The sequence below is a fragment of the Camelus dromedarius genome, chromosome 23 (genome assembly GCF_036321535.1).
Source record: "Camelus dromedarius isolate mCamDro1 chromosome 23, mCamDro1.pat, whole genome shotgun sequence".
Classification (NCBI taxonomy): domain Eukaryota; kingdom Metazoa; phylum Chordata; class Mammalia; order Artiodactyla; family Camelidae; genus Camelus; species Camelus dromedarius.
Window position 1 is genome coordinate 13972125 of NC_087458.1, and position 288144 is coordinate 14260268.

At 46.7% G+C, this 288144-nt stretch overlaps 3 protein-coding genes and 1 long non-coding RNA gene across 5 annotated transcripts; 1 reads left to right on the forward strand and 3 right to left on the reverse strand.

Moving 5' to 3' along the window:
• Positions 1-10941: 10941 nt before the first annotated feature.
• Positions 10942-141080, reverse strand: LMX1A (LIM homeobox transcription factor 1 alpha). The gene is made up of 8 exons (XM_031435871.2): positions 140991-141080; positions 138558-138744; positions 50517-50749; positions 19881-20053; positions 16845-16922; positions 15340-15409; positions 13024-13194; positions 10942-11104 (listed from the first exon to the last, which is right to left on the reverse strand). The coding sequence occupies exons 1-8, from the start codon at positions 141064-141066 to the stop codon at positions 10944-10946; spliced, it is 1149 nt and encodes a 382-aa protein (XP_031291731.1). The 5' UTR covers positions 141067-141080; the 3' UTR covers positions 10942-10943.
• Positions 141081-181279: 40199 nt separating this feature from the next.
• On the reverse strand, positions 181280-223150 carry RXRG (retinoid X receptor gamma). 2 transcript variants are annotated; one of them, XM_010984434.3, is made up of 10 exons: positions 222829-223150; positions 206030-206277; positions 198572-198716; positions 195907-196086; positions 190493-190653; positions 190247-190376; positions 189022-189154; positions 187730-187821; positions 186311-186416; positions 181280-181769 (listed from the first exon to the last, which is right to left on the reverse strand). In XM_010984434.3, the coding sequence occupies exons 1-10, from the start codon at positions 222875-222877 to the stop codon at positions 181622-181624; spliced, it is 1392 nt and encodes a 463-aa protein (XP_010982736.1). In that variant the 5' UTR covers positions 222878-223150; the 3' UTR covers positions 181280-181621. The 2 variants fall into 2 exon arrangements, with proteins under 2 accessions (XP_010982736.1, XP_010982737.1); XM_010984435.3 differs by lacking the exons at positions 206030-206277; positions 222829-223150 and adding an exon at positions 204229-204452.
• Positions 223151-278788: 55638 nt separating this feature from the next.
• LOC135318933 (uncharacterized) lies at positions 278789-279874 on the forward strand. The gene is made up of 2 exons (XR_010377400.1): positions 278789-278898; positions 279522-279874. It is a non-coding gene; the product is annotated as an uncharacterized LOC135318933 (long non-coding RNA).
• A 1337-nt stretch (positions 279875-281211) lies between these two features.
• LOC116148216 (selenoprotein H-like) lies at positions 281212-281871 on the reverse strand. The gene is made up of 2 exons (XM_031436789.1): positions 281851-281871; positions 281212-281592 (listed from the first exon to the last, which is right to left on the reverse strand). The coding sequence occupies exons 1-2, from the start codon at positions 281869-281871 to the stop codon at positions 281212-281214; spliced, it is 402 nt and encodes a 133-aa protein (XP_031292649.1).
• Between the last annotated feature and the right edge of the window lie 6273 nt (positions 281872-288144).

Consider the following 288144-nt stretch of genomic DNA (forward strand, 5'->3'; position numbering starts at 1 on the left):
CTATCCCTGAGTCCCTAAGGAGATTTAAGTTTGCCCTCTCCTCTATCCCCCTGCCCTTGGTACAAATTTCTATCTCAATGTGTGTCATGTAGTGATTGTAGTTTTGTGTCCCTGCTTCTCTCTTGAACAAGGGCAGGGGCTTATGTGATGCGTCATTCTACCCTGGTGCAGGATGTAATGCCAGGCGCATATTTGGTATGTTTGTTGAAGGAATAGATGACTGTCTGACCCAGTGACACCCATCTCTTCCCATGACTGCTGGCTTTACATTCATTTGCACGAACAAAATATATCCTTCTCCATTTTTCTGGGGCAAAGGCCAAATGTTTACGTCTTGGAACTTTCATTTAATTCAGCAAATATTTTTCAGATGTCTGTTACATTCCAGGCACTGTACTAGGAACCAAAGATAAGAGACACATGTGTGGAGATTTTGTCTAACAGAAAATAGCTCATCACTTTTATGGTTGTCCCCAATCTGCCTTCCATAGTTAAGGGTGTGCAGGACCACAGAGCACAGAGCAGTCAGCTGCATCCAAAGGCAGCCCTAATCCTGGGGCACAAATAGACCAAGGAGCAAGTAATTATCCTGTAAATTCAAAGATCATAGGCAGCTCCCCTAGGTAAGGAAATGTAGAAAATATATTACGCCGGATGGTGGTCAGATTTGCCCAGATTCAACAACTCTTTGCTCTAATTCCTCTTGAATAAATGGTACACAAACTTGACCACATGCTTCTTCTCTCAGTACAAGGTAAAAAGAGGTAGAAAGACGAACAGAGGCAGATGATGTAAGAAGTTTAGACAGTCCTCCTTGCGGTGCCCTTGGCCGGCAACGTGCGGTTCAGTGCTGGCGCGTCGCGGCTGCAGTGCAGGCAGACACTTGTTCGGAGATTTCACGCTAGAACTGCGAAGGCTTCCTTTTTGCCACTTGCTCGGTATTTGAATTTTGGCCCAAATTATCTAAATGTGCGTTGTCCCATCCAGCAGACCCAACTTTGACCACTGAGCACTTGAAATGTGGCTGGTGGGACAAAAAATACTATTTGGAATATATTGGATTTAATAAAACATAAGATTAAAGTCAATGTCATCCATTGCTTCCTGTTGTTGTTTTTGTTTTAACATGGCTAATGGAAACATTTAAATGACACAAGTGGCTCACATTATATTCCGAATGGACAGCGGAGTACCCTGCAGCCTCAGTTCACCGTCTGATGATCAGGGGAGCAGAGGCCCTGGTCTGAGTCATTTCCCTGCCCCATACCGACTGTTCTCTTGGCCAGAAACCCCTCCATTTAACTCCAAGCGTTGGCCTCTGCCTGCCTTTGCAAAGGTAATGAACACAAGATCACTCAGAGCAGGCTCTTGCCCTCCCCTGAGAACTTCACGTGGAACTCCCCACCTGAAAGGTAATCTCCCAGCAAATCTCAGACAGGCCATCAGGCCAGATCTGAGGACAAAGGAGGGGTTGTTGATGGAATGTTCCAGTCCCTACAAGAAGGTCGATTCTGAATTCATCCTTTCTCCTCTCCCCACCCTCCTGCACCCGAGGAGAACGTCAGTTCCCTGAGAAACTACCCCCCCCATCGAAGGTCCCCATCTCTGAGCCTCCTGGCTTCCTGCTGCCAGAGTTCTCAGCAACAGCCCTGGAATCCAGGCAGGCATGGACAGCCCCCCGAGAAAAGCTCCCTCTGAGCTGCTCACCTGGCCGGGCTGAACCCCAGACACGAGCCTGACAGCACGGAAAGCCTGGTTCAAACCCAGTTCCGCGTGCAGAGTCTGTATTCATCAAAGACAATCTTCCTCCACAAAGGAAAACAGAAGATTTAGTGGGTGTTCCCCATTTTTAAAAGCATCACCATGTTTCCTGTTACTCGGGCCCAAGATGTCTTTAACACCTTCCTCTTCTCCGCTTCTCTGATCAGTGGTCACCTCCAGTGACTTGTGCCACCAAGTCGTTCCTCCAGTTAGTGCCCCTCCCTCCCCTCCCCTGCCCCCCTGCACCGGGCCATGACTTGGCCCAGAGTGACTGCAATAACTTCCCCCCAGATTCCACGCTGCTCCTGATCCTGCACTTCTGCTCCTCACCCCAATCTGGCAACCAGGCGTCTTTATCCCCATTTAGTGATAAGAGACAGAGATTTGAGGGGGGAAACGTGTGGCTGTAAGTGGCGGAACAATGAAGCATTCCGGAGTCCAGAGGGCTCTGGCTCTTCTCCCACATTGGTTTCCCCATCTCAGTGGAATGAAAATAAAGAACTGAAGTCCTGTCTGTCCAAGCTGTGCCCGTGTCTCCACTGGTCCATGTCTGAACAACGAGGGAAAAGTTTAATCCATCCCCAAGGCGTTCCAAACGTCTGACTGTCGGGGGCTGGAGGACCCAGTTGGCTGCCATGGTGGAGCCCTGACTCACTGGGAACTATAATTAGGTCTCTGTTATGCTGCTGACTGGAGTTTGTTTTATATCTAGTTGTCTCATGTAGATTGTTAATTGTCAGACATTTTCTTAAATAAATATACTAAAAATATGAATAATATGCCTTGCCTCCTTACTAACCTCTAAGCTTTATAAGGATGAAAGCTACGTCTTTATCTTTACGGCATCCCATAACGGGGCTTCTGGCCAGTAGATGCTCAGGAAAGTTTTGTTGAGTTGAATGATTTCTGATGCCTGGTGGACAACGTCCCATCTGTTAAGGAGGCATCTGAGGTCCTTTCCAGTCCCCTCAGCTGTAATTTAATTTCACAGCCTTGGGTCAGCCATTCCCCAATCCCCCTTCCCCCGCCTCCAGTATTTAAGCCACAATAGCCGTCTTCCCCCTAAATACTGTGTTCTGCTCTAATTATTTCCTCTTCCCTGTATCCCTGGCATTCCCCTCATCTCTCAAGGCCCCGATTAAATATCCCCTCCACCATGATGTCATTCCTAACCCTTCTCCCACCTTGCCACTGTGGAACTCAGCCTACCTCTTTGTTAAAAGTCTAGTGATATCATAACGATCTATCTACAAACCTCTTCTCACCCGCTAGAACAATACTCTGTGGGGAAAGATTAATTATTTCCAGAACCCAGTGAGGAAGGAAAATAGGCAGCTCTAAAATATTATTTTATTTTGTTGAAGGAGAATTCAACAAAGGCAAAGGAGTAAGGAGGCAGGACATGGAGAAAATGTCTTGATTCAAAAAAAGCTTTTTCTCAGATTATAAAGGGGGTCCCTGGCTTGGTTAGGAGAAGAGGAGAGGATGGGAGACTGCACAGGCTTCCTAGAGAGGTTATCAGAAGACCCAAGAGAAGTCCTTGCAAGATGTGTCAGGACCATGATGGCAATGAAAGAGATAAAGACGGCAGGGGCTGCAGTGATGGGCATCTCCAGATGATGGCAGAGTGACCACACCAGATGGGCCCCTCCTCTTCCTCTTCGCCTACATGGACCCTGCCCAAGACCCAAGACTATGACATGGCAGTGGGGTTGGAGAGGAAAACCCAGCCTGGTGGAAAAGGGACTGAAACTAGACACGGGTGGCCATATAGAAAATAAAGACAGATATATTTCTTGGAAAGCCGAGTTTTCAAACTAAAACTCCTCCTCTCTACTCCCGCCTGGTGACTGGCACAGAGATAGTTTGTAGTGTTGAGTGGATGAATGAATAACTAATTTAGATTTGCCACCCAGATGCTGGACTTTTTATGGTAGGCCTAATGGGTACTTAATTGTTGGAGTTTGGGGGAAATAATAAATAACAACATTGGTGTTGCTTCCCAAGTTTGTGACCAGCTGGCAATTATTACAAAGCAACCAGCCAAGAGGAAATAGTTTTTAAATCAGCTTTATTGGTAAATCTAATTAAAGAATGAAGTTAGATCTGTAGCCACATTCAAGATCTCTAACACAGTCCTCTGGAATGGAACTGTTCCCCAAGCTGCACTTCTGTCCCAGGAACCGTCCACATGGATGAACCAAGAACACCTAAAGCTGAGTCCAGACCACAAGTAGACACCAAAGATCCACAGACTCGGCTGAGACACGCATGCTCAGCAACTTTCCCCAAACCGTCCATCAGCTACTTTATCCTCCTCCTTCCGGGAGAAGCAAGCTGGGGGGAGGAATGAAGCCAGGAGTGTTTCTCTAGTGGAATTCTCCTCACAGAAACATGAGTCCAGAGGAACGAAGTTTCCTCTCTAAAATCCAAAAGTAGCTTGTTTCTGGCACGACATATGATTTGTGATGGATCAAGGCCATTTGGCCTCCCAAATGCCACAGTCCTCTTCTAATGCCATTAGATCGGTCCTCCACCCAAGCCTGTCTGTTCAAGGTGGAATGAGATAGCCCTGATGACTTAGGTGCCTTTATGTCTTTTCCCTAGCTTCAGAGCAGGAGCAAACTTTCTTGGAATGACATTTCAGCCTCCTGTTTCCTGCTTTCTCCCCCGGGTTACAGCAGATGGTTGGAAAGAAGCAATTTGTGTATTACAAGAAACAAAAGAGCGTTTTGAACCTTTTCAGCTCACATGTCTCCTGGATCCCCTGTTAGACACATATAACCATTCTCAGGCTTTGTCCAAACTATAGCTTAGGGCTAGGATTAAGAGAAGATACCTGGCCAGGATGGGCGTGTGACTTCAGGCCAAACCTTCTCATAAATATGTGTGTGTACGTATGTGTGTATAAATACTAGGTACGTATGTAGGTGTATGTAAGTAACGTTAAGTATGGCTGTGTGTATACATATATATGCATGTGTGTATACATACATATGTGAATAGCTTGAATTGTGAATATGAATATAAATGATTTTTAAAGTTGCCCTGGTAGCCAAAATTGAGGTATGTAGGAAACAGAGTATAGAGTTGCCCATTCATTCTCCTTCTGGAAGCTGGGTAATCTGGTCAAGCTCCACGTTGACTGTAGATGCCCAAATCTACGTAAGCTGTTTAGGGAAGTTTGTGATGAGGTGAACAAACAAGCAAACCACCCAGACATCCTTTTCTTTAAGGGACAAAGGACCCAGCTCTCGAGTCTGTGCTCTTTAGATCATCTGTATATTCTAAAGTCACCAGACGATCGTTCCACCCTCTACCTGCTTTGCCTTGGTTCACTCCCATTACGTAGGAATACACTGTTGGGACATTCCACTTTTTATTCCCACGAGGGGAAAAAAAATGGGCCTAGATTTCTTCCTAACTGGGTCAGGATTAGATCTGACTATGAGTCAAAGAAATACAAAATAATAACAACTTAAAAAAAGAAAGAAGTTTATTTTTTCCCTCTCACAGAGACATGGGAACAGAGAGAGTTCAGGGTTAGAACTGACAGCAAAGCTCTCCTAAGTCCTCAGGAACCCAGGCTCCTTTGACCTTGCTGTGACACCACGTATGGCCTCCATTCACAAATTCATCTCACAGCCTCAGATAGCTGCTCCGGTTCCAGCCATTACATCTGCATTCCATCCAGGAATAAGAAGGTGACATGGAAGAAGAGGGGAAGGACCATTGCCAGTTGTCTTTTCAGGAAAGTACCTCAAAGATGCCATCTCACCAGGCAGGACTTAGTCAAATGAGCACACTTAACTGCACTGGAGTTTGAGAAATGTAGCTTTATTCCTAGTCACCTGGTACCTAAAATGGAGGGTATTATTTTAGGAGAGAATAGAATAAGGGGAATGACTAGCAGCCTCAGCCACACCTTGAAATAGGATGTCTTCGATCCGTGTTGGTAAATCACTGGCAATAAGCTCCTGTCACCAACACTTTCACCATCAACCTCACTCAGTGCCTCAGATTCCACCACCAGTCAACCCTCTCCTCCAACCAGAACGGTCTCTCTGCATCTGCACTTGAACATGCCTTGCAGCCTTTCCTCTGTACTAGTACCTACCTTTTGTTTAGAACATCCTCCCTCTTTCTCTCTATCTTCCTAAATTCTATCCATCTTTGAAGGCTCAGTCCAAGCCCCTCCTTCTTGGTAAAGCCTCTTCTGTCCTTCCCTTTTCCCAATAACCTCTCTCTTTCTAGAATGCCCAAATTAATCTGACACCTGGCATATATAGGCATATATGTTGAGTTTGTGTGCACATCTTTTTCTTTCAGCTAGATCTTAGGCTCCTTGGAGGTACCAAGAAGGGTATCATGACTTCTCTAGACCTCTCGCAGCACCTGGGCACACATTTGTTTCTAAACGTCCTGTCACTTAGAAGTCAGGGTTAGGGGAACAATCAGAAAACTGAAAGCCAGGAGAAATGAATTAGAAACTGAATTCTGACCCTAAATAGCTCTGCAGCCTTGGGCTTAATTTCTCTGATCTATAAAAGGAAGCAAGTAACACCAGTCCAATCCAATCCAGAGAGCGGTGGTAAGGACCACACACACACACACACACACACACACACACACCCCTTTGTACAATGCAAAACGCCACACAAATTTTAGGTATGCAGCTTTTGTCAAGGTTTTGTTTTGTTTTGTTGGGTTTGTTTGTTTGTTCGTTTTGTTTTTTAACTGCAAGTAATGAAAACCAACTCAGGCTAACTTGAGTAAAAAGGGTCTTTACTGGAAGAGCACAGAAGATTCCTCACAGAATCATAAGGTATCCGGAACCCAGTCTTGGCAAAAGATGGGGAGCAGGGCAACTCTGGGGTCCAGACGGCAAGAACGGTTTGGACACCTCATCAGCAGCACCTCCAGGATGAACTCACTCCAAACAAGTGCCCAACTCTGAGCCGCTCTCTCCGATGCGAGTCCTGGGAGGGGGTTGTTGGCCGATCTTTGGTTATGTGTCCCTGCTCCTTGGTTACAACAGCCCAGGTCACCCTGGTTTATAGTCCCACAAAGTCTACCCATGATGAAGAAAGGTCAAAGCCCTGAAGGAAATCAAGGTGATGCTATCAGTAGAGTGCGTGGAGGCTGGATGGCCAGAAAGCAGCAAATGTCCACAATCAGCTTAATAAGCACGTGTTGATTGAGGGTCAGTGGCCCACTCCTTTGACTCTGAAGCCATTTTGCATTATGAGATATTTTAAGCAACTTCTCTAGACCTTATCAGTGAGCACCTTGAAGGACATCCATTTATCAGATCCCTTCCACCCATGGCAGTTAGAACAAGACATTGTAGAGAGGAGACACCAAACTACTTACTCGATGAGGGGAGGGCACTGGAAGGGATGAGGAAAGTCTCAGCTCTGCCATTATTCTTTAAGTTTGGAACTGACAAATTCTTTCCTCTGTCTTCCCAATTTTGATTCCTGTGAGGTCCACCTGGAACTCTCCTTCTCAGCCTGTGGATCTGGGCTCCCACCCTCATCTCTGCCCTAACGTCTAAGCCCCCAGGTGACAGATGGCTGCAGAAAACTCCCATGACCTGACTGCTTCTCCTTGGGAGTCAGTTCTTAAGGTGCCTTTGGAACTGGAATTTTATCTGTGTGCCTCTAAAAAATAAAACAAAACAGACCACTCCCCGACAACTGTAAATCCGGCTACGGAAGACCCAATGCTGAGATTTAAAGAAGCTACAGTGAGACTAGGAGCCTCCTTATATCCAGTGAACCAGGGTGGGTGTGTTTTTCTTCTTCCTTAAATATGGTCTGAGACTCCCGTAAGCCTTTCATCAGTGACCAGACCCCGAGAGCAGGGTGTGGCCCCTGGCACAGTAGCCAACACACATTGGATGCTCACCACGTGCCCAGTGCAGGGCAAAGTGTTTCGCATGGGCTTTCTCACTTATCCTCCTAACCCCTCTGAGGCAGCCGCGACAAGTACCCTGCCTGTCCAGTGGCTGAGGACTCAGAGGCTCAGCAGGGGGAAGTAGCTGGCCCAAGGCCATGCAGTCAGTAAGGGGGAGGAGCTGGATCCGATCTAGGCGTGCCCCCCCTTTCAGCTGGAAGGGGAAAGAGAGAAGAAGAAAGGAAACACCAATCCCCTGTGAAATCTTGGACGGAAGACAGGTGCCCTTCTAACACGAGTTCCCTCCCAGAGCTTGCATGTGAGCAAAAATATAAATTTCCATTGTGTTTGAGTGATTATCAAATAGGGAGGGGTGGTCACAGAAGGCAGCATTAGCCCCGTCCCTGCACACAGCTCTGCAGACTGCTTTGAGAAGGCCAAGTCTAGGCTGATCCTGCGGGATGAGTAGTTGTCACTTAGGCAGACACAAGGGGTGAAGGTCTCAGACCCATGCACTCTCTGGAAGCTGGAGGTGAAACCAGGGCTGGCCCGGTGGAGGCCAGTCTGTGATAGAGGCTTCCTGGGTGGGCTCCACCCAACCCGGTTTCTCTCCTTCCAGGCCCTCAGTGAGAGGGGAGCTAACCTCTAACATGGGGTGCATGAGCTCAAGGTGAGGGTGGGAGGGTCTGAACAGTTGCAGGTGGGTGAGGAAACATACAAAACAACGGTGCCCCCCTTTGAGTATGTCTTGTGGTCTTACAGCCATAATGTCTCCTGACCTCTTTTCTCCATAAACGTAATCATCACCCATCCATATACCACATTTAAAATTGCTGAGAATTGTGGGAGAATCTATCAGGGGAGCCACTGTCTGTTGCTATGACCCTGATCCTGGCAAGACATCTGCCTTTGGACCTGCGTGAAGAAACTTCCTCCTGCCCCATGACTCCGCTCCGATTCCTAAGCAAATGTTCTCATGATGTGTATCAAAAACTGCTCTGTATCGAGGGAATGAGCTTGCTGGTGAGGATGGAATGCTCCTGGTGCCACCTTCTTGGGGAGGAGGGAGGGGTGTGTGTAAGGACTGAGGTCTCTGAGTCCCTGTTGGCAGGAGGGTAAAAGCCACTTCCTCCTTATATTTTGCTCTAGACACTCAGTCACTCTTTCCCTTCATGTAAAGCTTCTTCCACGTCCCTGTTGACAAAAACATTCAGGTTCCCCAGTTCCCTGCCCACCAGCCCTGCCCCTGAATAAACACCAACTCATTTGTAAGAGGTTTTTAATTTCATCTTGGTACGCCATTAAGGAGTGGAGTAAGGATCTCTATTCGTTTTCATTCACATAGAGTCTGCTACATTCTCCAACTGATCCTCACCACGGAAGCCTGCGGGGCCATTACAGCATCTGCACGATTTTCACTCACCAGACTGGTTTGGGTTTCTTGGTGGTTTGCATAAATTATAAAAAAAGAGCACAAAAATCACACAACATAGACTCAGCCCATCAGGGGGTGCGTCCCCTCTGGCCATGCAGAGAGCGATGGGGACCAGCGGTTTGGTCCGGGGTCTGGTGATGGGTGACATCCCCAGGAGTGAGGCCGAGCCTGTCCTGGCCCCTCTCAGAGATGTCCTCCGTCTTCCCCATCAACCCGCTCTGGTTTCTCGGGAAGCCTCCTACCACAGAAGTGGCCCGTCCTAGCACCACATGGGAGGACAGGGGCGGAACTGTCCCCATGTACAATGGCAGCTGGGTCTTCTGTGTGCAGCGTCAGGAAAGCGCTGGACGGAGGATACCTGGGTTTCCACCTGGACCTCCTCTGTCTCTATGAGCTCCAAGAGGCTGTTAGCAAACAGAGCCTCTGGGACAGGGGTCAGCAAACTTTTTATATAAAGATCCAGACAGTACAGATAGTAACTGCTTCAGGCTGTCTGGGCCACATCCAATCTGTTGCATATTCTTCTCCTTTTTGTTTTTTTACAACTTTTTAAAAATGTGAAGACTCTTCTTAGGGGGCAGACCATAAAATGCAGGTCTGTAGGCTGCAGTCTGCCAGCCCCTGGTCTAGAACACCACGATGCCCTGTGCAGCCCATCGGTCACAGCCGCCTCCCCACTGAAGGCCTCTGGCACCCCCCTGAGCTGCCCTGAGCTGGTGCCTGCAGCCCAGGCTTTGCAGAAGGGGCTGTGGCAGGCAGAGTGACCCTCAAGTCCTTGCTCAGCAGCCCCAGGTGTCCTCCTTTGCCAAGTGGCTGGTTGGGCTCGTTGGATTTTAGGAAAATACTAGATGTTAGTTTCAGCTCTGCTCATGGGTCCTGGGGGTGAATTAAGCTTCAGTGTCCCCAGTGAGGTAGGTACATGCTATCAGCCTCATCCCACACTTGCAGATACTGAAGTTCAAGAGCAGAACTGACTTTCCCAGTGCTACCCAAGAGCCACGTGTCCACATTTCAAGGAAAAGCCAAAGAGTCTAGGCTTTAAGTTCTTGAAGGACACGATCAGGGATTGTTCTGTCCCTTCGAAGCCCAGTGGTTCAACCTCAAACAGCAAGAATCCACGGGTGAGGGCTGTCAGCCACACAGAGTTGCTCGATGACAGACCTCGATGACACTCTCTGAAAACAGAATTGACTCAAGCACTCAAAGCTACGGGCCTCGGTGGAGCAGCACTCACTGCCCTGCCCACAAATCTCTTCCAACTAAAAATAAAGTTTATAAAAGTAAATTATCTCGTTTTATAACTTAAGTGCATCAAGCATTTCCTTAAATATAGTTCACACTGAAAATAAAGTTACTTTCTGCTGTACAGTTGGTGTCTGTTATAATTAGGAATAAACTTTGATGATAAAGTTTGAAAGATATATCACACTCACACACACATCTATCTATCTGTCTGTCTGTCTGTCTGTCTGTCTATGGGTGTGTGGATGGGTAGACATATGCACCTCTCGACAAGAGCATCCCTCAAAATGGGGGGAAGCTGTTAGGAGTCTCTAGGTACCCAGTTTGCATGAGAATGCCTATATTAAAAGTCCCTGTCCTTAAGGATAAACTCATCTTCATACCTAACACTAAGACTCTTATTAGAAACATTAAACTATGCAATCCGTAATGTATTCAGTCTTTGGAAATGCCGAGCTACACCACAGCATGATACAACAGCATCCCCGACAAAACTCCCTGCCCACCCACCTCTTCCCTGGCCTCCCCCTCCAAAAGCCAGCCGACCCCTCACGTCACACGGCTGGTTCCATCACGGGAGCCTAGCCACAGGACTCGAGGGGAGGACTCAAGAGGTGAAGTAAGAATTCTGCATGGAGTACAGGTGGTCGATGGGGTTCCCCACTCTGGGCTGCAGGGGCCCAGCTTCGGAGGTTGCTAGGAAACAGTCACCCAGGTTACTGAGGGAGGTGTCGTCACTATCCAGGTCGTGGAAAAGGGGCTCGGCACCTGAAATGGAGATGAAAGACAAGCATGAGGGTCTGGGAGAAGCAGAGCCACTTGGCGCTCGGGAAATGCAACTGAATTCAACGAGTGGGTCTGAGCATCTCCCCCCACCCCCCCGGGGGGGCGGGGAAGCTTTCTACTGGGTGCTGGGCGGGGGGTGGGAGGTAGGGAAGAGCTACACAGAAGAAGAGGAAGGACCATAATCCTTGTCCACAAAAGATCTCCAGTCTCCTTAGAGGGCTCATGTCTAAACTGCAACAACTGAGAATGACCTGAACTGGGTAGGAGACCACACGATGCTAAACTGAGTGCCGCATACGCCAATGTCAGCATGTTTAACCGGTGAGGGTGGGGAGTGGGCGAGACACAGCACCACCGGCTGGAGAGACAGGGGCAGGGCTCTGAGAGCTCTCTGGCCAGGAAAATGGTTCTTGAAGGAAGGACGCTAAGGAAACAAACACCAGCTCTGCGAAGGATGCTCATGAAACCTCCGGTGATAACACTTGTCCCTTCTAACAGCACGCGTGTCCCCAGATGTGTGCTGCGAAGGGAAGGCAGGTTAGGTGCCCATGCTCAACCAGTGTACATTTCTGACAAAGAAACCGGCAGGGTCCATGGAGGAGCAGCTGGGGGACCGCCACGACCAGGACCTGGAGGCTGGTACATTCCACCTCCACTTTAAGTAAACGGGAGAGATGAAAACCATAGTTTAGAAGGTGTGTCATGTGGCTGTAATTATTCATTTTACTAAAGGCTGCTTCACAGGAGTCCTTTATGTAACAAGACCCCTAGGACTCTCAAGATGTAAGAATTTGCAAAAAAAAGTCCTTTGCCCTGTTTCTGCACAGCCGCGGAGTGAAGGCAGGTACAGGGAGTAAAGGGGATGGGCTGCGACTGGAGCGCACGCATATACAACCGCGTGAGCATGCATGAAGGAGGCTGGCCAGTGAAGTCCCTGCAAAGGGCCGGCTCTTGATAAAGTTTTGCTGAATGCATCACGTGGGAAGACAGGGCTGACTTTAACAATAGAATTTTTTTTTTTAATGAAGGCCAAAAAGAAGTTGACAAAATTTGTGAGCTGAGCTGTGCATCTCTGACACTGACATTCCGAAGGCTCGTTGAATAAAGCTTTGTGTTTAGCTATCAGGGTTACTGACCACATTTCACAGCACAGACGAATGTATCACAAAGGCCACTTCCCTTCCCTGTATACAGATGCAGCGGCCTCCACTTGGCCCTGAGATTGAACTCCAGCCTCCCACACCAGAGCCTGCCCACCGCATCAGGGTGCCCAGGCCCCAGCTTGTGTCCATCTGCTTAAGCAGCAAGCAGGGCAGGCTGGGGGCCTCAGCTGTCCCTACACTCGGCATTTAAAGCATCCCGCACTTCGCTGGGACAGGACTGGAGAACGAGTACTCTTCACTTCACAAGTCAGTTTATGTTCCAGGAATCATATCGGAACACCTACTAGTATCGGTAACAGGATAGTCCAATTAGAACACTTGTTTTCTCTGCTTTTCTGTATATTTTTTTCTTATGTAAGAGTTTGCTTAATTAAGGCCTCAGCCTAGACCACTGATGTTGCCTGTGAATGTGTAAGTGTGGTTCCTGGTGTGAAATGGAAGACTTGAGAAATTCAATCCCGACAGACAGGTCTGCAATGAACACAGAAGCTCCTATTCAAACGAACAAAGACGCAGCTTTGAAGAGGAGAATAAATGGAAACACTACTAATGGATATGTGTGCTGGTCTTTCCTCTGTAGCCATCAGTTAGGTGATTCTAGCAGTATCTTGTGGGACACTTATTCTGCTCTGGAATTTCAGTGAGCATGTAGGAACCGTGTAGAGGTGTCTGGGTGGGAACAAAAAACTCACGCAAGCAAGTTGTGCAAGGTGCCTGTGGGGCTTGAGTCCCTCTTACCATAGGGGTGCATGTGGTCTCCAGGCATCTGGGGTGGGGTGAGACCCTGTCGGAAGGGATCGGAGCTGTAGACGCTCTGCTCGATGGCCAGGAGCTGCTGCGGGGTGGGCAGCGCCGTGTAGGGGTTCATGATCCCCTCCATCCCAGCGCTCCCGCCACCATTTGTCTGAGCTGTGGGACAAAGAAGAAGAAAGGTCATTCTCCACATGCAGCCCAGCATCCCACTCTGGGAGGGAGGGGCACAGAACACTCCCCACTGGCTGGTGGACACCCAAGTTGTGTGACCATGGCTAGATCTCTGGCTTTCTAGATCTTGATTTCCTCATTTGTAGAATGGAAAGGTTGAGGTGCCATCAGTGGTTCCCAGCCCGCGTCCTACCATGGGCCATTGGGGATCACCTTGAAGGATGGGGATGTCAGGGAGCTGAACTTGGAGAGCTTCTTTGAACTATGTCATTGAAACAAAAGCACTTGAATGCTACCCACTGGTTTCGCAGCCACTGGAGTGGATGAATCTAGAGATCCTTCCAGCATCTTCCCACTAGGAGCCCATCAGTCAAGCGAGGCTCACGACCCAGCCGACCTCATGGAGCCAATATGAAGACTCCAGGAGATTGTGTGTATGTGCTGTAGAACCTCAACTTGCTATGCTTGTACATAGAGTTTTATCAGAAAAGGAGGACTCAGTTCCTGCATCCACATCTGGCTGTGGTTCTCTGAACATGGGGTCCATTAACTCTCAGAGATTTTATCTTCCACCAGCCTCTACCTTTTTAAGTCTACCCTAGGAGCTGTCTGTAGAACGCTTCAGAGTTCCAAACACTAGGAGTTTGTCGCCTCATAATGCCTCGTTGTGTTCGTCTCTCTTTGAGCGTGTTGGCCTATGGGAGTCAACTTGCTTGGCCTGTCCTAAAGTCCTCTCATATCTGTGACCCTTTTTGAGGTTCAGAGGGCTGTGAGATGGGACCAGCAGGCACTGTTAGCCTACCCCAGGGATGCAAGCCTGAGGCACAAGGAGGCGGAAAGGCAGGTCTCAGAGCAAACAGCACTGCAGGTGGAGCTGGGGCAAATTCAGGTCTTCTGACCAGTGTAGGGCTCCACCCTACCCCAGCGCTCACGTCCTTGCTTCATGTCTCTCCTTGAGCATCTATCTTGCTATTGAAATAGTATTTGGCCTAGAAGATGAGAAGCTAAGGGAACTCTTGGCTGCAAGAGTCAAGTTCTAGGTTGAGCCTAGCTATCAGGCACAGGGTGAGGTCCACGTGAGATAAGGGGCTCTTTAGGGGCCAGACACCACTGACACATTCCACAGCCTTCTACGCATGGTCCACAGGCCAGCAGCAGTGAGAGCTTGCTAAAAATGCAGAATCTCTCGGCCCACCAAGGCCTTAAGAAACAGAATCAATACTTTACCAAATAATCAGGTGATTTAGGTGCACATTAAAGGGTGAGAACCCCTGCTCTAGGGCACAAACAAACCACTCAGGAAGTTCTGCTGGATGGTTGGCTGAGTTGGGGAACATATCCTTTTAAGGATGACATTGGCCTAACAGAGTTATCCTTGCTTCTTTCCTTGTAACTTCCTTGAAGGGTCCCACAGGCTGCCCCTCTTCACACGCTCCCCAAACCTCATACTGCCTCTGTTAAAAACAACAAATGAAGGTACATGGAGGTAAGGGTGAGTCCAGGCGGCACGGCCCAGTGGAACTTAGAACCAGAGAGACGGGGTCCAGTCCCAGCTCTTTTATGGATCTAGGACAGTGGTTGGTCTTGAAGAGCCTCTGTGTGCTCATCTGTAAGATGGAAATGTTAATAACTTCTCTGCTCCCCTCGGTGGCAGGGGGTGGTTTGAGTCAGGTCAGCATGTGCGGGAGCAAAAGTGCTCAACAAAGGAGGGGATTTTTATTTCCCTATCATTATTCTGACTACTTTCTGTTATTTTGGGAAGGGGTAAGTCACAGTGGCGTCTTCTATTATTTTGATTTGTCTGGAAGAAGGAGGGCCAGGCAGGATGAGAAACTGGGCGTGTGTCTGAGTCTGCAGGTCGTCCAGACACAGTGCCCTGACACTAGGGAAGGGTCCGGGAAAGGGGGCCTGGGGCGAGGTTAGTGCCATTTCCAGTCTGCTGTTCTGGACAGGCGCCCTCAGCCTGCTCACAGTTCTAATGATTCTGTCCCTCCCAGCAGGTCCCATCTCCCAAGCGGGTGTGGACTGGGCTTCCTGGAGCCCAGAAACGTCACTCCAAGGTCTTCGGAGGCCTCTGGCAGGAGAGGCGAGGGCGGCGGCGAGGCCGGGCCGGAGCACCCGGCAGCTTACCGGAGCTCAGCCTCTGGCTGTTCTGCTGGTCCTGCTGCTGCTGCTGCTGCCGCCGGGCTAGCTTCTTCATCTGACGAGGAGAGGAGCACAGGGTTAGAAGGCAGGTGGCCGGCAGCAGGTTCCCGGGGCGAGGCAAGGGAGAAATGGCTTGTGGGTAAAGCAGAGGGACCCCTTCCCCGGCTTTTACTCAGGAGAGGAACCAGGGAACCACGCTTCAGGAGCAGAGGCTGAGGGCTTTGCACATCTGCCCGCGGACAGACAGCTGGCGGGGGGTGGGGTGCGCGGCTGGTCTTAGCAGGAACAGAGACTTCCTCTCCGCAAATAAAATTTGCTGCTTATGTTGTGACAGTTTTATGTGCGGCATCAGTGAGGGGATGTGGGATCTGCAGCCCAGCTCAGATGTGCAGCCAGGGCCTGCTGACAGGGTGTGATGATTTGGGATGAGTCAGGAGGCTGATCCTCCCCCCAACCCCGTCACTCCCCTATCTGCTGGCCCTCGTGGCCGAGACGCCCACCAGGAGATGCGTGCCTCCGGATAAGGAGCTGGTCTCCCAAAGCACCCTGTTAACACACAAATTTCCCAGAAGGAACATTTCAACCCCATGTTTCTCAAACTGTGTGCTGTGAAACAGCAGGGTTCTGTAAGACATTAATATAAACTTTGAGTGTGTGTGTGTGTGTAGGAAATACTAGATTTAAAAAACAAATTCTTTACTGCAAGACTTCTCAGAGCTTCAAATATGCTCTCTGCTTTAGGAATCCATAATTTATATATTCTGTCAGGATCTTCCCATGAAGGACCATGGCACACACATCAACAGCCCTGGTCTGAGGAGTTCAGCTGGGGAAATGCCACCTTAACCAACATGATCGGCTAATGAGATAGGAATTTATCACCCACTGAAGATGAGGGCTCTAGAGAAATGGGCCACTAACACACGCATGTGGAGGGGGCAGGAAAATACATGAGTAAAGGTCTCAAATAAATAAAAGACCACGGCAGGGGGGACAAAGACCTGGGGGGACCCAGAGGACAACGTGACGGTTTGGGACTGTAACAGGGAGGGGTGGGGCACTGGGAAAGGTGAGGAAGGACTTCCACTCCACGGGCCACAATGTTGTCTTCGACCAATCACATGGGTGCTTTGCAGATTTCTTTCTGAAATTTAAAAGGAACTCTGGTATCTGGGTTAAATGAGTATGAATTAAAGAACCCGCTTTTACCAAAAGACACAAGAAGGGTATTTCTTCATGCAGACGGCTGCCCGACTGACAGTCACGGCCACTAGGAACACAAAAGCCATCTCACAGAAACAGGCTCCCTGCCTCTCCCCCTCTGCAGGGCTGCTGCGGCCGAAAGGACCGCTGATCACAGGATTTCTGAATCAGGGGAACTACTCTGTTTGATGCATTGAGATTAGAAACCCTGCCGGGAAGTACAGTGTCCGACTACTGTTTCAGGAAAGCAGCCACACGGAGACAGACAGAAGTACGGAGCAGATTACCTTAGCTCTCTGGTTCTGGAACCACACCTGCACGACGCGGACGCTCAGCCCTGTCTCTGCGGCCAGGGTCTCCCTCACCTTGAAAGAATGGAATGTCAGAAATACAGAAATATTGGCATCTCGGAGGAGGAGGCAGAACATTTGCTACACAGCATGCGGAGAGGCCAACGGGCCACGTCTCGCATAGCGGCTGGCTGGTGTATAACGTCCAGCAAAATCCCAAACACAAGAACGTTGCTTCCCTTCAGGTGGAGAGAAAGCCCTTCCCTTGGTAGACAGGGAGAGGAAGATACATTAACTTAGATGTGCCTTCTGAGATGTACTTTCCCTGGGTTTCTACCTTTGGAAATTAGGCCTTCAGGTGGTTGTTAGATATTAGCAAAATCTATTTTTATGTCTTAGCTGTACGCCAGGCATGTGCATTAACCTTCTGAAGAAAAACAGGGTGAAAATCATCTTGCAAAAAGCAAATGGTTCTCCTTTGCATTCTTCTCCTAATTTAATAACTAATAACTAATTAAATTGCTGACTTAAATTTCTGGTTTTGTCCCTCATAGCTCCAGGTGACTTTGGGTGTTTCATGAAAACTCATATTCACTGTGAGCCCTGCCCAAAGGGAATAAGACAAGAGCCGTCGGGGATCCGACAGAGCAAGGCAGGCACGCTGACGCAGGCACGTGCACCGGGGCGGTGCAGGGACAGGACATTGGGAACCCCACTGTGAAGAGATGCCTTTAAACGTCTGCCCTCCAAACAGGCGCACGGTGAGGGGCTGGCAAGGTGGCTAGAGTGGAAGAGGGAAGAAGCACAGGCTTCCAGAGACTGCCCCTGTGACGCCCTGCCCCTTCTCGGTTAGATTCTGGGAAGGATGTGAGGCCAAAGGAGCTCCTTGAATAAACACGTGAATAGAGCAAGCTGGAGATCTTGGGAAGTTCTCGCCTTTATCAAGCCACTCGGGCTGAGGGTTAGGGGAAGGGGGCTGAGTAGAGCAGCTTTTTCTGAAGCACATCCTTCTGCTAAGCCAACTGAAACAGCAGTGTGCCCAGGGGCCCACGGCCACCTGCTGAAACCCTATCCGTCCTTCGGAGGCCCCTCTCAAAAGCCACCTGTTCCACAAAGCCTTGCCTGAGTCCCCAGACAGAAGTGACGGCTCCCTTCCTGCACCTCCTGGCTGCCCCCGTTCTGGTCCTCAGAGCTCTCTCCCCCGTGTTCCAGGGTACACACATCTCCTCCACTGCTGGTGGCCTGGAGGCTGCGTGGGAGACAAACACTGGGCACCGGCCATACAGAGTCTGGGAGTTTAGTACACGGAGAACAGTTAAACCAATGAGGGAAGTGGTAATTCATCCTTGTTTGGGGCTATTTTACTACTTTGGGGCTACACCAGCCCCTGCCCTGGAGCTTAGCGGGCAGCAGGGGCAGGGAAAGGAAGAGTTCTGTAGGTGAATCTTTTCAAAAGTCAGAAGCGGTGGGAGACTATCATGGCTCAGCAAACGCCCATCCTTCCCGCCCCTGCTCCCTGGAGGCAGGTATGCGTTCACCGTGTCCTCACAGTGGGCTCATCAGCCACGGGACTTGCTCTGACCCCCAGAGTGTGCGTGCACGTGAAGTGTGCGGTATCCCAGGCGAGACTCTCGATGGGCTGGCCCGGCGGGACTTGGCCTCTTGCCCTCTGCCGTGGTCACAAGGCCAGCATGCCCCAGGTGGCCCTGCTCCTTCGGCCGGACCCTGTCATGAGAGACAGGTGGGCCAGGCCTGCACCGGAGCCCAGCTGGGTCACAGCCACCCCACAGCCCGGGAGCAGGAAATGAACGCTTGTCGGGAGCCACCGAGATTTTGTTGTCGAAGCAAAAGCTGATTCATACGCAGAGGGACGCAGGGAAGACAAGGCTGAACGACTTAGAATGTGTTTCTTCTGTGAATCTCAATTAAATGTCAAGAAAGCTTTCTTTTCTTATTTTTCTTGCATAAAAGACAGTACCCAGCATACCCAGTACCCTGCTGTTAGTCAATAAATGGTAGGTATGTAGGAAGCGGACGCAGGTATTTGTGGCAGAGACTACTAATCGTCCCCAGTATCCATTCTCTCCTTCCTCCCATTAGCAATTTTTTTTTAGGTGGGGAGGAAATTAGGTATTTGTTTATTTATTCATTTAGTGGAGGTGCTGGGGATTGAACCCAGGACCTTGTGCCTGCTAAGCATGTGCTCTACCACTGAGCTATGCCCTGCGCCCCATTAGCAACTGAATCCCCAAGTTTTAGCCAGGTATGTGGTCAACCAGGTAGACTCATTTCCCCGGTCCCCTTGCAAGAAGTGCAACCACTTACAGTTTAGCCAATACATATGAGTGAAAGTCATGCCAAAAATCCCAGGGTATGTCCTTTAAAAGGCAGCTGCTTGCTGTCTCCCCACCACTCCCTCTTTGTCCACCATGGCGGCTGGAAAAAAATGGTGACATCTGGAGCAGTTCCTTGGACCCATGTGATGGATAAGAGAGCTGCTAGGCCAGCCTTGGACTGCTCACTTCTGGACTGTGACATAAGAGCGAAATAAACTCCTAGCTCATTAAGTCACTGCGGTTTGTTTTTCTTTTTTTACACAAATGTTCACAGCAGCCCAAACTGGAAACAACCCAAATGCCCATCAACAGGTGAACGGACCAACAACCCATGGTACATTCCTGGAAGACCATTCAACAACAAAGTATGGATGAACCACAACATGGATGAATGCCCAAATCACCACCTCAGGCAGAACGAATCAGATGGAAAAAGAAGACATGCTACAAGCCACTTTCTGTTCTGCTGTAGCATCTTGGCTTATAACACAAAAGCACAGGGGGATTCCACTGGAGCCCTGGCCTCAGTTTCAGTGATCCCCGGAGTCTCCAGTGGGGCTCAAGTCGCCCTGCACAGACTCTGTCTGAACAGCATCCCTCTCCCTGACCCCCCAGGTGCCCATCAACACCCCACAGGAGTCCAGGGTGCACACAGAGAAGTGGGGCTAGTCCCCTTCCCTCCCTGAGCCCCCCGTACCTTCCGGCATGGCTTGGAGGATACTTCAAACGAGGCCTTGAATGCTCTCCTCTGCTGGGTTGTCAAGATGGTTCTGGGACGTTTGGGGCGCTTATGGTCCTTGCCGTCCTCAGTGGCTCCCTTCCCTGCCCCGTGGGCTGACTTGCAAAGACTTTCTTCATCATCACTTTTGCCTGAAAGAAGCAGAAACCATGCTGAGTCCCTCCAGGCCACTTCCTGGAGTTGTATGTTGTTCTATAACAAGACACTGGGGTCCACGTTCCGAGCATGACTTTAGATATGAGTGCAACAACCTGCATGGTACTGATCCGAAAGCCCCCAGTAAAGGGCCAAGGAAAAAACTAAAATCCAGAGACAGGAACCAGAAAGGTCGCCACTGCAGTTCAGGACCATCTCCCAGGATGGTGCCCTAGCTCCACATTTACTAGCTCTGTAACCTTGGGCAAGTGACTCCACTCTCTGTGGCTCAACTTCCTCACCTGCAAAATCAGGATATAGGAGAACCGACTTCATTGAGGTGTTCATGAGGATCGAATGAGTTTGCCAACAAGGCACTCAGAAGACTGCTTCGTATATATAAATACCCAGTAAGCATAGTGGTATTATTTCTTAGATGTCATTTTTCAAGTCTAGACCTGGATGAGTTGTGAATAACCGCCTAGACATTATGTCTGAAATTCTAGCCACTCCAGAAGGTAGGAAACAGCACTGTGTCAGAGGCCACGGAGGACCAGCGTTAGACCATGTGTAGGTACAGATAACCAAGAAGAGGTAGAGAACACAGGTAATTAGTCAAAACTGCCTCTCTGTAAAATAAGTAACTCTCTATTAAAGTAACTGTATTTATATTTATGTGAATTATTTCAACTCTAAAAGCAACGATCAATACAAAGAGTAACCTGGAGAAACTAAAGCCTCTGTATGGACCACATTCCTTCCCAGGCTACCTCTTGCATCCTCCAGATTTCACTCTCCTGAGAAGATGCTTCTAGGGTCTGGGAAACACCCACACGAGAGAGGCTCCTCCCTACTCTGGGCACAAAAAGCCACAAGCAGTTGTGTGTCCAGATTACCCTCCTGAGACTCTCATTCCTCTCTGGTCCTCACAGAGCTCAGCTGTCCTCTTTCCTCCAATGCAAATCTTTGTCCCAAGGGCTTCCCCAGCTCCAGTCACCTGATTCTGGCCCCCTTCTGGCCAGGATGAGGGGACCCACTGTGTGTCATCTACACATCCTTGTTTTCATCTGGACCTCCTCTGGAAAGGATTCTCTTTGCATACAATGTTTTAGTTTAGATTTTGGTTAAGTTCTAATTTCCGGAGCAGAAAAAAAAAAAACATTTTATCTGAAAGGTCAATGGCTAAGATTCTTTTCCTTATGAACTTTAAACCTGCAGTTTGAACACAAAGGAAGATGAACCCGTAAATTCCTCGAGGGCATGACTCCATGCAGTGTAACTGAACAGGGTCTGACGTAGGCAGACCTGGGTCCCCACCCAGCTCTGCCCCTCATTTTAAGCACAGCCCTATGCAAGTGAGGTCCTGCACTGAACCTGCACTGGTGACAATAACACCAAGTGTGGCACAGGAGTAGTGCTGTTGTGTGCAAAGCAACTAACACGGTCCTGGCACTGGTTTTCAGAAGAGGCGGGGGCAGAAAGGGGAGGAGACGGAGGATGAGATTAAGATTTATTAGATGTTGTGAGAAGGATGTCTTTTCCCCTCTGCCTCACTCCCCTCGATAGGACAGATGACAAAACCCACAAGATGAATGGAGAAGAGATTCAAGAAGAAAAATCCTCACGGCAAAGAGTGGCCACACTGGCATCTTCCCCTCCGAGGCTGCTCTTTTCCGGGGGGTTGGGATTCACTAAGCTGACCTCAGTCAGACCTCCATATTGAAGGGCTCGTAGGATCTTTATAGAAGGAGGCTTTCAGAACAGCAAGGAAAAAATAAGCATGTAACAACAAAAAGCCTCAGGGAACTAAGACCCCACAAGGGAGAAAAGGGAGAAAAAAGGAAGCCACTGACTGTGCAGAGTCACCCTTGCGGGGCCCTCCATTCTGCTGCTCAGAGACCCCCACCCTCACCCCCCGGCCCCCGGAGCCCAGACTTCAGTGAGGCCAGTAATTCTGTCTGCTGGTGGACTCCTCGGGGTCAAAAGGATGCTCCTCTGGTACTGGTGATGCCTTCAGTGATGTTTCTGAGGAAATGCGGCTGACACCCCACCCCAAGGACTGTGCAGAGCTCCTGTAAGGCAGGTGGCTACAGGGGCTGAGCCCGGAACACGTGAATGAGAAGCCCAAAGTACAGAATTTATTTTTAAATGCAACTGTATCATCTTCAGAAACCACATGTCTCCTACCAGTTTTGTCCATCACGTGGTATTCGCAAGTGTCTTATGGAGTCAATCTGATATTCTTACAGTCATTCCTCATACAGCTTGGTGCAAATGTACACTGACACCTAGGATAAGGTAACTCATGAAGATGCAAAATCTATAATAATGCTAGATTCCAGGATAATGGCTCACAGACGCTGACACTGCTCAGGAGAGCAAAGTGGCATGGTGTCCACAAGCATGGGAGCCATAGAAACTCAGGGTGAAACGCTGGCCCTGCCGGTTAGTATGTGTGATTTTGAACAAATCCCCAGGACTCAGTTTTCTCACTGGAGAAAGGAACAGTGCTGTTGGAATTAAACGAGATAATATATGTAAAGGTTTAACACTGTCTAGAGTGTGATAGGTGCTTAATAAATCACCATCATCCTCGCCGTCATCATTTCAAAAGAACATTCTTAATCTGAGACACGTGTTTTCCGTTAATAACAGTTGCATATTGATGGGAGTCTGAGTTGAGCATTTACAAGGCCAGCATTCTTTTCTCTCTCTTTGCAGACATGACCTGAGCTAACACGGAGAGACGGTTTCATAGAAAGTGAGTGTGCGAGTGCTTGTGAGAAAGAAGAGAGAGGCAGAGGGGGCAGGGGCTGGCTCCAGGAGGAAGATGGAATTGCTGAGTTTGTTCAGAGCCCCAGAAGTGCATGGCTGAGGCCCCTCATGTCTTCCCACTGTCTCTGTACTAACCCTCGCCTCGGGGCCATGCACGGTTCCCAAGACCTGCTATTCCATCACGGAACAGCAGGGGGCGGGAGGGGAGAACCACCTCCCAGGACATCCCTTGGTGCCCAGTTTTGGAGGATGTGGAGGGCACCCCAGGCGGCTACTCGTTCATGCGTCTACATCCCTGTGATAGGAGAGAGGTGAGAACGCTTGTTTTCAGAAGCAGCGGGCAGGGGCAGAGGTGGGAGGAGAGGGAGAGATTAGGATTTGTCTCTGGAGTGTTTCTGTCATTTTTGTGGTGCATTTTCACCCTCGGATTCCTCCTTGCTGCTCTTCAATATCTCACCCTCTCCCCTGTGTCCTCAGGGATCCCTTTTTGCCTTCCAAGAAGCACCAGATGCTGGAGACCAGACGTCTACAAACTTCTTCGTAAAAAGCCAGAGAGTAAAATATTCTACTCTCTGCATGCCTGGTGGCCTCCATTGCAACCACTCATCTTTACCGCTGTAGCACAAAGCAGGCGCAGACGGCATGACCAGGCAGGGCTGGGTTCCAATAAAACTGTATTTCAAAAACCAGCACCAGGCCAGAGCTGGCCTGCGTAGCATAGTGTGCTGACCCCTGCCCTAGACCTCTCCTGACCTCCTGTTCTCCATCAAACCTTACACACCCTGTGTTCCAGGCTTTCAGGCTCTGACTCTGCGGGGAGGAGGCACCTCTCATCCGATACCCTGAGTCGACAGTGATTAGCAAGGTTTGAAGTGTTCTCTCCCACAGTCAACAACGTATAGACATTGAACAGGAAATGCCTCCAACCAGACAGTCGCCAGCGTGGAATTTCAGGTGTCCTGGCAGATCTGAGCTCAGTGGCCCAGGCTCTGAAGATAGAGGGCCTCTGGTGGTACCTCTCAAAGTGCAGACAGATGTCACAACCCAGCTGCCAAGAGGGATACAGGCCATCACCAACCATCACCCAGCTTCTGTCTGCAGTGTTGTAAATATTATGGGCATGACGGTGCCCTCTGCCTCTCTCAGGGAATTTCCAGGCTGCTCCCTGAAGCTCCCACCTCCTCTTTCAGCAGGGGCAGGGGGCTGCCTGACTCTGGTGCCGAGTTCTCCGAGAAAGTACGCAGGGCCTAAAATATGCACACATTGATTTGTCCAAGAGAGAGGAAAGTGTGAACCGAGCCAGGAGATTTCTCCTAGAGCCAGCAGGAGTACTGGAGAGAGGGAGAGGAGGGAAGATCTTCCAACAGCAGAGACGCGGGAGCGGAGGGAGGGAGGGGCGGCCCCTCTCCATGGCCAGAGGCTCCCACACCCAGATGCAGGCCAGAGCCATTCCTCATAATTTAAGCTGACACCCCTCAGCGGAGATGAAAGGAACACCACTTGCTGTCTCCAACAACAAATGTCAGCTTCCCTAGAGGCCGTTTAGACACAAACGCAACATAAATCTGACTCCTAGAGGGGAAGTCCAGAGATTAAGTCTCCATGCACAGCCTACCAGGGTGAGATGAATTTGCTTGGCACAAAGTTGGAGCATGTTTCTCAGGGCCTTTCTTTCCCCTTTCTTGTTTAAAAAAAAAAAAAATCTGGAATGGCTCAGGGCTGTTGCTCCCCGCTTGCCTGGTCCTCCCACTCGTTTATGACACAAGCAATGGTAGATGAAAGGCCCAGCCATGGTTTATGGCCCCGAGACAGGCCGTACTACCTGTGGGGCCTCGCAGATTCATTTCAGGTTGTTGGAAAAATCCCAACGGCCCATAAACAGGGCAAGAGGTATCTGAGCTTGGCCCGGGAGGCGAGGGGGAGGGAGAAGGACCAGAGACCCTCATGAGAGGGAAGGGAGAGGCAGGAACAGGCCTTAGATGCTTCCTCGGTGATGGGCCTCATAAATGTCGTTCAGGCCGGGGGAGTGGAGGAAGGGTCTGGGACAGGTGGTGGGCGGAGCGGGGAAGAAAAGAAGTATGGGAGGAATTTATGAAGACAGAATATACGGGAAGCAATTTCAGCCACTGCCCTGCGCTACGGGATCAGAATTCCCTTCTCCCAGAGCAGCACCGTGGTCAACTCCGGATGCGAAGCAGCATTTCCCATTGAAGAGGCAGCAGGCGAAGTTGTCTAGAATGGGGAAGACCCTGCAAGCACTGTTTGCAAACTGCTTTACACACAGTCCCTCGAGGAGGTCTCAGCTCAGACCTAAACCAGGTCCCCTTAAAAGGTTTGAATTGGAACATGTTCATTTAAACATCTGCTCAATAAGCATTAACTGTGGGCTCCTGGGTCAGACACTGCACAAGGACACCTCTGTATACAAACTATTATATACAAAGTAGATAAACAACAAGGTCCTACTGTACAGCGCAGGGAACTATATTCAATCTCTCATAATAACCTATAATGAAAAAGAATCTGAAAAAGAATATGTGTGTATATATATGTGTGTAACTGAATCACTGTGTTGTACACCTGAAACTAACACAACATTGTAAATCAACTAGATTTCAATTTTAAAAAAAATCTATAGGCACATGGGAAAGAGGGGTGTCGATGAGCCAGAGCGGCTGGTGAAGGCAGAAGCCTAGAAACCAGGGAGGAGGGAGGAATGGATCTGGAAAGGCAGAGGGGTGAGGACGGGGTTCTGAGCAAGGCGCAGCCTCGGCGCAGAGAAAAGGGGAGAGAAAGTGCGAGCAGGTCAGGAGGGGACCCCAGGGCTTCGGTGAAACGTGTACATCTGGGGGTCCAAGAAACGCAGGGTAGAGAGGCCACATGGGGCTCACTCCAGGGGTCATGGTGTTCCAGAGCCCCCCCACAGTGTGGGGTCACCCACAGCCACACTGCACTCCTGAGTCAGGCCCTAGGTAAAGGGTCCCAAGAAAGACACCTTTGTTCAGCGATGTCCACTGCGGATGGAGGATCCTGTGGCGGGCGGAGGGAGGGGCGGGCACGTCAGAGCCAGGGCATCCAGCTCAGTGGTCCAGGCGGCCCCAAGGGGAGCTGGGTCTCCACCCAGCCTGGGCGCCTCTCCTTCTGCCTCCCTTAGCTGGCTGGGGCTCCAGAAAGGGAAGCCTTGTGCTTGGGAGGTTTGCAGGCCAAGGAGACAGTACTGGTACTGACTGGTGGGATTACTGTGGATTTGCATCAGTTTGGGGGGCTTTTCACATTCAAATAGGCTTTACGCTGACATCTCTCCCGCCTCACTCCCTCTCCCTTCCACACACACACACACACACACACACACACACACACTCTCTCTCTCTCTCTCTCTCTGAATCTTTTCCTGGGTTTCTCCATCTCTTACTTCTCCCTTTTTTAATGAAAAAATGTCCACCTGCAACCCAAACTGATAAGCAGAGGTGTAAATTCTCAATGCGTTTATGCATCCCCAGATGTGCACATTCCACCAAGGCCCTGAGGTTCCCTCCTGATCTGCTCACACTTTCTCTCCCCTTTTCTCTGCGCCGATTGTCATGTACTGGAAATACTGACCATTGGGGTATCAGAAGATGCCTCTACACCAACATCACTGTATTCCAATCAAGCATGGATTCAAACACTACGTAAAAAGCATAACTTGTTCGTTTTGGTTTGGCCAGCCTCAGAGAAGGAGACCGGAAGCTCCTAACGTGCTAAATGAGATGTTCGGGGCTCTGCTTTCAGTCTCGATAAAAGCTCATTAATCCGCCAGCTTGATGGTTCACTGGGGCATGGGGTGCGACAGCATGACACTGTATTAAGTTTATATTAATAAAGTTTGAGTGTGTTTGCTCCAATTTCGGAACTGACTTAAGTGGATCGAGTATCATCTCTCTTTGGAGCAGCCTAATTTTGCTGCATTCATTATTAGTCTTCAGGAGGATAAAATTATCTGGGAAAAGGAAATTGTTTCTAGGCAGGGATGGAAGACAAAGGGTTAAATATGTCTCCAAATTGAAAAAGACCCAGACCAACAATCCTCTGGGTGACTGGGGAGCTGGGGTGAACTGGCTCACACTCTAATGTTCTCATCGCAGACGTGAGTCCTCCCTGGACAAATTCACCATGGACTTAATCACAGAGAAGCTGCTTGGCGGGCCATCACTGATCTGAATGCCTCGCTGGAGATGTCCTGGTTCTGTCAGGCCCTCTGCTGGTTTGGAGAGGCAATCTGAGGCCAATACCAGTCACGTCTGTGCCTTCAGACTCTAGCCCAGTCCACAAACCACTGATAGGCTCAAAAGAAAAAGGAAAAGTGAGGTCAGACCCTTAGCCTCTGTTCTTACGTCCATCACTCACTTGCTGTGAGACCTAAGGCAAATGATCTAACCTTTCCGAGCCCCACCTTTCTAATTTGTAAAATTGTGGGAATAAAGACCTGCCAAGCTATCCTGATTGGACTGTTACGAACTCAACCGTAGGAGTAGTTAGGTAAAAACCCATTGAAAAAAAAAAGCTGTAAAATAGTATAAAAATTCAAGGTATTTTCAATATTTTTATTTCTATCATGCCTCTGGAATGCTCATGAACTTACTATATGTCCCCACTGACTATGAAACTCACAATCCTCATATGGAATTCCTGTCAGTCAACAACGAGATCTTGAGTGTGCCTTCTGGGTGTAGGCACTTTTCTAGACACAGGATGAGAAGGAACAGACAAGGTCCAGAAAGCCTCTGCTTTCCTACTTCTAGTGGGAGAAGATAGACGAGAAATTAAGAAAAACATAATTTAGTCTTTAACAGTGTTAAATGCTAAGAGTAAAATAAAACAGAGCAACGGGCCAAAGAATGATTGGGGGCAGTGGGAAAAGCGTCTCCCGGTTCCATAATTCCGTACCACCAAAAGGATCCAAATCTATCCCCACCTGAAGACCTCCCTCAGCCCCTTTCCATGTCAGTTTCTTCCCTTTCCAAACACCCTGGGCACATGTTTGTCTGCCTTAAACATTTTAGTTACGCCAGTGTATTCAAATGAGAAGATTATTTTGTAGGTTTGTTGCCTTACATTGTCCTTCAATCATTTTAGTCAAAAACAATATTACAACCTCTAAGATCTTCTGAAAAAGAAAAATTGCGCTGGACTAATATAAAAAGCCTGTTATGACACTTCCGGAGGCAGTATAGCAGAGCGGTTAAAAGCAGTGCTTTGGGCTCAAATATTTTGCTCCATCACTTATTAGCTAGTAGTCTTGGCCAAGTTGCCTCTCCATTAAGTCTTGGTTTCCCATCTGCCATGCGGTTAACAGCACCTACCCAGTAGGATAATTATAATAAGTATATATAGAAAATTTATGCACAGTATTTATGGTATGAAGCTCACAATAAGAATTTAAAATAAATGCTGGCTAATTATCGTCACTATAATTTTGTATACCTTCTATATTAACTAGAGTAGCTTCCAGAAAACAGAGGCCAAATTGAAATCATCTTTGTATCCTCCACAACACCATGCTGAACACTCAGATTAATAGTTTTAAGCAGCTCATGTCCAATTCATATAGAATGAAGTGGTGCCTTGCACTAACAGGCACATTGCAGAGTCCTGTCTTTCCATTTCTCACAGATTTATTTGCCGATGCCAACCAACTTCCGGTGGCCATAGGGATCAGTATAGAATTATTAGCTACCGCCATACTTGGAGTTCAGCTTGGGAAGAAATTTACTTCCCTTAAACTACAATCTGAATTTCTCTTCCAAGTTGATTTCATTCCACTGATGGTCCACTGTTTCATCAGTACCCATCCAGTTACATTTCTAGGAGGAGAAGAGAAAATCTTAAGCCATGAAAAGAAAGCCCCAAAATACAAGAATTAAGGATAGAGAGGAGAAGGATGGAGACAAAAGAAAAGGGGAGTGGGACAGAGAGGGAGGACAACACCGTGGGGCAGGACCATGGTGCTATGTGTCCTCCAGCTGCTCCTTAGGTGACTGGAAGACACAGTCCCCAAGGACTGCTGTGGGAAGGAGGGGGCCCTTGTCCAGGAAACCCCAGCTCCGTCAGGCTGGGCTGCTCTTCCTACATGAGAAATCATCAACATGGTTCTTCTTCATGGGTGAGGACACAAGATTGGGCAAGGAAAACAAATATTTATGGCAGGAGGAGCTTTCCCTAAATTAACTATAAACTGAGTACAACCATGTGCAGTGAACTCCATTACAGCCGTTTGGAGAGTATTTACGGTCACTAGCCGTAAATGAGATTGGGTGTCCCCAGATGACTGTGACGTTGATGAAATCACTGCTAATAGCATCATCACAAACCCTTTGTGTAACTAGTCAGCCTTGAATTTCTAACACTAAAAACACTTCCTCACAATCCTTGTAGAGTATAGAGTTTATTGTTGAAATAAGGATGAAAGGAACAATACTGTTTTTCGGAACCCAAGACCATTGTAATTCTCGTCTCGACTCTGGAGCAGCGGTTCTCAAATTTGAGCATGCCTCCCAGTCACCTAGGGGGCTGGTTAGACACAGACCGCTGGGCGCCACGCCCAGAGGCCCTGATTCAGCTGGTCTGGGATGGAGTCTGTGACTTTTCATTTCTAACAAGGTCCCAGGTGATGCTGATGCAGTTGATCCAGGAGCCACACTCGGAGAACCACTGCTCTAGAACATTCCTCCCTCTCTGTTTCCCCACCCCCACCCCTGCATGTGTGCACAGGGAAGTCTGGCAATCATAACACATCCTTACTCTCAGTCAACAGAGACCTTCACACCTTTTCAACTACGTCACATCTTTAGAGTAATTCCTGCCAGTTTTGGTAATTAGGGGAGAATAAAATCATGATGAAAAATGTATTCCCCTTTAAAAATAATAGTGTGATACATCTATCAAAATTCATCAAACTGTACATCTGAAATATGTGCAGTTTACTGTACAGGAATTATACCACAACAAAGGTGTTTAAAAAAAAAAAGAGTATGTCCAAACCAAAAAAATAAAAATAAAAAATAAACCTATCCCATGACCCACAAGCACACAAAAAAATAACAGCGTGCGTGGAGGAAAGATGGCACCGAGGAGACGGTGACCTAAGATTGACGTCAGCAGGCAGAGCCCTTGGTATGAGTCACCCTGAAGTGCTCCACCAAGCACGGGGTCGGACCTGCCTCTTCTTCGTCAAGTGCGATGGCTACTCAAAGCCAAAGCCATGGACCAAAGCCATGGATGCCTAAGCTGGTAAGAGAGCCGCAGGCCCCTGCAAGGGCTCAGGGGCATGATTCAGCTCTCCCTCACCCTCCTGTTAAGTTGCTCTCTTCCCCTCTACTGAGTTATCACCTCTTCCAGGATTGAGGCAAGGGGCTGAGTGGCCCTGCTGCTAGCCACACCCAGATGATTCAAAGCTACTCACTGCTCACAAAACACCAATGTCATCATAGCGTGATGTCCCAGACCAAGTCTTTAAATAAGTCCTCCCTTGCGGTCAGCTCCTTCAACTCCACTGATGCCAACGAGAGCTGGAGCAAGGGGTTATCAGGAAGCTTGACATTCCTGGAAATACCATGCCGTTAGAGGTACAGCCGAGCTTCGGGAAAATGTAGGTGGCTAATGGGTTATAAAAGCAGATGCAGCTTAACCTCGCTTGCGAGTTCTTAGTTCATATGGCTCCCCTTTGTATCATACATCCTGTTATCTACAACAGATGTGCACCTGAGAAGTTGTGCATGGATCAAACTCTTTATGTAAAGTTGAACTTTATTCTCCCAATGAAGAAGAGTTCTTAATTTCCTAGATGCTGTATTTTCTGGGATAAATAAATACTTTTCAATATACAGAAGGGTCCTAATACTTCCATCATTTATGTATTCACCTAATTTATTTTAATTTTTAAAAATTTAAATTGAAATATAATTGAGGTACAATATTGTGTAAGCTTAAGGTGTACAACAATATGACGACCACTGTAGCATTAACTAACACCTCTATCATGTTGCATAATTATCATTTCTTTTTTTGTAGTGGAAACAATTAAGATGTAGTTGGTTAGTTCTATGATACAGTATTGTGGACTCTAGTCACTACGCTGTGCATTCGATCTCCAGGACTCATTTATCTACTAGTTCCCAGTTTGTACCCTTAAACAGTATCTCCCCAAATCTCCCACCACCCAACCCCTGGTAACCACCATTCTACTCTCAATGTTTTAAATATTTATTTTGCAAAGTGCTTAGCATATATCCATAAACGAGACAGAGTTCTGACTCAAAGAATGAATAGTCTAGTGGAGGAGACAGCAGATTAGCAGGCATTTACAAAGCAGTGGGAGAAGTGTTCTGAGGGGGAGAGTTCCCCATAAGAGTGTGATGCTGGGCAGGATGCAGTGGAGGGGCATCGAACGTGGTCACTGGGGATGAGGGTGGGATGGCTCAAGAAGACTTGTGGAAAGAATAGGCTGGGTTTAACAAAAATAAATTTAAAATAAAGGAGGAGGAGGCAAGAACACTCTAGACACAAGAGAGTGAACGGAAGCATGGACAAGGAAGGCGGAATATGTGGAGCCGACCAAGACAGGCCTTGTGTTTCCCTTTTCTAAAATGTAGCAGCAACACCGTGAAATGATTAAGAGTAAGGACTTTGAAGTCAAAGAGACCTGGATTCAGTGCTGGCCCTTTTGAGAGCAAATTACTTAATTTCTCCGTATCTCAGTTTCCTGCACCAGACCCAGAGTTTAAGAATATTTAAGAAATTAAAAACAATATTCTTAGTTATAATTACAGAATCAAAAATATATGCTCCATCTGAGAGGATCTTATTAAAATAAGAAATGGCAAACATTATTTTTAAAAAAAAAAAAAAGGAAGGAAGGAAAAGGGGAAAAAACTTTAGTTCCAAACCAGGGAGACAGTCAAACAAGCAGATAAATGCAATACCATTTAAAGGCACTCTTTGGTTCACTACTTCGGCAAACATTTAGTGACCCCACATAAAGTTTTGGTCTGGGTTATTCTAGGTTTGGGGACTATGGTGGGGAATAAAACAGACAAGACTCCTGACTCTTGTGGAACTTGGCCTATCCCGGGGGAAACCATCTCAAATAAGAACAAACTAGATCATTCTAGAATTTAAATAGAATTTAAATGGTGAAAAGTAATGGGCAGAGATTTCAAACAGGGTGACTGGGATGGCCAAATCCATGGTTAAGGATGATTTTTAGATAGAGTGGTCAGGGAAACCCCTGCTTAGAAAGTGGCATTTGAAGGTGATAAGAAAGAGCAAGCCAAGTGAGAGCTGAGGGCAGGATGTCCCCGGCAGAGGAGCAGAATGATCTGGGGGCTCAGCTGCTGGGGCTAGATCACAGCCCCCGAAGAGGAGAGGGGAGGACGGTGAGGGGAGGAGGCCAGTGCCAGGCCATGTTAGGGCACACAGGCCATGACAGGGGCTTTGGATTTGTTCTCAGAACTATGGGAAGCCATCGCTAGTCAGTGGCAGAGACTGGAGTACAGTACTGGTCCCCATTCCCTTACCTCCCTAGCTCTGGGCTCTCTTCTACTCTTTGCCCCCTGTCTAATCCACTCTAAGAATCCAAGAGATGCTCCCCTCCTTTCCTTAATGCAAAAGAAGCCTCCGCTTTTGTGAGCAAATATTGATTTTTAAATTTTCTTTCCACCATTTTCAGATGCCTCTAGTTCTCTTTGTCATCTGTGTTATGGTTTCATAAGTGCCATTCCCTGGCACTCAGATTCCTTTCTTGCCTCTTCAGTATTATCTCCTCTGCATCACTTGGGAGCTGACCCTTGCAGGCTGCTACATCTGCCTAGATCCAGCCAACGGGAGGCATTTACAGGGAAGTTAGAGGAAAGGGAGAAACCAAGGTATTTCCTCAACCTCCCCCTGCCTTGGGTGGTGTCTCTGGCAGCTGGTGCATCTCCTCCATGGCTCCAAGTCACACCTGAAAATCCCACTGCAGTTCTGGCTTCCACCAGATGTCTCCAGAAGTCACATCACCTGTCAGTCTGTAGCTTCCCTCTGTTGCAGATTTGTAGGTTGTCTTGTCATCTTGATCTATTTGCATCCCAACAATCTCTCCATAGGAAACTCTGTTTTAGATGCTGGCAGTTGGTTCTGCCCTCCTGGCTGGCCCCTGAGATCTGATACAGATCTCAACATTGACAAGGGGCTTCAATGGCAACTGTCTCTTCATCTGCCAGGGGAGCATCTCCAGACAGTCCATCTCACTAGCCATACTGAAACCCAAGTCACCCTCTCACTTCCTTTGCTATCTTCCTTGCAACTAGTTTTGAAGGCTTCTGCCAGAGTAGCAGCTAGGGAATGAGATGTGGCAATTCCCCCAGGATTTAGACTTTAGGTACCAGATTCACTGGAAATCAGTAGTAAAGGTCTAGGAGCAGTCAGCACCATGGCCAGATCCAAAAGGACACAGACAAACACTGGAGGCCAGAAAAGACTTTAATGGAACTTTATTCCAGGGACGAGAGAGAGAAATTGGACATCTTATCATTTTTTTTCTTGTAAAGCCTCTCTTCAGTCTGTCTCCAATATCTGTACTTCTGAGCCATGTACAAACCAAACAATTAAAAGGACAGGTTTTGCCACATGCCGCAACATGTCTAGGAAGAGTTACAAGTGAAATGATCTCTCTACCCTGTCCTGGAAATCACCTACCCTATTTCATCAAATAGAAGACGCTTTTTATTATAAAGCATGTCATTATTTTATGGACCACCAAAAAAGAAAACAATGAGACCAGTTAAACTCTGATACAATGCTTTTTCATCACATCAAATGTGAGTCACATCCCAATTTTGGATAGGTTAAAATGCAACCAACAAAAGTGTCTTAGGATATGAAACACAGCATTGGCTCTGTTTTAGGCACCTCAATCTTCTTTCTTAACCAGATAAACTGGTTAAAGGACTGGTCATTCTAGAAAACCATCAGGCTCAGGGCCTTGTGGAGGGCATCCGTTAGTAGAAGTTACAGGCAGCCCTCCACGTCAGTGGGCGGGAGAGAGCCTAACACTAAATATGCCCCCTCCAAAAACTACAATGTGGCCTTGGGCGAGGTACTTAACCTGTTTCCTTAGCTATGAAGTGAGGCCGGTGTGACAGATGATGGCTTAGAATCCTTTCAACTCATATTTTTAAATGAAAGGAGAAAATACTACTAAATCTGTTGTCAGGTTATGGTCACCAAACTGACCAATGGTTCTTCACCAGCGATGTTCTGTCCCCCAGAGTCATCTGCAAACGTCTAAGGGCTCTTTTTCTGGTTGTTACAATGACTAGTGGCCAAAGTGGCATTTAGTGGATAGAGGCCACAGGTGCAAAACAGCAAACTGTCTCACCCAAAATGCCATCAGTGAAACACGTTGACTGAGAGAGCCACGGCTGTCTCTCACAGAGAATGTGGAGTAGGCTTACAGCAACCCAGAGAGCCAGGAGGCACCAGCAAAGGAAGGAGCGATGGAGGTTGCATGCTTCCCTGTACATTTTTCAGGGTAGAAGACATCTGAGATCACTGCCTTGCCTGCTTTTGGGGAGCCACGTACTTCTGCAAGGGTGAAGGGCTTCCCAATTGTAGCCTGTTTATGAAGAAAATAAACACCATTCAAAACAAACCACCCCATATATTTGAATCTAAATGAACTCTCGGGGAAAGTGCTAGAACCAATGTCACATTCCCTTTGGCACGTTCCACTTTGCAGGGATTGTGTCTGGTGTCCTTTGTCCCCTCTTCGAGGGCCAGAATTCCCTCTCATCACACCCCAGCTGTTAGAGTAGGGAATGCCAGCTGTGGTTCCTCGCATCACTGTCAAGCCGCCTAACGCACAGCTTCTCAACCATACGAAACATTAGGACGCTGTGGTAAGTCAGGAAGATGTCCTTGGAGTGTCACCACTTCTTGGATTTCTTCACTCTCCTTTGCCGATGTATCAATGGGACGTCGAAAGGACCAACAGAAGTCCCCAGTGTGTGTGTATAAGGACAAATTCTCTTTATTGAGTACTTACTTTGTGCCAGGCACCACAATACACACTTTACACACATTATCCCATCCAAGACTCACAACAGCCCATTTTACAAGTGAGGGAAGGGAAGCGCCAAATGTTTACCCAAGGTCACCAGCTATCAGGTGGAAAAACTAGAAATGAAATCCAGGTGTGCAGAACTTTAAAGCCTCTGTTTTAAAACAACGTATTACCTGAATCACTGACTACTTCTGTCCTCAATTTCTCTCTTCTCTAAAATCATTTAAACACCTAAAATGTACATCAAATCATTGCCAACTTATTCCCAGACAATAATGTATTATTTGTTGATAGATTCAAGTGTCTTGAAATCCACCCGGACACAGAGACGGTGCCTTCAGTATCTTTGATGTTTCCTGGGTGACCAGTCTGAGGCTGGTCACAGAGGATGCGCTATTTTGTTTACCATCATATCCCCAACACTTAGAATGATGCCTGCCTGGCATGTAGTAGGGATTCACTAACTATTGAATGAATAAATAAAGGCATGAATACTCAGAAATTTCTCTCTAGTCTGTTCAAGCCTTCATCCCTCACCTGGAACATGCAACAGCCTCCTGCCCAGCTTCCTTGCCTGCAGTGTTACCTCCATTCCAATCTACCCTCTGCACTCCTATGTTGAAAGCACAAATTAAGTAACATCACAACTGTGTTAACAAACTTCTTTTTCTTTTTCTTTTAATTGAAGTATAGTTGATTTACAATGTTGTGTTAGTTTCTGGTGTACAGCATAAGGATTTATTTATATATATATATATACACGTGTGTGTGTGTGTGTGTGTGTGTGTGTGTATTCCTTTTCATATTCTTTTTCATTATAGGCCGTTACAAGGTACTGAATATAGTTCCCTGTGCTATACAGTAGGACCTTGTTGTTTATCTATTTTATATATAGTCATTACACAAACTTCTGATCAGACTTTGCATAACCATCAGCAGACAGCCAAATAAGATACTACACAAAACACTTCACATTCTGGCATCAATCTTGCCGTTCTCTGTAACACCAGGATCTCAGTCCCCCAGAGGAACCCTACATTCCAATCCCTCCTCTCATGCCTGATACGGTCTTACTTCTGCAACTCTGCACATGCAAAGCCCCACCATTCCAACAATGTACTCATCTGCCTTTCATCATCTGACAATGACCTACTCTATCAAGGCCAAGCTACAAAGTCACATCCATTGTGGGCACTTTTTACAACAGTCCCCTGATCCCTCTGCCCCAATACACATCTGCATAGCCCAAGAGGAATCACTGATCCCATCTCTGTGATCAGAGCACTTGGCATCTCCACTGTAACACGCACGCATATTCTATTTTACTGTGAAGTATTTTGTTACAGGAGTTTCTTACCCACTGAGAAAGCTGAGTGCTTGCAACAGAGGATGTTTTCCTTTCTCTTGTAACTACTAGTATCTAACCCAGAGTCTGACAGATAGGCTCTCAAAATGTCTGCTGACCTGGCCTCAATTTAATTTAGCTAGCGTCAATCAGAGAATAAGGAATAAACAGTCACGGACTTAAGACTAATTCTCTGAGGTCTTCACCACCAATGCCAAACTGAAAACTCAAGTAATTACTTGGGTAGATAATTCACGAAAGAAGGAAAACCATTTGCATTTGAATGATCTCGTGAGGATTTTCTGCTCGTTGATGTTTCTGGAATTTTTCGGATAATGGCTTCAATTGTTCGATTCTTTCATGGTATAGGAGTAGGCCAGAAAGTTAATCTGTCAATCACTCTCCCACGTGAAACCAGGCAACTCTCAACCAGTTCTGCCGAACAGAAAGCATCCATAGAAACCAAGTTTTAAAAATGCCGTAAGGTAGAGGAGGAAGGGCCTGCAAAGTTCAGACTCAGCGCTCTGAAGAGCCCCTAAAGCAAGCCAGTTGGTGTTAAGTTTCTTCCCTGCTATTTACATAACCTCAGATCTGGCTACCCTTGATTTGTGCCCTTAGGATTCTCAAGGTTGGGGCACGAAGGAGAGCGAGCGAACCGGCTGGGGGAGACAAATCAGGAAATGTTATCTGCAGCCCAGTGGGCGAGAGTCCTGGGTCCCAGGAACAAAATCCAACCCAGGACCCCCAGAACCTCTGGGAGCCAGAAGGAAAAGCTCAGTTCAGGTGGCCTGCGTCTGTCTATGTATCTGTCTGTCCTGCTCTGAGTGGATAGGCAGTGGTGGCGACGAGGGGTGAGCACGAAGGTTATCTCAGCCACCCCAAACTCAACAACATGACCCTCCCTCTTAAAACAAACACACACACACTCACATAGAGAGAGAGACACACACACACACACTGGGACACGCAAATCCCCAGCACCTGCTTCGGAAAGCCCTTCCTCCAAGGCTGGCCGGCGGGCGAAGGCGGCTCCACCAGAAGAGAGAGGCGGATTTACCGTGGCATTACTTTTAATTAACTCTGCGGCGCGGCGCGGGGGGCGCAGGGTGGGCCCTAATCCCGGGCCCGCCTGACGTCACCTGGGAACCCGGTGGCGCGGGGCGGCGGGGACCGGCGACGACCCCGCCGCGACCTGGGCGCGCCTCCGCCCGTACTGGGCTTTGCTCGGCGGGGAATTAAGAGAAGGAGAAATGTTAGTACACTTTTAATTGGAAACCGAGTTCTGCTTTCAGAGCGGCTTGTTTACTCAGGACCGGGCATTAGAACTCAGGGGAGGCTCTAATTGAAGTGACGGCTTTGGAGATTATGGGGAACATATGGCCCTACCGCCGGGCTCTTTATCTGCATTTTCTCATAAAACTGCCGTCGTCCGTGTGTGTTTCTGCGCTCGCCCTCGCCCTCGTCCGTTTCTAAAGGGCCTCGGAGGAGCGGCTGAATGCGGTGCTGGGATCCGCGGGGGCGCCCGGCACCTTGCGCTCCCTCCTGGCCCGATGCTACCCAGGGGCCCCGCCTCGGCTCGCTGGCTCAGCCGGAGCGCTGATGGGGAAAATGAGAGCCAGAAAGGAAGGAAATCGGACTGGTGACGGCCGCCGAGTAGGGGCGTCGCTCAAACTCTTGCGAGCTGACTGCAGGAGGGAGTTGCCACGGTAACGGGAGACTCCCACTCGCCGCCTTCCTCTAAGGCCCGAGAGGGGGAGCCTCCTTGTGCCTGGCTGGGGCCAAGCCCGCACACTAAGGGGAATGGGAACTCGGGTGTCTTGAGACAGAATTACATTTCTCCTTATCTACCATCAACCAACCAGTCAGTCAGTCCATCATCTATGTACACACCTATGCAGGCTCCAGCACCAATCACCACCCTGTTGGTCCCCCTACTCCCCACCAGATTCTCACTGTAGCTAGATGTGCCAGATAAGATACAGGACACACAGTTGAACTTGAATTTCTGATAAACAATAATTTTTACATGGCATGAGACGTAGTTGTCCAAAGAATATTATTCACTCTTTATGGGAAATTCGAACTTAACTGGGTTTTTGTTTGCTAAATCTCACCACCCCTCTCATTCTAAGGGAAAAGCTGCCTTCTGTCTTAATGCTAGAATCTCTCTGGTTCCCCACCAGAGCTCTGCAGTTGGGAAAAACAGCTGATTGAGGTGCCCCAACTCTGTCCCTCCGAGCTTCACCAGTGGTTCTCAACCTTGGGTGCACTTCAGACTCATCCAAGGAGCTCGAAAAAATCCCCAAAGCCGAGGCTGCACCCCAGACTCATTAAATCCTCAAGGCCCATTCCGTGGGAATCAAAGTATTCTTTTAAAATGCATACGTAGAAAAAGTTTTGTAGGGTGACTAGTTTGAAGAGTAACTCTCTGTTGAACATGTAATCTTATTTATTTGGCTGTTGACTGTCACCCTCTGTTAGAATATAAGTTTCATAAGAGCAAAGCTCTCACTCTAGCCCCTATATAGGCCTGATACATAGTCTGTGCTCTAAAATACTTGTTCATTAGTCAAAGCTCATTTACTTCTATATGCTCCTCCACGCCTCAGACCCAATCCTTGCACCATGCAGGTGCTTAGCAAATTGCTACAGAAGTGGTGCTGAGTTGGTTCAGCCACTGCTTTCCCACCCTGATGGATCCCAAAGAAGGAACACCTGGATGCTCATCTTGAACACTAGCTTGGTCCACCCATCCCACCCAGTGCACATGTGCAAATGCTACTCAAATCCCTGCTCAGATCCCTGAGAAGAAGACAAGTATGCCTCTGGATCCCAGTGTGCAAACCTGGATTTGGACCACTAAGAATCCAAATGGTTCTTAAACTACTCAGTCCTCCATGTACTTCTTACCCCGATATGCTTTTACAGCGCTTGGAGGAAGCCATAATCTGGTTTTAGTAAACTGGGCTTTGGGGTTTTTCCCAGGTCACTGATACCAGGGCACAGGAAAATACATGGGGTGATTCTTCCTTTTACTCAGTATAGCATCCAAAGCTTCTTCAGACCCATCATGAAACCTCTTGGTTGGAAATCTAAAAGTTGATGGTCTTGGCTGGAATGTCACTGCAGGAAAACCAGAGTCTTCTCTATACTTCCTCCACCCCCCGCCCCCATCTTCAGCCACACGATAATAAAGGAAAGTGAGACTCTGATTCTTCAGCTCAGGTCGTGAAAGGTCAAAGTCATGGGTTAGCTCTGAATGGCCAGAGACGTCATTCCTCACATTCACCAATCTTACTGCAAAGCCCTGCCCATGCACCCAAAGAGGATCCGACATAAAGATGGATAGAAGCACAAATGTCATCCCTGCCCCTGGAAAAACAAATCTGAGTGCATTTCTCCTGAGAGTGGGCTTACAACAGATGGTAGGGCATTCCGGGTCAGCCTATGGAAGCCTGCTGGAAGAAGTTTTGTTATGTGCTGATTTACTCCACTGTTACACTCTCATCAGTCTAATTAATGGGGGTGTGGTTTGCATGCTGATACCTCTCATCTGGACAAAAAGAACAACTGGTTTTTCCTGCCGTCATCCAATAAGCCGCAGGATCAGAACGGAAGTTTGTCAAGTAACTATAAAAACAAAACAATAATAGTACCTTATGCACACTTTTAAAGTACTTACACATTCACACATCCAGTTGTCTTTGGATCCTTCAAAGCTTCCTATTTCCTTCTAAGGGGTGCTCATTTGACGCACAGTGAAAGTGATTAATCTTGAGGAGGAACGGGAGGTTAGAACAGAAGGCCGAACTTGTGACTGACTTGGAGGGGAGTGTAAACTCAGCTCAAATCACCTCGTTGTCATTGCTTTAATTATATGTGAAAAGGTTCTTCAGTTGGGGTCTCTCAGTAGTAAGTCCTACCAAGTATCTGGAGCACTGCCACCACCAGCAGGGACAGCTGCCAGTGAAACACGAGAACAAAATGTGAGGTCTATTTTAATACACGTGTACGTTTCTATCAACTTGGTAACACAACGTAACGCTCGATGCATCAGGCTGTGGAGCTGCGCTGCCTGGGTTTGAATTCTGACTCTTTCAATGACAAGCTTTGGGATCTTAAGTAAATGAGTAACTTTTCCAGGCTCATCTTCCTAATCTGTAGGATGGGAATAATCATCACTCTGCCTGCCTCATCAGCTTGATACAAAGGTGAAGTTAGTTCATCCACGTAAAGGGCTTAAGGCGATGCTTTGTGCAGAGCAAGGGCTTAATAACTGTTAACATCATCATCATCATCATCATCATCATCATCATCATCATCACCAGGCAAAGATCACAATGATCACTTGTCCACTTGACCAGTTCTTTATCTTTTTTTGTTCTTACAGGGCTTGTGCAAGAGAAACGAATGCACACAGCACACTGCTACAGATTAAATACACTCTGAAGCAACTGCACTAATTTTAAATTATGGTTTCTATCAAAATTATTCAGTGTGAGCACCTGTGCAAAATTAAATTACAGTTCAGTGGCAAAGAGAGAATGCATCGCCTGAACCCATATATTGCCGGTAACTTTTCAAGCACCGAAGATAAACTCTACCCAACTCACAATTATAGCGAAGGCTGAGTATCAAGTGTCATGACTCAGTAATTGGTAGAATTAAGTTCTTATTCTGGCTTATCCCTGACTCAAGTATCCTGTGTCCTTCTTTCTCCATTTATAACACGAAGACAAAACAAATACACCAGAAGACAAAGGTTCAGGAGAGAAGAGATGCACTGAGGGCAGCAAGTAATTCTGGTAGTCAATTTCATGACTGTGATACTAATAAGAGACAAAACTTGATTTTGAAAACAACCTCAGAGGCTCAGGCAATTACAACTGCCTCTTGCCTACTAACCAGAGACACCAGATTAATACATCAGAAAATGTCCATGAAGACGTCTGTGCTAGTCATGGTATAAATACGCATGCTCTTCATTTTTCTTTAATAATACCAACAGAGACGAAAACAGACAACATTTACTGTGTGTTTACTCTGCACAAGGCACCAGGCCAAGTCTTCCAGCCAGACGATGCACCCTGTGTCTTTGGTTTTAGTCTCAGCACCTGACACAGGGTGGGTATATGCAGAAGATTCGAACATATTTATTGGCTTGAAATTTGAGGAATTTATACCAATTCCAAAACCTAGGGGCAGGTTTGAAAGTGATTGCTCTTTGAAACAGTATTTTTCAAACTTCAGGCCATGATCCAACAGTGGATTGCGAAATTAACAGAGTGAGCTAAGACTAGAATTAAAAAATAAACATAATGGATAACATTAGTGTGTAGGTTAAGCAGTAAGTCAGTCGAAGCACTGAAATTTTTATTTCAGACACACACGTGAACATGTATGCTAGGACATGATTAAAAATGGATTTTTACCGAGCTGCTGTTAAAATTTTCTAGAAAATGCTCTTGTCAAGGAGTCTTTTGAAACAGTGCTTTAGAAGAAAATATAAAAATGAGTTAAATATATGTCTTAACAACTATAAGGTTTATCTATGTATTTTCATACCTATCAAGGTTTCTTGGTTTTGTTTTCGTTTTGTTTTTGTTTTTAATGGCTCACCCCTTTGTTTCTTAAAGGAAAGAGTGACAGGACTGATCTCCGGGCGATGTCCCTACCCCATCTCCCAACCCCTTTAGAGCAACAAAGTTGGCCTCACTGTTCCCCTGGTATTATGAGGCTGGCTTTGAGATGTTTTTTCTGAGTTGTGTTGCTCAGTATTCACTAACTCCTCTGCCTTTTTCTTTTCCTGCAATTAATACACTGCATTTAGCACAGAGCCTGACACAGTGGTGGCGTCTCTAAGAAATACCTATTGGATTAAAGGATGGTAAGGTGGCTGCCTGCAAGGACAGAAATAGATCATGGCATGTAACAGAGCCATGCTAACAGGCCTCTGCGGGAGTACCATGCATTCTCTAATGGGTACCTGTCAGGTTCAGTGTCCTTTCTGGACCCAAAGATGAAGACTGCAGGAGAGAAAGGGGCAAAGTTCAACACATCCTTCCCACTCTAGCTTGAAATTCCTATTGCGTCCCAGAAGTGACTGCAAGACGGGGTTCCTCCTGGTCTTCTGCACTGACTTTTCAGAGTGCAATGCTGGCTATCATGTTCAGAGACTGGAGAGCACCTCTGAGACACAGTGGCTCATGGAGGGAACTGGTCCCTCTCTGGGTCCTGCACCCTAGCCACCCCAAATGACAGGCTCTCTCTCTGCGCTCCCCTGAGATGCCCTCTGGTCAGCTATGCGGAAGCATCCAAAATAGAAGTGCAAAGACAGAAGACGAGACGTTTGTGAAATGATAAATCTTTGGTGAAATAAGCTTATGAGCCATGAGTTATCCAGAAGGACGGAGCCTCTGCACCAGGACATAACAATGACACCTACCATTTACTGGGCATCAACCAAATTTCGGGCCCTTGATATGTGTTACATCTCTGCATTCTTACAGCAACCCACAAAGGAAGTATGACCACTTTTTGCTGATTAAGAAATAGAGTCCTGGGCAGGAGAAGTACAGGCACACCTCATTTCATCAGCCATCTCTTCATCGTGCTTTGCAGATATTGCTTTTTTTTTTTTTTTTTTTAACAAATTGAAGGTTTGTGGCAACCCTGCATTAAGCAAGTCTGTCGGCACCGTATTTCCAACAGCATTTGCTCAGTTCGTGTCTCTGTATCACCTGCTGGTAGTTTTCACAATATTTCAAATTTTTTCATTACTCTTATGTTTGGTACAGTGATCTGTAATCAGTGACCTCTGATGTTCCTATTATAATTGTTTTGCCTTTTGGGGGGCAATAAAGTATTTTTTAACCAAGGTATGTGCATGTGTTTTTAGATATAATGCTATTGCTCACTTAACAGACTACAGTATAAAGTAAACATAACTTTTGTATGCACTGAGAAGCCAAAAAATTCATGTGACTCGCTTTACTGAGATGCTCTGTTTTGTTAATGGTGGTCTGAAACCGAACCCGCAGTCTCTCCGAGGTCCGCCGGCCACTTTCCCCAAGGTCTCGTTGCTTGTGAGTATCGGCAAGACTTAAATTTAGATCTCAAGCCCTTTTACTACAATGTGGAGAATGCGACTTCTTCATACCTCCTGCTGACTTTCCTTTGCGTTTTAAAATTCATGACTATGAACTGACAAGATAATCCCATAGGACAGTCAGGCATTTTCCAGAACTCATGAGGTAACCGCTGCCTCTCTATTCTAATTTATTGGAGAACAAGAAGAGTTCCAAGATGGGTTGAAATACTTCTGTAACTAATATTTACAAGAAAAAGAAAATCCGTTCCTAGGCTGTAGAAGGAAATTAAAACCAGTGTCTCAGTGCCAGTGGTGATGGACCTGACTCAGACAGGGAGGAGGAGACAGAGGTATCACACAACGAGGCCCATAAGAGAGACATCTGGATCTTTCAAAACCGCAACATCCCATATCCTAAGAAAAATTAAGAAGGAAGAAGGATTCACAAACTCTGTTATGTGTGAGGAATCTTTCATTCTAGCTTCAGTAAGAACAAAGTCATTCTGGAGGTTGGTGTTTCCCTGCTAAGGACCGTGGACCATGGAGCTGAACAGGACAAAGTTCACATGTTCACACAATAAACGTTTTCTGAGTGTCTACTGCCTGCCAGGCACTGTGCCAGGGCCAGGTGAGTGCAGACCATAAGGACAGAAGCAGCATAAGCCTCCCAGTGCAATCCAGACTGCCCAGTAGACACAGGCCATGGAATTGCTGCAGGCATCCAAAACGTAAAACCTCCTTTGCGGAAAGTCCCTCATCATGGGACTTCCTGACCCTGGCTTCCTCTGGGAAAATCCCTCTACAAAAGCAGAGCATCAAAAAGAGTCCCATCTTAGGCTGCTGACAGTTTTAACTCTCAGAAGATAAAGGAAGGAATGCAGGGCTTTCTTAGACTTTGAACTTGGGTCTGATCAAGGAAGAGCTGGTAAACCAAGAGGATGCAATGGTTTGAACCTTGGGAGAAAATCATAGCTGAGGAATAATCACAATCTAAAATGCATTCTCGTCTTCAGTTAAGAAAACCATAAAATGGTAAACAAATGACCCCCAAAACAAGCAAGCAAAAAACCAGACCAATCCCATGGTGAGAGATGCTAAAAGGAAGTAAAACGTAACGGATACTGCTGCAGAGTGGCAGAAATGAAATTCTGATGAGATATTTCTGGTGATTTCCAAAGTGAAGGAAAAAAGGCAATTGAACATAAATATGACATAAAACTAAATGCAACGTGGTATCCTAGACTGGATCCTGGAATGGATAAAGACATTAGCAAGAAATCTCTTGAAACCAAATAAAGTCTATCAGTTAGTTCACAGTGCTGTACTAATATTAATTTCTTGGTTTACAGGTTTACATGGTACATTTATCAAAATGTACCTTTAAATGTAAAATGTTAACATTAGGAGAAGCTGGGTGAAGACTGTATGGGAACATCTGTCCCATTTTGCAATTGCACTGTAAATCTAAAATTTTATATCCAAATTATTAAAGTTTTAAAAAAACCACTGTGCAGCACATTCGCAGATGACTTCTGATGTTAAAGACAATGTGAAGAGGGGGAGGGTATAGCTCAGTGGTAGAGTACTTGCCTAGCGTGAGTACATGAGGTCCTAGGTTCAATCCCCAGTACTTCCATTAAATAAATAAACCTAATTACCTCCTCCCTAAAAGAAAATTAAAAAAAAAAAAAGAAAGCAAATGTGAAGATAAGACAACTAGGTAATTTAAAAATGCAACATGGACCAGCCAGGAGCCATGATTGCCTATAATCAGCCCTCGAGTCCTCACCCCTTCTCCTAGGTCAAAAAAAGCTAATGAATCAAGGGCCACATCAATAAAATATGATGTCTATGACAAGTAGTAATAACAATATGGTGCTAGTTCAGAGCACATACAGAAGACTTTATCCTCTTCTGGGTGGTACCTTCTAAAGAGAATGTAGTATTTTTACAGATAGAGCAAAGAGCTTCTTCTAAGGGATGGTTGGAAGAATGAGGAAGAGCTGGAATGGATAAGAGAAGACTTAGTGGGTATAAGGGTCTCCATCTTCAACGAGAAGGGCTGCCACATGTCGGGAAGACTGAACTCCTCCTGAAAGCTAAACCAAGGCCAAGGTTGAAGGTACACATGGAAACGGACATGAGGGTTTGACATAACAATTCTGACAATCCACACTGAGAATGTGAGGTCAAGAGCTCCCCGTGGTTGGACAGACTCAAACAGAGGCTAGATAAACATCTGGTGGGGGTCTGGACTGGATAACCTCTAATGTGCCTACCAACTGCTCCAGATTCTCTTATCAAGAAGGCACAGGCATGACTGTTGCCAGGTGTCTCCCCGAGGCTTCTGGCATCCACGCTGCCCAATAAACCCAAAGAAAATGGTCTGACTCTGGCTAAAAATTCCATTCTGCTGCTTTGAGAGGCTGCTTCAAGGCTACTGGCAAGGCAGGGACCAGGACAAAAGAGGGTTTTCTGGCCACACAAGAAAAGGACATCCAGCAGCTGAACCCCTCCTGAGTTTGGTGTCCCATACAGCTCTAAAGGTGCCACGTGCTTCTGTGTAAGTCAGAAGAGTCAGCATATTTATAAAACCATATATCCTAGATTTAGGCAGCCTGAGAGGTCACCAACCCTGTTTCCACCAACTGTAATTAAAATGTTAAGAAAGCCACTATGGAGGGCAGTATGGGGGTTCCTTAATAAACAAAAAACAGACTTACCATATGAACCAGCAATCCCACTCCCGGGCATATATCCAGACAAAACCACAATTCGAAAAGACACATGCACCCCAGTGTTCATAGCAGCACTATTTACAATAGCCAAGACATAGAAAAAACCCAAATGTCCATCAACAGATGACTGGATAAAGAAGATGTGGAATATAATTATTTATTTATGTGGCATATATATATATATATATATATATAAGTACTCAGCCATAAAAAAGAATGAAATAATGCCATTTGCAGCAACATGGATGGACCCAGAGATGATCATATTAAGTGAAGTTAAGTCAAAGACAAATATCATATGATATCACTTCTATGTGGAATCTAAAAAAAAAATGAATAAGTCACTTTGCTTACACTTGAAACTAACATTGCAAATCAACTACACTTCAATAAAAAATTTAAAAATAAATACATAAAATGTTAAGAGACAAGCAGGTTTGTTTCCCATAAAGGGAGTCTAGCCTGCACACTTTCTGGACATGGTTCTACCCTATGTTGAACCAAAACTTGTCATTTCACCCTCACTACATGGATCGGTATCCTTGGGTGTGACTCTCATTCCTTCCTTAGCCTTGTTTTTTAAAAGCTAAATACACGGAGTTTCTTTAGCTATGTACCATTTAACAAGCTAACCACGCTCCTGAAGACTCTAGTTAGTGATGTCCTGAAATGCATCGTTTAAAATTAAACCAAATAGCCTAAATGTACTCTGACCATTGAAAAAAAAGTAATGGAACTACAATGACATGTTGGAGACATTGTAGGTCTAGTAGCGCAACATATAGCCTTTTGGCTCCTATTGACTTCACAATCAATTAAAACCCCATGTGAAATTCCCTGAAAAGAGGCCCTGTTCCATATAATTACTGTTGAATGTTGGAACTCCATGGTTAGATTTCATCTTGCTGACTTTGGGCTGTTCTGTTAGCCTGTCAAAATCTTTTTGAACATTGAGAATATCAGCTGTCCCACCAGCACTCCCCGCCAGGTTTGTGTCATCTGCAGATCAAATAAACCTGCCTTTGGTGTCTTCATCCAAGCCATCAGCAAAAACATTAAAGATGACAGGTCACTCAATCATTCATTTCAGCAGATATTCACAAAGCACCTACAATGTGTACAGCGCTCAGGACAGAAACGAGAGGAGAAACTATTTGTATCGGGACAGATTCTAAAATTGTTTGCCTTCTGAAAACCCCTAATGTGAGGTGGACTTCTTTCCTTGAAGATTTAACTCAACTCATTAGGTACTTACTGATCACTTACTCTGTTGGCATCATGCTAAGCCTTGTTAAGGGAACAGAGGAATTAAAAGTTACTACCCTCTTCTCTAGAAGCTGGTCCTCTCATCAGCAAGGCTGTCCTTTGATGCACAAGACACTTTATGCTGCAAGACAGGCAACGTTTACATAACTGACAAAATGAGTGGTACAGACAACATCTTTGATTCTGGTTGAGAATTTTATGTCGTTTCATTTAAAGCTGCAAAAACAATGACAGATTTTTAGAGCTGAAAAGGACACAGAGGTCTTCTAGCACCATCTTCCCCTCCCACTTCCCCAATAATAGTTTCAACAAGTGGAGGTCTATCTCTCTCTTGGGGACTTTATTAGCTCTTATAGAATGACACTGTAACATTCCCTATGTTGAGTCAAATTTCCCTCCCTTTATCTTTTCATCTATAGTCTAAGTACTCAATGGTCTTGTTAAAGAATTTAATGAATTCTGGTTCTTCTCTCTGATGTCAAGGGAAGAAAAAATAGGTCTGCTCCAACCATTTGAAGGCGACAATGATGTTCTCATTTAGTCTTTACTTTTCTAGCCTAAATATCTACAATTCCTTCATTGGACATGGTTTGGAGACCTCCCCACCCCTACATCACTCTTGTCATTCATGTCTCGCTGCCATGCCTGGCATAAAGCAAGCATTAAAGATATGTCAACTGAACGAATATATGAATAAATGAACTGGGAAGCGCCAGTTTGTCAATATCAGCCTCAAAAAGAAATGCCCAGAACTACGAAATGTGTTGCTGAAAATGTCAGAAAAGTGGACCCGTTGCAGTTTGCTAGCTCTGAACATTGTTTTTTCCATGCTACTTAGACCCAGTTTCTTCTTTGCACGTGAGGAGGGGGAAATCCACTAATGATCCATACTGTCTGTAGCCAACTAAAGTCTGTAATTGGAAAACAGTGGTGAAGACTCATACGATTGTATATCAAGAGAGGCTAGACCACAGTGTTTATTTCCACGTGAGAAAGAGTGGTATGTCCTTCTGGGTGTGTGTGTCTTTCTAAGGTCATGCTGGTACACCGATCACCATGGCACCTAAGCCCCTTGGGAATTTGAAGGCTTTGGACTATTCTGCAGAGGAGGTCTGGGGGGTGGGCACAGCATGAAGCCTAAAGGGAAAGACAGGATGAGCTGACGTTCTACTAAGCGGAGGCTATGAAGCTCAGTTTCAGATGGGCCCAGTTATCCCCATTCAATTGTCAGACATTCGATACGTCAGTGAGACATTCGATATGTCAGTGGCAGTGTTCCCCACAGGGAGAAATTTCTCTCAAATTAAAACATCCAGGAAAACTTAAGACCAATGAGTCTGATAGGAGTTGGGATCGTCCTGGCGTCAGCTTACTTAAGGCTGCAAGCAGAGTCAGGCAAGAAGAACCCACTGGGAGGTAAAGGAAGCACCTGCCGTGAAGACGCCACCACCAGCAGGCACTTGGCTTGGTAAGCTCTGGCATTTACTGAACACCAGCCTGTGAACAGACGTTTATTTTCACTCCCCCAAATAAAACCAGCAGCTAGGCATGATGATCACCATGTTACAGTTGTGGAGACTGAGGCTGAGAGAGGTTCTGAAACTTGCCCAGAGTCACGCAGATCCACTTGGTGCAGCCAGAATGAGGCCCCTGCCTGACAGCCTCCAAAGCTCCTGGACCCAAGCATCAAGGCCACAGGGCTTTGTTCATTCCGTAACAAAGACTGTATTGAGCGCCCTCAGTGGCCCGGGCCTGTGCTAAGTCCTGCAGATACAGTGGTAAAAAAGACACACACAGTCCCTCATGGGGTTAAGCCCGCTGGCGGGAACAGCAAACAGCCAAAGAAGCGACCCCCGTCAAGTGGCACCCATGCCGCGGCAGGAGGTCAAGGTAAACTCACCCAGCACGTGGGAACAAGAGTCCTTCTCAATGAAACAGGCCCTAGAAAGAAGCTTAAAGGATACGCTTGCGAGACCAAAGAGTAGGGGAGAGAGGCAGAGTGGGAATCAACTCTTGAGATTTGGAGGCAAGTGGGAGACAATGATGTGTGCTGAGTGCAGAGGAGAGTGGTCGGAGGCTCCCATGAGGCTGGAGAGACGGGCAGAGTGACATTCCAGAGGCCTTGGAAGCAGGGGTAAGGGAGGTGGAACCGGGCTGGAATTGGCAAGGCGAGGACCAGCAAGGGCACAGGGAAGTCACCTCCTCATTGGATCTCACAGATTCTTGGGGGGAAAGGGAGGCTGGGCTAAGACAAACGCTGCCCTGTAGACGGACACCCTGGGAAGGCATTCCACGCTTCTACTTGGGCAGTTTTAATCACTCTTTGTGAAACCAGCTCTAAAAGGTCTCCGAACTTCTCCCATCTCCTCTCTTTTCCCTCCCCAGGGAGGGTGGGTGAGTCTTGGGTGGGCGCAGCTAGTCTAGACCCTTTCTTTATGTGACCCACCAAGCCTTAGAGAGATTCCAGCTTTCCCACTTGACAGATGAGAAAACAAAGGCTAGTGACTGTGCAGACGGGATTATTGGTTCCAGTTCATCAGTCCCTTCAACAGCTTTATGCACCTCTACCCCAGCAGGGCTGTGTGGTACGTGCACTGTATGTCTCCCCACCTTGGACTTTGCGTTTCATCTTCTAATTTGATTTGGCCAGTGAAACATTAGCAGACATGGTATGAGCAGAGGCTTGAAATGTGCTTTATGCTTGAGCATGCCTTCTTGCATGTTTGCCACTGCCAAGAGGAGACCACACTCTGCAGCTGTTGCTTCTCAAGCCTGGACTCCAGACTGAATCACACAGAGCAAACCTGAACCTGGTTTACAGCCTAGAGCTAAGCTCAGCTGAGATGGGCAGTTTCCAGGCAACTTGAAGACATTCAGCCTAAAGCGGAACCACTTCTGTTAACCCAGAGACGTGTGAATGTGTGACTGTTTACCGTTGTGTGCCATGGAATTTGGAGGTAATTTGTTATGCAGCATCATCATGATGATACCTGACTGATAAGAGCTTATTCTGAGCTTCCAGAGAAACTTCCTGGAATGCACAGTGCTGCCTTGCCATGGGACAAGGCTGCCCTGGAGGCTGGGCCTCTAGGGAGAAAGCAACGCAGACTGCCGCCACCGCACTCCACTCTCCCACCCCGGGCCCCCTGCCCGCCGCGGCACTCACCTGAGTCTGACGCTGCCGGGCTCACCAGGCTGAGCAGCTCCCGCTCCTTCTCGTAGTCCCCTTTGCAGAGCAGCTGCCCCTCCTTCAGGACAAACTCATCACCCTTCTGGAGCTGCCGCTCGCAGACGCAGCAGCAGAAGCAGCTCAGGTGGTACACACTCTTCTGGGCCCGCATAACAAACTCGTTGGGTGCGATCGCCTCAAAGCAGCCCCCACATTTGACAGCAAACAGCCTGGCAGCAGGAGAGAAAGGAAAGCAAGGTCTGTAAGAAAGATCCAGCTGGGACCCAGGTCTCCCCTCAAGTCAATAGCAAGAGGAACTTCCAGAACGAGGACAAGGACACTTGGAATGGAACAGACTTTAAATCCAGATGCTCTATTCCCTGAGGTTGAACCAAGGAATTCAGTTGAGTTACTCTCTCAAAGGCTTAAGAAAAGCAGGGTCAGAGGCACTGGAAGAAGTGTGAGCTAAAGCCCAGGTGTATTTGGCGTGGTCCACAGCACAGGTTTCCCAAAGGACGCTCTACAGACTGGTGCCCGGAGTTTCCAGGGGGCTGATTACTTAAACAAAATAACAATAACTAAAAGATCTGGGCCCATTCTGATCAGCATGCAAAAGGGCGGGCCCCAGAATGTGAATTTTTAACAAGCTCCCCAGGGCATTCTGAGGTATACTCTAGTTTTTGGGAGACAAACTGCATCCCAGCTCCCCAGCCTGACGTTCAGTGGATCCCGCCCAGCTCTCAGGACTTAACTCTAATCTCATTTCACTCACTTTCAAGCAGCCACACAGAGGGCGCCTATCCAGGCCAAGCAGAGGCAGTCGGTACTAGTGATGTACAGGTGAATAAAAGAAAATCCCTTCCAGAAGTGAGCTCAGGCTAACGGGAGAGACAGATACGTCTAAGAAACTGAGCCAAGGCTTGGGGAAGGGATAGAAGCTGCCTCCTGCGAATCTCCCGGGGAACAGCCTCCCTGGACAGAGGCCAGCCTGCAGGTGACTCCAGCACAGCTGGGGATTCAACGTGCACGTGCTGTCTCCCTCCTAACCCAGGCCTTGGGCCCCTACTCCGATCCTCCCTGCCCTTGGCCATCAGAAGCACATCGGAAACACCCTCCCTGATCTGCCTTCCCTCTGCCTCTCCATTTCAGAAAGCGGGGTGAGGGTGGGGGAGCAGTGCCAAGGGCTAGCACGGCTGTTTCAACACTCACAAGGGATGTGACAGCCCCAAAACAGAACTCGGGGTACCACAGCCCCGCCTCTGCCCTCTCTGTTCCTCCAGCTGCCCAATGTGGCTGTGTTGTCCATGTCTGAACCTCAGGGTACCTCGGGCCCTTGAAACACAGCCCTTACTCCCCACCCCCACGCTGGATGTCCTGCATTGGACAGAAAATGCACCCAGCTCATCCCCGGCCCCGAGTCCCTAGACACTGTTTGCCAACCTGAGCAAACTCATCAGTGCTGTAACAGGCGCCGGGCAAAGGCCCTTTGTCCCCAAGCCCTCCTTCTCCTCCCCTTCCCCTGGAATGACCTGTTAAACAGACTCAAGGCAAAGGCTCTCACACGTCCTTGAGAATCCACAGCCACAGGTGGTGGCTCCGTGCGTGTCTAACTCCTGCCCTGTCAATCTCCTCCTCTTTCTCCTCCCTCCTTCGTTTCACCCCCCACTCCGTAAGTTTCCCCCAAGGTGGACAAGGGATGGTTAGGGTGAGCTCAACAAAGAAATCCCACCATGTTGACTCAGGAAGGGCCAGGGGAAGTGGCGGGAGTCGCCTGGGCTCAAATCCTGAAATGGTCACGATCAGTGAGGATACAGACTGGGAAGAGGGGGGCAGTCCTGTTCCTCTCCATTCTCTCCATCGGCTCCCCTCTGACTCTGGGTAAAGACCTGGTCGACCTCTCCTTGCTGCCTTGGCTCTCGTTACCCTCGCTCACCCCGGAGCAACCCAAGGAGCAAAGGCACACGCCGTCCACCACCTGTGTGCCAGATGTGTACACAGCTGGACGGGTACCACTGTGGACCCAGCTGCCGACTACACACTTCCCACAAGTTGTTTTCTCTAAGGCTCAGACAAGCAGAGAAAAGGATTTGTTCCAAAGTCCAGGTCGTAATTAAAACACAGCCTGTCTCTTCCCAATGCCCTGGATGGCGGCCCCCATGGCGACTTCCCCCTCTGAATGCTAATGAGACCTCACAACCTGGCAGCCCGGCTGTGCCCTGGAAAGCTGAGCACGGCTTCCAGAAACGTCCAGCTCTTCTAGACAGGCATGACAGCTCTCCACATTGCCCACCGTTAAAAACTTGCCTACCTCTGAAAGCCCTTCAAATAGTTCTTTATCTCTTCTCTGCATCTAATTCCCTCACCTGTAACAGGAGAATGACAGGATCTAGCTGGAGGGGAGGCACCCAGTGCGGAGCCTGTCCCAGCGGCCGAGCTCTCTGTCAGCTCCCCCTCCCCTACTGCACGCCCTCCAGGGGGCAGGCAGGAGGATGGGGTGTGTACAAGGCTGCCCTGTCCTCAGGGAGCTCATGTTCTCCAGCACGAAGCAGGCTCCACGCAAGTGACCACAGGAGGGTGTGTTGAGGGTAAGTAGGAGGGGACTGGTCAGCATGGCCCAAAGCAGAGCCCCATCCACTTGGCTCAGGCTGAGAGCCACCGAATCTTCCTTCTCTTCCTCCCCAGCCCCTGCCCCCACATCCCTCTCCTTCCCTCCTCTACCAGGCAAGGGAGTAGAGACTGGCTGAAATTCCATGCAGTCCCTTGCTTCCACCCTTCCTTGTACAGCCACAAGCTCCTAGACGTGCAGGTTGGAGTTGCGGTGAGAGAGCCGCCACTTCCAGTCAGTGTGACTCACAGCCCATCACTTGATCTTTTGCAGCCTCAGTTTGCAGAGGTGTAGGAGGCAGTAACGATGCCTACACTCCTGGATCACTGAGGATTAAATGAGAGCAGGTACAAGGAGGGACTTTGTGACCAATAAGGTAGAGCACAATTCTGAGTTACTTACATCTGCCCCGCCTCCATCTTTTCACCTTTGTGAATATTTGTTTGTTTGTTTGTTTTTGCTCCAAAGGTGGCTCTCCGTGTTGAGTTTCCTGGGCCCTGTCCTAAGAGAATCCTTCTACCTCAGCAGCAGGGGTCCTTCTGCTGACTCCGCCCAGCTCTGACAGGGCCTGACTTCATCTCTAAAGAGTGCAGCACTGACTCAGGAGATGAACGCGGGGACACACGCGTCGTGGGACCGCCAGGCAGACACACACCTTAGACAAGGCGCATCCTCTCACCACGATGCGCCGAGATCATGCAAGGGAAGGAGTGTTTCTCGTAACTGCCCTGTATGAGGCGCCCTGGAGGGCAGCCAAGAAGGAAAGGAAAGGTGACCCGATTCGGGGAGAGAGCACAGGACTTGCAGCAGGAAGATCTGGGCTCAAAGGTTCTTCTTTAACCCAGAGGCCTCTGAAAAGCCCCCATCTTTCCCTGGGCCTCCGTTTTCTTATCTTTAACGGGAAAGTACTGCCCTAGATCAGTGCGCTTCATCAAGAACTTAGAGGCTGAGCAAGGGGTCGGTCTTAGAAAGTTCCCCAAGCCTCCTCACGTCACACCTCTCAGCCACAGAGGCCACCCTGCCTGCACCTGAATCCAGGTCTCCAGACAGTGTCTCAGCAGGACACGCCCTTGCAGGGGTAATTCTCCAAACAAGTATTTTCCAGAACCATGCCGTTCACAGATCTATGTACATACACACACACATACACATATGTATATATATAATCACATATATAGATGTAATATATATCTAAATAAAACAGCTAAGGCCAAAAAAGATTATGATGTATGTATGGACACACAGACATACAAAACATACATACACACACCAGCTAAAACCAACAACTCATTCCCATTCTTTCTCTCTCTCTCCCCATCTATATAGTTAGTATAAATATATATATTTCTAGAAAGAATTTTCTTTATTTCTCTATCTATCTATCTATCTATCTATCTATCTATCTCTAGAAAAGACTTTGTTTGAAGAAAGCAGTTTGCCCCTAGGGGAACGTTGAAAACTTTCCAGGCTGGATAATCTCTTAACTCCCTCCCGTTTTTATGATTCGTGCGTTTATTACAGGGCTGGGGACCCTACTCTGCAGCAAAGGAGACGAGGATGTTTTAAAAGCAGATACACAGGCCTGACACGTGAAAAACTCCTACAGAACAAGTCTCAAGCGATCAAGACAGAGGCCAGACCTCTGGGAAGCGACGGCACATCCTGTCCTGCGGGCGTTCCAGCGGAAAGACGGAGGGCAGCCAGGCCACCGTGTGGGCACCTGGGCTCCGTGCTGGTTATGTGAGCTCAAGAAAATCGGTCACCAGCCTAGACATTGGGGTCCTCACCATCAGAATCTATTTCATCCCCCAAGTTATTTTACTGCAAAGAAAAAGAAGCTTGTAACAGACAGAAAAAAGGAAACTGGTATTTACTGAACACTCATTTGGTGCCAGGAATTTTGGTGTCTCTGACATTTCTTACGTCACTAAATTTGTGAGAGAAGGGCACATGGATTATATGGACTCAAAGAGAATCTCACCTTATTTCAGCCCAGTTTGGTTCGTGAGGCTTCTCTTCCACGAGAGAAAGAGAGAGACTCTGGGACAGCAGACTCATAGCTTCTTTTTCCCAATTTCTCTCTTTTAACCTCTCTAGCACTATTGTCAGAGGAGAAATAGGCAAAATGATCAAGCCGCTAAGATGGCTGCCTCAGCTCCCGCGAGGTTTCCCGGAAGGGCCCGTGGCCCTGGAGGAGGTCCTGAGGCTCTGCTGCCCACACGCAGGTGAACAGGCAGGAGTCAGGCACCAAGTCCATCCCTTCAGCTACTCAGCTCTTGGGTCCTGAGGTATCTGAAGGGATTCCCCAAAAGAGGTGCGTCCTCTATGGATTTAGGTTAAGAACAACAGTGTCTGGACGATGCTCTTTGACCCAACACCACCATGCTCTGATACCAAAAAGACTGGGAAACAAGACAACTCTTCCTAGAGCCCCATTTGCTGGGGAATTTCCAAGGCATAGGCAGAAATGTAGGCCAGTGAGGCTGGACCCAGAAAGACCCAAGGAAGCCCACCCAGAGAGACTGGGTTGTAGAAATAGTAAGACAAGGAGGCAACATGGTGTAATCAAACTCAGATCCAAGTCGCTATTTCACCACTTATTGGCTACGTGCTCTTGGTCAGGCTACAATAAAAGGACCTACCTCACAGTGACAGTGAGAATTAACTGAACTGATGCATTAGAACTGCTTAGCATAGTGCTTAGCACATGGTAAATCCTCAATAAAATGGTAACTAAGTTGATGATGATGATGATGATGATGATGATGATGATGATGATGATGATGATGATGTAGAAAAGGCTGGCTATGAAATAGGAGGGAGAAATTAGTTAAAAAAAAAAAGGGAGGAGAGAGACATGACAGATCATAATGTCAGAGACCAGGAGAATCAGGATGAGATAGCAAAGCATGGAAGGAAAAGGACTGCTTAGGACCAAGGCTGTGAACAATGCAAGGACGTCAGCAATCAGCTTCTCGGTAGTACCGGCTGTGGACTTGGAAGCCAGTCCCGACAGTAAAATGGAACCAGGGTCTGCGTTCTCACCTGCTTTACTGGCCCCAGCTAGGGCTTGCACGTAGCCTATCCACACCGGATTTGTCTACATTTACCCAACTAACAGCGCTGGCATGGTTGGATGAAATGCCTTCTTGCTCTCTATGCATCAAGGTAAAATCCAAGAGGTTAACTGAGGCTTAATTTTCTTCTCAGTATCAATACACCTGACTTTTTCACCCATGAGTTCCCCTGGCTCCCTCTAGTCTCTTCACCGCCTGCTCTACTGACTCTAGAAACCAGACAGTAGATTCTGTCTCATCCTCACGCCTACCCGCCAGGCTGAGGACACAACTTCCCAAATACAGAAAGACCGGAGACCACGGCAGTCTCATGCAAACCCAGATCTATCCCAGGGTAGGGGCTTTGAGACCCGTGAAGACTGAGCAGGAACAGAAGGGGAGCCCACCATTATGACACTTCAGAGGGCTCCTGAACCAAGAGCATGCTTGGAAAGACTGAGATTTTCATTAACCTGGACCCAGCGCACTGCAGACTTCCGAGGGAGCTTCTCAAGGCCTCCACACCACAGACAGCAAAGTGGGAGGATGAAAGACAAAATACGCGCGTGAGAAACCCTAATTCTAGCTCAAGGCCAAGTGGCTGTATGCTGTTTGTTCCCATCAAAATAAGAAGTCAGTGCCGCTTTTAGCCTTGGAAGGCAGACGACTACAAATCATGCCGCCTTTCCACTCGCACTGACAAAACTAAGTTTTAATCAGGTGTAGGAACCCTTTGGTTTAGACACTAGGAGAGGGTGGTGGTACAGATCTTGAAAAGGCAGAAATCTGTGTATCACTCAGTTTCCACCCTCTCCACCAGGGGGCAGCATAGCAGCATTCATTAAGTGCCATGTTGACTTGGTAACTGAGGTCATCCAGGCACTGAGACAGGGATTGGCCCTAAGCCAAAACTGTCTGTCGGGAAAATCTGCTGCTGGGCGTCTGGGAGACCATGTGGCTAAAAAGAAGGAGAGATGGTGAGAGAGAGGAGGATTCCAAAGTATTGGGAACCAAAAGCATGGCTTGTGGCCTTAGAAGTAGTGACACGCGCAACCTTGTCAGCTGGCTCAAGGTCTCTGTCCTTGAGGCTGAGCCAACACCACCACAATGAGCAACTGAGCCCGTGGTCCTGGGGCGGTGGGAAAGTCTGCAGGGACAATAGGAGTGGCAGGATCTTCTATAGGAGACAGTCACAACACTCTGCAGTGGGGAGAAAATGGAAAACAATAAGTGGCTGGCGGAGCCAATCAGAGTCCCTGTCTCCCCGGGGCTCCTGGGGAGCTGTGAGAAGGACCATACAATGGGATGAGAACTGCTACGTGTGATGTCTGCATGTCCCAGAGGCTCCGTGAGGCGCTGGCTTCACCGAGAAGTGCAGGGTATCGCACATGGCTCACCACTGACGGCAAATGTCACTGGCAATGGGCAGCTTTTATCTCCAAGTGGCGGACTAAGCACTTTTCCTGTTCTCGCAGAGACTCTGCTCCAGGGCCAGCAAGGCAGTGTGGGACAAGCAGGGGCTTCTGACGTCTGACAACCTGGGTTCAAGTCTTGATTCCACCTTTGAGAATTTGAGCAAGTTACAGACTCTCTTGGTGCCTCAGTCTCTTTATCTATTAAGTGAGATCATAACTCTCTTGCAAGATGTTCTGGAGGTTAAATAAGATGATATATTTGAAGGATCGGATACAGACTAGCTGCTCTGAATAAGAGAGCTCTCTATTAATCCCCTTTATTGAAATCCATTTAACATACCTGCCCATGTAAGTATTGGTATAACATCATTTATTTCAAGACAGCTGACTGAGCCCGAAATATAACTTCATGTGGATCTCTAGGCTCTGATCTTCATTACTAGATCAAATTAAATCAAACTTCAGCAAGCCTTTTGTATGTTCTTGGAGAAGAGACCAACAGACAAAAATGAAAGCACAAACACTCGAGAGGAAGTAGGGTGCATTTCATTCGGGCAACCATGGCTATGGTCCCCCCAACCCAAGGTAAATATTGACATTAGCCAACCAGTGTTGACCAACACCCACCTTCACTACCTCACCCCCAGCATCTGGGCAGGAAGTCAGCAGCTCTGTGTTCAGCCGGCCAGAGCCAACAGTTGCTATTTGGTTAATGCTGACATTATCTGACAAATATTTGGAACAGACGCTTTCCCGGTATCACTTCAGTTCTCAGATGACTGCTTCTCCCTAAGGCTGCCGACCACGGTCTGGACCTACGCTGAGATGCCCGTAGTCTTGCTTGGGGCCCCGGACTGTCAGACACCCCCCTCCCCAACCCCAAAAGATCAGTCCCCCTCTCCCTTCATAAAAGATGGAAAGAAAGTAAGGGTAGAGAAGGAGCCATGACTACCCCTGACCACCGAGAAAGTTAAAACTATCGAGAGGACCAGCCAGCGCCTGAGGCTCAGTTAATGATCAAGACATAAAAAAGGTTATAACACAGCCCAACAAGGGGTAGAAATGTGTCGCCCAGGCTCTGTGCCCCAACCAGCTGAATGAGTGGACAGCATGGGTCAGGCAGTGAGTCTCTCCTGCTGAGCAGCTCTCTCTTTTCCTTCCCTTTTCCTTGCTGAATCCTGGGGAGCTGCCTGCAAGTCAGGCCAGAGAGCGAAAGACTGCGGTGAAACCGTGGATTCCAATCTTCCAAGCCAGGGTGGCACAACTTGCATTATACTTTCCATATTGTCACACGGACATGCGAGAAATGACAAGAAACATGAAACAGACACAAAGAAAAATACATGTTTCCTTTTTAGGGAGTTAAAGGTTTGGTTTCCTTTGAAAATGTCAGTTTTCCTTTGCCTTCAACCTCATTAGCCTCCTGGGACGCTCTTAAACACACCCAGCAAAGAACAGAGCAAAAGGAATGAGATATTTTTAGCTGAGATTCTGGGCACAGATTCCTATTGTTCCACAATTTTTGGCTTGGCTGGATGGCACGTGGCCAATATAATGTATACGCTCACAAAGAATGTATGTTCCCTGGGCTGTGTGTGTGTGTGTGTGTGTGTGTGTGTGTGTGTAATAACAGTATGAAGGACAAGGACATTATTGATGATGCTTTGATGGGAAAGATTCTGAGATCCCAGCAGGGGGCAACACCGAGCTCTTCATGAATCCAATTTGCTTTTGTCACCATCACTTTTCATTATTATCACTGTGCTATACGTCCAAAAAAAAAAAAAACAAACAAACAAACTACACGGTCACAATCCAAAAGCACCCCGTAGAAATCAACCGATACCAACAGCCCTGTATTAGGAACTTGATGTATTCTGCAGACCAGTGGTTCTGTTCCTAAATCACCTGCTGCAGTAAGCAGTACATAACATTCAAAACATTGCCAGTTGCTCCCACGTGTAACACCTCTCCTCAGAGATCACCCACTCTTTTGGGGGAGACAAGGAAAGGCATACACTGACTGCCAGTAAACATCTCCCATCATGGCATAAAAGCCAAAGGGAGCCCCATGTAGGACTTTCCCTTTCCACGCGAGGGGTGGGAAAGGTCTCCGGATAATCTGAATTTCCAGAACGCCTTTATTTCAAAGACGTCAAAGCATGTGCAATCCTGCAGAACATCTCAGCTCTGAAGTAAGTGGTGGTGGGGAGGCATCTGGTGTTATTACCTGATTCTTTTTTCTTTCTAAATGATCTAAGAAATTGCAGGGGGGGGGTACTGATTTCTTTATTTCGAATTAGAGGACAAAAGTTTTAAAAATAAATGGGTTGGGGGCAGGGTAGGATATAACTCAGTGATAGAGTGTGTGTTTGGCATGCATGAGGGGTCCTGGGTTCAATCCGCAGTGCCTCTGTTAAGGGGTGGGAAAAAAGAATAAACTGGTGCAGGAGTCTTTATGCATGTGTAATCTGGAACAGTATTTACCAGAATAATTACCTGATTCTATTATCCTCCTCACAGGTGGGGCATCCCTGTGGGGTACCCTGGGCACACTCCCCAAATCCAGCAGTGGCGCAGTCTGAAGTCAAAAAGCCAGGTGTCCTGAATCTCTGATGCAGCCTTTTTCCCAGAAGACTGCGTTGCCTTCAAGCTAGACTCACATGTCTTGAGAGCTCCAGAAAGGTTTCAACAAAGTCTGACCCAATGAACATAAGACAGGTTTTATTTCTTGTTTTCATTTTCACCCTTCAAAAGTTTACCCTTTTATCCTTCACCTCTCTCCCCACCCATTAAAGCCTCTCTCCCCAGCCACTGGAAGCCACCACACCCATTAGGAAGGCGTTCACCAACCAGAAAACAACTTAAAGGTGGTGACAATCTAATTTATGGGCACGCGGGGTGGGGGGAAATTATGAATTTTGCAGCATCCCTCACAAAGGAACACAAGGTCCTTACAACCAGCAAATCTTGAAAAGGAAGTTGGGAAATCCAAATGATAGATCATTCTGGAAAGGGTTTTATTCATACATTGAATAAATAATTATTGAGTGTGTACAAGTCTAGCTGCTCATATCAAGGCACTGTTCTAGGTGCTAGAAATGTAACTGAACAAACCAGGTAAAAATCCCAGCCCTTGGAGTTTACATGTGATTGAAAACAGACAGACACCAGATAAAACGTCCGATGAGGGCAGTGGATTAAAAGGAAGGCAGAAAAGAGGATGGGATGTGCCAGGGTGCGGAGTTGTTAAATTTCACTGAGCAGCTGATGTTTGAGCAAAGATCTGAAGGAGCTGGTGAGCAGTGAGCCTTACCACTGGCTGTGGGAAGAGCATTCCAGGCAGAGAGAACAGCAGGTGCAGAGGCCCTGGGGCAGAAGCACGACCAGCATGTTGGGGAAAGAGCATGGAGCCCAGTGGGGCTGGATGACATGGCAAGGGCGAAAGTGCCAAGAGCCGTGACAGGAGAAGTCACAGGGGAGACGCTGGACAGGCCAGAGAGGACCCTGCAGGTGACAGCGGGGACTTCAACTCCCCGCCCAAAGCACCAGTGGAGAGTGTTTTGCAGAAAAGTGACCTGCTAGATGAAGTTCCTTTTTTTTTAATTCACTGATGTGAAATTCACATCAGGTATTTTAAAGGGAACGATTCAGAGGCATTCAGTACCTTCAAAGTGTTGTGCAAGCACCACCTCTATCTCATTCCAAAACACTTCCCTCACTCCAAAATGAAACCCCTTACACATTAATCCGTTTCTCCTCCATCCTCCCCTGCCCCCAAATGTGGGCAACCACCAAGCCGTGCTCTGTCTCTATTGATACACCGGTTCTGGATACAGAGTATCAATGCACCCATATAGTGCACGTCCTTTTGTGTCTGGCTTCTTTCACTTAGCATGTCTACTATGTTCATCCACCTTGAAGCATGTTTCAGAACCCCATTCCTTTTTATGGCTGAGTAATATTCCACTGGATGGCTACACCACATTTATTTATCCATTCATCTACTGATGGACATTTGGGCTATTTCTACCTTTTGGCTACTGGGGACGGTGCTGCTAAGGACACGCGTATCCATGAACTTGCCTGAGTACCTGTTTTCAGTTCTTCGGGGTATATACCTAGGATTGAGTTTTAACAGGATCATTATCAGTGCTGTGTTGAGAGCTATCTGTGTGGAGGGCAAGGTCAAAAGGAGGAGAGCCTTTTGACCTTAGGAAGTTTTCGAAATACTCCAGGTAAGAGGAGACAAAGACTGAGAAGAAGTGGGCAGGAGACAGAAGCAAAAAGACAGGAAAGTGCAGTGGATACCAAGTGAAGTCAGTGTTTCAAGGCGACAGGTGGGATGAACCCATCAAACGCTGCTAACAGATCCAGGAAGATGAGGACTGAGCACTGACCACCACAGGGCTGGGACACGTGGAGGGGAGGGAGGGGGCATGGCTGCAGGGGGTGCTCGGTGGAGTGGAGGTCATTCAGATGCAAGAGAAACAGCTCTTTCAAAAAGTTTTGTGAACAGGCACAGAGAAAGGGGGTGATGGATGGAGGGGGATATAGGGACAAAGGATGGTTTTAATGGGAGTAATGGTGGAATGTCTGCCGATAAGAATGACGTGGTCTGAGAGGAGTCTTCAGGGTGTACATGAGAGGTGGGGGAGAAGCGCAGGAGCTGGAGTGACATCCACAAGTGAAGGACTAGGGATCCCATGGGATCCAGCGAACACGTGGAGTGAGCACCGGCCTTAACTCAGAGCAAGCTAAGCCTCCTGGATGCTGCAGGTAAAATCCATACTGAAAGGACCCCGAGCCTGGACCACTCTGGATTGTTTGATCTAATCACAAGGAAAGCCACGCTTAAGTCAAAACATCACACAAATCAAAATGCTAATGTTTGATCATGTATATGCCAAATAATTTCCCTTTGCCTCAGACTTTTACTCTCCCTGTGATGTTCTTGGGCTAACGTTGAAGCCACAGTCATGAGTGGTGGAGCAGCCAGCTCGGGAGTGAGTGGAGAGACTGGATACACCAAGCCCTGCACCTTACACAATGTGCAAAACACTGAGGTCTTAGGAATGGCTGTGAGAGATACTGTCACTGTCTCAGTGGGGTGGCTTGTAAATATTCCCACATCTACCACCAAATCTACAAATAGGAAGTAAAGCGGGAGGGATGTTAAAATATCTTTTAATAATATCATTTAAAGGGCAATGAGAGTGTAGTGGAAAGAGCACTGAAAGGCCCTAGTTTGAGATCCCACTCTACCACTTATTATCTGTGTGACCTCAGTCAAGTTAATTAACCTCTCTGAGCCTGAATCTTTCACCTGAAAGATGGGGTGAATGATACCCACATCACTGGTTTTCAGCAGCAAATGAGGGGACATCTTTAAAAACAGTTTTTAAAACAGTCCCTGGTTATCCATGTAACCTGGCTCTGAGGGCTAGACATGCCTCCTATTTTTACAAAAAAATTTGAAAGCTATTTCAAAGACTATATGACAAGCAAAAAGAATCCCCAAGAGGGGAGCCGTGCTTTCTCTATATTGGACCCAAAGTCAGAGAACAGGACAGAGAGAAATCCCCAAAAGCTCAGGCATATGTCCTCTTCAAGAGTCTAGACTCATTACCTCACCCCTGGCTGAGCCACCAAAGGCTCACCGAGAGCTACTCAGAGATGGACTTCCTGTTTCATCATTTACTCCATTATCTCTTCAAGCACACTCAGTCCCTTGGAGGGTTGGAAACAAAAGAGGGCAAGACAGTGAATCTAGACTCTCCATTTGGAGACTGGCTCCAGAGGGTGTTACCTGTCCCAGTGCTGAGAGCAGGGGTGCATGGGACTATCCTGCTGAGAACCAGCTTCTCAGAGCCTGTGTGGACGGCTCTGCACATCCATCCCCGCACCAGTGATCACCAGGTCAGAGTTCAGCAAACTAACAGAATAAATGTGGGGACCTCCCCTGTACCCAGGGACATCAGGGTTTCAGACCCACCAGACACCTCCCCGAGTGACCCTCTAGATCTTTCTGCAGTGATGTGCAGGTCCTGTATCTATGCTGTCCAATATGGTAGCCATCAGCCAACTTTACATGCTCCTGGAGAACGAGCACTAAGATGCTTGAAGGTGAGGCAGAAGCAGGAATATACAAACCCTGCTGTGTCCCTATTCACAGTCTCATCCTGCCCATGACTACATGGCATGGCACTACACCGGGTACCCAAGCAGGACAATGGAGTCAACACACGGAAGACAGAGGGTAGGAATCTGGAGAGAACCCTGATGACAGGGTTGAACTTCCAAACCAACATAGGAATTCATCCCTCCCAGTTTCTGTTAAGTGAAAATCACTCTCCTGTTGGTTTAAACCCCTGGTCGGTCACTTTCATGTTACTTGCAGCTCAATATCCACTAAGTCAGAGAGTTCACCTGGGATTTGGTCATGGACCTGATCTATGCATCCTATGCCAATCAAAGCCTGTGGATCCTGCAGGACACCCAACCGTGAAGGAACAATGTCTCAAGAACACAGAGCTGGGCAGTGATCAAACCTGAGAAGCAAAGGTCACTGAGGTCATCATAAAAAGGAAGAGAACCACACTTTGGCTTGCTGCTGAGCAGACAGAAACACCTGGAAGGAAGAGGATGCGCCAAGCCAGAGGGAGCGTCCAGGGCCCCCGCTGACCCATCGATGACCACTCAGCGCGCCGAGCGTGTCAGTGATCTGAATCCAGTGGGGAGGTTCCGCCCACCAGCTAGGCCCAGGGCGTGACGAGCTGGGCGCCTTCCCTGCCAGATCCTCGCTGCCTATCATCCTTTACGGACACAAAAACAAATTCCACCATATGTTAAAGTTAATTGCAAACATTTGCTGCTAAAGAGAACTCCATTTTTCAAGAGCCCACAGAGATCCGGTTACGCCAGTGGCTGAAGCTCCAACCAGCCTCATCCGCTCATCAGAAGCAGCAGGGCCAGCGTGAGGGTGGCAACCACATTGGGGAAGGGACCCTCACTCATTCCTCCCTCCCCTCCCATCCCGCCTGTCCCCACCTCCCCTGGGCTCAAACGCGTACACACCCCAGGTCCAAGAATGTGCCACCCCTCCATCGACACAGATGGAAAACCACGGCGGGGGGAGCTGGAAGGACGGGGCTGAGGGGGTGGGGAGAGATGATGGCAGGGAGGGGCGGAAGGATGAGGAGGGCCTGGGAAGTGAGCTGGCTGTGTTCCACTGTCCAGTGATTGCTGAAATAAGAAGCACAGAGAAACTCAGAAGCCCCCAGGAGGCCCACAGCAGTCAGGCTGGTCTGCTAGGGGTCTGCTGGGGGCCTGTGAGTGATGGTTATTGATGATGTGGTTCAGGAAGAGGCTTGTGAGGGTAAACCTGGGGCTGACAAGGCCCTCGGCTGAGAATGCAGCCCGGGGAAGTCCCCAAACAGCGCGGATGGCTGGAAAGAAGGCAGGACTTCCATCTTCCATGAACATCCTTCCATGGACCACAGAGAGGCATTTATAAGCACATCCCTGGCAGCATGGAGAGGAAATCGGAGGATTTTCTGAAGCTCAGCCCAGGCATTGCACCCACATTCCCATCTGTCCCTGGAGAAGCATTCCGTGGTTTGGATTTGCACCAGCTCAGCTGGAGACACGAAGTGGGAGGAGCTGCGGCGCCAAGTGCTCTCGCTCAGGTACGAGCATCATTAAGGTTGAGTGAGGAGCGTTCCGTGCACTTGCCATCTCGGCAGGTCCAGTGTGCTGTGTCCGGCTGACGGAGAACTCGTTCTGAGCAAGCTCTTGCAGGAGGGATGTGTGAAGCCATCACCATCACTGAGTGACCTGTCATACCAGAGACTCATCCCCAAGCCTTTCCAAAGGGTGAGTGGCATGTGTGGCCTAATGAGGGGAGCCTGCTTGGCCAGATTCACAGGGACTCAATATCACCCTGGGGCACCTCCTAACAGCAAGTCCCGAAATACTCTGCATCCATATGAAGACAATTCATCCAGCAGGTGCGAATGTACAGCGGACTCAAAAGAGAGAAATCTGTCAAGAAAGGGAGGTCAACCCTCAGGGATCCTTTGGAGCCCGTCCACTCAGGCAAAACTCACCTTCCTGTCTGGGCCCCTAGACAATGAGCACCTACCTGCCTAACTCTGCTGGTTTGTCTTTTGATATGAACATTGCCACCACCAAACACCTGGCAGTGTTTATTATATATTATCTTATATTTATTACATATAAAGCACCCACTGTACTGAGTCACCCCGTGCTATGAGTATCACTAAAGCACAGACTGTCCCTTACACGGGCAGGTCTCACATGTAGTCGGGGGCTCAGAGCACAAGCAGGGGGAAAGCTCGGGGATGATACAAGAGCCAAGTGGGAGTTCAGGATGAGGATGCAGGAGGGCACTCAGTGGAGTGATGGCCGCAAACCTGGCAGCCCAGAAGAGCACAAGGACCACAGAGCGATGCCAATGGAGACAAGAAACAACAAACACTAGCATCATCACGCCCAGGACCCTCCTTGAGGCACTAGAGGAAGTCACTATTCCTCATGACCACCGTGAGTCAGACACAATTATCATCCCCATCTTACAGACGAGGTTAAGCGAGCATGACCTCACCCTAGGCTGACTGTGACGTATCGACCCCGAGTCCTGGGCAGTGCACACCTGCCTGGGTTCCCACGATGACTTTTTCTCTCTTCTCTGCTTTTCAGGTCCAAGTACGGCCTCCCCTGGCCATCCTCCACTCCCGTCCTCAGTGCCGCCACACACATAAGTGTTTGCGTTCTCATCTTCGTGTTCTAAGAACACTTTACACGTCTACTTCGGTTTATGTCGCTGAATTGATAAATACGGACTTGTATCTGTCTCCCTCACCACATCGTGCCCCTAGAGGAGCAATACTCTTTTTTTTTTTTTTTTTTTTGGATCCCCAGCAGAGAGCATAGCACCTAGCTCCGTAGTACAGTAGGTACTTAATCACTGTTTGTCAGATTGAATTGAACTGAATTGAATTGAGCTAATTTGGGGTTTCGGTTTTGGGGCACAGAAGTCAGGGCTTATTGCTAATTACCTCTTAGAAATGAGGAGTGAGCACACTGCCCTTGGCTAGTCCACCTTCCTAGCGCGGAACTCCAGGGGCAAGTATTTACCGCAGAAATCAGAGGTGGCAGCGGGACTGGTGGATGGCCAGCACCCTCATAAAGAGCTGTGGGACAGTCTCCAGCCACAGATCCAGGGCTGCTGACCACCTTGAAGCTTTACAGCACTGCTGCCATAGCGGTCACGGGTGTAACGCACCATGGAAGCCAAAAAAAAAGAGAGAAAGAAATTCCCCTAGAGGTGAAAGAAACATTGGTGGGAACCCATTCACAGGCAAGCGTGAGTTACTTAAACTTTCCGAGCCTCAGTTTCCCTATCTGTAACATGGAGATAGTAACACATCTCAGAAGGTCATGGGGAGGATTAACTACAGCAATAGAGACTGAGCTGGAGCATAGTAGGTCCTCACCACCTGACAGCAATTCCCATCTCCTTACCTGTTTTTAGGAATTCTAGGATCATTTCATCTTGCCAGAGTGAGGGTTTTTGTGGTCTGATTTCAACTTTTAATTTGAACACACTAGACCAGGATTGGTAGGAAGTCCAGGGTTAATGGTGGAAGGAACCCTATGGGTTCCAATAAATGAGGCTTCTCATTGATCAAACGCAACCAGACTAACATCTGAAATTGCCACTGAGGGCTGCAGAGCTTAGCTCCTCCCAACTTCACAGCCCCCGAGGTCCCGAGTCCCAGACTGGGCTTCTGGGTCCCTGCAAGTCACTTGTTTGACTTTGTTGGTTAATACACTAAGGGGAGTTATTCATCAGCAAGTGTAAATAATATGCCCCAACCAGCAGCCGTCTGGGCTCTGTAGAGAGTCCAGTGGTCTGTGAGAAATGCCCCCGGAAAAAATGCCAAAGGGTGTCACATTCAACCTGACCGTGAGGACAGAGGTCTCCTCGCTTCCAGGTGACTTCTAACCACATCACAATACCTTCCTTCACATATACCCCTGCCAAGTCCCGCTCCTCAGCCCTCAGTATCATGCCCCTGCCCCACGTCCAGGCCCTTGGCAAAGCCCCCTCCTTTTTTATATAACAAATCCAGACGTCAAACACCCAGTCATCCTGCTCCAGGGAACAAACAGGTGCTGGGGAGGCAGCAAAGCCAAATGCTCTTGAATGGGGTGGGGGTGAGGGGGCAGGTGAAAGGGGAGGGAAAAGAGTGCGAATGAGAAACTACAGCCTCCAGGACAGATAACTGGGAGAAATGTGCTCCTGTCGCTCTGGTTTCTAGAACATCCATGGTGCCTCTGTGTGTGTGTGTGTGTGTGTGTGTGTGTGTGTGGAGCGTGAACACCAGCCAGCTCAGAGAATAAGAGCAGGCTGGGGCTGGGGCTAGGCAAGGGAGGAAGCGGGGGAGGGGGCTTGAGAGATGTCGTGTAGGAGAGAGGGAAAATCAGCACTCCTTCTGAGCGAGTCATCCCCACTGCCGCAGTCCTGAGAAAGCACTTTCTTTTTTTCAGCTGACGTATAGTCAGTTACAATGTGTCCATTTCTGGTGTACAGCATCATGTCCCAGTCATGCATATATATACATACATATATTTGTTTTCATATTCCTTTTTCATTAAAGGTTATTACAAGATATTGAATATAGTTCCCTGTGCTATGCAGAAGAAATTTTTTCTTATCTATTTTTATATACAGTGATTAACATTTGCAAATTGCAAACTTCTCGCCAAATTTAAACCCCTCTGTCACAGCCTATCTTGGAAAACCCTCCCTGCTTTTTCCTGCCCCTCAAGAGGTCTTAATGCAGAGACAAGCCCCTCCTTTTCTGATAACAAGAGCCTGCTGGGATTTTAAAATCTGACCCTTGCCGACGAAGAGCTCTTGAAACATAAAAAGATTCCAGCCAGACAGCCCAGCCCAAGAGGCAACCACCCCTCCACCTCGCCCCTTGGACAACATAATTCCACATTTGTAATGAAAAGCAAACATTGTTTTTTAAAAGTGCAACTGATGACAAGCTTCCTTGGTTGAAATAAATTCCTCAGCTCTTAGGAGAGGGGTTGGAAAAAAAGGGTATATTCGTGATTTAAGACGGAGGATAAGAGTAAGATTCCGCAGGTGATATACTTTATAAAGGATGCAGGAACTCCATACTTGACATTTGGTACCGTTACTGTTCTTGTGCAGAACTCCAACTTACAGGAGGGGAAATGGGGCATGAACAGAAGAGAGACAGAGAGAAGCAGAGGCAAGGGCCTCCACGGGGCCCAAGATTCAGGCACTGAAATCTTTAATCTCAAATTCAAGGCGTGCCACAACTGTGTTCATGATTCACTAGGCATGTAGAGAAAGGACACGAATGAGCATTAAAAACCGCAAGTAGGATGCAACGGTGAACAGCTCTCGGGACCTAGATTTGACTGTCTGGGTCAGGAATGGTGAGTGCCTGCTGGGGAAGGGGCCATGGGGCTCATTGGTGAGAGCTGCAAGTCGCAGAAGGTGTGGCAAGTTTGCTGGGGCTGCCGGAACCCTGAATGCAGGGCAGGCCCGAGTGGGAAGACACTGGAGACAGGAGGAGTGGGGGTCAGAAAGGCTCTGTGGGCGGCACGTCCACTCGATGAAGTTGTCTTGGCATCTGCCCACCTCTCTGCTCTCTGCCTGGGCTCGCTACCAGGAGTGCCAGCTTCAGGAGGGCGTCTCTGCCAATTCCTTGGCTCAGGAAGGGGCCCTCCAGGGCCGGGGCAGCATCGGGGAGACTGTTCAGGGGCCACAAACAGCATTCAGACCAGGGAAAACATCACTTGTTGGGTCTTCATCATCTCACACTCCCCCTTGCCACGGGCAAGAGTATGTTCAAATCAGAGGCAGATCTAACGCAGGTTGTCGCTGCTCCACGTGAATCCCGCAAAGCACCTGGCTGCCCGGAAAACCCAAGTCCTCCTTCGCTCCACCAGCCCTCTCTGGACTTCAGGTGCCATGAATCTGCCCCCCTCCATCCACTGTGGCCACGGGCAGGTCTCATTCCTCCACTGGTGCACTCCGTCCCACACGGTACCCAACAGCACCTAAAATGCTCCCTGCTAGGATGGCAGAGTAAAAGGGAATCTGTTGTCTTTCGGGGCAAGAACCCAGCTTCCTCGATTGGCTGGGTGGCATACCTGAAGAAATAAAGTGGGATTCTTATCCAGGGGTCTATAATTGGGCATCAGGAGGTCTATGACCCCCCAGAAATTGTATGGTTTTATGTGTAAGTGCCTGTGTGAATTTCTGGGAATGACTGCAGTAGTGATAACGTCAGTTACCAAGCACTACTTGCTATCCTAAGGGCTTAACACATATCAGCTAATTTAGCCCTTACATCGGAGATACAAACTGCTTTCATCCTCCATTTAAAGATGGGGAAACAGGGGTACCAAGAGGCTGAATAACTTGCCAAGGTCACAGAGCCAGTCAGTGATGGAGCCGGGATTCAAACCAGGACATCTCGCTCCAGAACCCGCACCAGCCGGACGTACGGTCCCAGTTTACTTCACCAAGAGGTCTGTGACCTCACCCGGCATAACCATCTCGAAGGCATCCAGCTATCAACACCTAGCACGTGGCTGTGACCTATTCGTCTCTGCAGGCTGAGAATCCACAACTGCGCCAGGCACCCAAGAGACACGGCAGCCGCTCTATGAAAGAAGGAATAGTGACGGGGGAAGGGTATATAGCTCGGTGGTAGAGCATGTGCGTAGCATGCACAAGATCCTGGGTTCAATCCCCAGTGTCTCCATTAAAATAATAATAAATAAATAAATAAGCCTAATTGCCACCCCCAACCAAAAGAAAAAAAAAAAAAAGGAATAGTGATGATCATCCAGGCTTTCCTTCAGCATCTTTCTTCTGCCTTTCAGAGCAGTCTCTTCCTCGCACTCTCTCACTTCTCACTGGCACCTCCATCACGCCAAGCCTTGCATCAACACAGGAGTTTCACTGCCACAGGAGTTCTCTCTGCCCGCCTGCTGCATCCTGCCTCTTGCCCATCTTCCTTCTCCACGAACAGTCTCTCCAAATCTCACCAGTGGTCCCTGAACCCGGGACCAGCCTGCATCACCTGATCTGGGACCACCTCCTGCTTTGGCACCTGGACAGGAGCCGGCAGAACTGGCTGACATTCAGCACACAGGGGAGAACTGTGCGTAAAAAGCCTTCACCCAGAGAAGGCTCGCCTGCTGGGTGGCAGTGCCCAGGCCCTGAGGGAGGTATCGGAGCGTTAACCCGGGACGCAGTGCCGAGGGCCCCGAGGGTGGGGCGTGAGTCTTGTCATCTGAGGCTCACAGGGAACCTCAGCCGCGAGGGTACCAGGAAGGAGACAAAGGAGGCAGCTTCCTCTCTGTTTGTGAGGGCCTTCTCTGGAACTTCAGCCTGAGGAGCTCAAACTCCCATCAGCAGCTATACATCCTGTGGGCATTCTGCACCTTCCCCTGTGTCTGTGAGTTCCTGACCAGAATTAGGAGCCTTTCCACTGTGGGCTGCAAACTCACAGACCTGTCCAATCATGGCTGACATTGGTTATTCCCTGACAGGGACTCTGTGGTCCGGGAGGAATCAGCGGGTGGAGACTCTATCCAGTGGGCAGGGGCCTCATCCCTGAAAACCAGCTCTGCGGTCAGCACGCACTGGCTGGAGTCCGCTTCCTGTTCCAGCTGAGTCTTGGAAGAAGCACCTGAGGGCCCAGCTCGGTGCTGTCTTCCTAATGACGATCCCAGGGAAGTATTTCCAGGACTGAAGTGCATGTTAGCCCTCTCTCTTGCAGGCTCCTGCACTGCAGGGAGACTGGGCAGAAGATCTCAGGGAGAAGCTGACATTAACCCCGTCTGCAAGGCTGCCCTCCCTTGAGGGGAAGGGGGTGCTGATGTTTGATTCATCTGTTTTCTCAATGCAAGAAGCTCAGCTGCTCCATGCCTCAGTTTCCCCTTCAGTTAAATGGGTCCATGCCACCTGCTCAGAACCACATCAGTCAGATCAGTATCCAACAGCCTCTAGAAGCAGCAGAGGTCAAACTTATCCTATGATGAGCATCTCTATAATAAAATAGACTTAATGTATTTTATACATTATATAAAATATATTTATTTTGCATATTATATAATATGTAAATGAAATCTATACTAAAATATATTATATAATATATAATAGTATAATAATACAGATATTATTTTATACATATAATGAAATATACAATAAAAGCACTTGTCATACTAGTTCTGACAAATGACCAGTCTGGTCCTATGCAGTGGCGTCTCTCCACATCGATAAACATATCAACTGGCCCCAAAGACTCTCAAGCAGAGATTTGGAAGGAGGGCTGGAGCGAGCCATTTACATGACCCCTTTCCATCTCATGGTTCCCCTCTCCCCGGGGCGGGCAAGTGCTCGTTTTACTGCCTGGCAACCAGACTGGGACTAAGCTTGCTAAAATATGAGTGTTTTTTTGGCTGCAGTACCAGAGAGCCTGCAGCCCTACGGAGAGAGAAAAATTGAACACACCAGGCCGTGGCTCCAGAAAGGGGAAGAATTAGACTTCACACCGAGCAGGCTGAACCATGGCATTCTTTAGATAATGCTTAACAAACCCCCAAACAAAGGCAGCCAACTTAGCTGCATGTTCGTAAAATGTATTCTCAGCAGATTCGGGCTCACTGAAGCACCGAGTTGCTGTGCAGCCAGGGTCCCCAGCCTAAGCTTCCCGTTTTTCCGTGCTGTCCCCCTTGTCTAAATTCCTGCAGATTCTGCCAATCAGAATTCCTCACTTCGGGCTCAGGGGGGCTTAGCAACCAAGGTAAATGGTGGTGCTTTTAAATTCGATCCTAACCCTGGAAAAACAACTGCCCTCCACCCCCAAGCCCCTTACTCTGATAAGGCCAGTCCTCAGCACTTTGAGGGCTGACTGCTTAGAGGCAAAGGAAGGGCGTGGGGTTCTGGGATTCACCTCCGCGTCTCACCTCTCACGTTGATTGCACGGCGGAGTGGGCGGTTTGTGACCGGGTTCGTGAAAGTTCCAGTTCGAGGTTATTTCATTTTTGGCGATGCCGCTGTCGGTGTGATTTTTAAACCATGGTTATCATTAGCATTACCAGCATTTGCGCACCCACATAGAAAGCCAGCTTGATAAACCAGCGGGCATGCTTTTGTGGTCCAGCCCCTGTTTCTACTGCAGCATGTAGGGGGTTAGGGAGAAAGCGCAAAAGGCCTGGAAGCAGGCTTACAGATCTGAGATCAAACACAACCATCACTGAACCCCACTGTTACTTAGCACGGCTTGGTACCCTCCTTTTGATGCCCCTGTGGCATCCCATTTATCCTGTACCCCAATGCCCCAGGATCTGTGTATTAGATCGGCCCTTTTGCAACAGTTGGTGGAGAATAGGAGTTTAAGTTCCGGAGACTAGATTGGGGTCCTGACATATGGACTGTCTGCAAATTTAATGAGATCAACACTTTTCCTGCAGGAGAAAGCACCTCTTCACGCCAAGATATTGGAGAACTGGCCCTGGTGGCTAGAGCCCCACCACCGTCCCCTGCTTACTCTGGGACCTCAGGCAGGATTCTTTGGGAGGGACCTTCTCCATGAAATGAGAAGAATGATCCCTACTCTCACTGAACTTCAGGGGTGAATGGGAAACGGAGCAGAAAATACTTTCGGTGCTTCTGGAAAAAAAACAAGAGAGATGCAGAAATGCAAGATACTAAGCTTTCTTTAAAAACCTTCCTGAAGACTCTCACATGTAGCTTCCCTGAACCTTCATCTCCACTGAAAAGTTGCAGCTAAGAAGTGACCCCAGCCCCAAATCACAGACCAGACTTGGGAGCTGAGGTCTGCTTGGACTGGTGACCCAAAGGCTTATGGATCCAGGTCCGAAGATTGAAGAGATGACCAGCACAAACACGGAGGCCAGGAAACACATCAATCACAGAGTTTAACAAGCAAGTCCAGCTCCAGCTCCAGGAGACAGAACAGACTCCAGGACTGCCAGAGGTGAGGACAAGGGAACTTTCAGGCTGGCCACCGATGGAGCAGATAAGTAGACTTGACAAAGGATGACTACAACGGTGCATTTATGTGCATACAGTGACTGCTGCCCAAGGACCACCCGCTCAGACACACGTACCCACAACTAATAGTACCCACCTACATATGTGCATGTAAGTGTGCAAAACCACAACGCACCGTCCTCTGAAAATGAAGCTGTATTGCCTAGAACACCGTCTAACCAACAGTACAGCTCCAGTAAGTCTCCTGTTGACTGATAACTGATTCTACAGACTTTTAGGTTATCCATATAATTAAAGGGTTTTTTGCCCCCAGAGATTGCAGTGGGTCTCACAGATAAACCAACATCTCACTCAGTCCACTGTGATCAATAACCCACAGCTGTGAACTGGCTGATTGGCGTTCCGAGCACAGACACCACAGGCAGTGGGCAGAAGGAAGCCCCTGGCACATTCCAGCTCCCAGCACCCCCGTCTTGACACTCCTGCCTCCTGCTGGAGACTGAACCTGGGTCCTGGGCCTCTACTGCTCGCTCCACACACTCTACCCAAGTCATCTATCCAACGCCATGGTTTTCAGTACCATCTACAGGCTGATGAATCCCAAATCCCTACCTCTGGTCACTCTTCCCAACTCCAAACTCATGTCCAATCGCTATCTGACATCTCCTCTTGGATATAAAACATGCATCTCAGACTTCACATGGCCAAGCAGAACCCCCCAAACTGTCCACACAGCAGTAGCGGGGTCTCCATCCACCGAGGGAGTCACCTTGTCCTCTGCGCCCCACAGTTTAAGTCACCAGTCCTGTGCGGCATCTGAATCATGCCCAGAGCTCTTCGCTTCTCAAGGCCTCCACGCCACCTCCACCTCTTGCCTTCCTGAGCTCTGCCACACGGCAGCCAGAGTGATCTTCTGAAAATGTAAATCAGATCTCACTCCCTTGTCTGAAGCTCTCTGGGGAGAACTTCAATGGATTTAGAATAAAATCCAAAATCCCTACTCTGATTTACTAAACTGATCCTTGCCACCAACTTCAACCCGGCATCATACAGCTCCCTACTCCTTCACTCAGCTCCAGGCACACTGCCTCCTTTCTGTGCTCAAATAGATCAGGCTTGTTCCCAACATAGAGCCTTTCCACTGGCCATATTCTCTTCCTGGAACCACTACCACCACTGCCACCGTCACCTCTTCCCCTCCTCCCCCCTTCTCCTTCCGCTCCCCCTCCCCCTCCTCCCCATCTCCTCTCCTTCCTCCTCCTCCCCTCTTCCTCTTCCTCCTCCTTCTCCCTTTCCTCCCCTTCTTCTTCCTCCCCTTCCCCTTCCTCCTTTACAGAGATGGCTCCTCCCAGCATAATGATTTCAACCCAAATAGGCCCCCTGGTCACCTCCCCTAAAGTACCTGTTGGTCACATTATACATCACCCTCCACAGCACTGCTTTTCTTATCTGCATCCTTACTCCTGGTTTGTCTCCTCCAGCTCCAATGTGACTCAATGAACAGACAAACCACATCTGAGTGGCTAGGACACAGCCTGACATGCAGCAGGTTCTCGAAACATTTTTCATTCTTCTCACCAACAAAATACACACTCACAGTCACAGATGTCCAGGTGGGACTTTTCACATCATTCTCCTTGTCCTTAAGATATCACATACCGCAAGCTTACTTTGTATCTAATATCCCCCTGGGGCCAGGAGCAGGAGAAAGAAATTGCTGAATAATCATTGCCTCGATTGGCGGGAAGTAAGGAAAAGACCCAGGTCACTCGCCCTCACCCCAACCTCCATCACGACAGACTATCTCTGTGGTCCATCTGAACACTAGCATTTAAAAATCAGTTTTGAGATCAAAAGAACTAAGTTTGAACCCAGGGTCCAACCACTTACTACAGAGGGGATCCCAAACCCACCGCCCCCTCTCTGACCTTTGTTTGTTCTCATCAGGTGGATGAACGTACTATCCGCCCTGCCCCTTTGACAGGGTTGTAACGAGGACGATGTATATAAAATCACTTTGCACATTGTAAGCTATAAATGTAGGGATTGTTGGAATTCTTGAGATAAACAAAGACTTTTTAGAGATGGCAAAGATCTACCTGATTGCTGATCTCATTTGATAGGATCAATCACCTTGGTTCAGTGTGTGTGTGTGTGTGTGTGTGTGTGTGTGTGTGTGTGTGTGTGTGTGTGTTGGGTTGGAACAAGAACTAAAGAAGGGCTGTTAAAGACGAATTTTTAAAGAACGCCTCCCAACAACAAACACGGAAGGCTCATTCCGGGAGTCAAAGCTAATATTAAGAGCTGGGGAGCAAGCGAGCCGGCAGGCAGTGGGGGGTCAGAGTTAATTACAGCCGGCGGCATTTTACACGGTGCCTACCCAGGCCCCCTCCGCTGGGAACGCCACATTCTGAATCTGAGCCGGCTGGTACTAGTGAGCAGTGATTAGAATATGCCCACAGGGCCTCTTAAACTTTCCTCCTCTTTTAAAGCGTTTGTTTTCAGCAAGATTTATGGACGCCTCTGCTGAGCGCAAGCTGGTTTGCCAACACGGGAAGTCCCTCCCTTTACAAAGCCATGGCCACCTAGCACCCGCCTGAGCCTGAGTGTGCCTGGATGGGAAGGCTGACTGGCCAGGTTCCTCTGGGTGACTTCCTCCCCGCAGAGGAGAGCATGTGGGGACCTGGCAGGAAGGGTTCAGATTTCCGGCCAGCCTGCAATGGCCCCCAGAATCAGAAGCCACCGATGGGGAAGAAAACACCCACAGCCACTGCCTTCAGGAGAACTGGAGTGCCTCAGTCTCTCCATCTGTGAAATGGGTGACAGGAAACATGGAAGCTGACCTTGCCAAGCTCTGACAGGAACGAAGTGCTTGATGTTTGGAAGAATGTCTTTCCCACCTTCGCCACACACCCTTAAGTACTCTTCTTGAAAAGAATGTGTGCTTCCCTGATTTAAATGTGCATGTGGATCAGGCAACAGGATCTCCAGCCAGGATGCAGGGATCCAGGGAAATGAAAGAATTCTCACCTCCACTTCAGTCATGGCCCATCACGCACCTGCAAGGAAATCCTCAGGGGGAGAAGGTTCTGCAGGAACCCTCGACCCTTACTCCCCAGGCTGAGTCTGGACGCTGCAGGATGAGCTTCCTCTATCAAATGGACATGGATAAGATTGTCCATCCCATCCTTCCCAGTTCTAAACTCAACGATTCTACAATTGTTCTTGTCCCTCCCCGTAACACCCACAAAACCAGGGGCCCTTCTGGAAAGAACTCAGGGACAGCTCAGAGAGGCTGCAGGCCTTTTCTGGTCAAGAGCTGCTCTGAGTCTCAGGGCTGCCGTGAGTAAGGTCTTCTTGCCCGGAAGACGAGAGAAGGCTTCCATCTGCAAGGTGGAGGCATGCATATGGGCTTCCTCATGAAGGATGAGTACAGAGCCCATGAGGGCCAGCTGCTCACCATCCCCACCAAAGACCAAAAAAAAAGGAAACAGACTCCACCTGATGGGCTGGGCTTAGACTACAAGCAAGGAAGCCTTTCTAGCCAGGAAAGGTTGTTAAACACAGCAACGGATTACGAAGAGAGGCGTTGTAAGCATCTTTTCCAAACTCCTTCTCTGGCCCAATGGCCCCTGATCTGTCTGAGGCGGCTCAGTTGTCCGGGATGGAGTGGGAGGAAGGGAAGGGGCTATAAGAGATCCTGCCTTTGCCAGCCATGCGCTACTGCTCCCTGGAGCCGATCAGAGTATGGGCTAGCTAATTAGAAAAAGGACAGCCCCTCTCCCTGGCCAGTTAATAACAAACAAACAAACAAAACAAAACAAAACAAAAAGAAAAAAACAGGACTTATCCAGACTCAAAGGCTGAGCCCAAGAGGAGTCAGGACCCCTGAGTAATCACTGCACAGAGGGAGGGCAACTTGGTCGTGGGGCCACTGTCTAAAGTCCAGTGGGTAGGGATGACTGCTACAATCAGCACGTTCACTATCTCTATGATTGTGGGCAAAATACTTAAAACCCCTAGGCCTTAATTTCCTCATCTGTAAAATCTGGTTTAATAATTCTGACCTTAGTATTACTCTGACCTTGTACCACATGAGTTAACTTATGCAAAAGCACCTGTTTACGTGGACACTCAGAACATGTAAGTGTCCTTCTCTTCCTCCTGGCAGGCCCTGGATCTGTGCTGGAAGTGCCTGGACTGACCGTGGAAGTCTCACCAGGAAGACAGGAGGCAGGGAAGAGCCAGAGTGGGTCTGACCTGCCAGTTCCTTTGACTCACTTCCTGATGGACCTTCAACGGGTCCAAAGTACCCCAACTCTCTGCACCCAGACAGTGAAAGCACACAGTGTAGAATCTGAGGATTCTACACTTGGCTTTGCCTTGATCGAATTCCTTTAGCTGCTCTGTGCCTCAGTTTCCCCTGATTCAGTAAAGGTGTAACAAGAGGATCTGGGACGGGGGTGGGACAGTGCCCACCATGTACCAGGCACTAAACTTAGCACTTTCCATGCTCTCCTTTAATCCTCAACAGTCCCGCAGGGTTACTACTACTGAGTCATTTTACATAAGGAAGTTGAAGTTTAGTAAAATACATTGCCTGAGACCACACAATCATGTGTGGCACCAGGATTCAAATTCAGTCTACCCAGCTCCGAAGACAAGCCCTTTTGCATTTTTTAAATACCTCTAAGAGATGTTCTGAGCATTTGAAAGATTGTGTCTACAAATAATTAGGGAAAACTAAATGACAGTATCACCCTCTGAAGAATGTTTGATGCTGCAAAGGACCCGACAGTTCCTAACTAATGAAGGATCCAAGGTGTATCTACTGTAAATTCTCCATCTCTCAGCCCCCTCCTATCATCCAAGTAGGTTAAAAATCCAGGAGGTAAATACTATAGGAGTTAACAGTAAGACTAGGTTAATAGGAAAAATAAATCAAGAATGTTCCATTGTATTTGTCTTGATAACAGGAAACATAGGAACTTTAAAAGTGCAAACTACTAATTGTCTAAATGACCTCCCACTCCAGGGCCTCGCCAGCTGCCTCCGGGAGTGTGGGCTGGGCTGCCTTCCATGAAATTCCTCTGATCCAGCCCAATGCATCAGATCCGAAAGATGCTCCTGGTGGCAGAATATGACAAGTGACTTTAGAAATCCTCTTCACACACGAGAGAGTCCATTTCTCTCTGGGGCTCAGAGCACCGAATCCTTTCTCACTCCACTCCTGGTTGGTGGTTTGGAGCATGGACTAGACTTCTTCTTTAAAAAAAGAAGCCCAAATCCAGAAAGCAATTTGCCAAAAAAGGAGGCAGAGACAGGATTTGGTTGGAATGGGGCCCTCAGAGTGGGTTATGTCTGTGAATTCTTTTGTTCCTTCGTGTTCTAGAGCTCTGGCACACTCCAGTTATTGGTCTGGGAAGAGTGAAACTGGATGTTTCTGCCCAGGTCTCCCATCCCCAAATTCTAGAAACTAACAGTATTGTTTCATTCAAATCCCAGGCACCACCTCCTAGAAGGTCACAAATCTTGAAAAAAAAAAAAAGAGTCTTGTTGAGGATGCTCTATTCCCAACAAATCTATAAAAAGTCAATTAAGGGGAAGTTATCCATGCTCTTGGTTTTGCTAAACGACAACAAACAAACAACAAACAGCAAAAACAACAAACCCACTGACTGCTATATTCCCCTAAAAACTCTTATTTCAAAAATCTGATGTATCACCGATTTCCCAGGAATGCTGCTCTTGTGTAAATCGAGGTACGCCTGTCCTAGGAATGAACTCCCAGCCAGGGTCCCTTGTTCGGCTGTAGAGCCAAAGAGCCAGACTGAGTTATTCATTAACTTCCTGTATGAAAACCGAATAATAAAACTGAAGTGTGTTAAACAAATCCAGATGAGGGGGTTTAAATCACCCCCAAGTCACCAGGCTTAAAACCGCTGTCATTTCCCCTGGAACAAATACGCTCTACCTTGCTCTCGCAACACGTTATTAAACGGAGATAACAATATTTATGCCCATCCCAGGGGGTGACTGGATGGACAGCTCTCCCGGGCCGGGCCAGCAAAGAGGAAGAATTGACAGGCAGTCGGGGGGACGGGTGGGTGGCCCCCTCCCCGAGCCCCCTTCCAGCACTGTGATGCCAAAACATGCACAGAGGTTAGGTGTCTGGGGATGAGTGGTGTCTGTCGTGTGGAAGAGCCAGAAACGTTTCGGTGACTTGCCATGGGAGTCAAAGCCTTCGCCCCTTTGTCACAACCACTTAGCTCTTATTTCTCCCCTGGGATTTATGTGTGAGCGAACAGCAGGCAGCTGCCTCCTTCGCTGCGGCTGCCACCGGGAACTACAAGGCACCGGGAAGCCTGCAAGAGGAAAGGCTCTCCCAGGCCGCTCCTGCAAGCAGCCAAGATGCGGTTAAAGATTCCAACTCTGGTGGGATCTCGTGTCTCCTAGGTTACAGCTGAGGACTGTGTCTTCCTTTATGACAACAGAAAACGTGTGCTCTCCAGGGACTGCTCAAACATCTGTACAAGGTACGCCGTGTGTGTGTGTGTGTGTGTGTGTGTGTGCGCACTCACACACACCCAGGCAGCAGCCGCAGCAGTCGTGACCCAGCTCTTCAAATAACCCGCTCCAGATATGTAAAATTCACAGGGGCCTTACTGCTGGCCCAGGCAGCCAGTCTGCCACAGATGTGCGGTGGTGCGGTCTCAGAAGTCTAATTAAAATAGAGGAAGTGATCTCCTCCTCAAATTTCCTTTAGATGTAAGTCTATAAAAATCACTAGGTAATATCCGATTGGCAGAGCGAATCATAGGAGTTAGCAGCTGGGCCGAGTGGACAGAGCAAACAGACGTCTGGCCTCCCCGTGGGGGGTGTCTTTCCAAACACCCCTGCCAGAGACTCTGGCCTCCTTGCCCTGTGCCTTCGTCGAATCTTTGTGGTCACATTATGAAGTTACGGTTATGTGTCCATCTGGAGTTAGCCAGGGGAGGGGAACTGTTGACCCACCTTAAAAACCACGGACCCACAGTCACTAAAACGTGTGTGTGGCTGCTTTCATCTGTTGATGTTCCCTGATATTCCCACAAGCAAAACGGCACTGCAGCTACAGCTGTCCCCCGAGTGGGATGCCGGGGCCGGTACACCCGCTTACATGTATCTGGGGCCATCGGTCGCCCAAGCCTGGCAAAGAGCCAGATGCCAAGCGCCCCAGGAACCGCTGTGGAATGAATTCGAAATTCCTCCCAAAGCAATGTGACCACGTCTCCCTGGCCTCAAAGCCCACCCACCTCTTCTCCCATCACACATTTTAAGTGACTCATTATATCAGTGTTCCTGTTTTCAGTGTCTTGAGTCTCAGGACTGACAATCCAGGTGAAGGTCACTAGGTGCACACGATGACTAACCACTGCTTGGGCTGGTGACCTGCCACGTGGCACAAGCAGCAGCGGGCTGAGTCTGGGCGTAGGACCCGTCACTCGGTGTCACCTCACTTCTCCTTGGCCTCATAATTCATCTGGAAAAAGAAGACATCACCCATGTTCCTTGCCTCAGAGGGCTGTGGTAGGGGTTAAATTCGACAGGACTACTTTGCAGACTCGAAAGCCTCTCTTTCGAGAGTCACATGAGCATCAGCCAGCTTCTGTGAAGGTAGGTGACAGACCTGGGTCTCCCTTGCTGTGAACATGCACAGTCTACTTGGGCCAGATACATCAAGCCCTCAGTTCCTGTGTCAGCCAAATGGGTACCCTGATAGCTGCATCTAGCTTCCCAATTCATTTCACTGATGTGAACTGAATGTCTAATAGACTCATTTCCTATGGCCACTATAACAAATGACCACAAACGTGATGGCTTAAAGCCACAGAGATTTATTCTCTCTTCGTTCTAAGACAAAAATCTAAGAATCGTTATTTAGGTCACCCTACACACCCTAGACGTTACCAGTAACTCCAGTTTGCACAGCCCCGTACTTGAGTCACTCAACAGCCAGCCAGTGCTGAATGCCAACTTCTGGTCTACGGCACTGTCCTAGGGCCTGAAGGGGACACACAGATGTAGAACACAGAGGTGGTGGCTTTAAGGACGGGACCATCAGAATGGAGAAACTGATCAAAAGTATATGAAACATTGATGGAAAGTAGCAGCAGGTCCCTGTCCCTAGCTTAGAGGTGAAGAGCAGGGTTCCTGGCCTGGGCTTGCCTCCTTCCACGTATGTGATGTACCAGCTAATTGAATCTGGGCACATCACTCATCTAGACAGTGAGGCAAGTGAACTGGACAATGTCTCATCATTTATGACTCTTAGTGTGGCCAAGAGTGCTGCTCTCACTATCTTATTATTATTATTAAAAATAATGACGATGCATAATCCTGAATGCTTACTTGTGGCAAGGGCTGTTTTAACCACGTTGGTCCTCATGTCAGCTCCATGAGGTTGATTTTGCCATCATCTCCATTTTATACACGAGAAACTGGTGAGAGAGGCAAAATAACTTTTCCAGTATCACACAGCTTGTAAGTGGTGGAGTTGGGATTTGAGCCAGGCCTCTGAACCACTGTGCTGTACAGGAGTTCACTGTAGACTCAGATGGGCAGGGATGTCTCGCAAAGGCAGTCACACTTACTTTTGGCTTTGAAAGACAGCCCACATAAACCAACTATAAAAAGCAGGATTCAGCATCATGTTTCCAAAGGATTCTAGGGGTTTTCTTTCTTTCTTTCTTTTTTTTTTTTTTAACAAGTGAAGCAAAATGAGCACAGCTCCCAGGAACATCTCTTTCAGAGCAGTTCCGGATTCACAGTTGCCTATTCTGGAAACATTGTTTTCACTTTAAAAGCTCTGAGAACCACACTGAGAGGTCTCTGAGTTAAAAGCTGGAAGCAAGGCTCAAGAAAGTGAATCGGCAGTAGGATTAGTCACCGAAGGCAGAGAGGGAAGGAAAAGATGGGTTAGACAGGAGAGGTGGTCCTAAGACCTATTCAGAGCGGAGCAGAGCCTCTCACCTGGAAGGCCCCCTGTGCAGCAGGAGCGCTCAGACTGCGACATCAGTCTGCACCTACCAGATAACAGGCCCGATCGATTTGTACTTCAAAACACCTGATGATGAAAATTATTCCCCTTCGCTTCCTCTAGATATATAACCATTGATTCGTTCATTCTCTCAAAATGTGTGCAAAGTGTTGGGTCTCAGGGATGAATGAGATCCAGGGAACTTGGACAGATGAGAACGACCCAAAGATCTCCAGGACCCTCCACCCCAAGCTGGTGTCTTGCGATTCACGCCCTTCTCACTCTCATTGTCAAGAGCAAAAACACTTATTGGTTCAAAGCTGTATGTGTGACACTGGACCAGCTGTCCTCAGGGAAACAAAGGGCTTAAGAAGAGTCCATTTAACCAATCAGAGTTCAAGTTAGCCGATTTCTATTGAGTTTTATTTTCCACGGGTCATATAGACAATGCACAGTTAATTCATGTTGGATTAATGTATAGGCGTTTAAAAGAAACTTACACTCAGTATTTGGTCCTCAAAACCACCCTCTGAACTAGGAGGCATGACTACCCCAGTTTCAGCATGGGCAAAGCACATGACCACCCTTACCCGAGTTGTATCACCTGTAGAATAAGAGATATGGGGTGAAGATCACCAAGACCTTTTCCGGCTCTAAAAGGCTACGATGCTCGACATTACAACTAAGACTCAGAGAAGGGAGGTGACCTGGAGAATGGCACACACCCAATAATGATTGTTAATGATTGCTGAGTGTGGGCTATGCATGAGACACTAAGTACCACACAAGGGTTTTCCTGCTGGTCTTCACTAAAGCCCTGCAAATGAGACAGCCGGGCATTAATGGGAGCTCCCCATTCTATACTGAGGGGACTGCGACACGGAGTACTTACACACCCTGTGCAAGGTAACACAGCCGGTGAGCAGAGGCCACGTGGAAACACAATCAAGTCTGAGCCTGGCCACTGAGTTCCTGCCCATCGCACTGTCTGGTCCACCCAGCAAGGCAAGTGGCGCTGATGACACAGAACACAAGCCCAGGTCTTCTTTTTACAAACCCAGGATCTTTCAGCTGAACCTTCACAACCCCCTCAATATTCCTGGTGGCTATGACTTCAACGGTAGCACTAATTCTACAATGCTTGAGGGTAAATTACAAGCCAAGAGCCAGTACAACTAGTCATAACATGATGAGAAATCTCAAAAGGGATAATGTCTAGGGTTGGTCCTGGCTCGTCAGGGTTGGCCAGGGTGCAGGGAAACAGGCACCCTTAGCTACTGCTGGTGGTAATATACAGATCACTTAGTAATCTTTCTTCTAGGAATTTAGCTTAAGTAAATTTCTTATCCATTTTTGACCCTTCAGCAGTTAAAGCTTTGAGTATCTAATAAAAGTTATGGCCCTTCTCCCCACAAAAATCAAATGCACCAAGAATGTTTGCATGCAATTATAGAGTACGCCTGGATGTCAATATGAAACCTGTCTACGAGTTTCAGCTTTGAATCCCTAAAGAAAAAAAAATCAATGATGTCCAACACCTGGATAAATGGTACATAAATTCAACTTAATATTATGCAGCCATTTGAACAATGTTGCAAATGTGAAAGAACCTTTAATAACATGAGACAGTGCTCAGGATAAACTGTTAAATGCAAAAGCAGATTATAAAATAATATGTATAATATGATCACTACGAAAATAGATAGGCAGAGAGGAAAAAGAAATGGGAGATGGGAGGCTAGAATCCAAACATTAATAGTGATTTCTAGATGATATTGGATGATTTTAGTTTCTTCTTTATGATTTTCTATGGGTTCCAAATTCTTTATGAAAATTATGTAGTCTTTTATAGATACGATGATTTTTTAAAGAGAAATAATCCAATGACATTATCTAAATAAGCCTGAAGTTTCATTTTTTTCCCAGATCCTAGCTATAAGCCCCCAGCCCTCCCAAGGACAAAAGCATTAATGTCAGGACCGACATCAAAGTGCATAATCGTAGACAACAGTAAATTCCACCTACTAGTTTGTAAAAATGGAGATATTCTTCTCGAGAGAGAGGGTTAACACTGGATATTAAACCCATAAATGGGAAGGTGAGAGGTCTTGGCTCTTTAAGGCGAGGACTCTCCTAGTGCCAGTCCTCAGCCACAAGCCCAGGAGAAAAGTACCTCCCCAGGGGCAGATGGGAGGAGAGCTGGGATCAACGTAAAATTCATGTCAGTGGTAGGAGCAAATCGAACAGATGGCCTGGAATCTGCACACCAGGTCTGGGCACCATCCTGAACAACAGGAGAGAATATTGCACATTTTTTTTCTCTACATCTAAATATTTCTTTCACCAGGAAAGGCTGGTTGGAAATAGTTGAAACCTTGAGAGAATTGACTAAAAATCCAGTTTAGCAATCCTCTCGAAATATATACTGATAGATCTAACTTGCTTGTGAGTTCTTTTGAATTGCTTAAACACATACACACATGATATACATTTGAAAAGTATGGTGTCTTCTCTTTATTTATAATTCACTCCAAAATGTCTTTCCAATCTCTAGAGATTTGTTGAAGCAATCAGATGCTCCACGTTGCTGTCTACAGTGCAGTATTTCCCTTCTAAAACAGATCTGATCACATCATAGTACCCCTGAAAACCCCACACCAGAGTCCCAGGTCCAAGTTTAGCTGGCTAACCCCCCCCATCCCAGCCTCATACACCACTCTGACCAAACCCTGTGCCCTGGGGCCCTCCAGGGCTTCCCTGTTCTTGGGAACACTCTGTCCTCTGTTGCTTACACTCACCCCCTGATGAATGCTATTTCCCAGCCTCTTTCACCTCCCCCTATCAAATTCTGTGCATCCTTAGACACTTCTCTCTTCAGAAGAAATGGTGAAACACACAGCATTGAACCTTTATAGGATGTTCCTCAGCTAGAGTAAAATCCTGTGCAAAAGGAGTCTGACAACAAATAGGAGTCAAGCAATTAAGGAAAGGTGCTAAGGGCATCATGGATAGGGAAGAGCACATGCACGGCACACAGACGCGCACCAGAGCACGAAGAGTGAGGCAGGGGTGGCAGGAGAGGAGACTGAGGAGGTCCTGCAGGGTATGCTAGAGTTTACCATCTCAAAGGGGAGGTACCAGCCTACCCTGCAAAATGCAAATATCATGTCTGGTCGAGCGCCATAATACATGTGTGTGGCTCAGCAGAGAAGAGCCTGGTCTTAGACATCCAGTCCCGGACATCACCTAGACCGTGAAGCCTTCTTCACTGCCTCCATTCAGAAATAACCGCTTCTTCCCCATGCGCCCTATTGCAATCTCTTTACATCTCAGATGCAGGATAAACAGCAGACACCTGCGATCCACTACAAAGCTACTAAATCAGATCTCGTACAGTGGGGTCCAAGCCTCCGACATTTTTCCCTCTTGCACATTGTCCTTCTTGTATGAATGAGTAGACACCCCAAAGGAAAGGGATTCCTGAACTGGCTGGTGTTACAAGCAATATATCTTTGTGTCTGTGCTTCGTTGCGTTGTGTTTCTAAAGAATGTGCATTTCCTTTCCATTTTTGCGTGGGTAGCAAGAAAGGCGGTGGCGTTTGACTTAGCTTGATTTAGCAGGAAAGTAAATTCACATTTAACAAGTATGTTAGCCAAAGGTTTTTTTGCATTTATAACAAGCTCCTTCAGGGATTCAGTTCTACATAGAGGTTCACAAACCCCTAACAAGTGCCCTGATCCAGCCTTACCAGGTTAATTCTCTGTGTGTCTATCTCCCTCATCAGACTGTGAAGAGGAGGGTATCTCAGATGTCTCTAAAGCCCCAGTATCCAGCACAGTGCTTGGGACTTCAGGTCCTGAATGAATGAACATGTAAGCTCCCTGTCTACTCCTACTCACTCAGACCCTTCCCACTTCTGCACTTTTGTCTGCCTGTGTACTAGAAATCACTCTCCTTCAGACGTCAGAAAAAGGTTCCCTATCCCAGCTGCATCCTAGAATCACCAGGAGAGTTTTAAAAACTCAGATGCTAATCACATCCCTGGAGACCCTGGTGTAGTTGGTCTGGACAGGACCTGGCATCAGTATTTTCTGAAGCTTCCCAAGGATGGAGTGTGTGTGTCCTTTATCTCAGCAGGCAAACCCAGGGCTGAAAGCAGCTCTGGCCGTCTCGATGTGGAGCATCTGATTGCTTCAACAAATCTCTACAGAAAGACATTTTGGAGTAAATTATGAATTAAAGGTGCTAAAATGGTCTAAAAGTCTTTGGATGTCCCCAGTTTGCAGTTAAGGAGCAGAACACTCAACCCTGCAAAGCAAGATGGTGGACAATGGTCTTAAATCTGTTCTGGATGGAGACAGTGAGGGTCAGAGTGAGCTAGTGGCCGGACACTGGCAGAAATAGAAGGAGGTTCCCAGAAGACTCCAGGCCCCAGCTTCAGGCTCTTATTGTGACTTCCAAGGCTGGGTCCCAAATGGTCCTTTCTGAGATCCTACATAACCAGTCTCCTGGGCAGCCCAGGAAGCCAGGGAGGAGGCTCGGCCTGCTCTGCCACCTCCAAGCTTCAGAGTCAGCAGAAATGGGGATAATAAAAACCCAGCCCACCACACTGAGCTGTGGGGAGGCTTCACATAGACAATACCTATGTGTCTATCCCATTAAAAGCCAATTCCTGTTTCTTAAGCCGGGAAAGCAAAGATATATGACATAAGGACAACTCAAGGCGGTCCTTGAAGATGTATCCTTACAGAACTTGAAAGAGTCAAACCTGAGATAAGCTCTGACACTGAGAATGTCCCAGGGAAGCATCTCCTTCCATGCGGGTTTTAAAGCCCTAGGCTGACCAACTTTCCCTTCCTGGGAGTGCGCGTGCGCCTGAGTGCATGCGTGCTCTTCCCAGCGGGGCTGGTTTGTGCGCAGCCCGTTGGGGACACGAGAGCTGACTTACAGCCAGCGAGGACCTCCATCACTTGAAGACTGACATCACTCTGGAGGCTCAAGTGCAACTTTCAGCTGAAAGGCGGGTGGCCCAGGGGCTGAGGCTGCTGTCAGCAGGGTCAAAGGGAGGAATTCTGCACAGTCAGCCAAAGGGCTCTAAATAGAAAGCAGGACATCCATGGTGCTGCAGCCGGACTCCGACACATACAGTCAGGAGGCCCAGCTGCAGAACATGCCGATTAACAGGGGGCCCAGTGGGCTGGGAATGACATTCCAAGTGCCATTCTGGACTTTGGCAGCTGACCTCTGGCCTAGGCGAGGCGGCTGGGCCGTGTGAAATGCTGCCACACCAGCCGAGATCACCTCTCTTCACCGGGTACCAAAGGAGAGCGAGGCAGCACATTGTGTTATGAATCCCCACGAGGTCGAACTGCCCCTGAAGCCAGAGGCTCCAAGGCCCACAGAAGGGGCTGTAGCTTTTAGAAACAACAAAAATAACCAACAGTAATGGATCTAGCAAATTCACCATGCATAATATTGGGCGGCCACTAACAATGCAGTAAAGAGAGACCGTGGAATCAAAGAAGGTGCTTGTTTCAGAAGGTTGATATAGTAAAGTGATGCCAGCACCGTGATTTCAGTTACGTGAAGTGTGTCTGCACATGGGAAGGGGACACTGAGCATCTTACGCTGAGCTCCTTACAAGAATAATTTTACTTAATCCTTACAACTCCAAGAGATTTTTATTTTTTGCATTTTGTTGATGAAAAAAAAAAAAAAGAGACTCAAAGAGGCTGAATAACTTGTTCAAAGATAGTATGTTCCAGATCCATGATTTTTAAAAAGCCGGTATCCTCCTGGAATGTCAGCCCCAGACACCTGATCCTTCCTCTTCCCTTCAATATCTGCTCTCTGACAAGAACGTGGTAATAGACACTTACATACATATCCATATGAATTTAAGCCAGTACTTCTCTCTGTGCATTGAAAAGTGAAACGGAAAAGGTGAGTTCCCTTGTCAGTGGATCCAGTCTTCAAAGAGCAGCTAGAGGAGGCATTTGCCAAACACGGAGTCCAGTACCTGCTCCATCCTTGCAGTCATAACTGCCTGGCTCTCTGGGGACCAGGCAGGGAGGGCACCAATGTCCTCTGACATCCTGCCTAGCGACTGGCCATGGGGCCAGGCTCTCCATCGTGGAAAGCTCTTAATGCCACAGGATGGAAGGTTTTCTCTGCCTGAAAGATATCATTATTGAATAAAAGGGGAGGGAAAACAGAAAAAGGGCATCAAAGCCTAAACAAATAACATCAGCATGAAATCTTTAATGAATGGCTCATCCAACGCGATCTCCTAAAATCCAGGAGGTTTAGTAAAAGATGCCTTAAACCCAGTTTATACTGCAAAGCAGCCATGAAGAAAAGTCAACACCGAGTTAATCCCCATTTAATAATTCAGTTTCAGGATGTTAAAACATATTTCTCTTGGAGCTTCTGCATGTATGACTGATAACAGGGCAACCAAGAAACACCACATTAAAATAGAAAGAAAGAAAGCGGAGTGGTTTTTTGGGGAATAATACTATCAGTAGCTTCCAAAAGGTAGCAGTTAACCCTTCCTGACTCTTGACTTCATCTTCCAAATCCTTTCTTCTCCCTCTCAGACCTTCTTCCCAGGCATTTAAGCCCTGCTTAGGGGCCTGGCCTTGACCAAGCATGACTGTTGGATCAATGGTTCAGACGCTGAGGACAGGCTGCCCAAAAACCTTCTGTGGGACCAAGGCCATTGGGTCAGCACACTCTTCCCTCAGAGTCCTTTGGCAAGAGTCAGTCACATGGTGATTCTGATTCACCAGAAGCCTTGCTGAGCCTGACACCAGTAGGTGGGAACAGGCCAGTCTCTCATCAGTCCAACCTTCCAAACCCATACCCTTCTCAGCTGACATCCCGAGTTCTCCCCAGATATCCTGAGTGCTCACCGAATCATTCTGAGCTCGGAGCTGATCAGAGCCTGCTGTCAACTAAAGTGTACTCACAACCTTAGGCTCGACACAGGACTGTCTACTTAACTCTCCCCTTGACCTTCTGGAAAGGACTTTCTCATCGCTAATGTTCACTTGGATCGGGGCCACTTCCAGAGGGAGTTCCCCAGATATGCAAGAAAGTGCCCAAACCCACCTTCTTCCCATCAGAACCTTGATCCGACCCCAGTTAAGTTCTCGTCTCCTCTCTCCCAAACCTCCTCTCATTTCTAAGTACAGAGAAGACTCGGGGTGACAGCACTTCTCACAGGCTCTTGTCAGAAGAGCCATACTTTACACTTTACTCACACATCAAACAGGAAGACCCACTTTCCAGTCCGCAACCGACCACAAAGCAGCCTGAGACTCCCCCCTCCCCACGGCAGCTCCCTGGATGCCTCTGCCTGCCGTGCTTGCAGCGGCACAGAAGAGAAATTAAAAGCAAATTTGCATCACCTTTGCACAGCGCTAGAGCCTTCGGTTTTAATTTGCATTTTATTTGCACAGCACTTGCATATAATATTGTAGAAATGCCCAGAACTCCCTTCCCCCTCCCAACCCCACCTGCTTCTCTGTATCCGCAAATCCCAGGATGCCTGGGGACCCAGGCAAATGACAGAGGGACTTAGCATCCTGGGGAACTAAACCAGAGAAGCTCTAGGCTGGCATCGAAGGGGAAGGGCGGGGGAATCCGAGTGTCAGGAGTAGGACAGCAGGAGGTCCTGACCCTTGAATAAATTACAGCCCTTATATCTGCCTCCCTTACATAAGAAATAATGGTAAAATTCTCCTCACTACCCACCGTGCAAATATGCATGATGCTGACTCAAAACTGCCAACCCTCAGGATCGGCTTAACACAATGCCAAACCTGGTGAGAAGCGGTGGGACAGCTACCTTGTGCCATCTGTGGAAACCCCCCAATGGTCCATTTAATATCCCTTCCCCTTTAACAAGTGAACTTTCTATGGCTCCGGTGCTATGGGGTGTTACATCCACCTGCCTGCCATCCCACCTGGCACATGTATGGTTGGATACTGCAATTCCAGATGACCTGCACACACACACACACACACACACCCCAAAACTAGCCTGAGTCCAAGACTCTCCCCCACAAACATAAACTCTTCTGCCAATGCAATACCGTAACACATTACGATTTCTGTAAGACCCGAAGTTTACTTAAAACATGCACACACAGAGGACAAGAAGGAGCTAGGAAACACACTGCATGACATCATGGGCTCAATCTCTGTTTCCTCACACTCGCTCAAAGCAGTGCCCTCCTCCCTGTTTACACAGACAAGCAGCTTCCAACCTGATGGAATTCAGCGTCAAAAGAAAAAAAAAAAAAAGTGAGAACGTTTTGCTAAATGTGCTCCCCTGGTGTCAAAAATGACAGCCAGGCTCCAAGATGTACTTTGAGAAGTAAACAAAATCGGGAGCAAGAGCCTTGGGACAGTGAGGACAGAGAAAAGGACCCAAAGAGAAATAACAGATTAAATCAGTTCTTTCTCTTTCTCCTTTGCTTTCAGTCGTTGCCAAGTGACTTATCCTTGGAAAGCCACTTACTTTTTCAGGGTGAAGTATTTCTTTGTGAGATGACTTATTTCGCTTGGTTCCACTTACGTTTATGACTCTCAGGGAAGGGGAGAAAATACCGAATCGTAGACCGCTGGGGTACAAAGGGGTCTTCAAAACATCATTTGTCTTCTCATTTTATAGAAGAGGAAACTGCAAGGCCCACAGTTAAGTGACTTTCCCAAGGCCACACGGACAGGCAATGAAACAGCAGAGACGAGAGGAAACCTTCAACTTCCGCCTTTGCGTTCCCTCAGCCTGTGCTACTGGAAGATGAGAATGTTCCGAGATGGCCGTGATGCTGCTCAAACCCGTCCTCCTCACTCCCTGACTTACCCTCGGCAATAATGTTGCATGTCCCGGCCTCCAGTGTCCACTACTGTCTAACAAAAATACCTGTGCCCAGGGAAGGGTGTAGCTCAGTGGTAGAGTGCGTGCTTAGCATGCACAAGCTCCTGGGTTCAATCCCCAGTGCCTCTACTAAAAAATTAAATTAAGTTAAAAACTAATTTAAAAATACATGAAGAAACTTAATTACCTCCCCCCTAAAAAAAATACCTATGCCCAATTGCTTTTTACTTTACCTGGGTGTCATGAAGACGGATGAGGTAGTAGCTTTTACTGAGTTTGTGGCAAAGGTATTTTTACAGAATCGCTGCCCACTGAGTTGCCCAGTGATCCTGGGATAACCCATCCCTATGATTCCTCCTCCTTGGAGAAAAGCGCAGGGGGGAGTTTGTCTCTCCAGATGCCCGGGGAGGCTGCCCGTTGCTAGCAATTGAGAACAGTTGCTTTTCCGCCAGCTGCCGGGAAGTTCAGAACTAACGTGTGTTCACCTGAGTGACTCCTCTGAGCCTGTGTTTTATGGACCACCTCTGGCTCCACACTACCCTTGTGCTCCTTCTTTCATTCTTACTGCAGTCATTTCATTGTATCTTTACTGTCTTAAGCCAGTTCAGACTCGGCAACAAATGCCAGAGCCCAAGTGGCTTGAACAGCAAGCATTTGTTTCCTACAGTCCTGGAGGCTGGGAGGTCCAAGATCACAGTGCTGGCAGACTTGACTCCTGGTGGGAATCTGCTCCCTGGTCTGCAGATGGTGCCGTCTTGCTGTGTCCTCACACGGCAGAGAGAGCGAGCTCAGACCTCCTCCTTTTCTTATCAGGGCGCTAATCTCACCATGAGGTCCCCACCCTCACGACCTTATCCAAACCTAATTACCTCCCAAAGTTCCCATCTCCAAATACCATCATATCAGGGATTAAGGGTCAACATGTGACTATCTCTTCCCCCCAAATTCATTCAGTCAATACAGCATTTGATATTACTTTAAATTGCCTCAAATCACCTTTGGAAGAGTATCATATAAACAATAATAATGAAACTCACAAGCTTTGAGGAGAAAGATAATGTATAATTTTCATACATCTTGAGCCAAAAACCAGGAATGCAGAGCTGGCGAGAACATTCCTTTTGTGCTAAGATTATGATACCAAGTGGACAAAGAACTCCTAAACATCCCCAAATGTGAAGGTAAATCAGGGGCAGGCTCCCTGTGCCGCCCGTCTTCCCATAGCCCTGTGGCGTTTCTCCACACACGTGATCATCTCCTTCATGGCTCACAAGTGGCATCCGACTTGTTCCGCGTGTGCTGGGGCCTGGGGACACTTTGTGGTTGGCCGACCTTGTACCCACTCTGCAGCTTTGGGCTGTTCATGGAGCCTCGTCAACATTTACAAAAGCACAAGACAGATGAGAAGGGGGAACTGCATTCCTCAGCCGGAGGAGTGGCCAAGTAACCACACACTGCTGGCCCTCCTGGGACCATGCTGGTCACGGACTTGGCTTCGGCAGCCCAATGACTTGTTCCTGCAGACAGCGCCTACGCCCACGCCGTCTCCCCTCCGATCGCCAGCCCTGCAGGTCCCGAGGAGGGAAAGTATGATGGGGAGTAGACGGGCACTAGACAGGAATGTATGGTGCCAAGGCAGGACTGAGAAGGAAGCCACTTCCTCCGTACCCAGTGCCCTGCTGGATTCTGAGACCCCTCTGCCTAACAATTATCTCTCTAAATAGCCCTGGTCTAAGCCATGGGGCTCAGGGTGGATTTCAAGGCAGTAGCTTCAGAGCATAAAACTTTCCATGTCCTTTACACAGGATGTCCAGTTTGGTATTTGGATGGGATTATCCCAAACCAGATGTTATTTTCTTAAAATGTAGAGTTTACCACACCCTCCATCCAAGATGTACAGACTCTGCACTTGGAGGGAGGAGGGGGTCACAGGTAGACTCTGCCAAATACTGGTTTGAAGCTCGGGTCTGAAGGGCGGTCAGGACTGAAGTGGCAAAGCCAGGCTCCACCCTTCCCTGACTAGGTCAATCTGGGAAAGTTACTTAGCCTCTCCATGCCTCAGTTTCCTCATCTATAAAATGGGAACAATAATGGAACCCACCTCATGGGATTGAGAGGACCAGCTGGGTTCAGGGTAGACGCCATGTAAATTTTAGCCTCTCCCTTTCAAAAGAAGTCTTCCAACATTATAGCCCAGTCTCAGAAAGACAAGAACTCAGTAGCCATTAGAGTTAGTTCAGCCCTCTCTCAGTTATTTATTCAAAAATGTTACGTTTCCTGTTTTGGGACCCTCTTACCAACATATGCCTCCTCTAACCTCGGTCATCCAGGGCATGCAGGACTGGTTTGGATGTTCAGTGAAAGATGGAAATTATTTGTTATCAAGTCTCTGCCTTATTTCTACTCCCTAAACTGAGATCATTAAGAATGAACTGCAGGCTGAAACACTATGCTGTACACCAGTGACGGACATAACATTGTAAACTGACTATACTTCAATAAAAAGAATGAGAAAGAAAGGAAAGAAAGAAAGGAAGGAAGGAAGGAAGGAAGGAAGGAAGAAAGAAAGAACTGTATGTAGTTAACGCTCTTTTATAAACACAACGCATATCTTGCCATGTCACCCCCTGCTTCAAATGGCACTTTCAATAGGTTCCCAAACTAAGCTCCTTCCATGACATCCAGGGATCTCTGTGATCCACCTCATCCACCTTGCCACCTCATCACCTGCCAGTCCCCACCTGACGTCTGCAATCCAGCACTGCTAAACTGCTTCTTTCTTCTTGGTGCAAGGTGCACCCTCCCTGCCTGATGCCTGGACTTCTGTCGTCCCACCAGCCTGGAAAGTTTCTCCTCTCCTTTTCAGCCAAGTCTCCTCAGGCATTACCTCCTCTGGGACACCATCCGTCACCAGCACCCCAACCCCACCAGCAGGCAGGGGTGCATCGACCTCACACTCCAGTTATGACTTGCACATCGTTTCACAACTTAGCATTTTGAATCGTATTGATCATCCTTCCTCCAGCGTGTGGGTCCCCTGAGAACAGGGAGTGTGTCATTGTGTGGGTGTCTCAGGAGCCAGTGCATAGCAAGTGTTTGTGGAAGGGAGGACAGGAAGGAAGGAGACAGAGGTGTGTGGTTGGGCTGGTCTACAGGTAGAAGGGACTCAGCTAAACAGCACACTGCCCAAGTGATGGGACCTGATGGACTCATCGACACACACTGCCACACACACTGCTGGGGCCCTGGACAAAGAGTCCCTCCACTAGAAACTCATGACTGAGCAAGCAAGAGAGGAGAAGGGGGAAATTCTGACACGCGACACTATCTGGGCCGGAGTGTTCTAGAAAACGAGCATGAGGGAGACCTTGAGGCTTCACTGTAAAAGGACCTAGCCGGCCGAATATCACACCTAGAAATCAAGCTCTCCCATCAGGGCCAAGGCAAGCACAGGTTGCTGTGTAAAAAGTGCTGAGAAGCAGGGAAGACCCTGTAACAACTCTTCTTCCTGACACAGCTCCTTGGTGCAGCCGAACAACTGCACACTCCACAGCAGGAAGGCCAAGCTGGACGCCCACTGGTTGCTCAAAAGAAATAGAGTCGTTCCTCAGTATCTGCCAGGGACTGGTTCCAGCCCCCTCGCCCTCCACAGCTACCCAGATCTGCGGATGCTCAAGTCCCTTATACAAAATGGCATGGAGCAGCTGGCCGTCTGTATCCTCGGGGTTGAATCTTCAGCGTGGAACCTGTGGATCCAGTGGGCCAACTGTACAGAGATGCAGAAATCTAACTCAAAGCTGGCTTCTACCTTGTTGTTGGTCTCAGTGACAAGCATAGAGCCCGTATGGGCAGCTCCTTGAAAACCCACAGCAGGGTAAGCACCGGGACTCTAGACTGAGGGTGGAAGAGGAACGGTGTAGTGTGCAGGACAAGGATGGACCAGCCAACAGCCATGGCACATGGGAGAGAGGCACAGATGTGCAGGCAAAGGAGCTAATGTTCTCCCTGCCCGACTCCTGCCTGGACCTGGACCCCAGCTACATGCGATATTCAGTATTTGCTCCCCTGCCACCACTTCCCTTTGAGATCGAGTAAATTTTCCTCCCCCGCTGACTTTGGGCTTCACCATATGACTTGTTTGGCCAGTGGAACGTAAGTAAATGTGCACGTGTCGTTTGGCTGCTCCCATCCTCCGTAAGCACAGGACTAAGTGGCTACTGACCCAAAGGGGAATGCAGACAAGACCCAAACCCAACCTGAAGCCTGGAGCCAAGTCCAGGTGGCCCGTGGCCTGAAAAAGATCACCCCTGCCAACCCAAAGACCCAACAGTGAGAAACATAAATGCTTGGGTTTTGAAGTCCCTGAGTTTCAGGATGCTTTGTTATGCTGCATTCCTGCGGCAATAGCGAACCAGTACACTCTGTAACAGCTAAACTCGATCGTCTGCTTGTTCCTTCTCCATTTATCTATATCACCAGGTGACAGCTCCTTCCCAAAGGCAGTCAGCGCAGATGGTCTCTGAACCTCACCACTAGCCTGCTGGCGGCTCTCACACCATCTCACATCCAGGACACAGCTCCTGATACTGCCTAGAGATGAGATGGCTGGTGGTGGCTGCCTCTGCCTGACTTCCCGCCATCGGCAGGATTTCCACTCCAGTCCTGATGGGAAGCTGTGGGTCCCATCCCATCCTCCCCCTTCTCCTCCCCCTGCCTAGGCAGCACACAGAGTGAAGTGGTCAGCAGGAGACGGGGCTCAGGACTGAGCTGCTGGCAGCGACTCTCCCTGTGTCCTCCCGGGTAGAAGACAGATGCTGTGTCTGTGCATATGGGCAGTGGTAATGAGAACTCCCTGTGGCTTCATGCAAGGGAATCGGGCGGTGCAGGCAAGGCAGGCAAAACTCCCCTTCTCGTTCCAGAAATGACAGTGAAACAAATGGCAGGAAATTCATTCTGCTGACCAACACAGGAAGCAATGCCAGGGCACAGCTCTGGAAGTGGAGAGAAAGCAAGAGGAAAGATAATAGGGAGCAAGAAACAAAGAAAGTAAGAGAGGAACTCCAACTTTTGTGTGAAAAATCAATCTATATTACATCACTGGCCCTCGTAACTCTGTCCATCCAAACCTCACCGAATTTAGTTCAAAAGAGGCTTAAATCTTAAAAGATATCTGCTATTCAGAAAACTGGACTGCCATTCCACAGGAATTCTGGATAGCTCAGGAGCCAAATAGAAATTTAAAAGGGGTGGGGAAAGGGGCTGGTTTGAACAAGCCCAAGGTCATAGTACAACTCGAGACAGTTATTAGCCACAAACACGCCCATGCCACAGACAGAATAAAGAAGACTACCAGGACCTCCATCCCTGGGATCATGCTACACCCTGAAGGAATTCTGGGTGATGTGAAGTGTGTACATAATAAAGATGCTGCTGAGGGGGTCGGGGTATAGCTCAGTGATAGAGCACATGCTAGGCATGCACAAAGTCCTGGGTTCAATCTCTTGTGCCTCTGTTAAGGAAGGGGGCAGAAAAAGATGCTGTTGAGATGCTAGGTGATACACCTGTGACCCCCCGGGACCTCAACAATACCCTTACAAGAGATCCTTCTGAGTCCGCAACTGAGCAGTCACCCTGAGCTAGGTCAGCTGGTCCGGGCACCCTGCACCCACCTGCAAAGAATTTCCATCCAGAGGCGCCTGGCCCATGCGTGGAAGGACCAAGAAGATGTAACAGTGAGTTAACAGCATGAACCTCATTCCGCCATTTGTATCTGAACAGACGTTTGGACTCAGGCCTTAAATGAAGAGTTTCGGAGCAACAGCACATTTAAAATTTTAACTAAAAAAAAAAAAAAAAAAAGAGCGCAGAGCACTAACCATGGTTAGGAATGCTACTCCCCTCTTCCTCTTTTTTTTTTTTTTTAATTTTTTGGGGTTTTGTGGGGGAGGAGGTAATAAGGTTTATTTAATTACTTATTTTAATGGATGTACTGGGTGGGGATTGAACCCAGGATACGAGGCATGCACTCTACCACTGACCTGTACCCTCCCCAACTCCTTAGTAAAGGTTGAGACACAGAAACACTTCTGGAGGTTGAACAGCCAGAGGAGGGCTTCCGGAGCCTACTTGCCAGTGTAACGGGAAAAGAAGGAAAGGAATCACCCACAGAAATAGATTTGAGGAAAAACCCATCAGCAGATTCATAAGAAAGAGGTTAGTCCAATGTATGAACTGACGCTATTCTATTTAATGCGTCCTCAATGCAGAAGGCCAGCCCAGTGGCCAGCGGTGGGTTCTCACCAGACTCCAGAGAACCCAGGATCAGCCTACTGGGAACTACACCCCAGGGAGGAGAGCTGAGAAGGCCCAGGACACCCTCCACACGTGCCACATGGTCAGATCCCTCCAGCTCTACTCATCTCCGGCTCCTCACTGCAAATGGAAGTGAGAGGAGTTGCAGCAAGAAACAGATAAAAGAATTTTGAATGCAACAAAGCGCTAGACACATGCTGGGTATGATGTTTTGGTGTGACTCTGCAGAGTGTCTGGCAGGAACTGAACAAAGTAAGGCCTCTAAACTGAAACAACAGGAAAGACACTGAATCTCTTTTACATAATTTTTAAAAATTATATTGAGCACCTTCTTGGTGATTCGCACTTTCTCAAAAGTATTATCACTTAGCCCTTGCAGCAATCCTACAAAACGGACAGGTAAGAACATCGAGGCTCCAAAAGGTAAAGTCATTCGATTCGATTAAAAATCACATTGCTTGTAAGGAACAATGTGGGTTTGGTCCCGAGGACTTGGGATTTGGATTCCCTTGTGTTATGTTCCATAGCTCTGCTCTGCGTGTGTGTGATGGGTGACTTTCACAGCGCCGGTCTATCATTTACAGACAGAGCCTGCGTGCACACACTCCTACAATCTCTGCTGCAGAAGATGCTTGAGATGTAATGGTCATTCTGGAGGGGTGAGTCACTCATCCTGAAAGCACCCCGAGGTCAGACTATAGGACCTGACACTACCCTGGATTATCATTCCCTCCCCCACTGTTTTGTCGACACCGATATTATTATAGATGATGCTAAGAGAGGCTCACGGGCGTCTCATATTCTACCACTGGTCCCCTTTGGAAAGAGGAGCTGCTTATGGAAAACCTCCCTTTCCGTCCTGAGTCAAGACATTCCGTGGGTGATTGGAGGGGAGCCCCCTCCCCACCCCACAGCCATTTGGAAGTGATTACCATCGAGATACCCTGACAGAGTGAATGATGCTGAGGGCTCGCTCCTGGATGCTGAGCGGAGAGCTCGCCGCATGTCCCCGCCCCCAGCCCTTGGCACACACTACTATAGAGAGCCTCGAATCCCACTTGGATGCCGATTTCCAAGGCTTGCTTTCCACTCTCTGATACATGGGATCAACTTTAATAACAAAAACCTGGCAGGGAAGGCATCGCTGCCTAGCAAGAGCCCCCAGTGGCAAAACCAAGGAAGTCCTGGTGTGGGGCTGGAGGGCAGGCTGTCAGCTCATTTGCTGCCTCTCAGCCCAAGATGCAAGGGCGCCCTGTGACCTTCTCCCAGGCCTTCAGCCTTGGATCTAACAACAGCAGCAATGGTCTGCATGGTGCTTCCTCGACTTCTCCTCCCCCCACCACCTCCAGCCAAGTTCCACCCAATTCTTCCTGTAGGTTCAACTCCTACTATATACTCTCGGGGTAATTTGCATTCCTTGCATGGCTCTCAGCTGCTTCCCCAGGGAGGAATCCAAAACCGCTGGGGATCTGACAATCACCAGGTGTTCAAAAAGACCAGGGAACCCTCAACCTTCCCCATGACCCACAGAAACCGTCGCTCCTTGTGTCAGGAGCTAGAAGCTTATTGGTAGGCTCCATCAAAATCCACAGAGTGCCCAGGATGGAGCAGTAAGTCAAACTGAGTTATCATGGGTAACTGGACATCATCACACCCCCAAGGGAACTAGAGACAAAGCTGAGCATTATCTGTGTAAACTGAACAATTAACAGAGGGGTCCCGCACACAACAGGGCAGAAATGCAGACGTGGCCCCCTACACCTTCCCTCTCCTGCCTTTCCTTTTCTCTGCCCCTGTATTTTTATGCAGCTACTTCAATCAGAAGTCCCTGGGATGCGTGAGGGGTGAGCCGCTGAGGTCTATTGGAAAGTAACTGCAGCTGAATGGCAGAACCAAGAGTTGGGAGAGCTGAGTGCACTTCATCTGCAAGCACTCGGGGACCTGCAGCATCAAGGGGATGCTGTGTGGACGGGGACTCAGGAAAGGGTGCTGTGCTTGAGTATGACTCCTAGAATAATCTTGGGTAAATCTGAGCATCCATAGGACAATGAAAGAACTTTTGATACAAAAGCTGCCATGATGACAGTATTTGCTACAATGTCTCCGAAATCTAAGAGTCTCTTTCTATTCTGACTTTCCCACTTCTTTTAGTTCTAACATTCTGGGTGTTTAAGACGTATCTGGAATCTCCTCCACAGATGTAATGGAATCCCAAGAACTAAGCATTTCAACCAACAGAATTCACATTTTTTTCTCTCCCCGGGGTCCCTTACTTTTCCCTCAGAATGCCTGCCCAGAATCAGAGTGGTCAGGATAAACGGCACCTATTCGTCAGAGTTTTTTTAAAAAAAGACAGGCACATAGACCTGAAGTGATACATACTTTATCAGAGGCCATAATAATAGCATGAAAAATACCTCCTATGTGTAAGAAGAGTCTCACACCCAGTCATGCTTGTACCACATTCCCAGAATCATATGCATCTGTGTGGCAAGAAACCTCCACTCAACTGGATTCTGAAAACACTGGAAGTTCCCACACCATTCTGCTTCCACCCAAGAGATGGTATGACAGGGTAGCTTGTCCCTCAGAACCCCAGGGGCTAAAACTGACAGGTGTGGAGGTCCACTGGCTGGCCCTTCACTATCTCTTGTCCCTGAAGTCACTGCACGGACAAACCTGAAGACAGAAAATGTATCCACAGGGGCCACACCAAAGGGCCATAGACTCCCAAGTTTGGAGATCATCAGCCTCTCTCCCAGAATCATCCAAGGGTAAGGGCTGTCACCCTGGGTTGGGAAACTTCTAATCTGTGGACCCTGCACTGAGGGAGAAGGATAATGGTATGCTTGCCCCAGAGGCTCCTGGGAAAGTCAGCTCTTCATCTTTGGGCTGTGTCACAAAAGCATCCAAGCTCTTCGAAAGAGGAAGGGGGCAATTGTTGCTGTGAAGCCGGATTCCCCCAGGAGCTTCTCAGAGGGCACAGTGGGTGACATGTCATTCAGGAGGGCTGAGAGCGCCTCGGGAACCTTTAATCTTAACTCATAGCCTCAAAGCGACCTAGAAGAGGACTCCTAGTACCACCACGGCCATTCAAGCAAGTGGTCCAGGGCTACCCAATCTGCTGCTGTAACATGAGGCTACCCTACATCGTTCCATCCCCCTACATCACCTCATCAACCAAGACAAATGAAAATTGCTTCTGCTTTTACGGTTCTGTGGTTTCCCTTTGTTTTCTAAATGTCTAGACTCTCTTCAGCAGTTTAAAGCAAAAGTCCTGGAATATCTCCCTTATTACTATTCTAATACGCTCTGAGGTTGAAAACTGGGGCCACAAGGACAGAGGAGAGTTACTGCTGTTTATTAGATTATGCAAAATAGCAGTGTGATATGCTAGACAGAGCACAGGCTGGGAAATGAAGAGCTTAGAGGCACTGAGTCCAGCTCTGCCCCAGACTTGTGGTTGCTCTGAAAAAGGTTTCATTGCACTGTGGCCTTGAATTTTTTCATATTTTCAAATAAGTATGCTTATTGTGGAAGGTTAAAGATATCTGATGGTAAATTTTTGACTCTCGTTCTATCAAGAGCTGGGACTGTGTCTTCTCACAGTGGATCCGGGTGGATGCTTTGACAGTGGAAGTGACAACAGAAGTCACATTGTGCCAGTTTCCAGGCCCAGATTTTGAGACTGGTGACTTCTACTTCCTGTCTCTTGGATCCTTTGCTCTTGGAGAACAGCCACCATGCTGTAAGGAAGCCCAAGCAACTCAGTGTAGAGAGGCCCACGTGGAGAGGAACCAGGCCCCCGAGCCAACAGCCCTAGCTGGGCTCCCAGGCAAGAGCCACGACCAACTTGCCAGTCACATGTGTGAGCCATCTTGGAAACAGGTCCTCTGTCACCAGCTGAGCTCCCCCGACCAGTGGACACTGCATTCAACAGCAGCAAGCTGTCCTTGCTGAGCTCTACCAAACGGCATATTCATTAGCAAAAAAAAGCCACTAAGTTAAAAAAAAATTTTATTGAAATGTGGTTAATTTATAATGTTAGTTTCAGGTGTACAGCAACGTGATTCAGTTATACATGTACATACATATACATTTCTTCTTTTCAGATTCTTTTCCATTAGATGTGATTACAAGAAAGTGAATATACTTCCCTGAGGTATATAATGGGCCATTGTTGTTTATTTTATATATAATATAATGTGTGTCTGTTAATCCCCAACCCCTAATTTAGCCCTCCTGCTCTTTCCCCTTTGGTAACCACAGTTTGTTTTTCACTTTTGGGTTGGTTTTTTATACAGCAAGAAACAATGAGAACTTACAAGTGGAAAAAGTGGACTGAACAAAATACAGAGGAATTATCTTACAATTGCTCTCTATCTTGAAGAGTCTACATACCAGGGGAGAAAAAGTCTCCTGAAGAAGTAACGTTCTAGGCACAGACTCACAGCCCCATTGCTGCTAGGGGATTAGTTCTGCTCAACTTATGCCAGTTGGAGACGAGAGAGTCCACAGGCAAGTTTATACCAGCAGGACCAGCATAACTAATGGGGTCCAACTGTAGAGTGAAAATGCAGGGTCTTCTGTTTGAAAATCAGGAATTATAATTAATATAAAATTATTAAGATGGGACAACAGAGAATTAAATCAATTATGGGACCCTTCTGAGCACAAGGCTCTGCGTGGCTGCATAGCTCACATACCCATAAAGCCGGCCCTGCATCCCAGCTGAATGGCCTAGCTGGCTGACGTCACAGGCACGCACATCCTAAACCCTAGAACCCCCACTCCTAACCCCAACCCATGCTAATAGTTTCATTTAGAACAAGCCAGACAAAACTGGCAGAACAAGCTGCCTGGGGTCAGGAACCATTTTAGACCTGACTGACCAATTTCATACTTAGGCAAACACACATATCCTCTCATTTCTGTTACTGTTGGGTTAGGTAACAGAGACGAGTGTTTAGAAGGACTGTTTACAAAGGTGTGGGAAGGGTTTAAGGAAAGCAACAAAGGATGGCACAGTAGCCCAGGACTGGGAACTTCAGGGAGCTGACCCATCCCGAGGTCTGGGGGTTAAGGGGGGAGTCAGGGAGGGAGCAGTTACGGATATCCAGAGAGCTGTGTAGAAAGGATGTCTGTGTCACTTTTTTAGATTCCCCGTATAAGTGATATCATATAATATTTGTCTCTGTCTGCCTTCACCTAGTATGATAACATGGATATGTTGCTGCAAATGGTATTATTTTATTCTTTTTACAGCTGAGTAGTATTCCATTGTATGTGTATATATATATATATATATATATATATACACACACACATATATATGATACACACACACACACACACACACACCCCACATCTTCTTTATCCAATCACTATTGGATAATGTACCCCAAAAACTAACACAACATTGTAAATCAACTAACTTCAATTGAAAAAAAAAAAAAAAGAAAGGCCATGTGACAGCAGCTATGGCTTTGGTGAAAGGACAAAGCCAACATGTTGGGACTGCACAGAGAAGGAGCCAGGGGAATAAATAACCAGCCTCCTCCTCCTCCTCCTGCCCTCAGCTCTCCTACCAGTGCCTCTTCCTGTTCAAATCCAAGAGAAGCCAGAGGCCAAATAAGTCCACCGAGGCAGAGAGTGTAAGTCAGTCTCATGGGAGCACACGTGAGAGCCAAGTCTCATTTCTCAGGAAGCTGGAAAAGCCCTCTTTAGAAAATCTCAACATTTCCTCATTTTTTTTTTTCCACCTAAGACACCAGCCCAGAGTCACTGTTGGGATCCTCGGGTTGCCATTTCCCCAGCTGCCCTCAGAAGGCAGGGCTGGACTGGGTAGCTGAAGGCAGTGATGAAGGCGGTGATGGTGAAGCTAGAACTGGCCGAGGCCAGCCCTCACCCCACCGCCAGGAGAAAGGAGGGTTAACAGCAAACAGAGAAAGGCCATGAAGCCAGCACTTAAATGAGGCAGCAAACGTCTCCACAAGCTGACACCTCCTTGAGAAGTAAGTGCTGTCTCAGCGGTTTCTGTGGGACATGCCTGAGGGGGTGGGGAACAGTCACCACAGGCAAGTTTTCTGAGCTTCAGAACACACTGTCAGCTTGCCCCTTGGCGGCCAAAGCAGTGAGCATGGCCAAAGGGATACAGAGTGCCACCAAGTCAGCCTCTAAGAGTTGAACTTCCCAGGATGCTCCAAAATGGGCTCAGGCAAGCTTGTTTTGGTGCTTGCATTCTAACTGTAGGGTCCTTCCGAGTCTGTGGCAATGCTTTTCCTAAGTCATCCTCTCCTGATTTGATGATCTGAGGAGAGACAGGGTGCAGTGACTCTAACATCAGTGAACAGACTGGCCCCCTTTCTAGCTAGTCCTGCATCTTGTTCTCCTTCCTCGCCTCTTAGCTTCTCTTTCTCCTTGTTTGATTTCTTCTAGTTGATGCTCTACCTTTTAAAAATATTTCTTCTTCTAACATCTTTTTCTTTCTGACCTCTCATTCTGAGATTCATTCCCTTTTCTCTTTTCTTCAGCCTCTCTGTGCTTGAACAAAGAGCACAGATGTCCATGGTTTCTGGACCCACAAGACTTCTAGGACCTTCTCCCTTCATGCAAGACCAGTAGCTTCTCTTTCTCCAGTTGACAAGTATGCTGCTTTTCCCCACAGTAAGCACCCGATAATTCTGAGCATTACTGGACTACCTAAGGGTGCAACCCGCATGTAACAGTCCATGGTGTCCACTTCACACCAGTTAGGATTGCACTGACCACAGGCCGTCCCACCTCCTCCCAGACAGAAGCCCTGGAAACCAACACCCCATAGGCTCTGGGGTGGACTGGCTATACATCTTTTCCTGTCACCCATCACTCAGGTTAAGTGACTAATCAGAAACCCTACCCTAGAAAAGACAGCCAGGAGTTCCCCTGTTTGCCCCTCCTGACATGTCCAACAAGACATGGCCATCAATTAATTCTGCCTCTTAGTAAGGCCGCTCTATTTCTTCACCTTTCCCTTTCATTCTGTTCTCTACCCTTCTCTGTTTAGTGAAAATTAGGGTTCTAGTATACCACAGCTTTTATGTTTAGGAAGATGATGTCACCCCAGGCCACACCCACGAGTCCCGAGGGGTCTTCCATCTGGCCATGCCTTCTTTGGGATGGCTTCACCCCACTCCCTAAGCTCCCCCAACATCCACACTAACCAAAGAACACTCAGAAAAAGCCCCACTCCTTTTCATCTACATCAACTCCAACCTTGGTTTAAAGCCCCCTGGGATAGCAGCACAGGAAATCCTAACCATAGCTTTGTATTTTGGATCCCGCCTTTGAAGTACGTGCTAACAGCTATAATTGGCATTATGGAAGAAGGTTAAAATAAATTACTTGTAGCTAAGGAGCCAGCAAAGAGAAAATTATCCAAGTCAGCTTGTGTTCGGTCCTTAATCCAACACTGTAAAACTAAATCCTTGTCACCCTGACTCGTGTTAGTCTGAAGCACAGCACAGGGTTCCCCATCCTGCACTCACTCGTCGGCCGGGAGATCTGGCCCCTCTGGCTGGCAGGGGCCCTTGGCAGAATTTCAGAATCATAAAGGAGGCACAAGAGGCTCTGGAGAGTCCCATCCCCTCCTGCCACACGTGAGCCCTAAATGCCCCTGCCCCTCTCCTCAAAAACCTTGACTCTAGCAGCTGAGAAAGGCATTGCCTGAAAAATGTTCAAGGAGTGCCCCTCTCAGCAGTTCTGGTTGTAAATCAAGAGATCTTAAAATGGGAAGTCTTAAAGGCCCAAAGGGTTTATTCTCCAGTGCAGGGCCTCAGACATAGTCATGGGAGGCCAATGAGAGCTGTTCATTCACACAAGGCCCTGCTGTCCATCTCTCGCAGGGCACCAGAGTCCGCCAGGCTGTCGTGCCTAGACACCCCTCAGCCACAGCCTACTTGTGTGATGTGGTGGCAGGGCACGTTTCATGCTTTTGATTATAAAAGGAAGCTTATCCATTCTCAGTTGGGTGACTTAGTTATGGTGGTTCTCTGTCTTGTGTATGTACAAGTGTGTGTGTGACAAAGAGAGACAGAGAGAGAAAGAGACACCACATACAGGTCTGAGAGAGAGACAGGGAGACACTGGGTAATGGAAGGGGTCACACAGTGCCTGTCCCCTTCCCAGACCCATGAACTTGTCCTGAGGGCTGACAGGGAGTCGGGTGAGGGCAGAGTGGAGAAGGCTGTGAGTCCCAGGGTTGCTGCCTCAGGGTCCCGGGACAGAGCACAACCCTCAGTTCCACCTGCAACCAGCACCTTGAGTCACCTAAAGGACCGGCACTGCCTCTTGGGACCTAAACCAGCAGCCTCCCAGTAGGCACCCACAGTAGTTGGGGCTATGACTCTCTCCAGCTGCTTCATGAGCAGAGAGCATCGCAGGGAGGAGCTGGAACAGGAGAGAAAGGTGGCGGGAATTCTGCCTGGAGACCAGGGCTGATAGACTGCTGCAGCCACAGACAGAAACACTTTGGAGTAGGGAGGGGGAGGGCAGGTAGTAGTGAGGTGGTTGCAGGGTCTAAAGGTCCCGCGTGCGCGTGCGTAGTGGAGCCAGAGGACGGAATCTTTCATGTTAAACTGCCCCCATTTGCATGCACATGCAGGTGGGGCTCCCGGGGACACCTGAGTTACACACAGGAAGCTGCCAGTGGAGCCAGATGTGTCTGTCCCTTCACAGCACAAGAAAAAATGGATGTGCAGAAGGCAGAGCCCGAGGGAAGTCCAGCACCCAGCAGGAGTCAGCACCTGGTCCCAAGGTGCACCTGGGACCTGAGCAAGGCTTCTGCCTTCCCTCCTGCTACCCTCAACAGGATCAAGGTGTCCCTTCCCCTTTGGCATAGTTAATAATGAGGACCCGGTTCAGTGAAAGTGAATTTAGAAAAACCAGAAGGAAAGAAAAAAAAGAAAACTCAAGAAAAAACTACCCTGATGGGATCATTTGTGGAAACTGATATTTGTAAATACCCAAGAAGACAGTGAACTCTCGCATACATTTCTGAACCCCACCCCGCTACCACCGTACCCAGCATACACATCCCACACAGCCTGCCCTCAACCAATGTTAATGATTCTGGTCCTCGAAGGGTGCTCTGAATTTATGGGACCCAGTCAGAGTGGAGGAGAATAAAGAGATGAAACCCCCAAATAGTTCCAATTCTAGTTTTTAAAGCTTATAGAAATACCACTATCTGCAAATACAATTAATACACACACTCCAACTATTCCAACCGTGTGATACCCAGGGAAAGACACCCTGAATATTCTTACAGGAGGAAGCTATAAAGAAGGCAGGAGGATGGATACATTTACATAGTAATCTTGCCCTTCTCTTTGTATTAGTTAACATCTTGGGCTTCAGAATAAGGCAAAATTGGAATTTACTTATTAATGCAAAAACAACTGCAAAAAAAAAAATACAATGGGGGCACAGAGAACGCCTGTGCAGCAAGGCATAGCAGATGTGTCAGTTCAAGTCTTCACCAGGTGGGAGAAAATAAAGCCATTCCGGGTGTCACTGGGACACAGGTAGAGCCCTAAGACACGAAGGCTAATAATACAAGAGGATAAAACCCTTCTGAGTGGGGCTCCAGGCTCAGGAGATTTCTGCAAACTATTATCTAATTTGATTCCCCTCGCTGCATTACAGGGGGATTTAAAACACATCACCTCCAGCTGAAATGGGTTCTGGTAAATTTCTTGAGAATGCTCACGGATCTCACGTCATCCTCCGGGTTCAGGGTCAACGCTACATTAATGACCCACCATTCATCCGCTGGGTAATTCGCTCCCTGGCAACCTACTTTATTTCTGCTGTATGAATTCAGGAAGCAATTAATAGTTGCCACTAAAGCAACACGATTGAGGGTGCTTTTCCCAATGAAACTGCAGAGCAAGGCACTTCTCTTGCCCCAGGGCAGAGAAGGGAGGCAAAGCAGATTGGGGCAAAGTACTAAATAGGTTTGCTAATGTCCTGTCAGCCTCCTTCCCCTGCTTGGGCAGAAGTTGAGATGACTTTCTGGCTCTTTCTCTTAGCGTGTTATTTCCACTCCATTTCAAAGGAATCGTTCCTGTTGCTAACAGCTGTCCACGTTACCTTTTTTGACATCCTCTTCGCCTTCCGGTTCTGTTCAGGCAAAAGTAATTTAATAATAACACCATAAGAATCAGGGAGAGGGAGCCATTTACTCATTAAGCCCCCACCCCCCAAATTATTCCAATGCAAAAAAAGGAATGAAAATAGGGGCGATCTCAGGATTTGACCTCAACTACACTTCACTGGCACTCTTTTAGGTAGCCAAGGCGGATAGCACCCCATGAACAGAAAAGTTAAGTGACTTTCCCATCCCAGCACAGAGGGTCAGCAGAGAAGTTCAAATTCAAACAAAACCCCCTGGCTCCCCGCTCAGAGCATCGATTAGGACATTCTATCATTCCTCTTCCCTAAGGGGTCTGAGCCATTTGCTTCCAAGCTGCGGCGCTGCTTCTGCTTGGCTGACCCAACCCACCCGCTCAGGCCCCTTCTCCCGGTCTTACTGCCGAGGGCTGCCCCTCTGACCTAACTAGATACAAGTGGAAGCTCCGGTTGGCTCCTAGGAGGAAAGACTCAGCTGGTACGACTCTTCGGCCTTTCACCCTTCCCTTTTTAGCCCTACCCTCTTCTCCTTCCTGCCTCGAATGTGACTGCCAGGCTGAGCGGCCCGGTCTTTCTTGGCCACGAAGATAAAGACCCACGGGCTAAGGAAAGAAGAACCACAGCAAGAGCCTAACTGCTAATGGCGGATGAGCCGCCACACTGACCCAGTACCGCCTACCCTCAGACTCCTTGTGATGTGCCAAAAACAAACTCCACTTCCAGCTAAGCCAGGGTTACGTGGGTTTCTGTTATTTGAAGCTGAATGTAATTCAATTGAGATTCTCTCTCTCTCAGAGACACACAGCAGTGTGCACCAATCTTTTAGCAGAAAGCAGAGCTATTCCTTAACATGGTAAAGAATGTCAACCTCATACCTACAGCCAACCTCTCACACTTAAAAAAAATCAAAAGGCATTCATTTTTCTTTAAAATCTAGGAAAAAGGCAAGAATGTTCCCTATTACCACCACCATTTAAATACTTAAGAAGTTCTGTCTAAAGAGGCAGACACTCCATTAAAACAAGCCCGTCAGCAGTGGTTACAAAAAAAAAAAGAAAGAAAGAAGCAGATAAAACAGACAGAGACATACAACAGCTAAAAAGAATGAGATACTATCGTCATTGTTTGAAAATAAATAAAGCCAAGAGAGCAATAAAAAAAAACCCTTAAAATTGATAGATTTAGTAAAATAGAGACAAGACAATATGTAAAAATGAATAGTCTTTCTATGATGTTAGTGACAAACAAAGTTTATGAAAGAGAGAAAGGGATTTTATTCACAGCGGTGGGAAAGCATACACTATCTAGGAATAACCCTAAAAATGTAATATGTGGGACCATTATAATGAAATGCAACTACACTGAAAGATGTAAAAGATTTGAGTAAACAGAGAGACCTGTCCTGTTCCTTAATAAGAAGAGTGGTTTACCAACGCAATAATTTCCAAAGTTTAGGACAATCCCAGTCAAAATCACAATCACATTTTTTTCTGTAACTTGGCAAAATAAGTAAACACACAACATGAAGAATGAATTGAGGAGAACAAAAAAGTCTTTATTTAAAATAAAAACTATGGTGATAAAGGCAGTCTTTCTCTATTATGATACTAAAACATATATTATAAAGCCACAAAAGTTAAAGTAGAATGACACAAGCAAACCTAGAACTGATAGACAAATAAATGAAACCATTTAAGTCGCCCTGAAAAGTCTCCTCGAGGATATGCGTTCAGCTTCTGATAACAAAAGTATCATAAACAAATGGAGAAGAGAGAAGCTATTCTACAAAGGATGTCAGGAAAACTGGATATTGGAGAAAAGTCACTTCTTCACTTGACAATATACAGTAATATGATTCTCGATGGATGGAAGAGTTAAAGGGCAAAAAGGAAACCTTAAAAGTGACAATAAAGCCTAAGTGATCTCAGGAGTTCCAACACCATGAAGACAGAGACCACGTCTGCTTGTCACCATAATTTCTCTAGTGCTTGGCATGCTCCTGGCACAGAGAAGGGCTTCCGTACAGATTTGTTTACTGACTAACTGGTATTAATGCCATGAAAGAAATCACAAAAGAAAAGGAGTTATTTCATTAAGATAAAATGTATGTATATGATAAAAATTATAAAGCAAATTACAAGCTAGGGAAAACATATCCATTAAATATGATAAAGGGTTAATTTATACACACATATGATAGACAGTGGAAAGTGTGTTATCAAAGAAAGAATAATAAAAGCAGAAAAGTACAAATGGCCATTAGACATTTGAAAAATTCTTCAAATACATATGTAATCTAAAAATGCAATGTAACCCTATAAGTCATCAAATATTTATGAATTAAAAGTGATCAATGAAGCCTAAAAAGACATTTCTCCAAAGAAGACATACAAATGGCCAACAGGGGCATGAAAAGATGCTCAATATTGCTAATTATTAGAGAAATGCAAATCAAAATTAATAGAGGTATCACTTCCCACCCGTCAGAATGGCTACCATCAAACAATCTACAAGTAATACATGCTGGAGAGGGTATGGAGAAAAGGGAATTCTCCTACACTGTTGGTGAGAATGTAAACTGGTACAGCCACTATGGAGAACAGTATGGAGGTTCCCTAAAAAAAATAAAAATAGAGTTACCATATGATCCAGCCATCCCACTCCTGGGCCTGTATCTGGAGGAAACTCTAACTCAAAAAGATGTATGCACAACAATGTTCATAGAGGCATTAGTTACAATAGCAAAGACATGGAAGCAACCTAAATGTCCATCAACAGATGATTGGTTAAAGAAGATACACACACACACACACACACACACACACATGAACTTATTCACAAAACAGAAAGAGACTCACAGACACAGGAAACAAACTTATGCTTACCAAAGGGAAAAGCAGAGGTGGAGGGGAGGGTTAAATTAGGAGCCTGGGGTTAACAGATACATACTGCTATATATAAAATGGATAAACAAAAGGACCTACTCTATAGCACTGGAAATTATATTCAATATCTTGTAATAACCTATAATGGAAAAGAACTTGAAACTGAATAACACAATTCAAAAAGGTCTTGAATAGGCATTTCTTCAAAGAAAACATAAAAATGGATAATAAGTGGAGCTGACCCTTGAACAACGTAGGGTTTAGGGGACCCAACCTTCTGAAGAGTCAAAAATCCACTGATAACTTATAGTCACCTCTCCATATGGGTGATTACTCCACATTCACTGTTCTACATCCTCTGTATCCATGGAATGATTACTTAGAAGGCCTGCCTTCTCGGACAGACCACTTGCAGAAGGTAAGAGAGATGAGCGCAGACTAGTCAGCGTGGAAAGATGAAGGCCCACCTGGGGCTGAAGGTCAGGGCTTGATCAGAGCTTGGACCGCACAGCTCAACCGAGGGCTCTGGTTTAAGCCTCCTTCCAAAAGCCCAAGAGTGGCTCTACCCTGATGAGGAGCCCGGTTCTCAACTTGATACTCTCCTAATTAGAAGTAAATCCCCATAATACAGGAGAGCCTTTGCGTGTCCACAGTGCATTTTGGCCATGAGTCTCAAAGCATTGACAAAGGAAGCTGCAAGTGAAATTACTGATTGAATACATCCAGACACAGAGCAATCCCTGTGTCAATGTTGACAGAGCAGCCCTTTATCGCCCAGCTCCAGGAGGGCGAACATAAAGCAAAACCACCAGAGACGCTGGGAGGAAAAAAAAATATTTGCAACTAGAACCATGGAGCCCCATATTCATAAAACAATAATCCCAATTAATAATAACAATTGTTGTTTCTAATCGTAAAGGTGTGTGGCTCTTTATAGTCTACAAAGCGTTACTCAGATTTCATAATCTCCTGCAATTCTTACACCAGCCCTGTCAGAATTTGCTCCGCTTTCACACATGAAAAAACTGACATTCTTAAACCTGGCTTTTCTGCCTCCAAACCCAGTGCTCTTTTGATCTCAAAATCATCCAGTTAAGCCAGTTTTCTTTTTTTGTACTGAAAGACAGTAAATAGTAAATGTGTGTCCAATATAAGGAGTCTTTTTATGCCACCAGCATAATAAAGACTGACTCTAAGTTCAAAACCAGTGTTAGAAAGTCTCCCTTAGATTGAGCTGAACGTCTCTCCAGGGAGCCCGTCCCACTCCTTAGCCCGGATGGTCACTACCCCTTCATCTCCAAAACCCTCCAAGGGCACCTGCACAGCCCCCAAAGGGAACCCAAGGAAATGCAACCTCCTTGATTCCTAATCCCCATACCATGATGTCAATTTCAAAATACTGAAATTTCCCCCTCCAAGATCCCGCCCCTCACTGCCATTCTCATCAAAAGTTTTCTATCTGACCTCCCTAGACCTCTATAATCAGTTTCCGTCTTCATTTTGTGAGTTTTATATTATTCAGGGACAGAACTTGAATTTCCAATTAAACCATTCTATCTTTTTTATTTTCCTTTTTCACATTTGTATCACTAGTAACTAGAGGAGGAAAGGTAAGCCTCCTTCCTGAGCTGTTCAATTTAAATCTCTATTTAAAAAAAATAAAATATTCTTTCCAGCGCTGCCTTTTCACAATCTATCCAGTGCCCCCAAGATGAGGATTACCTATGATAGCCCCACGGTCCTTGGATGAGAGAGAACAGAGCATCCTCTTCTCTCAGTTAATTACCATTTCTTGCCTGTACATTTGATTTCAATAAAGTCTCTCTAATTACTTCAAATATCACTGCTCCTGCTTCCTCCCCTCTCTCCTGTGCCCCTCTTTCTCTTGGATTGCTGAGACGGATGAACTCAAACAGACCCACAAGCCTCAGGCGTCAGCGGCAAGGAGCAAAGACTTCTCCACGTTAATAAGCCAGGAGAGTTAATAAACCAGACTTCCCGAAGTTAATAAAGCGGGAAAACACAATTATTACTATTTTTACTATTATTAAAATATTGCCACTATTGTTGTTTGTTATTCTCAGCCTCAGCAGCCGCTCTCCCAAGCCCCTCCCCCGCACCTGCCCACCTCCCCTTCCTCCCTCCACCCTCACCAGTGGCAGTAATATTGTGTGAGTAATCCCAGAGGGGCTCCCCAGCACTGCCCCGTTGGAGGAAGCAATATTGGAGCGCGTGCAGCCCTCCCGTCCCTTCAGGCTCAGCTCTGCCCTTTTATATTACACACTGTTCAGTCAAATCCATCACTGGCCTCCCAGATCTTTCCAATAGGCTGGAGGAGGCTGGATGGAAATGATGATTAAAGGAGCTGGAGAGGGAGGAGGGGAAACGGGCAAATGAGACGGGAGGGAAGAAATCTCTTGTTGGGTTGGGTTGTGGACATGCCTGAGCTGTCAGTGAGTCTGATTTCCATACGATGGCTTCTGAGGCTCAGTATTTCTCTGCACCCTCTAGGCAATGTGTGGTTTTCTTAGGATCAACTAGGGATACCTGCAGGTAAGGGCAATATTAACCACAAGTGCCTTCCAGACTCCCAGCAAGTGTGTTCCTCCTTCACCTGTCTTCTTTCCCTTTGAAGGAATAGCTGCATCCATGAAGAAGGCAGCCTTTTAGAAGTGGCCAGTGGAATGAAACAAGTGGAGAAAGAGACATAGGGCAGCAGAACCTTAAAATTCATCTGGGTCAACTCCTCATTTCATGGATAGAGAAAGTGAAGTTCAACGAAGTCAAGTGACGAGGCTGGCTAATCAAGGAGAGAACCCAGACTGGACCCTTTGCCTTTTTTTTTTTTTTTTTTAATGAGTATATTTTCTTTTTTTTCTTTCTTTTCAATTTCAATTTTTTATTGAAATGTAGTTGATTTATAATATTAGTTTCAGGTATATAGCAAAGCCATTCAGTTATACATACATATTTTTTCAGATTCTTTTCCATTATATGTTATTACAAGAAATTGAATGTAGTTCCCTGTGCTACACAGTAGATACCAGAGTAGCTACTCTGACAGAGGAGACAAAAATGATCAAGCCATTAGCATTTTTTTTTTCTTGAAGAAGGTAAATGTTCTAATTCTAATTGATATAATTTTACTTATTTCATAGACTTTGGAAACCTTTGTCTTTCAGTCATTTTAAATGATTTTGGGAAAAAAATGTTCAATGATTACATAAGCCATAAAAACAATGGGTCGTGAAAATTAAACTCAGTGAACGTAAATGATTCTGCAGTCAGTAAGCTTATTCAGCTTTGTGAAGATCTAATGTATCTAAACCGTACGAAAGCTTAATCTGTCTGGATGCAATTAAATCTTGAATAATTCATGATGATTCTTCAGTAGAAATAAGATGATTCCTGCCTGTTTATTTTTTTTAAATAAAAAAAATGTAAAAACCTAAAGAATAAAATCTTTTTAATTTTCTTTCTGCAGGCGACTGCATCTTTCTTCCCCAGCTCTTCCTAGGCCCTCCTCCTCCTCTCTGTGCCAACATCCTGGTTATCCCACATCTAAAGCCTAACTCTTCTGTTTCCCCAAATCTGCTCAGTCCCATGTGGTCCCTGTTTCAGTGACTAGCGTCACTACACCCCAGTGGTTCTCACCTGGGGGAGATTTCGCCACCCCGCCCAGTGGAGGCAGAGCAATGTTTAGAGATATTCTTGTTTGTCAAACCTGAGACTGGTATCTAGTGGACAGAGCTCAAGGAAGCTGCTAAACACCCTACAGTGTGCAGGGCAGTGCCCCACAACAAAGAATTATCCAGCCCAAAATGTCAACAGAGCTGAGACAGGGAAACCCCCTGTACCCACTCTGGCTCAACACCTCAGTTAGTCTGTCTCCTTGCTGGGAAGTTGCAAACATGGATCCGGAAACAAGGGTAGAGGTGAATTTGCCAAAAGTCCCCCTTCAAGGGATGCCAGCTGCACTTATGGGACTGGAGGCATTCATTGGTTGGGAGAAGGTGAGCAAAAGAGAAAGAGAAGATTATGGGAAAGGACCACAGAGGGACCAGGAAGAGAAAGAAGTACCCTGAAAAAAGACCCCAATCTAACCCCAACTTTCGGTTAACTCGACCTCTGCACATCATTCAGAACCCACTACAGGCCCAGGCCGCGTTTAAGGGGCCACCACAGCAGACATGGACACCCGGAAAAAGACTCAACAGAGTCAAGCCCGACTTCAGAGAGGGAACCACAGACCACCGCGGGGTGTGCAGAGTGCAGCCGGATCCTGGAGCTGGGCCCTGCACTCCAAATCCTATCCCGGCACCCACCTAGAAGGACACTCAACACGGAGGACGCACCTCCCCACTGTCAGTCTGGGGTTTCTCTCCCCGAAGCCCTGGGCCGCCAGGGACAGAAACTTGGCTGGACGACAGGGGCCACTCAGGGTCTGGACACAGCGCCCAGCCAGGGAGCACCTCCCGCATTGCTCTCAGCCCAAATCCAGTCCCTTTTCAACAAGGTAGCTACTGCCAGCAGGAGGCTTTGGAAGGAGTCAAGTGTAATTAAAAGCTGTGAAAGCGGCATTGTCTCAATTGTAAATCCTTCTCACTGAGAGGCCTTTACTGGGGAATTCTCAGAGGTGGGGAGAGGCCAAAGCTGCCGCAGCCACCACCTCTACTTAGAGAGTCCAACAAGGAACTTTAATGGAAAAATATTTCCATCGAACATGGAGGCCTGGAAATTGCATGGCCTCATTCATTCTGGGTCTGGAGTGGAGACTGGGGGAGAGGAAGCGCAGTGAGAGAGGAGGGAGAGGGAAGAGCACACGACACAAACTGGGAGAAAGGAAAACTCATTAACCAAAACGCCCGGCTGTGCCTCCGTTCAGCTCTTTCTCACGATCTCCCACGGAAGCCTCCGCATTGTGGTCGGTTGCCCACTGAGCCAAGTATCTGCTCCTGTGATTACAGTCCAGGCTGTGCGTTCAGTCACCTTGATGTCAGTCCCAGCTCCAGCAACAGCCAGCCAGTCAGCGTGTGACTGAAGCAGGACACAGAGGACTGTGCATGTGTGTCATCCTGTCACTGGGCACAGGGCTACCTCCCAAGTGTGGACAAGTGAGTACAAGTGAGCGCAATGTACAAGCCCCACAGGCCGGAAAGCGAGCCCCCCGTCATACCTCCACAATGCTCCCACCCCACCGCGAGGCTGTCCCGGCACCTGGCCAGGAGCCCGGCAAAGTCAGACAGGTGATTCACCTGGTGGGGACACCTCTAGGCCTTGTGTCCGTGATGGCCGGCATCCTGCTGGAGGCACAGCTGTGAGAAGTGATCCAACAGAGAGATTCAGCTTTCCTCAATTTGGTCATACTCAGACAGTGAAGGCAGACCTTAACTTCCTAATGAGTTCTAGGTTTCCTGCCAAATGACAAAGGGAAACTCATGTCGTATCCCCTCACTCTCTTGGGTCTCCTGTTTTATCTCAAACCCACGTGGAGAAAAATATGGTTTCCAGGGACAAGCTCAGCTCACAGTGCAATGGTCAGGGGGAAAGCAATTTCTCTGCGGCAGAAATTTCAAAATACGAAATGATGCACACGACTGTATCAACGTGTGTCAGGACAGACCTCACCCACTGGTAAGAGAGAGCCCTGGGCTGAGAGCTGGAGAGCCCCCCCCGCCCCCCACACCTACACCTTTGCAGACGCGCGAAGAGCTGGCTTGATCTCTAAGCAAGACTGGGCCCCTCTGTCTCTAAAACATGTCAGCAACCTGAACGCCATTCAGTGAAAGGCAATGAGCATGACGTGGGTCTGGGAAGGCTAATTCGTGCACAAAGAGAGTGCAATTGAACAGGCCCATTAAATGGGGAACGAGAACAGAACAATGTAGCTGAAGGCAGGAAGTGCTCACATGCCAAAACAACTCCCCCTCAAAAGGCCTTACAGTGATGTAGCTGAATAAAACGTAACTAAACGGGAAACAAAGGTCTTGGTGGAGCCTGACGGAGAGGTTATTTATTATTAGTAGAATCTATCAGACTGCCCTCTTACCCACCTCTCAAAAAAATCATTCCCATGGAAACATAAAATAATTTATAAAGAGTTACATAGCACATCAAATAATCAAAAATGTTATTGCTAGGCAAATAGGTGCGTGGAGTATAGGTGTGGCCCAGATGGGGGCTAGGGTTCTGGTGCCGACTCTGCCGTCAGTCAGCTGTATGACTTCCACGTGTGCTAAGTGAGAAGGCAGGACTCACAGTGTTGACAAGAGCTAACATGAAGGAACTTCTCTTTGCCAGAAGTAACTCTAAGTGCCCTCTCTGCACTTACTTCATCTTCACAACAATCCTGTAAGGTAGAGATATTATTATTCCCATTTTACAAATACGAGAATTGAGGCATCAAAGGTCGCAACAAGGACATATGGTAAGTGCCTGAGTCAAGACCTGAACAAGGTTCCTTTTCAGCAATGGCTGAGTAGCCGCTATCAGACCAGCTCCCCGACAGGTAACTAGAAATGCTAGGCAAAGTATAGGAAACCACTACGTGATGACACCAACCACGAGCAAAAGCAGGCAGATACTGAAGGGGAGTCAGCACATGGAGGCATGGACTAGAACTGGGTAATTTTCCTGTTTTTCACAGCTTCTAGTCGCACAGAGTGACTAAGAAACACAGATGGAAAAGCCACAGCTTCCTGGCTGAAAGGACCAAAGGACAGAATTCAGGGCAACCACAGCAACTAAAAGTGAGAAAAGCAGCCTGGAACTACCCAGAGAGGGGGAGCCCCAGATTTTATATACATGTTCTGCCCAAATCTCTAGCTGGCTCCTGGATCCCATGTGTGCTGGACAGACTCCAGGCTGCCCAAATAAGAATCAAAAAACTGAACTGCAATTCCAGCTGCAGCCCACCACAGGGAAGACAGAGTTTGCAGTTTGAGCTCATTCAAGCTAACTGCCTACCGGAAATTTCGTTAAATAAAATACAAATACTCCTTGAGGGAACATAAAAATTCAGGTTATCTATATTGTACCATGTCCAAGATGCAACATAAATCATTAACATGACCCATACTGGAGAGAAAAGAAAATCAGCAGAGATCAACCCCAAAACGACCCAGATGTTAGAATTAGCTGACAAGGATTGTAAAGCATCTATTATAACTATGCTCAAGGACATAAAGAAAAATATGCTCAAAAAGAATGAAAAGATAGAAACTAATATCACAGAAATTCAGACAACAAAAAAGAACCAAATGGAGCTTCTATAACAGCATTGTCTGATACAACTTTCTGCAATAACAGAAATGTTTAATATCTTTGCTGTCCAATACAGTGTCACTAGCTACATGTGGCCACTGAGTGCTTACAATGTGGCTAGTGCAACTCAGGAACTGAATTTTAAATTGTACTTAATTTTAATTAATGTAGATTTAAATAGCCACATGTTGGTAGTGGCAACTGTACTGGGCAGAGCAGCTCTAGAACTAGAAAGTACACCATCTGAAATAAAAATTCACTGGATTGGACTAACAGCAGATTGAAAATGACAAAGAAATTGTTAATGACCTTAAACATAGGTCAATATCCAATTGGACAAACAGACGGAAAAAAAAAGAATGACAACTATAACAAAAAAGAACAGGGGAAAGAATAAACAGATGTATACATTAGTTCCAGGGTTCTTACATTTTATGTGCAATGATACAATATTAACTCATAAGTACATTGTGAGTGGTTACATGTGCATATTGTAATCCTGGGAGCAATCATTTTTTTTAAAAAAGTTAGTAATAATCTAAAGAGGTATCATTAAAAAGCCAATAAGTAAATTAAAATGAAATTCTTAAAAAGAAAATCCATTAACCAAAAGAAAGCATGAAAGGAGAAATGGAGAACAGAAAACAGAGTGCATAAATAGAAAGCAAATAATAATAATAAATAAATAGCAAATTTTAAAAAATAGCAAAATGGTAGACTGAAATCCAACTGTATCAATAATTACATTAAATGTTAATGGACTAAACACTTCAATTAAAAGAAAGAGGTTATCAAAAAGGATAAAGAAGCAAGACTCGGCTATATGTTCTCTATAGGAGTTGTACTTTAAAAATAAAGGTTAAAAATCAGACAATCTGTTTGGAATCTCCTGTCTTTAACTATTATATTAATCATGACCTAAGAAGTACCTTCTATCTCTAAAATCCAATGATTCCACATGCATAAGTATATATGCATATATACACAAGTACTATGTAAAAATATATTCTTTTACACTCAGGATACATAATGATCAAATTTATATGTGTGCCCAAACCCAGGAGTGATGATGGAGAAGACAATTTACCAAGTCAACCCACCATCATTGCTGATTTTGTTTCCCAATCAATGTTCACTGTGTCAGGCAATCAGATGGAATTTTTGTGTTACTGTGTCCAGGAAAATCACTTCACTTATTCTCAGAGAGTGACTTAACTGCTCAGCAACAGAAATGTCCTAGAACTGCTTGAATTTAAATCTTCATGGAAGAACTTGACACGATCTTTCCCATAGGGCCTGGTGACTAGAACAGGCAGCATCTCCAGGGCTTTGCCACACAGACAAAGCAGCAGTGATACAGCGCAAAGAGCACTGAACTTGCCATGAGACAGCCGAGCCTGATTCCCACCTGCACTGTTTAGAGATCATGGAATATGGGGACCGTCATTTAGCCTCTCTGATCCTCAGCCTTCTCATCACGAAGGAGGTTGTGGTGATGATGACATAATAGAGTGTCTGTTCACAGTCTCTCTAAGTTTTTCTCTTTTAGGCTCTCAATGCCCAATGTCATTAGTTTCGCGTGGTAGCTTCCCAAGTAAATATTAGAAGGGTTGAGAGAAACCATACGGGATTTTTAAAATACAATACAAATTCAAAGATTTTTGAACTCACTCATTATAGCCAAAATACTTCCCCAAATATGCGTAAATTAATTAGTGTCACAGATACATTTGAAAACTGGAGCACATGCCCATTCATGAAACCACTATCAGCAAACTGATTAATTAGGGCCCATTCTGTGGCCTCGTTTAAGAAGCGTGATCAATGAATTAATAAGCCTTGTCATTACAGGTACCTTCTGAGAGAGACTGAGCCTCTGTTAAATGTCATGCAAGACCTGGAACGTTCACAGGTTTGTGAAATTCAAATGCATTATTTCCTCCTGACAGATGCGATCAAGTCAGTAGAACTCAGTTCAACCTTCAGTTGCCAACAAATGATCATAATTGTTGGCCAAGAAGGGTAAACATAAGCCTGCTTAACAAATTCGCTAATTATCTTTCAGTTTAGGATTCATGTAACAAATAAATACTGGATGCCTGCAGCTTATCAGTCAGTTCATATAAACCAACAAGGGTAAGTAGATTTTATTTGTTTAAAAGCTCCTGTTCTTAAGCCAAGTATTTCTTGCCCTTGATTTTTCTTTCTTGAATCTCATATGTGTGTGTATTTCACAAGGCAATCTGTCTGCCCTTATATACTTTTAAAAATATTAGGTATATCCGCTGAGAATTCCTTAAAAAGTAATGCTGAGGTTTAAAAGTAATGAAAGAAACAAGCCCCTGGTATGAGAGTAAAAACTGCCCATACAGGCGTAATCTACAGTTGGCTGGCACTGCTGAACATTAGGAAATAAATTATCAGTGTAATTAGCTGCCATTTACTGAGGATCTTAGCAGATGCTGTATAAACACGCATAACCTTTAATCTCTGCAACTTGGGTAAAGACATAGTTTCTGCTTTTCAGAAATAAGGAGGAAGATTACTCAGAAACTAATTTGCCAAGTAACAGAGCTGGGATTTGAACCTTTGTCCGTGTGGGGAGTCGAGGGAGAGGAGGTATGTCTGTCTTCCTGCCACCCATTCTTACAGTGTTATCTTCTCCATGTGAGAATGTGCCTAATACTTTCCCTCTCTTCCAGATCACCAACTCTTAACCATTTAGGATCATGTGCAGATTCCAGGATTTGATGAGAATCTATGGACCCTCTCCTCCAGAAACACACACACACACTTCTGGGAAAATAAGTCAAGGGATTCATGGATATCCTGAAGCAAAACCCAGGTTCAAAATCTCTATCGCAAATACAGTCTCCAAACATTGACCCGGCTGGATTTTTCATTCACTTGCCTCCTTTACACTTCCCCCTCCTTTTGGGCTTCTATGGAAGTTTTTAAGGAATAAAATAATGGAGCTAAGAAGCAGATACGATATCTTGTCCACATTCAAGAAAAGCCTTGCTCCTCCCACTGCTGCCACAGCTCCCCCCACTCTCCTCACGTCTTCGCCATCTCAGTAAGGGTGCTCAGCTCAGGTGGACTATCTCGGAATCACCCTCCCGTCTTCACTTCCGCTCACCACTGGTCTAAGACAGCTTTATTGATCTCCTCCAGGCCTTCCACGATGATCCCTGGGTACCCATTATGTTCCAGGTATTAGACTAGTCAACAAAATTACGTTCCAGGCTCTCGTCAGTGAACAAAGTAAGTAAAGGCAGACCTCAGAGACGGCAGGTTCAGTTCCAGATCAGCACAATAAAGTGAATATCACAATATAGTGAGTCCCATGAATTTTTTGGTTTCTCGGTGCATACGTAAGTTACATACACCCTACACTGTAGTCTATTAAGTATGCACTAGGATTATGTCTAAAAAATGCACAGATCTTAATTTAAAAATACTTTCTTGCTAGAAGACACTAACCATCATCTGAGCCTTCAGAGAATCATCATCTTTTTGCCATAGTAACATCAAAGATCACTGATCACAGATCACTGTAACAAATCCGGTAATAATGGAAAAGTCTGAAATACTGTGAGAATTACCAGAATGTGACACAGAGACATGAAATGAGCAAATGCTGGTGGAAAGACGGCACAGATAGATGCAAGGCTGCCACAAATCTTCAATCTGTAAAAACAAAACAAAAAACACAGTATCTGTGAAGCACACTAAAGAAAAGTGTGCTAAAACAAGGTATAACCTGTCTGTCTGATCTCGTGGGGCTCACATTCGAATGGGGGACACAATATATGGGCCTAATAAAGGAGTAAATTACAGCGAGTCCTAGAAGGTGATCAGTGGCTGGAAAAAATATAGAAGTTATGGGGGAAGGGTGCATGTCGGGGTGGGCGGCAATATTAAATAGTTGGATATTTGAGTAAACACAGGAAGCAGGGGTCAAACTTGCGGAGATCCGGGGGAAAACACATTTTATTTGTGTTTATTGTCTTTCTTCCCCTCTAGAATGTAAGCTCCATAAAGTCAGGGATTCTGTCTTTGTTACTGTCCACTGCTCTACCCCAAGTGCCTGTAACAATGCCAGGCACATAGTAGGTGCTCAAAAATATTAGCTGAATAAGAAAATTAAATGAAAGAGTCAAAATTTACTCTCAGGCTGGCAAAAATTGAGTGTTAGGGTTAATTTCTAAATCTTACCCTAGATATGTCAATATCCTCAATTTAATGGTAAATTCGAAGCAAAGAGAAAGAAACTAAGCCAAGCGGGGTTCACCTTTTAGAAGAGAAAACTGAAAACTGACTATACGTGAAAAATGCTAATAATCTGAACTCCAACTTTTAAAAAGCCAAATAAGAAACAGGCTTTTAAAGAATCCCAGGATATCGCATATCAAATAGGGTTTTTAAATTAGAAATGACCCTTGAAATACAGGACTCCTAAATCCTGAATAATCCATCGATTAGGCTGTCAGTGAGGCACATGGAGACATGGCAGGTAAGATGGAAGCCACCAACCTGGGAAGTGCCAGCCACTGTGCCATGAAATCCTCCCCTCAGCTGCACTCCCATTACAGACCTGCATACCCAGAACACCCAGTATACTTATGCCCTTGGATTATAAGCCTGATTGTGGCTGATTCACTCAGTTACTTATCCCTTGGTGCTGGTGAGTCTAAGGATATGGGTTGGATCTCCATGGAAACCAAGAGACACTGATGCAGTTATCTGGCCACAAGTTACACCCCTGACCTTGCCCAGTGATCCCACTTATGTACATCCTCAGTTACACAAAAGGACGCAGCCTGTGTGTGCATGTGTGTGTGCGCATGTATGTGACTACCCAAAAATAGAGCAACTCAAAGCACATGCTTCATGGTCAAGAAGGCTACAAGTGACCGTTGAGGACCAACTGACCCCCTTCTGCACAATTACAACATCAAACCAAGGTCCTGGATACAAATCTCTCCATTAGCTTCTCCTAGAAACATGATCCGATTCTAAGAAAGGCTACGTTCTATATGGACAAAAGCCGCAAACAACTGGAAGGCCACTGGCAGGACACATGCTCCCTTCATCTTGTCCCCAGAGTCTGGTAAAAAGTCAGGAATATGAGCTCCCTGGATTCCAGGGCACATGACTGTATGGATGGTGGGGTCTTACCACATTACAGGTCATGTGAGCTTCAGAACCCTCTTCCCTCTCTGATTAACCAGCAATGTCAGTGGGAAGCCGAAATCACGTCATCTTAACAGCTCAACCTCTGCAACACTGCCCCATCATTAAACTTTTAAAGGGGTTCACTGGGGAAGTCCTTTAATCCTTTAATAATTGAGTTGGGGGAAAGTGATGAAGAGCATTTACCTTAGCTAATATTAACTAGACTTGGCTACTAATGGCTTTCCAACCGTCCCACTGCACCCACGTGGCCATTTAAAAGAGCACATTCCATTTGGCCCCTTGCTCTTTAACTGTCGACAGGAAAACTGAAAAATAATACATCATTCAGCATTGCAATCTGTACTGCAGTGCTCCACCCAATTCTCCCTTCTAGCACTACTGAGCCCAGTCTACACTAAGGTCTTACAACCCGTTGGCGAGTAGAAAAATTCATCCCATGAATCGGTTGGGTGTCTCTGATCTCAAATAAGCTGATGTATTTTCCACTGACTTTACTGGCCACGGAGGCAGAGAGCCATTGGGAAATAGTCAGCTTTCTCCAATTTGAGTTTAATTCCCTTTCTAAGTTAAAAGGTCTGATGACCCTGTCACTTTTTCTTTCCTAGGGTCACACAGATAGACAGCCCTAGAGAAAGGCAGGATTCCCATCTAAACATCGCCCTTCCACTCCCCCACTGCACACATCAGGAGGTTTGTGATCAGATAGCTTGAGATAAAGCACTGAGGTAAACGGGAGGCTCTCAAAGAGGTTAAATGATGGTCCCAGGCCCACCCAGACAGAGCAGAGGCAAAGGAAGGACCAAAGCTCAAGGATTCCGAAAACCCACTGTTCTCCACCAGGTTTCTCTAGCCTCCAGTCTGGGGAAGTAAACATATGAACCAACCATCTGAATAAGAACGGAAAACAGTGATGGTGGATTAAGAGACCCAGCCACTGTGGTCTGGTCAACATGGTGTCCCCATCCTGGACTCCCTTCTCTTAAACGTTCTCCTGAGCATTGTGGGAAGCAAAAGCCCTCAGTGGACAGGTGTGTGGATGGTCTAGTGGCCAAGCACAACTGACTAGCTCCTGGCCTGGGGAATCAGCCACACAGGACATACCTTGGACTACACTGTGACCAAACAGAGGTCTGCAAGGATGAAGAGCAGAAATGGGAAGACAGTGGGCAAGAGAGGCCTACACAGAGAGAACTGGTATCTGAGGAAGGACACAGGCTGCAGCCTCACTCTGCCTCCACCCTTCGGGCCCATGAACCAGGGTGGCTTCGGGAAAGAAGTTACGTGGGAAGCGGCAGTGGCCACCTTACAAGAGACCCTGAGGAATGACGGAAAACATACCCAGCTTCTGCTGGCCTCTGTTCTGTGGTGATCAGCTCTGGCTAATCCACAGAGAAATGCACAAAAGAACAAAGGGAAAGATCATGCAGGGGCAGAACACGTGCCCTCGATGATTCCCTGACCCTTCCCCAGGCTTCTCCTCTATCAACTGGATGCTCCTCTCTCTCCCTGACCTTCAACGCCCTCCCTTTCCTGGTGAAACTCACCTTAGCTACCAAGTAGGCTCAAAACTACCATATCTGAAAACGTCTCCCCTTCATTCTGTCTCCACCCCAGGTACAGTTTTTCCTCCCATCTTCTTTCCACTACCCATCTTCTCAGAAGAGTTGGCCACATCATTCTCTCTACTTCTTCAACTACCTTTTACTGTAAAATCCATTAACATGCCTTCCTGGTCCCTCCAAGCTTCTGACAACACTACTGTTAATAAGGGTACCAACGACTAACTGCCTACTGGAAGAGCAAGCAGGTGGCCCTACTTTTTAAAATTCACCACCACTGCCCTGTCCTCCAGAAGCCCACCCACCCTGGCGTTCTCTCCTGGATCCGTGTCCTTCCATCACAGCCTCTCCCAGTCTCCTTGAATGCTGGTGGCTCCCCAAAAGCTCCATCCTTGGCCCTCTTCTCACTCTGTGTGGTATCCCCTTGGGTACTTCCCATATCTACATGATAACATATCCTAAAGTTTCCTGCCCAGGTTGGTTTATGGGTGTTCAACTACCTCCTGGAAAAGGGAACCCTCCTACACTGTTGGTGGGAATGTAGCTTGGTGCAGCCACTATGGAAAACAGTATGGAGATTCCTCAAAAGACTAAAAATCGACTTACCATGTGATCCAGCAGTCCCACTTCTGGGCATATGTCCAGAGGGAATCTTAATTCAAAAAGATACATGCACTCCAATGTTCACAGCAGCACTATTTACAATTGTCAAGACATGGAAACAACCTAAATGTCCATTGACAGATGACTGGACAAAGAAGTTGGGGTATATTTACACAATGGAATACTGCTCAACCATAAAAAAGAATAAAATAATGCCATTTGCAGCAACACGGATGGACCTGGAGATTGTTATTCTAAGTGAAATAAGCCAGAAAGAGAAAGAAAAATACCATATGATATCACTTATCTATGGAATCTAAAAAAAAAAACCATAAAAGACAAACAAACTTATTTGCAAAACAGAAAGACTCTCAGACATAGAGAACAAATTTGTGGTTACCAGGCGGGGAGAGGGGATAAATTGGGAGTTAGAGATTTGCAGATACTAACTGAAATATATAGAATAGATAAACAACAAGTTCATGCTGCATAGCACAGCGAACTATATTCAGTATCTTGTAGTAACTTATGGTGAAAAAGAATATAAAAACGAATATATGTACATTCATGTATGACTGAAGCATTATGCTGTACACCAGAAATTGACACAACATTGTAAACTGTCTCTACTTCAATAAAAAATTTTATATACAAACTAAAAAGAAAGAAAACTGCCTCCTGGACACTGCCACCTGAATTAGCTCCCTTTCCCACTGATCCTCCAAGAGCCAGTTAACCTGTGACCTTTTCCATGAGGCTTTTTCAGTAACCCCTAGCAAGTCACTCATTGATCCATTGATCCGTTCAACCAACATGTCAAATGCCTATTATTTGTCAAGAATCACGCAAGATGCTGGAGATGCGGGAGTTAAAACACAAAATGAAACAAAAGAAGGTCTGTGCCCTCATAGAGCTTATGATTTAGTGACACAGACAGTAAGCCAACTCATAAATACGCATTTCAAATTATAGTAAGCACTATGAAGATAACAAATAGCACACAGTAATATAGAACCAAGGGACTTAGATAAGCTGGTATTTGGTCCCACTGGCCATGCCTCTCCTAAAACAAGTTTACTCTTCCTTTAAGCATCTGTCTAATTTATGTCTCTAAGCAGTCTCTGTTTGATTGTTAATACATTGGTGCTTGCTTTTATTCATTTTTACGTATCTGGCATATACAGGAGTTTAATGAATCTGTTTGATGATTAAATGAATGAATGGGTTATTTAAGTAATGAATCAACTATTTATGAATCCATTTAATTCTGAATTTGAGAAATCCACATACAACTAGGTAAAGTGCATTCCAATTGCTGGCGTATTACCTGAAATCTCTAGGTTCATTAAATGCCGGTTTACAGAGATTAAATTCAGATGTACATCTCATCTCTCTAAAATTGACTGGAACTACTTTTATGAGAACCAAGTATCGGCAGTGGTGAGAGAAATAATACAACACAGGAATACTTAATTTCCAAAAAAACCAAGATTCCATTATTCCATTTTCAATCCAGCCAGGCCAAGTAATAAACAAGAGGGAGTGAACAGTTCTGGAAATCTGCCTCACGCCGGGGCACGGTGGGAGCTTTCCTAGCTGAGGCTGGAGCTTGTTCGAAAGTACAACACAGTTCTGAAGAGAACTTGGAAAGGGGTTATCCGAGGAATGGATGGACAGCTGCTGGCTGGTCCCCATGGAAGTATGTCTGGAAGGCTCCAGATCTGATATTTAACAGTTCTGCTGCCAAATGCACAGACAGGCTCCCAGAACAAAAGTCACCAATAGCAAACTCTGGGAGCTAGAGAGAAGGAAAATGGATGCTTGTCTCCCTTTGTGTCATTCTTCCGGTGCAGAAGAGCAGGGACGCTCGGGGGACGGTGGAGACCAATGCAGATGGGTTGGGAGAGAAAAGATGGGTAGGAGGGCTTTGCATTTGTGGGAGAATTTGATAAACAGGAGTGATGAGTGTGCACTAGCAGCTTTCACACACACACAAACACTCAGGAGTTCCCCAAATCCACAAAACTTCCTTTAAAACCACAGAATATGTAAACAGCTGACCGTCGAAAGCCTGCCGGAAAGCTCAAGTATCTAGCAGGTGGGGACTTGTTTTCCAAGAGCTGGTTCAACAGGACAAACTGAGAATTGTGATCTCACTGGGGTGTGAGCACCAGAATTCAAGGAGCAGATGGTGTGATTTAGTGGAAAGGCCACTGGACCAGGAGTCAGCGGCTGGGGATAGCATCCCAGTCTCTCTCGTTACCAACAGCGTGACCTTGGGCAAGCTCTTAACCTCTCTGAACTTCAGTTTCCTCAGCTACAAAATGCAAAAAAAAAAAAAAGCAAACATCACCTTAGCTAACTTTCTAAATTGCTGTAAGATCCAATGGATATAATATCTGTGAGAAAAGGCTCTTTGAAAACTGAAAAGGATATATTTTTCCCCAACATATCCTTTTATGGAATTTTCTATGAGCCAAGCATTGATCTGCACGCTTTATAAATATCAATCCAAAATGACCCTATGAGGTTGGTACTCTTTTTTCAGTCCAGTTTTATGGAGATACAGTTGACAGATAGCACTGTATAAGCTTAAGGTGTACAGCATGATGATTTGACTTATACATTGAAACGATTACCACAGTAAGTTTAGTAAACATCCAACATCTCGTATAGATACAAAGTTTCTAAAATAGGAAAAAAACTATTTTTCCTTGTGATGAGAACTCTTAGGATTTACTCTCTTAGTAACTTTCTTTTTTTAATTAATTTTTTTGTTGAAGTATAGTCAGTTTACAATGTTGCATCATTTCTGGGATACAGCATGTTTCAGTCATACAAACACATATGTATATTTGTTTTCATATTCTTTTTCATTATAGGTTACTATAAGATATTGAATATAGTTCCCTTTGCTATACAGAAGAAACTTGTTGTATATCTATTTTATATATAGTAGTTAGTATCTACAAATCTCAAACTCCCAATTTGTCCCTTCCCACACTCTTTCCCCCGCTTATAACCATAAGTTTGTTTTCTATGTCTGCGAATCTCTTTCTGTTTTGTAAATAAGTTCATTTGTGTCCTTTCGTTTTCTTTAGATTCCACCTATGAGTGATATTATATGGTATTTTTCTTTCTCTTTCTGGCTTACTTCACTTAGCATAATGATCTCCAGGTCCATCCATGTTGCTGCAAAAGGCATTATTTTATTCTTTTTTATGGCTGAGTAGTATTCTACTGAATAAATATACCACACCTGCTTTATCCAGTCATCTGTCGATGGACATTTAGGTTATTTTAATAACTTTCATATATAACATATGGCAAAGTTAATTATATTTATCTTATTGTACATTACATCCCTAGTACTTCTTTATCCTGTGACTGGAAGTTTGTGAGGTTGGTACTATTATTATCCCCATTTTACAGAGAGGTTTACGGGCACAGAGGAAGCATGACCTTCACCCAAGGTAACACAGCTTATGAGCAGCAGAGCCAGAATTTGGTCCCAGACACCCTGGCTTCAGAGTTTATGCTCTTGACCACTAGACTGTGTTATCGCACACAGCTCCTAAGAATATGTATTTTTTACTCATGTTACAAAACTAGCAATAATAATACCCAAGCCCGAAGAGTTCTCCATATTTTACCAAAAGGTTTTTCAAGTTCATCATCTTATTTAATTCTCACAATAACTCTGTGACATTGTTATTATTACGTTCCTCTGTATAAATGAGGAAATTGTGTCTTGGATATCTCCTGATAGTAGGACATGTGCTGCAAATTATTTTTCCAGTGATGGAGAGAGATGTGATGTGCCCAAACCATTCATGTCCACCTGTCCAACTCCCTTGCATCTATGGACATGGACTTTTTAAAGAGAAGATCTCTACCAATTACAGAACACAAAGAGTAAAACCCAGAAGAAAAGGAGTGGATGTGTAGTCATGGCCAGCCTCACATACAGATAAACAGGGGAGTACTCTATGAAGTGAGATATGCATTCTGCCCAAAATTATCTGCTTTACTGCCCTAAATTATCAAAATTGTCCCCCATTCTAGGACCTAAAATTCTACCATAAGACAGTCATTCCTTTGACTAAACACCCTTCTGATTAAAAAGACTCTTTGGAAGAATACTGCATTATCATGTACATCCCAATGTGAATTATTTCACACTTTGACAGCTAGTGAAGAGCAGGCTCTAGCCTGCACATGGCATCATTGGAAAATTTAAAAGTCATAAGATGGGTTCAGAGCATAAGACAAACAAGAAGGCAAGGCTGAGCTGAGATCCAAAGTGGGGTTGGAAAACCAGTCTTGTGGTTAAATTCAGGGCTTCCAGGTGCTTAGAGCCCCAGGGGAAAGATAGGTGCAGAGAGCAAGCAACACTCCAGCCAAAGACATGCAGGGAAGGGTCTCCTGAGATGTTCTTCCCCTTTGGATTTCTGAAGTCTCCTTCATGGTACCACCAGTGAGGCATGGTTTTTGTCCCTGAAGAGCTGAGCCCTCATGCCCACATGCTTACTGGAGGGGACAGGCACAACAGGAGCCCCTGCAACAATGCAAGGAGGGCAGGAGGAGAAGGGGTGACGGGAGCCAGCAGCAGGGGAGGACACTCTCGATATTTATGTTAAAAAGGATTTGTTCCACTGTCAAAACCAGAAAGTGCCCCCCAAGAGCCAGCTTTAAGGAAGGAAGCCTGAAATGACAGAGAAGGTGGTGGGATGTATGAAGGAGGCCCTTTGGAAAGGAGGCTGAAAGCAAGGGGAGGGCATCAGGCAGAAGGCAGGTGTGGCTGTAAAAACCCACCCCTGGACCGGGACTGGCCAGCAATGATCAGGGGATGAACAGAAACTGGACAGTATTGTTTCTGTTGGGTCCCCATCAAATCTCACCCATCCTCAGTTCTCCCCAGGGATGGGGAGAGGGCCCAGTGACTACCAAGCTCCTGAAAACTGTATAAGTCACACCCTCTCCACTCACCTGCCATTCCTTTTTCTGGGCCCCATCCTGACCCCAGCAACATCAACCTCTTTTCCACCCTGGAGCTGAGGGGCCCCAGGCCAAGCTGGCATCAGCTCCCACTCAGGTTCAGGCTGTTGGGTACTCAAACAAAGACATACTTGGACCCTCCTGCAGAGAGAGAGGGGACCGTTTCTGGGCCCAGAGGGAGCTGGCCTTAATCTGCTGCACGGTGAATGACAACAATGCTAAGAATGAAAATATGGTTTGGGGGGATAGTCCCCAGGAGCCCAACATTTTGGTATTTAAAGGAACTTTAATGAGCTTAAGAGGCTAATCTGGAGTTCAGGAGGGGGTGTTTTGTTTTCTTTTGTTTTGAAAAATCCTTTTAAAAGTTCCTGAGGCTTGATAGGGAGGAGGTGAGAGAACTGTGAGTCAAGAAGTGGCTACCGTGCAACTGAAGAGGCCGGACAGAGCTAGGAGAGGAGGCTGCTCCAAAGATCCCTTCCCACTGCATCAGCTGGACCTGGTGCTCAAGAGAGAAAGGATGGTTCTCTCCAGGCTGGAGAAGCGTGATGTCCAGAGAAGCAGTGAAGTGAGCAACGTTGAGAGTGAGCAACGCACTTACGTGCTATCAGAATACTAGCCAGGCTTCTCCCCCGACGACTCCTTGTCCCGGTTTACTGGTGACCAACATCAAACTCAGACATTTCTCTGACCCACTGAAAAACACCTACCTGTTGCGGCAGGACATAACCCAGCATCCACGAAGGTGCCCAGCACACTCAGAAAGATGTTCAGGGGCCCCCAGATGGTCACCCAAAGAGCGTTGGTTATGGGATCGTGCAAACTGAGCACGACGCCCCTCATCAGCTATTGTAGCCGCGTCCTGTTCCATAGCGGGGTGGACCATTATTTTGTGCATCTAAAAGATAAGTCTGTTTCCTCCAATGAGAAAAATTTTTAAAAGACTAACAGTCCCTAAGGTTGGCCTTGGGGGGAGGGAAATGAGGCAACTGATGAGATGGTGTTTAAGTAATATCTTATGTTTGCAAGAGGCAAGTTAAGAGAATTCCACAGGGCACAGGGGAGTGAGGGGGAGGCAGAATGGGATGAGGCTAGATGTGAAGTCTAGATAGAGCACGCAGTCCATTCCCAGCAATGCTGGATGCTAAAGATTTTTTTTTATATGAACGGGGTTTAATTGGCCCATCAGACAAGGTAGTCCAATCCATAGTGTCCAGATATCTATCAGGGCTTGTCCACAATAGGGTAATGATGATAAATACAAGGCTAACAGGGTGGAGAGACACTGGAGGCCTAGAGTGTCAGGAAAGCCAGACATATTTACTATTATCCAAAAATAGGATCTCCCAACTGGAATCTTGAAAGGCTAGGAGAGACCAAACTCGTTCATGTGACTTCAGTTAAGGACTAGGAAAAGCACAGTCCATTTTGTATTTTTAGTCGTTATGACATTATGGTGCAATAATGGGGAATCTGGCAAGCGTTTCATTAAATTCTAGCTAATCCGAGCATGGCAGGCAGGTGACAAGCTCTACAGATGATCTGGTTGCCTTGGTTCACCACCGAAAAGTACAGCGTGGAGGGAGGGAGGTTTTAAAAATCCTTTTTTAACTACCCAGATGGGGCTCCTTGTGATGCGACCAAGTCTACCCACAAGGTAGAAAACCAAGGTCGGGCCGCAGTTTTCTTCCTCCCATGATGTCTTCACTAATACTTCGGTGTTTCTGCTGCATTCCAACTGCATCTGCTGTCTAACACTGGAAGAAACTTAATCCCTGTCCTAAGTCTCATTTTATTTATTTTCAGTGGTGTGAAAATAAACATGCAGCAAGATTGCAGTGTTTACCCCTCCTTTTCAGCTGATACAGCTCTAATCCTCCTGCTAATTAATGCCAGGGCCATCGCCATCTTATTAATTTCATCTTGGTTAAAAATATAGAGACAGATAATTGTGCTTGACTAAAATAACAATTTGACATTTGGAAGGTGTTCACTTCATTTTAGCAGGACAGTTGGCGGGGTTTCATCTCATATATGACAAAGAGACACAAAGTCACACGCTGACATCAGTCAGTGATAACACAACTGATTCTAATTGTGATAAATTGACTAAAACGTCCCACACCTCGCGAGTCAAGGAGACGAAGGAGAAAACATAAAACGTAAGGCGTCCCAGGTTTCTCCATCGGTTCCAGAAAACGGGCACAAAGGAGACAAGGGCCTCTTTTTTCCAGAATCTTTTCTGCATGTTGATCCTAAAATTACCGACTTCACCAAACGGAATCTGAAAAGGCTGCTGGCAAGGCTGTTCCACACGTCCGCTACGAAACTTTCAAAAAAACATACAGGGCATTCATTCCTAGGGGGAAGCCTCAGGCATGCTGGAAACAGGGCAGGGCTCTCCCATATAGGACCCCTTCTGCTTCCGCACAGAGGGTGGGAGACGCATTCCCCCACCACCCCCCGCCCCATGCAGCCCCAACCCTCCTTATCCCACCCCACAAGTGGCTTACGACGAACTTCCATCTGAAGATGTGAGCATTCCAATTTCCATGTTAGAAAAACGTAAAAAAAAAAAAATTTTTTTTAAAGCATTAAAGTAAGGCTAAGATGCAGAAATTATTTTTAAACCTTTCTAGGGTGAATGTAATTATGCTTTCTTCCCCCATTGTTCATTTCTCAGTATTGCACAGCTATAAGTAACCATCAAGTTAACATGATTCAATATTGGTTATTATGAAGCTTTTATAATGCAACAATGACATTTTGTATATGAATTTACTCTAAGAAGCTTCAATAAATTTCTGGTAATATAATGAATATTTTTAAATCATTGCCTATCTTCTCACTTCTGAACACTGGAACCCAAATAATTTCTTTGATCTTAAAAGATAACTAGCTGATCATTTAATGTATGAAGTTGTTCTCATTAGAGAAACAGTCCCTATCCATTATCTCCAAAACACTTCCCAGAATTAAAAAGCAACAGTAAAGAGGGCTCTTTAAAATTAGTTAGTGTTTGGGGTGACACAAAAGTTACAAAAGAAAAATGAAACTCAAAAGCAAGACAAACTATGAACTGTCAGAAAAAGCTCTTGTCACTGAAATCTGAACAGCAAAAGCAACTCCTTAGCCGGATGGATGGCAAAATCCCAGAACTCTACAGCATGTAAAAACCAGACTGGATAAATAACTTTTTTTCATGTGCTACATTTATGTTAAGGATCAAAAGAACCCCACAAGCGTACTCTGGAAAGCAGTGTTCATATCTAATTCCCAGAATACTATTAATATCTATGCTTGCTCTCTAATTTTATTTCAACATTTTAAGTCTTAGATTCAGAAAGTCCTACCTAGGGACCAATACAAAGAGAGAAAAATGCCTCTGAACAAGGACTGTTTCCAATCACCCTCTAAATAAAAAAAAGAGAGAGAGATAAGTCAGCTTGCACAGACACAGACACAGCCCATGGACAGTGCTTATCCCAAGCTAAGCCCCTGTCCCCCCCCCAATTTAATGCAGACATCAATTTATTACTTAGCTGTGTTGATTTTTATATTCCTTAAATTTTATGATGCCAGGAGTGAGGCCAACAAAAGACAGAGTAGAAATCTAACAATTGCCTCTGTAATTTCATCTGTGGGCCCCTTTTATGAGGAAGGGATGCCCAATTTTGATCTCCAAGTAATGTCACAGTAATAAAACCAAACTCACTCTCCTCCCTACACACACCCCCTACACTACCTTGATGAAATGCAGAATGAGTTCATTACTGATCCTAAGAGATCACTTCCTCAGCCATCTTCTCCTCGGGGCTGCCAATCAGCGGGTCGACAGAAAGACACAGAGGGAGCTCTACGTGGGGGATACACACTTTACTCCATTCCAGTCCCTTTCTTCTAAAACTTGGTCTGCTCCAAAAGAAAGGGGAGAAGACATGGACCGGCCCTGTGAGAGGTTTCCCAAGGCCTGCACTTTGCTGACATGTGGGGAGTTATGATGCTATAAGAGCAGCCCTGATGACAGCCATACTATCCCACACTGGTCCTAGGACGTCCAGAGCAATCTAAGGGACGATGATAAACTTCATGTGCTGTGTGAGGGGAGAGGACCCCGCCTGACACACAGAGCCACCAGGCACAGGAGAGAAACAATATAAAAGTGATTTAACTGTGGGATCCCTTCCAGAAGGCTTAATTATCTATTGTATGACCACATTCCCGTTATTCGGCAGTCTCCCGTCTCCAACTTCGGTCCAGCTACAGTATTTGTCTGGAAGAAATTCAGGGAAAACTCCAAACTAACCAGATCAGAGAGGACTCAGCGAAATAGGGAACGGCAGTTATGTAAGCAAGAAGTTCCCTAGGCTGGAAAATTCCTTGGTGGTCTGTTAACTTTCAGGACCGTCGAAGACCGTTGAGTCCAACGCTTAAACATCCACGTCGACAGCATCCTGATGCTTTATATGACGTGGTGCCCCTTCATCAATCCTGCACATGTACCATCCCTCCCAACTAGCTATTTTTCTTCAAAGGCGTGTCATGAGACAATAAAGGTCACCTCCAGTTCTTAATTTCTGGACATTCATAAATCAGTTTTCTACACTCTAGCCCTAAATGCTTATTTGTTTTGGATGATCAGAAGATGAATTATTCCTAAGAGTGTCATAGTGCATGAGATAAATATTTAACAAAATACCCTGAAGTCTTCAAATGAATGGCTGTATGTCTAGGATACCACTGTCAATTCAATTTTTTTTTAATTAGACAAATTTGGTGTTTGACATCGAGAAGGTGTAACAACTAGTTGACAGAGTAGAATTTTCACTTTTTAACTGGCTGCCTGACACCAGGAATAGGCAGCTAATAATTCTAATGCAAAACTGCCCCACAGTCAGAAATGCACACACACATGGCTGGAATAAATATGAGAAACTCCCCCTGTTAATATCATGTTTATGCCCCTCACTACAGACTACACATTAACTATATGTTCTTTTATTTTAATGTGTAAAAATGGCATTTGAACGCCTTGAAGTTTGGAGCCAAGAGCACTGCCTGAATGTTCATTTTCTCCAGAGCACTTCATAATTTACCACCACCATTGTCCCACCACTTTGACTTCCACCTGAATGTCCTCTCCAGTTGCCTTGGCTGGGCCTCAACTTTTAAAAAGAGCCAATGAAGAAAGCAAAACTATTTTTACAAATGTATCTGTTAGAGAGGAAAATGCTCTCTGTGACCGCTTCATGACTGTTTTCTAAAATTGAATTGCAACCTTCTGGAGGAGAAATAGCTGGTCATTCTGGCCAGCTTCTACTCCATACTTAGTCCTGAAATCTAAGTAGAGGAGGCTTCTGAGAAATAACTCGCTAGTTAAGATAAAATAGACAGAAAAGGGGCTAGGCTATAAGCCTTCTGAAGGCAGGCTCTGAGACTTTCTCCTCATTATCCTCTCATCACCTTGCCCAGTGCCTTGTGTATGGGAGCTCAATAAAAGCTTGTTGAATAAAGGAATTTGTCTAGAGCCTAATTTCAAAACAAACAAACAAACAAACCTCCCCCTTCCTCTCCTTCCACAACAACTACCATACAGACCAATGCCATTAAGATGGTCAAATATATGAAAGCCCTGTTTTGCTGGAAGAAGAATGGGACTGGGGTGTGGGGTGGAGGAGAAAAACAGAGTAAAATTAATCTAAAAACACAAGGGAGGCTCTGGGTACAGACAAGTGCTGACAGTGAGTGAACGAGACAAGCAGCTCCATTTTGGACATCCGTGTTTCCAAAATATACGTTAAAATCAAAATTAAAAACTCTCATTGTAACATCAACACCTCTCTGAACAATGCTGCTCACACTCCTCTGTAAAACCTTCTCGGTTCTGGCCAACAGCTGGCAAGCTGATCCCTGCAATTTTCCCTTTGCAGAAATAGCTTTGTGCGGGGAGAACTGACCCTCGTGGGTTAATAAGACCAAACCGCCGCCAAACTTGGGAGGCTGAAACGGAGGGGACATTGTTGTGTTAAGTACTTTACAACAACTGTTTCTTCTCCTCTTGACACAGCCTGACTTCCTTAAAGAAGATCTGACTGGCCAGACAGCTGTGTTGACCCTTAAGCCTTCTTTGATTCCTGATTTTTTTTTCCACAAACAGAATAGAAATTCACAACCCAAATCCTTTCCTAAGCTCCCATACTTTTGAATTTGCTAGTGTCGTGCCTGAAGGATGTGGACATTTCAGTAATCTATAAGCACAAAGATAAAGATTGGGTCAGCACAATCCCAAAACCTTCAGACGAAAAGCAAGAGGGGGAAACAAAACAAAACAAAACAAAACAATACAAACAAAAAAAGGGAGCAATCAACCAGAAGCTTTATCCAAAGGCGGTACTTGAAGTTGTGTGCGCACAATCTGTTTAATTACCTAAAAATTGAACTTTTCACTCATACACTAGAGCAACAGACAATCAAGAACACATACAGGCATATCTTCTTTAAAAAATAATGTTAAACCTTAATTACCACTTCAGGAAACAACCATGCATTCTCACCTCTTTATATATTTCTGTACTTCTCAACTCATCCAAAATCAAACACATATTGTTTTTAGTGCTGGAAAATGGAAAGTTATCTTTTCAAAACAAAGCAAAATGCCCAGTACTCTATCCACATACGGGTAAGATTCAAGTATGTTATGGCTAAGGAGCGCGAGGAGCAGAAAGAATTTTTGTGTGTGGTCACTGGATCTAATTGCTTTGTCAGTTTCTAGTAAACCTCACAGCCCAGGCAAATCAGAAAAGAAGACATTTCTGTTCCCTCTCAGGGCTTTTTTGTTACATTGAGATTTCTCCTGCACACCCCCTTGCATTGTGTGTTTTTAATAACATGATAGGAACTGTTCTTCACGAGCATTAACCCTCCCTTGATTATCTTTATATAGTGCTGTCCCTTTTATTTAGCACTGACAAATGCGAAATTTTCCTGCGCGTGCTCCGAGGGCACTCCATCACATATACCAGTCCATTTTGACCAGGAAAAGCAGCCCACCCTCCTTAGCGCCACTAAGCAACTCCCGGCTAGCCTGGAGAGAACCAGGAAATATTTTCAAACTCCCACTATCACACCCCCACCCCCATCTCACTCAGGCTTTAGGCAATACAGAGATCTAGAATCGAAATAATCCACTTTCTTAAATACCTGCCTCCTATTTCTCCTCCAAACACACCAGAACGTTCATGTCGACGGGAGGGAACTGAACCTGCCCTGAGGCAGAAATGCATACCCAGACGGGAACGAGGGAGGAGGTGGAGGATGGAGGACCCGGCTTCAACTTTTGGCCTAAATGCCCCTGCGCCCCAGGGTTTTGGAGAAACCGGGGAACTAGGTGGCGAGAATACCGTGAGAGAAAAAGCAAACAGAGGGTGTGCGCTGCGGAGCTCAGAGCAGCAGCAGCGCCATTTCTGAGCCCAATCTGTCCCGACCCCAGTGGACACAGCCAAGCGAGGAACGAGCACAGGGGGACCCAAGCTGTGCAGTCAGAGCCTCAGCGCTCCGCATAAGCGCACGGCTGGCGCAGATAGGTGGGTGAGGTGGAGGGGGAACTGGCGAGGAGATGTGAACCACTGGCAGCCCCAAGGACACCCAAGTGAAGAGGGGGAGAGGAGGGACAAGGCTGATGGGGTCGCAGTGTCCTCTGGGAATGGCCAGGTCGGGAAAACTGGGCGAGCAGCCGTAAGAGGGGAGACATCCCTGGCGCTCCCGCGGGACCCCGGACGTGGTGGCGGGCGCCGGCGCAGTTCTCTGCCGCCCGGAGTATACAAGATGCGGGTGAATGGGCACCTGCGTCTCTGGGCACGCGGGTGCATCTTGCGCTTTCTAGTAGCACATGGGGATAAAAGATGGACACAGCCCCCCGCGCCCACTGATGCAGTGTGCGGGGCGCGCTTGGCGGCGCGGGCACTTACTTCTCGTAGTCATACTTGCAGTAGAGCTTCTTGTCCCGGTAGAAGCAGGTGGTCTCCAGGGGCTCTTTGCAGGAGGCGCACTGCACGCACTGCTCATGCCAGAAGCTGTCGTTGAGCCGCAGCAGAAACCTGTCCGAGATGACCCGTTGACAGCCCTCGCAGACAGACTTGGGGCTCACCGCTCTGCCTACGGCAGCAACAGACGTCGGCTGGTGAGCCGCGCCGGCCCGGCATCCCGGCCAAACCCGGGCCGGACCCGCAACGGATCACTCCACACCCACGGATTTCCACCCCCTCGCGCCCCCGACCCGGGGAAGGGCCCCCGCCCCCAAACATCCAAGCCGAGACTTGGAGATCAGAGAAAAATCAAACCAAATGGAGTTTCTAATAAACAGAGACTATGTGGGAAGGTTTAAATTCTACCAGAGGAGGGGGGTACAAATCAGTAAGTGGCCTTTCATTATCAAACCTACCCAGGTACGCACGCAAAGGTGCGCATATCCTGCAAAAGTAGCCTGCAAGTAAGTTTGTGGTCCTAGGTTTATCACGTAATCATTAAATCACTCACTATGCCTGTCTGTATTGTCTATTATTATAACTGTGAGTGTGTAAAAAGAATTTTCTTTTTTGGTTTGGTTTTGTCTTTCGCTAAAACGCAATTCTGTTCTAATTTTTTACGGAAAACTACATTTTTTTTCTTTGCTTTCTAAAAAAGTCCTGTGTGTGCAGGAAAATACCGTCTCACCCTAGGCAAACTCAGTATTGTTCCAATCAATGAACCCCAAACTGCTGGGTCTTGGCTGGCGCGCAAATTGCAGATGGGTTTTTTCATAATTAAGAAGCATCATAACGGAGAGAAGAAAAAAAAAATAGAGGAAGGAAGCAGGAGGTGGAGATGCCGCGGAGTGTCCGGCCAGGATTCCGAGAATCAGGCGCGCTCAGCAGCCACGCGTGAGGGCGAAACCGAACACAAACAGACTCAGCGCAAAAGGGAATCCTCTCTGTCCTAACCTTTGCACGTGTGTCAGTTTTGTTCCTTTAGTTTGTGGGGGCGGGGGCTTCGCCTTTTTTTAGGGTGGTGGGGTGCTTTGCCGCCTTTGTTGGCACGTTTCACAGCTATTTAAACAAGGCCATGTCGCCCAGTAACAAAACCTTTGCGCGTGGTGTCCCAAAGGGCCTGACCCTCCCCGGTTGCCCTGCTATGCTCGGGTCGCTTTCCCCTTAGGGGACCCGGCCGCTGGCTCAGGAGCGGGGACGGTCACCTTGGGGCACAGGCAGGGAGGATTAGAAGTAACGAGATCTCAGTTAAAATATTCCGTATTCTTTCTGCCCTGTCTCGGCGTCCAGGGGCAAGACCGGGCGCACGGAGCGGACGTGGGCCGGGCGGGGCGCACTGGACGAGCCGCGAAGCCCGCTCAGCGCAGAAGTTTGAGCGCGCCCTGCGCCAGGGCAGGGCCAGATCTGTCCCCCTGGCTCTTCCGAGGCTGCACGGAGTCGGGAAGTTTCCAAAAGGGCGGTTGAAAGGGAGGAACGCGGTGCGTGCGATTTCATTCCATCTGGGGAGTTGGGAGGGATTCCTCCCCGGGTCTGGTTTCTTCAGAAAAACTGTCCCATCCTCCGCCTTCACCCTGCTCTAGCGGTTCCGAGTGAGGGAAAGGGGCAGAAGTGACAAAACGAAAATCCCTCCCTCTAAAAAAAATTTTTCTTTGAACACCCATTCACCAAACTTAGAAAGCGTAGAGAGAGGGGGTGGGGGTTGGGGAGTGTGGAATCCCTGGCCTCAGTTCCGTTAGACCCGAGTGTGGGCTGAGGCCCTGGGCTCGCCGCTCTTACGTGGTCGCGGCGTAGGGACTCGGGAGGCCGAGGGTGGAGAGGGGACCCGCCGGACCCGAGATCTGGCTCCAGTTAATTAAAACCGAGACGAGGGCCCTGCCGAGCGGGCTAATCCCCGCGCTGCGCTGCCCACCGGCCCGGAAAAGCCTCTCCGCCGTACTCTAGGCTGAGACTGCGGATGGAGTTGGTGGAGGCGAGAAGCCGCCTCGAACTTGGGCGCTCCGGACCTCGGGTTTGTATTGTCGCCTCCAGGCCTCCGAAAAGACAGCTGCATTCACGAGACGTCGATCAGCTCTGTGATTAAAAATCTAGCCCTGGGTATTTTTAATCACTTGCCACTCAAACGCCTGCGAGCAATCTCGCCCGCCCCTCGCGGCTTTGGGGAGTTCGGTGACCGGTGCGTGAGGCCTGGGGCAGCTTGCCGGTTTTGGGTAGGAAGGACCCACAGGGACTGATGGATAGACGGGAAGTGGGCTCAACTGAGTGCATGCAGCGGGGCTCTCGTTCCCCTACTGCCGACCCGGTCCCAGGGAGGTGGGCTCCAGAGCTGGGGTCTGTCGGAAAGAAGGTGCGCCCGAGGCACACGGCCCGAACACTCACCCAGCAGCGAGGAGAAGGAGGCTGACGTCTCGATGGCGCTTTGGAAGTTCTCCTCCATCTTCAGGCCGTCCAGCATGTTCGAGCTGGGCCGGGAGGATCTGTAGAGGAGAGGAAACGACGCTTCTGGCGTCCGTGCTCTCTGGGACTCGGCTCCCGCAGCCGCCACACTCCTGGGGAAGGACAGAAGGAGTGTCCAGGGTGACCAGAATGAGCTGGGAGGGTAGAGTCCAGCCAAGAGAAATGTGGGGCGGGAGGAGAGAGACGAGTCACAGCGAACTGCTCTGACTGATCTGATTTCACTCGAAGTCAACACGTTAAGTACTTAGGCCTCCGCCCCCCAACTGCGTTTCTCCTTCCTCTGCCCCTCACACTCCCCCCACCCGGTCCCCAGCCCCAGGTTCCCCATGCAGAGTCCGACTCCGCCCCAACCTATACTAATGGGGGCCCTAGGGACGCCTCTGCGGGAACACAGCTACTGGAGTAAGACGGAGATAAAAAAGAGTGGGTGTTTTCCCTCGCGGGGCCGGGCCCAGGCACGCGGAACTACGAGGTCTATAGCCCGCGCCCGGACCCGCCGCGTTGCGTCGCTCACCTGCCCCGGCCGAGGAGGGGCAGAGTAAGCGACCCGGAGAGCGTCCCGCCCGCTCCCGGACTCAGGGCGCTGGGATCTGCTGGGGGCGCGCGGGAGCGAGTGTGCGGGGCGCGCAGGGAGGTCCTCCCGCCGGTCGGCCGGTGCCGGGAATGTCTGCAGGAGCAAAGAAGTCGCCTCGGGGAGGAGCCGCGGCTGGCCCTGCTCACTCTTGGATGCATTTCAAATCAACTTTCAGAAACACGCCCGCCCGAGCTGCAGCCTAGGAACAGGCAGCCTTCCTTACCTGATGGGCGAGCTCGCTCCCCGGGGCAGGAGCCGAATGAAGTTGCCCAGCGCCGCGGGAGGCTTCGGCCGGGGGAGGCGAAGGCCCTCGAGGCTGCAGCTGGGGTGGCCGCCCCCGGCTCCGGCGCGCCCGGGAGGGAGCCGGAGCGAGCGCCGGCCCCTGGCTCCGCTCCTCGGCGCGCCCGGGCCGGGCCGGGACGTGGCCGCGGGCGGCCGGCCTTCTCGGGACGTCCTGCCCGCCCGCGTCGCTCCTCCGGGAAAGGAGAGGGCCGGATGCTTCTCCCAGACCAGAGGGAGGGTGGAGGCCCACGGTCCTGGGTGCGAGTCGGGCCCGGCTTGGCCGGGGCGGATCCGGCCGCTTCTGACAGGGGCCGTGGCGCTGCGTGCGCGGCGGCGGGAAGGGGGTGGGGTGCGCAGGGAGGGGGCTGGGAGCGCGTCCCGTGCCGGGCCCGCGGTGCTCCCTTCCAAGCCCGGCTGCGCGGCCCACCTCGCCGCCACCGCCCGGTGCGCCCCTCGGCCGCGGCGACCTCCCGGGCACGCAGAGTTCCCTCCCTTCCACGTGTAACCGCTACCTCCGGGCGCGCTGACCCCGCCGCCGCCGCCGCCGCCCGCGGCCCCGCGCCCTCTCTGCGCCTTAGGAGAGGTCTCCGCGCCACCTGGACCGCGTCGCCGGCCCGCGGGTTCCGCGGCCGCTCTCCAACCACTGCGTGTGGTAACGGCACTGCAAACCTCATCCGGGCCGGCGGAAAGGCCAAGAAGCTATTTGCCGCGTGTGGCTGTGGGACCCTACAGCTCGGAGCTACTCAAATCCCTTCTTCGTCACCCGGGGCTCCTACAAGTTTCCAACTTCCGTTGGGCTTGAAACCCGTTCACCGATGAGGTATGCAGATACCATAGGATCTGAGGCCAGAGCCAGAATCAGGCTCCTGGTAAAGGCTAAGTGGGATCTCACTCCCAGACGATGAGCTCGGAATAACCGCTGCTCAGGAAGTCAGCTAAGGGGGCATTCTTAGGGGAGAAAAACATCTTGGGGAGGACGGAAATGTGAACTCACTACACCTCCTAACCTTGGCCTCCAATGATGGAACTTTAGCCCCTGCAGGAGCAGAAACAGGGTCTCCTGTGTATTCCAGGAGGTTAGCACTATGCGGGCCCAAAGTGGACGCTCAATTAAAAAAAAAAAATCGTAACACTGGCTAACCCTTATGGAACATTTATTTTGTTCCAGGCTTGGTTTCATAATTAACTCATTTAATCTTTACAACAACCCTATGAGGTGAAGACGTATTAGCTCAATCCTACAGGTGAGGAAAACAGCACAGAAGGCACCTAAATACTACAGGAAGCTTCAATTCAATGCAGTTCTCTGGGGGCCCCTCAGTTCCTGAACTGAACTGAATTGAAATTGCCAGGCACTTGGCAAGGTGAATCTGAGCGAAGGAGATGGCACGTAGCAACCGTTTTCTATCACCTGCTCCAAAGACAGGATCACTTCCTTATTTTTAAAGAAAAAGTACTGGCAGCGCTTCCTTGAACGTGCTTAGGGGGGCAGTGACCCCATTTTAAGTACTTTCCACCAGCAGGTGCAGGCCAAACACTGAGTATCACTTCAGAGTAACAAGGGAATAGGGCAGAGTTTAATACTTTACATTGGCACTCTGCTTTATACCGTTCAGGGTACTTTCACATATGTGATTTTACTTGATCTTTACAACAAACCTGTGAAGCAGGCAGAACAAATAGTTTTATCTATTGTTTCAAATGAATCTTTGAGGCTTAGTAGGGCTGGGAGATTTCTCTGGTGTTGCCCAGATGGCTAGTGGCATGTCCCCTGACCAACCTGTCCTTTGTTCTTTCTGCCACCTCAGATAAGAGCAGGGTGAGAAAAAAATATATGAATTAAAAGTATTCTTAGGATAATATATAAAATAGAAGTTAAGCAAGAAAAAGGCAAATACAATCATAAAGTGTATTTTTAAATGCCCCGCAGAGTTTTGGTTTCACTGAAGGTCTTGAACTTAGGAAATATATTAACTAGTGGTGAGAATGTTTCTTTTAGAGAATATCCTGAAAGAAGGTCGATTCTCATCTGATCTGGGACCCAGCTCTTTCAAACGGTCCTTGCATCTGGAAGGCATCTGATTAGTGGAGATTATGCAAGTGTTCGGTGGAAATGCCTCTCCCCAGCTGGCCCTTGGGCACCTCAGGATGGAGATCTCATGATCACGTCATGAGCTCTAGGATCCTTAGTGCAGAGCCAGGCACATGTATGTAATTAACATATTTACTCAACTGATGGATGAAGGATGCACTCACTATATGGGGGGCAGGGAGACGATGGCAGTAAAGGTGAAAACACAGTGGATCAGGAATCAGAGGACCTCAGTTTCATTCCCGCCTCTACCACTGAGTCTGTTGGGTCATCAGTTCACCTATCTGGGCAACAGTACTTCCTCTCTGAAATAATGGGGCTGTGCTACGTGGTCTGTAAGACCCTCATGGTGTATAGTTCGTGTAATCAGACTGGCTTTGGACAATGGGGTGGGCAGTAGAACCAGTGGGTCCTTATCAAGTGCTCTGCAGAATTTGTCAAGGTGTGGACTAGCTGATGTGTCGAAGTGATGTGTCTAAACCAATAAAGATACACCTTGTTTATTCACAGTTTTCTCTTGTACGATTTATTTTACCTTTCCCAATGAATTGGGGATCACGGATCCCTCTTCTAAACTTCTACCCCAGTGCTGTTTCACTCTGGCCTTAGTCAACTCAATAACAGGAAGGGTGAATAGTTATATTTCCATCTGTGAAAGAGCCTTCTGATCATGCCTCATCGTTTTCCATTTTAATCTCAAACACCATTATTTTACCTTTTTAATGAAAAAAGATGCCATAGGGCCATCACCCAGAAGTTTTTACAAAAAACAAGCCATGTTCTCCCTTTTATCAGAAGTGTGTTTCCCCCAAGAATTTTTGGTAGTGACGTAAACAGGCTTTAGAAGAGGCTTCCCCAGTTACAGACTTTTAGAATTGGAAGTGACCTTAAATCTTCTCTGGCCCAACTATTTAGTTTATATTGGTCAAATTCATTCCCCTAGAGCTCCACCTCCTGTCCGTTGATTGCTCAGGGTTGGCCACTCAAAATGTCAAATCCTGGTTCCAAGACCTGTCAGATGTGGGCAGAGCAACCCTCTCCATCCTGTTCACTTTTCCCTGAACCCACTGCAGTTTTTCTCTATCTCACAAATTATGGCAGCCAGGCCTGTTGCAACTTTCCAGTGATAACTGTGTTCGGGACCTCTTCTCTTTCCTCTGGCGGTAAAACACTCATAGCATGGCCTGATTTTGCGGTGGCATTTTCAGTGGCTAGCTGCTGTTGACTCACACTGTACATGTTATCAACAAAACCTGCTCAGTCCTTTTCCACACAGGCTGCTGGTAAGCCACATCTTCCCCAAATTGCAATTACACAGTTGGTGTTTGGCCTCAAGTATGCAAACTTACATTTATCCCTGGTAGGAGATAGGCAGCTGTTCCAAACATCAGGCATTTTGCAACTTCAAGCAGATTCCAAGAGATCCAGGGGCTGTGCTGTAAGGAGGAAATGTGGTACCCTTGCCTGGCTAGTCCAGAAGCTGCCATCATTAGAGGACAGGCAAGGGCCAATGACTGAAGAGTAACCAGGGGGCCCCAAGAGGGTGTGCAGCAACCTCGGAACCTGGGGGTACTTCTTCAAGTGGAAGGTGTCCTGACCCGGATCAAGTTCTCTCCGATCACATGGCTTCAGTCAAGAAGCAATCTGCAGAAGATCCAGATGAGACAAGCAGACCAGCCAAGGAGCTACCCTCTTTCCTGTGGCAAAAATAACCAAAAAACAAAACAAAACAGGGAAGTAACACTGTCAGGCTTGGGGAGAGGGGTGGGGATGGAACAGTGAGCCGGAGACTGGAGACCCATGCTTGGTGGGAGGGAGGCAGAAGGCGAGGGAGAAGGACATCCTGCTACAGAGTGGAGATGACAGGAACATGTTTTTTTACTTTCCTTTTCTTGCTCTCATTTCTGTGTTTTATTAAGGGAAACACAAAGGGAAAATTGTGTTATTTGTTAAAAAATGTCAAAGTGCATTTGGAGCAAGAGGAAAAAAAGCAGACACGTTACTGCCTAGACAGAGAAGGCAGTGCTCTAAATGGGGGTGGCCAGAGACTAGGGTGGTGGGGGACACACTGGAAATGCAAACTCTCCTGACCTCTGGATGCTTTTCCCGGGAACCTCCTGGCCCTGCGCTGACATTCAGATCTCTTGAAGGAGCTGGAGGACCAGGTGCCTCGGCATTTTCTTGAGTGAAAGGGGGCATCCAGACCAGCTGCTGGAAGAGGAAGGAAATCAGGCGATGCCTAAGCCAGATTCTCCTGCCAACATGGCAAGGACGGCCCTAGGCATGGGGGGGACTCATCCAGGCAAACAAAGGCACCATTTAAAGCACCACATTCTTTGGCTCTTGTAGTAGGGTCATCTACATGCCCACTTTATCTCCCTGTTGGACTGTGAGCTCTTTCAGAAAAGGGTCCATGTCAGAGTCTTCTGTGTTTCTCCTGTGCCCAGCACGATGCTTTACACACCAAAAAGACCCAACGAATATTCGTTGACCACATCAAGAATGCCCTAAATTTGAGTCTACTCCATTGCCCAAGTGGGTGTACTGGAAAGAACACGCCTGGTCTTTGGAAACAAAGAAGACTGAGTTCAAATCCCAGCTGGGACATTTGTAAATAGTTTCATCTTAAGTCCCCCATCCTCTCTGTGTTCCGGTTTCCTTATCTGTACAAGGAGGGGAATTCCTCAAGAGTTACTAGAGATGATGGATGTGAAACATCTAACAATCTGTCTAGTTAACTTCATGTTTGAACATCCTTTACATCTCCCTCTCACCTCCCCATGAATAGGGGGGTGTAGTTTCTGAAGGAAAGTTTTCTTGGCTTTGCCCTGTTCTCTTGAGCAAACAGGAGCCATGCCAGCATTCAGACAGAGCCCAGGTGCCTAATGATAGCAGTTGTCACTGGGTAACTGAGGCATTTCTGTGCCTGGGATAGACTGTGATATCTCGCTGGGAGATTGGCCAGGGGGTTACAGGATGGGTCGTGGGGTCACACAGACCTCGGGTTGAGCTTTGACTCTGCCACTTACAATGGCCTTGGGCAAGTTCCTTAATCTCTCCAACCCTCAATTTCCCCATTTAATAAACTGGTGAAATAATTGGAGTGTTTCTGTGTGTGTTAAATGAAATAATACATACAGAATACCTAGCACAGTGATAGGCACATAGTAAGAGTTCAATGAATTTCCGTTGCCTCCATCGTCATCATCATCATCAGACAATAAGGACCTCTAGGACCATGTTTTATTTACATCTGTGGCCCTAGTACCTAGCACTTAGGCACTGGTATCCAGAGAATGTGACTTGAATTGAATCAAACTGAATACCGAGTTGAATTAAGACAGTCTTTGGCACTGAGCGAGGTTCAGGTGCTGTCTGACTTCTGGTTCCACCTACAACCTGAGAAGGGATTTCTTTTGGAACAATGCCACATGCTCCTAACGAGCCCCCAGACTGCAGGCTTCCTGCAAGAGTCCCTCACTCTTGGGCTTTGACCAACCCTTTTTTGACGCCTATAGATACTTCACACAAGATACCAGGAACTTGGATGCGATGGGGGATGGGTCGGGGGTGGTGCAAGGAGTAAACTCTCCAGGCACCGAAACAGAGAAGGATCTGTGAAGAGATGGGGTCTCATTCCTCTGCCCACCACACTCAGTTGCCATGCAGGCAATGGTGAATGTGTCTGTGGATTAAGAGGCAGGCCCTGGACACCAGGCCCAGCGGAAGAGTTGGGGGCGTGGCTATAGCCTTTTGCAGCATTGAGGTGTCCAGTGCTGGGGCGCGGCAGCTCTGAACAAGCCTCCCAGGCAGGCATTGCCCAGGGGTAGCTCTGGGCTGAGCAGGTGCGGCACCCACCACCCCAGTAGCAAGAGCCCAGCTACGTACAAGTATTTTCAGGAACAGAGGAACCCTACCTGCATCTCCACCCATCAAGGACCAGAAACCAGAGTGGCTGCTGCCAGAACACCGAGGTTGCCCCTTACCCATTAACCTACACGTGCCCTCATTTCTTCTGATGAATATACCCTGTTTGTCCAATTGTTAATTTATTTCCATAATATATCCCACCTCATTTCCAAAAAAAAAGATTTGAGGTGGTGTACAAATACGACCAATACTGAAATGGATTTTGTAAACATTAAAATTATATACTAGGAACAGAAAAGCAAATCTTTCCCCAAATAATAACCCAGGGCTAGTCTTTTCATTGTGATAGAATGTTAAATGTCACTCTGAGTTTACAGGGTGAAACAGAGAAAAGCTAAGCCCTACCAAATTGCTCTGATCACATCTAACTGTGTGTCAATTATATGTATATGTCTAGTTGGCTAAAAGAACAAAACTATATACTGCATGGCAATAGAGATCAAGTCTGCAACCTCATTCACAGTGCTGGAGAATTTTTACTTTTATATGACTGTATCTCTCTCCTTCTGAAAAGTTAACATAAAATTGAAGATGTATACAACAAACTAATCAAACAGAACTATGAGGTCAGGAATAGAGAAAACAGACACTGCAGATATGCTAAATATGAGTTAAAAGTTGCCTCTGGAGGGCAGGAGTTCTGTCTATGTCTTGCTTACCTAGTGATCTAACATCGCTCTGAGTACATGTTTGGCAACTGTTTTGTTTTGAATGAGCAAATGAATACTATGGTTGAGAGTCAGATTTGCCTCTGAGCTTCCTGGTGGCTAGAGCAAAAAGGGAAATAGCCACTCTATGAATATTTTTGCACCAGTATTAGAGTCATGACTGTGGATTTGTTTGAATAAAGAATAAAGTGTATCCTTAATCATCATAGCTCTAGATCCCTGTACCCAATGGGTAAACAGAGAACCTTTCTACCCCAATCTTCTGCAGTTTTCTTGCAAAAAATGAATATTTGATGCATGAACATCTTAATGAGATCATTAAAGAGTCTTTGAGTCATCTAAAGTATAATCATTGCCACCTTCCTTATCCTGTAAATAATTTATCTACAATCCTTTTTGAACCTTGAAGAACGGGGGAAAATTTGTCCAGAGGTTATTGAAAGTGAAGAAATTCCAGGCAGATGGCAGGCAGGGCTTGAGTGAAAGCACAAAGGGCAAAGGGTTAGGTGAGGTGGAGGATCTCTGTGAACAAGGGGAAGTGAGGCAAGCCAGGAGGTCTGAACACTGCACCTTAGAATTTATTACTTTGTAGGTAATGGAGGGCCTTTGAAAGTTTTGGACTGGAGGAGTCAAATGTTAGGCGCATGGTCCAAGATAACTAAATCTGGTAGCAGTGTGGCTGATAATTCAAAGGAAGAAGAAAGGGGAGGTAGAACAGAGAAACTTCATTACTCTAGTTTAAGTAAGAAATCCAGGGCCTGGACCGGAGCAGGGACAGCAGAAAGGAAGGGGGATGGATGTAAAAGACAGCACAGAAGCCAAGTCAGCAAAGCTCAGTGTCCGCTGAGCTGTGGCGTGGGGGAAAAGGAAGGAGAGAAGGAATTGAGGAAGCTGGGGTAATGATGAGGCAGTCACAGAAGGAGGAAATGCTGGAGGAAGAGCAGCTGGATGGGGTGCAATGAGAAGTTTGGTGACTTTCCCGAATGTTTTCACATTCATTATCTCACTGATTTCACATGCAAGTGGAGTGAGGTCCGCCCTAAACGTCAGCCTGAAAAATCCTCTGCCCCTGTTTGCAGCTGCCAAGTTTCAAGGACCAAACCAAACCTTCACCTCAGATCCTTCTGGCGACAGCAGGGCCTCCACTTGCAGGTGCTGTCCCCGTTCCAAGCAGCCCAGTGTCCTCGCAAGGACGAAGCCACCCTGTCTGGTTCTGGGCCAGCTGCAGCTCAGAGCCAGGTAGCACAAACACTCCGGGCTGCCATGCTCCCAGGAACACAGAAGGGTGTGCCCCAGAGTTCAGCCAGAGTCTCCAGAACATCTGGGCAGGGTGGGGAGGGAGGAGCGGAGCCACTGGGGTTTGGAGTTCCTTCAGCGTCTCATCTTTCTCCCCACTGGGTAGCAGGCTTTGCTTTCACCACTGACTCACTCCCAGGCACAGGCAAGTGGTTTCAATCTGGCTGCATCTTTCCCCCGGAGCCTCGGGGCAGAGAGTATTTCCCACCTCCTGAGACAGTAGGGCGTTAATGAGAGGGCTCTGCGTGCACCTGGCAGAGCTTCAGCTGGATGAGGCTGGCCATCACACAAAGGGAAGAAATACTGACCCAGGCATGAAAAGTCAGCCCTGGAAGGAAGGGACTCCGGGCTCAGCGAGCCCCACCTTCCACCTCACAGATGAAGGGGCCCCCAGGCTGGAGCTGCTGCCCCACGCCGTCTTCCTTGGTGTTCAGACTTACACGGCAAGCCCTCCGAGGGATCTCCCTGTCCCAAGAAAAGTCTTGATTTTTTCTCCTCACAAACTGGCCCCCGTAGACTTTCCTAGCTTCTTTTCTCCCTCTCCCTTGACTCCAGGCACTAAGTCTCTGCTCCCATCAGTGAGTGGCCCAGACATTGCCCGGCACACCCCTGCGCTCAGACAGGCTGTGTCCTCAGCCAGGAGAACCCCCAGCCCCTCTTCCTCTCTGGCCTGTTGAATACCTACCTCTTATGCTCTCGGACAGGTAATTAGCACTTCCTCTGGGTCCCTTCACAGGCTGTTTCGCATTTATCACATGATATGACCAGTTTTTCTTCAAATGCCTGCCTCCTTCACTGGAAACACACACATCTGTGTCCTATGGAGTTCTGTGTCCTCAGAGCCTGGCAGAGTCAGGCTTTGCTGACAGATGCGGAGGAAGGATGGAAAAGGCAGATACTGATGGGGTTCAAAAACCAGGGAATAAAAACGGAGGCAGGGAAGCCGTCCTCCCATTCCCCCAACCCACAGGTCTCCCGACATCTCCCAGGTATTCGGTTCTTGTATCCTCCCAGAGTTGCTTTATGTACTTAAAAGAAAACTCAGATAGAGATCTGTAACTCTGCCCTTTGTAATCCAAAAGGTAATACTACTTGACACTTTTTCCCCACCAAAAACCTCGTTAAATCCTCCAAAATTTTTTAATCATTTTTTATTGACGTATAGTCAGTTTACAATGCTGTGTCAATTTCTGGTGCACAGCATAATATTTCAGTCGTACATATACATACATCTATTCCTTTTCATATTCCTTTTCATTATAAGTTATTATAATATATTGAATATAGTTCCCTGTGCTGTACAGTATAAACTTGTTGTTTATTTTATATATAGCAAGTTAGTATCTGCAAATCTCAAACTCCCAATTTGCCCCTTCCCACCCCTTCCCCCAACTCCAGTAACCTCAAAATTCTTCATATTCATCCTGTCTCCATTTAAATCTCCAACCTGTAGGTTTAAATATCCACGAAACTAATTAAACCACACATTTAATAAAGTTACACTACAGATGCAGCTTGGTTTTAAAAAGGGTTGCGTTCCCAGGAAACCATGCAAAGATCACACTGTCATTAAACCCATCACATTTTTGGTGCATTAAGGGGTAGGTTATTTACAGATATCCAGGCATAATTCTTCTTATCAATCAGGAAATCGTACACGAAATATGTCTGAGGTTCAGAACACTTCAATTTGTTAGAACCTAAAGGCACATTCTAAAGAGAATGAGGTTCTCAGTCTCCCACAGAAACTTGTTCAAAACCTTTAGGAAGGGAGCCAAGAGCTCGGGCTGGTCCCCTGGCCCACGGGATGCCAGGGACAGCGTCCGGCTGGTACATAGCTACGTGCTGGAATCCCAAGGGAGCGGGAAGCCCCTTCAATGAGTTTAGCTCACAGTGGTACCACCTAACGATTGAACTGTTGAAGACTGTAAATCAGGGGTCCACCAAGTCTCACATGGGCCCAACCCAGCTCGCTGTCTGTTTTCGGAAAACTTGCAAACTCAGAATGATTTTCACACTTAAAAATAATTTCATAAAATCAAAAGGAGAATAACATTTCATGACACGTGAAAATAATGTGAAATTTAAGTTTTGATGTCCCGAATAAAGTTGTATCCGCACACAATTGCTCTCTTGTTTACTGCCTCCGGCTGCTCTCACACCACGATGGCAGAGTTGAGTAGTTGGGACAGAAACACTATACTCACAAGTCTAGACTATTTACTATCTGGCCCTTTATGGAAAAAGCTTGCCAAGCCCTGTTTTAAAAGCTGTTTCAAGACCCAAAGCAGACGACTAGGTGAGATGGGCTTGTCTCGCTCAGCTTTGCATCTCTGTACCTGGACAAACAGGCAATTAGGTTCTTTGGGAAGTGGATCCAGATCTCAGTGGTGAGACTTTCACTCCTTTTGAAGAAAGGCATCACCACCCTGAACCAGCGCTGAGCGCTCCCTCATCTGCACCAGGAAATCAAACTGACCTTTCTCAGCTGGTCCTTCCTGGAGTTCAAGGTGAGCAGGTGAAGTCACCAGTCAGCTGCAGGTCACATCACCCTCCTGCAGAACTGCAGGTTTCCACAAGAGGGCGGCCGCTCTCCTGTTTGCAGTTTCTCCCATGGCCTCCCCAGCTTTGGAGAGCAGCCCTGAGACCTCAGTGCCTTGCCAGACTCCATGGAACTTTCTCTAGGTTGACGGTCAGGAATGGGCTGTATTCCTGTGCAGGAACCCACATAAGCCTCCTGGTCCCAGGCAGCTAGCATGAAATCTTGGTGGTAGATCATCAAACCTGTTAGTCTTAAAGTGTCAGCAATTTACAAAAAAAAAATAAATAAAAGGGAAGAAAAAAAAAGAATATTGGTTGAGTCTCTCTCACACCTCCTTGCCCACTGCAGATCACTTCTGCTATTCCAGTCAAGCACATTGTACCAGTGTTTAGGCTCTTGTCTCTCACTTCTAAGCTCAGCCTTGCGATGTTGGGGCCAGGACTCTGCAAACCACATTTCTGTTTCCCAGATGATTCCATGTTAGGTTCTGCCAAGTCAGGATGGTGGAAGAAGGGATTCACTTGGTCATGGAATTTTGCTTCTTTGGGCTTCTTTACATCTACCTGTTGCTCTCAGGGACACCCTAGCAATGCTTCCTCACCCCAGGAGTAGCAGTGTCTCCCTTTGAGAGCAGCTGAATCCAGTTTGCATCTTCTCCACACAGCAGAGCTAGCTCCCTGGTGTCCCTGGTCCACTTCAGGGACACTCACACCAGCTGGCCATGCCCCATCCTCAAAGGTCTGGGTCCCAGGTCCGCCAGGCTTCTCTTTCAAGGTCTTAAGTTTTATAATTCCAACTTCTTCCCTTGGTCGTCAGAGCTCTATGAGTGGTAGGGCCTCCGGCAATTGCTACATTTATGATAAAATATTGTTCTCTTCCTGCCTCTTCAGTGGCACAGTTAACAAGGTGATGCCTAGTTAACTGTTCTTTATATTAAATTCTCACTGTTCAAGCAACTGAGGTGGCTTCTGCTTCCTCACTGGACTCCGAGTGATACATCACTCTTCTTTGGTCTGAAACTAATGAGACATTTAACTGTGATTATTGGATCACAGATCATCATAGAGACCCCCTGAAAAATTCAGTCTATGAATGCCTGTTATGCAACTACGTGGGAAAGACACTGGGCCTGAAGCTGAGAAATGGGCACCACTGATTGTCTTAGGACCCTCCACACTGCCTGGGACCATAGCTCTCTCTGCCCTGTCCATCAGGTGGCTCTGTGATTGTGCCTGGGGGCCGAAAAGGGGAGATAAAGACTGCAGATTAGCTGGCTTTTGTCCCTCTTGCCTACTCCCACCCAGCCCACCCAAACCCACCATCTTGACAAAGGAACCCAGAAAAATGAAAGTACCCAGTGCCCCACAATGGCCTGGTGAGAGAGAGTTAAACTCTCACTTGAAATTTTTTTCCAGTCTGGCAGAGGACCCTAATTCTCAGACACGACTCCTTCCAGGCAGCACCATGAGTGAGGAGAGAGAAGCACCTTGGGCAGGGAAGAAGGGGACACAGCACCCCCCATTTACTCAGACTTGACTAAACATGCCTGGTGATTACCACTTAAGAAAGAGGAAGAAGAAGCTTAATGCCAGGAGTGGATTTTTTTTTTTTAATTGAAGTATAGTCAGTTACAATGTGTCCATTTCTGCTGTACAGCGTAATGTCGCAGTCTTGCAAATATATACATATATTCATTCAGGAGCAGATTTTATAGCTGATGGGATCTCAATAAAGTTTTTTTCCAGTGAAAAAGTAAAATAAACTTTAAAGTAACAATGCTCAATGGCAGATTTGGATCTGTGCAGGGGGAAGAGTGGCAAGAGGAGGCCGGCAGGGACTGAGCAGGCAGAAAGGGAAGTCATGGTCCATGTGTCTCTACTTAAAACACAGCTGGGCTCTTTGCAGAGCAACTCCATCAGTGCAGTCAAAACCCTCTCTTTAGGAGCCACTGAAATGACAAACTGCTTGCTGACTGTGGATTTAGAAACCAGAACCTCCTCAGCTGTCATTACTGGGAAGCACAGACCCAACCAAATGACTTTTCTGGAATACCTTGTAATGAAATTTTTGCCCCTTCTTTCCCAGAATGCCCCCCACCCAGGTTCCAGCAGCACCGGGACATTGCTGTGAACTTGAGTGCCCCCTAGTGGCAGATAACTGCAAAGGCATGAAGGTCATCTTCCCCGCTTCCGTGCCCACTGGGGTGCACCGCAGCATTGAAGGTGAACGCGACTTTACCCAAATCCTTATGTTGTCTTTCCACATTGCTATGGAGTTAAGCAAGTTTCAGCATCTTTATCTCCCTCTGCTTTCTGATTTTTCTATCTAGCTTTCTCCATTTAGTGGCTGCCTTGCTTGACCCCTCAGTCCCCCTTTTGCTGGAAGGCTGCATACTTAACCTAGACAAGCCTTGGCTCCTCAAACTACCAGGCGCAGCTCTGGGGACACTGATGGGAGCGGTTGTATTTGGAGGGAGTGGGGTGGAGATGCAGAACAGGAGTATCCTCCAACTCTCAGACTTTCTGGTTTACAGGCCCGTACGGAGACAACCAACCCAGGGACTATGCCACTGAAACTGCATTGGGCAAATCATTCCAGGTCCACTCTTCCAGCCGACCTCAGGCTCCGAGATCCTGGGACCCAAGAAGTGAACTGGTCAACCACTCTTTCCTGTTCTGAAGAGGCGTGTGCCTGGGTGAACACAACCCATCCCTGGCTGACTTAGGTATGGATCCCTATTTCAGGAATTCATTTCCTAATGAACAGTAAGAATTCAACTCCCTTTTTTAAGCCTCCTACCCAAGAAGTTCTGGGGGAGGCAACTGGTCCTTGAGCACCTCTCCGATCTACCTCTGCCCTCTTTTCTCCCTCCTCACTCTGGCTGTCCGAGTATTGGGTGCAGGTGTGTGCCGTGGCCAGATCAGGGTGGGGTGGACGTGGTCGGGGCTGAAAGGACAGGAAGTACTATAGGTACTTGTCTCCCCTGGCTCTTGTTCCAGTGTCAGCTTGTTAGGAGACCACTTGGAGACCTGAATACAGCACAAATGCCTTCTCTTGAGACTGTCTTACTTCTAGGATGGCAAGTACAAGGCCTCCCTTCCAGCCCACATACAGACACATAACAAATTGATGGCAGCAGTGAACTGATACTCAGTTCAGCTCTCTGCTCCGCAGAGAGCTCCAAACAGCCACTTCAAAACAGCTGGATTTGACCAATGAGATAAAACCTTCTTGCTGATCTTGGCCTATTTTAAAACATAAATGTGTGATTTATTGTCATCTGGAACATGCACTGTTCCAAATCTGAGTTCTAAATCTGCTTAACTATGGCTTTGGAGATATCTCAAATCCCTCCCTACGCTTTTGAAAGTCTGAGTATATGAATTCTTTCAATATGTTCATGAACATGATCTCACCCCAGGGCCTTTGCACTTGCTTCCCTTCATGCCTGTCCCGTTCTTTCCCTGGAAAGAAAGCAAAAGTGAATTACTGGAAAGTCCAGACTTTTTAAGTTGTTAATGAAATACACTTTTATTATTATTTTCCAATTCGGGGGCACTCTCCTTATTCACCATTCAGACACTAAATATCTCAGTTTAATTCAATTCAACTGCCAAGAAAAGCCACAAACCCAGAAGTAATCAAAGAGTCCTTCAGGCATCAGCAGCAATGAAAATATCCCAAAATAGCAGGAAATTTGCTGAGATTCGGTTATTTCACTACCCAAACCAAAGTGAGATTCTTATTGACTGCCAACGCCTAGAAAGTGAAACACTGCCAGCATGCAAGTCAAGAACAAGAAGAAACAGATATAATAATAATGATAATAACAATAACATCAAACAATATTAACAACTAATATTTATGGGACCTGATATAGGACATGCCTTACTCCGATTACCTCACATGGATTACATAGATAATCCACATAACAACCAAATCAGAGAGGTAGTATTATTATCTCCATTTTACAGATGAGAATACTGAGGTGCGGAGAATATAATGATGAAGGGAACAAAAACAGAACAAAGGAATCAAATTTTAGACAGTTATGACTGCAGAAGTTGAAATGCCAACTTACATTAGGAAATACTGTCAATCAGAGGAAATGACAATGGGGAACAGGGGTGGCCAAAAGGGAGGAGAAGTTGCGTACATCAACTACAGAAAGCTGAGAGGGGGACATGAGTGTCGGGACCCCTCTGGGGGCACCGCTGCTCTGTTGGACAGATAATGAGTCTCTAAGTCAGCCCTCTCCCATTTAAACCTCCAGAGTGATGACTGATGCCAGAGGGTACCCAATTTGTTAGAATTTTCATAAACCAGTCATCCAGAATGTCACTTGTCTAGAATGCCTCACCTAGATGTGTTGATAACTCTAGTTACTGCAGGAGCTGCTTTAAATTTTCTGATTGTTGTAACCAGCCAGCACATTTATTGTATGCAAAGAGTACATTTAAAATGCCTTGAATGTTAATTACTTTTAAGTGATTTAAGCAATCTCCCAGAATTTTATTCTTGCTCTTTATCTGCATTTCTAGTGTGTGAAGGTGGATTTCACGTGGGCACATTTCTGGAAACGATCCACCAGTTCTGAATGCAAGAGACACTGGGGGTGTGTGTGTTTCTCCTGCACACCTGGGCCATCCAGCATCCTTTGACAAGAACTGAGATCCGGTCTGCGAGCAGGAACCATCCTCAAACGTGAATTTCCCCACCGCTCTGGAGAAAGCAGGGGCAGCGGTGAGTGGTAATTTGGAGGCTTAGGGCATGACAAGTCGACTTTTTCCACTATACATAAAATCTGTCCTCACTCAGCCTGGAATTGGAAGCAGGACAAGTGAAACTCTGTACGTTGCCATGGTTCTTTCCAAGTTGTTCATACAGAGCTGATGGAACATACAGGCTACGATTCCTTCAAAGTGTCCTAAACAATCCCCAAAAGAAACCCTTTCAGCCCTTACATCTGGTCCAGGGCATGTCAAACATCCTCACCCAGGACTGCATTCTTTCCTCCAGCTTTCTTTGAGTAACCTGTAAGGCAGCTCAGTAATTATTTCTATCCACAAGTTAGTCTCAGTTGTTCCCCTAATTTATGATGTGGCCCCAAGGTACCCCATGTAAGGCAAGCCCCTCACCCACATATATCACAAGTGCTTCAACATCAGGGCAGACCCCAAGCCTAAAATGTATCCGTTTGCTCTTGGAGGACACAGGTAAGAGCAAACCATGTCTGCAGTAAGACGGGGTCGCTAAAAACAGCAGGAGCCCACCCGGGCCTCATCAGTTTCACGTGGAACTGGAAACTCCTCTCCAATCACAAAGCACGACTTCGGACTGGTCCTCCCACCATCGCCTACCCAGTGGAGCTAAATCAAGCCGTGGATATTCTTGGTTGCTCTGGTAACCATGTACACTGATGTTCTCTAGAGGTTTGTGTCCCCTTTCAAGCCCTCTTCCCCTTAAGGACTGGAACTTCGGGTGTCACTGCCCTTTCCAGTAGCAGATGGCCTTTGCTCTCAAACACGCCAGACCCTAGCTCATTCCCCAGAGTGCTGCTGACTCCCCTGGTGACCCTCAAAGTTTCCCAGCCTCCAAAAGGCAGAGACAGACGGAGACCCGTTTTCGGGCTTGGTTTACAGCTCACGCTGGCAAGGTTTTGCGTCATTCCAACACTTTTGCAAATAATGTCATCCCCTAAGGTTAAACTTTGAGTTAGGACCACTTAGGATGGGTTTTTTTCCCCCTTCCACTTATGTGAACACCATTTTTTCCATGTACATGTGCTACCTTCAGAAAGAAAAACATCTTTCCTTAATAAAAAGTCGTATATAGTGTTTAGCTTTGATATGAGCTAACTCCCTGTGCATTTTAAAGAGATTTTCAATGGTTTCTTCCAAGTCAGTGTCATTCAAAAGCTGATATTTATATTTAACAAATTGACCCATTTACTCGGAAGATCCATGATTCAGCTCTGTCATCAGACTCACTCCTGTCCACCCACCTAAGAGGGAAGGGCGGCGTCATCTCTCCCCCTCCTGGCTGGCTGTCAGTCACCTGCAGGGCGAAGCACACAGGCCTCAGACTTGGCGTGTTCTGTAAATAAAGCTCCTGTGGGAAATTCTGTAAGTTCCTATTTTCCCCCATTCTGGGAGATTCACAAAGGCCAGACACAGTAATTTCAGTTTTTAGGTGAGAAAACCCAGCTACTGGGCATGAAATCCCCCTGGATTTCCCAGTTACATGAAGTACTGACAGCGGGTTCCATGTTCCCATCTTTTAAGACTGACCCCCTGGGCCGTGATCATCTTACAGATTTCCCAAGCTCCCTGTAGAGTCGTCATGGGTGAATGCCATCAGCCGACAGGAGAGGGACTGAAAACGTACTCCATGAATGCTCACAAGTTAATCACCTTCCAAAATGAAGTTACACAAATGGATCACAAGATAAGCCTGGGAACAATCAGAGCATATTTCCTTTTATGTCAATCACAGTAGCAAAAATCTCACCTTTGTTGTACTTAACCTGACATTGCTGGGATGTTGCAGCCATCCTCCGTGCTGAAAGGAGAGAAGAGGAGAGGGGACCATTTGGGTTAAAGGTCCTCTCATCCCACTCACCTCACCCACTGTAATTGCTGGTCATGCCTACGTGCCCATTCAGTAATCAAATGGTCGTGGGACACTTTCTGTGGCTCTGAACAGTGCTGCCCAGTGGTCTGCAAGGTTGCCTCGTGCCAGCCCCTGTCTTTCCCCAAGCAGCCTACAGACTGCTGGGAGAGACGGCCGAGGAAGGCAGAGGTTTCAGAACAGGGCAATGGATGCTCTGAGATAGACACAGGTGTGACAAAAGCACAGAGTGATGCCTTAAAGTAAGATCCAGCCAGATGTGCTTTCCAGTCATTCCGAAGTGGCGTGGAATGATGCCCTCAAAGAAAGTGGTCGTGGAATTCTTGAAACTTTACCTTCTAGTATTTTGCATTAAATCCCCTTCCATGGTATTATAGCTGCCCTATATGTCTACTAAGTGAAATTTCATAAGCCTATTAGGCAAGGCTTTGTAATTTTGTGGGTTTTTATCGTGCTTCGTATGCCATGGCTTTTTAAAACATGAAATGTTTGATTTGGTCTGCCCATACTATTGAATAAATAATCAATGGGAAATAACCATCATAAAATGTTCCAAGACATGGAAGCATGCAAGTCCACTGTCAGAACAAGCCAGCAAGCAGAGCTTTACAAAGAATGGACAAAAAGAAAATCGCCAGTTGCATCCGTCATACTCAAGGTGCTGTTTTCAAGGTACTGCTTGAGCACACTCATACTAACCATGAGTAAAATTAAAAAGTAGTACTTGTTTACTGCAAATCACAGTATTAGTAGCGCTTACGAACAAGTCTCCCAGAATTTGAGTTTGACAGCAAAGCTACCTGTAAGTAGGGTGGGTTCTATCTCTCACATGTTACAGACAGGAAACTGAGGCTTGGGTAAGTGGTTGATATGCCTTGGGAGCGGGGGGTGGGGGTGGGGGGTGGAGCTGAGCCCCGGCCTCTCCCCTCTGCCCACCGTGGTGGCCGGGCCTGGGCGCAGTGGCCGGCGCGGGCGCACCGGCCTCTCCCGCCCCGCGGGGCTGGAGCGCTGCGGGGTGGAGCCCCGCGCCGACGGCTGGCGCTGGTCGGCCGGACTCGGGGTTCCCCGGGGGCGCTCGGGGGCCCCGCCTTGCTGGCCCAGCCGCTCAGCCCTTAGCACGCGGCGTTAGATAATCCCCGGGACAGCCAAGGCGCTTTCCCAGCCAAACCACAGGGAGGGGACGAGGCCGGCGGAGGGAGGAGGCTGGGAACTGTTTGTTGTTGCTTTTTCTGAATTCAAAGAAAACCAGGGAACAGAGGGAAGGAGGGAGCAAAGTTCAAGGGAGAATCTGGCGAGTCACCTTGGGCAGACCCCTGGCCCACTTCCAGAACTCTCTCTTGGAAGGGGTGAGGCTGCCGAGTGTGTGATGAGTGCTCAGTGAGTAGTCATTGTGGATGATGGATGACTGGTCTGGAATCTTTCCACACCACAAATTTGTTCCTCTGCACACCCAGGCAACCAAGAAGCCAAAAGAGGGGATGGGGGGCGGGAATCTGGGTGCTGCCTTGACTGCAGTTTCTCTCTGCTGCTGGCACCGGAGCCTCCCCAGCTCTTAGCCCCGCCCTCCTGCATCCTTTTCGACTCCACTCCTTCTTTTCTTTCCCTACTCAGCCGGACTGGTCCCTGGAAGCAGCTCAGATACTTTTTCCTCTCCAAGTGAGCTCTCACACTCCCAGTCCGAGCCCAGCCTCCCCAGGCAGAGTTCAGTGCAAAAAGTCTTCTGGCTAGAACTAGTGAGGCCAGCCTCCCTGCCTCCCTGCCTCCAGCCTTCCCTCTGCTGTTCCCCTCCCCCCCCACCGCACAGCTGCCAGAATCGAGTTTCCGTTCCCTGGTTTTGATCATGTAACATCCCCACTTGGAGGATGGGAGTCAGTCCCTGTGGCCTTATAGGTCAAGTCTCAATTTCTAACCGTGAGTATTCAGGTCCACCCTCATAGCCACCATCTTTCCTGCCCCCCTCTTCCCTCCAAATTCTTCCAATGCCAAATTCTTCAGATTATGCAAAATTTTATAGCCACTCCCTCCCCTGCCCCACCACTTAGTCATTCAGCAAGTATTTATCCAGCATCTGCAAGTGATGGGCTGCAAACGCAATAAAGAACAAGAAAAAAAATCACCTTCAGCCTCACAGACCCTACAGCCAAGTAAGCAAGACAGTTGAACAAGAAATGAAATTTGGAGGGGTGGGGGAGGGGTAGGTCGAGAGCATAGCTCAGTGGTAGAGCGTGTATTTAGCATGCGTGAGGTCCTGGGTTCAATTCCAAGTACCTCCATTAAAAAATTTTTTTTCAAAAAGAAATGAACTTTTCTTGCTCCCAATTGCCAGTGAAACAACATAGCTCATATTTAAACCTGAACACAATTATGTGAAATAAACCAACAAACAGACATGCTCAGCTGAAAGACCGAAAGAGATAAACCAAAATAGTTGCCCCTGGACAATTAGGTATCGGAACAGGGTAACTATCTCCTTCCTTCTACTTTTAGGTAGCTTCTACCATTTCACTACTGATCAGGTATTAATTTTATAATAATAAACAGACCGTTTTGTGATAGTAATTATCAAAAAATAGAAAATAAAGGTAAGAAATTATCCTTTTCTGATTAAAAAGGCCATGTCATTTCTTTTAAGAAAACTCTGAAACCACAGAAAGCATAAGTAAGAAAATAAAACTCATCCACAATTCCAATATTAACACACAAAGAGTATCAACATTAAATTTTGTTATGACCTAACCACTGTCATAATTTTTTCATAAAATTAAGCTCACCTTGCGCACAATGTCACAGAACGACTTTTTACTTAACGTATTATATTTAGTTTTTCTTGGCATTGAAGGGTTCTGCAACAGCATTAGTCATGTTTTCAAAATATATGACATATGAACCATAATGGGTTTAATCAATCCTTACACATAAATCATTGTGCTTGTCCCTAAAGGGGAAGAGAATTGCAGAGGTTGGAAAGAGGCTTTTGACTCACTCAGACATGGATTCAAATCCAGGCTTTACTACTAGTCCACTGTAACGTTAGGTAAATTCACTCAATTTTCCTAAGTCTTATTTTTCTCACCCACCACATGGTGATAATAGCATCCTCTGTACAGGATTCTTGTGAGAACAAAATAAAACAATGTGTTGAGATTGTTGGCTATGCCTGCATCTCGGTAGTTGGTAGCTCTGGTTATTTCCTTGGAGTACATTCCTAGAAGTCAAACTTTTGGGTGAAGCGGTTTGACTTTTCTGAAGTTTTTTGTGACATACTTCCAGGTTGCACTATTTAAAAAAAAAAAAGTGTATAAATTTCATTTAAAGGAAGAAGGAGACAGGGAGAAATGCTTAAAAATCGAACAATATTTAAATCAAAAAATCAGAGAAGGGATATATTAGGAGTTTGGGATTAACAGATTCACATTACTATATATAAATAGGTTAAAAAAAAAAAAAACCACTAGGACCTCCTGTACAGCACAGGGAACTATATTCAAATTCTTGTAATAACATATAACAGAAAAGAATCTGAAAAAAATATATATGTATGTGCATGCATAACCGAATCACTTTGCTGTACACCTGAAACTAACATTGTAAATCAACTACACTTTAATAAAAATTAAAATTTAAAAAAATCGAACTTGCCTTGAGTCCTGTGTGCCAGTACTGTCATGGGCTCACTCAGGAACACAGACATTAGCAGACCATCCCCACCCTTCAAATGTCATCGTCTGGTTGCTCCCCAGCCTTCTCTCCACCAGCACCTGTTCCTCCTCCTCTGGGAATTCTTCCTAGATGCAACCTCAGTGGTCTCCAGGGAACCCCTCTTTAAGACCCTTCTCTACTGAACACTTCAGGTGCTTCTTAGCCACATGTTGCTTGAGACTTTTGCAACTTCTGCCACGTGTTCCCACCGCCTCCTCCATCAGACTAAAAACTTCTGAAAGCCAAGACCAAAGCTAAGCTAGGAAAACGAAACGGCTTTTAGCTCTTTAGTTAAGCATTTGCTGTTTGGGAAGAGAAGAAATTGTCCCCAAGTCAGAAGTGTTTAGGAAGATCTGAATACATGGAAATACCATACTTAAAGATGCCAGCTTAGAGGTAAGAAAGTTAGGACTGCAGCAGGGACTGGGCCCTCTCTAAGGTCCCCCAGAAGGAACAGAGCCCTCTCTACTGACATTCCCTGTCACTCTGCCTCCCTCCTGCCACTGGGCCACCTCCCAGCAGCGTGCATGTTTTATTGCTCGGCCAAAGCCCCGTGTTATCCGCCAAGCTATCTCAATTTGAAAAATCTTGCCCTTGACTCTTGCTTTCATGCAGCCCGCTGCCCTGCTATCTGTCCAGATCACTTCTGCTTTTGGACCCCACACTCCCACCCACCACCCTTCCTTGAACCGGGAGGGATAACAGCGCCCGTGCCCACCCCGGCATTCCTGCACATCCCAGACATGAAAGCGGGTGGGAGGCACGCGGACTCCTCCCCGATGTCCTTCTTTTTACCTTACATCCCTTCCACTTTGATGTCAGGAGAAGATTTGAGAGAAAAGAATCTAACCTGACCTACTACCCTGGAATGCCAAGAAAAACAATTTCCCGGCCGGCAGAGCTCAGTCGGCAGAGGCTGGACGTGGATGCGCTGGGCAGGGATGGGTCTGTTTTCTGAACTCCTGTTCCACCTCAGGGCTGACCAGCGGGACCTTTGGCTGGAAGCCCCCAGAGCTCCCCGCTTACTGAGGTTCAAGCTCTTAGCGGGGCTCAGGAAGAGCCCTAGAAACTTCCCTGAAGTAGATTCAAAACCACAGAGAATTGTAAGGCTGGGTGGCGGAGTGGAGGGGGCAGGAGTGGGTAGGGCGGGAAGGAGGACCTGCCCTCTTCCCAGGCCGGTACTGAGTGATGCTAAAATGCCTCTGGGAGACCTCAAGAGTCATCGTGGGGCTCTGCTTTCTCCTGCCCAGACCCCCAGATGCCGTGACTAGCATCTCCCCCCCTCCCATTGCTTATGGCAACTATGCCCCTTTGTTCACCAGAGTGGAGTTTGGACGATAAAAGTCAGGGTGGGCTTTGAAAAGGGCTATATTTTGGTGCATCGGAACTTGACCCTTGCCATGGACAACAGACCCTCCTGGATGTGGCCCTTCATCCCCTCCATCTCCTCCTCTTGCTCACCAGGTCACCAGATCACTGTTACCTGCTTACCTTCTTGCTACTCTTCAAACAAGCCTGCTCTTCCTGCCTCAGGGCCTTTACACTGGCTGTTGCCTCATCTGCAGGGCATGTGGAACTTAGCACCCCAAGTACGTGCCAACCTGCACAAAACAAGATGGCTTATAACCTGCCCTGCTTGCAGACCATGCTACTTATACACCCACTCACGCACAGTTTTACACACACTTACACTAACACATATACACGCACTTAAACACGTACGCACTTACACAGACACAGCCTCTGAATAGAATTCTTTACCCTATCTTAGCATTCCTGGTGCCTCCTCTCCATTCACCTCTGTGACCAGTTGTCTCCTTTTCAGAAAAGTCTTTCCTAGCCCCTCTGTCTAGAATAACAATGCCCCTCCCCAACACGAGGTAGACTTCTCTCCCTTTTTCTTGCACTGTTGTCTTCCTCATGGACTCCACCTAAAATAGAAGTCTCTACCTATGCGTTCCCTTGTTTCTTTTTCTATTCTTTTCTCCGAATATAAACTCCACGAGAGCAGAGAACTGGTTCACTCACTGCCGAATCCGGAAATCTAGAGCAAAAGCTGACTCACGGCAGGAGCTGAGCATCACATGCATGTGTAGTCAGTCACGAAAAGAACCGCCAGGAGTGTTTTTGATTCCTAGGGAAGAATTTTATGGAAGCTGAGAAAGTCTCAGTTGCCTAATCTCTCCCCTCTGCCCCCTGACCTTTTTAAATTTTATTTTAATTCATCAGTGTTTCAGTGGACCTGCTGCCTGAGCAGGTTCTGCAGATCTGGGACGCCCCCCACCCCAATTCCAGGTTCCCCCAGTGAAAAGGGTGAAGATTCTTGGCTGAAAGAGGAAGTCTTTGCAAGTGACTGCTTGTGGTCTGTAATGTAAACTTACACCCCCAAGTCAAAAGCGTGTACTGAAGGATGATATATCTTCCGTAAGTCATACCTCAAATTCCACTGTTTACAGAGGAAGTGCTGTTGCTGACAAGCATAAGCCGCTTAGAAATATGACAGGAGTTATGAACCCTGCAAGAAGGAACCGTCCTGGAACTGGAAGGCTTGACGATGGAATTTCATTCTGTTTGCACAGACATCTTTGTAACCCGTTGGAAATGCTTCTCTTCGGCGTCTGACTAGGGGAGAAGCAAATGGCTCAGAAGGGAGGAGAGTTTGTGCAACAGAAAACTGCCCATTGGCAGCTGTGTGATGCAGGGAATGAGATCCAGCCTCCGAAGGGAGCCCGGGAACCTGGGCTCTAGTCTCTTCCTGACCCCCGGACAATAATAAGTCCTTACATGCGGGGTGGGGACGTGACTAGTGCTCCCCAAGGTTTCAGATTCTCTTCTCCTTCTGAGCGCATGTCCCTCAGAGTTAGATGTGCTTTTGCAGTTTGCTTTGGCCCGTGAAATGTGATTGGAATGATGTACGTTACTACTGAAGGAGAGCATTTCAGAGCCGGCACGTGATTCCCCGTGTTTCCTCTCCTTGTCCCTGTGAACCCCGAGCCTCATGTTGAGGTGGTAGCAGCTCGGGTCTCAGAGTGTCCACCGTCAGTTGAGTTCCATCCTCGTCCATCCCTCGGCTGAGCATGTAGTACGTGGGAGGAACAAAGCCTTTTTTTTTTTAAAGCCTTATCTTATATACAGAGATTCTGAGCTTTGTTACAGCAGCAAACCTGGCCTATCCTGACCAATATCATCCACATAATAAGCCAGGTGTTCACGTACGTTAACTCGCGTGATCGCACCCGTAACCCTGTGAGCCTCGTTTTACACTTGAGGAAACTGAACCTCAGCGGGGCCGGGATCCAAAGCTGAGATTCAGAAACTGATTCCAAAGCTGATTTGCCTGCTTCCAAAGCTAGTTTCCTCTCTGCGGTACTATGACATCTCCTCCTCTGGAAGAGAGTCAACTTTTATGTTTCTCCAGACCCGTGGGGCCCGCAGCCCTTGTTCTGGAACCGAGACTTCGAATTTGATTTGTTGTGGTCTGTGGCCTCATGGATTTTACGGTTTAAGGAGGGAATTAGAGAGGTAAGTAAACACTTTTTCTCCCCCCTAAAAAGCAGGTTAAAGAGCAGGCAGAGCACGAACCTGTGGAAGAGTAGGGCTGTGAGGCTGAGCGGGTCAGGGGGGCCTGGGGGGTCTTGCAGTGGGTGTGCGGGCCTGGGCCGGAGCAGCCTGACTGTCACGGGCGGTGTAAGATTGACCAGGGTGCTGGAAGCCTCGGGCTCCAAGCCTGGCCCCGCCAGTATCGGTGAGTCACCTCTCTGGGCCCACCGCCCAGACCTGGAAGAAACATCCTAGATTTGGACACTGCCTACAGACGATCATCACCTGGGGAGCTTTAAAAAGATGACTATCCAGCCACCCTCGGAGGTTAGGATTCACTGGCTTGGGCAACACACAGGCCTCCACAGTTTTCAAAGAGTTTTGCTTTTTTTTTAATATATAAGGATTTGATGCATAGGTGGATCTGGGTATCACCAGACTGGATCGTTCCAGGACATCTTTCTGTTATTTCAGTGGCCCCTAGACCAGCACTGCAGGGGTCCATTTTTGTCAAGCCATTTCCAGAGTCCACGTCAGACCCCCCCAGGGCAGATCAATCTGAGGCCTCTGTCAGAGCTCTGGGAGCCACTCAAAGTCAGAGGCGCCAGAGGGGCAGGCTCCTGGGGGCCCCACGCCTACTTGTCAAGTGATACGTTGTGAATAAGGCCTCCTTTTCTGGGTCCAAAGAGCTGGTGGGGCTCGGAGGGTTGGTCAGCAAAAGCTCCCTGGGGGCAGCACCTACGCCTGCACAGGAGGTGATGCTCTGGGCCAGAGAGGTTTCATTGTGGTTTTGTGGCTGAGCTCCCTGCCTCGGTGTCACTCTTACTCTTGAATTCCATCTGCCAGGCCGTGTTTTCATGGCCTGCGCAGAACTAGCAGCCAACCTCCAGAGCATCTTCAGATCTGGCTCTTGATAGAGTCTCCTCCAGGACCTCGGTCCCTTCCCGTCTGTCCTCCTGACACCAGTGACGTGCCCTGTGGGCTTGGTTGGAGGAGAAACCACAGCAGTGGCGGAGAGCCGGCAGAGGGGCCCTCCAGGTTCCCCGTGGCCTCTTGGCTGGCATACTGCAGCTGGGCTGCTGAGTGCTTGCCTGGCCCTAGTGCCAGCCTCCAAAGAGTAGGGCAGGGCGTGCAACTGCTCTGGTGGGGGAGTGCATTCTGGTTCCTAGGAGTCTAGAGGGATCACGCTGCAAATTAGCCATCCAATTAAGGCAACCAAAGGCTTATGCCCATTTCATCATCAACACAGGCAGGCAGCTGAATATAACAGAGGAAAAGCCTTACGTGGCCCCCACGTCCCTCCCTGAGGCTTCTGAGCCACACCAGGAATGTCCAGGGCAGTGGCAGCAGTGTCGTCTGTCTCTCCAAGGCCAGTCTCTTGCTGAAGGTACACAGGGCACCCACTGGCTGCCTTGGCTCCTTTTGTTGGCATAACAACCACATGCAACCCCCGTCTCCACACTGCACAGTGCCAGAGAGGTTCAGGTTTTGCACACAATCCAGGTGCCACATGCCACATCTATATCCTGGCCAGTGCCCCTGTGGTGTGACTTGAGAAGCACTGAGGAAGCCTGTGGCCCCAAATGACTCAATTATCTCCCCATCATGGTACCAAAATCTGCCAGCATCACCTATTTATTTCAGTCCTACACCTTGCCAACCTCCAAAAAAGATTTGAAGAGACACACAATAAGTGACATTGTTACCCATCAAACTGTTAAGAGGAAGGAAGGAGGCCAACGAGCAGATGTTGAAGAAGGCTAAGGTGAAGGGGAGAGATAAGAAGAATGACTGTACCAGAAGAACAAATGTAAGGCATTCCTGCCGTCTGGTGCAAAAGTTGACCCTGAGCATCCTGATGGCCAGGATAAAAATAGGAACTAGAGTATATTATAATTCCCTAAGTTGTCTATATGAGAAAATATACCAGATGGTGTGGAAAGGCAAGGCTTTCCCAGCTCTGAAAGAACGGGAACACTTTATTTTCAAGACCTTTGTGTAAATATCACTGAACCATAAAATAGTAGCTCCCAAAGGAGTGCCACCAAAATGGCCCTGTCTAGAAAAAATCATGATAAATTATCATTTTGTGGCAAAATTTCTATAAGAAGCTGGAGTCATATATTTTAGGATTATAGTCTGCAGTGACTGGGCTGGGTATTTATTCTTATGGATATATATTCATGGTTCCATGGGACTAAAATGGCTTCTATGGGGTCAAACGAGGGATGGTAATCTGGGTTTCAAATTGCACAAACCCTCGGATGCTGGAAGGTGTGAATGCATAAAGTGTAGGCAGCAGAGAATAGCTGAGGGTGGTTGAGGGGTGAGAGTTCATGAGCCAGGTCCTACCTCAACCGGGGGCACGCCATCTTTGTTCTGCTTGGGAAAAATTGCCAGCACACAAGTGTGTACAGAACCACACCCACAGTCTAGTAGATCATCTTTCAAAGTCCTTCTCAGCCCTGTCCTCCAATGAAGCCTGCTCCGATTACCTCTGCTGGAAGAGAGGTGATCTCTTTTGAGCCCATTTACTCTTTGCTTACACCTCTTTATGAGACTTGCCATAATCTGTTTTGTAACATGGTTATGTAAGTATAGACATCTGGCTTTTACAATCTCTAAGAGCAGGCACCAAGCCCCACACACCGAAGTATTTAATTTAAATTCACACATTAAGTACTGAGCATGAGCCAGGCTCTGCTCCAGAGACTTAAGCCCTCCATTTGGAGCACACACATTTTTCCAATTTTTCATTTCATAAATAATCCTTTCATTTAATCAGTAAATATATACGTATTGAACACTTACTCAGTGCCAGACACTGTTTTCGGTCCTGGGGATACAGTGGGAAACAAAATAGATATCTCCTGGTCCTTGACATCCCCCAAATGGTTTCCTTGTCTCCGTGAGGGAGACAGAAAGTAAACAAATATGAACACATTTGTATGTATTTAATGACAAGAAACGACAAATGTCTTGAAGAACTTCCGAAGCGATACATGAATGCATGCTCCTTGTGCAAAACATAGAGAAGGCAAGAAAAAGCAAAAGTACACATTAGCACCACCTCGAACTCCACTCTGCTCTCAGAAGTAACCATCGTTAATAATGTGCATCCTTCTATCTTCTTTTCCATGCATTTATACATACCATATAAACCCGTACACAGTTATTTTTTGCATAAATAGAACTTTATGCATCAGTCTGCTACTTGATATAGAATTTCACAGAGTACATGTCTGTTCTATATAGAGAGGATGTTTGTTGGGTATTAAATGTCTTAAACTTCTCAGAAGGCCCACCTAATACTGCGTATCAGGGCCGGGTCCTTCTGGCCCCTCTGTTAATGGGCATGTGCTTTGGGGAGCCCCTTGGGAACAAAGAAGTGGCATGAACAAGGCACCAGTCAGCCACCTGGGGGAGGTTTGAGTGGTACGCCCCGCGGGACACCAGAGTTCAATGTGGAGACAGTCTCTTTTGCCCCCGGCTCCAGCACTCCATCATTCAGTACTCCCTGGAGATGCAGAAGACTGTGTTAAAGGTTTGGGACAGCCTGAAAGGTGTCGTTTATTCCCTCAACAGACATTGACAGAGTAGGCTACATGCCAGCGGCATGCCAGGCTCCGGCCACCTCTGCGTACAGAATCCTCCTAAGAGCGGAGCAGAGTGGTGCGGGAGGCGTATGAAGACGCAGCAGTCCGCATCCAACTTGCCACCTGGCTTCCTCTGCCCTGACAGACCCAGAGATCACGCAGTGGCTGTGACATCTGCAGCTGCTGTGAATAACGCACTCGTAGGTGAGTGGAGAACCCAATCCGGCCCTGTTCCCTGTGGGAAATTCTCCCATTCCCATCTGTACCTTCTGGTCTCTCTTCTACTGCATCCCACGGCAGCCTGACTGCCTAAACGACTGCACTCTGTGTGTGTGCCAGTGTGCGGGGAGGGGGGGGGGTGAGCGAGTGCGTGTGCACAGACTGTCCATGTGCTTCATGATCTTGCACCCGTGGAAGGATGGAAAGGCCCCGGGGGGCCACTGAGCTGGAGGGGACGCCCCAAAAAGCATTTCTCTGCCTCCGGGAACGCCCCAGGAGTGCTCATGTGTCTAGGTCACGGACAACAGTTGGGTGTTCTCCAGCTTTTAAACCTCTTCAAGGAAATTGGAGCATGTCTGAGCCCCTCCCAGACCCAATTTCAGCATACAGTTTTGCAGACAAACCTACTTCCTCGTGCGTCACCTGACTTCCTCCTGAACCACACTGATTCCTTGCATGGACCGCATATCCCCAAATACCAGATTTTCCCTTCTTGTCATGACTAAAACATTTTCAACTTTGTTTCCCAACTCATTCCTCATAGAGGACTTTTTTATGTTAGACATTTGACAATTCAGTTTTGAAAGGAGAACTACAAAGTCACTTTAAAAATATATATGAAATATTCGTTCATTTTTGTGCAACTTTTACCTTTCCACATTTCCACATTTTTTCCTTTTTTTTTTTTTTTTTGGTATGTGACTTGGTGCTCCACAACCCAGCTAATGGGCTCCTGAGTCAGCATCACTGTTTCTAATTATTGAACACCTAGAAGCAGCTCCAGACAACGGCTGAGTGCTATGTTCTCACCACCAAAACCTGACAGATAGAATTCTTGGTTACAAAATGCTGGAGTTAAGGGTTGAAAGACAGCATCCATTATAACCTTCTGTTTTCACTCACTCATAATTGTCCCAAAATTGTCCTTTTGCTCCAAATCATTCCATGCTCTGTTTCCACCCCAGGGACGAAATTGCTTGGAAAGTTTGAACAAAAGTGGTTTAGCTAGTTTGGAACCAGGCATCTTGGTGGGGGTGGAGAATATTTTTCTTTGACTTAGAAACAACTAAAGTGTATCTCTGGCTGTGGACAACCTCAAAACAGCTGTCCCCTTATAACATCAGCTCTCTTGTGTGGGTGGTCAGCCTCTTCCAAGGGAGGAAGTGTCTGTGAATGGAGCAGAAATCCAGAATTTCAAGACAGAAATAATAGGCAATGAAAGTATGGATTTGTGCTTTCTGTTCTATGATTTGGCCACGGGTGTGGGGTGGGAGTGGGGGGGGGGGGGCTTATGTTATATTATCTGCAGAATGCAGGCAGTCCTCCTTCCCTGGGATTAGCTGTCTTACTTACAACATAGTCTACGTAGTGGTGAATGGTATGTGATTTAAGTGAAGGCATTCCTGAGTCTGAGTTTGGGTTCCGTCCCTTACTAACTATACAACCTTGAATTAGTAACATAACTTCCCTGAGCTTTGCTATCCTTATCATTTAAATGAGGCTCTTGGTGGTACCCACTTGTCCGAAGTGCTTGGAGGATGAAGTGAGGTCATGTATACAAAACACCGGCCAGTGTCTGGCACACTGTGTGTGTGCAGCGTAGGTGCCTGGGGGTAGAGCAGAGGCCGAAACAGAGAAATACGTACACATGACTGCAAGTTGAATTGGCCAGTTGTGTTGACATCTTGCTTTGTTTGGCCTCCCAGCATCCATTCCCACCTCTTCTGGTGACTGTACCTCATTTTCCACTTCAGTTTAGGAAACCACCCTCACACATGCTCAGCCGGTGTAATTCAGGTGTTGCGATCCCTACACCCCGCCCCACGTGTGTATCTGGAGCTCAGTGCCAACCAGTTAGAGGTTGTGAACACCTACATCAGGATTTCTGCTGGAATACGGGGAGAAAGAAACTCTCTTTTCTTTCCTCCAGGGTCACTGGTCTGCCAGGATGCCCACTTAGAGCTCCTGGTAAGTCATCTTTGGTCAAGCGGACCAAGAATGGCTCCAACAGAGAGAAAAGCAGACCCAAGAGATGGCATGAGGAGTTCAAAAGGCACAGTCCAGATGCCTGGATCCTACTGTACCTGCGGCTGGACTTTTCTGTTTTGGGAGACAATACATTCCCTTTTCTGCTTAATTCAGTTGTAGCTGGATCTCTGCTGCTTACACTGGTTCTCTTTAAAACAGAAGGTCAAGGCTAAAAGCAACCAGCAATGAGGCAGAACCCGCCATGACATGTTTGGAAGACACATATCCTCTACCTTTAACTTGCCAGCAGCTTCGGACAAGTCCCCTTGCCCTCTGGGTTCTCAGCAATAAGATCAGGCCTCTGTGAGATGTGACCCCTGAGGCTCCAGCATCCTGGGAGTCTGATTGAAAGAGACAGAGCATGGAGGGGGTGAGAGTCCATCCTTCTGTTGGGGTCACAGAGGAGAAATTAAGAGCTGATTATGAATCTTGACTCTACTACTTGCTGTGTGACCATGGACAAGTCATCAACCTCTCTGAGCCTCATTCTCTTCAACTGTAATAAAAAGATATTCATTCAGACTATCAAGTGAAAGGAATTGTTACACTTTTCTGCTCTTCTCAATCTCACGTTTCCACCTCAGCCCAGAGTTGAAAGGCTTCTGCTTCTCTACCAGAGGTAGAAGTACTAGAAGAAAACCTTTCAGCTTCCCTCTCTGCCTCTGTCACTTGCTCCTCCTCTTGGAAGGGAAGGTGACTAGTCTGATTGGTGAGAATGGGATGAGGAGATGTTCGCTCAGCCACGTTCTCCCTCGGGTAAGGCGGATCAGCACAGCTCCACCTTACATCCTGGGCCAGCATGTGTTCAAGTGCAGTGAGCCACGTGCTCCTGGGACCCACGGGATGAACCCTTGAGCAGGGCCACTCTCACCACGCAGCACCTGGGGTGTATTCTCCGGCTTCTGCACCTGGGAAGGGGCTGCGGTAAATCAGATCAGCCCTGAACTGTGGATCCAGGCATCTTTCATTAAGAAACGCCAGTTGATTTGCAGCAACATGGGTGGACCTAGAGATCATCAGTCTAAGTGAAGTAAGCCAGCAAGAGAAGGACAAAGGCCATATGACATCACTCATACGTGGAATCTAAATAAAATAAAGTACAATAAAAGGACACTACGAACTCATCTACAAAATAGAAATTGACTCGCAGACATAGTTAACAATATCATGGTTACCGGGGGAAAGGGGTGGGAAGAGATAAATTTGGGAGTTTGAGATTTGCAAATGTTAGCTACTGTATATAAAAATAGATTTTAAAAGTTACTTCTGTATAGCACAGGGAACTATGTTCAATATCTTGTAATAACCTTTAATGAAAAAGAATATGAAAATGAATATATGTATGTATGTGCATGACTGGGACACTGTGCTGTGCACCAGAAATTGACACATTGTAACTGACTGTACTTCAGTTTGAAAATTAAAATTTAAAAAGTAAAATAAAATAAATGCCAGTCGGTCGTGTGTCCAGTTCAAATCTACCACTTACAAAGCAAACACTGGACCCTCACTTGGCAACTTGCGTGTGTAATTAGGTTAATTCCGTGCACATTTTAGAACAAGAACACATTTCTGAAACCTTGGGATGAAAGTAGTCTCTCAAATATGACTTCAGAATTGCAAATCACAAAATGGGAAATGGGTGGGTTTGACTACATCAAAATTAAAGATTCTGTTCAAGTTAATAAACAGTATGAGATTTGGAGGAGGTACTTGTAACATCTATAGCTTTAAGGGTGTCATATATAAAATGTAAGGAATTCCTGCTGATTAGTAAGTAAGAGTCAAGAAACACAACAGAAAGTTGGACAAAGGACGTATATATTAGACACTTGCCAAAAAACGGCAACACTCTCCTCTAGGCCAGGCCTGATTTTTAATTAAGATAAGGCAACAGAGCAGAAACGTAGAGATACTTCCAAATTATAATTCAGCCTGTTTATTCTCTACCCAACACACTGTCAGTCAACATGGAGATCTACCATCTGTATTACAGCTCTTTTCTTGAGATTTCTCTTTTCCTATGCCCATGCAAAACTGGATCCTTCCCCAAACAGTTTTTGGGACCTTACTTGTACCTATGTGTCCGCTTCAGAACGTGAGGGATGGTTATTCCAACGCCCTCTTAGGGTAGGAATGACTGGCAGTGATAACAATTAGTTAAAATCCTGTCGGTCACCTGAAGCCCATTAAACAAGCAGGCACCTCTCTGTTCTTTAGCAGCTGCGATGAATAGCAAACTGGTCCACATTTTGAAGCAAAATTTCTCATAGGATCTGTGCATGCATGATGTATTCTATTTGTCACCAAGATGTGAAATTTATCTTTCGGAGGAAGTTGCCTATAAATCCTGTTGTGATTTATTTAAGTAAAGAGATAAGAGGAACAATTTACTGAGCCCAGTGGTTTTCTATGAGAAAGAAAAAATAATCAATTTGGGGAAGATGAGGGGGGCTTTGGGTCACTAAGGAGAACTTGGTCAATAGTTCCTTAGAACACCATAAATAAGTAATTCGTGGAATAAGAACTCTGAATGGCTAAAAAGGACCATGAGAGGAGCTCGGTTTTCCAGCAATAAGAGAAAGGCAATTCAGAGGAAGGTCTTGGATGTGCAGCCCATTGACAAAATTTACCATTTGAACTATACCGAATGCTAGGAAGGAAATGTAGAAATGGATGGGTCAAGCACCGGTGGTAGCATATATTGGGTGAAACTCCTGGAGATCCGCGTGGAAGTGTTAGTGAAATGAGCATGCGATTACAATCAGGCAAGTCCTACTCCTGGGGTATGCCCCAGAGAAACTCCCGCACAGGTGCACAAGGAGACTCGAGCAAGAGTGCCTATCACGGGCAAGAATTCTAGGCCACAGAGAGCTTTACTGGAATAGTGTGCAGCAATCAGAAGGAATTGGCTGGAGTTACATAGCACGTCACTGATGGATGTCAAAGCGTAATGCAGAGTCGAAGAATGAGTCAAAAGGAGCTTGATAGCAAAAGAAAATCATTCACATTCATTTTAAAAACATACAAAACGATACTATATAATTCCTATGGATGTCATATGTAGACATAACAAATGGAAAGTGGATTTTTAAAGGACCTACCAGAAATACATAAGAAGAGGGCACCTTTGGGAGGATTTCGATTTGAGATAGCAGATGAAGGGGAAACAGAAACAAAAGAGGTGCCTTGAATGGTCTGCTTTGCCATCAACTGAGAAGAGTACATTCAATTCTGTCCACTGGGGTTAGAAACCAGCTATAAAACGCTTCCATTTGACCGAACACTAAACTCATAGCAGGTGCAGGTGCTCAATGAATAATTTAACAATTTTTATATCTGTTTCAACCTTCAGATTCTGGACTTTCAAAGATACAGGATCTTTCAGAGTTTTCTCTAGAATCAGTGCTGAGAGTGTCTGCTTCCTTATAAAGTCATGAAATAGAAGATCAATCGATTTCTAAACGACATTATTGATTCAGTGGGGTAGAAGGGTCCTTAGAGATCACCTAGTCAGAATCTTTGACTTTGCCAAGGAGGGGTCCAAAGTCCTGAGAGGTCCAGTGGCTGCCCGAGGTCAGACAAGGGGACCCCAGGCCATCTGACTCCTTGGGCCCTGCTTTTTCCACCAGGCAGCCTGGCATCAGTATGGCTGCTTTCAAGTGCGCGTGACTTCAGCTTGCTCTGAACACCCACATCTGGCTCTGCGAATTAGGGAAGAGCTGATCTAGTGCTTTTACACTCTGCACAGAAGCCGGCTCATAGCCTTTACAGGAAAAAAACAACAGATCCTAAAACGCAGTCCTGTTGAAAACGCACGTTCAGTCACTCTCAAAAGTCCCCATTCTACCTCTGAGAAGTCCGAGTGTCAGTGTTGCCATGGGAACGTCCGTTGTTGCACTGAGTAGTAACCGGCTTTGAACCAGCCTTGATGTGGCATTGTCCTTGGACTTCGTACATAATACTGGAGGTTTAGCAGTTACAGGTGTGTCCCCTTTACCTTTAGTTAGATGGTTCCTTCCCAGCTTAGACCGATTCCCGTTTCTAAGTATTCTCCATGAGATGCTCCATTCTTTCTCCTCTGAGATTCCTCTTCTGAGCCCATTCCCCCAGAAGCTAAACCGCCATTGAGTGAGTAGCCAGCCAGGTGTCTAGCTGACCTTCTGAGTCAATCTGAGGCTCATTTTTTTCAAACTATTTCTTTTGTTTTCCATTTTTAAAAACCTCACCCCTCCTGGAAGCCCCTTTCCCCGGGAAAGTGACTGTGATGCCCCAAGCTGGCAGCAGAGGGCGCCCATGCCTAACGATCTTGGCACCGAGCGTCCTTCTGGGGCTGGGCGGGTTGCAAGCATCCAGCAGCTGCGCTGACGGCGAAGATCCTCCCTAGGGGGTCTGGACCTGGGCCAGCTCAGTGTGGTCGGAGATGGCTGTGCGCTCCAACACTGTCACGGGAGACATTCCCATGGAGTTTATGGAGAGGGGTGAAAGCTGCTCTTCCCTGGCTGGGAAAGTGTTCCATCTCTTCACAAGCTAGCAGAGGCTCCTTTCCCAGATCTGCCTTCCCCGCCTGCCTTGGGGAAAAGGGGAGCGGGGTATTTCTATTCCACTCCCCACTCAGTTCCTCCCAGGAATGCCCTAAATTAATCCCAAATCAGGGGCCCCAGTCTTTCTCCCAGAGAAGGCATTGTTGGTTTATTGCCTGAAGCCTTGAGACCAAACCTGAGTCCCAGTCTTTTGAATTACATCAGTGGTGGTAAATTAGCATTCACAGAGAGTATATTTGATTTTCAGAAGCAGCCAAAAATTATGCAAAGCCAAGTCTACTAAACAAGCGATGAAATAAAGGGGGAATATGGAAATACAGAGCCCAGGGCCTGGTGTATAGTGGGTTCTGGGTGGATGGTGGTGACGTGTGAATCTGGGTCTCCTGGTTGTTATTTAATGAGTTTTTGATATAGAACCATGAGACCGTTTTTCTTAGGTGGTCTCTAAACCAGCTCTGCAGACAAATGTAAAAAAGAACCAACCAAAGAAAATACCGTTGCAGCGAAAGTCTTGAAGATTTCAAAGCTAAATGTTAGTTGTCTGCCCAAGTTCCACATTTACTCAGAAACACTCTTCCTTATAATTTTATATTTGCTTATTGTCTGTACCAATCCCTTAATTTATGTATACTTACTGGGCATCAAATATAAGATTAGTGTTGAAGATAAAGGACCAGAGGCCTTGGAGTTCAGTGGCACTTGCTCTGTGGCTGAGGTCCTCATACTGCCCACCAGGGGCTCCTGGGGCAAGTAAATCATTGACCTCGTGAGTCTAAGGTTCTTCATCCTTAGAAAGGAGATAACAAGATCTCCCCTGCCTATTTCTCCGAGGCCAGATTATAACTGCAGAAATTAACATGCTTTGTGAATCCAAAGTGTCGTAGGCATATTTCTTAGTATCCCATGATCCTGGTGCTTTCTGTTTTCTCACTTATAAGTATCTTGAAGGCAAAGAACTTGCCTCACCTTCTTTGGTCACTGCCCACCGTGTCCATGAATTCTGCTAACAGTCTACCCACGGCTGGTTTTCCGGCTCAGAGCTCCAATCGGGAGGCCCCTGGGCTGGCTGCAGAACTGCACGGCTCACAACAGGCTGGCATCTATTGGCAATGAAGCCAAAGGTACCAATCCCACTAAACATTTATTGAATGCCAACTTGCTCTCTGCCCAGAGCTGCTGTGGATACACAGTTGAATCAGACGTGATCTCTGCTCTCAAGGGGTTTACGAGTAAAGTCGATCGGACCTACAACTGGCCAGCAATGCAAAGTACTGTATTAGATATACTCAAAATCGAGGCACAAAATAATGGTAAAACTACAAAGATGGAGAGACCAGGACAAGCTTCCTAGGGATGTGGCATTTGAGCTGGCCTTACAGGATGAGTCGGTCTTGGATAAGTGCGGCTGGTGCAGAGGTCGTGCCAGGCAGAGGGGACGATCTGAGCAAAGACATCGCTAGCAGATTGTTGGAGAAAACTTCGGGCGGTGGGAGGTGAGTGTGCTGTGTGATGTGTAAGAAGAACGCTGGCACATTTTGCTTTGGGGTCTCGCCTCGGGGAGCCTTCACTGTCCTGCTAAAACACCTGGGCTCATCTCAGAATCGAAAGAAAACTGTTGCAGCCGAAGCACTTGGCTGAAGGGCTCAGGTGGGCCATCTGGGCCACCTCCAAGGGGGGTGCAGGCATGACATTGCCAAGGCTGAGGGACTGGCAACCAAAGACGGCAGAGGCAAGGTGGCACGTGTCCTGGCCCGGATTTTGACCAGCACATAATGTTGCAAAGCCTCTAAAGCCGGTGGGATGTAGACAGAAAAGGGCTTTCTTTTCTTCCAGCCACAGCCTCCAAACTGCCCTTTAGTCACTCTTTGCCCATTGACGGTGCCTCAGGCAAAGCTCAGAACATCTCATTTTGGGAGTTAAAACATCCAGTCTTAGTTAGAGGTTCTTCTGTGACCCCACTCATTTGGCTTGGGTATGAGGGTCCTTCCCCTTTCCTGGGCCCCCTGGAGGGTTGGGGTAAAGCCACAGCACTGCCCCCAAGCACCCCTTATTCTTAGGAACTCTCTTCTTAAATTTCAGTCTTCTATGAATATAGCTTAAGAAGACACATAAGATAGACGTCACCTACCTTAGTAGGTCCCTGTGGATGCATCTCGTAGGTGGGACAAGGAGGGGAACTTTCAAGTTTTTGTTCCATTAGTGATGCTTCAGGACAGAGTCTGGATCTCAGCACTGTTGACATTCGGGGCCTGACAGTTCTTTGTTGTAAGGGCTGCCATGTGCACCATAGATGTTTAACAGTTTCCCCAGCACTTACCCAGTAGACCCCCTCACCCCTGGTGGTGACAATCTCTTCCGACATTGCTAAAGCTCTTGTCCCCTAGGGGACAGTAGAGGGATACAAAATTGCCCCCTGATGAGAACCACCACTTAACAGACAAAAGGAAGTCATTGAAAGGTTTTGAGCAAGGAAGTAATATAAAATTATCATCAAATGTCATTCAGTTGGTTTCATTGAATGTTGAGAACAGGAATGGCCAAGGCCAAGAAATGTTTACTCTGCAAATGACATCTTTTGAATAATCCCTAATAGTGTGCATAACACTATCTCAACTCATTTTCACACCAACCTTCTGAGGAGGGCAGGGGACGGTGTCTCACTGATGTAGCGTAAATACAGAGGAGGAGGAGGCGGATGTGTGAGGAGCTATCAGCCTGAAGCATCAGGGTTGGAGGAGAGAAGTGGGGAGGGAGCTTTTCCATGGAGCCTAGGACTTTCTTTTCAGAGCAGGAATCCTGGAGGAAGTGTTTGGATTGATAATGATAGATACTGTAACTAATGTGAATTCAGCGCTGACCATGTACTGTGTGTCTCATCCATCCTCTCACTTAATTCAACAGGTTTCCACGAGCAGGTACTATTGTTATTCCCAGTTTACAAAGTCAAAGGTGGTGACATGAGCTGAATGGGGAAAAGTCTGTCTCTTCAGAGATGTGGGCTCTGGAAGCTTCTCGTGGCTACTGCAGATCTGAGTCTTAAGGAAGATTGAACATTCTGGGGTGTGAGGGGGACAGGTCAGGAAGGAGGTGGCCTTAGGGATCCTGAATGTCATGGGACCAGCCTGGGAAGAGATGCCCCCCCTGCCAGCTCTTGCCAAGCTCAGTGGGTTCTGTGACAGCAGTTTCAGGAGACATCCCCTGATGGATGTGTAGATGCCCCGCTGGGCCTTCAGCAGCCTGAATTTTGCTCTGGGCAAGAGCTAAGATTCAGTGAGGAAGAAATCAAAGAGTGGAATGGAGCTCGGGGTACCACACACGGAGCATGGTGCGTTCCCTGGAAGAACCATGTTACCTGTAAGGCAGTCGAATGTGCTCAGTGAGTTATGCTGGCAGAAGGAAGAGGTCAGGGAGCCCACAGTTAAATTTTAGTCTCCTCCCATCCTAATCCCTTTCATCTTGGTTCACAAATAAATGTAGATTAAAAAAAGAAAAAGAAAAAATTGCATAATTAAGACTGTAATTCCATTGCTTAATGTCCAAGACTAAGGGATCCTTAAACTATTCTTTTCCAGGAATAAAGCAATTTTTATTTCTCCAAAATTATCTGATCACTGATGGATGTATTTGGACTGGAGAGTTAGCCCTGGAGTTTTTCTGAAAGGACAAGTTGTTGATGGGGAATGAGGCAACTGCCACCCAAGGCCTTTAGGAAATTCTTCCCAGTGTGGAACCCAATTTAACAACACACATTTACTACATGTCTACTTCATGCCAGGCCCTGGGATCAGGCTCTGGTGGGATGCAGAAGGTAAGCAGGACTGCCACATACAGTTGCTCAGGTTGTACACTACAATCCTAAGGGGCACCATGAGAATCACAGGACAGATTTGTATATCCATTAAGCCCTGTTCCTGCAGATGGCAGGAATGTGTCTTGAAGAAGACAGGCTGTGTAAACTGGCTGTGATGTCAGCTACACAGATTCTACCCTCAAGGAGCTTACTGTCCAGCAGACAGAAGGACTCTAAGACACAAGGAGATCGTAAGCTAGAAGCTGGAAGAGATTTTTCTTTCTTTCTCTTTTAAGAGCAAGCTATGTAGGGTTAGCTAATGATGGAAAACAAATTTGGTGCACTCTGGTCTTTTTGCTATTGCCAGTTAATGACAGAAAATCCATTCCTTTGTTACTACCTCCCACCAACTCCTTGGATCCAAGAACTTTCCCCCATCAGGGAACATCTTCTCTTGGTCTTATATACTCCACTGCTCCCAGTCAGGACAAGTTGTTAGTAATCACTATTCTTAAGAGGAAAAAAGCAAAAAAAAACAAAAACAAAAACAAAAACAGAAAAACCAAGCTGACTCTGAAAAACAATGTTTCTTCTTAATCGCTCCAGGGGCTACCCTGGGGCAAAGCTGGATGTGCCCAGCTTAGACTTGGAGTATCTAACTGTGGGATTTATTGTTGCAGGACCCCAGCCCCAGTGCCCCTTCCCTAACCCCCAGTGCCTTTCCCCCCACATCTGCGATAACTGCCCTGCAGCACAATAACACACCCCGTGCTCCAAGCAATGCCAATAGCATATATATCACTTTATTATTCATTCATTGGCTTTCCATGGCAAGTGAAAAAATAATTTAAACCAATTATATGTACAGAGGCTTGGTTAGTTTTCCCAAGGACTTCCAGAAAGATCCCTATCCCCTTAAATAGCAAAGAAAGTTTACCTTTAACATCCATACAAAACTCCACCTATAAAAGTCGCATGTGTAGAAAGATTTCTTTATTAGAAGCATCACGTTTTGGGAACAGGAAGGGGTCAGGGTGGGAGGGTGGAGGAACGTGTGCAGGGCGGGGGTCCACACACACCTGCCCGGGCTAGTCCTGCGTGGGGATGCTGTCGCTGGCGGGGCTCAGGTGATCTGCAGAGGGGTCTCCAACATCTCCATGAGGAAAGTGTCAATGGGCGTGTCCCCGATGAGCTTGAAGAAGAAAAGGTGCTCCAGGCATTTCAAGCCGATGGAGCGCAGGGCTGGGAGGCGCAGCAGCAGTTTGGCAAACCTGCGGGGAAGCCAGGAGACATTAGGACCTGGGGATGTGCATGCATGGGGCAGCTGCCAGCAGGAGGCAGCTCTTCTGGGCTCCTTGATTAGAAGAGCCTGGAAGGGGACACTAAGGCAGCTGGAGAATCCCTAATCCTGGGGAGCGTCAGAAATAGAGTTCTTGTTAAGCCTCTTAAAGGTGGAAGTTGGACCTGTGACCTCTTGAGAAGCTCTTGAATTCTGTGGCCATGCCCCAGAATGGCCCTCAATACCCCCACTCATGGTGGTTGAGAGGAAGAGCTAGCCTGCTTCTGTGGACGCACATCTCCAGCCCTAACGAGCCGGTGTTCCTTACGTCCTCTGTGCCCGAGGGTTCCTGTGAAAACTTGCGGCAGCACTTAGAGCAGAGCATGGCAGAGCGAAGGGCAGGAGCTGTGGCAGCCCTCACGCTTGGATGACCACATGTGTGCACCTGCCACGCGCCCCCCCCCCCCCCAGGCACTGCAGAAGGTTCTGGGGCCCAGGTGAGCCCTTTCCCTCAGGATAGGCAGTTCCTACCTCCTCACCAGACACCCCCCCCCCGTTCCTCACAGCACACTAACGGTAAGCAATGTGCCCTCAGTCTGCCTCATTTACCAGATTTTGTTCCCAATCTATGACCACTTTATACATCACTTCTTAGTCTGTGTTTATCTTTAAATTAGGAAGAGAGAGAAAGAAAAAAAAAATAGTAGACTCTGCCCCTGAGGGGCCCGTGGTCTGTTTGGGGAGATCATATACACAGAGATGCACACACACACACTCACACATGTGCGCGCGTGCACACCCTCCCCACTCTCACACATGCACATGCACACACACACATTCACTCACACTCATACACCCTTGCACACACTCACATTCTCCTCTGCTCTCACCTGCCCTCACACACTAGTACACACACTCACACACACTCTCTCTTCTGTAATGAAGGACCTCAGCTGTGAGGCTCACCAAAGGGAGAGACCCTAGTGTGTGAAGGACTCAGCCTCACGCCTGCAAGGTCCTTTCCAGGCCCCTCAGTCTGCCACACTGCCCACCTGCCTCTGTGGTCCCTCTTCGGCTCTCATAATCCTTTGTGCCAGTGAAGCATATGTTTAATGTTATTAATCAGGATGACTGGAAATCAAATAACTCTACTCACAACTTCCAGTAAAAAGGACAAGAGCTGAAACCACGTTGGTCGCTATGGCTTGAAATCAGCAGTTCCCGGTGGGACTGGCTCTTCACTGGACGTCATGCCATCATTTCATGCAACGTTTTCAAATGGGAATTTTAATACTCCTTAAAAATGCGTATCTGTCTACATTAGAGCCACATGAAGTTTTAAGGAAATGTGGGAACATAAGAAAAATAAAGTCGTACCATCTAAAAGAGTTGGAATTACTTCCCTACGTGGAAACTTTAACGGTCTAGACCAAGGCCAACACAAACCTTCAAAAATGTTGGATTACTCAGCCTCTGAGTGCATTTGACCAGTATCCCTGTGCAGCGAGAGGCTGTCAGATCAAGGATAAGGAGGCTGAGTGCCTAGTCGTGGCTCTGCCAAGAACCAGTTTTATGGAATTAGGCAGAGTTGAGTGTTCTGTAAAGTGTGAAGTTGGGCTGAGAGTAGCTCTGAAAGTGGATTTTTTTTTTTTTACTCTAAATGTCAAAGTTTGACAATGTGTGAAGTGCTAACCACACTGTAACACTGCTCTCTTTGCTGTCTGTCCCGGGTTTAGGAGCTGAGATCAGGGCAGTGGAAATAAACACGCCTGCTAATGGCCACAGTCCCGGGGCAGCCGTCACGTTCCTGGCTCACATGTTGGCAGCAAGGGGGACTCACAGCCTTTGAAGGCACCTGCTCCGCGAAAGAGAGAATATATTCCTATGAGCTCTGTCCCCCACCTGGGTTTCTTTTTAATTGAAGTATGGTCAGTGTACAATGTTGTGTCAATTTCTGGTGTACAGCATAATAGTTCAGCCATACATACACGTACATATATTCCTTTTCATATTATTTTTCACCATAAGTTACTACAAGATATTGAATATACTTCCCTGTGCTGTACAGCATGAACTTGTTGTTCGTCTATTTTATATACAGTAGTTAATATCTGCAAATCTTGAACTCCCAATTTATCCCTTCCCACCCCTCCCCCCACCCTCCTGCCTGGGTTTTGAGCTCTCCTTTGCAGCTAGATGAAGCAGAACGCCTCGCCCCTGGGAGGTGCACTTCTGGAAAGTCTCCACGGAGTGGCAGCCCTCCACCACCGAGAAAGAGAAAACCACCTTCACGGGCTGTGCTGGGAACCCCTTACCACTTTCTGCAAACCAGAGGTGACCAGCCTTCAGCACGCTTGCCCACCTGGTGGAGTCATGTGACATCCCCAGTGGACCTGCTCGGCCTCGGGGGCTCACCCTCCGTCCAGGCAGTGCTGGACGCGCCCAAGGGACATGCGCGGGGCCTGGCTTCTGCACCTCCTCCCTGAACCCCCAGGCCCTGCCCTAGTGTTGGCATCTCCTCCTGGTGCCTGGAGGCAGCCGAGGCACCCCCTGGCAGTTTCCTTCCTAAGAAATCAGCTAGTTCCACGGTTTTTAAAGTGATTCTCATTAGAAACCATCTAAATGTCAACCCCGGGGCTGTGACTAGATACATTAGGAAGCATCCGCCCAATACAAAAGCATCAAAATCAATAATTCTCTACTTTTCAGTATCTGATAAAATGCCTAAAATAGCTAACGGAGGAAATACACTAAACTGTATGATTTCCTATCTAAACACACATTTCTATGTATGCATTCATTGATGCGCAAAGCTACTAGAGAGAAATATACCCCCAAAACTTCGGTCAATTTTTTTACCTGCTTTATTTTTTTGAATTTTTTTAAATTTCCTACTGAAGTATGCTTTGCTTTTAAAATAAGGAAAAAGAGAGTTTTGTTTGTTAAAGAGATAAACAGCACTACCCAGAGCTACTTTCCACCCAGGGAAAGGATGGCCCTTCTTAGTCCTGATGCCCTGCACACACTACTGCGCACAAGAAAACGTGTGGTGCTGCCTTGCGGCTGGGAGATTTCATACAGTTCATCCAGCACAGGGTTTCCAGGCATCGCCCACTGGACAGAGGCTGAGCGATGCTGGCAGCCAGGCCCTACTGTAGAGGTAGGAGAGACTGCCAGGGGTCCACCAAAATCCCGTCTCCCCTTCTTCCTCGGCATCCAGCTGCATACACTTCCCAGTTGCGGCTGGCTGGGCCGTGTGACCGAGTCTTAGCCAATGGCAGTGAGTAAAGGAAAGGGGGGTGCTTTCCAGGTCCAGGGGTTGCCCACCTGGCCTCACCTCTGTGCTCCTCCCCGTCTACCCCCTCCACCATCAGGAGGCAGAACACAATGCGTCTCGGGACACGGTGGAGCCCCAAGAAGGAAGGAGCCTGGGTCCCCGAGTGATGGTGTGGAAGAAAGTCAACACTCTAGACTGATTACCCACCCAGGACTGATTTGTGAGCAAGAAATAAACCCGTGTTCAGCTACCGACGTTTGAGAGGTCTGCTGTCACAGCTTGCTCGCTCTCCCACCCAAGGCCTGCATGTTTACCCTCCCACAGGGCCGGGACCCACTTTCCCCGATGCCTTCATCGCCTCTGATGAAAAACAGAGCTCAGCCTGCTCTGGACAGCTGATAGACAGCGGCTTATGATCCAGGACAAATGGGTTAATGGAAATGAGACTTCACAGAGGAATAAAAGCCATCCGTGAGAACTGGGAACATATACAATGAATTCTAAAAAACAAACCAATGTCTTTAAAGCAGTTTTTTCAAGCTTCATTTTCAGGTTTCTGTGAGATCTGAGGGTCACCTTCTCTCTTTTTAACTAGAATTAGCAGAGGACGAAAGCGTTTCTTTAGCTCTGCTTTGGGGGAAACATTTGAGGAAAGCATTTTCTTAATGACTCCGGAATACTGGTAAAGGGCCTCAGAGATCCTCTGACCAATGTCTTCCTTTGCAGCGAAGGAGCCCTGACCCAGTGCCTTGCCCCAGGCTACACAGACGGCACCCTCGGGGCCAGCGGTCACCCCTCTCAGCTACCAAAGCCTGTACCTTCTACCACAGGGGGGCTTCCCTGGGGCCAAAGCAGAGAGCAGTGCAGTCCCCCTGGAAAGCACAAGCTCTCTGAAATCAAACAAACTTGGGTTCACACCTCGCCCCGCCATGCACCGGCTCTGTGACCCTGGGCCAGTTCCTTGACCTTTCTGAGCCAAGGTGCCTTTTTAAAATCAGAGATAATGATTCCCATAGTCGTTCGTTCATTTGCATATTCATTCAACCTTTCAAGGTGTGTAGTGTGTGTCGAGCACTGCATTAGGCTCTGATGCTGGAATGCTGAAGAGCGGGTGAGCAAGAGAGACCAGACCTCTTGGAGCCAATGTTTTATTGGCTTTGATCTTGTGAAAAAATCTAGACAGTGCCTGCTGCACGTCACCATCCACCAGTGGCAAATAAGAAGGGTTGCCATGGTCATTACCAGCACGCCCTTACCTGCCTGGCTGTTCCGGGTACTTCTGCTTGGTGTACGCCTCGAGGGTGGCGTAAACTTTCTCTCGCAGAGTCTCTACCTCGGAGGGGTTGGACAGACCCTTGGCATCTGAAAAAGATGACGATTTTAACCACTGGTTACACACCTCTGCTGGACACCCCACTACAAAGGCTGTCCCCATTCACTACACAGGCCACCTCCCATGGAGTGACCAGAGACACGCTGGATGGGGGACAATTGTGAAAAACACAAAGCTGGTTCTTTGTGCCCCAGCTCTCCTTTCTGTACCCCAACTATCCAATAAACTCTTGTGGCAAAAATACCCACCACTGACTCCAGGGAGGGGAGTTTTATTCTACTGAGTGCTTACCAAGTGCTAAGCATGGACTGAGTGAAGGGATGGGGGTACAAAACCCTGACAGGCCCATGTCCTACATCAACTATCTGACCACCTAATTCAGGAGATGGAGCGCGTGCATAAATCACCATGTAATTCTGAAAGCTTCTCTTTCTTAACCCCCAGCAGCATCTGACGTGGCAGATCACTTCCTCTTTCTTAAATTGCTTCTTTTCCCTGGGCCCCCAGGACCCCACTCTCTCGTTCTTCCCTGTCTCACTCACTTTCTTTGCAACATCTAAATGTCGCCAGTGCCCCAGGGCTCAGCCCTCAGCCCTGTTCTCCGCTCTGCCTCGGTGTGCCCCCCTGATGAGTGCATACCAGTCTCAGAGCCCGGCATGCCAGGTCTAGGCTGACGGCTCTCAAACGTACGTCTCAGGTCCTCTTCTCTGAACTCCAGACTCATGTAAACAGTTGCTTCTTGGACAGCTACCCAGATCTGAATGTCTGAGTAAAGACATTCATTCAGCTGCATACAGTCCCCAGTCCCCTTTGCAGCTGGCTGGGCCGCTTGATTGAGACTTGGCCAATGGCAGTGAGTAAAAGGAGGAGGACCCATTCCAGGTCTAGGTGTTTCCTACCCACCCACCCTTAGGAGCCCCATTTCAGTCCATGAAAAATCTGCTTTTCCAACTGCTCAGGAAAACAAAAAAATCCTAAGAATTATATTTAATACCTCTCTTTGTTTCACACCTTATATGCAATTCATCAGCAAATCCCACTGGCTTTGCCTAAAAATACATTCAGAACCCGACCATGTTTTAACACCTCCTTTACTACTACCCCAGGCCTCTGTCCTCGCCTGTCTTCCCCACACGCCCCTCAGCATGCGCACTCCTAGTCCACCCGACACACTTTTTTCAAGACGGCTGGAGGAGCACAGGCCATGAAGAGTCGGCGCTCTGCCCTCCCCAAGGGCAGGTTTCCTGGCCCTGCCTTCTCTGTCTCAGCCGAGCTAGGGGACCACAAGACATCAGTGCACTGGGGGCTGACCACGGAGAAGGGCTACGCACTACGCAGTCACCTGGGTTAAACAGCACGATGGCTCGCAGGCACCCCAGCTCCGACTTATCCATCTGCATGTCTTTCATCTTGGAGACCAGCTCGGTGAGGACTCTGTTCGCAGGAAACGATGGCAGGTGATGAGAAGATCATGAGTACCAGGCCAAGGGCTGATAAAATGGATGCAACCCGTACTTATTATACACCCACCCCATTTTCTAGATGATGTGCCAGGTGCTAGGGGCACAAAGATGAGTCAGATGCAGCCCCTGATGTCAAGGAGCTCACGGCCGAATTGAAGGAGGAGACACAGAAGCAACACATAGCAGCAGCCCAAAGCCAATAAGCGGCATGGTGAGGGTCCCGGGGAGCACCAAGGGGAGGGCAGTGAGCTCAGAGAGGGCGCTGCAAAGGCGGCCTAGAGGACTGGGAAACTGGTAGAAATGCAGCCAGCAAAGGAGGGCGAGGGCTTCGCACGTCCGGAAGAACACAGCGGAGGACGGTGTTCAGTGATGGGGGGAAATCTCCAGGCACCATCAAGAGGGCTGAGTTCACTGAAGACCACGTTGGTCTCCGTGTGGAACATGTTGTGGGCAAAGGCAGGGAAAGAGTAGAGACAGCTTAAGTAGACATGCACTTGGCCCTGGAAGGCCACTTATAATGGTGTTAGAAAGGGACCACGGAGCTCAGGCATTGGACAGAGAGACTGTTTTCAACCTCATCCTTCTTTTTGCCAGTTCTCCACCCTGTCACCCCCAAGGCATTCATCTCTACTCATTCCACTCAGCTCTTTAAATCACCTGGCTTAATTTCCCTTTAGCACCACTGAAGGCACAGAATCCCAGACTGAGGCTGTTGCTGCCTGACGGTGGTAGGTCTTCCCCTGCTGCTGGCCTCCCCCAGGGACCCTGGTGCAGCGTCTAGCAAACCCTTCAGCTCATCTTTCCTGGACTCCTAACATCAGATCCTGCACCCTTCTTCCCATCCTGCCTCCTAGGAAAGGCATTTCAAGCTCCCCTCTTCCACCTTACTGGGTACTGTCAATAATCCAGTCTCTTTCTTGGAAACCCACTGGGATCACAGATTCTTTCGTCTGCCAGTAACTGTTGGCCTGGGGCTCCACCTCTCTATCAACCTTTCTTTTAATCCCTTCTCATTCCCCAGGTTTATGTTTTAGATGCTGAATGGTCTCTGCTTCCAGCCACATACAGCTGTGTGGGCCATCCATCCCCCATCTCAGCATTACCCACAGGGACCTGCCCACACGTGCACACACGTACACACACACAAGCACTGGAGGCAGAAGAGAGCCACCTGTCAAAGATGGAGCCGACCCCAGCGCTGTGGGCACTGCTCCGGTGGACGTGTAAACCCGTGGCCAGAAGGATGCCATCCTGCACAGAAACTGAGCGGTGGGAAAAGGAGGCGATGAGCAATTCATTCCACCCTGCAAGGATAAGAAGGGAGCCTTGAGGGACACCTGACCGCACTCTTGCTTCGTTGATAATCATCCAGGTTCTTATATTATCATGCCTTGGCATAAAAGTAGAACCAGAAATCCAGGGAGGTCAAAAACTAGTTCCGGACAACGCCAAAGTCAGTGAAGAAACAAAGGATAAGACTGAGGTCCTCTGACTTGTGGCTCTGCCCATCTCCCACCATCTCCCCAGTGCAGCCCAGAATGGCAACTTGAGGACAAACACTCTTTTTCTCCCCAAGTCCATCAACAAATATGGATTGAAGATTTAACAGGTAATAGTCACTATGTTAGCTGCCACGGTGGATAAAACGAGGACACTGTGCAGTCTCTGCCCCCAGGACCTGGCAACCTAGTTTTGTATCTCTGACATTGTCTAGGGGGACCCAGCACTGTATACAGCTTTCTGTCAACACTCAGGGATCACTCATTATCTAACAGGGATGAAATGAGTGGCCTGGCTCCCAAGGCTCAGCCAATCTTCATGAAATTTCCCTGCTGGCTCAGTGACAAAGAGGAGATTTGGCATATGTCAACTGCACCGTGTCCCAGAAATGGGAGGCAGGGGAGATTACAGCACAGAGCATCTTAAAATAGGAAGGGACCCCGGAATCCATCTGGTACAAGCCTGAGCAAAAATATTTGGCTTCCCGTGCTTCACCTGTGAAATGGGACTATCTCTATTGTTCCAGTTTCATAACAATAAAGAGACACAGCTTCAGACTGTCCTCAATAAAAATGTTTGAACTGTCTTTGAAAATTAAATGCAAATTATAAAGCCAGGGTAAAATCTGCATGGAAAAAGAATCTTCCTCCTCCATTAACAAATAGCGTTTCATCTGGGAATGAAGGGTTTGGGGAAGGGCCATCCAAATTTGAACCCACAAATAATATAAAAAAGAACAACCTTGCATAGAGTTATCCTGTCACAACAAGGTGCACAGCTTGGACGGGTTACAGACCCAACAGATTGCTTGTTTTATGATCCCAAGTGCTAATTTCAAAGTGGCAGCCCCAGTGCTTGTCCCCAGAAGAAAGGATCCTTCTGTCCTTTTCCTTTACCTGCCCGGAGCAGAATGACCTGGTCCTCCAAGGTGAGGTCAGAGAAGTGGGGGATGCGCTTGGCCCATTCAACGAGCGTGAACAGCTGCTTATCAGCAGCATGGCATATGTTGGTGACAGGGTCATTCGTCTGAAAGGAGAACAAAGGACTCTGAAGGAAAGGCTCTGGGACTCAGACACAACCCCTTCCCCACCTCCAGCCCCATCCAGGAGATGGGAGATAGGGGAAGCCCCAAGACCACATACCGAGTTTTCCGTGTTCATGTCACCGTAGGATTCCGTCTTTGGTTCAACGGCAAGTTCAGCTTCTAGAATCCTCTCCACAGGCATGTCTTCATGGCCGCTGCTGGCACACTCTGCCTCACTCTCTGCCCGCTCCCGGCTTCTCTGCCTCTCTTCTTGCACAGCTGGCAGGAACAAGGATGTGCAGCTGTTACCGTAGGCCCAGGACAACTGTGGGAAAGTTAGTTACCTACCTAAGCCTCAGTCTCCTCATCTGTAAAATGGGCATCATCATGGTGATGAATCAGGGACCTTGTATTGTTAACAGATGAAACCAAGAAAGCAGAGCTGTTTGGTTATGCCTGTGCTGAACTATGGGTTTTTTAGTCCATATTCTTTCCAGTTCATTTTGGTGACCACGCTAAGAAGCGTACATTGTAAGCTTGAATAACCTCCAGTTCTGCCCTTTCTTTTAATGACCCACTGTCTCCTTACACTCAGTCTCCCGTATCCTTCCTCCACCTGCTACCTCAAATAAACCGTGAGCATGCAACAGTTAAGTAGCAAGCACATTACTCTAAAAACTCCTTCTGTCAGATCCTATGCATCATCCTTGGCATTCACGTCCCATTAGGTCTGCCCCCAGTGCACCGGCCTGAACGCAGCATCACCTGATCTGACTTGTCAGGGAAGATCTTCGGGGAGCCATGTGAGTATCTAGTCAGTGAAAGGGTGGAGGAATGTCACCTAGATGACATTTCAGAATCAGCAGCCGAATTGGAGGGGTGGGGAAGGGTACATAGGGAAAGGGGTAGGCTGGAATTATCTCAGCCTCCCAAAACTTAGGGTTTCTATCAAAGAACCCCCTGGGTCTATACATTAGGATGTCAGGCAGACCCCCTCCCCAATTCTGTCCTCTTCATTGGGAGAACAGTCTCTATTGGGTTAGTTCCCATCCTTTCAAAAGCTACAGTTTGCATCTTCTTATTCTCAGTAGCAATAAGCAGAATGCAATATTAAAACATATTTTTTTTTAATCCCAAGGATCAAGGAAATTCTACTCTAAGCAGGTAGCTAAGCCGGAACTCGGGGACAGCTACTCCATCAGCCACTTCAGCCTCCCATCTCCTCTCCCCTCCTCCCCATCGTCCACTCTCCAAGCCACCTCCTACTCTCTGAGGGGATAAGGAGCCACAGAGGCTGCAGAATGAACTGGAACTGGATGCTGGACATCTGGTTTGTCACGCAAGTGATATTATTGATCTCTCAAAGTAGGTCAAAGAAGGGGCTGACAGCAAAAACACGGCTGATGCTCCAAAGTCTCCAGCAGAGATACACCAAGAAGCCTCAAGCTGAGAATGATATTCAGGGTTGGGGGGAGGGAGGGGAGGAAGAAAGAAGTAAAGGAAGAAAGAGAAGAGAGATTAAAGCAGGGGAGGAAGAAAAAGAAGAAACAGAAGAGAAAGAGAACATAGAAAAGAAAATAGGAGAAGACCAAAAATCGTGAGTCAAATAAATCTTTTTCAAACTGGGCATGGCCACTTCCTAGCTAGTTAACATCAGACATATTTCTCAGCCTACCAAGCCTCAGTTTCCCTATATGTAAAGTGCGGATTATAGTACTTAGCTGAGACTGTTTTGTGACACTTAAATGGAATAATTATTTAAAAGGTCAGAAAAGGTAGCATTTTCCCTCCCGTCGGTCTCTCTTTACACTCTCGGGTTCTGCTCTGGTCCTCTCTCCATGCCTCCTTTGATCTCTTCCTTCCTCTTCTTGTTTCTCCTCCTCCCTCACCCTTTCTTTCTGTCCGTTCTATTAGTCTCCACTCACTGACAATATACAGACGCTCTTCCGTGTATTTTTATCATCAGTTGGATACACTGGTTAAAGTTGAATGCTTCTCGTATTAATTTTTTTTAAGGTAGGTTAATGGGCTTCTATTTGTCTTGATTTGAAAAGATGGGGGAAAGCAAACTAAATTCCTTTTTTGACCCTCGGTCAGTTTCTTCTGCAGATTAGTAACACTCAAAGAAAATAACCTTCAAGCTTCAAAGAAACAACCTTGGCTTCAGGGAATCAGATTCTAATTTCAATTTTGCCACTAATTGAGTGATCCATTGCTATTCACTCCTTTTCGGGTGTGTGTGCCGTAAATCTTACTGTCGTAAAGGAGGAGTCGTGTGTGTTGTTGGAGGAAATCTTCTACGGGGAGGACATTCTGAGCTACTGCTACTACATCCAGCTGGGTACATTCAGGGGATCTACAAGAGGATTAGAACAGAGTTTTACCCCTTAGTCCAATATACATTTATTGTGATGTACTAAAATGGCCAACATTTACGAAGCTCTAGCTCTGTGTGAGAAGTACGCTCAACACTTTACATAGATTGTATTTCATTTAACCTCCATGAGAAACCTCTGAAGTGCTATGAGCCACAGAGAAGTTAGGTAACCCGTCTGAGGTCACAGAGCTGGAAGGTGGTGGATCCAGGCTGGCTGCCCCCTGAGCCGGTCTCTAAGCCCTCTGTACTGCCTCCAAGGCTCTGGGTTCTTTGGACCAATAAACCCAAATGGATGTCTGACACTGCCCGCAAATTGCCTCAGAAAGAACCCATCCTTTAACTATCCAAACTACATTAAATGACCAAAAACCATGGAAAGAGACTTCTCCAGGACCTCTGAGGATTGTTTGGTGGCCTGGAAATCAGGAGGCCCCAGTCTTACATCAGCTCTGCCTTCAGCTTGCTACTACGTAAGCTTAGGCAAGACCCTGGCCTCTCAGAACCTCTGTTTCTTCTTTCAGGAGATGAATGTGTTACAACAGATAATAGCAAATATCCATTCCAGCCTCATCATTATGTATCCTGGGCCCGGGGAGGCGAATTCTGAGCCCACCCCAATTTTATCTCTTTCTGTCCATCCAACTCCCTTGGAGTCTAAATCCCATTGTATCACTCAGTTATCTGTTCCAGGATTTTATTATTTTTGTCCTCATGAAGGTGTCCAAACTGAGCCCCCAGTTCTGTAAATCAAAGCCAGAGATGATAGTGGTGAAGGAAAGGCTGCCCAGTAACCCTTAAAAAGTGACCCTTCATATTGATACTCACAGAGTATCAGTTCTATCCTGGTGAAGAGAAGACACTGTCTACCAGCCGGTTTTTCACATCACATGTGCCCGTCTATGAGATCGTCGACCCCTCTACAGCAAGTATGACATAAGCATAAAGTAGGCACTCCATTCACACTTGAGGAATGAATGACTGTGTGGGTGAATGGATCATCTTTAGGAACTCCTGCATTACTAAAAGTTCTGATTCCAATATTCAGTTGAAATCACTCATCCATTCACTTAACAAGTATTTCTTAAATGTCTACTATGTGCTAGTCACTGGTGATACAGCTGTGGGAGAAGAAAAGGCAGGGAAAATAGCCCTGCCTTCTTGGAAACAGACAATGGATACAATTTAAAAGTATGTCGGACAGTGGTAAGTACTGTGCGAAAGAGAACAGAAAGTATCAGGAGTGGTTGATGCATTTACGACAGAGTCGTCAGGCAAAGCTTTATCAAGTAGTTGAAAATCGAGTAAAGGTATGAAGGAGTAGGAGTGAGCCAAGCAGATACCTGGGAAGAGGGCATTCCAAGCAGATAGAATGGTAAGTGCAAAGGCCCTGAGGTGGGAGCACCCCTGGTGGCCCAGTAAAGAGAATAGGAAGGTTGGAGCAGAAAGACATGGGGCAACCAGACCAAATATGACCTTGAAGTCATAACCAGGATTTTGCCTTTTTCCTGAATAAGAAGGGAAGGCATTGGAGAGTTTTGGTGGAGGAAAGGCTTTACCTGACCCATTTGTTCAAAGCCTCACTCTGGTTGCTTTGATAAGGAGAGACTGTAGGAAGACAAAAACGGGAGTCAGGGAGACTTCTCAGGAGGTTATCTGTATTAGTACAAAAGACAATGGTGGCTTGGATTATGGCGATAGCAGTAAAAGTGGTGAGATTTGGAAAGATTCTGGACATATTTTGCGAAAGAAACAAGACTTCTTCACCCACTGAATGTGGTGTATGAAAGAAAAAGAGGTGTCCAGTGGTTTTTTGGTCTGAGCAACTGGAAAATGGGCCATTTCCTAAAATGGGGAGGACCGTGTGATGAAAAGGCTGGGAGGACAGGTTTGGGCCTGTTAATTTGAGATTCCTGTTAGATACCAGAGTGAGGGCCCTCCCTGGTTCTGGGGTCTGTCAACGTGAGATTCCATCCTTAATTCTGGAGCTCCTTCGCACCCCGGCAGGAGAAGCAATGTGATGTGAGCTCCAGTCTGGGAGTAAGAAGTCCTAGTCTCTGCTCATCACCTACCTTTGGGACCTTGGAAAAATCCACATCACCAGGCAAAGCCTGTCTCCTCAGCTGTAGAATGCTTAGGGTTATTAAATTCTCAAGGGCTACCTCCATCTCAAACATGCTAAGAATCTCCCTTTTTCCTTCTTGGTAGCCTTCTTTCTTAGAAAGGGTCAAAAAAACTTTTTCTTCGGTGGTCCTTTCAGCCAGCCTCCCCACTCCTCACAGAAAAGTTCTTCAAGAATAAGGATCCACTTGGGACTGACTAAATGCCCTGTTCCCACTTCCTAGAGAGAGAGGCAGGACCTCCTTACCCCGAAGTCTATTAAGATTCACCATTTATACACTGCACCGGCTTGAGTCCACTAGCTAATTAACTAACCAAGTCCATGTATTTGTGTTATTTAACAGAAAGACTTTTTGATCTTGTAAATGAACAGAAGGCACTTTCAGAATGTTTTTTTTTTTCCTACAACAACCCAGCTAACCCACACTGTAAATGGAAAGATACAGCATTTTAAAAATGCACAGTGATGATCTCTCTGAATGAGAAGGCTCAGTCTGATTATTGGTAATGCCAATAATCCCAAAAGACTTTGGAATACACCAATTGCAGAGGATTTGTAGCAGACCAAGGTTATAAAAGCCCAGAGAGATTAATCAAACCAGCAGGCTTCCCCGGAGTGAGGATTAGAGGGGAGAAGTTGGCTCAGCCCAGAAGGTCAGTTGGATGCTCCATTGCAGGGCAGCATACCAGGACCCCAAGACCTCAGCTCTGAGACTTGCTGCCTGGCTATTGGAAGAGAAAAGGAGAGGATGCAGATTGGACCATCACCTGAGCTCCAGGAGTGGATAAGTGAACTTGGAGGAGGAAGATGCTCCTGCTCTGTCTGTTCGGGTACACATTGACCAGGGCAGGGGGCGTTCAGTTGCAGTACTCAAGAAATCATGGTACCTAAAGTCACTCCAGCCTCCCCTTCAAACCTCTTCCCACATAGTCCAGACTAGCAGGACCCTTTCCTACGTCCTGCGTTTGTCTCCCACAATTATTTATGTGCAGACTGCTCTCCCTGGAGCGGAGGGAGGGGTAGCGGGGAGTCTCACCTTCCCTCTTCATGCCCATGACAAGGCACTTCTGATAGCGGCAGTACTGGCATCGGTTACGCTGGCGCTTGTCAATGAGGCAGTCTTTATTGTCCCGGCACGTGTAGATGAGGTCTTTCCTTATGGTTCTCTTGAAGAACCCTTTGCAGCCTTCACAACTGTACACACCATAGTGCTTCCCTGCTCACAAGAAGAGAGCCCCGTAAGTCATCCTTGTGTTTATTTGGCTCTTTCATTCAAAAGGACCCCTTGGCTCTCCCCCCAGGGGAAACTGGCCCATCACCTAGGCAATGGGAACAAAAGCAAAGAACAACCAGCAGAGAACGCAGAACCAAACTGAGGCCGAGTAAATATGCCTTTCTTTGTGCCTTGCCTCTGGAAGTGATTCTCTGGAATCACTCATTCCAGAAAGCATTATTAGAAAAGTCCTAAAAAAAAGAACATAAATACAAAACAGAAACAGACTCATAGACATAGAATACTAACTTGTGGTTGCCAAGGGGGACGGGGGTGGGAAGGGACAGACTGGGAGTTCAAACTTTGTAGATACTGACAGGCATATGCAGAATAGATAAACAAGACTATACTGCATAGCACAGGGAAATATATACAAGATCTTGTGGTAGCTCACAGTGAAAAAAATGTGACAACGAATATATGTATGTTCATGTATAACTGAAAAATTGTGCTCTACACTGGAATTTGACACAACATTGTAAAATGACTGTAACTCAATAAAAAAATGTTTAAAAAAAAAAAAGTCCTGACCTAAGATTTTGCTTATATTTACTTTATTGGGGTAACTCTTGTGTTTAGTTAAGCAAAATGTCCTACCTCCAATCAAGATATTAGTATATATAATAAATAAAAATATTTATGCCTGTTACGTATTCTCCAGCAGGAAATGAATGTCAGCTTCACTAATATTTCCCCATAATTGAAGCCGAAGGACGTAGGAATCTCACTTACAAGTATTATCCTCCACCATAAACTATGAATAGGAACCTGTAAATTTTTTAAATGCTGTTGCCTATTGGAGAAATGAATTGGTATATGATCTTTATGGCGTGATATGACATGTAATCTTGAATGTGACATAAAGATCTGATGGAAGGGGCTTTTGCTTGATCCAGAATAATCTGTTAAATGTTTCATTGCCCTTATCACCTGTTCCACACATTCAGTTTTCAATGACCCCAGCCAGGGATGGCTGACTTGTGTCAGGAGAGTCGCCATACCCATGCCCACACAGGTACCAACACTCAATCACCACACTTCTTCTAAGTGGAAGTCTTCTCAATACTACACACCAGGCAGCTACGCTCAACTGATTGGAATTGTGGGACTTGAAAAATAGTGAAGCAGGTCATTCAAAACATATTTATGTCCGATTCTTGAGTGTAACATGTGATGTTCTTTAGCTATAGACCTGACACGACTTCCTGATTTGGTATCAGCCTAAATGATATCAAAGTGAATTTGAAGTCCCTGCGAACTAGCCAATGTAAATATCTGTACCCAAGGTGCTTACATTTCAGAGGAAGTCACCATAAGATGGCTTGGTGGCCAGAGACAGCCTCCTGGTGAACTTAGTCAGCACCTAATCAGTTGAGTATACCAATTTACTAAACTCCCAGCAATACTAAACACAGGATTTTATGCTAGGCCCAAAGAACCTAATGCTCTCAGATCTGAAATATTTGTCTTTAAGAAATATGGGACCAATTTGTCATTCCCATGGCTCTTCCATATATGAATGAATACCCCGAATTTCAAGTAACCCATAGCAGAGAAAACTCTCTTTCAGGGTGTGGTTGGAATTCTGCTGCTATGGCAACGGCCAAGTCTGCATGATTTGGAAACAACTTTCTGAGGACAAGCAAACATCCGTTATGTAGCTAAGTAAGTTCCAGGCACCAGGAACTTTTAATGGAGTGACATTTTGCAGTGGCTTTGGTGACAATAAGAGATGAGCTATAGAAAAGAATCTTCCTCATCTTATTCATCAAATCAGGGATTAGCCTGTCATCAAAATTGCTGAGATGAGGAGTTAGTTAGAGGCAGGAATGATGGAGAGGTAGGGAAAAAGTCAGGAAAGAAAAAACTTTGGCAAAAAATGGAAGAGGGTCAAAAAAGATGAAATCAGGGAAAATGCATTTATTTCCACCCATGGAAACATGTTAAAAACCTGTAATGTTGTAGAAGGAAAAATGCTAAAATATCAAAGGTTTATCTTTGTTGGGGATATCGGAGATAAGTTTTTTAGTTTTCATTGGCCCTTTTCTAGTTTTCCCACATTTCCCACATTGAGATATTATTTTTAATTATAATAAATATTTTTTTTAACTTCAAGAGACTCTAGCTTGAGACACTTGCTCATCACAACAGCTGCTCTATCCCAGTTACACATGCAACACAGTAACGCCAGAAGGAGGCTTCTGAAATGTTGCCTATAAATCTCATCCCCCCAAACGAAGTCATGCTTTCAGTTGATCAAAACTACAGTGACAGAAATTCACAGCCTGGGCCCCAAGCTGGACCATTGTGAAGGACCCCTTTTTCTTTCATTGGGTACAAAGTAGCCAGGTGGGCCGTGGCACAGGTGACTTCTCTGGGACCCCTGTTGCATGGGTCACTTGGGAGGGCCGTCTGCTTCTGCACGTACCTGAGGATCTGTCCCCACAGATGGCACAGATGTGTTTGACCAGAGAGCCAGGGCTAGTGGACGGGTAGCTCATGTTTCCGATGCCGGGAAGCCCCGGTAAGGGCTTGATGTCCTCAGAAATGCTGACACTGTTGACCACATTTAGCTACAAGAGGGAAAACACAGTAACACACAGAGCCAGGGTAAGCTCGGTCCCCCCAGGCAGAAAGCAACAAGACCATCCTTGAGAAAGAAAAAAAAAAAAAGAGGCTCTATTTCAAGAAGTAGTTTTCAAGCACAGAATATCTACAATTGCCTAGGAGGGATGTGAATTTAAGGGAGAAAAATAGTAACAGAGAGGAACTAAATCATTTCTAAATGCCAAAACCGAAACCAAAAATCACAACACATCTCCATCAGAGCGCTCCGCTTTTACTCATTTGACACATATGTTTTACTTGAGCTAGAAATCTACATTGCACAGCACACTTAGGACAAGTCCATTGTGCACTTTTAAATTTTTTATTAACAACTTACTCCCTACTCAGCAGGGCTTCAAGAGGAGCTATATGACCCTCAGGCGAAAGACTTAGACTCCGGAGAGAACCAAGCAAAATATGCAAATCCATTCCTTTAGCGAATCAGCAAACAGACATTTACCAAGCGCTCAACATGCCAGGCACCATGCCAGGTTCCAGGGGACAAAGGTAAATAAATTGCACACCCTTAGGGACTTTACAGTAAAATGGAAGAGAAGATGTATGTAGTGGTCATCTCAATAAACCTACTGAAGATGCTAAGCCAAATGCCCAAATCATTGCAGTAGCACCAAAAATTAGGTTAAAGCCCCAGGTGATATTTTTGAACTTGTCTGTAAGGAATAAATTTTCTCCCCACGAAAATCCCTGGAGCCAGAGACTGTCCGCCTTGTCTTTCCAGTGCCTGGTGTGACCCTGGCACGGGATAGGGAGCTGGTAGACTTGAATGGCTCCATAAAGGAACATTGCGTGGATCGCTTTCCTCGCCCCTTATCACAGGTTAACGTTAGCTCTTCACCTCGTCTCCCTCCATGTCTCCCAGTGCTCTTGGGGAGATTACAGAGAAGCCACTGCTGTGTGTTTTGTATTAATGAAAAAACAGTTAAAGAAATATGAGCTGGTCATCCAGTCAGCAGCATTTCTGGACTCATGGCTACAGGTCAACATTCTGGGCTGTGAAGGGAGATAAAGAACCTAGATCTGTCTCTCATTCCTCAAAAATGCACGATCTCACTGAGGAGTCAGAACGTGCACAAAAACTAAGAACACATCCAAGTAATTCAGACAAAGGTGGTGCTGAGCAGGTGTGTGTTTAAGTGCCCGGTAGAGGCACCTGGTGAATACCCAGAGGTTTAAGGGGAGGTCCAGGGACTTCTGCGTGGTCTACGTGAATTTTGAATCAGACTGCCTAACTGAAGTGACTGTTAATTCCCCAACTGATCCAAGGGTAGGATTTTCTTCTCTATTCAAGGCCTTTGGGACAGAAGGCATGATCAATAAAACATAAAATACAACAGAGCCTGGCTTAGGTTCCTTCTAAATTGACTAGCTTTTCAATTCACTAAGCAAATATTTATTGAGCACAGGAGGAGGGCAGAGGCTCTGGGTTAAATGCTGTGAGGGATGCAAAAAAGAGAAGACAGCTTTCAGGGCCTTGCTTTGAAATCAAAATCACCAGGAACTTTTAAAAATTAATTAGGATGAGGGATGAAAACACGTATGTGATGGGAGAGTGCTCCCTCCTCTTCCTCCTCCTCCTGCTCCCTCCTTTTTATAAAAGGCTAAGGCAAGACATCTGGATCTTAGAGTCAGTGTTTAGTTTTGTTTCGGTGGAACACAGTGGTTCTCAACCCCGAATGTATACCTGGGAGCTTTGGGAAAAAATTAATTCCAGGGCCCCACACCCAGAAAAGGTCTGAGGTTCCACTGGTACTGGTATTTCCTTATGCTTACCAGGTAATGCTAATGGCAACCAGGATTAAGAATCAAGTGGAATAAACCAGACAAAGACAAATACTGCATGATATCACTTATAGGTGGAATCTAAAAAATACAACAAACTGGTGACTATAACGAAAAAGAAGCAGACTCGCAGATACAGGGATCAAACTAGTGGTTGCCATCAGGGAGGGGTGGAGGGGCAATACAGGGGTGGGAGAGGGGAAGTATAAACTATTGGGTGTAAGACACGCTCAAGGATGTATTTACAACACGGGAAATACAGTCAATATTTTATAATAACTGTAAATGAACCGAACCTTTAAAATTTTATAAAAAATTAAAAAATAGAAAGAGGAAGGAAGGAAAGAAAGGAAGGAAAGAAGGAAGAAGAAAGAAAGAAAGAAAGAAAGAAAGAAAGAAAGAAAGAAAGAGAAAGAGAGAAAGAGAGAAAGAGAGAGAGAGAAAGAGAGAGAGAAAGAAAGAAAGAAAGAAAGAAAGAAAGAAAGAAAGAAAGAAAGAAAGAAAGAAAGAAAGAAAGAAAGAAAGAAAGAAAGAAAGAAAGAAAGAAAGAAAGAAAGAATCACTGGTAATAGAAAGAATTGAATAGTGGAGAAAACATGTTTTGGTGTCACACGGGCCTGCCACTGACACCCAGTCTACCCTTATTGGCTGCATGACCTCAAAGAAGTTACTAATCTTCCTTGACCTTTGGTGCCCTTGTCTGTAAAATGAACATAGTAATACATAACTTACAGAGTCACTGGGAGGATTAGATGAGATAATGATGTAAAATGCCTGTCACAATGCCTGGCACACAGGAGGTGTTCCTTAAATTGTAGCAATTATCATTCCAATAAAATCCCATTAATTCAGATTTTGAATGTTTACTCTGAGCCAACATCGTCCTAGGTGAAAGGAATTCTGAGTGTCTCAAGGAAACCAGTATTATTAGCACATAGATGCACCCCATGAAATGGAAGCATTTTAGATGAGATGACCCCAGAGAAAGAGCCCTGTAGCTGACCATGACTCTGTCCTCAAATCCTCAGACGGATGAGAAGGTCATGGGAGCGGGGAGGAGGGCACCAACACCTGGGGCTCAGGAGGCCCTCACCCACCTTCCCCTCCCATTCCCATCTCTAGCGGGACCATCTCCGCCAGCTCCAGCCTGCAGCGATCACAGCACAGCCATTATTGTTATCACCACTCTTGGCGCTACCATCCAAGGAAAGTTTGCTCAGCACTAAATAACTTTCAGTCCTCATGACAACCCTGTGAGATTTTCCTGTTTTTCAAATGAGAAAACTGAGCCTTAAGATGGTTTATTCATCTGTTCTTTTCAGAAATCCTACTGGAGTACAAAAAGGAAGAAGACGCAGGCACTGCTTCAGGAAACTTGCGGGACTGGGGACCAGGCAGCTAATGGGTTTGAGCTCTGGTGGCCACCTTCCATCTCATCTGCCATTGCTCTGATGTTAAAAGCCAGCTGGGTTAGTTTAGAAAAGAAAGATCACAAGCAAATGAGATTAAGGAAGACATCCTGAAGGAGGTGGCATCTGATCTGGGACCTGACAGCCTTCCAAAATGGGTAGGATTTGGGTGGGCCAGTGATGGGCAAACTATTTTGACAACAAAGCCCTAGATGGAAACCCAGGTATTTGTGTCCAGTGAATGGATGGGAGACAAGGCTTGGAGGTGGGCTGTGACCGAGCCTGAGGATTAACTGCCTGCCTAAAGAGAGTGGATTTAATCTGAGAGGCAACGAGGAGCCATGAGGTTTTGAGCAGAGGACTAGTGCCCTCGAACTATGAAGCAGCAGCACGTGGAAAGACGAGAGGAGAGAGACACCCAAAGCTGCTGCACCTGCGCAGACACCAGGTTAGGTGCCTTCGAGATCTAACAGGCGGGAGCTGGCACCTGGATCCCAGGTCATCATTCCTCCTTCCCTACTCTGTCTGTCTCGTGTGGCCAGAGCCCCCCAGATCTCCTTGGCCCCTGGTTACTTCCTGCCCCACCTCACTGGCCATGAGCCCCCTGGAGGAGCTACCCTGCTTCTGGTCGCTCTCTCCCAGCAGCCCCTCTCCAATACCCTCCTCTCGCTGCGTCTGGATGGCGATGAGAGGCAGTGGCTGAGATAGGTGGGTTGACGCTCTTCTCCGTCAGCCTCTTGGCTGGCTTGGGGTTTGTGTGGACTCAGAGCAATGGTGGGATGAGACAGAAGGCGGCCACCAGAGCTCAAACCCATTAGCTGCCTGGTCCCCAGTCCCGCAGCCCCAGCTGTCTTGTTCCATTAGGAGCAGCTCTGCTGAAGTGAGCACTTTAGAGCTGGGATTTACCAGGCGGCTGGCTGCTCCTGAGAACAGGAGAGAAACACACTTGGCTGGCCTGTCTTCCATCTGCAGACTCTCAGCCAAGGACCGAATGCATCCTGGATGCCCCGGAGCCATCACGGAACATCAGGTCCCACATTTCTGAGCTGCTTTCAGCCCAAATTATTCCACTCAAGGCAGATATGTGGCCGACCGGCCAGGCTGCAGGCAGGCGCCCCTCTTCCAGGGACTGGATTCCTTCAAGTGGCATTTCTTTAATCTAATGAGGGTCTTTGTCGTGAAAAGCACAGTCTGGTCTTCCCACTTCCTCGCTGTGTGATCTCCACCAGGTGACTTCACTTAGCAACTCCGTTTTCTCGTCCACAGACTAGAGCAGTGGTTTTCAAGCTCAGAGCGTGTGTGCGGCAGGAGGCTGAGTAAGAAGGTGCCATATCTCCTGCCTTTGGTTCACCAGACCTGCTTTTACTCGACATATATTAGGCTTCCAAACATGCTTTCACTGGAAGAAAAGGCTTCATGGCTTTTTTAAACCATTAAACAAGATGACCTATAAGGGCTGTTCTAGCACTAACATTTGCAATTTTTATCATCAGAGTATTCTCTATAAAATGCAAACATCTGAAAGGATAACCATTCCATTATCAATTATCACTTGGGCGGGAATTATAAGGGACAGAACCCGGGTCAGGCAGCAGGGTCGGGAGAGACCAGCGAACAGACATCACACAAAAATGCAGCATGACACACACTCAGGAAAATGTGATCTAGACCATTCTGTCTGAAAACTGCATAAGTACTTTCCAATTATACATTTGGTGCTTCTGGAAAGTGCTCCCTCCACTTAGGTACTCCCCAGGGCAGGGACTGAGTCTTCCACATGTTTTAAATCTCCAGTGCTTAGTTCAATGAATGCGGTTGAAATGAACTTCTCTAGACCCTTTCAGCAACAAAGTACACACACCTGAACCAATGACCATCTAGGTGCATAACACATCATCTAGGCGTGAGAATGATTCGACCACTTCACCACCACAGAGCATCTCAAGCACTTAAGAAGTGATTTTTCAAATCCACATCTCCTTGGATATTCATGAAAATCGCTGTAGGGTCATCAGGGCAGAATGCATTACCCCACAACAGAGAAGAAGGAACAGAGATAAATAAAAGTTACAGTGGTTTGCAAAAGGTGACACCGTCCCTTGCCTCCGGAGTATTGGTTCAGTCCTCTTTACTCCCCTAGATTGAAAATCCAACAAAAGCCAAAAGAGAAGCTCAAACCCCGGAAAGACAGAGCACGAACTAGGACACCCCGCCAGCCGCTCCCCCACTGGGCGCCTCCCTCCTCCCCTGGCCCGCAGACCGCACTCACCCCAGACCCAGGTCACGGAAGGAGCATGTTTCCCGTACAAATCCCACTCAGACCCAATCCTGGGCAAGAAAGGCAGGATGCACAGGAATAGTCAGCCCAGAGTGTCCAGAGTCCAGCTCACTGTGGCTAACACTGAAGGCACTAGATGTCCTGTGTCATCTAGTTAATTGGGCAAAGTGTCACGGCCGTGTCGTTCCAGAGCCCAAGCCCGCAACGCTGCTCGGTGTCTGGGCTTCACCAGCACTTGGCAAGCCTAATATAGCTCCCAAAGCCAAACTTGGCCTCTGCACACAGCCCAGTTGGCCAGGACCAGAGCTTTCAGCTGACCTTTCAACCCCAATCCCTCTGTACAGACATAGGGTCCAGGAATAGCGGCCCGGCCACTCACACGGCTATGAAGCTGAATTTTTATTGGCCAGGCTTGGCTCAATCAGATCGGAGTGTGGTTGCTAAAAGCAGCCTCGGAGGGCCTGTGCCCTTGCCCCCACCCCACCCACAAGCCCTGTCACTGTCTATCACCTCACCCTGTTTTATTTCTTCATGGATACACTGATTGCCGTTTGAAACTATCTCGTTGGTTCGTTTGCATTTTGCCTGTCCTGTGTGCTACAGAGTGATCTCCAGGAGAGTAAAGACTTATTCAGTGCGTATCCCCAGACCCTAGGGCAGTGTCAAACAGTCTGCTACGGAGTAGGTCCTGCTAAGTCATTATTTGAGTGAATGTGAATGCCCTTTGCAAAATTTTACTTTTGTCCCAGAACTTCGACCTCTCTTTCAGTCTGTGTTAGCTTTGACCTGCCTGCCTGGAATCCATTCACCTGAAAGAAAATGAACAAAACAAATCTCTTCAGGGTCCCACATTCTGAAGGGTAGCGTATTGCCAGCTCTGCTGATGACGGTGGGTGAGAGTGGTGTAAACACTTGCCCCTCCCCACCACTGTCCGCGCCCCACTCCTCTGAGCGGTTGACACCCGCATGGAACACGTGACTGGGAAGTCCACAGGTCCCGTTCTGTACCCCTTCGGTTCAGAACATTGCAGTTCATCGGCAAGGTGTCCCACGTCCCCCACGAGACTCCGGAGGAGCATCGATGACTCCTCTTTTACTCCTTGGCAACCAACAAGAAGATCTCATGGGGATGTCGGGAGACTTGGGGTCTAACCCTGGCTCTGGTGTGACTAGTTTATGAGATTGGACACAGCACCTGAGCCCACTGAGCCTACCCACTTGGGCAGAATTAGTGGGTCTCAGCTGGGCAAGTTTTCTTTTCTCCCTGGGTTTCCACAGTCTTCGCTTCTATCTCAGAGACAGCACGGTTGTAACACACTCTGCCTTGTTCTAGCTTTAGCCATGTCCCACACCTGCCTATTTCCCCTCTCAGCTGTAAGCTCTTGGACCACATCTAGATCATTTTGGTATCCTCTGCAGCATGTAGTAAAGCACCGGGCACTTAACTGACTCGAAAAATATCCAATATTGAATCAAGAAGAATCAAGGCGGTCCACCCCATGGAAGACAGACAGACCCAAGAGACGCTGAAGTCACAGCCAGGGCTGAACCGTTGAAACCACAGGGGTGGCTCCCTTTTGGCCACAGTCCCCTAGACCTTGAGGCATCGTCAGTTCTCTGGGGCTGCTCTGCCTAAGGACACACTCAGTGAAGGCCCTACAGGAGGGAATTCTGCAGAGACAACCCAGTCCCTTCAGGAAGCACACAGTAAGCACCTGCTGAGTGCCAGCGCCACGCCAGGAGCAGCCTGGCTGAGATGGCGGGAGAGTGCTCGGCGAGGACAGACACCTACCTGAGAGCTGGGCGGGGCAACCAAGTTGATTCCTGGAGGGGCTGCCAGCGCTCCTGACGGTGGGCCCATGGCAGAAGTGATGACTCGATACGGAGAGCCCAGGGCATTGAGGGGGGTCCCCACCGCACTCAGAGTCCGTGGGGCACTCACTGGGGTGTCCGTGTAGCTGGGGTGGCTGTCCATTGGCTTCCCTGTAGATAAGGCTGCCGATGGGCTCATGGATGTGGAGCCAGAGTGGCCGGGGGAGCCTGTAAGGAGAAGATCATAGGTGACGGGAGGCCAGGGGAGCACAGGGATGGTACGTGAGGACAGAGCCCCTCCTTTGGTTTTCTGTATCCCTTCCCTCCTTCCAGCCACACCTGCAAACATGTGACCCCCAAGAACGACTGGAATAAAGGCATGCAAAGACCAGAGAGAGGGAAGGGCCTGTTGCAGGACAGAAATACTTACTGATGCCTGAGTTCTCTGGTGCACAGCATGGGATTCACCTTGAATTGTGTCAGATCAACCGCCAGGACCACGGCGGGGGGAACCCACAGGTCCCCCGACCTGGGTGACTGTAACCTGAGCCAGCCAGACAGGGAAGCTGAGTCAAAACCAAACCCCTGGGAGCGGGTGGTGGAGTGAGCAGGTGCCCAGGCTGCTCCAGAATCCCCTGCCTCAGACTCATATTGCTCTGCGAACTGGGGCAGGACTGAGCCTGCAAAGTGTGGAGACATTCACTCACTCACATGTAACAAACGCCTATCAAGGTACAGGTACCACGTCAGGTGCTAGGGATTCAGGACCGAGGAGAACACAGTTCCTGCTGTCAGGAACACACTCCACAACCACCATGGGGAAGGCAGGGGCTGTTTTCATGTCCTCGACTGCCTGTACCTTCTGCAGCTTTATGCCTATAAGGTTCTTGTCCTGCCAGCCTCTACAGCGCAGGGTTAATCAATGCTCAGGTAAGGAGACTCGAGATGGCCAGGCCTGGCTCACAGCAGCCGGGAAAGCAAGTGCAGACGGGCCCGCCCAGACCGCTTCTGCCTCTGGGCATAAAGAGCTGCAGCCACAAGTGTCAGTGGACATGGACCGTTCTCTCCAGAAGAGAGGAGCTCAGAGTCTGCTCGGGGTAAACCTCAGGGTCTGCAGCAGCAGGGACGGGGAAAACCCCAGGGCAGCCCATCCTGAACCACAGTGCTGGATCCCTGTGTGGCTGGAACGCAAGAATAGATTCAAAGAAAACACGTGCTAGACTCTGCCACGGCACCCGTGTTGCCCTTATGGGGGGACCATGAGAAGACTGATGGCAGAGGCGGTCAGTACGCATGGCCTGCTGGAGACGCCATCCAGTTCTCCACTGGAGCCCTACACTGTGCCAGACCGATAGGATGCTGAGTGGTAAGTCCCATGCCTGACCTTAGTTGGTTTGCTGCTGGTTCAAGGAATATCTCTTGAGTGCCTTCTACATGCAGAGCGCTATCTTAAGCCTTTTGGAAACCTCAGTGGCTCTAAGTGCTCTCTACCTTCTGGAGAGGAGCATGGAGCATCAGAGGTGTAACTGTGGAGTTGTTCTTTTTCTTTCTTTCTTTCTTTCTTTTGTACATATATTTTTTTTTATTTGAAGTATATAGTCAGTTTACAGTGTTGTGTCAATTTCTGGTGTACATCACAATGCTTCAGTCATATATGAACATACATATATTTATTTTCATATTCTTTTTCACCATAAGTTACTACCAGATACTGAATATGTTTCCCTGTGCTATTACAGTATAATCTTGCTGTTCATCTATTTTATATATATTAGTATCTGCAAATCTTGAACTCCCAGTTTATCCTTTCCTACCCTCTTCCTCCACCCAATAACCATGAGTTTGTTTTCTATGTCTGTGAGTCTGTTTCTGTTTTGTAAATAAGTTCATTTGTCTTTTTTTCAGATTCCACATATAAGTGATATCACATGGTATTTTCTTTCTCTTTCTGGCTTACTTCACTTAGAATGACAATCTTGTGGGGCTGTTCCTACACAGAAATATCCCCCTGGAAAAATGTCAGCCTGGAGTTGCCCCTGGAGCTCCTATGAGTTGAGCTAAGGCTGACTCGTGGAGAGAACCATCACTCCCGAGTCCGAGGAGGCAGCGACCTCTAGCTGTTGTACCTGGAAGTTTCAGTCTATCAGAGACACTTATCTCATAAACGGATGAGTCCCAATCACCACAAATGAGGTGAACCACATGCTGTGGGTCCAGAGAGAAGTGGCAAAAGGGTTCAGATGGACACATGAGAACTTTCTCATCTGTCCTGAATAGCATCAGGCAATTTCCGTATGTTAACTCATTTTATCCTGTAACTAAGCCTGAGAGGATCACTCCAGCCTTTTACAGGTGAGGTAATGTAGGCCCAGCCTCACCCCCATGCTGCTCCCAGTTCCGGATGACTTGCCTATACCTCCTTTGTCTAGCAAGTTCTGATTGACCCTTCAAGGGCTAAATCAAGTATCACCTCCTCCAGGAAGCCGTCCCTGGTTTTCCCAGGCGGTTTTCCTTTGATGCTCTTTTCTGTTTTCTAACTAACAGTCTGTTTCTTTCTTTGTATTTTCCACTAAACTGAGAGGGAGGGAAGAAAAGTGTCTCTTTCTGTATCCTCACCACTAGCACAGTACTTGGCATTATTAGCTGGGTAGTAAGTGGCAGAGCCTAGATTCAAACTGTCGGTCTGGAGCCCATGCTCTCTCCTGTGTGCTCTGTCAAAGACAGCAGAGATGTTTTTGGAGAGCCATCACATCACAAAGTACAAGATGACTCAATTATGAAGTGATCTCAAGCTGAAAGTTCATCTGAAGGAGAGACAAGAGGGCAGCTTCCAGAAACTCAAGCCAGAGGAACCAAAAATCTTCCCAGACGGCCACTGAGTAGAAAGAACAATTTTAGACTCTTCTGAGGCCCTGGAAGGCTGTGACATTTAAAGAGGCCAATGTACACCTTGAGCCTGTCACCAAGATAACATGTGACAGGTGAGTTAGGAGCCAGCCCGACTTGATGGGCGAGGAGCCGTGAACTTGGCCGGGACGACAGCTGTCCTTCCCCACAGCCAAGCCATCTGAAGGAAACCGACTTTCCCTTCCGGCATCGGCTTTCCGAAAAACGGACCAAAGGGCCCTGCAACTCTCCCTCTTCCTCTGCTTTAAATGGATCTCAGACAGACTGTGCCTATCACTTCTGCGTCCCCAGGCTGAAGCCCTGTGCCTGACACCAGAGCCATGGGACGGACAGGAACAAGATTTTGCTTCAAGCATTCATCAACCCGAGAGTTCCCAAGGTGTGGAATCCGCAACGCCAATGGTAAGGGACGTTTTAGGTGATATTTTAAGTGGTATGTAGGCAAACTTTAAAGAAAATTAATAATTTAAATTTATTTTTACTGTCTCCTGTTTATAGCAAGTGACTGGCCTTCCATTTTCGTATAAAATTATCTTCCTAAAAAATCACTATTTAAGTTTTCAAAAAAAAAGGAAATTGACCTCAGAAAAATTCTAAATACAAGTATATGATGAAAATAATATGCAAAGGAAGATGTTTAAGAAACACAAACTGTGCAAAAATATATAAATATGGACTTGGGAGAACTCACAAGTTGTTTCCAGAACAAAATGAGATGATATGAGAGAGGTTTAGAATTTAAAGTGAATTGTTCTTAACGATAAATGCTGGAGAAGGTTTGGAGAACAAGGACCCATCCTACACTGTTAGAGGGAAGGTAGTTTGGTGCAGCCATTATGGAAAACAGTATGGAGATTCCTGAAAAAACTAAAAATAGACTTACCCTATGATCCAGCAATTCCACTCCTGGGTATATACCCAGAGGGAACTCTAACTGGAAAAGATACACACACCCCAATGTTCATAGCAGCACTGTTTACAATAGCCAAGACATGGAAGCAACCTAAATGTGCATCAACAGATGACTGGATAAAGAAGTTGTGGTACATTTATACAAGGAATACTACTCAGCCATAAAAAAGAAAATGAAATAATGCCATTTGCAGCAATATGGATGGACCTGGAGATCATCATTCTAAGTGAAGTAAGCCAGAAAGTGAAAGAAAAATACCATATAACATCACTTATATGTAGAATCTTTAAAAAAAGAGAGAGAGAGAAAGACAAATGAACTTATTTACAAGACAGAAACAGACTCATAGACATAGAAAATGAACTTATGGTTACCAGGGGGTGAAGGGGGGTGGGAAGGGCTAAACTGGGAGTTCAAGATTTGCAGATACTAACTACTAAATATGGAATAGATAAACAACAAGTTTCTACTGTATAACACAGGGAACTAACTATATTCAATGTCTTGTAGTGACCTATAATGAAAAGGAATATGTGTATGTATGTGTATGACAAACACATGCTTACATCAGAAACAGACACATTGTAAACTGCCTATACTTCGATTTTTAAAATAATCAATAAAAAGAAGGCAAAAAAAATTAAAGTGCATTGTTTTTATCATTATTAATAATAATACAAATTAAAACAATCAGAATATGGCTTGACTGCTCAGTGAGGATGGCACATTGCTGAAGCAGAATGAAACAGCCAAAGTTTGGTTTGCAATGGCCTTGAAAATGTGCTCTGTTTCTGCTGAATCAATGACCCAGAAGAGATGGGCTACTTTATAATCATATTTTTTAAATAAAATCCAAAAAGACAAATGCATCTTACACAAATGCATTTTGGTTCTTTGGTTCTCACAGTGACCCAGTGTTTCTTAGAAATAAATAGCCTTGCTTTTAGAAAAGGTGGTAAACAATCCTTGTAACAACGGAAGTGTTTCTCAATGGAAAATTAATCCATTCTCACAAAGAGACACTAAAGTATGCCTGTCTATGACATTTTTATTAGCCTCTTTTGCTCTCACTCCTTTTTTTTTTTTCCAGAGCCATGTGGGAACTACAGCCGGCACAGGTTTTCCAGAAACCTGGTTTCTAGTCCAAATCCAAAGTCAAGTTTTTCTCTAATTCTTCCCTCGAGTCCCTTCAGCCCAATTCTCCCAGCCTCTGCAGCCCATCAGCCTTGCTGTCAGACGCCTGGGATATGCACAAATTAACTTATCTGATGGGAGAGGGCTGGTCAACTTCCACAGGAGCTTCTTTTCCCTCCTGGCAACGTATCTAAGAAATGCCCTCCATATTCCGGAACCTCCTTCTCCCTAGTAAGGAGCCACATGCAGTGGCTTCTAAGATCCCCTCCAGCACTGTTCCTTGAACATTAAGGTGGGTAGAGTATGGCTCACTGGCCTCCAAAAGAAGGATGTGCAGGTGGCACGTGGTCTGGAATGGCCTGAGTCTGGACCACTTGCCAAGGGGCCCCTGTTATCATCTGGACCACTGCCAGGGAGCCCCGTCATCCATCATCATCATCGGCTGGACTGTGTTAGCCCTCCGGGCTATTTGGGATTCCAAATTGTGGTTTGAGATGCCGAAAGTGTCCAAAGCTGTTAGGGAATCTCCTGGGGGCATACACTATAATGATTTCTGAAGCCTACGTGTGCCTTATGTGGGCATCAGTCCACGTGGAATGCAAGATTCTGAAGCCCCAAAATCCTAGGCTGGATCGGGGATGCACTACTTCCCAATCATGCAAACTTGAGCCAGGAACTTGACCTCTCTGAACCTCTCACCTATAAACGGAGATATACACGCCTATCTCAGGGGTGCTGAGAGCATCTGAGACCACTGGCCCAGAAGTAGCAGCTGCAATTACTTACCATACTGTCAACGTTGTGAGGGAGGTCTGTGTCTGGCTTGAATACCATCATAGAAGATTATGTAAGTAAAGGGTTTAACCCAAGCCATGCTGGTAGGAAATGCTCTATTAAGGACAGTCACTACCACAAACTGGTATGGGCACACTAGTTGTTTATATATTAAATTTTCCGAATTGGTTGGCTAATAGCCACTTCTCTGAGCCCAGAGCGCCCTTCCATCATTCCAGCCACCCCAACCCTTCCATGAGGGCCCTCCAAATCTCCCCCTAATCCAGCCTGGCACAAAGAGATGTCCATGCTAACTTCCATTCTGAATGCCTGGTACCCTACTGGCTGTCACATATCTTAAATTTCACCACCTTGCTATTAGCACTTATCATTACGGTATCCAGCACTGTGCCTGGAATGCAGTAGATGCTTAAAAAATATTTGTTGACTGACCAATGACTGGAATAGGGTTTTTTTGTTAATTAATGTGTATAACTGTATAAAGAGTCCATCAGTGGAAATTATTTGCATAAGAAATCTATGTCCTGGATGTTTACAAAAACCAAAATCTCTGATATCTCTAGATAACAAATTTGTGTGTGTGTGTGTGTGTGTGTGTGTGTGTGTGTGTGTGTGTGGTGAGGGGGTACTTATTGAGAAAGAGAAGCTCAGGTACTTAAGAACTAGAGAATGCTTACCAAGGCGAGGGAGTTGCCTAGCAACCTCACCCGCAGCCAATGAACGTAAAATGTCAAGCACGCGTCTTCCTGATTGGCTAGACAAGGGAGCAAATGGCTCGGTGTTCCCACCCCTTTACTGCTGTGCCTGGGAGAGTTCATTGTCCCATCATCAGGATGGAAACTTATGAAGAATCTCTAATGTTGGTTAACACCCACCCACAGGGAAGGGGAGAGAGGTTAAAAACAAAACAAAACAAAACAAAAACTTGCCCTAAGAGTCAGGACTCTCCATTTGAAGTTAAGGGAACATCACGGGGCCCTATCCCAATCCACTGTCTCCCACGGTGGGCACACTCTCGCACCCAACCTGCCTCTTTTTCTCCAATGGAGGGGTGTGGTGCATAAGCCCAAGAATCACAGAATATTCAGACACCTGGCTTGTTCCTCCTAGTCTAAGGGAAACTCATCCACACATCCTTTCCCTGCCTGGCTCGTAATACACAGACAGGCTGCAAGGGAGATAGGCAGGCGCCTGCCACATGAAGGCACTTAATTGACACTTAAATGTCATCTCCTCTGCTAAGTAACAACAACAGGTAAGATTTATTAAGCAATTGCTGTGAGCCAGACATGGTTCTAAACATTTTACATATATGGACTCATTTCATCCCGGCAAACCCCTTTGAGGTTGGTTCTCTCATCCCTATTGTACAAATGCAACAACTGGGGGAGAGAGAAATTAAATAAGTCGCTCAAGAGAACATGGCTAGCAAATTATCCAAGTGGCATTTCATTCTAGGGGGAAAGCAGCAGGCCCGGATTTTAATCCCTGCCCCACTGTACACCACGCAGCTGTGCCTCTGGCCCTAGCAGTTACTCGGGATGGCGCTTCCTTCAAGCCTCCCTGGGCACAGTTTCTGTCCCCACCCCTGGCCTCCCTCAGGGTTTTGACTCTGGTATTTTGTGACCAGGACACTCCCTATCTGGCTCCAGCCCCTCACATCAAACCCCAGCTCTGGTTCCCTTCATCGAGGGTCCCAACTCAGCCCAGCCTTCTCCCTGCTCTTCTTTCCACAAAAGGGGCAATCGGATGCCGAGGATTTGCTAACATGCATTTCTCATATTTAAACTGCTATTGGCTCTTTCAAAAGCACTTTCGCATACATATCGGAGCCACGCAGCCACCCTGAGATTGGACAGGAAGGTGTTTTACAGGCGCGGAGTTCCACATTTTAACAGATGTAGACACCAAGACATTAGCTGAATTCCTAGGGAATGAGAAGCAGAAGTAAGGAGCCGCGTCTTTTCATGGGAAGCCTTCTCTGCTACCCTTTCTGGCTTTCTCGGTGGGGAAAATGAAGAAACGTGGTGGAAGTGGAGAGTGTGTGGGAACAGAGACACGCCTTCCGCCCCCCGGGGCTCACCCCCTTCGCCTCTCAGCAGGAACACGAGGACACAAAGATGCAGCAGCTGATGGGCCAACCCGGCTGTGTGCAGCCCTGACCAGCCGGCCAGCCTTTCTGAGCTGACACAGGGCAGCTCCACCTGATTCCTGCAGTCCCCAAAGGAGGGCTGGCTGGCTTTTCGGGATGAGAGCTGGAGGTTGCTTCTTCCAGCGCCTGGATGAGGGGGAGGGGGAGATTGGCATCCCTTCCTCTCCTCCACTCCCCCCTCCATTCCTCCCTTCTCCCTCCACCCCCGCCCCCTCCCCTAAAATCTGTAACGATGGAGGTAGTGAAAAGCAGGCACAGACTGATCATCAGCCTCATTATTACCGGCATTATATATAATTATAGCAAAACCTCACTCATTTGGATCAATTGAGAGAAAAATCAGTCTAAATTCGTGACAAGTTGGCAGATTACTTTTAAATTACAATTTTATTGCTTCTAAGTAACACACGTGAAGAGTTTGTGTTTCAAGTACCACAAGCTAATGGTTATTAAGTGGGGATTTTATAAAATCTGCTTTAAAAGACTTTCATAATTAACACCCCGTTACTATGCTAATGAGGTTCCTACCACGCTGGCTTTATAAACTGCTCAAAAACTAGTGTACCTTAAGGAGGCACAACACTTCTACAATCTTATTTGCTTGGCAAACCTTATTTCTTCTTATTTTTTCATGAATGAACAAATACAAACTAGTTCCTGCCATGATCAATTTAACCACCATTCCATATTAATTATGTCATAAATTAATAAGGTCGTATTGTTTAGGGGAAGAAACCAGACTTTCAGGACCTGAAGAACCACCTCATTTGATACAAGAGAAACTATTTCCAGGGGAGTGGCATGACTTGGTCAGGCCCCACAGTCAGGACAAACACACCGGGTCTGCTCAGGTCCACACTTACTATATCCACAACATACCGTCTTACATTCATAAAACGCTTTATAATTATCTGCTGTGTGTTTCCATATCAATGACTGGTTCAATCAGCCAAGAAATATCTGTTGAGGCCCTATTGTGTGCCAGGCTCAGTGCTAGGCACTGCGGACACAGCAGTCCCTCCTGGAGGCCACTGTCTATTTCATTCAAGCATCAAACTGACTCTGAGTAGTCGTTGGTAGGGCAGGAATTATCCCCGTTATGAGACAGGAAGTGGGCAGGGCACAGCCATTCAAGGAATGCTACAGCAATTAACATCAAAATGGTGAAAGATTCAACCCCCAGTAGGCCTTGAGGCTCAGGATGATGGGAGATTTAACTTCTAGTAGATCTTGAGCTTCATTAGATGCTCATTGTAATACATTAGCATGGTGAGTAACATGCCCACAGGCGCATGACAGTCCCAAGGCTAGCCACAAAAGGTCAAAGAGTGGCAAATGGCCAACTTCCTGGGAATCCCAGCCCCTTCCCCAGGGTATTTAGATTGGTCCTTCCACTTATTTGCATATGAAGCCACCAAAGCCCATAAAAATGCACAACACTGCCCTCCTCCCCATACTGAGACGGTCTGCACTCTGTCTCTGGAGTGTGTACCTACTTTTACTCTAATCTGAGCACCCAACCCCCACACCTCATGGCCTTTCTCTTGCCTTTCAATATATCTCTCTAAATAAATCTACCTTTACTCAGCTGTGGCTCGCTCTTGAATTCTTTCCTGTGCGAAGCCAAGGACCCACAGTTGGCGGGGCACGTCCCAGGGGCTCAACCGAAGCCTGGGACATGGCCCTCCTCAAGTCCCACATCTGTTTTTCCTGCATCAATTAGACAGATTAGGAAACGGAGGTTTAGGATGATAAAGTGCTTGCTGTGAATTATTAGCAATCTAGAATCTGAGTCTAATCTAGCATAATTTCTGTCAACCTCTCTGCAGGTAATTAACAGCATTTTGTTTGCATAGCACCCTTCCCCCACCGCCCAGGACCAAATTATAAACCTTGCTGGTACAGATGGATATTGTGCCCTCCCTAACACATGCGAGGTAACTGGAGATACTGGAGCAGGGGCTCCGCTAACCAGGACCTGCTGCCTGTCCTTTTAACCCAGTTCCATGCACTGGTCCACCATGTACCAGCCGGTCCACCAAGACAAATGCCCGTGAGTGCTTCAGGGATTTGCTGATAGCGCCCCACCCCATCCACAACCTGAAGTCTTCGAACACCAATTCTGTCCACACCCAGCCCTTTGAATCCATGCCCTCCATCCCTTTCTCTGTCTCTGTAGACTTCCTGTTCACGCATACTCTCCCTTGCCTCTAAATCTGGGCTGTCTTCTAAAGACTGCAGTCATCTTAAAATACAGCGAACCATATGCCTGTTACCGTCGATAATAGACATGGTATTATTTGTTCTCAGGTTCTACATACCAAAATTCCTTGGATCCATTCGCTCCACCTCAGCCCCAAGAAACGTTTCCAGGAATGACTCGTCTCCAAATGTCCTGCAGACTTCACAGCTTGTAACTAGTTGATACGTTCCCTCAGGGCAGGGCGTGGGTCTTAGTTCTTAGTGTCCGGCCGAGCCAAGGTGTACAACGAATGACTGACAGGCATTCTCGGAGCAGCCTAGGATACCCTTTCCCTCCTGGTGATCTCTAACTTTTGCTCTGCTCCCCATGCCTCTGGGGCTGAGGAAACTCAGGGACCGTGAGCCCCAAACGTTCCAAGAGGCTGCTTCACTGTGACACTAGTGACCAGCCAAAGGACGGACAAAAGAGATGTGGGGTCACAGAAAAGAAACCTAGGCAGCCAGCCTGGAAGAGCCGTCCTAGCATATTTATTAAGCACTTTCTTTGCCCCTCCTCTGACTTCTGGTAAAGGCTTTTTGAATTAAAGATCACAAGCCTTCCCACTCTTCAAGTTCAGATGTTGAACTCTGAAATCTCATCAGAAATTTGAGATCAATCAAACAATAGAAACTCTTGTTTACTCTCAGTGACAGTATCGGATAAAGGGAAGCAGGGGCTCCAGGTTATTCAGTTCGCAGTGGAGGGAATTCAGGGGGCCAGGACTCATTAAGGACACTGGCCTGAGGCAAGGGTCTCCTGAAGATTATAGGGATGGGAGGTCCCAGGTCACCGCTCTCTTTCTGCCAGATCTCATGAGTGTCTTCCCTGGAATGATTTGTTAAAACATGATTTTCTGTAACTGGTGCCGAATCCATGTCTTATTTACTTCACTTTGTCAGCATCTCATGTGCACAGTCTGACAGTTTAAGAACAGGCCTAGCTCCTCTAAGGAAAGCCTCCACACAAAACTTTAACTGAATTTGCTACCGCAGTCTCCAGCATTCCTGAAGCAGGAAAGAGAAACTAACTTTTATTGTGTGTTTACAATTTTCCAGGCTTTCTTTTAGTGACTCCCTACACTGTGGAAGGTTAACCGTGACCCTGCAGGGTGGGTAGTACTGTCATTTTGCTAAGGAGTGGGAGGAGGGCTTTGCATGGCTTAGCCTCCTCTACTCCCTGCCACCCCAGGTGGCCCCCGAGGGGACTCAGGGGAACCCAGTTTGAAGATCATAAGCGGCAGAAGTCCTGGGCAAACCTCATCTGCTTTTCCAAGTTTCTTCATCTGTAACTGAGGGAGGGGTCAGACCAGATGAGCGGCAAGTCCTTTTACTAGCTTTAAAGATTCAGCTCCGTGCAGGGAAGCTGGGTTTGAGAGCTGGTCAGAGCTGGGGCTGGGAATCACTACTAACCAGAGAACAATCAGAAGCGGTGATAAAGCTTCTCCGGAATGACCCCCTAGGGCTCAGCAGACGTACTGGGACACAGCACAGCCCTGTGCCTTAGCTTATGCATTTGACCACGGCTGCCTGCCTTCCCATCGTGACAGAAGATTGGAGCAGTTGTAACAGGGGCTACGGCCAGCAAAGACTAAAATGTTTACTACCTGGCTGTGTAGAGAAAAAGTTTGCCAACCGCTGCCCCAATGCAAAATTGAGTCCCATGTATTAAAAGAAAGTGGGGTTCACCTGGAAGTGTTTTTGACCGTTGAAGGGTTTATTAGCACCTTTGAAGGCGCAGCCCCCTACCCCTCACCCATTGCCATTTTATTCATTTGCTGCAGTTACGCATGTTCAAAGGGGGAAAGTAATGATCTGTAAGCAAGCCCTGATAAGCACAGAGTAAGAACTGAATGTGTTAGTTGCTGTTCTTATATGTAATTCACACACTCGGAGTGGATCTGGGACTCCACGCACCCCTCACCTCCTTTCCCCACCCGCCACCCCCCTCCCCCTTCCTGAGCAAGCCCCATGTGGCACAGGCTTAAGCACAGCAGCCCTGACATCTGCCTGGATTTAGATCTGGAGTCTGCTCCTTACCAGCTGGGTGACCTTGGGCAGGTAACCCAACCTCCCAGTGGCTCAACATTTCTGCCCGTGAAAATGGGGACAGTGATAATAATGGTACCATACTCCCCGTGGTCCTTGAGAATATTAAACGAGATGGTGCATGTAATGCCCTTGGAAAGGGGCTGGGCACAGGATAGGTGCCTAATAAAAATCAGCTTTTATTTTCACTCTTTTGGGAAAATCACCAAACCAAGACCTGAGTCAATTTCCTGAGAGCCATCAAAACATAGGCATTCTAGAATATAAACTTCTTGGAGTCTCTGGGCCTCTGTGTTTTCCACTTTCAAATAAGAGGAGAAGAAAGCAGCTTCCTCCAGGAGCCCCTGACATCCCAGCCACCCCACTCTGGTGGCTAAGTTCTCTGCAGATACAGAAGCTACATAATGAGGGGAAGGAAGAGGTGGAGAATTTTGATTACTCTTTGCATAATTTCTTCCCCCAGTTGCTATTCAGCTCTCTATCTCCTGGTAAGATTGTAAATGTTTCAGAAAATAGTTTATACTAAATATGCTCCTTCCTAAATCTCATAAACAGTTATTCCTTCCTACATAAACGCTAACCGCTTACGCCCATGGTTGGTCCCCATTAGCCACCCACACATTTGTGGAGGGGAAAAATATGTTCTGGCACCCACACAGGCACACACACATACATACACACACGCACACCCTCTTCCCACATCCTCACATTGCCCTCCCTGAATACACACATGCACGAACACACACACAAAAGTGCCTCCAATTCAACCCCTCATCTACGGCTAATCTTAGGTGAGGAGGGGCGCATTCTACACAAATGGTCAGGGCCCAGGGGGCGGGACTGTTGCAAAGAGCAGACCCCCAGAAGAAGCCACCAGTGAATTCTCCAGAGGTCAGTGTTGCTCCTGAGTGACGGCTAAGCTGCCCTGTGCTTTATTCCTCAAAGGCCAGGCTACTGTGTCTGCAACCACTGGGCAGTGCTGTGGCTGGATTAGGGCGTCTCACCCCCTCAGGGGATGCTGCCTTTGTTTCTTGCAGCAAGTCTGAGCCCCAGAGGCAGAAGCCATGAGAGGCAGCTCAGCCCCGCATGGACTCAGGAGTCAGACTGCCCCGGTTCAAAGCCTCGGCTACGCTCTTTTCCAGCTATTGGACCTTAAAACAAGTTACTTCTTCCAGCAATGCCTCAGTTTCCTCGTCTATAAAAGGAGGGTGATAATGATGGTCATAGAACCGACTCAGAGGGTTGTTATAAAGATTAAATAAGACAATACTGTGAAGTGCTTACAATGGTAGCTGGCACTTAGTGAGTGCCACAGCGTGCTTGTTAAATAAAACGAGAGAAGTCCCCTCGCCCTGATCTCTTCTCACCCTGCGGATTACTGCACAATTGGATGGGGGGGATTACAGGCTTTGTTTTGCCATCTTCTTAGAGGCAGCGACTGTCTCATCCAGGCAAACAAATCTCTTCCTGGGCAGCTGGCAGAGCCAGGACATGGCAGAGAAGGAGAACAGAAGGGTTCTCACCTCATCACATGGCGGGGTCCACAGCTGGGAGAGTGGGCATCTTGGTGGGGCCACTGCAACCCAGCTCATCACCACTCTGTGGCCAACTGGACCAGGGTCTTGTTCACTGATGGGAGGATGGTCTGACATCTGGTAAGCACAGCCCAGACACAAGACCCAGGTGTTATTTCCCAAGGGTGACATTGCTTCCCTAGAGAGTCTCACAGATCACAGGAGTCCTCTGTGGTTCCATTTGCTAATATATAAAAGGGCAGGGGTTATACACGACATCATTTAATATGTGCAGTGCAACTTGCCGCAGTGGGGCAGAGGCACTTAGAGGCTGCAGGTGACTCTGCTCCAGTCCTCAGGTTTCCTTCTGCCTCCCTCCCTGATGCAAGTTCTCAGACCGACCTCCCTGCAGATGAGGGCTCCATCCTTTGCTTAGGGTTTCCATCTCTTTACGGGCGCATGCAAACAAAAATGGAAGACATCAGCAGAACTACACAAAATATTGTTCCCCCTCAGGAACGGGGAGGAAAGTAGTAGCATTAGAGGCAGACGTTTCAACAACCTAGATGATCTGTCCCCTCTCCGCTCTTCGTGTTGTATCAGCCTGCTTCTTCCACGGCCGAGCTGCTGTGTTTCCTTTTATCTGAAACCTAATTACACTAAATACCAGAGCTCCCACAATTATGGAAATCTAAACCAGCAACGTGTGTGGGTCTTTATGGATTTAATTTTATTTCCCCAGATTCCTAATTCATTATTCTACAGTAAGGTTTGATTTTTAAATTAATTTGCATGTAAGTACTTGGGCAAATGGAAAGGATGAAAATATTAAGTACCAAATATACAGATAACACTTTATAGATGCCTTTTTCAAGCATTGGCACATTTAATTCTTACAACAAGGGTCTGAGGATGGGATTTTAAACTTCATTTTAGAGATGAGGCTCAGAGAGATTCAATATCTTGCCTAAGGTCACACAGCTAGTAAATGAAGACCTAGAAGCCAAACTCAGTTCTATCTATCTATCCATCCATCTGCCTATCTATCTATCTACCTACCTATGTACCTATCTCTCTGTCTCTCTCTTTCACACTCTTTCGCCATATCAAACTGAAGGAACAATATTATAAGTTTGATTCAGGGGCTTTTTCTAGAAAGGCTCTCCTCCTCCACTCCACATAACCTTGGACTAGTCCTGTCTTCCTTGAGGCCTCAGTTTATACATCTGTAAAATGAGAGGGCTAAGATGCCCAAGATTCCAGCAGGCAGCCCCCAATGAATTTTGGAATAGACCTTCTTTCTCCAGACTTTATCTTAGCTCTCTCTCTACATCTTTCCACCTTCAACCCTTTTATTCATCCCAACTGCCACAGAGGGTCTCTTTGGCCGTCATAGGGACATGACCTCACAGTCCTTGGGGGTCCCAAGAATCTCATGGATAAGCATGGTCTTAGACAACTGAACTCAGAGAGAAAAGGAAAAAGTTCTTCTCAGCCACGAATGGGACCAAGTTGGTAGCTGAAAAGGCTTTTTACACCCAGGATCCTACTGTAAACTGAAGATCAGATGTCCAGGGCACAGCCTTGGCCACCACTCTCACTGGGTCATGTCATAAGACTGACCCGAATAACTTCAACACCACCTCCTCCAGGACGTGTGTCCACAGACCCTCACCCCCTGTGTTGAAAGGGCAACCTCCTCCTGCAACTGATAGGGCATGAACCATGCAGTATTACAATGTATCTGTGTAACAAGCTTACCCAGTCCAAGTGGAAGAGACGGTGTCTCACTCACATCTGTATTCCCAGTGCCTAGCCCCATGCTTGGCCCATAAAAACTACCCAGTGCACCTCAAATGAATGAGCAAACCCCCTAGCTTAACGCCTCTGGGGCAGGAACCCCATCCACTTGCAACGTCCTACCATGCCTCACAGAGGGTCCTGCCCAGCAAAGTAGGCAAGCTTTGCTCCCAAGCCTTCAGATGAATTGTCTATCTGTCCGCACAGGAGGTGGGGAGAGCAGGGACTTTTCAGTTCTCAAGACCTGACAAGAATCTCTGCTTTGTCGGGCCTGCCAGCATCTGCAGGGCAAAAGCTCTCCCCTTTGGCTCCCAAGAACACAAACTACATGCCACCAGCTGACAAGTGAGAGGCCAGTTGGTCAGCTGCTGGTTCCATTTACCCAAAGCTGGGCGACTGTGTTTCTTCTGTTACTGAGTCGAGGGAGCCTTGGGACCAATGTGCGTGGGTATCAAAGCAGCCCCTGTGGAGTGCGACCTGGCTGCCCTGGCTGCCCTGCCTGGCTAGGCGGCTTGGAGTTCCAACCAGCCTGTTTTCTCTTATGAGAGCCCAGACCCCCACCCCTACTCCCAGATCCTGACCCTCAGATTGCAAGTGATGGCAGTGACCCTCCTCAACGTGGAATTGGGGGCAGCAGCAGGGGAGGGGACAAGAGGCTATTAGCAAATCAAAAGGGGAGAAAACTGAGGAAGGAAAACAGGGTGGCAAATTAAAGTGCAATTTCTTTGTTGTTGTTAAAAATCCAATTATAGGGAAATCTGTATTTAAATAAAACCATCAGGCCCTTGCTATGAAGTATCCCAGGGACCCTTAGTATAGGCAAAACCTTTTAAATCACGTTTTGTTTCTCCTGACAAGTTGGATAATCGGTACATCACAGTGATTCCCCCTTGCCCCATACACTTTTCACCCCGACGCAAACACACTGGGTTATAACAATGCTCTTGGTCTATCTTTGTCTCAGACATATTCCCAAGCGTGTTGGTTTAGGCTCTCCTTGGAATAGCCCCGCATCTTCCCATCTGTTCACTCATCCTGATGTACAGACATATCCTCACCTTCGGACCATTCTCTCCGCGGCTCGCTCGCCCTCCCTCCCCCGGTGCCTCTCTGCCGCTCCCGTGCACGCACACACACTCACGCGGAAACACACCGTATCTGCGTGTAAGCCTATGTGCCCCCTTCTAACTCAGTCCCCATCCGGAGCAGCGGTATCTCCCCATCTCCGCTCCGTCTCTCCAGACGGCGCACGCCGTGAAGCCCCGTGAAATACTCACCGCCGAAGCCGGTGGGAAACTTCATGAAGTGAGAATAATTTCCATACATGTTGCTGCCTCAGTTCATAGCCCTCCCTCCCGCGTCTTCTCGAGAGCTCGGACTCTCCCGGCCCCCCGAGCGCAGCCGGGCTTCCTTCAACTTGGGCTAACAAGAGTGGTCATCGCTTCCTAGCAGCCCGGGCAGCTCGGGCTGGGCCAGCCCTCTGGGATTAGTCAGGAATCTGCCTCTAGATCGGAGCGTCCACATCGTGCGTTGAGCCGGCAGCAGCTGGTGCCTGTCAGTAATCACGCATAATGCCGCCGCCGCCGCCGCCGCCGCCGCCGCCACTCCTGCCACCGCAGGCGCTGCCGCCTGGGATCCTGTTGCTACTTTGATTAACTCGGGGCTGGGCTGCTGCGTGCGACTCTTCCAGCTCCCGCTGGTCCCCAGAGGTCCCTACCGGTGGCGCGATCTATTATCTGGGAAGCCAATCGATGGGTGACCGCCCCAGAATAGGTCAGGAAAGGGGGGGAAGGAGGGGTGGCGGGGAGGGGGAGACTCTTTAGGTGCCTTTTCCTTGGCTTGCACCCCCCAAAATCAATGGGGTTTTGTTCCAATGCGTTTTCTCACTGCGGCTTCTATCTATCCAATGCACTGGGTGTTTGATCTGGGAAAGGGGTTGGGGGTGGGGGCCGAGAGAGAACAGAGCCCTTTCAGAAGCACGAGGCTGGCAGAGTGTGAGACTCCAACCCCAGCTTTGGAAAACTAAACTACAGTGGCCCTTAGCCCTGGGGGGGGCCCTCCTGCTCTGGTGGCTGGAGGCATTCGTCTGTGGTCTGACAGCAGAAGCTTGAGGGCAGTTAGGAGTCAGAGCTCGCTCACAGGGAAAACGTACAGGTAGGGGAGACAGGCGTGATGACCATTCTGTGCTGTTTCGCTGGAGGAATGCATTCACCCTATATACTGCTGTCACCCCGCCACCTGTTCAAAAAGCACCACTGAGTCCTCTGATCAAAAAATCTAGGTATCTCTGTGATGTTGGGTCTACTATATTGCTTTCCTGACAAGCTACTGCTCAGCCTATACTTGAACACCTCCCATAATGGGGAGCTCACTACCATTCTGTTCCATTTCTGGACAGCTCTTACCATGAGAAAGTTTTCTACTGAGCTGAAATCTGCCTCCTCTCTACCACTTCTCTGTACAGGTTCTAGGCTACTCCCTGGAGCCACACAGGAGAAGCCTGTGGGGTCTTTCACAGTGGGATCTTCTGCAAATTCGGAGATAAATCTTCCAAGCCCATGTCTATCTTCCCTAGACACTCTTGCTTCCTTTATTTCATGGATCACTAAGTGTTCAAGTCTATTCACCATTCTATGAATGTCCTTCAATTTACAGAGATACCCTCATGGTAGGGAAGGGGCCTGACCAGACTTGGATACAATACTCCTGATATGGTCCAAATCTTCTCCTCATGGTGTATCTATTGGCAGAGCAATACGGGTGCCATCAGCACACCCACCAGGGGTCAGAGTCATGAGCTGAGCTCTGAGGGGCTGAAACAAGGCTGAGAGGTTTCCTCCGGATACAGCATAGCCCCTAGACAGCCAGAGAGGCAGTCAATTAATAGGAGGCTCCACAGGGAAATAACTGATTCACATGGTAGGAGAACCCAAGACAAAAACTAAGAATAAAGGGCCAGAGGCAGGAACAAAGTCAGGATGACAAGGGAGGAGGGGGCCAAATTGGAGATCAAAACAGAATAAAAGCAGGTCAGGAAGGAGGAAGGATCAGGCCATCACTGTAGGGAGTCTTTGAGCCTGGAGCCCCCTTGGCTGGTCACTGGTCTCAGAGCATCAGTTGAGAACCAATGTGGACACGACCAGTGCAGAATACACACGGAATACCATTTGCTTACTTGCATTAACTTCTGGACAGCCCCACATGCTAACTCATGTTGGACTAACTTAATAAATCCCAGCCCCCACCCCAAGTTGCATTCTCTTTTATACACATTCTTCGTCCTATTTTGGGGCAACTCGTTTGGGAATCAACATGCAGTATCTTCCTATATTCCTCTGAAATGAAAACGTTTAGATTCATTCATCATCGCAGATCTTTTCAGACTCTGCTTCTTTTGTCCAGTGTTATTTTTTTATCCCTCTCCCCATATCATGACTTCTGGGGAGCTGATGAACTGCTTTCCATATTTTATCCAACTCATGGGTAAAAACGTTGAAAAGGACCTAGCCAGGACAACGTCTTACAGCATACTGCCAGGAAGTCCATTCATTAGTGCCACTGCCACTGCTCTGCCTCTTGCTAGTTTTATGGTCTGGAGAGGCTTTATCTAAAAAGAAGGCATTAACTCAGAAGCCAGCCTTGCAGGTACAAATCTCAGGTCCATTGCTTATAACCTGACGATATTGGCAGGTTACTGAATCTCCCTGAGCCTCTGTTACCACCTACGTTTGTTGTGAGGATTCAATGAGCCAACACATGTTAATCACTTAGAATGTACCAGATACATTGTAAATGTTCCATATACGTAAGCTATTTTGATGATGATGAAGATGATATAACTTAAAGCAAGTCACTTTACCTCGAGTTCCCTTTTTCTCATTTGTAAAATGATGAGCAGGGTTAGATGAGTTCTAAAATCCCCTTCAATTGTCAAATTCAATGCAAAGTAATCCACCACCCATCCTGTAATTGTCCATTTTCTCCAGAGAAGTATCTGAAGCAAGGGTCTTACTGAAGTACAAGCTAAATTTTCTATGGTACGCCTGTCAGTGAAGAGAATGAGTTGTTCCAACTCAATTGGCTTTTTGGTGAGCTGGCACCAGCAAGAGTTCTTCCAAGCACTCAAGAACCGTCCTTTAAAAAGCTCTCTGTAGCACTTTGTCCAAGGTCGATGTCAAGATAATCTGTTGCTGGTTTGTGGGAGACTCAATTTCTTCCCCTTGTGCTAAGTTAGCTACACTGTCTACTTCCTTTCCTCCTAGAATAAAAACCAAATTCCTTAGCCTGGCATGGAAAGTCCTCACCATCCTGTCCCATCCTACCTTTCGAGTTCTTAGAGGAAAGTATCCTGGGACAGTATTGTGAGCCCCCCACCCCCACACCGTCCAGCTGTGTGGCCTTGAGCAAGCTCACTTACCCTGGGGGTAACAGCCACATCACCGACAACACTGAGGTTCCTGAGTTTGGGTTTTGTTTTGTGGATCAAATGTGATGAGAGCGGTGCATGTGTTTTAGTTTGGTTTGGTTTGGAGGGTTTGTTTGTTTCACACTGTATTGTTCTATACAAATACAAGGAAGTAATGCGCTCTTGTTTTTCTTTCTTCCCTTTCTCTGATGGTTCCTCCTGCTCTGACCCTGTTGCTAACTGTGGGAGCACGCTGCGTTCATTCCAACTTCTGGTTCATTGTTCACGCCTGTTTACTTCTCCCAACGGTTTCTCCACGTAAATTTTCCCCACGTAAATGATAGAACACACAATAGGTGCTCAATAAATATTTTTGCATTAAAAAAAATGCTTGATACACTTAGATTCAAAACATCCCAGCCTGCTGTCCTTGTGTGATACCTTCCATCTGGCTTAACATTCCATAACAAGCCATAAACTTCGCCTAAAGTACAAGAAATATGAACGTGGCTTTTCTTTCTAATCCACATTTTTTTTTTTGCTTGGCACCACTGTGCCTTGTTTAAGACTATTGTTGGTATCACAGCCTTATCCTAACCTAAGCCCTTCCCAGACAGTCTTGTGTCTCTGTCACTCCAGTGTCTCCAGCTGGTCCTGAATTTTCATTAGGATGTCAAATTAAAAACCAAATGCTCTACGTCCATGGTGGGAATCAGCTAACTCATTCATGAGAATTCTGAGCTTACTTCATGTCAAGGCTAATTATTTACTTCTCTTAAATGATACATTCTGCTTTTATGAAAGCCATTAGTGCCTCTGAGTAAATGAAAAGGGCGTGTGTTTTCAGTAGTTAAGTTCAACACAGACGGCATAATATCTTATATTCATCCTGGTAGCGAAAGGATATGGCTTTACCACTGATCTTAATTCTTTTTTTGTGTTTTGTTTTTGACCAATTGTGATAGAAAATGTGATTTTGCAGCAAACACAAATGAAAAACCAAAGTCACTTATTTCACAATTGCCAGTAGACATTAGATATAAAATGTAGATGGAAATATCTCCCCACTGATGCTATGAATTAATATTATTATATTTGGGTGGTACTTTACTTACTTGAGAACATATTAAGTTTCAAGTGTTTTCCCCAATATTGAAGAGAAATTCGGCAGGCTGTATTATCTCAATTTTATAAATGAGGACTTTGAGACCGAGACTGTGACAGCAGAAAGGGGAAAATAGCTACACTCACAAGTTGGATTTTGAATGTGGTCTCACAATTAGGCAGTGACAGAAATGAGTATAAGAACCAGGCCCCCACCTCTGACTCTTAGCCAGCGTGTCTTGCACCAGACCATGACCCTCCTATTATTAACACGTTTCTATTTTATGTGTGTGTGGGCGGGGTAGGGTATTGTGTTTTTGCCTCTTTGCTGTCATTCATTCATTCACTTATCATTCAGCCGACACTTACTGAGACCTCAGTCGCCAAGGATACACCAAGGGACAAAACAGATGAAGTCCCTGACCTCATGGAGCTTATGCAGTCTGATGGGAGAGATGGATGTCAAACAGACAGTCAGAGACATAAAGATGTCATTATAACCCGTGATAAGTACAAGGAAGAAAAAAATAATTGGATGAGATGAGAGACTATAGCAGGGGAATCTAATTTCAGTTGAAAGGTCAGTGCAGGTTTCCTTGGGAAAATGACAATTACACTCAGATCTAAAGGATGAGTAGGATTCAGCTGAGGGGAGAAAAGAGAAGTTGGGGGAGGGTGTATGAGGCAGAGGGAAGGCAGGGGCTAAGAGCCCTGTGGAGGGAGTGAGCTTTGTGCATCCAACAAGCTGAGGAATAAAAATGTTCAGGTCTCTCTTCCCCTTTAGATGACCTGGCCTTCAAGAGTTCCATGGTTCCATTGTCTCACCCATGATTCGATGTTCACCTTGCCATGTCAACTGTGTGCTGCTGCAAAGCCTCCTTTCCTGGCTTTGTCTCTCCTTCACACGCTGGTCAAATTCAGATGACTTGCCATTTTCCCATGGCACCATCCCAGAAATCCATCTTCGTACTGCTCAGAATAGCCTTCCCCTCTTTCTGCTCTCTGTCCAAATACTGCCCATTCCCCCAGGCCATTCTCATGGGGCCTTTTAGATGGCTCTCTGGTTGAATGATTCTCTCTCCTAGACTCCTGTTGTCTGTGGTTGGGACCACTCTCATGTCAATCAACATTAACTCCTTGTGTTATGATCATCACGAATGCAACTGAAAACCTGTCTTACTAGACACCAAAGCTTAAATCACCGTCAGCTTGGTCTGAGTCATTTTTTTCAGTAGCCCCAACAGTCTTTACAACAGAATCTAACACATAATAGAAATCTAGTAAATGCACGATCAGTGAATGAATAAGTTTGTTGACTATGCTGAGATCTCCTGATGTCAACTCCAGGACACACTGGACAAGAGGAGGTGACTGTTCCTAGGTCCCAACCGTTTTTAGACCCAAATATCATTTTCATGAGCTCCTTTTCCAGGAATCACAGACTCATGTGAGGACAGTGTCCACATCAGCATTAGTACAGTACATCAGTCTTAGTGACTGAGATCCTCTGAGGACAGAAATGAGATACCTAATTCAGAAAGAGTGCTGATTAGCTTTATATTCGAACTGTCTCAGCTATCATCAAACACTGAGCCATTTCCATACGGCCTGAAATGCGTCCAAAAGCACTCGCTGTATCTACAATGTGTCACCCATGGCTTAGCAACTAGTCACGTGTGTGTCGTCGCTAGTTACTCCAGTCACTGGTAAAACCAGCTGACTGAATTAAGTTTGCCTTAAGGGGGCAGTTCCCAAACTTGCCTGTGCATGAGAATCACCCAGGAAGCTTAAAAAATTACAGATACCTGGGTCTACCTCTCCAGAGATAATTCAGTTGCTCAGGGGCTGTGGTCTGTGTTTGGGGGTTGTTAAAAGAATCCCAGGTGATGCTAACTTGCCGGTGACTTTGGGAACTACAGGCTTAAGGAAAGAGAACCTTCCATCGACAAGAGGCCAGGAAGGAGCCATCAGCAGAAAATGAGAAGCCGCTTCCAAGGATAATTCCAAGAAACCAGTAAGATCCCCTTTGCCCATCTGCTAGTAGACACAATTGGGGCTTACGAACTCAAGGAGCTCTTACTTAGCAAGAGATGTGGTGGCTGTGGCCATCTGCTGTGTAGACTTGCATATACTGACTTGAGGTTTGCTGGCAGTGTGTTCTCAGCTTGACATGCTCACACGCCACCCCCTCTGCTGTCACAATCTTACTCATTAAAGGCACTATCTAAAGGCCGTTTCCTCTGTCAATCTTCCCTCACAAATAGTACTTCCCCTGCACTCCCCAAAAAAACTTGCTTAAGTATTTATTACAGCGCTAGTTTAATTTCCCTTTGTATCATCACTAGCTGTTAAATTGGAATCTTCCTCCCAAGGGCAGGGAAAACCTCTTCTTCACCTTTACATTATCAAAGAATCCAGCATTTTTCTTGAAACACAGTATGTGTCCGATACATACTCATTGAATGGAGGCTGAGATCACAAGTATGAACAGAACAGGCTTTGTCCCTGCTCTCATGGAGTTTAAGGGTAACTTACAATTACCCTTAATTCCAAACTAAATAACATTGTCATAAAAATTTCAAGGTAGAAGGAACAGTTACAGAGATGCCTTCATCTCTTGGTTCCCAGTCAAGTGATGATCATAAAATCCTTCTCTGTCATAAACAACTCAACCACAGCTGCAAAGCACATGGGAGCTCTCAGGATACAGAACAACTGTGATCACGCTGAGAGAAGAACAGGGCTGAGACCAGAGGGAAACATCTGGTCCCTTCCAGAGAGAGGCCAGCCATGCAAATAGGGGACACTCTAATCCAGACTGGGTCCGGATCCAAGGAGTCCCAGCCAAGGAGGTAGATGTCAGCCCTGGACTTCAGAAAGGCCTGTTCAAGTCCCTGCAAGGAAGGGAAACACCCCAGGAGAGTCCAGCCCCCAGGAGCAGAACACTGTCACTCGGATTCGTTAGAGCCGACCCATATTGAGCTGGCTGTCGCCTACATGCACTCAGGTGTAGATCTGAAGGCTGCAACCCAATCGCACGCAGGCCAAGCAATCTATTTTCAGATCCCACTCACTCTTGGGGAAGAGGCTCTAAATATACCGTCCAGTGACTGCTGGAGGCCGACTATCATTGCTGGCAGCTGAGCAGGGCGGGGCAGACAGGGACGTCAGGAAACTCACCATTAACCTCAGCCCAGCCCCAAGGCCCTACCACTTGTAGAGCTATATTTACATAAGGGCAAGTGTCTGTTATATTTGACTGGGTTTTCACTTAACAGCCCCTGGGCATCGGCTTTGCACGGCAGTAAAAACCACTGTTCTGTCCCCTCCAAAGATCCACTGAGCAAAGCGTGTAGATGCAGCAAAGGAGGATTTAGGTGACACTGACCTCGTTCTGTTCTCAGCATTTAGATCCTAGGAAGGTACTGACACAAGCAATAGTAATGAAATCCCCCATGTGTACAACACCTGAGGGTCTACAACATGCTTTTGTAGCTTATTTATAAACAGGTACAAAATATTGTTTAAAAACAAAATCCAAGAGGGCTGCAGTCAGAAAGAATGCTGGATGTTAGACGTGAGAATTTATCTTGCTGTAATGATTTTTCTCTATTATGGGGGAGTCCTTTTGAGTTAGTGCTCAGCTGAGACATGGTCCTCTTACTGCCAAAAGCCAAACATTGTATAAACTCCTCTATTTCCAGGCAGCTGATCCCAAAAGGCCAGAAGGAGTTTAGCTGGAGAAGGAATTGAGTGAGAGCTGCATTAACCACCAGCATTCAGGTAACTCTGTCCAGTAGCAAAACTGCATAGAAATAACTAAAGACAGAGAAATCGTTGATTGGGGGCGAGGCGGGGGAGGGGGCTGCAGTGCTGCACAAGGAAGGTCTTAAAAGTCAGAATGTTTAGCAATATCAGACAGCATTTGAGAAATCGCTGTATTTAGTGAATCTGTTCGCCTTAGACAGGATAGAACCAGTTTCGCTAGTATGAAGAGAGAAAAAGCCAGGGTCTGAGACACTCCCCCTGCAGTGGGGTTGCTCAAAGGGGCGAGGCACAATCGGCATCAGACTCACATTGGGGGCCGTTACACACAGAGGTTTCTGGGCCCTGCCTGGACCCTCTGAATCAGAATCTCTGAGGCCTGGACATGTCACTTTAACAAGGTCCACAGGTGATTCCTATGAGCAGTGAGATTTAAGAATCACAGCCTTACAGGTTGGTGTCTGAAGAAGGTGGCCAACTCTTAGCTGGGCACCCATGCCACCTTTCAAAGCGGGAGCTTTTTCACTGGCGCCTCCTGGTTACTCTGCAGGCCAGCATTAATGCCTTTTTACAACCCAACTGATTTCCTAAAGGCACCGGTGTACGTCGTGGGGCCAAGCGTGGGAACTAATTCTTTCTGCTCTAAGTTCTGTGCTCGTTCCGCTCTGCTCCGCCTCACCTTGGAGATGCAATCCTTGAACTGTCCTAACTTCTGTCCCTGGCAAGCAGGAAGCCCAGCCTCTGGTCAGATGAAGGTTCTGGAAAATGGGTTGAGTGTAGGGGGGTGAGGCGGGAGTCAGGTGGTGCTGGCCTGCAGCTACAGGTCTTGGAAAGACTTGGTTGGGAGAGAGTAAGCCAAGAGACAAGAAATCGTTCGAAGCGTTTCGTATGCGGAGGGCCGAAAAAGGAGGCACCGCCTGGCAAAAGAAGCCCCTGAGGATCTCCAGCGCGAGAGGCTGAGCTAGAGGAACTGAAGGACTGGCAGGAGAGGGGGCAGATCCAGGAGCAGTTTGCTGATGCAATGGCATGCCGAGAGGAAGGCTTTGCTGGCTGCCTATGACTTCACCCAGGAGCAGCTGTTAAGGATGCAACGCTATTTCTGAAATCGCCCAAACATCAATGACTCTCAAGGTGGAATTTCAGACGCATCAGCAGGCTGGGCGCAGATATTTACGGACTGGAGTCTTTCTGACGCCAAGTCGAGACCTCTGCGTGAGCTCTGTTGCCCCCTCCCACCTTGGCCGGTGGTGATGCACTCGGTCTAGATCCTTCGCCGGCCCCAGCCAGCCAAGATTGGAAGGACTGTGAAATCAGAGATGGAGAAGGCAGCGGCGACAGAAAGGACTTCCCCTTGACGTCCTGGCAGGTAAAAATAGCTCCTAAGGCCTTGAGGCCACCAAAAGCAATATCAGAAAGGGAGAAAGTTTCAATAAACCCAACAAGTAGTTCTTAAACATCCATTATTTCCCCAGCTGTTTTGAGGGACAGGGTTATATACTCGCTACACTTCAGGGAGGGCTCAGTCATGCCTGGTAATTAAGAAAAGCAATCATGATGAGTGCTAAAAATGAATCACCCTTTTTCCATCAGAGGGCAGGCGACTGTTTTAAAACCTCCATTTGTTGATCAGTTTGCCTGTGGTAGACCAGAAAGACTCCGTGAGTGAGGTGGAGGGGCAGCCACCACCTGCCTCCCTCCTTGTCCATCCATCCTGCGCACTCCTGACACATTCATCCTCCTAATGCACAGCGCTGATGTGGCTCCTCAGACCAAATACTCTCAATGGCTCCCCTTTGCCTATGGAGGTATCTGCACTGGGTCCCATCCCACACCTCCAAGCCTTCCAGCCTCCGCTTGCCTGAGCATGTCCTAGACTCCAGAAAAGCGCACAGCATACTCTTTCCCCCAACAAATCTTGCATGCTTCCTCATTCCCCGCTTTTGCTCAGGCTGCTTTACCCTCTGGGATGCCATGGTCCCAACTACTTATCCGCTTTGGCTGAATCCTAGCTTATTCTAAATGCACCTCTTCCTGATTCTCCCCAGCTTCTAGTCTCTCCCTCTCTTCTCTCTGTGCATCTCTCTGTATCTCTTTCTCTGTCTCCCTGCCCTTGAAACTCTCCCCCCACCGCCCCACCTCCCAGCAGTGAGGACCTCTCTGTTCTGACCCACAACTAGCTCAGCCATGGGACCTTTGGATTCTTCTCAGTGTGAAGCATTTCCACGACTGATACCCTTGAACTTGCTGCTACTGAAAACCCATCCCACATGCTCTTTACTTTCACCTCTTTAACTCATGCTGTCTCCTCAGCCTCCACCACAGACTTGGCCTAGTTATGATGAGGCAAGGGCCTCAGTCTCCTTCAGGGGTCTAGGAGCAAGGAGGCATGTCATCCCCCTTCTTGGGAGGTGGGATCAAATCCCTTTCTGTAGGAAGTTTTCCAGGTTGCAACCCCCAATCCTTCCACCCAGCCAAGGTCAGAGCCTCTGTTCCTGTGCTTTTGTCCTACATCCATCCTTCCTCCCTCTCCAACACATATCACAATTATAATTAAATAACTGTATAACTTCGTTTAACACCTGCCTCCCTCCACAGACAAAAGCTCCATGAAGGCAAAGCCTATGTCTCTTCATTCATCAGTGAATCTTGGGACATAGTTGGAAGGCAATAAATAGTTGGTGAATGGAGGGACAGCATTTATCACACGCTGTGCTGGATGACAGCTTGTGTGTGTGACACGTCTCATCCATCCAGCACTGTCGAAGAATATAGGTGACACAGGACTTCCTTTCTCCCCACCCCCACCCCCACCACTTCCAGCAGTGCCTTGTTCATAGCATGTGCCAAAAAGAAAGAAAGAGGAAGGGAAGGGAGAAAAGAAGGGAAGGGAAGGAGAGAAAAGAAAAAGAAGCAAGTGATGATGGGTCAGTAACATCACATTTGATTCAAAAGCAGCAGACGCATTAGTTCGAAAATTCAACGAATAATTATTGAGCGTCCATGCTACAAAAAAGAAGGAGAATTATTTGTCCGTCTACCTGTGTGCTTGTCTATCTGTTTGTCTACTGTAGGAGAAGTAGTTGTAGAGACAGCAGAGGGTCAGGTTTTGAGTCCTAGCTTTGCCCCTGAGTGTCTGTGTGACCTTGAACAGTCAGATCCCTCTGAATGGCAGTTTCCAGTACCGTCAGCCCCTAAAAATGAACGTGAAATTCTTAGTTCACAGCGATATTGTGAGGATTGAAAGAAGGCATGTGTTTGAAAGCCTTTTGTGAAATGTGACATGCGATAACGTGTATAATTAGCACGAGTGCATGATGAAAGGGAAAAGGCAACGGAGTGAGACGTGATTGTGAGAGTCTCTAGGCAGTGAGGTGCACCCCCAGGAGTGGGGCGTGAGGTCCAAGCTCCTGGGCCTCTCTGGCCCACCCCCCGACAAAGCCCCAAGCCTCCTGAGACACAGGTTCATCGTGTGTCAAACGGGCTCCGAGGCTCCTGGCTTCCTGGGAGGAACGGGCTTGCTAATAAAGAGATTGTTTTAATAATGCGAAGTACCGGGTGCTATGGTAACGGGCATTACATGATCCGGAGAAGGGGAGCAGCTTTTGATAAGAATAGGGAGCCTACAGATGTGAAAGGGGGGTGGGGACAAACCCAGGATGGGGGTGGAGGAAAATGCAAACGCAGACAGACACAGAGTAGGCACCACAGGCAACAAACATGGAGATTCCTGCCGCTCAGGGGAGCCTCTCCTGTCTGGGCCCTGCCAGCTGGAGGGTACCTTGAGCATCTCCAGAGTTTGTGTTCCTATTGCAACTTAGGGTCCCCCTGTGTACTTAAACTGGCAGCCCCCACATTTTTTTTTAAGATATAAGCACATGCAAAAATCTGGATACGTATAGACAAAATTTTGGTGATTTTTACCAGATAACTAGAAACACAAGATTTTGGTTTTTGGTTTTTGTTTCTTTGTATTCACCAATGGATGGCTTTAAGAAGTTCTCTTGTAACTCAGTTTGGCACGACCCCTTACAAACATGGAGAACCAGAAAGCTTGCACACTTTAATAGAAGGCCAATGCCGATGCTGAAGTCCACATCACCAAACTTGATTGCCCTACTAAAATGCTACCTGTCCATCCGAGGACACGCTGCACGGTATTTTCCAGCACACTAGATGGTCAAGGAAGGGAATTCACGCCTAATGAGTCATCTATGCTCTTGTTGCTGGACTGGGTACTTTATCCACACTAGCTTCTGCAAGGGAGTCTGGTATCTGGGAGTCTGGGCCCAGCTTGTCACCAGCCAGCGGTGAGATCTTTGGGTTTTCTCAAAGAGCAGAGCATCAGTCCACGGGCATTTTTTACAATTCTGTTATTTGAAAAGTTTCCTCTTCTGGTTGTCCCTAAATGTCTTCTGTTTAACCTTTGCTTTCTCTTTATCTTCTGCTGGATCCTAAGTTACGACTGAGGTCCTGAGACAGTCATGACGATGAAGAGACCTGAGTCCCTCCTTGGTTTTATCTCATCTTATGGTTTGGGCGACTTCGGTAAGACATTAGCTGCCTCAGTGGCAAATTGAGCGTTGCTATTTCTGGGTTTATTGAATACACATATGTGTGCATTGTTGCCAGGACTAAAGGAGGAGGGTATAAAAGAGGAGGGATTTAGACTGGAAAACTGGAAGAGCTCCCTGACTCTAAAGGATGTGGGGTCCACTGGAATGTAGTACCGGGGCTAGCTAAGAATACTCTTTTTCTATGGATTTTTAAGAAAAACTAGACTTTTCCCTTCCTCCATTAGTGTAAGATCAAATGTGCCTGCAGGGAAAAAAAGGAACTGCCTAAGATTCCTTTAAATGTTTTATGTGAATTGAAAGGAGCTTTGGATTTTTACAAAAATATTCTTAAGCCTGGAATAGAGCAGAATTTGAATAATGATTAACTCTGGGTCATGGAATTTTGAGATGATTTCCATTTTCTTCTGCAAACCTCTCGATATTTTGCAAGTTCTCTGTTACCTTTACCTATTAACCTATTACATTTACAATGAGAAAAATAATTAAAGTATTTTTAAAATTTTGAACAAAAGTATTCCTTAGTCTTCAGAATTGTTTGTTTTTGCCATCGGTATATCACAGATCACAGCCCCTTTCCTCTGTATGTTTTATTTCGTAAGGCAAGTAGCTGCAGAACAACGAAACAAACAAATGAAAGAAGCCAAGAATCCTTAACTCCCTGAAAAAGCCATAAGGTTGGAGCCGAAAACCAAGGTTTTGTGAGCATCCCTTTGGTGCAGTCCCTCAGGGGCCCCCTCACCTGAATTACATTAGACTATTTCATCCCATTAATGAATCAATCACTTCAGCTACCCTTCCCCTTCTTCTCTCTTCCATCCCCTCCCACCCGCGATCATTTAATTACCATCTGCTTTTCATGTCCTTCGAAAGTCTCTGAAAAGACACATCATCAACATTCTTGGGCCATTAAAACCCATCTCATTCCTCTTCTATCCCACTGATTTTCCATCTGCCTTCGTAGAGTAAATTGTGTATCTTGTGAAATCAGAAGGTCTGGGTTCAAATCCTAACTCTGCTATTTACAACACATATGACCTGAGGAAATACACTTACTCCCTCTGGGCCTTCATGCTCTCACCAAGGACATGTAGATGATCATTGTGAAAATGAGAGAGTTGTGAGAAGAGGAGAAGACACGTAAAAATGCATGTCGCAGTGATCATTGTATTGCAGGTTCTCAGTAAGAAGGAAGGTCTGCATCTGTTCTTATCTTGAGAGAACTGTTCAGCTTTAAAACTAGTACCTGGGCTTACCCAACAGGCCCACTGGACCCAATCTTTCCCAAGCAGAACCTTCAGCAGTTTGACCCCCAAGAGGCCAGGCTGACAAAGACAATTGACACAAGTCATAGCTGTCAACTGTCTGCCGTGATGTGGACCTGTGACCATTCTCAGCAGCAGCACCGGAGGCAAGCCGTTGAACCAGCTCTGCCTGCCGTGGAACAGCAGGAGGGTTCTCTTTGCTGAGGCTTTGCATATTCCAGTAGATTTGATAAACACAATTTGATCAACTACCATATTCTACCACTGTGCTGGGCCGCAGGACAGAAAGAAGTATAAAAAGAAACAGTTCCTGCCCTTCCTGAGCACACGGTCTAATGGATAACGTTGCTGTGGAAACTCACGTTATGCTGCGCTTTCCTTTAGCTGCTGCCCTTGCTTCCCCTTCACAGCCAGTCTTCCCCAAGGTGTTGTCTAAACGGCCCTCCGCCACTCCCACCCCTGTCCATTTACTCTCCTTCCCTTGCTTCTCAACCCACATGGCCTGGCCACCACTCCAACGAGACCACTCTGTCCAAAGTCCTCAAAAAACTCTTTGTTTCGGATTTGAATTAATACGTCTCAGCTATTGTTTATTTGACAGCATGAAACACTGCTGACTTTTCTCTGCCCTTCTTGAAGCGTGCTCCTTTGGCCTCCCTGGCACAATTCTTTCCAGATCCAAGTGTTCAGAAGCCCAGGAGACATCTACGCTTGATGTGTCACCACCGTTTCACACCTGGCGTAACCCAACTAAACTCACGATCTTCCCTCCAAATCTGCTTTTCTTCCATCCCCCAATGGCATCTCTGTCCACCACGTTGTTCATGCCAGAAACCTAAGAGTCACCCATGAAACTGCTTCCCCCCTTGCTCCTTGCAGCGCATCCACCATCTAATCCTGTCGGTTTTTCTACTCATCTCTAATGGACCCATGTTGGTCTGTCATCTCCTGTTGCCTGGACTACTACAAAAATGTCCTAACTCCTTCCCCTCTTCCACTCTTATCCCCTCCATTCCGTTAGCCACACAACAGCCAGAAGATTTCTCTTTTTAACATAAATGTGATCATATTACTCTCATGCTTAAACTCTTTCAATGATTTATCCTTGCACTGAAAAATAACCTCTCTTATTGTAACTTGAACTTCAAGGTCTGCATAACCCAGCCCTTGTGTACTTCTTTGCCCTTGATCACTGCCATAGATACACAGGATTCCTTTCAGTGCTTAAAACATGCCACACCCTTTCCTGTCCCCAGGGCCTTTAAATATGCTATTCCCTCTGCTTGAAAGACTCTTACTCTGCCTGGCAACTCCAACCTGTATTTCAGATCCCAGTATGAATATTACCTCCTTAGAAAAGCCATCCTCCCTAAAACTTCAAACTAAATTAGATGTCCCAGCTGGACTCCCTCATAAAGCCCTGTTATTTCTCACCAAGTATGTTCAAAAATGTATATTTACCCCACTACATATACGATGTTTGCGTCCCTAAGACTATAACTGACATGAGGGCAAGCACTTTGTCTCTGACCTAAATAGTCTTCAGCTTAGGAAAGAGACCTGGTAAGAAAGCAGGACTCTACACCCACACAGGGAATTCATGCTGGCTTCAGAAATTAATAAATTTACTCTTTCATTCAAAAAATATGAGTGGACTTCTAAGGGTCACTAGATATTTGAGGGGAAAAAAAATCAGCATCCTAAAAGAAACTTGGTGAATAAAAACCCCAGAGAAAACAAAATAGAAGAAAACTTTTAAACAATTCTAACTAGTGTGTTCAGAGAAATTCAGGGAGCTATTACATTCATAAAACAAAAATAGTTGCTATAAAAATAAAGTGTTCACAAAGCAAGAAGGAGTTATTGGGAGTTAAAGACAATTGTTAAAGAGAAAGATCGATAGAGTAAATGGAAGACTAATTCAAAGAAATCCTTCTGACCATAGATTAAAAAAGACAGATGGAAAATATCTGAGAAAAGTTAAGAGACTTAGAAGATCAATGCAATAAGAGCCATCCATTTGATGAGAGCTCCAGACATGAGTAAAGAGAAAATAAAGGGAGAAAATAATAAAAGAAAAAAGAAAAGAGGAGCTTACAAAAAGAAAAAATGCTAACTAGGTCCACCACCCAAATTTATCCCAGTTAAGGTTTAGAAACTCCAAGGACCAAAAAATAAATAAATAAATAAATAAAATAAAAGATCTTAATAGTTTAAGGAAAAGACAAAACTGATTACCTACAAAACAACATTTATCAGATTGCCATCGCTAAAACCATACACTAGAGTTCAAAGTAGAGAGGGAAAAACCATCTTAAACCTAGAATTCTAGCCAAACAAATTAGGAGGTAGGGATGAGGGGCAGTGAGACACACTAAGACCCAGAAATCTGGCATCCAGCGCACCCTTCTGTGACAATGACCGGAAAGCATACTCCAGCCATGTGAAACAGAAATCTAAGGGAGCAGAGAATGTGGGACCCAGAAAGAGTGAAAGTTAAACGTGAAGTGAGCTGAAATCCTAGAAAGATAGTACCTTTGAGAGCCTAGAAAGAAACCAAGCACATTAAAAAAGGAAGACAGAGCTTCAAGAACACCTTTAGGAATCAAGGAAATGTCCTGTGACAAGTAATTGGAATAAGAACCTGGATGATCTTATTGAGAAGGTTAAAAAAAAAAAAAAAAGCACTATTTCATGAACAAAAATGGTAGTTAGAAATGCCAGGAAAAATAAAATTAGCAAAGAGCTGTGTAAGAGAGTCACAATCCAAATACACAAAAATGAAAACGTTGTGATTCTGAGCAGGGACAAAACGTAGGAAAACAGAACTGATCTGACATTGATTCTGAGATCAGTCTCCTTTGAATGGAGGAGTTTTAACAACATAATGTTAAAAAGATAAACTGAGGCACATTAAAATTTTGAGGAGTTTGTCTGAGCAAACATCACTTTGAATCAGTCAGTGCTAAACTGAGAATGGGTAGGGGCCCAGGGCCGACAGGAATTATGGGAAAGGCTTTTATAGAGCAGACACAGAAGGGAAGCAAGGAGGTGATTTGATTGGCTAAGGCTTAAGCAGTTGCCTTATTTGGGAAAGCCTAGTTGACTGTTCACGATTGGTGGCCTTAAGTTTCATCTTCTCAGATACAAGTGCACTTGCCGGAACTGGCAGTGGCTTGGATTTCAGGGTTCTTAGCAGGCTACCAGAGCCTTAGGGTCACCTCGGTCTAATGCCTCCTTGTTCAACTACTTCATCAATAGAATTGCATCTATGGGTCTAATCATGCTACTTGGTTCTGAAGAAAATAATTACATAATCATAATGCAAATAAATAATCATTGATTGATCGAAATCAACATATAAACAAAACACAGAGGACCTAATGGTGATTACAGAACAGAATATAAATATCTTAAGGCAGCAATGTAAAAGTGAGAAAACAACTGACAGAAGTTAGAACATGGTGGGGAGGGTGTAGCTCAGTGGTCGAGTGCGTGCTTAGCATGCACGAGGTCCTGGGTTCAATCCCCAGTACCTCCATTAAAAATTTAAAAATAATATAAATAAATAAATAAATATAAGTAAATAAATAAGCCTAATTACATCCCCTGCAAAAAGTTTTTTAAAATAAAATTTTAAAGATTTTTTCAAAAAGAAGCTAAAAGCCGTGGAAGGCGGCAAATTCCTTACATTACAGGGCAGAAGCAGGAAGCACTGTCTGAGTTGAAATATCAAGACCTATAATCTTTTAAAAACATAAAGTTAAATTTATTATTTAAATTTAAATAAGTAAAGAACAACAAATAGCAAAATTAGGGCAAGGAAAACAGTTACTGCAAACGAGCTATAGTCTTCCTCTCTTACAGTGAAAAATCAGTAAACACTATTCAAAGTTGAAAAACCAAGAAAAAGACATAAACACACTTAAAGTTTGGAAATAACCACCAGAGGAACTGGAAAGAGAAGTAATTAAACACAGGAAAAGCCAAGGGAGGGGGAAGGGATACCTTTACTTTCCATTTTCTGTTCTCTGTTGCTCAAGTGTTTATTACCCTGTGCGTGTATTAATTAATTAGTGGGTGAAGAACATGCAAAATTAAATGAATAGAACGTCTGGGGTAAGGGAGTCAAGTGCAGAGCACTGAGGGAATGCACATTTGAACAGAGATGTCTTATGAGTAATGCACTACCAACGTCGGACCGCCTCCAGGTGTCTCCCAAAGCGAGCACCTCTCCAGCTGTGCCTTTATTACACCTGCAACACAAACGCCCTGCAAATCAGAGAGGATGCCCAGCGTTGCAGGAGAATAAGGCCTAAAGATTTCAGCTGGCCACAGCAGAAGAGGAACCAATCACGTAAGGTGGCTGTAAGCTAGAAACTCTAGAGCAATGGCGGGCTGGACTAAGTCCTAGAGAAGAGAAGACACAGGAAACACATGGAAAGTGGCTCGAATTTTTCGTGTCTTAAAAAAGAGGCATTTTAGTTATAGTAATCTGTATCCACTAATCCCAAACTCCTAATTTATCTCCCCCCCATCCCTTTCCCCCTTTGGTAACCATAAGTTTATATAAAATAGTTAAACAACAAGGTCCTACTGTAGAGCATAGGGAACTATATTCAATATCCTGTAATAAACCATAATGGAAAAGAATGTGAAAAATAATATATATACGTACATATAACTGAATCACTTTGCTGTATGCCAGAAACTAACACAATATTATAAATTAACTATACTTCAATAAAAATATAAATAAAAAAAAAAGAAAGAGGCATTAGCCTCATTCTGAATTATTCTAAGGCAGAGCTATGAGGTGAATCCAAGTTTGTGGGACCCAATGCTGATTCAACTGAGGGTACCATCTTTATTTAAAATATTATTTAAAAACATAATATTTTCCATTTCTTCTCTTCTTTGGACTCCTTTCTGCGTTAGACTTTATAGAGCCTTAGTCACCAAGGCTGCAGTCCGCCTTGCAGGTGGATTTTTGTGAGTATGACATTGGGAAGCAGAAGGGCGAGGGGTTAGAAGCTGCACGGGTATCAGAGCTGTGGGGACATTCATGCATTGCCCCGACGCAGAAGCAGGCTCAAAGTCGTTGCACCCCACAGCCCCTGTCCTCCTACAGCTGAGACAATGGTCTCAGTAGAAATTCTTTTGTTTTAATACCGCACGTGTACCTCCCTGGGAACGCCAGCGCACACTGACAGGTCCCTTCACCCATCAGCGTGTTCAGTCGGTGGTGACTTTACCCTCCCCCCTCCTTACCTGCCTGGCCTCACATTCTCTCCACCCACCCTCTTCTCTCATCACCTCTCAATACATCTCTGCTCTGTGAACCCTTCAGCACAGACTCAGCCTTCCTCTTCTTATTACTTTCAGAAAATTCTGTAGGTGGAAAGAAATTTAATCAGTAATAATAAGGCTTTCTATTTTTAGAGCTTCTGTCTTCTGAGCAAGCTGAAGGATGCCACAGCTATAACGGAATCGGTTAAAGAGTTGAAGGGGTCTCCTAAAGGTCTTTTAGGGAAGTCCCCTGCCGTGAGGCAAAACTTTCCCGAATCCTGTCTTGGGGAGGCACTGGCCTCCCCTAATCTGACCCTGGAGTCCAACAGCACCATGTCTCAACTTCCAGAACCTCTCCCTCTGCCCAGCCAGAACCCTTCTTTCCAACACTGCCCGAGTTCCTCTCTCCCTGGAAAGGTTGCAGCAGACTCCTAATGTTCTCCCACCCTTAGTTTCTCATCCAACCAACCTCCATGCCACGAATCCAGTGATCTTTCTAAAACACAGCTCTAGTCATCCTTGGGATGCAAAGTGAGGGATGCAAAGTGTTATGGGAAGACAGTGGAGATGGTGGTTAGGAAAGGTGTCACAGGTTGAGACTCAGAAGATCACAGGAGGTCACCAAGAAGAGTGGAGGAAGATGTGCCAGGCACAGCACTGCCAATGAAGAGGTCAGGAGCCGTCGTGCACGGATGTTGGAGGCATGGTAAGTAAAGCAGAGTGGCACGAGTGGCCAGGGACACAGAGAGGAGCTGGCCAGGACACATCAGAGGACAGGATGGGAAGGTGGATTGGGACTTTTTCCTGGTGGCAGTGGGGTCGTTGGGTGGTGAGAGCCACAGTGGAGCCCTTGGGCAGAGTTAAATTGAAAGGCTCTGTCTGATCCCAAGAAGAGAAGGGAGAGGATGGTGCTAAAGGGGAGTGCAACGCACATCACCATCTCACTGAGTACCAGGGACCCAAATTCCTTAAAGTGTCAACCCCATCCCCACCCCAGCCACCCCCTACATACACATGCACCCATCTCCCCTTCTGCTGTGAATAATCCGAGTTACCTGTTACAAGTTCTAAGCCACAGGATAGTACAGAGGATCTCAGATTTGGGGCCAAGGCCTGGTTTCAAATCTCCCGTAAATGTTCAACCTCACCACCGTGCCTCAGCTTCCCCAGCACTAAAATGCAACAGAAACACCTCCTTCCTGGCGTGGCTGAGACTATCACAGGAAATGATGTCTGTGCAACACTTACGACACATAGACAGAGACCTGTAAATGCAATTTTAATATACATTTTGTTGTTTTCTTTGGGGTTCCCTCCATACTCCCCCAGAGCACTGGTGAGTCCTGTGTCCCCAGCCTTTCAGGGAGATGTGTGCAGACTCCAGTTAACAGCCCTTTTGGTGCCTCTCCAGTGGGGCTTTCCTTGGGTTCTCTGGCCTGAGTTGGATGATGCTGACACGTACAGAGTGGGTTAATGGGGACGATCAGGGTGTGTGTGTGTGTGTGTGTGTGTGTGTGTGCGTGTGTGTACAGGTATATCTGTGTATGTCAGTTCTGCTGATGACACAAAGTAAGGAAAGAGGAATCAAAAAGGCAAATGAATGCAAAGGAGAAGTGGTACCAAATTCAGCAGAGGGTTAAAGTCGATGAGAAGATGGAGGTCTGAGGGGGGAGGGTTGGGTCCAGCTCGCTCGGGCCTCCATCGCCAGCCCAAGTGGGCACACACGGAGAGTGGAGAAGATGATACAATGCCCAGCCCTCTCAGTAGACTCTCCCACTCTGGCCACTCAGGCCTGGATGGAGTCCTTCCCCCAGTGCACTCCCTCCAAGCTGCAGAAATTCTCGGGGCTCGGGGCTGGGTGGAGGGGGGCAACTCCAGCTGCTTCCAGGGATCGGCCAACAGTTTCCAGGGCTCCTGCCGAAGACAGACTCCCTGACCACATGCTTTTCCGTGACATCACTGTCAGTGACCTTTGGGGGCCAGAAGGGTGGGGTCCGAGGGGACGGGTACAGGCCACGATTCTCTGGTGGTCACAAAGGTTGGGATTGTGAGCTGCCCAGAGCTGGAGGGACGCCTCAATGGGGACAATGTCTCTTGCTGGACTGGGAATGGCTTCCCTGCCCTAGGATATGGCAGGACTATAGTGGACCTGTTGTCCTTGCTCCTTTTCTAGATTAAAAAGCACATTGTTGAGCACAGAGGCTGTGTGTGTGTGTGTGCGCGCGCGTGTGTGTGTGTGTGTGTGTGTCTGTGTGTGTGTCTGTGTGTGTGTGTGTGCGTGTGTGTCTGTGTGCGTGTGTGTGTGCGTGTGCGTAGTCTCAGAAAATTGCGTTTTGCTTTTAGAACAAATGATGATGATGTGGAGCGGAAAACTTGCAATCCAGCCAGCAGAGAGAAGTGTGTTTTTGCTTTTCAGAAGCCTTGGGAAGGAGAGGAGGGAGGAGGGGAGGAGGAGGGGACGAGGAGGGGAAGACTTCCGCTGATGTTTCAGGAGCACCAAAGAGCGCTGGAGGAGATCAATATGGCCAATGAGGCCAAAGCTGATTATAGCAAACACAGCCAACGACCCTGTGTCCACTTAAAGTAATAGCCCTAAACACTTGACTGAAATAACTCAATTACCTTATCGATTTGGGATCTCAGTCACCTCCCCCAACAGACAACACACACAAACACTACCACAAACCCATGCATCTTATTATTCCTCTTTTTGCTTCTTTAAAAGAAAAAAAAAAAAACAATGTAATTGGCATGACCTGCTCCACCAGCTTAGAAAATGAATAAAGTTACATCTGTTTCTTATCTGCGCATTAATCACTCAGGTCCCCACCTGCCCAAATTGAAGGATGGCCAGTAGCCTCTCTCGGGACCTCCTCCCCTCCCCCAAACTAAAGAGCCCCAGGTGCTCACTCAGCCCAAACTGGTTAGTGTAAAGAAATAATTGAGAAATCTGATCAGTTCACCAGCCCCCTCCTCCCCCTCATTTCCTGCTGTTGTCACTTCGAGCCCCTGCCACATGGTGCGGCTGATGAAAGCACACAGCCCCTCGCAGATGGATGTCTTACGGCTGCCGCACCGGTGCCTGGCTACCCCAGCCCGCACTTGGGCAGAGGGAGGACCAGCCTGCGAGCCCACTCACTCGTCCACTGACATTCATGTGCGTGCACACTGCCCCAAAGCCCGGTCCTCCAAACCAGGACTGGAGAGAGGCTTCCAATGACAGCCAGAAGCAGCGCTGCCTGCAGATTTCCCCCTGGAGGCTGGGAAGCCTTCTGCCAGCAGCCCCCAGCCAGGGCAGCTAAACCCATCGTAAGCAACTTATACCGTTGCCTTGCAACGCTCAGCAGGGGCTGGAAAGCTCCTCAGGTACCATCCAACCCAATATCATTGTTTCACGTATGGGGAGAATGCGCAAGGTCGGGTGACTGTCCAACTTCACATGGCCAGCAAAGAATGCGCTGATGTGAGGTGGAGGTGAGGGGAGTGGAGTCTGGGTGCAACATCCGAAAGGCCTTGGAACGCATGTAATGGCGATCTCTTAGTTACCCATCCTCACTTTCCAGCAAAGCCACTCTGTTGCCAATGCCTGGCCAGCCCTGCTGGACGTCCCTGGAGAAGTCGCCTCTTCCTACCGCCCGGGAGGCTGCATCACCCTAGGCAAGCCAGGCAGGGTGGTCTCCCTGGACCCTTTTCCAGTTATAACCTTTGCTTAGCCTATGTCCCTGTATTTTCAAACTCTCCTTCTCAACCAGCCCTCTTCTATCAATTCAAACCTTTCACATATTTTTTTTTAAGTCCTTTGTTCCAATATTTCTCTCCACCCTCCTCATCTTCCCCCATCCTCCTCCCCTCTGTCTTTGCCTTTCCCTCTTTTTTTGTTCTATCTTCCCCCACTTACCTTCTCTCAAAAAAAATTTTTTTAATGGAGATGCTGGGGATTGAACCCAGGACCTCGTGCACACTAGCTTGCACTCTACCACTGAGCTACACTTCCCCTAGTTCTTTTTTAATGAACACTCTGTCCCACCCCCATACTCACGCTCATGTCCGTCTTCCTCGTGCCTGCACTGGGTGAGAAAGGTCACAGCTTTCAGAGCTTCCTCAGTGGCCACGTGGCAGTGTGCTGACCACAACCAAGACAGATCCTGGTGTGGAAAAGTTTGGTGCTCACTAAGCACTGGGAAGGCAGGAGTGGGCACAGGAGGGAGGGCAAGACCAGGCTGCTGTCCCCAGAAATGCCCACAGCCCCGCAAGTCCCCTGGTTGTCGGTGAGTACAGCCCAGATTTGCCCCATGTCCTGGGGATTCCAGGTGTCCAGCTGCCTGGGCAGAGGACACCCCAAAATCAGCTCATTAGGTAGAACATTTGTTCCACTGCTTCAGATGAAAAGGTCACCAGCACCTGTCCCTCCCTGCCATCTAACGATCTTTCTCTTTCTGAAGGAAAGGTGTTTATAGTGTAAGAACCTCTTCTTGATATGTGCATGTTCTGACCTTCACATCATCGCAAGAGCTTTCTTAGAGGTTAAACAAGAGCCTTTATCTTCCTGACACTGAAACTGACAACATGCTATTTACTGAGAAAGGGAAAGAAAAGGAACTGAAATTGACTGAGTCTCAGGCATTATTCTATGAGTTAGGGACACATGGTGAATAAGACTGACATGTTCCCTGCCCTCGTGGGGCTTATGTTCTACCAAGGAAACAGACAATGTGCATGTACACAAATAAAATCATTGTAGAAGGTAAGAAGAGTCAGGAAGGAAATTAACTGGGCATGATGGTTCATGACAACACCAGGGACTTGCTTAGGGCATGGGAAGGTCTCCCCAAGAAGAGGACATCTAAGCTGAGACCTGAACCATGGGGTTGAGGACAGGACTCATGATGGAATTTTAAGCCATGCTCACTACAAGCTAGTAATGTCTATGTTATTGTCATCTGCAATTTACACATCAAGAAATTGAGGCTCTGGGAGATAAGGTAACATATCTAGTGGCATGTTTGATACCAAAGCCACACTTTCTCTGTTACCATCCCTCCTTGGGGTACTTGTGCCTTCCTTCCGAATAATTAAAAACACCTGGGGAACTTTGGAATCCAGGTATGCAGATTCCAGCTGACTCTTTTTTGAGACCAGTGTCCATCCTGGTAAAGTATACACCTTGCTACACCCCGAGGAAGGTCAAGGCTGCTCTCTCAAGACTCTTGGAAGACAAGCCAGAGCATAATCCAGCACCCAGATAAGGCTATGAAAGGAGTGCAGAGCAGGGAAGATGACTGAGGTCAGACTTCTCAGGCAAGGAGCTCTGCTGTGAATTCTCCCTGTAAAGAAAGCATGATCTGGCCAGGCAGAGAGGAGTGGGCGACATTTCAAGGCATGTATGTTGTGAACTCTTCCAGAAGAGAGCTGGGGGCTGTGGGAGGCTGCTTGGAAGAGCTGCCAGACATTCCCATGACCTGCCACAACATGCAAAATTAGGGGCATGATCAAGACCAGGAAGCAACCTGAATGCCCAACGACAGATGACTAGATAAAGAACTTGTAGTATATTTATACAATGGAATACTACTCAGCCTAAAAAAAGAATAAGATAATGCCATTTGCAGCAACATGAATGGACCTGGAGATTGTCATACTAAGTGAAATAAGCCAGAAAGAGAAAGAAAAATACCATATGATATCATTTATGTGTGGAATCTAAAAAAATGAGACAAATGAACTCATTTATAAAACAGAAACAGACTCACAGATGTGGAAAACAACTTATGGTTACCATGGGGTAAAGGGGGTGGGGATGGATAAATTAGGGGTTTGAGATTAGCAGACACAAACTACTACATATAAAATAAACAACAAGGTCCTACATGATACCACAGGGAACTGTGTTCAATGTCTTGTAGTAATCTATAATGAAAAAGAGTATGAAAAGAAATATATGTGTGTGTGTGTGTGTGTGTGTGTGTGTGTGTGTGTGTATCTGAATCACTATGCTGTGTACCAGAAATTGATCCAATGTTGTAAACTGTCTATACTTCAGTTAAAAAAAAAAAGAAGCAGCTTGGGTCCAATGTCCTGCATCAGCCCATCAGTCGACAGTTTCTAAGTGTAGAGCTGGTGGTTCCGAAGTGCTGCAGGAGTTACTGTGAGGACATTCAAAGAACATAGAACCATGATCTCAGCCCTGCAGGACTCGAAAACCTCCTTGAAGAGATGTACTCAGGCTTATGAAACGACTGAAGGGCACTTGCCCCGAGCAGCCCAGCAGCATGTTGGAAGCCACATGGTGAGGCTGTGAGGGAGGCCTTCCTGGAGGAGGCGGACCATGTTTTCAACGCGGGGAAAGAGCCAGGTTGGCAGAGAGGTGGCAGGGAGAACATTTCAGTTAATGGGTGTGCCGTTTACGAGATCACAAAGAAGGGCTAGCTGGACGAGGAAGGTGAGAACACAGGAGATGGAGCTTGGGATTCTTCATTGGGTCAGGGAAGAGTGACTCACTGAAAGTTCTTGAGCAAGGGAGTCCCAGGATGAAAGCAACACTTCCAAACTTAGAATAGTAATTCCTCGCTTGCATGTAACAGTTTGCAGTACTCAGATCACTCCACGTACACTGCGTCAGCTGATTCTCACAACCACCAAAAGGAACAGAGTTATTGCCTTTTGTAGTTGAGGAAACAGATGGGAGTTTAAATGACTTGCCTAAGATCACACATCTAAGGGAAGGAGCTAAAACTAGAGCCCCATCCATTGTCTGAGGACAGGGGAGCGTAGTGTCATGGAAAGGGCATGGGTTTCAAAACCAGGCAGATCTGAGTTCCAATACCAGTTCTGCCAGTTACTGGTAAGCTGTGTGACCTGGGACAGGTTATTAACCTCTCTGAGCCTCAGTTTTCTCCTTATAAAAGTAAGAATATCTTAGATGTAGGTATGTTGTAAGGCTTAAAGTCATGATGGCTCCTGACACAGCAGAGGTCTTTCAAATTCGAATTTCTTTCCGCTTTTTCCTACTGCTGCCCACTCAGATCCTGAAAAAACCAAGTTATTAGCCCAAGTTCCCTCTATCCCCAGTGGTGCCAATGAAGCTCTGGAGGCAACTGATTTCACCCTCCAAACAGGGGCACTGACCCTCCTTTCAGCGAGGCAACAGCTCCATCCCAAGCCACACAAGGGGTTGCATCAGCCAGAGGGCCCTCAGACAAGCTGCAAGTCCCACCTGAGAACAAGTTCCTTCGAGAGAGGTGGGCTGAGCACAGAGGGATGGGTGATTTGTGAAGCTGTCCGGCACACCGCCACCCTTCCTTGATAGAGCAGGTCCGGATTAATTGTTGTTTTTCAAACAAACAGGATTTAAAAGAACAACCCACACAAGTGACTTCTTAGAAATTTCACCCTTGACTTATCTTTTGGAATAAAAACAATTTTTTTTTTTTATCCTGTCAAAGCCCTTTATTCTTTTCGGAACATTTTCATATACAGTATTTCACTTGATCCTTAGACGCTGAAAGGGAGACAGGCGGGCTTTACTGTTCCCTTTGAACAGATGGAAAATCCATGGCTGAGAAGTGGGGGGGGTGAGGGGGCCCCGAGCTCCCAACTCCCTGCCCGTGGCAGTCTCCCCTCCCTCTGTGCTCAGTTCAGAGTCCAGACCCATCCATGGACGAGCTCAGCTCTGATGTTTGAAATCTTCCCCCATCCCACTCAGCTACTGAATCATGTGAGGCTCATAAAACTGGTGGGCAAGGGTGGGGAGTTCTGAAAAAAGACAGTTACCCTGGGCATGTTCTGCAAGTGTGCTGGACTCACCATGTAGGGCCAATGGGGGTCCCTAAGCGACCACCCCAAACAGGAGCTCCTCCTCTTTGCTGTCCAGACACCCACTCCAACCCTCTCTCAACCCGAGAGCCTCCAAAAAGTGAAAGATTCATTTGGAGTCAGCTCACCCAGGTGAGGAGCTAAGGACCAGAACAGGAAATGAACGCTTACATTTAGAAGCAACCCCTAAGTGTTCTAGGCCCTTAGACACAGCACTGAGCCTAACTGGCAAAGTCCTCTGCCTTCATTTGGCTTATATTCTAGTGAAAGGAGATAGCAACGCAAAAATGAACATGATCCAGAAGTGAATGAAGACGTAAGATAGGTGACGAGTGCTAATGTGAGAGCAGAGTGCTGCAGGGTAACGGGGCTGGAGCGCGCTGTGGGGAGGCAGGGAGGTGTGTAGTTACTATTTTAAATAGGATTGTCACAAGCTTCGTTGAGAAGTTAACATTTGAGCAAGGATTTGAGGGAACGAGGGAGTTAGCATATAGCTATCTGGAGGAAAGGCTTTCCAAGCGGAGGGGACAGCCAGAGCAAAGGCCCTCGGGAACAGGGAGGCGGCCCACGTGGCCAGGGCAGAGGGCATGGGGGGAGCAGTAAGAGATGAAGTCGGAGAGGGAATGAGTGGGAGCCAGGTCCAGGGCTCATAAACAGTCTTGAAGGACCCTCAGTTTTACTCTGAGTGAAATGAGGGCATTTGAAGGATTTTTAAGCAGAAGACTGAATGATGTCACTGTTAGCAGGCTCACTCCAGCTGTCCTACTGGGGATAAACTGTATGATGGTGGGAGGGGGGTGTGGGGTGGCAAGAGCAGAAGCTGAGAGGCTGGTTAGGCTGCCCCGTAAGCCGGGTGAAAGATGATGGAGTCTCCAACTGGGCCTCCACGAAGGCGGTAATAAGTGGTTGATACTGGCTGTATTCTAAAGGTACAGCCAGTAAGATTTCCTGAGGGGTTGGATGGGGGAGGGGTGGGAGCTGTGAGAAGAGAGGGTCCAAGGCAACTTGCAAGACTTGAGCTTGACTGAGCATCTGGAAGAGTGGCGATGCCATAACTGAGATGGGAAGACTGAGGGCGGAGCAGCTGGGTGCTGGAGATCAGGCGCTCAGGCCTGGATGTGTTGAGTTTAATTGTCCCTTAGATGCCCAAGTAGGTGGAGCTGTTGAGGTAGCAAGCCACTCAAGCCAGCTGCTGTATCCTTGCTAATACAGGCCAGGCCACAGAGGCAGCGCCCACTTCCATTGTCCAGCCCCCAGAATGGACGGCCCGAGAGGAGGGCTGCCTGCACTGGGTGCCCAGCTGTCCAGGCCTGCCCCATGGGCCACTATCTACAATGTGTCTGAAGGTCACAGGGCTCATGGCACAAACAAAGCAGCCTTAGGGAAGCATCTGCAGACTAAGGCTATTGGTATCTGGGTAATCACCAGGGACTGGTCCAGTCCCTGTCTACTCCCTGCAGACAGGGATTGGGGCGTTCTCATCTCTGCAGTGCCTGTGCCTGGCCAGATGTCTAGCACACAGTAGGCTCTTAATATTTGCTGAATGACTGGGCACAAGTTTTGCACTTGTACCTAATCTTTATTTCTTATCTCTACTGAGTAGGGAGGAGCATAAGAAAGGTCAGATGGGGGAGACCATGATCCACTCATTTGATTTGTCATTGCCCTCCTCTTGCTCTGATGGCAAAGAAGGAGGGAAAAAAGCAAGTGAGACGAGGACAGGCATCAGAACCCACTGCCCCATTTGTTTAAGAACATCTGGGGGTGTTAACTTCAGGGACTCCAGTATCAACACAGGCCCCCAAGAGGGAATGTCCGACTTTGAAGCCAAAAGGGGGGAAAAATTTGTTTTAACACATAAACATGATAAAATTATATTTTGTTAATAAGGTGCTAAATTGACCTAGGCATTCATGTCTATGAAACTATCTTATACGACCATCTGCTTTATATTTTTGTGTCAAAAGAAGTCATATTTGTTGTCTGTTTGTTTGTTTTTTACATAAACACCACCTACGGCTAAACTCAGTGGTTCACATTGCATCACCAAAATAACTAATGCCACCCATACTGTATAGTTAAACACCCAACTCATGGTTTAGTCTGTCAGGGGCTTAGCTGGTTTCTTTAAAGCTAGCTGTGGGCCTACACCTCTCAGATAGTAATATTATGCTTAAAGGTTTCATTGCTTTCTTTCACAAGTGTTTTGAATTTTCCTATGTGTAAGGCATTATGGAGGGTAAAATATGGTCCCCATTCATGAGCAGCTGATACTCTAGACAAGAATTACCAAAAAAAAAAAAAAAGGGAAAGTGATTGGGCTTAAGGACTTTGATATAACTGTTAGTTTGGTAAACAGTGATGTTTTGATAGGTCAGACATTGACCCATTGTCTCCAGACCAGTTTCCCAAATTAAGCCCTGAAAAGAAAAAGATTGAGAAAGGGGTGGGAGTTATTGGGAAATGAGCAATGAAATGGAAAGAGAGAGAGAGAATGAAAGAGAAAGGTTTGGAGGCGGGTGGTAGTTTGGGCCCAAGATGCCTCTGGCTGTGGTTATTTCTTGTGCTCCCAACAGCTGGCTGGGTGGATGGAGTTTGGGATGACTCACCATGTAGGAGGGGTGCTGAGGGAAGAAAGGGGAACGCACAGAGGAGGGGAGCCCCCTTCCGTCCCCTGGGGGCGTGGCTCTGCAGTTCTGTCTCACGGCCTCACACAGGCCCGCTGGCACATGTCCTTCAGGGCTAAGGAGCCATTGTACGGGCTGGTTTTAAGAGCCCCCCCTAAAATGCCCAGGGGCCTCACCCAAGAACCCAGGAACCTCAGTATCCTTGCTTACAAACCTGAGCAACCACAGGTAGAGAATCAACGAAAAGGTGAGGTATTCACTGGTTAAAACAGAGGTGGTCAGACTGAGTTTTCCTCCCGGGAAGAAGGAAGGAAAGGAGGGGAGGAGGGGAAATCGATCTTGAACACAGAATCTCCTTTAGGACCTAACTGCAAAGACCCGTGTGGCCACTCGATCTGAGCTGCTCCCGCAGGCTCAGTGGGTTCCTGGCTATTGTGGACTGAATCGGGGTTCCCCTCCTTCCAAATTCCTGTGTTGCCGTCCCAACCCCCAGTACCTCAGAGTGTGACTGTGGAGATAGGGCCTTTCAAGAGATGGTTAAGCTAAAATGAGACTGTTCGGGTGGGCTGTAGTTTAATGCGACCCAAGTCCTTAGACGCAGAGGAGGTGCAGACACACAGAGAGACGCCAGGGGTGGGCGTGCCCAGGGAGAGCATCCTGCGAGGAGGCAGCGGCCGTGTGTAAGCCAAGCAGAGAGGCCTCAGAGGAAGCCAGCCCTTCCAGCCTCCAGAACTGTGAGAAAATTAATTTCTGCTGCTTGAGCCACCCAGTCCGCGACGTTCTATCACGGCGGCCCTGACAAGTGAACGCAGGGAGGAAGGGAGCTCATGACGCCGTCCCAGTGCGGCGTCCTGGAGGGCTGTTGGCACCAGCACGTGCCTGTGTGTCACTGCCGTTTCCTTCCCGTGTCAGTCCTGACCCCAGACAGTCATTACAAGACGCAAATGTCTGAGCTTTTCCCACATACCAGAAGCTTCCCCATCTATCGCCTCACTTAATTGTTACTGCAAACCTGAGGCTCAAAAGAAGTTCACTGCTTTCCCCAAGGTCACTCAGTTAGGACATACTGGACCCGGGTTGGAAGCCCAGGGCCTTTGGTCCCAGGTCCTTGCTTCCCCCTGACACATCCGCACGGGGCTCCCGGGAAGATTTTAAAGACCAGGTGTGTTAGGGACTGCATCCCACTCTCTCTTTCGAAAGCCAGCTTTGTCCTTCCAGGAACAGAGTCACCCCTAACCCTTCACTGGAGTTTCTGTGTAAGTCCTGTGATGTGGAGAAGAAAAATATTAAGTCCTAATTCTATTTTTACCGGATTTTCTAAGCTGAATCCTTCCCTGGCCTGCACTATTTAGTAGCTAAGGGCCATACACAACCCCCAAGATATTAACTAAGGAATCATTTAAGAAAGCATGATTGCTTTCTGCATAACAGGCTACTTTTTTCCCCGCCTCAGCTCAGTCTGCTGAGCACAACTCTGTCTGGAACTCCTTGTCAATATCTATTTTTAATGGGATATACTTATAATTGGATGTATTTATAACCTCTTCCTCATGGGCACTTGATTTCTTTCTGGAATCACAGAGGCATTGTAATAGATTGACTATGACAGCAGAGAAGTGACTAGAAACAGGTTGTCCCCTTGTTATGTGTGGAGCTTGGGAATCCTGGCTCCTCCTGTGCCAGGTCCCCCACCACCTTATTATGAAGAAAGCCATTCTGGTTCCTATTTCTACAAAAGAAGTGTGTCACTCCTGGGAGAGACAGGGCTTTCAGGTGATTTAAAGGTTTAGTGAATGCTGAGAGAAGCCTTCAGTGGAAACCCCTATGCCTTAATTCTGTTTGACAAATATTTATTGTGTATTTATTACATACTCAGCACAGATTCATTGCTTGAGACATAGTGGTTTTTTTTACCAAAATTACTGAACACAGTCGTCAGAGATGGAAGAAATCCCAGAGATGGTGTGGTCTGATCCCCTCCATTTAGAGATGAGGAACATAAGGCCCAGTTGGGGAAAGTGACTTGTCCAAGGTCAAACCATGGGTTCTTGGCTGGCAGGGGACTAAGGTCTTCCTGATTTTCCTCTGAGTCCAATGGTTCCAACACCCTGTGCAGCAGTGAGACCCTTCCGAGAGCATGGTGTCCAAGTGGGCTTACCGCGTTGTGAAAACTATGTGCACATCTGGAAAGGATCCACACGAAGTAACCAAAATTGACAAGGGATGGAAAACAGGTTTTTAAATGAAGTAGCAACGATTCCAGCTGGACACGAGGAAGCACTTTTTAGCTGCCAGGGTGATAAACTATCGGAATGAGCAAATCAAAAGGAAGCACGCTGAGAAATTCTCAAGAGGACAGGAGATAAGCATCTGCCTTTGATCGCTGGAGGGTCACCTGCCCCAAATCAGGCTGCTGCAGCAAATAATCTCTCTGTTTCACCCAGCTCTGTTAGAATTCGGTGATGATTCCAAGAGCCTTCTCTAAGACTCTGGCCAAAAAAACTGCTGTTAGTAGGTCCTGCATCAGTGATTTTACAATTTGTTTGAAATAGCCTCTTAAAACCATCTTTGCCCTCTGGGTTTTTGTTGTTTTTTTTTTTAAAGGCCTTCCTATTAAACGCCTTTGTAAGGGGCCGGAGCAGAATCTAGACTGCCTGAATCTCAGGCTTTTGGGGTTTTTTTCTTTCTTGTTTTTTTTTTTAACCAGAGGTGACATGCTGAGGGATTAGAATCTTGGCAGTAACCACAGGTCCAGGCAAGCAAAAGGTCAAGTGCAGGGCGAAGTTAGCTGACAGACACCATAGATCTCCGCAGGCAGGGTCCTGAAGATCAAAGCGGCATTACCAAGCACAGCTGAACTCTGACCTTAGCGCCAAAGGCCATTTGCCTCCTAACCTTTTTACATAATCTAAATACAGGTCACCTGAAGTTCAGGAGACACCTCAGAAGCAGAACAAGGTCAGAGGCTTGACAACAGTCAGGCTAGAGATGCCCGGATGACCTTGAAGGGAGGGGTCACTGTTCATCTCCCCTTGCCTGTGGGGGCCAAATGAACACTCCAAAGTCACCCTGGGTGCACCCAGGAAGAAAGCTGGCGGTATTTAGGGGGCACCCACCCACAGTCATGAGAGACCCTTGTGTATACAGGAAAGGAGATAACGCCAAACAAAGGTTCCCGTGTCTTTCGTATATCTCTTCAAAAGGCATCTCTCCAAGGTCCCTAAGCAAACGTCAACAGCTACCTCAGTCCCTTGCCCCTGCTCCTCCCTCTGGGTCCTAGTGAGGTTGAACAGTAAGATACCCACTCCTGGGGCAGCTACCTTCCATGATACTGGTCCCCACTTCGAAAACTAGCTTTAGCCAACCAACCTACCCTTTGAAACTGTACTCTTGCTCTGTTGAGAATGTATCTCCACAGTTGCCAAACATAAGAACGACAGAGCCTGACACCTTAGCTAAATGTCACTTACTGAAAGTCAGGACCAAAAGTGTGTCCATCGTGACAGAGTCAGAGGAGCATGTTAACATCTCAGGCTTCCCTGTGTGCTCCCACCCTTGCCTCCTCCTGGGCTTTCGGTTAACTTTTGGTGTTCAAAGATTTTTGGCACCCATCCTGGATGTTAGCAAAACAAGGCCAACCTAACAAGAAACCCCAGATGCTAAATCCATTTGTTTCCAGTGCCCCCAAAAGATGTGGGGGGAACTCACATGAAAACAGGAACCTGCTCCAAGGAGTCGTGAAGTTTAATTCATCTCACTGGACTCGAGGCCTCGTCCTGAAACCCCACATCCTGCCGGCGTCACTCAGCTTGAAGCCAGAAGTGAGCAGAGAGTTTAGACCTGATGAATTTTCCTTCCTTCGCAGGCTGTGCTGCCTGGGATTTCTGCTCAGAAAAAAAAGCTGTCGGTTCTCTCTCCTTCCTCCCCACCTAATCTCAGGAGATAATTGTTTCTGTATGGAGGAGTGTGCAGGCATGCACGTACGTGCACGCACGCACAAGAAGCACACGAGTCACAAATACTCAGGCTAGAATTTGGCAGGTCGTCAATTCCTTCTCTTTCAAACAACTGACCACTTTCAAGAGATTCCAAAGGCTGACTCCCCAACCTCCAGGTAAATGGTGTCCCTATTTATTTATCTCTCCTCGCTCACTTGAATCTCCACAAAATCTCTGTCTCCTTGAGGGCGAGGATTTTACCCCCCGTTATTTGGGGATCCCAGCCACCTAGGCCTGTGTCTGCACACAATAGGCATCCAATAAATGTATATTTGCATGAATTAAAATCTCTCCCTTATTCTGGAGACCATCCCTAGCTGCGAGAAAAGGTCTCTTTCCTCTCCTAAATGTCGTCAGGGTCACCTTTCCCCCTCCCAATGGCCAAGTCACATCTCTAAATCTAGGAAAATAAAAACAGAAATTTCCAAAATTCCTAGCCACATAGTACCTAGTGTTAACATCAAAGCCAAATTCTCTCTTTTCTTTTGCTTTCTATTCTTTTTATCTTTAATAATTATAAACATTTTATTTTATGATCTTTGTATATGATGCTATCTTTACTTTTATAGTCCTTCTATGTATTTTGCCTACCAGCCTTTCCTCATGGTGAATAGTTGCCTTGTGACTTGTGTTAGTGAGATTATTTTATTTTATTTTTAAACTATTTTATTGACTGAAAGATGCCTTAAGTTGCATAGTGCTTTACAATTTTCAAAAGTTTCACACATACGATTTCACATAATCCCGTAATAACCCTTTTTCAATCCCCTACCCCTGTATTGCCCCCTCCTTCCCTTGCCCCACTGGTAACCACTAGTTTGTTCTCTATTTATGTCTGTGAGTCTAAAGCCAAAATCTTATTTAGCGCTGTTATCCCACAGGAAGTTGCTTCTCTTTATTGTGGTTTTACCACAAATTAAAAGCATAGTTCAACACGTAAGTTTACACAGGACCTTTAAGAAACGGGTTCTAGGCGGTGATCTGAACACCTGCGCACTGATGCTTGTCTCGGTGACCTTCTGACAGGTCGGAATGTTTACTGTGTTTGGGGCCAGCTGACTCGAGCACAGGATCCTTTACTGCTTCTCCATGGCTACTCTGGCCCCTGATGCAAGAGGCCAGCCTCCGATATCCTAGAACAGCTCCTGGCACTTGGTCACCATTTAGTAAGTATTTCTTGATTTAATAGAATGAGTAAATGTATGAGTGAATGAATGTCGAAATTTTCGTTGCTGCTGCTAGAAGCTCCAGCACTGGTGAGCCCTGCGGGCTGAGTTCCAAGAGGCTGAGACACCACTTGCTTAACTATTGGGGCACCAGCTTCCCAAGCTGGAAATCGGGGCGCCTCGTCACTTCCCACCGCCATGGATCCATTCTGAAAATGTAGGCTCTGTCCCTTGCATCTCCTCACTCCCAGTTTCTGTGTCACTGAGGACTCTTGGCTGCATGAGACAGGAACTCCACCAGAATTAGCTCATATGGTAAGGGTCACTGTGAGACTTGCTGCATCCTTCTGGAGGAGTTTACTGCCTCTGTCAGGCAGCCCTCCCAGTACAGCTAGTGGGAGCAGCCCCTGCAGGCCTGGGAAGAAGGATGCTGGCTTCTCCTGTTACCAGCCAGCCCAAAGAGACTGCACCTTCACGAGTTGCTTCCCCTACACCCAGTCAGTGTCATGATAAACTATCCTTTTATGAAGTCCTACTTCGTTATCCAGTCTGAGTGTGCCAGCTCTTTCCTGCTGGGACCCAGACACGTACATTCACCCCCAACTCCTTTCTGACCTGAAGTGAACAAACAAAAAGTGCCCAAAAGGGTGCGTTTAATCAGTTTCCTTGCATATAGCAGTTGTTCAATAAATATTTATTGGTTAAATCATAAAATCATCTCATCAATAATAAAACTAACTTCCATCTTTCCCAATTATAGGTAAGTAGACAAGCTCCCCTGAACTGCAAACGTTTATGTTAGAAGATGCAAAATTTTAAGACATAAGAATTTCATCTCAAGTAGACACATCATCCCTTTCTTACTAGATCCATCGTTCTCAACCTTGGCTGCACAACAAAAAAAACTATTATACCTGGAGTACTTTCATAGTATTCCCTGGACCCATTCCCTACCCCCCAAATTCTGATTTAATTAGTCTGGAGTGGATCCCAGGCACCGGCAATTTTTTAAAGTTCCCCATGTGGTTCTAAAGGGCATCTAGGGTTGCAAATCACTGTTCTTGGCAGCGCCCACCTTCTTCTTCACAGGGGTGGTAAATCTCTGCTTTAGCCATTACGAGGTTGAAAAGGTGAAGAAAAGAGTGTATGGACAATTGGAGGAAAAGATACCCAGCAAAAGTATTTCAAAATTATTTTCCCTTAAACATAAGTGTGTTGAATAGTGCAGCCATTATGAAAAACAGTATGGAGATTCCTCAAAAAACTAAAAATAGACTTACCATTTGATCCAGCAATCCCACTCCTGGGCATATATCTGAAGGGAACTCTAATTCAAAGAGATACACTATTATATCATAGCCAAGATGTGGAAGCAACCTAAATATCCATTGATAGATGACTGGATAAAAAAATCTTCAGTATATTTGTACAGTGGAATACTGCTCAGAGATAAAAAAAAGAATAAAATAATGCCACTTGCAGCAACATGGATGGACCTGGAGATCATCATTCTAAGTGAAGTAAGCCAGAAAGAGAAAGAAAAAGGCTGTATGATATCACTCATATGTGGAATCTAAAAAAGAAAAAAGAGGACACTAATGATCTCATCTACAAAACAGAAACCGACTTGAAGACATAGTAAACAATCTTATGGTTACCAGGGGAAAATGGATGGGAAGACATAAATTTGGGAGTTTGAGATTTGCAAATGATAACCACTATATATAAAAATAGATTTTTTTAAAAAAAGCAAATTTATGTAGAGCACAGGGAACTATATTCAGTATCTTATAATAACCTTTAATGAAAAAGAATATGAAAACCAATATATATATGTATATGCATGACTGGAACATTGTGCTGTACACCAGAAATTGACACATTGTAAACTGACTATACTTCAATTAAAAAAAATGTGTTGAGTAGATAAAATGAGATGAGATGGCTATAGCACTAAGGCCACAGTGAAAAAATTCAGAGTTCAGAGCCCTCTTTAATAATCAAGCGCTGTAGTTCTCAGCCCAAGCTGTTCACAAGACTCAGCTGAGGAGCATTTGAAAATGTTCATGCTTTGGCCCCACCTCAGACTAATTATATCAGAATCTCTGGGGTGGGGCCCAAATGACATTATTTTTTTTAATCCACCGGGTGAGTCTGATGTGGCCAGGACTGAAGACCATTAGTCTAGATAAGGCGATTTCTTTAGATGCTTTGAAATTTTCCTCATAGGTTGTCCCATTTTTTAACACAAGAAGAAATTCACTTTTTTTTTGTATAGAGACCAGAACACCATGAAGCCTTGTCTATGAAATGTGATTAGATGGTATTGTTGGTAAGCCTGGTTATGAATTTCATTGCAATGTGGCAAGTAGGGTGGGCTGGACAAAAAAATAGTACATTTCCCTGGCTGGCTGCTGACGTCCAGCAAAGTCATTTAGTCAGTAACCAGATGTCTTGTAGGGTAACAATGGCACATGTGTCTGGATGTGCCCTTGGCCAGAAATGACAGCTCTCTTGGACACATGGCCCCAGATGAAGTGAGTGCGGTGGAAAATATTTCTTGGGTAGATACGTATCCCCTGTGAGAGGTTTGTGGAGAATGTTTCCTGTTAACAAAGGGAATTGAAGGAGTTTCAGGGTTTCCGGAGGAGATGCTGGGCCAGCAATGGAGAAACAGTCAGGGAGCCGGTGTTTGACTCACTGGACCCACGATCACATAGAAAAGCATCAGTGCTTTGGTGAATCAATTACTGTTTGCCTTAAAATGCAATCCATTCCTTAAAGATACTTCATAAACTTATATCTTGAAGCGTGCTTTTAATTTATGGTGAAACCACCATAAAGATAAACCACATAAGATAATTAATGTGATATATGAGGGCTAAATGAAAGTCTGGTTTTGACACAAACTAGCAAGTGATTTGGACAAGACAGTCCTTCTTTCTGGGCCTCAGATTCCATATGTAAAATTTGTCTAGCTTGGCGCTTCATAACCTCGGCTGCACAGCAGAAAGTTCAGGGAGGGGTTAAACCATCCCCACGTCAGGGTGGCTCCCCTAGACATTCTGATTTAATTGGTCTGGAGTGGGCTCCAGGCATCAGTAGTTCTATAAGATCCTCTAGTGATTCCAGTGTGGGACCAAGTTGAGAACCACCACGATGGATGATCCCAGTGATTCCCTTTTAGCTCCAGGCTCCCCGGACTTTAGCTTCCGGGACTGTGTGAGCTATTAGAAGAGGTAAGTAATCAGCGATTGATACATTTCAGAAGCGCACTCAAAGCGAGCTACGTTGCCTCATGGGCCACCATGTCTTTTCAAAAAATGAATATATCTAACAATCAAGCAAAAAATCCAAAACAGCTTCCAAAATAGATCCCTGCCTCTGACATTTTTTACGGGCCTGAGAAGTCGTCCAATGGTCCTCCCCACAGTGCAGCCTCGGTGCCCATAAAGAACTGCCAATTGCACACGTGCTGTTTTCAGTGTGCCGCTGAAAGTTTCCTTGATTCCACTTCCACCCTTCCCAGGGTCCTTTAGGCATTTGGGCTGTGGACCCACATACATTTTCACAGTTGGCCTTAAAGAGCTGATTTCTGTTGCAGTTTGGATTTATTGCCAGGTGCCCCCGACCCAAGTCCAATTTCCCATGGGCTGGCTGAACCACCAGCATGAAAGGACATTGATAAAATTCCAGAGCTTAGCTTCTCCAGCCATGTTATGTCAGGAGAACCAAGGCCATCTCAGCGTCCCAGGGTCACTGTGCTCCTGCATCCAGGAAGCCCACGATGGATGGCCCTGGCGTTTAATTTCAACGCTCTCCACTCCCTGATTCCAGCCGTGGAGAACAAACCAAAGTGAAGGAAAAAATAAAGGGAGCACTCATTCAAGGCCAGTTTTCAAAAAAGCAAGTAGTTAAATAAAAGTTCTGAATGAAATCAAATTTTTGGAGACACTGATAAACTATAGAATTAAAACCAGGATAAATGAAGTTATGTCTAGACCCTCTGGGCAGTGAATCTCCAGGTTTGTACACTGAATTGTCCAGTTAATGGCTCTGACCTGCCTCTCCTTTTGGCTATGGTGACATAGCTTCTTGATATTAAAACTTATAAAAAATTGCTTTCCCACCTGAAGGCTGAAATGACAATGGAAAACCACCTTGGCAAACAACTTGATTTTTGGCTACAGGGATTAGATTGATTTTGATGGAATAAATTTTATAGCCTAGAGAATTGTGTGCCTTCCAGTTGCTCCAGTTTTGTAAAAATGCAGTTTCCACCAAGACTTTGTACATGTGTGTGGAAGAGGACAGCCACCCAGGTCTTTAAGTTGGACTCTTCTAGACTTTCTGCTTGCCCATGTATGCCTCATTGTCAAGATAAAAAGTCAACTTAATAAGACTATTTCTTGGGTTTTGTCATTATCCATCATTAAATTGGTCTAGATCCTTTGTACCAGAAGTAGAAACAAGATAAGATGGAGGCAGAGTGCCTGGGGAAAGGTCAGGAACAAGTTTAAATATGTCCCTCTAAGCAGGTCAGTGAGTGTCCCTGCTATCAAGCTACGACGCCAGCTGTCACCCACTATATCCTTAGCCTGGCCCCACCCCTCCTCTGCCCAGGGAAACTGTCTGAAGGAATCGCCAACCCTACAGAACAGTGAGCAAATATTACTTCCAGGACAGCTCCCCCACCCCCCCACCCCCCCCACCCCCCGCCCAGGAACACAAGATGTGAAACACCCCTTAGAAGCATGGAGGCCAGGAATGGGCACGAGGTCACATTTGGGGAACACAGGCTGGTGATTTTTACAAACCAGATTAGCATGTTGGGTGCTTTTGGCACTGTCTGACCATGCAGCTCACTGGTGAAGAGCGTGGGATTTGATGTAAGACTAACCTTAGTTCAGTTCCCAGGTCCTCTGCCCTCTCACTTGTGCAGGTGATGCAACTTTCTGATCCTCAGTTTCTTCCTCTGTAAGATGGGGAAGATCTACTTACTTTATAGGATTATTGTGAGGATTATGGCAATGTGAATGCTAAAACACAGGGGGTACTTGAGAAATTACATTTTTTTAATTGAAGCTTAGTTGATTTACAATGTTTTAGGTGTATAGCAAAGTGATTCAGTTCTATATATATATATAGAATATATATAAAATATATAGAATATATATAAAATACCTATTCATTTTCATATTATTTTCCATTGCAGGTTATTATATGACACTGAATATAGTTCCTGTGTTATATAGAAGGTCCTTGTTGTTTATCTATTTTATATATAGTAGTGTGTGTCTGTTAACCCCAAACTCCTAATTTATCCTACCCTCTCCCCCTTTGGTAACCATAAGTTTGTTTTCTATGTCTGTGAGTCTGTCTCTGTTTTGTAAATAAGTTCATTTGTGTCATTTTGTTTTAGATTCCACATGTAAGTGATATCATATGATATTTGTCTTTCTCTGTCTGATTTACTTCACTCAGTATAATAATCTCTAGGTTCATCCATGTTGCTGCAAATGGCATTATTTCATTCTTTTTTGTGGCTGAGTAATATCTCACTATATATACACCACATCTTCTTCATCCAGTCGTCCGCTGATAGACATTTAGGTTGCTTCCATGTCTTGTACATAGTGCGGCTGTGAACATTGGGATGCAAGTATCTTTTCGAATTAGAGTTTTCATCTTTTCTGGATATATGCCCAGGAGTGGGATTGCTGGATCATATGGTAAACCTATTTTTAGTTTTTTAAGGAACTTCCATACTGTTCTCCATAGTGGCTGCACCAATTTACATTCCCATATAGTTATTTTTATTATCATTTATAGAACAATGGGTAAATTATCATTTACCCAGAACAATGCCACCATAATCGAATCTCTCCCTCTAATAGAAATTTTCTCGGAGCCCGATTTTGTAGTCTGGCTTTAACTTTTCACTAAGTGATTTTCACACTAAACTTGTACACTGAAACGGGCTGTGTGGCACAAAGCAGAGACATCCACTAGGGCTAACATGGAAATTGTCTGGGAAACAAGCAGGAGACACAGCCTTGAATGGCACTTAAGCCTGATTGACACTTCCTAAGGCAAGGCCAGTGTGACTCTGCTAAACATCCTGAGAAGCTTTTAAAAGAAAACCAAACAGTTTTATAGCTTTCAGAGACAAACAAAAAGCGACACCGGGTTAGGTAAATGTTACGTAATCAGATTTCTTAGAGGTTGCCTTGGGAGTTATACTGGACTTGTGATCAGCACATCCATTCCTAATACAGAAGAGCCTCCAACATGTTAAGGTTAGATTGATGAAGGTTATATTCAAGTATTTTAAAGCTTTAAAAAAAAAAATCCAGTTGATATGTCTGAGCCTCATAAGCCCTTGCTGCCTGGATGAAATAAAGATGAACTCCAGTTCCTGGCCAAATTAACGCTTATCTTCCTTGCAAAATGGCGATAGTAAGCTCACATTCTTAAAGGACTAAGATGAGGATGAAGATTGATGAGACCTGGAAAGCATTTAGCAGAGCCCTCAGTACAGAATAAATGCTCCCAGTCAAGGTTAAATGCTATCGTAGTGGCTGTGGCTTTGTTCCTGCTGCTAGTCAGCCATTCAACGGACTGTCCACCATAACTGTACTGGACACAGTGACTTCAGAGAAGACACTAGAGGTCCCATCCTTCAAGACACTCAAAGACTCCACGGAGAGATGGACGTGTAAATGCATTCTCTTACAAAGTGGCAACTTCTCTAAGATCTGGGCAAAGGGCTACGGGCACCCAGAGGGGAGCCAAGGGAGGCTTCAGAGAGGAGGTGATCTCTTACAGGTTTAGAGGAGATCGTGAGGGTGGAGCCCTCACAATGGGATTAGCGGCCTTCTAAGAAGAGGACGAGGTCCCAGAGCACTCTCTTTCTCTACCATGTGAAGACACAGCAAGCAGGCAGCCATCTGTGAGCTAGGGAGAAAGCTCTGACCAGGAAGCGAACCTGCTTGCATCTCGCCCTTGGACTTACAGTCTCCAGAAGTGTGAGAAATAAAGTCTGCTGTTTAGCCACCGAGTAGATGGTATGTTGTTACCGCAGTTCGAGCAGACTGATCCAGAAGGCATGGAGGTCTTGGAGGTACGGTGGGTGAGCTCTGGATTACTGAAGCAAAGGTCACCCAAGCAGGGTGAGGAGAAGGGGCTGGAAAGATAGCTGGGGGAGGAGGGGTGCGGACTATGCAGGCTGGAAAGAGCAAGCCAAGGATTTGGAACTGCTCTTATAGACCTCCAGAACCCACAGATTTGGGTGGGGAAATGATGTGAATTGATGTTCTTTTCTATGAAGATAAATCTGGCGCCAGCGGGGGAAGATAGAAACTGGAGCTTAAAACCGCAGGAGGAGGGGCCTGTGGAGTGGAGCAGGGAACAGCCATACACAACTTGGTGGGGAGTAACAGCCCCATTCACTTCTCTGCACACTGGGCCTTCAGGGCAACGGCTGTGCTCAGAGCTGGTCAGCTGCCACCAGGCCCTCGTGGCCCTGCAGCCCATCTGGAGAGGAGACACTTTGAGGGGTGAGGAGCAGGATTTCAGTTTGCTCTTCTGTGCAGTGACTAAGCTGAAGAGAGCTGTAATATTTAAGAACAAAGCCAGAAATCAGAAGCCATCCTTTTCGCCAGTAAGGAAGACCGTTCGTGTGTCCCAGAAACGCCCAGGACGTGGACATTCTGATGGCTAAGAAGAGAAGATGGTATGAGAAGGCTCCCCAGTCATGTTCCCAGCCTCATGTTCAAGTCCACCCCCCTGGTTTATGCATTTCGTTTTCCCTTCTGAAATGTGCTTGCGGAATTATGTTGGGCAGCTGAGCTTCAGAAAAAGAACTCAATTCAAGATAAAGAACAGGATGGCCAACTGTCCTGGTTTGCCCAGGACATATCTAGTCTTAGCACTAAAAGTCCACATCCTGGGAAGCCCCGCAGTCCCCAGGCAAACCAGGACAGTTGGCCACCCTACAGAGCTATGATAACATGATGCAAAAGACTGTGCTTTAGCATTTATGAATCTCAGAGCAAACAGATATGATTTTTACTGGGTGAAAAATGAGGTGATGATTTTTCCTCTATGTAATTTTAGGCTGCCATACATGAGAACACATGTAACACTCATTTCCTTTAATAAAGCCCAACATGTTGACCTACGAAAGACAGGAGGCAGGAAACTAATAAAAATAATAATAATAACAACTCATATACTGGGCACTCACCGCAGGCGAGCCACTGTTCTAAAAGCTTTACGTAAATTAAATCACTTGATTCTCACAATAGTCTTATTATCATCCTCCACATTTTACAGATGAATAAGTGGAGGCACAGAAATGACATGGAGACACATAAGAAGTGTATAACGTGGAACTGGGATTGGAGTCCAGGTTGCCTGGGTCCAAAGTCCATGCTTTCAAATATTTCCTATAAGTACGCGTATTTACTGAGTTCCTACTACGTGCCAATCATTGTGCCAAGTATGCTTTCCAGAAAGTATCTTGTTTAACCCTAACATTAACTGTAGTCTGTCTGGGTCTAGATAGGTTATTTATTCATTTTTTCTTTTTCAACTAATATTTGTTGAGCTTATGCTTGTTCAAGAATTCTAACATTTTTACAGGTGAAGGAAGATGAGAGTTTAGACCAAAGTAGTGACAGTGAACGTGGAAAATGGAAATGAGAGGTAGGATTCAAGAAAAATGTCTACAGTAAAAACATCAGAACGTGGGATTGATTGCACATGGTGAATGTGGGAAAACAAATAGTTGGAGATGACTGAGATTTCTTTTCCCTGAGTAACTGGATGGATGGTAATCCACCAATCAAAAGTAAGACTTACAACGTCTACTTTGAAGAAGAACATAATGAGTTCCTTTAGGAATGAGTTGTTTCAGCTCCCAGGGAGCAGACAAGGAGATATGGCCAGAAAGTCCTGGAAACACATCTGGAGCTTGGTGGCAATGGTTGGGAGCCTGTCGCCTAGACTTGGTGATTAAGGACACAGGTTATCAATGAGATTATCCAGAGAAGAGAACAAGACAAATGACAGATCCCTAGGAACTGGTAATGTTTCAGGGAAGAGCAGAGGAGAGCCTGCCAAGGAGGCTGTGAAGACTCGAGGAGAGGTGGGCAGAGAACCAGGAAACAAATGGTTGCCTGGAAACCAAGGGAGGAACAGGCGATGGCCAGTAGGGCCAGTGCTGCAGAGAAGACAAACAGGAAGAGGGCTGAACCAGATCATTAGGACCGGGGCCCAGTTTGGGACGGAGAGCATGGGTCAGAACGTGATCAGACAGCAGCAAAGGAAACTGGACTCCAAGTCAGCCTGCCCCGAACTTGGTCTCCTTACAACCCTCAGCCAGGAATAAAATCAACCTCAAAGCCCAAGGTAAGGCTAGCCTTGCCTCTGGGGAGTTAGGGACTCCAGCTGCCGAGTCTGAAAATTAAAGGAGCAGGGCAAGGGGGTGGGTGGGGTGGGGTGGGAACACAGGTCTTTGCTACCTTCACATTCATTTCCAAGTGCTCCCCCAGGCCAGAAGCCTAGCTCCAACGAGCCACCAAAACAAAACACAGAGCAAAAGCAAACGACTTTGTTTTTCCCAATCATTTCCTTCCGTAGCGTAAGAAAAAGAAAAAGTCATTCTGCCCTCATGAAATTCCCTGTGCAGGTTTATGGCTGCCTGGACCTCTGACCCCAGGCTGGAGAATGACTGAGTCTTACTAAACAGCAAAACATGAAAGAAGAGAGGGAGAAGCTTTCCGAGGGTTTTCGTTTTGTTTCCAAACCCAAATAGCTCGCCACTGACCTTGAAACTGTGGGAGATATTTTTCCCTTCGAGATGATAGAGAAAAGACAGTCATGACAGAGATCTGAATGGGAACCATCACATTCATGCGAACCAGCTCTGTTTTTAATACACGCCGGGGAGAAAGGGCAGGGGAAGTTATGAGCTGGGCCAAGGAGAGATAAGTGAATGCAAATTTGACCCTCATTCAACTCTGGGCAATTCAGCTCAGAAAGGACACATGTTATTTGAAATCAGATGTTTGACCTTTTTATGGGAGTTGCCCATTATTTCTCTCTACGCCCTTTAACTGATACTGCCAGGGTATTAGGCTCCAAAACCAGGCTCCGTATCTAAATCTGTGTGATCATCCAAGCATAACAAGGTCTCCCCACTAGTCCACCACACTTCATTTTTCATGTAGCAAAAGGATCAAGCAGAACATTCCAGTGGGGAGAGACACCGCCCTGGCCTCCCCCGTTCCGCCTCTTTCGGGCTGATAAACCCCCATCATAAATTTTGCCATGCCTCGAGGCTTCAACCTGTTGCCATTGGTATGCTTTTCTCTTGGCGCAACACCAGCTCTATCCCCTGAGATAAATCTGTTACTTGCTGAGTCCTGTAGGCTTACAAGGGGCAGGTGAAGGGGTAAGAAAAGCCCCAGGGCACACCCTCCTCCGTTGCTGTTTGCAGTCCTCAACTTAGCACCTCTTTCTGGCTGTGCCCCTTTTCCTGGGTCTCGGCAGCCGTTCTGACCCAGAGTGATGTGGTATTTTCCAGTCCTCCACTTCACCCTCCCCTCCCCTCTCCTCCCAACTGTTGTCAAAGCAACAAGCTAACTCACTGGGAAGTTTGAGGAAGAGAGAGGGTGCGGTGGGAGCGATGGGCTGGGAGAAAAATGTACCGAGGTAAGAAAAGCACTGCGTCCTCCCGGAACACACTGATGAACGCTGGGCTGTATCTCCACGGCACATGCTCTCACTCGGGCTGTTGGACCCAGGACTGAGCTTTAGAACTCTTTCCCTTTGGCCTCTAAAGGTTCTCAGGCTTGGAACAGAAGGAGAGGGGAATGCTAGAATCTCAGGTTGGTCGCCACACCAGTTGGCACATGGCAGACTACCTCTCCACATTCATATAAAGATACAGATTGGCTCAAAGCCCTTGACCCAGCCTGGTCTCCATCTATTCTCCCCACTCGGAATGGGAAGAGAAGCTGCATGAAGCCTGAGGCTGCTAAGGTGTAGCGTGGAACCGTGGGGCTCCTGAGCTTAATCCCAGCTCGCTCCAGTTCCAATCCTTTTCCCTCAACAAATCACTTTTTTCTGCTCATATCAGCAACGACTTTTGCATGATTGAGTGAATCAGCCATACAGAGGAGCCAGCTTGGCTGTTGGGGGCTGCCAAAAGAGAAACCCCCAATTGATCTGGTGTTTTTCATCTTATTGACAACAGTTTAATTCAGTCAAGCTGCATTTCATCTTGGGAAAGTTTCAGACCTTGGAAGAAGGGGAATCTCGATGTTGCCTGCCTCCACTGGAAACTGGGTCTTGAGGCTCTGTTGATGAGTGTGTCTGTAGCAACCTCGGGGGCAAGAATACATGTTGCAGCAGTTGTCCCCAAACTTGGCGGGGGAGGGAGAGACAGTTCGCATCAAACAGCCATTTGGTTCTGTCTAGACTCTTCCCACAAATGCATAATTTTAGAGGATCCAATGAAGCTAAAATTGCTTTTCAAATATTTAAAGTTAATAGTAGATTATTTTATTTTGAGATTGTTGTGTAAGTTTCAGAATATCTTTGTGTTCCCTTAGACACTTAGAGTTTCTCCAAAAACCAACTGAGGATCAACTCTCTACCCCATAGGTCAGGGACTGACCTTAACAATGCTAAGAAGAACTATATTTTCCATAATCTGGGGCTATCTCTAGGACAACATATATGATATGTGTAAATAGGGCTTTGAACATATCCTCTGTTCTACACTATCCCAGCAACTCCAGCCTGGCGCTGCTCCTCGGAGAAGACTGTACCAGGGAGATTCAGGGTGTTCTCAGGGAAAGAGGGGCTAGACAGAGAGAGATCTCCCCCTCATTCTTCCATGACATGTCTTCTGATAATAATGGCTAACATTAATCGAACTTTTATTATGTGCTAGGTACTCTTCTAAGTATAGTCACTAACTTAAACCTTACAACAACTTTCTGAAGGTGGCACTATAATTATCTCCATTTTACAGTTGGGGAAACCAAAGCACAGAGAGGTCAAGCAACTTGCCCAGAACCACACAGTGAATAAGTGGTAGTGCCAGAATTCTAGCCAAAGAAGTCTGACTCCAGAGTTCATGCTCTTTCCCTCCACAAACCAGAAACTCTCAAACCTGAGCATGAAGAATCAGCTGGAGGTCCTGTGAAAACACAGACTGCCGGGCCACACTCCCAGAGTTTCTGATTAAGTAGTTCTGTGTGGGGCCAGAGGACTTAAAGTTCTAGCACATTCCCAGATGATGATGATGGTGCTGGACCACACATTGAGAAACTGGTCCACGCTATTCAGCCTCCAGAGAAAACTCTTGGTAGAACCTTCTCTTCTTCCCTACACACTTCCTCCAATCCGGAAACAGGGCTCAATGAAAAAGCATCGGTTACACTGAGTAATCTCATGAGGTCAATCCATTAGCCAGTGTTTCAGGAGGCCTGGACAATTTCTTGGCACGTGATGGGCTTCCAGGAGCAGAATCACAGCCCCCTCAGTGGAGCCTCTCCAGGCTGCTGGCTGGAGATGTAGCCTGTGGGGAATTACCAGCCAGGCCTGGACCCCCTTCTTTTGTTCTGTTTTTACCCACTCTTTTATTGATAACACATTATCTCTAAGCAAATGAGTATTGCTAAACAAAAAATAAATCTCATCCATTTGTTGTAACTCCCTTTGTAGGTGTTCGAAAAGTTATTATATATCCCCGAGTTAATTTATAAGTGCATTCTCTTCAGTTCAGAGGCATTTCAGGAAAATGTGCAACCATGGAATACACATGTATACATGGGGAGAATCAAAGCAGAAGTGAAATAAAAACTGAGTCATTCTGTTAAGATGCAGGATCGTACTTCTACCGCACTTTCATCCTATTCTGTAAGATAAAAGAGTCTTTTCCTTTCTGGGGTAAAGACCATACACAGAAACACAAACTATAAGACAAACTCAAAGAAGGAACCACAACGGGCTGTGAGATTTACAGATTCCGAGAAGCTCTTCAGCACACTGAGATCCAGGAGTTATTTCTGTCTTGAAAGGGAATGCGGCATGATGTGGCCCACCACGTTCTCCATAACGTCTCCACGTTAAATGCAAAGCTGTTTCCCAGGGCATTTCTTCAGGAAGTCTGCAAAGGATGTTTCAGGCTTTGCTATTTTACAAAATACGGACACCACAGGGTCTCACATGTCAAGGCAAATGCCTCGCCCATGGTCGGTTTGCAATGAATAAAGAATAAAAACACCCTTAGTTGTTTACCTCTTCACTATCTATACTTTGAAATTATACGTATATATATATAATTGCACTTCTTTCTGAATACTCTGTAATTCTGTTACCTTTGCTATTGCCCCTCCATCCAACTTAACTCGCTAAGTTGCATTTAATTTTCTAATGCTTGAAGGTTGTTATTAGATCATTATGGTAAAAATCATTGCATATTTTCTTTAAAAAAAAAAAGTGTAAGTCCAGTTTTTCTTAAAAGATTTATCATTAAGCATTCTCATCAAATAATCCACTAATTAATCTTGGTCTCTACACTCTCCACTCTGACGTTTTTCAGTACCATTTTTAGCATAAGGAAAACCACTCAGACCAAGTGTCAGAAGGCTGACATTCTAGTCCTGTCCCCAGAGCTTAGTGACTGTGTGGCCTTCCTTCTCTCAGCCTTGGTTTTCTCATTTGTTAAATGAGAGGAAAGAAAACTCATCACATAAATACTCTGAGTTATTAAGAAAGGAATTAAAAAAACCTTAAGGAACAAATGTTAACTCTTATAATTATGAATTAAAATTATAATAAAGATCCTACCTAATGGTCATTGAGTTGTTTTCCTCCAGGGGCAGAGATGCATTTGTGCAGAATAACAGCTGTCTGATCCCTACCTGTGGCCCTGGGCTGCAGGGACAGGGTCACACTGAGGGGTGGTGGGTGGATAGCAGTGCTTCAGCAGAGCCCAGCCAAGGCTGCTCAGGTCCGGAGGGTGAATTCAACAAACACATCTACAGCATCTCTGGAGCACGGAGGCCTGTTGCATCTCAGAGCCAAAGTGCCAAAAAACAGGGTTGGATGGACAACAAGAGACATAAGAAGAAAGACAGGGACTTGAAATGGGAGAAGAGGAGATAACTGGAAAAGAATTCTGGAGATGGAAAGCCAATACCCACAGCTGGACTTTCAAGACTTCACACATACGCGTCAGGAACAGCCAGGGCTGTTTAGAAGGATGCGAGCCAATCACAGAAATACTCTCACCTGGTTTCTCTTACAATTAGTGGCATGTGCTTGCAAGCTTGCCATGAAACAGGGAAGAACTAATTGGCCAGCCCCGGTTTCAAACTTGGACACACCAAGCTAGCCTCCCTCATGAAGCCCTCCATCTCAGGTGCTGAGATGCTAGCGTTTTGCAAGGTATTTGTTACTAGTAATAGCTGATGTGCTAAAGTTTGAAAAGGCTTTACACATTTATATGCAGGCTTTACCTTTTTATATACATCAGAAAAAAGTTGAGTTTTTCCCTACAATAGCTCCTCTCTCACGCACTGGTATTCCAGTGTGTTTCTTGAATTAAAAAGGGGGAATGGGTTAACAGCCAGGGGTCTGAGGATGACCCGCAAGAGTGCAGCATATGACATTAGGGAACACCATTAGTCATTGGGGGGATGGTTGGAAACCACTGCTCAAGCCAAGTGAGCTCAGTAGCCTTATGAAGATAACATGCAAGCCAGGATGGAGTAGCTGCTAAAGGCTGGTATTTCAGAGAATCTGGGGACAGTACCAAGACCCAAGAGCTCTATGCTCACAATGGCAAACAGTAGAATCAAGCTGATTATTAGAAGGTCTTCCCTAACCCTGGGCGAAAGAGCCATCTTGATGTTGGTCATAAATCTTCCTCCTTAAAAGAGTTCAAATTCTTAACTTTTTAAATAACAGTAGCAATCAGATGTTGATTCTAGAATAGACGGGTATTTAATCCAATTCTTTCTTTTTAAATGATCCATTTGCGATGCATGTTATTATTAACATGTGTTAGCCAGCCTCCAAGATGACCTCCCGGTGATCCGCACATCGTGGTGTGCACACCCTAGTGTAGCCCTTTCCTACACTGGATCAGGGTTGGTCAGTATGGCCAATAAAATAAAGCATAATTGATGTGACTCCTTGCACTAGGTCATAAAAGACAGTGCTGCTGCTGCCTCAGCCTCATGGATCCCTTTTTCTGGGAGAAGCTAGTTGTCATGCTATGCGGACACTCAAACAGATCCAGGGAGAGTTCCACTGGGAAAAGGATGGAGACACCAACTTTCCAGCCATGGGAGTGTGTCATCTTGGACATAGATTCTCCCAGCCCCACTCAAGCCTTCAGATGCCTGCAGACTCAGCTGACATCTTGACTGCAGTCTCATAAGAGTCCCACTCAGCTAATCCATTTCCAGAAACTGTGTAAGATAATAAATGTTTATTGCTATTTTAAGCCACTGAGCTTGGGGATAATTTGCCATGTCACAGTAGACAACAAATGTATAACTGATGTGCTAATTACAAATACTTTTTATCATTCATTCCAACCAGATACTCAAGAATCTTTATTTTTCAAAACTTTTAACGAATTCAATAAAGACTTGTTTCTAATTCCCCATAAGCATCCCAAATGAGTTTCAAGTTTTATTGTATTTATATGAGTCTGTTTCCTACTTTGACCAATTGGTAGTATTTTATCTGGGATTAGAGTCTGTTCCCCATTGATGGCCCCTCAGAAACAAGTCATCTAAAATCTGGTCTATGATATGTTTGTATATATTTCATGATGATATCTAGGCTACTGGGGATCATGAATTAATAAGTTATTTGTGCTGATTTTAAAAGCCACAGAATCTCATCAAAAAGAATTGATTTTATTAAAAGAGTATACTTTGCTCCCAAGAATTTGGTAAAAAAATTTATGGTACCAAGAGAGAATGGAAAACGTAGGTGACTCTGAGGGTTTTGGCCACCTGTGAAAATAGATCAAAAGATTTCAGAATTATTCTTCCTGTTCAGCGAAAATCGGGAGACAGAAAACCTAAAACCCAAACAGTTCTGTCTCACCACAGGAAAGGTGTAAACCAAAAGCACTTTCAAAAGAAAAGTGTTCTGCTTAGGCCAACACAGCATCCTGCAAGACTGCAGATCCCATTTCCTAGGGCTTCATGATTTAGTTGGATGTGTGCGATCTGAGAACATCCGACGCAGAAACATCTGGGAATCAACAAGAAAAACATATTCTTAGGTTGATATAAACTCTGTTTAGATTGTTGCCATCCTGAATTATATGTTCCCCTTTAATTAGTACCAATAATCAAAAGCTAGCAGTATTTACAAAAGTCTTAGCTATGATTTATTTTTTTTCAAGAAAGAATTATACCCACCAATTGCAGATTAGAAAATAAAATAAATCAGACTGTAATCAAGATTGTAGCCTAAAGGCCTATGAAATATAGGCCATCCAGAGGATATTTACCAAATATTCCAGGTTGGTTTTTTTCCCCAAAATACTTCTAGTGTCCCTTATTATTGGATGTGCATTTCTTTTTTTTTTTTTAACTTCTAAATATTACTGAGGTATAGTCCGTTTACAATGTTACATCGACTTTTGTTGCACAGCATAATGTTTCAGTCAAACATATACATACATATATTCATTTTCATATTCTTTTCCGTTATAGATATCTACAAGATATTGAATATAGTTCCCTGTGCTATACAGAAGAAATTTGTTATTTATCTGTTTTATACATAGTAGTTAGCATCTGCAAATCTTGAACTCTCAACAAAAATCCCCACATTTTTCACCTAGACTGTGAGGAAACTGTAGCCCAAAAAACTGCCATGTAACTTTATCCCCACTAGAATGGCTGTAAGTGAAAAACTGAAAATAACAAGTGCTGACGAGGATGTGGACAAATTAGTATCCTCATATGTTACTGGTGGGAATGTAAAATGGCTCAGCCACTGTGGGAAACAACTTGGTGATTCCTCAAAAAATTAAATATAAAAACATAATGAGTCTAGTCCTACTCACTTAACCCAAAGCTTTGAAAATTTGTGTTCAAGCAAAAACTCATGCACAAATGTCTATAGCAGCACTATTCACAATTGCCAAAAGGTGGAAACAATGCAAATGTCCATTAATCAGTGAATGAATGGATATACAAAATGTGGTATGTCCATACAGTGGAATACTATTTGGCCATAAAAAGGAGTGAAGTGCATGCCGCAGCATGGACAAGCCTTGAAAACAGTATGCTAAGAGACAGAAGCCAGTCATGAAAAACCACATGTCATATGATTCCATTTATATGAAGTGTCTACAACAAGCAAATCTATAGAGATAGAAGGTAGATTTGTGGTTGCTTTGGGCTGGGAGAGGATGGAAGGATGAGTGGATGACAGCTAAAGGATATCATCTTTGTGGTGATGAAAATGTTGTGAAATTGACTGGTGATGGTTGCACAAATTTGTGAAAAACCATTAAATGGCACTCTTTTAATGTGTAGTATGTGATATATCTCAATAAAGCTGTTTTTTAAAAGACTACCATGTAGCCTGAGGGATTTCACTGAGATATTGGAGTTGTCCTATATCCTATTTATGGTGGTCATTATAAGACTCTACACATGTGTTACAATCCATAGAACTTTGGAACTATACTCCAAAAAAGTAAACGTCAGTGCATATAACTTAAAGGAACAAACTGCTATGTACTTCGTTGAAATCATAAGCTGGGATCCATGGTCAACTTCAGGTGAGTCTGGTGCGGCTAATTAAAACTTCCTGAGAACACTCAGACCCAAAGAGCCAAGTCTGAACCAAGTTCCTTGGGTTGCAACCTGCAGCTGAAATCCAGATGAGTACAAAATCACTTCGGAGAGATTATCACCCACGTAGTCCTGTTTCTACTTCATGCTTAGAGCCAAGTTGTTCATTCAGTGGTTCAAGGTTTCCTTCCATGTCCTAGTGACCCTCGGGGCTTATTCTGAATTCTCCATTTCACACGTACCAGATACTGAACTTGGGCTCAAAATATAGAGGGGCAGGTGGGATGGGAAGAACGAAACAAGGTCACCATTAACATCCTGTGACCCTCTCATGGGTGCTAGAGAAGCCTCAAATCCTAATCATCAAAATACCTTCTGATCCTTTCAGTTCCAGGCACCAGCTCCAGTCCTCTGTGACTCTGACTGGAGAGTGATAAACTCTACAGTAGGGACCACATGCATGTACCTGAATATGCCAGGCTGTAAGGCACCCAGAGGTATGAAATTTCCTGAGAACAGGGACCACCTGTATTAACCTGGGATTAGATGCAGCAGCATATAATGGAAAGCCCCCAAATAACTGAGGCTTAAACACAAAGGAGTTATTGTCCCACATAAAAGGAGGTCTGTGAAGAAGGCAGTCTATGCTTGATATGAAAGCAACAGGAACTAAGATTCCTTCCAACATCCTGCACCATCATCCTCAGTGCATAGCTTCCACACTTATGGTCCAGGATGACCACTGCAGCTCTAGATACCAGATTCAAGTTCCAGCCAGCAGGAGGAGAAAGGGAAGAAGGGCAACATGGGCACACTTCCCAGCTGAATCAGCGATCTTTCAATAGCCCTTGCAGAGACCCATGCAAAGGTTGCAGTTGGATTTCAACGACTAGAACGTGGTCATAAGGCTACACATAGGTGCAAGGGAAGGTAGGAAATGAAGCTTTTAACTGGGCACATTGCTGCCTGCAGTGATATGTTTCTGTTGATTGGGAAGAAGAGGGAATGAATACTGGGTCAACCACGCCAACCTTGTATCGTCCCGAGTGCCTTGCGCTGTCCCTTGGAAGAGCTCATTAAAGGCTGTTGATTTGATCTGCTTGTCGGCAGCCAGGAGGTCTGATCTAGAAGGGCTTTGCCTTCTACTCGCATTGACAGGTTTTCTCTAGTCTGGTCAATAGTACAGGGGCTAAGCAAATAGACATGGGTCTTTTTCCAGTCTTTGTGAATTAGGCAATTGGTCAAAAATATTGATATCTTCCCTTGGAAACCACAGCTAAATGTGAAAATGAAAGAAAGTGATTTCAATTTTCTAAACCACCAAGACTTCTCAGGTTACAGATGAAAACTCACTGTGTCATTCTCTGTCCTCAGACTCAAGCCCATGATTCTCCCACCCACAGATTCACACAGACTGATGGAAAGCAGTTTCAGCTGTTGGAGTGTGGGGTCAAGGGTAGGTCCCTGATATGCCTTAACTGTGCTACTGGTATGCCCATTCTCGCCTAAGGGAAAGTCCTACATACATATTCACTAAGCGGCAGAGAGATAGATTCATGGACAAGCTCCTCTTGTCCAATCTTGGTAAAAATTTATTGACTATAAGGCAAGAAAAATGAGATGCAAAATGAGTTAACTGACTTGCCCAATTCTAGAAGCAGAGCCAGGACTAAAATTTGGGTCTCAGCTCTCGGTGCATTGCTCAAATCAACACAACCCAAGCTATTATTGAAGAAAAAAAAAAAATCTACCATTGAGAACCAAATGTTTGAGATTCTAAATATCTTGAATTGTTGTCTACACTAACCTAGTTATCCAGGTAAGAGTCTGATTCTTGATTTCATCTTCCCTAAACTGTGTCTTGGCTCAGTCTCCATGAAGTCATCGGTTTAATTTAATCATTGTTTATTGTAGGCTTACTCAGTGATCAGCAATGTGCTATGAGGGGGATACAAAAGGTTATGGCCTTATAACATTATTGTATTGTTAAGACATGTGACTGTGAATTAATGAGGCTAATTTTTAAATAAACACACTGAAGACTATATACCCATGTGAGTGGTACCTCGCCTTAGGAAGCATTTAGCCCAGTGATGACATTATTGCTCAAAATGTTTTTAGAATTCACATTGGGGAATTCTTTTCAATAGGTGAACCAAATTATATTAAATGCCCAGAACAGCCATTGGGTCTTTTCGCTTTGAGAGTGGAATTTATCTTTTGAGAAAAGCCAACGTGATTCAGAGTCAAGTCTGGTAAAGCAGGTGGATGATCAGTTTGGGTTTCTGGTGACATTCTCTCAGCCCAGGGTGGCCTTCCTCCAGACCCCTTTTCCATGATAGAATAAGCTTTGTGAGTTTAGGCCAGGGGTTATCAAGCTTCAGCACGCATCAGAGTCATCTGGAGAGCTTGTTAGAACATAGATTGTTGGGCCCGGGTTTCTGATTCTTCAGTTATGGTGAGACCTAAGAGTCTGCATTTCTAATAGGCTCCCAAGTGATGCTGACTGCTGGTCCAGAAACACTGGGGAACCACCGCTTGCAGACAGTTATTTTTGATTTTCTATAACAGAGCTACCCTTAATCTCTGTCTGATATAAATCATCCTTGCTCTGAGAACTCCTTTACTGACTCTCATGCTATGTTCTGGGTACTCTGGGGCTTTGCACATCCCAGGGACAACCAGACATGTGCCCATGGTCCCTACCAAGAATTTACATCACTTTTACACAGAGTCACAGAGGATGGAGCTAATGTCTGTGACTGAAAGGGCTCGCGAGCATTTCTGTGATTAGAACGTGATCCTTGCCCATCACCCAGGAAAGCGCAGGTTAGAACTAGAAGGGATGATAATTACCATCTAGTCCAATTCCCTCCAGCCCTACTCCTCTCATTTCAGAGCTGAGGAAATCTGGGCCTAGAGATGCTAAGTGAAGCGTTCAAGGTCACCCAGTAAGTTACAGAACACTTACGTAGGATCCATGAGAAAGTATCACAGTCCTGCGGATGACGAGATCAGGACCTCACCCAATCAGGACCAAATGCAACACGAGCTGCGTCTAATATGATGTATGCATCCGCCAAAGAACAAATAGTGCCAATCAGACTGCGTGTTTCTACTCTTTCCATCTTATAGTAACAGGTACTGGAAACATCGCTGTTTACCCCCTCTGTGGTAAAGTATTCCTTATACATCAGTCTGCTCCATCTCCTACACCAAACCGGCGGGTGCAGATGACGGGCGAGGTGAAGGGAAGGTCAGCTAGAATGCACGTCCTCCCACTTCTTTAGTGTAAACACTCACTGTGTTTATATGTCAGCAGAGAAATGGTCAAGAAACCACAAACAGTTGATTTGGCTGACCCCCAATAGCGTCTTAAACATCGATGCAAAATCAACATCTGGTCTCAGCCTCTTTTCAATCTGGCACTAATTGATGGGAAGGCACTGGTGGTTTAGAAGTTACATGCAAGGAAGAGGATGCCAGGGAGGTAAGGGGGGATGCGGGGTGGGGAGAAAGGCTGGAAGGTTCAGAGAACCTGGGGAAGCCTGATTTCTGTCTTATCTGCTTATTCTGGAATTGGCTGAGTTTCTGGTGATGGATTAGGGCTGCAAACCTCAGCCATATGGCCCCCAGTGCCCTGTTCCATTCACTCTGCCTCACAGTACCCTCCCCGAATCTGTGCCCCTGAAAAATACATAACTCCCCAAAGGAACTACTAATATCCCCTTTTTTTGCCGCCATCAAGCTTTGCCCCTTTCCACCCTCAGAATCCTCCTGGAAACTTGCCTTCTCTAGAAAACTGTCTCTGATTAAACGGCCTACCTGCCATCACTGCCACAAACTTTTAGGCGTAATTCCTGGCAGTGAGTTGAGTGATTCTTGAACGTGAGCATTTTATGGTCTCCTGACTTTAGTGATTAAAGCAGGTCTTTTATTTCCTTAGTGAGCTTTTGCTCAAGTTGCCCTCATTGCTTTCTCCATTCTTTCAGCTCCTCTTACCCCATGAGCTGCCAATTGTTTAGGTACCAGGAAAAAGCAGGCAGCTCAGTACTCCTGAAGTGCCCCTACATCTTAGGGCTAAGAGGGTCTAAGAATGCTGTTATTTTATAGGCTGGGAGAGCTTGAAAAGATCGGTCTGGAAAAGGTTTGGAGAGACACCTTAAAGAACCCACAAGGGCAGGCATGCGTGGTTGCTATGGTTACCAGGCTCTTTGGCGGTCTATCCACCTCCTCCTAAGAAGGCAATCCTTCTCTTCAAGAAGCACAAAGAGAAGACACTCAGGCGCTCAAACCCAATTCACCCCGAAAGCTGGGAGAGCAGTGACAGTCCCGAGAGTTTGCCTGTCACAATGACAACAGCAAAGTTAGGGGTCACCAGGGCTGTAAGGAGAACACACGCGGAAAGCTGCTTTATGAATATTTGTTAAGATTAGAATGAGATTAAACAGCGAAGTCAGAGCCGATGTTCCCTGCACCCTCTGAGTTTTGTTCTGTTTTGCTTGGTTTCTCTTTTCTCTCGAACCAGAACTTACATCACCTCTGTCTGTATGGCACTTGTGTGACTGGCAGCCCAGCAAATGGACACAAACAGAGCTGGGGCAGTGGGGGAAATCATTGGGCTGGGACCCATTCAGGACAGTCTCTTTCTACCTGAGCCTCAAACTCTGGTTTGCCAGGCTCCAGATGGTGATCATGATTGTTAAAAAGCAAGCGTTATCCCTGTTAATGAGGATAATAAAACTGAACAATTCATGAGCACTGACAACATATGGAGCCCCCTGCAAAACACAGATTTACCCAGCATTATTAGGAAATGAGGTTTTTCCACATCAGCGAATTTTCGGGAAAATTAGGGCTTACCTCTTTAGCGTCAATATTTTTTCTGAAGATATTAACCATGTGGGATGGAAAGATGTGTCAGAGATGTAATATACGGTCCTACCTTGCCAAACAGTTTCTCGGATACTGCATACACCATTTTATCTGAATGTCTTGTTATGAACATGTTCTGAAGCACAGAAGGGAGGTCTCTCCATCCATAGCATATTTGGGTCTTTATTGAGACAGCCCACTTCGCCTTAGAGTCAGCTGGCGCCCTTTGATAGCTCAGCTGGCAGAGCGGAGGACCGTAGAGGTGATTAGAGTCAGCTGTATGCAGGTCTGTGCACTCCACAGTAAGCTCCTTAGGCGGGAACCAGGGCTTTTTATCCTTGACCTTGTATCCCCTACAGCCCTGCCACGTGAAAGGTGGTCCCCAGAAGAGCAAATCAGCACCACCTGGGAGATTATTAGAAATGCAGGCTCTCTGGCCCCATCCCAGACCTGCTGGGTGAATTAGATTCTGAATCTTAACAAGAGCCTCAGGTGATTCGCATGCACATTAAAAGTTGAGAAGTATTACCCTCCAGCTGTGCTTGCCAGCTTGTCCCTGACCAGTTACAACATCCTCACCTGAGGCTGCCGATTAGAATCATAGGACAGGGGGCCCTGTTCACACCCAGGAATCAGAATCTCTGGGGAATAAAAGCCAGAAATCTATTTTTCTCTCACTCCAGGGGTAATTCTTATATACACCGATACTAAAAGAGCATCCAGCCCTATGCTTTGCTCATAGGAGGTACTCAGTAAGTTTGTGTGTGTGTGTGTGTGTGTGTGTGTGTGTGTGTGTGTGTGTGTGTGTGTGTGTGTGATCGTCATTTCTGGAGGGAAAGAAACCTGAAGTCTGGCCGCGTTCCACCTTCGGTGCTCCAAAATCATCAGGGATAGAGGGCTTAGCCTGAGAACTCCTGCCCAAGCTCCCCTAGGCAAAGTACTTCCTCAGCATCTCCATCACCTCTTGAGGTTCCAGGAATCCGAAGATTCCATGGGAGCCCTCCTTGAATTCAGCTCGGGGCTCCGCGCTACCGCCGTCCGGGCGCAGCAGCGCCCCCTCTGGCAGCTGGTCCTCCGGGGTTTGGTGGGGCTCGTTCGCGCGCGGAGCTCTGGGAGCTCTGGCTCCTCTGCGCAGCGCGGCGCCCAGACACGCGGCCGCTGGTGTGATGCTCCGTAAGGACCATCGCCTCCTCCGATCCCTTCCAGTCCCTCGCCCGCTTCTCCCGCTGCTTGGCCGCCGCGACCACGCCGCCTTGGTCTCCCTCTCCCTCCGCCGGGAAGCCTGGAGCTCCGCCGGGAATTCGCCGACCTGGGGCAGGAATAGGATGAACCCCGGAGCGGAACCCAGCAGTGGACCACCGCTCCCTACTGTAGACCACAGCCCAGAAACTCCGCTCCCCGCGCGAAACCCCTCCTCAAAGGGTAGAGACTGTGGCACGGTGCACCAGCAGTCTTCCATAAATCTTTATTAAATTCAGTGGAATTCTTTGTTTTCATGGTTATCCTGTCTCCCCCAGCACTAGCGAGCTGACAGGTGTTAGTCCCTTTTGTCTAAGGAGATACAAACCCATTTCTGATTTTCTGACATCGTGGTTAAGACCTCTGGCTTTATTAAGTGAAAGAAGGCAGACACAAAAGGCACAAATATTGTATGATTGCATTTACATGGAATGTCCCGAATAGACAAATCCATAGAGACGGGAAGTGAATTAGTGGTTGCCAGGGACTGAAGGGAGGGGGAAATGGGAATGACTGCTGCTAAGTATGGGGTTTGGGGGGGGGGGGTAATGGGAATAAAATGTGGAGTTTAATAGTAATGATCGTTGCACAATCTTGTGCATAAAAACCACTCATAAATGTACATTTTATAAGATGGAGATGTGAATTCTATCTCAATTTTTTTAAAGATTTTGGGCTTTAGAATCAGGCTATCTGAGCTTGAACCCGGCTGCTGCCACCTCCTAGCTGTTACCCTGGACAACATAATTTACCTCTTAGAGACCCAGGAGCATGTTCTGGAAAGAGGATGATAGGTTTGCTGTGAGATTTAAATAGGACAGTCCATAAAAGTGCCTGGAACGTCGTAAGTGCTAATGACTGCTGCTGCCTTTGAATCCAAGAATTCTCAAACTTTAAGATGCATAAGAATCACCTGGGGCGCTGGATAAGATGAATAGCCCTTAAATTTTCAGATTTATCAGTCTGGAGTTCAGCTTCAGAATTAGCATTTTTAATAAAGTTACCATTCTGATACAGATGGTCTGGAAACGACACTAAGAGAAATAATGTTCTACACTTCCATAAAATGGAAAAAAATGATAATGTTTTTAAGAAGTGTTAGCTTCCCACTTAGGATGTAGAAAATTAGGGGGGAAAAAATCACTCCTACCCTCACCCTCCCCCACCCCCCAAAAGTTGGACAATCTGCAAATTCACAACTCTTCTTGAACTCATCAGAGAGCTGGGACTGGAGGGTAATGAACTAACCCAAAATTTAAGGAAACTACAAGCACATCCAAAGAGAGACAAATTTAAGGAAACTACAAGCACCTCCAAAGAGAGACAAATACCTGATAACCTGGAGCAAATATAAGACCCGGCTTATAAAACTTAGCTCAAACTTTCAACAAATTGCTAAAGGCTGGGTTTAGACTGGCAAGAAGTGGAGAACCCCTGGAGACACAGACAATGGAGAATTATACACACTCTCACAGGCTCATCTCCAGAGACCTCACTGGGGACACCCAAGAAAGATGAAAGCAGGAAAAGAGTCTTCAGATAGTTTTCCCTGTGCTACAGGCTTGGGAGGAAGGGACTGCAGCCATGTGGGAAATACAAGAAGCTCCACCTGAATCCTTATCCCCTCTCTCTCCTACAGAGCAAAGCTTTAAAATGTTGGCAGAAGGACAACAAGCCCTGCCACTCTTAGGGCACTGGTGAAAAAGTCACTGTAGCTGGGGGAAAGGAAGGGGTGGGAGTAGGGCAGATTCCCTAGCCGTAGGAAGGAGCAGGAATAGGTGCTGGGCCCAGACTTGCAGCCAAAGTAAAGGACGACCACTGAGAAAGCACCACCCCCCAAGACCCAGAAACGCAATGGCTGCCTACAAGTGAGACTTAATCAGACAGCAGAGAATGCTCCCTGCTGTTCCCTACCACTTAGTAACAAATGATAGTAGTCTACTGCTGAGAGAGGTACAAAAGCATGGAGAGAGACCCTCACTGAGGCACAGTGCGAAGGGAAGACCCAAAGCTGAGGGTAGAGCAGACACTGGGGAAATAAACCTTCCAGCAAACCAGCCCCCACCCATCCTAAATACAAGACATACCAGAAGTATTTGAAAACTGTTGTGTTGGAGGAAACCATAGCAACAACATCCCAAACTGACTCAACTTTTGAGTAGGCCAACTCAGTTCCCCACATTAAATGCTAAGAACAAGAAAAGGCAGGCCCATTTCTAGGTGCAACAACGATTTAACTCAGTCTCTACTATCCTACACAAGATGTCTGGCTTTCATCAAAAAATGACAAGGTATTTTACAAAGGCACAAGAAAAACAAAAATATTGTAACTAAGTACTCCTAAATCTTAGTGATGTAGAACAGTAAAAGTTTATTTCTTGCTCTTATTGGCCAGAACTCAGGCACATGGCCACACCCAACAGCAAGGAAAGCTGGGAAATATAGTTCAGCTCCGTGGAGAAAAGAGGATATTGATAAACATTTAACAAAACCCAAAGGAATGGACCATAGCATAGGTAAGTTTTGCAAGGAGACTGAGGTATATATTAGGTAATAGAAGGTATACGGCAAAGGAAGATGCAAAAGAAGAGCTTGAGACTCTGTCCAGTGAAATTATAGACCCTTGGGTCTAAGTCATTAGGCATAATGTCCACTCAATAGGCAGGATGATCATTATGGATTATGAATTTAAGAATTTAAATCTGATTATGTCACTCCTCTGCTTAAAAACCTTCAATGTCCACCCTAAGAGTAAATAATATGGATTAACAGTCTTCCAAAATGTATCCCCTGCCTATCTGTCCAACCTTACCTTCCCACTCACTCTTTTTGCTTAGCTGTAATGCTCCAACAATCTTTTATTATTTGCCCAAATTGTGAGGATCTCTCCTCGCATCTTGCCATTAACCATGTTATTCTTCCATATGTTCAGAACCCTCTTTTACAAAACAATTCTCATTCTTTTTCTGAGACTTACTGATTCTTCAGTTCCCAGCCTAAAAATGACAGCTTCATGATAGCCAAAGGTCAGTCTAAAATTGACACCAAACCACAGATCCAGGAAACGCAGAGAACACCAAGCAGGATAAATACCAAAACATACAGCACCATACATCTAGGCATTATCATTCAAACTGCTGAAAGCCAAAAATGGGAGTTATTCTTGAAGGCAGCTAAAGAGAAAAGACACATTGCATTTAGAGGGAAAAAAGAGATCAGTTAAAGCAGACCTCTTGTCAGAAACTATTCAAGCCCGAAGACAATGGAGTAGCAGTGTCAAAGTGTTGAAAGAAAAAAATTGTCAGTCCAGAATTCCATACCCAGGAAAAGCATTTTTCAAAACTGAAGGAGAAATAAGAATCTTATAAGACAAATAAAAACTGAAAGAACTTACTTCCAGTAGACCTGGAACTACAAGAAATGTGAAAGGAAGTTCTTTAGGCAAATAAAAATGATATCAGACAGAGTCTTGGATCACTACACAAAGAAATAAAGGGCACAAAAATGGAATAATGAAGGTAAATACATTATTTCTTCAAATATTTTTCTGTTTTGCTTTCTATTCTCCTTCTGGGATTCCAATTACGTACATATTAGACTGTATTGTCCCACAGTTCTCGGGTGGTCTATTCTGGTTGGGTTTTTTTAATTCACTCTTTTTTTCTTTCTGGTTTCAGTTTGTGTAGTTTCTACTGACCTATCTTTAAATTCACTTATTCTTTCCTTGGCTGTTTAAAGTCTATTGATGAGCCCACTGAAGGCAAATGCACTAAGTAACTACCTAGTTACAAGTAAACTGATTTTTAGATAACTAGTGAATTCCTTGTTTTCATATATTATTATGTTAAAATGTTATATTTTATAACAACCAATGGGAATTTCAGAAGTAGGAACCATAAGAATAAATAAGTAAAATTTGTGTATTCTTCAGATCATACAACACTGAGGGCCACATGTGTTACTTTACCAGTCTACATCTAGGGAGCCCCTGACAAAAGTCCTGGGATTCGTGCTCTTAATCACACATGGGATAGTACATGCATTTGTCCTTGCATTTGTAACATGAAGACCAGTGTTCCAGCTTCTAAGATGCTACCAATCAGCCATGTAGCCTCAGAAAAGTTTTTTTTTACCTCTTGGTGTCCATGTTTTTATCCGTAAAGGGAGGGATGATAGTATCAATCTTCAAGGGTAGAGGATTACACTGTGAGGATTAAGGCAATGTCTACATGGACTGCTGCAATCTCACCAATGCTTTTCCCTTCCCTGTATCTACACCCTTTGCCAGATGACTTTACAATTCCTCCATCAAAGGGACTAGCATACATTTCCCCACACCTGGACACTGAGTTCAGCCACGTGACTTCCTTTGGCCAGTACAGGAGGCCTCGCATGTTTCTGCTTGCTCTCATGCCTCGACCATCACCTCTTCCATCACCATGGGAACACTCCTGGGTTAGCTTGAAGGAAAATGAGAGATATGCATGGATCAGAGCTGAATTGTTCAAGTCATCTCAGCTGAGGCCATCCTAGATCAGCTGACAGCTAGCTGACCTCCAGCTCTGTGAGCAAGCCAAGATTAGGAGAGCCACCTAGCTAATCGCCAGACATGTAAGCGGTAGACACATTGTTGTACGTCACTGGGATTTCATGGCTGTTTGTTACACAGCATCATTGTGGCAACAGATAACCAACAGAGTGTGAAATTAGGCTCCCACAGTCTGTAAAGTACTGTACAAATGAAAATTATAAAAGCTTAGAGGGCTATATATATATATATCTCCCCAAGGACTCCCTTGGTCTATGAGGTGTGAGATGTCTGTGAAAAACTCTCATTAGAGTCCCAATTCAGAGAATCATGGGATCAAAGCTGGAGTTGGAGAGAACTTTGGAAACAGTCTAACCTACACTCTACCTGTGTATGAAGCTTCTTCTTTTCTCAGCGACATTGATTCTCTTTTGTTCTTATCAACAGATTTGTTCCTTCTAGCACCTGTATGCTCTAACAGGGTTAAAAACTTCATCCCTAAAGCCGGCCCTCTCTCTAGCAATCCCTGCATGGACGAGCCAGGAGGCTGAGTACAGTTCCATCCTTCTCAATCCACCATTTCTCTGCCTTGGCATCTGTCGCTTATGCTCTGATCATGCTTCAACCATGCGGCCACTTTACAAACTAGAAGCAGCTAACGCATATCACTTAGCACATTTTCCTGCACGTTGCATTAATCTTAAAGACCCAGCTCAATGCACCCAAGGACACCCTCTCTGAATATACAAGGGCTAGTCTACAAAAGCTTATAAAATAAGCATCCTCCTGGGTTTCCAAAGGAACAGAAAGCCACAAGAATAAACTGGAAGAGAAACCAAGCAAGCTGCTTTTTTATTTTCTAAAGGAAGGAATTATTCAGCCTGATTCAGGCCTCTTTCAGGCACCTCACACATTACTATCACTGAACAAATACTGATTATTCTTCTTACCAATCAGGTAACCTGACTGAGATGGACCTTTTCTTCCCTAAAAGAAATAAGGAATATCCCAGGTCCCATTTCTGCATCTTAAATGATATCTCTACCTTACCAGCTGTAGGATTTGGTTTTTTTTTTTCTTTTTTTTCTTTTTTTCTAACTGAGATGAAGAGAGGAGGTTGAGTGCCTGTCTAGAAAAATGACAAATCAGACATGACATACATATAGACCCATTACTTCTGTCATATTTCTCCTCTTAACTTTTCTCAGCAATTAAGGTTTCCATGAGCCTCCCACTCCTTTTCAAATCTGGCTTGTGAGGCAGTTGTAATTAAATCCCCTGATTTCCCAATGCTTCTTTGTAAAATAACTTTATCTTAGAAAAGTTCTCTTTTAAATTTCCCCAAACACCCTTTCCTGACTCGGGCTGTGATGGTCAACAAAATCTCTTCCTCCTTCTCTTGGGTGTCTAAGTTCAGGTCAAGCACTGCCTCCTCCAGGAAGTCTTCCCTGACCACCTAACCCAGACTCATTTTAATGCCCTTTTTCTGGGCTCCTATAGTCCCCTATATATACTGCTATCACAATATTTACCACACTGTCTAATAGTCATCAATGTCCTTATTGTCTCCCACACTTAGTCCATGCAAAGAGGACAGGGTCATGCCTCAGTTGATTGCATTCATGGAGCTGGTTTTGGTAGAATTCTAGAGAAGGAACACTGAGTAGTGGCTTATCAACCTTTCCAGCAACTATTTTGTTCCCCTTGAGAGGACTCTCTGTGCGTTAAACCCAAAAACAGCAGCGCCTTTGTTCCTCCTTATTAGCATCACAAAGAGAATAAGATGCCATTATTTACCTAGAAATGAGCTTCATGGAATCTTCTGAAGTCATCACATTATCAAATCACCTTTGGGTACCTGGTATGTATCCAAATCTGTACTGAGCACTCTGGTAGGGGTTTGGGGGAAGGTAATAAAGAAATATAAAACTAGGTCTCAAACAACAAGAAATAAGTATCTACTTGATGACGTAAATATATGTATCTAAATCACTGACCAACTTTACATCAGAGCACATAAATGCCCAATTAAGTAACATAGGCTGGGGAGAAATTCAGATAGAGAGAAATTACTTGAAAAGGAGGAAAAGTTGG

Coding starts and splice junctions, on each gene's coding strand:
- LMX1A (XM_031435871.2), bottom strand. CDS start 141,066: ATGCTGGACGGCCTGAAGATGGAGGAGAACTTCCAAAGCGCCATCGAG. Junction 16,923..19,880: donor CCTCCAAGCCATGCCGGAAG/GTACGGGGGGCT, acceptor CATTCTTTCAAG/GTGAGGGAGACCCTGGCCGC. Junction 13,195..15,339: donor CAGCCAGAGGCTGAGCTCCG/GTAAGCTGCCGG, acceptor TTTGTCCCACAG/CTCAGACAAATGGTGGCGGG.
- RXRG (XM_010984434.3), bottom strand. CDS start 222,877: ATGTATGGAAATTATTCTCACTTCATGAAGTTTCCCACCGGCTTCGGC. Junction 196,087..198,571: donor CTGTGGGGACAGATCCTCAG/GTACGTGCAGAA, acceptor TCTTGTGAGCAG/GGAAGCACTATGGTGTGTAC. Junction 190,377..190,492: donor ACATGAACACGGAAAACTCG/GTATGTGGTCTT, acceptor TTCTCCTTTCAG/ACGAATGACCCTGTCACCAA.
- LOC116148216 (XM_031436789.1), bottom strand. CDS start 281,871: ATGTCAGAAAATCAGAAATGG. Junction 281,593..281,850: donor TGTCAGAAAATCAGAAATGG/GTTTGTATCTCC, acceptor TTCCTGCCCCAG/GTCGGCGAATTCCCGGCGGA.